The sequence below is a fragment of the Natator depressus genome, chromosome 5 (genome assembly GCF_965152275.1).
Source record: "Natator depressus isolate rNatDep1 chromosome 5, rNatDep2.hap1, whole genome shotgun sequence".
In the NCBI taxonomy this organism is placed as follows: Eukaryota; Metazoa; Chordata; order Testudines; family Cheloniidae; genus Natator; species Natator depressus.
In genome coordinates this window covers 101,191,044-101,479,401 of record NC_134238.1, presented here as the reverse complement: position 1 = coordinate 101,479,401, position 288,358 = coordinate 101,191,044, and the positions used below count along the sequence as shown (strand labels likewise).

Sequence of the window (288,358 nt, the reverse complement as noted above, 5' to 3'; positions counted from 1 at the left end):
TGTTACCAGGCACAAAATTACCATGGATCTGAGAGAACTTGTATGCTTTTTTTCACAAAATGCTACAATTCAAAGACAGTTTCAGCTACTTTCCATTGTTTTAAAGCAACCTGGAAATTCTTCTTGTTCAAGAACAAACTTGTCCCTAATACAATGCCACTGACTTCAAAGGGATTACGCAATGGTTTAAGAAGGAAAATACAATATACTGTTGCATCCATTTGAAACTTCAGGGAGAATTTAGATAAGTAGAATATAGTCATCAGAATTAGAAACTGTCAGGGCTATATAGGTGATCTGCCTTCCACACTCTCCATGTCTGTCTGGAATAGGCAAATTTGTGGCTTCATCTCTTATTTCTTTCATCTAAATTATTCAAAGATGGAAATGCTTCTGCTGGGTAAGCAGACACCTTCAAACAATTCCAGATCCTGTCTTCATAATTCATACTTCCCACTTGCCACCATTATTAATATCAGTATTATAATAGCAACTAAAGGCCCCAGTCAGCATCAGGTCATCGTGGAGCTAGGGACTGTACCAACACAAATGAAGACATGGTTACTGCCCCAGAAAGCTTATAGTCTAACAAGCCATGTATAATAATCATCCCTAAACTCTTCTCCTCCTCCATCTCCATGTCTGCAGATGGCCATGTCCTGGACAGTGAAAGTTTAGTCATAGTAATAATACTCAGCATTTATATAGCATTTTTGCTCTGCAAAGTCCTTTACAAACATTAATTAATAATGTATTCTTATGACAAACCTCTGAGAAAAGTATGGGGCATTTCGCCTAATAGAAGGTAGTGGGACAGATACACTTTTAATAGATTCATAGATTCCAAGATTAGAAGGGACCATTGTTATCATCTAGTCCAAGCTCCTGTAGAGAGCACAGTCCATAGAACTTCCACAAAATAATTCCTACAGTATACCTTTTAGAAAAACATCCAACCTGGATTTAAAAGTTGTCAGTGATGGAGACTCCACCATCACCGTTGGTAAATTATTCCAGTGGTGAATTACTCTATCTCTTAAAAATGTGCACCTTATTTCCAGTCTGAATTTGTCTAGCTCTAACTTCCAGCCATTGGATTGTGTTATACTTTTCTCTGTTAGAATGAAAAGCCCATTATTAATTATGTGTACCCCTGGAAGGTACTTTTAGACTGTAATGAAGTCATCTGTTAGGATTTAGATATGGAGGCCTGCCTGTAAAGGCCTATACTTTAAGAACTTAGGTGTATTTTTATCACTTAGCTAGTTATAGAGGTATAAAACAAAGAATCAAAATCACAGTCCGCCTGTGTATGGGCCTTCTCTCACTAGGATAGTCTGAGGCCTGGTTCTTAGGCTAAGGCCTTTGGCTAAGCAGCAGAGGCAGCCATAAGCTGGGAAGTGTATGGTCACATACTTACATTCCAAACTAGTCACACCGAAATAAGGTGCTATTAGGCTGTTAGGAATACAATCCTGTCCTGATAATGCCTATCACCACCAGTTAAAGATGGTTAAAGAAAACTTAGTTTGATAGCATCCTGTCTGGCAAGAAACCACTTCTCAATAGTTGTGGTTGTGAAATCCTCATTTCTGTAAAAAGAAAAGGAGTACTTGTGGCACTTTAGAGACTAACAAATTTATTTGAGCATAAGCTTTCATGAGCTACAGCTCACTTCATCGGATGCATTCAGTGGAAAATACAGTGGGGAGATTTTATATACACAGAGAACATGAAACAATGGGTGTTACCATACACACTGTAACAAGAGTCATCAGGTGAGGTGAGCTATTACCAGCCACACACCCTCATTTCTGTATGTTTTATCTTTATGGCCCACACTTCTCTATTGTTAATCTGTCTGGTTCTCTAATTGTTTCTCTCTGCTGTATAATTAATTTTGCTAGGTGTAAGTTAATTAGGGTAGTGGGATATAATTGGTTAGAGAATTATGTTACAATACGTTGGGATTGGTTAGGTAAATTTCAGTAAAATGATTGGTTAAGGTATAGCTGAGAGTATTACTATATAAATTAGGGGCAAACAGGAAGTAAATTGGGATTTGAAAATAAGGAAAAAGGAACTTGGATTTAAGCTTGCTGGAAGTTCACCCCAATAAACATCGAATTGTTTGCACCTTCAGACTTCAGGTATTGTTGCTCTCTGTTCACGCGAGAAGGACCAGGGAAGTGGGAGGGTGAAGGAATAAGCCCTCTAACATCATCCCTTAACTTTCTCTTTGTTAAGCTAAATAGATTGAACTCCTTGAGTCAATCACTATATGGAAGGTTTTATCATTCTCGTGGGTCTTCTCTGAACCTTCTCCAATTTTTCAACATACTTTTTGAATTGTGAACACCAGAACTGGGCAAAGTATTCCTATAGCAGCTGCACCAGTACTAAATACAGATGTAAAATAACCTCTCTACTCTGACTTGAGATTCTCCTCTTTATGCATCCCAGGATTGCATTAGCCCTTTTCACCACATCATTGTATTGGGAGCTCATGTTCATCCAATTATTCATCACAACCCCTCAAATCTTTTTCAGAATCACTGCTTCCCAGCATAGAGTCCCCCAAGCTGTGAATATTGTGTGTGGACAGTAAGGCAGACAAATAACATATAATAATATGGATCATCACCTATGCAACATTGTCTATGTATACCATGGCTCAACTCTACCTTTACTGTGAAGGGAAGTATGGTCTGGCAGATAGGGTACTGGACTGCAGACCAAAAGACCTGGGGTAAAATCCTGACCCCAATGCAGTCAGTGGGGATTTTGCTCTTGATTTCATTGAGGCCAGGATTTCAACAAGCCAAGGTATAACAGTGAGCCTGGAATGCAGGATGTAATAAGGGATTAATACAACGTAAAAGAAAGCAAGCACGACTTTATAGGAGACACATTCTAAAACTCCTAGTGAATTGGAAGCAAGGCAGGATAAGACTGAGTTGTAAGCCAGAGTAAGATGAACTCTGGCAGAACAATAGATGGGCAAAAACTGCAACATACTGATACACCAGTTGAAGCTACTCCCCGCCACCCTGGCTTTTGTTCTGACTATGAAATAGAGAGGACCCATTTGTAAGATTCTGATCCATATCCAGGCTTAGATTCTGAAACCCTCCCTCCTAGGGTTTGAAGTTGTTTTGGACCTGGGGTCTTGGTTCTGACCCATCTCTGGTCCAAAATCTGAATGGAAACCAAACCAGCTGAAACCAGATAAACTGACTATAAATCAAGCAAGAAAATCTGAGTATAAATCCAAGTAGGAATGCTGTTATCTGCTAGTCACAAAATGCAGCAGAAATCATTTTACATTTTAGTAGCATTATACTCACATCAGACCCATGTAGCTGTCGGAAGAATCAGGGATCATATAGCAGTTGAAATCGTCAAGGTTTCCAAGGCAAAGCACCTCTAACCTATTTGTATGATGCCACGAGAACATCAGAGGGAAAAGAATAGCAATCCCACAGCACTTTATGCAGCCAGTAATGGTCCATTTACTCTCTGGTTGTATTCACATATCATGGGTTTTAAAAACTAAAGCTTGCATCAAGAGGAAACCACCGATGTTTCACAGGAATGGACAGGCACATGTTCCAGTTTCATTCTTACTGTTTAAAGCCAGTGAGAATTCTGTGAGCTTACTACTTTACAGGGCTGTTCTAATCAGAGAACACTTGTTCAAAACACATTGTAAGTTGATTGGGTCAAATTCTGTTCTTGACTAACCCCTGAAAAATATTTAAAGTTACATCTTGTGTGGTGCAATAGGGGGCAGAGTTTGGCCATAGAGTTAATAACCATGAGATCATATTGCATTGTGAAACAACAGAGTCTCTTACTAAATTTTCTTAACCTCATCAGCAAAAGCTTACGTGGCTCTTTCCTGCAGAAGGAATACCTAAAATTTCTGTAGCATGTTCCAACAACTTTACAAAATACTAACAGACCCCCTTGCAAAGAAGGCAAGCTCTCTGCTTTCTTTCCTCAAAACCCAGTTAATTTCCCAGTCTCTCTAACAAGGACCTACCTTTCCAGGGCAACCTAATAATATCTCAGGTAGAATAAGTTAATAAGGAAGAAACTCACACCTTGTGCTGTTCAAATGCAAACAATATCATGATGACCTTCATTTGTATAAACCACACTCCCTCCTTCCCCATTATTCATTGTCATATTCCATGCATTGTGGAATGTTGTATCTAATACACTGTATGATCTACAGAGCAGAGGCTATCCTATTACAAAGCCGCATACACACTTATGGCACTCCATACCAAGGTCAAATAAGAATTTCCCCTATTTTGCAGATGGAGGAGCAGAGGCAGAGAGGTTAAATGACTTATCCAAGGACAAAGAATAATAGTATTGTAAGAGCCAGGACAAGAACAAATGACTTGTTCTTGTCCTGAGCTTGTGCACAGACTGCACAACCATACAACTGTGTGGCCAAATCCTCCCCCTCCTACACAGCCTGAACATCAGGGAAAGGAGAAGTAAGGAATTTTCTTTTGAGGTTGTGCTGTGGTTCTATAGTCATGTTTCTGCCGCAATACATCTACATGAATTTGTGTGTGGTTTCTCTTGTGAATCCACCCCCTCGTCCTTGCTTTGTCCCCCCAGAAGCCTGCATGCTAAGGTGTAGTGAGGCTCTAAAAGCTGGGCTCTGCAATGCACAGGAAATACCTATTCCTGAGTGAAATCCAAGATTCCTATCCCCTCATGGAATGGAGCTGCACTGGTCCAATTCCACTGTGTTCACAACCCTCCTCACTAGTGGAGGGGTTCCACTGCCATAAGGGCCCTCTGAACCAGAGGCTTGTGGGGTGGCGGCAGAGTGTGTGTGTGTGTGTGCCAGTATTAGCTGTAGTTCATGGTTTAGTATGTTCAATGTGTTGCTATATCAGCAGACCTCTCTCTGCAATGTTACTTTTACTGTTGTAAAAGACCTTAACATTCTCATGTAACTCAGTCATTTTATCCTTGAGTTTATAACTATTGTTAGTAGCACAGTGAACTCACATCCTGCAAATCATGACCAGAAAAGCTGACATATTCTAATCCTCATCATTTGGCAAGGTCTGACACATTTGTCTTATCTCTGCTTTGGTTTTACAGTAAACCAGCTAGATGGGGGAAGTTTATTTTCCTTTTCTTGTTTTAAATTCAGGCTGTTTCCTGTTACTCATAGTTCTTGGATCCATGAGATCTGGGAAAGGCAAAGGAAGTGCTGTCTTCTTCCTCATCCTCCTATCACATACAATACCAAGGTTGGCATTTAGCTGTTAAATGGGGACACCGCTTTCACACATTTTCATTTTTGTCATTTCAGAACTTTACATTGGTTTCATCATCCACACTCTCATTTTGAACTGTTTTAGGAAATATAAGCCAGTATATTTGTCTTCTCTGTCTAGGGGTCTGTCTTCTCACTAAGCAATTTTTCAAGCATGTTGCAGAATCATGTCTAAGTTCTGCTACAGGACCTGAGTACTGAACCTTGTTTCACCAGCACAGCTGAATTTGTTCAGTGCAGAGCACTAGCAAAGTGCGTGCTGAACAATGATTTTGAAAGAGTTTCATTTAGTGGTTTTAGCGCATGTTATAAAGCCATTTTCAAAACCAGTGGAACTTTGTGTTAGGGTGAACAGGTGTTAACAATGCAAAGGTTCTTACTGATGTATAGAATAAAAGTTTTTTGCTCAAACACATCCCTGGGGTAACTCTATTGACTTTTGTGAAATTGGTATTAATTTGAACTCATTGTGCTCAGATTCTTTTCCGTCCCCGCCACACCACATATTAACTCACAGTTAAGTCAAACATGATGAGGCAAAAAGTATCTGGCGTCAGTCCAAAGGCAAAGATTAGCTAACTGTGCAGGCAGAGTATTGCTAGCCTGTCTTATTCATTTCCTCTCTTTACCACCCTCCTTTCCCATAGTAACTTAAGGTATTGTTATAACACACAGGGTTTTTCAGGTGATGTAACTAGAAGATTTATTGACTTGTCTACAGCTACAATTTCCTTATGTAGACAATTTCCTTGTGTAGACAAGTCCTGATAAACACATATTACTACAGTGCCACCGCTATCAGCTCCCTTAGGCAAAACATACAAAACTGGGTCCAAAAGACATTGCCACAAATACCTTTCCTGCATTTCCAAATCCACACGACCTTAGGCCAATTTATCAGACCAACTGTTCCCACAGTAGCAATTCTATTTTCCTTACTATTTTTATCCTTCTACCACTGCTAATAATAAATTCCACTGGGAACATAATAATAATAATTATTAATTATTCCACTGGGAACATAATGAAAGGATAAATATCCCATCAAACTGGTTTATAACAACTTCTTTAAATCTACATTTTAGCTGAGGGCATGTCTATACTACAAAGTATAGCACCAGAGCGGGGCTTGCAGGCCAGATCCGTAGTTTGCCCACCCCTGCCCTAACAGGAATACACCACTTCAGGGTATGTATTTAACAAGCTACTGTGACATAGGGTGGCCAGACGTCCTGATATTATCAGTACTGTCCCGATATTAGAGGTTTTGTCTTATATAGGCCCCTTTAACACCCCCCCCAACCCGGTCCCAATTTTTCACACTTGCTATCTGGTCACCCTACTGTGGCACTTCTTGGGCATTTGAAACCACTTGGCCTTTGAGGTGCAAAAATAACTTGTTAATGAACACCCTGCTATGGCTCACTGCTTTATTTCTAGATCTTCACAAAGCTAAACATTCCCTCAATGTGCAAACAATACTCACTGAAACAGAAAGAGTGAATATTACATGCCGAATTATTAACTATAGATTTTGTGTAAAGGAAATGCAAATTTAGAATCTTGCCTAAAGAGCACAGGTCCTTTCTTACCATTTTTGTTCACTGAAGGAACCAACGTTTCACTCCTCTACCGAGATGACAAAATATCAATCTCCATATACTGCAGAGATTGGTTTTCTTTCAGATACACACACTGATTAGCACATCAAGATTCTTAGGAAAGAGGAAATGGAGATGGAGAAGATTACCTCCAAAACAAACTGCTAGTAAAATGACTTCATAACTGAAGCTATAGGTTTATCATCTGTGGGTCAAATCCTGAGAGGCTTGACACCTTAAATTCCTGTTGACATCAAGTGCTCAGGATTTCAGGAGTTGGTTATGTGTGGGTGGGTGTTTGGACTTTTCTAAACAACTCTTTCTATAACTTCTGTTTCATGATTCTACATTTCTGATGTAAATAATTTTTAACCATAGATATGAGAGGACACCAAATATGTGTGGTAACTTTGGGACATAAATGAGTGATATCTGTCAAAATCAGGGACATTTGAGATATGCCGAAAGAACTAAATTATTAAAAGTTTCTTTCAGCTCTAATCCTGACGTAGGCTGTGTTTGGAGTTAGCCCAAAACTGATTTTGAGTGGGTAGTTTGTAAAATTGGAGGAAAAATCTTTCAGGCAGTTTTGGCCTAGGCAGACAAGAAAATGTTTTCCCACTAAGTTAAAATAAATAAAATAAGAATAAATAATAAACCCCACATTGTAAACAACTAAAATGTCATCTTTGGTAGTTTGTACCACCAACATACAGCACCTAGGTATGGTGTGTGGGGCTTGGTGGCCCTCTCTACCTAGGGTTGCCAACCATCCAGGATTGTTCTGGAGTCCCCAGGAATTAAATATTAATCTTTAATTAAAAATTATGTCATGTGATGAAACCTCCAGGAATATATCCAACCCAAATTGGCAACCCTATCTCTACCAACTCGGGGAAAAAAATAGTCAGCCACACCCAACTCTGTTTTATGCAAGCTCTTTCATGCTTCTGCCACATTGTAGCAGGGGCAGAACACCCTACTACAATGTGCTTCTATAGTGTGGTTTCATTTACAATAAATGGAGTCAGGCAGAATAAGCTTGTACAGTTGCCAATATTGTATTTCAAAAATAAGGGACTGTTTTCTTAGCACTTTTGCCCCACTCCTCCTGATAAGACTATAATAATTATAATAATAATTATTAATAGTAATAATAATAATATAATCAGCAGTACTCACCTACATTTGCTAGGGGTATTTCTTGCTGCTTTTTGCAGCACTCAGCAACTCCCAGTCTTGTTGTACAGAGATGAAGAAATCTTTGCAGGATGACTGGAAGTTTATGCAAATTTGGAGTTCACTTTTAATTAAATCTATGCTGTATCTGTTCTGTATGTCAGACCATTTATTCCCCATTAATGAAAAAATCCTGTCTACAAATGCATTTGATCTTGATACACTAAGTACAAACTACACAATTTGGAACAAGGTTTTCAAGTTTTCTTTTCCACACTTCTGAAACACATACCTCCATTTTTCACTGATAGATTTGGAAATGTCATTTCTGGATATTTTGATCACATATTGACTGGTGCAGAATTCCTCATAGAGCTAGTCCATGTTTACGGTTTCCCTCATTTTGAGTGCATCTGTTACGTCCCCATTATCTGAGAAACTAAGCTTCTCATAGAGACCCATGGGTTTCAGCTTCATCACTGCATTGTCAGTAGAGAAATCAAACCATTTATCGATGTACAAAAGCACAGAGTCATAAAACGTAATGATGGCTTGCTTTGCCTTCGCTTTCTGTTGTAGTAGTAGCTTTCTCATCAGTTGTTTAGCTTGGAATCCAAAAAAACCAAATCCTCTTTCTGGTTCAGCAGCTTCAGCTTAAAATGGCACATACGTGTCAGCAATGCATAGCTTTGATGCCTCCAAGTTTCTCATAAGTACATCAAAGACACAAGCCACTTTGTGGAAAAAAACACATGCAGGCATCCTCACCATCTTATGTGAACATGTTCTTTAATGCTACTGGACAAGACTCCTGTAGTGACTTGAAGTAGGCTGTAATTGCTGGCCAGTTTCTCAAAAGTTGATCAACTGCTGGGTTAAGGGATAGCCATCTTGTACTCACATATCACACTACTCCATTCTTTCCATTCAATGTCAACAAACTCAAAACTCTTTGGAGTTCTTCTCTGCATATTGCGGACACAGAAAAATTGCTGTAAATTTTCAACACAATTGTTTCTATGTCAACCGACACTCGCATGTTTGCAGGTACTGTGGACTATGTGTGCAGGGCAGTCTGCCTTCAAAATGCAGTCATTGTCTGTACATAACAACTGATACACCTGACTGTGTTTGCAGTAGTTCACATTTGCATTATCAGCAAAGTATGCAGTAATGCAATTAACATTGAGCTGGTATTTCTTTAGGCAGTTCAAACTAACATGATGAATGCCTTTTGCAGATTCATCACCAACTTCATAAAAATTGAGCAACTTGAACTGAACGCCATTTGTTATGGTGAAATATTGTAGCCACATTAGAAAATTCTTCCTGTTCCCCTTATTTGAGGCATTGGTGGCTACAGAAAAATACATGTGCGTTCTGGTAACAGTGGTAATAAATCCCGTAAACAATCCCCCACAGACATTGGGGCCAAAACATTGATCACGAATAGCTCTGCTTTGGTTCTTCCGCAACACAATTTGTTCTCAATATTTGAATCATGAAACATTTCACTGGCAAGCTTATTATCACAGTGCATGCGGTTATAATTTAGGCTGTGTTTACCTGTGTGGTAAACAGTTGTAATTACACATGCTTACGGTGACCAGATGTCTCAATTTTATAGGGACTGTACCGATTTTGGGGGCTTTTTTCTTATATAGGCACCTATTGCCTCCACCCCCGTCCTGATTTTTTACACTTGCTATCTAGTCACCCTATGCATGCAGCAATTATGTCACTTTCAGTGTTTGAAGAGACAAAGAATTTGCTAATATTTGTCATGCCTTTGGCCTGAGTATTTTTCTTATGTCTATAGGTTGCTGCTTGCTGCTTCAGGTCAGTTTCACCTCTATGCCCTGTGACGGGGCAAGGCCAGATGGCTATAGAAAAGTAGTGGGAGATAGATATATTAGCTCCAGGCTAAACAAATCCTTGGTACCAGGATAAGTGAAATGGCAGCTGCTCCAGGTCAATTAAGACACCTGGGGCCAATTAAGAACTTTCCAGAAGGTAGGGAGAAGGCTAGGTTGATTGGGACACCTGAAGCCAATCAGGGGCTGGCTGAAACTAGTTAAAAGCCTCCCAGTTAGTCAGGTGGGTGTGCATGTCAGGACAAAGTGGGAGGAAGTTGTGCTGTTGGAGAGGCTGAGTAGTACACACCATATCAGGCACAAGGAAGGAGGCCCTGAGGTAAGGGTGAAGTGGAGCTTGAGGAAGTGAGGGCTGCTGTGGGGGAAGTAGCCCAGGGAATTGTACATGTCATGTTCCTAAAAGGTCAGCTACCATAGCTGATACTATTAGGGTCCCTGGGCTGGAGCCTGGAGTAGAGGGTGGGCCTGGGCTCCCCCACACACCTTTGCCCCCTGATTAATCACTGAGACTGGGAGACAACAGAGACTGTGCAAGGAAGGATAACTTCTCCTCACCTGCCTCTCTGGCTTATGATGAAAATGGCTCAGTAGACTGTGACCCTTGTCTCTAGAGAGAGAAGGGTTACGTGCAGGGTCACGGTGAGCCTCTGAGGCTAGTGAAATCCCCCAGGAAACGTGGGACCCACGGAGGCAAGGACAGAGCTTTGTCACAGCCTGTTAGTGAATTCATGCTGGCACAAAGTACAAAAGGCTTTACCAGAATTGCCAGTGACAGATTTAACCCAGTTGTATTTTTCTTCCCATTGACTTTTATATCTACACAGTCTCTTCATTTTTTTCTGTTTAGGTCCAGGAGGAATGTCTGATGTTCCCAATGCTTCACTCATAATTGCATTGAATGTTTTCCTGACCACTTGTAAAAGTGTGCTGCAGCTAATGTTAGCCACGAATAATATGACTTCCAAATACTAGTTCCACTATAGCCAGAGGTTCCCAAACTATGGGGCATGACCCCCTGGGGGATGCAATAAGGTTATCGGGGGGCACGAAGACCTGATGGGGCCACACTGAAAGGCTGGAATCAGGAGGGAGCTCTGTCCAGCAGGGGAAACAGACAGGGCTCTGTGCAGGTGCTTTTGGCTGCCAGGACCAGGCTCCCTGCCCGCCTCACTCCCTGACTGCTGCAGCTGCAGTAGCCACCAACCAGCAGTTATGCTCCTCTGCTGGGGATGCTGACAGAGACTCTGCAAGCAGGGAGGCTACACCCTGGAGTACTGACTGGCCTGTCAGACAAAGCCCCTTCCTGACCCTGGCCCTTCAGCACAGAACCGGGGCACACAGCCCCATCCACTTGCCAGACAGAGACTGTGCAGGGAAAGTGGAGGGGGCTGTGATCAAGGGCTGGAATCAGCAGGGGGCCCTGTCCAGCATGGGGCCACTACTCTCAGGTGCATCTTTCTCCTCCGGACCCTGGCCCTTGACCTCAGCCTGGTCTTTATTTCCCTACACAGCACTGAAAAGCCAGGGTCGGGAGAGGAGTGGAAAGATGTACCATGAGTACTGGCCCCCTGCTGTTGAAATAGGGGATAAAAGGCATTCCATACGTATTTTGTATGGGGCAGACAATTTTCTATTTAAATAAGGGACCTCCCTTGTCATATGGGACTATTGGCAATACTAGTGTCACTCCATAGCATCATAATACTTGTTCATTTTTATTTTCCTCCCATGTAAAAGGTATAGAAATTAAACTAAAATGTTTTGTTAGTACAAAATTAAGGTTGCAAATATAAACATACAAAGTCAGGCAATATAAAAATGGTGGTGCCATGAGAACACATTCTACAAAAGCCCCTAGTATGACAACAAGGAACTATACATTGGCTGTGTAGTATTATTTTTACATTTATTGAATTGTTTAGGGAAATGTGGCCAGCAAAGGGAAATTAGATGAACTCCTCTGCTTTTTGACTTTAACATGCAAATAGCTGTTGCTGTACAGAAAGAGAAATTCAAAAACACAGAGTCCAGCTTGGATGAGCAGCACCACACTGATCTGAAATAATCTGTGCATGTAAAAGAGGATTAGGTGCTTTTCCAAGGAGTGGGACTGGGGATAGAGACCCCATCTTGCATCCTTGGAGCAAATGGGAATTTGGCCATTGACCTTAATGGAAGCATGATCAGGGCTTTAGAGGCGCTGAGGGAGTTTTTACATTTAAAACAGTACTCATGAGTAATCAGCATGCCCCTTTCCCATCCTACGCCAGCATGAGGCTCCTGGTGAGTGGTGTCTGACCCCCTACATCAGCACTATGCCAGTGGAGGTTCCCTCTGACACAGGGGGCTGCTCTGTGGGGTAGTTAAGCCAGGTTTACAGCCAAAATGCATCCATGGTGCAGCATAAAGCAACCACACCACACCAATGACTTTCATGACTTCTGTGATCCGTATGACAGAAGCAGCCAGGCCCAGCAATTCACCAAATTCCAGCAAAGGAAGCTAGGCTCCAACTTCCTTTAAAAGAAGGAGGCCACGGTTGTCAGACATTTTGGCCTTTAGGTCACGACAACCTGATTTACAGCACGTTGCTCTCGCTGTGGTATAGTATAGTTAGAGGCGTTGGGGGTTTTTGTTTTTGCAACATTTGAAGTGACTCACACAACCTGTTTGAATACTAGCATTTTGAAAAGAGAAGCACTCCACTTTGTTTTAAAGTTTTCCAACTTTTTCATAAAGTCATATCTCACGAATGCTGGAGTCAGTATTTTTTCTCTTAGGAAGTCCTCAGTAAGATCCTATGCATGAGGACTTTTTGAATGAATAGGGTCGTGTTCATTTTAGGAGTTATTCTCCCTGAAGCAATTCACCCCAACAGAGCCTATGCACTTAAGCCTTCAAAACAGGGCTTAAGTGAAACTTAAGTGGTAGCCCTATCCACAGGACTAAATTTCACCCTATGGATTTCAGTTTGTTTCAGTGCTGCAGGAAGGTTCATAAACTTTGTCCATAGGTGTTAATACCCCTTTAATTTCTTTACAGAAAAGACTTGGCTACTTTAAATCTGAAACTAAGATCTGAGTACAGTGAGTTTCCAGATCTCAAATGATGGTTTTCATGATGGGAGATTGGAAAAGGTTATCTGGAGCGACTGAACGATATTTCAAGTTATTGTAATAACATACACATATCCTAATAAGTGTTTGTCCTTGTAGCAGGCTCTTGACATGCCAATGTAAGGAGAAAATGTTATACAAAGGGGAAGCGCTTAGGAAATAGGATACAAAAGGAAACAAAACACCCTCTTTATTAAAAAATATAGTTTTGAATTTTTATTGTAATAAATAATTCTCATAATTTATGACACAGTAAAATAAAGACACAGTAAAGACAAGTAGGTATCTTGCAAAATATAACCAAACCATAGCTTAATGATACTTAGAATTCGAAAGTGCTCCCAAAATGCATGCTAAATGATTTCATAGAGTCAGAGAATCATAGAATATCAGGGTTAGAAGGGACCTCAGGAGGTCATCTAGTCCAACCCCCTGCTCAAAGCAGGACCAATCCCCAACTAAATCATGAAAGTCTATTTTGTATCATAGAATAGCAGATGTTCCATCTCAACTGTTTCCAAAGAGTCTACTCAATAGGCTACTCTTCTAGAAGGTCCAAAGTCTTGCTTTTCAGATGGTTGATCAGAATAATGACCAGTTGCAAACTGGTGGTGCCAACTATATCCCTAGTAACAGTAAACAGTAGAACTTCTAACTCTCTAGAGCGTCTTCAAAGTGCAAGAGATTATCTGCTGACTTCCAACCCAGGAGGAATCGTGATGTTGACAAGAGGGTTAAACAGCCTTTTCTTTGTTGAACTAACTAACTGCTGAACGTTAGCCAATATCTTAAAATCTGCAGTGAGGAGAGATGGTAGCCCACATGCATGACATTCTTATCCTTGTGTAGGTCAAAGTGATGACAATTTCATCCATGGAGGCTGGAAGTGATAGAGTCTCAGTAGGGAATGTAGAGCTCAGAGAAAAATTGGAATGTTTTAAAAACAAGTATAAAATGAATTAGGGTAGGGACCTAAAGTGCTTTCTTTTTTGATGGAAGTATTTAAAAAACCTGAACAACATCCACAAAAGTGCATAATGGACAAAGCAGACATGTAGGAACTTAAATAAATATAAATACAAATACATACACAGAGATCCTGATGCTGATCAGTTTTACATCAGGATAACTCCATTAACTTCTGCAAATTTACTCTGAATTTACACTGGTGTAAATGAAAGGAGAATTAGACCAGGACATTTTAAAATAGTATTTAAAATAAAACTTCCAGAGCTCTAGAACATATTCAGTGAAGGAAGAAAACATTCTGCATTAAGTCACCTCAATTCGTACATCTGTGAAAAGAAAAAAAAATTATACAAGCATTTTACAAAAAGACATCACCACACATTTGACATCATTTCCCATCTTTAGTCTGACTAAAGCCAAAAGTAAAATAAATAATAAATACATAGCCTACACTACTACACAAATTCTGCACCAAGTTGCACCCATTTAGCCAGTAGGGTTGAGTGGATATAAATCAATGCAGAATTTGACCCAACCTTTTTAACACCAGAAGAAAATAAATAATCTCTATTGTGGCTTGCAATTGTCCAATTACCACGTCATGAGCCCAATCCAGGCAAAATTTGTTCACATTAACGGTTTGTACCTCTTTAACTAGATCAATTTTTAATTCAGCTGTACTCATCTAGCGCAAAGAAGGCTAAACTAACTGATGTTTAAAAATTAACTGATTGGATTGTATTTTTCAATTATATTCTTGATGACTTTGGACCTGATTTAGCCAAAATTAGCATCTGTGGCCATTGACTCACAGGAATCTCCAAGTGCGAACAGAGAAGGAGGAATTATCCTTTTACTAGCTGCTATCAAATTCCAGCATAGCTGGTTGTGCTGCCCCATTCCCAAGGACAGAGTCATGTGACAAATACATAAAAATATAGTCCATGGACTTTACTGAGCATTCTAATATTTTCTCCACGTTGCAGCATCCTAACAAGGGTGATTGTTTATCTCCAGGTGACTGAACATCAACCAGCAATGGAAGAATTGTAAAGGGGTCTCATTCTGAAGTTACTGGTCTCTCCCTGCCTGGAACCTCCTTTTTGGAGATCAGCCAGAGAGACCTAGAAAGATTCCCTAGAGTGCAAAGATTTAAAAACAAAAAATGTAACTAACAGGTAGGAGAAAGGAAAATAGGAGGCCTCAGATCAGTCAGTCAATAATTGGGAAAGGATCCCCTAAAACCACTGGAGTGTGGACTGGGAAGTGCTCAGAATCTGCATCTAAATTTTTAAACTAATCCACAGGCCAGTTCTTAATCTGTCAGTTCCCTTAGCAACAGCTGCTGTTAAGCTCCAACTCCCACTGGGGCTATGCTCTCCTCCTGGACATGGAAGCTGGCAGATGATTTGTACTGTCTGAAATTCGCTACTATTTTTCCTTTTTCACCTGTACTTACTTTCCAGTTCTTCATTCTCAGGAGAAATCTCTCTGCAATCGCCCTCTTCCTCATTTGTCGATAATTCTTTAAAAATAATAAAAATAAAATATCAACACACACATACACATGAGTGAGCATATTTTTTTCCCCTGCATGTATGGTCATAAATCCTTTGTAAAGAATTCTGACCATGGCATTCTAGGTAAGCTGAGTGCCTAATTGAGAAGGAAAAACAGTTTTTAGTTTTAGTTCTATAAAACAAACTGTTTTATGCATTAATACTTCTTGTAAGCCTGCAGTTCAAACACTATTCATCTGATGTAGCCTCTGGAGGAGGGAGGAACTTGAGCCATTTTAAGACATCTTAAAATGGACAATCAGAAACTGACCGATTCAAAATCACTAGTCACTTTTTAAAATCTTGGTCTTTGTATTTGCCTACAATTTTACCTAATTTCTCTTTGGTAGGACTGTTTGTGTTGTAATATGCAAAGTTGGTCCAGTCTGATATTGTACTTTACTGTTTGGAATATATGTTTTCATTATTTCAGAAAATAAAAGGCACCAAGTTCATTGTTTAATTATTACTGTCTAGTTATCAGACAACTTAAAAGAAGAATGCAAAATGGAGCAGAATACAATTTTGCTTAGGGTTGCCCCTATTACGTAGTGAGTTCTCAATTAAGCCAGTTTCACTTGAAGCACATCGAGCCACATGTACGCAATACTTACTTATCACTTTCACTGCTGCATTATTTGTACGTCTCCCTGTCCTGATCTTTTCTAGCTGCAAGAGAAAAAGGAAAATATGAAAGAAAATACTCATTTTAGATTTAGCATTACTACAAAACCCCTGAAATATTTATCTAACTTATTTGCTGTTGTATATTTTTACCTAAAAGACTACAAATTAGGTTTTGTATCTACTGAAAAATCACCTTTGTTACTGTTCCAGTGCAAACTTGGGAAAAAACCAGCTAAAATATTACTTTTTCTTGTAACTTAGGAAAAATGTGTCCTTAATATTAGATTCCCAGGAGGGAATCTTTTGAGACACCAAGGATTTCCTCTGTTCCTTCCTCCACTTTCACAGTGTATTCCTGTTCCCACCACACTCTGATAGCAAAGGTACTGTTGATTGCTAACACCATTGCTGACATCACTTGTGGGGCTGTTATAGAAAAATACAAAACATTTATACAGGGCCTGAGACAGACATCTCCATAACACCCTCTTATGTGGGGCAGGGGTAAGTTGTGTGAAGAGATTAACAGAGTCTGACATAGCAATGTTATGCTATCATTAACCTGATGGACTAGGAATATGCAGTCCTAATGGAGATCTTATCATAAATTTTGATGATGGAAGACCTTTTCCATGTGATTTCCAGCCAGAAAGCTATTTCCAGTGCTGAGGTGGTGATGGGGGAATATATTACACGGCTTGAAATAGTAAAACAGTTTCATAACCTTAATACCTCTACTGAGAGTTATTACCAAAAAAGATACCACACAGCTCTGTATTATTTCCAGTTGAAGTTCATGCCAGCTGTGTGTTTATGCCTACTAAATAATTTAAAAAGATTTTCTGGTAAGCCGTTAGCCCATTGCCTGACGCAAGCTTCCTCATGCATTTCTGGTCATATATTGTTACAGTATGACAAATTGGTGTGGTTCTGTCAGCATAACAGGTGTGTGTCAACACTGAGACCTCCAGTACTTTTCAGGTAATCTCTCTGCAACCCAGTTTGATCCTGAAACTACCAGCTTTTTTAAGTCACTCAAATTAACTGAAGAAACAAAACCTAATTTAAAAAAATCAAGAAAATGGAACAAACTAGTGGTGGCAAACCACTGTATGGGGAGGGGGAGTACCTCTTGTGATAAAATCTTCAAGATGTAAATCTCAAAAATTCTTGCAAATACCTGTTTATGGTCATCTGTTACATTTTAGCCATGACAAAAAATATATCTAGAATACACTCATTTAGATACCTTATAAAGTTATTGAGTCAAAATTCAAACAGTTTTGTTAGAAGCTATGACAGAAAAGACAATTATCATGCTAGCCTAATGACATGTAGATTCCATCTCATGAGAGAAACCACGGAACTGGAAGCAGCTTTGGCAACGCCAGATGAGTAGAAAAAGCTTTCACTTCCGAATGGGGAAAGCACCATTCAAAACACTCTGCAGCATCATCTACAGTTTGACCAATGGAGATGCATTAACAGCTGCCTGTAGGCAGATGATCAAACAGTTCCCTGTGCCAGGGAGATGATAAATACTACCTTAATGGTTACTATGTGGTGAGAGCAGATTAAGAAAAAACAAATGAAGCAGGAAGGATGTGATAAAAAAAAATTAAGAGAATTGGCGGTTTCAGGGTGAAGGAGTTGGAACAGATCATCATCAGCTGATTGCAATCCTATTAGTATCAACAAACATAACAAAAGGAGAAAAATATGGCAAAAAAATGTATACCCTTTTTTACCCAGAGCATAAATAGAAGCAATGATCCAAAGAGAACCAACGCAGCCCCAGCTGTTGCAAAATAGTGTCTACTGTTAATCCTTTGACTATCCACTGTATCATCTAAAAAGGATTAAAAGAAAATTATTAGAGAAATAATCAAGTTACAGTAACCAGTTAAATTACTCAAGCAAGTTAAACTTTCTTGAATCTTAAAAAAAAAGTTTTGTTGAAATTTCTAAGTGTCTTATTTTTTTTCTTGATTATCAATGAGCTCATGGAACTGGACAAAATGGAAAAAATTCACAAAAAATTGTCACCATTTAAAAATACAGGTTATAAGTTATATAGATTTTATTTCTCTGCAATTATTTCAAAACCCAACAACCTGAGAATATTGTTAATATTATTGAATTACAATAATTACTTTAAGAATTTCAAACAACTTTGACCACCACAAGACATGTCCATGACTCATTACTATGCTCATATGGGAAATGCAGAATCACAGTAATGTAAGGCTGGAATGGACCTTGAGAAGTCAGCACGTCCAGCTCCTTGTGCAGAGACAGGACTAAGTAAACGTACCCCATCCCTGACAGGTTTTTAAGAACAGGTTGGACAAACACCTGCAGTGATGGGGATTCCACAACCTCACTTGGAAGTCTATTCCAGAGCTTAACTACCCTTATACAGTTTTCCTGATATCTAACCTCATCTCCCTTACTGTAGATTAAGCCCATTACTTCTTGTACTCCCTGGCCCTTCAGTGAACGTGGAGAACATTTGAGCCTTTAATATATTTGAAGATTGTTATCAGATTCCTCCTCAGTCTTCTTTTATCAAGATTAAACAAGCTTTCTAAAACTATTATCATTTTTGTTGCTCTCTTCTGGACTCTCCAAATTTTCCACATCTTTCCTAAAGAGTGGTGCCCAGAGCAGGGCACAGTACTCCACCTGAGGCCTCAGCAGTACTGAGTACAGAGGGACAATTACCTCCTGTGTCTTACACAGGACACTTCTGTTAATACGCCCCAGGATGATATTAGTATTTTTGAAGGCTAACATTTTATGAAGGGAGCTTAATCATTAAGGAAAAGATATACAATAGTGCAGAAACTGATTTTACACCAATCACTGCAAACCTCCATCTGAAGTTATAGCTAACCCTGTTCAGGTCGCAGGTATAAACCCCCTGCTCCCACTCTGCACATTATCACCCTGCTCTCGGCATTTCAGAATGATATTCAAGCAGCTTATTTATTTTTGCTTTCTCTTTTGCTTCTGCTGTTATCTACTATATGTACCTTAGGGTGATTATGCACAAATTTTGGTGTGATACATTTTTTAATTGAGTTCAAGGACACACCCTGATGCTGCATTTCAAGCCATGTGAGACAAGTCAATAAACAGAAACTGTTTCAGACAAGGTGGAAGACAATTTAATATTTATCCTTGCTTCTGGAGTCAGTGGTATCCAAGGAGGTGCACTGGATAACACAAACGGGTCTGTGACAGGATGCAGCGGGATCATTCTTCCATAGGTGTTCAAGGAAATGGCTATCACAATAGCTGCTCAGAAAACAGACTGGGAAGTATCCTTTTGGAAAGGCACCCAGGATTACAGGGCTGGACTGTATCTCACCTGGGGATTTTGCTGTTTAAATCATTTCACTCCCTTGTTAAATACCATCACCCCTTGATACTTTGCTCACTATAACATTTTTTCCCTCTGATGATTTATTCCAGCAGTTTCCTGGGGCCCCGTCTGTACTTTTGGATTTATGCAATGTCTTCCTCCCACTCCATTCTATGTACAGATTTTGATTCTGGTACTAATTTGTTTAAATTTAATGTAGGAATAAGGAATTGTTGGCTATCATCCCCAAACTGTACATGTCTATGATTAAGTTGCAGGGGAGGGTTTCATTTCTCAGCTCCAGCTAGACTGGGACATTTTCTACCCTCAGGTTCATACACAACTTTCACATAACTTTTAAAGCTGTGCAGAACTCCCCACCTTGAATCACCACCCACCCACTCCATATATACTGGAAATATTAACATGGTGAAAAAATACCCTAATAACAACACTTAGCATTTTCAGTGTTCAGAGCACATTACAATCACATTAATGCCTACACAACCTCTGCAAGGTATTAGCTACATTTTGCGTGTGGGAAACTGAGGCAGGGCAGTTCTGTGACTTACCCAGTGCCATAGAGGAAGTTTAAGAGCCTAGATTTAAAAACCCCCACAAGAGTTTCCAGCTATTATTCAAGCCCCCAGACTATACCCATTTCTACAATATATTGCTTGGCCTTGTCTAGATTAGGAAGAGCAGGTTGTGGTTGATCCAATCTAGACAACCTTACTTAAGAAACATTACCTGGTATGATTAAAATAGCAGATGTGTTTTCTTTAAATTCTTTGTTCCAAAATATACAGTGAAAAGTCTCATTAATACTTGTGTTGGTTTTAAGTGTACTTGTCACACTGTACAGTTGATCAGTTCCTCTTTCATAACTTGTGTTTGCTTTGTCACTGAAGTCTTGATGTTCCCCATTATGCCAAATGACCTCTGCCTTAGGATACCCTTTTGACTGGCATGTTAACTCCCATTCGTTCTGTCCTGCAGTCCTCTGGACAATCACAGTTCTTTTGGTTATGTTTCTATAAGGAGCTAAACAAAAACAACAACGACACAAAAAGCTATTATAGCTATGGTGCTGACAGAAGAGTGTGTGTTATTTCAGGAGGTCATGCTCTTTTCGAGCCAAAATTCTGCATGTGAGCAAGTAATATTTTTTTGATGATCAAGTTAAACATCATTATTGTTTGCTTCATCATTATGGTAAAAGTGGGGAGGTAGGTTTTGTACCTGGACTGAGCTATTTTCACTACAGTTTTGCAACTTTTTTTAAAGATTGTATCAACCTTTCTTCAGCTGACCTCCCCAACGTCAGTCTTTGTTTGTTTCGCGGGCATGTGTGGTAGAAAAGGGCAGAGTCACAGACTCCACCCAGAGGTAGGTGTGGGTTTGGGCTCCTGTGTAAGTGCCAGGAGGGTGCCTCAGAAGGTCAGTGGAGGCCTCTTTGGATGCTGAACCCAAGTGGACAATTGGGGTCGTACGGATTCTGCATCATACTTGCACCAGAACCCATAATTTATCCCATAGCTCCCATCAGCATTTGGGGGAATTACTTGCATAAATATCTATGCATCAAAGTGATATTAATCTTCCCCCTAGTCTACATGTTTTCCATTGCATCTTTGTGGGAGAACAGTTTGTAGTGAACTTTGCATTCTTGATACTGAGTAAACTCTTGTGCAGAACTGCAAGGTTCAACCTACAATATATACCCAGCAGTACTGAGACAAGCAACCCATAATTTTTCAGAAAGAAAATGAGGGCAACATATAACTTGTATCAGGGGTCACAGCCTGGGGCAAGAGGTGTCAGCACCATCCCTGTCCAGAGGATGAGAATACATTCAGGTATTTTGCCCTTCCTCTCCCCTACCTCTTCAGGATTATTCCTCTTCTCCAGAAGGCAAAGCTATGGGTGAGACAGGGCCATAGGGGGAGGGTAGAATGTCCTCAGTGTAACCAGGAGGTAGGAGGTGCTTAAGGAAACCTGGGCACTTTTGCACAAGAAGTGCTCTGCCTTATCTCCACCTCCCTCATTACCCTCCAAATATAAGCGAGAGAAGGAAAGGATGGGCAGAACTTGCTCCCTTGAGTTGAGCTGACAATGCTGTAATGCAGAGGCTTGAGCTAGATCTTACACACATTGTGAATGCTAGTTACAGACCAAGAGCCAAATTTCACCCTCTGGCATTATTGCCATCCCAATGAAGTCAGTGAGGGGAGACTTGTAACTGGATAATGCAGTAATAAACTGATTTCCACTATCTGGAAAAAATGCTTACCTTTTACTTGCAAAGCGATCGTCTTGTAGTCAGCTCCCTCATAGCCAATGAGACAGAGGTAAGTCCCTGCATCTGTAAATTTTACACTGGTGACCTGAAGCATAGACCTTCCAAATTGCAGTTTATCTTTCAACAATTGTACTCTTCCGCTGTAGCTGCTGTGTTGGTTATTAAAGTTTTCCTTTCCTTTGTGAAGTTTGTAAACCTCTTTTGTATGTTCCTCTTTTTTCTCCCAAATGACACTTAAATCTTGAAGCTTTAATTGACCATTCACTCGAAACCTGCATTCCATGGTCACGTTGCTCCCATATTCTACAATGTACTGTGGCTGGGGAACTTCAACTGTGAATAAAGCTGGAAAACAGAATTCAGAATAAAACTTCTTTTCCAAAAAGAACATGATTTTCAAAGTTATATTTTACCAACTGTGTGGATACATTTCTGTGTGCCTAATTTATGCACACAAACATCCACAGTGTGTGTGTGCAAGTTTGGCATTTGTGCATGCACACAACCAGTTAGGTACCTAAATGGCTATTTACACTGGAGTTGTACACACACACACACACACAGAGGATATTTGTGTAGATAAACTAGGCGTGGGTGTCCTCTTGGCCCCTATTTTCAGAACACTGTGGAGAAGCTTGTACTGTTGCTTCCTATTACAAGAGTGCTCTATGTTTGTATGTAAGTAAATAGTTACTAGATAAAGTGCAAGTAGATGACACTCAAGAATATGTAGCATAGTTCTTGGGGGGAGGGTTTGAGCATTAGCCTGCTAAACCCAGGGTTGTGAGTTCAATCCTTGAGGGGGCCATTTAGGGATCTGGGGCAAAAATGGGGGATTGGTTCTGCTTTGAGCAGGGGGTTGGACTAGATGACCTCCTGAGGTCACTTCCCACCCTGATATTCTATGATTCTGTGATTTTGTGGACCAATAAAACTTGCGCACTGCAGTGTCTTCCTTTGTCTTCCTTTGTGCAGTTCTTTACATCTGCTCTTTATACCCCCCCACACTGTTTTGAAACATTTACCCCTGCCAGCTACATCAATCTAGCCCTTTTCATGCACACGTCTGGCTTAACATTTAAATGATAAAGAACAGTGTTTTTTTACCTAACAGTTTAAGAAAAACTAAGTTGGAAGGTATAGTTCCCATGCCCATACATTGAAAAAAAAACCTAAACAAATATTTCTGCTTCTTACCATTTAGGAAATGCCAATGGGACACGAATATACACAAAAGCAATGCATTTTCCATCTTGCAGAAAGAACCTAAAATGATACAAAATCCTATTATGGTGTGTTTTCTAACATTACACTATACATTGTACTTTAGCCAGGCAGAATGTAGTAACTGCACACAGGCATTGAGTTCTACTATAAACAGAGATAAGCCAGATTCCCAAAAGGTACATCAGGAGTCTCGTATTGTATCTGTGACTATGGAGGAAATTGCAAATATTTTGGTAAATCAGGTAATAAAATCCTTGTTCTGCTCCAGCATATAACTGTGTCAACTTCTGGACAACAGATTTAAAAATAAATTAAAAAAATAAAAAATTCCCACATTTATCCATCATTTGTAATGTAACAATACACTTTTCATCAATTTATGCCACAAAGTAAGTGCTCATACACAGACATTGGTTAAAGTAGATTATAGTAGGGAACTCTCACTGCACTAGCCAATGAGGAGGGAGGAAGTTATCTGGAAACATTGTTCCTCCAAACCAAAAAGAGGAGAGAAAAGTTCTCCATCTGTAGGTTTAGAGGAAAGGGAGCGGAGGGCTCTCCCTTATTTTAACTCAGCATGAAACATATCTGCTGTCAATAGAGCTAGTTGAATGACACAAAACCAGAGTGTGAGTGTTTGTATTCTGAATGGTTGTTAGGTTCAGCCATGTTTGTACCAGTTAGTTTTGCAGTTCACATATATTCACAAATACAGGTTTCAGTTCACGTCTAGAGAACAGGAATATGCATATTTGCATGGGAATAAAGTTTCACAACAAGAAAAGGAGTACTAGTGGCACTTTAGAGACTAACCAATTTATTTGAGCATAAGCTTTCATGAGCTACAGCTCACTTCATCGGATGCAATAAATTGGTTAGTCTCTAAGGTGCCACTAGTACTCCTTTTCTTTTTGTGAATATAGACTAACACAGCTGCTACTCTGAAACCTTAAAAGTTTCAGTCATCCAGTCAGGGAGTAGAAACAATACTGTAGCATCAGGAATAGCCAAATGAAGAGACACGACCACATGGTTTAAAAATCCAAATTCTCCTCTAATGTATCTGAAGCCTTCTCACTACAATGCCTGTTCCCCTGCAGCAGACTACCTACACTGTACTCCCAGAGAACTTTCAGATCCTCTAACTTCTCTCAAAACTAAACCCACCTGCAACCTAGAGCATGTGGAAGGGAAACCCATTATAGTACCAAACACAGACTGCAAACAGCACATAGCAAAAATGAACACCTTTCAAATAATCCATAGCCTGAAAAACATTTGTGTACGATCTTTGGTGGACGATCCATGAACAGAAAAAAAAAAAAAGAGGACAAAATTTAATCAGATAGCGTCTTCCCCACAAACACTGTGACCAACTCCAGCTCTCAAGATTACAAGATTCAGAGTTAGCCAACCTGATGTCCACTGTCCACTGTTAACACCACACGGAAAAACTCCTAAATAAACCAATACACGACATTGCTGTCTTACAGGTAATTAGCATGTGAGGCACATCTAAGGCACATCATTTAAGTCACAGTAACACGTTCTGTTGCGAAAAGTGAAATTCACTTCACCTGTATGAAACCGAAAGTGAAGGTTGAGGGGTTTGGCAAGCAAAAATCCATCCCTTTGACCCAAGCTGAAGCACATACTAATTTATGCCCAAAGGCTAGTGGCTCTGCACATCAGTTGTGGACTGAGTTCTCAGCCTCTCCCCTGGCCCACTTTGTCTTGTCCCCCCAAGCTAGCCCGGGCAGGACTGGCATTAAAGAACTCCTCTACAGCGTGCATAGGATGCATCCTGTGTGGCTCCTTTTCTGTTGACGTGTTCCTTCACACGTCTCCAAAGCGGGGGGATCTTTACATCTTGTGAATATATACAGCTGTGCACAAGGGTAAAGTCTGCTAATCTTGACACAAAGAGAACATCCGTAAAAAAATGCCTCTTTGTAATAGAGTCTGCAAATAACTTTCTGGGCCAGGAGGGAAGGGGGTTTACAGGCTGGCCTGAAAAGAGGAGCTGCAGTTGGCTCCATACCACAACACTTGCCAGAAATATCAAGCTGGATGGAATAATCATACCGAGAACAAGAGATAAAAGTAAGGGAGTACTAGGTTTGAGAGAACTGGCTGCCCACTCTGTTGAAGGAAGGAATTAAATCCAGGGACTGGGAACCGCAGCGTGAAGAGAGGGAAGGTGCAGTGGAGCTTCTCTATGATGGGAAAATCAGACTAAGACTGTTCACCTGCTCGGCAGGTGGGAAGAGTTGGGCAGGTTTCTCAGGAGTATGGAAAAATCTAGAGATGAGCTGAATCTTATGAGTTTTTTCCTCACTCTGTTGGAGTTTGCAAACTCTTTGGAAGGCTTGTCAGTGAATGAGACTCTCCAGGTCTCCCAAAGGGAAAGGAGAAGGACCAGAAGCAAATTAGAAAGGAGTTTTGTTCCTTCTGAAACTGAGTCCAGTCTTTGCACAAAGGGGCATTTGATCTTTTTTCTCTGTCTGCACTATTATTTAATTAGAGATCTCTCCTGAATGCTGCTTGAAGGTGTAGCTTCCTTTTGGCTCCTGCTGTGTCCACTCAGTCCTCTTGTTGCACACTTATGGAAACAGGTCTTGAAGCCCACCACTTACATCACAAATACAAGCAGGAATTAAGCATTAAAGATGATACAAATGTGTAGGAGGGCAGCCTTGTAAAACTGTGAAGAAAAAAAAATCTACCAGCTCAAAATCTGCTTCCCTGTGCTTCTCCCACCCCTCCCCCCATAACTAAAAGCATAAGTTACTTTTCTCACCCGTCTGACCAAAAATTACTCACTCCTGGATTAACTGATTTTTACAAGTCTTATGTGGGAGTGTAAACTACAAAAAAAGTACTGCTGATGTTAACTGCATCAGCTAACTTCATTTTAAAAGGGATACATTTCTAAGTACACATTTTAATCGAGAAGAATACCCTAGGGCCAAATCCTACAGAACTTATTCAGCGTATACTCAGGCAAAATTCCCATCAGTGAGTTTTGTGTGAGTACGGAGGACTACAGGATTTTTTCTTATTTTTTTTTAGATCACCAAATTTCATACCCACATAAACTGCTTTAGAAATTGGCAACACTTTTATTAAACTGCCTTTAGGTATTGAATAAGAAATTAGGTATCCATAATAGTTATCTACCTTCCTAATTATATACTGATAAGAGTTTGCCATTTACTTAACTGTTTTTTTCTTCAACGTTCTAGTGGTATTTCAGTATTAAGCTGATGATTAACCAAGCATATCTGCTATTGTGCTAGGGTATAACCCATGTCTGGGCCTTGACAACACTAGATTCGAGGGCATGGACTGTGCTGAGAAGACTCATGATTTCTCATAAAGAGTCGTAAAACACAGATATTGTGTCCAATTCTTCTCTCAGACAGGTTTTATGTTGCTGTAACTCCACTGACTTCACTAGGGAAACTTCTGCAAAAATTCCCCAGCATTGCTAATAGCGGTGCAACTCCATCAGAGGTGGCAATGCTTGGAATGTGAATATAGATAACATTTTAAGCCTCATTCATCTAACCATGCTCAGAGCAAGGTTTGATCAACAGTGCTTGGAATGCTGGTGGCAGCCAGTGGTCCGCCTACACTAGGGCTCCCAATATTGCTAACATGGGGTGGCGCTAAACTGCTGTTAGCAATGGTGAGAAATTGCAGCGGTGTTTGTGTAGACTTGCAACAGGAGTAAAAGAAGTGGGGAGAGCACAGCTCCCCCTCCTCTGGAAAAAGCAAAGGGAAAGCATTCCCCTCTTCTTCCTTGGGGGAAACAAAGTTCCCGCACAGCTCCCTCTCCTCCTTTGCTGGGACAGTAAAAGCTTCCCCTCCTGTTTCAATGTACTCTAACCAGTGTTTGTAACTGAGAGAAAACTGGGTCCATTATGTTAAGATCAGAGGAACAAAAAGCTCCATCAACTTCATTAGCTTTCTCATACTGTGGTTCTTTAAACACTACAGGGTGGGTAGGGCATAATTAAATGTTAAACACCATAGTCTGATTGGCTTTACACCAGTACAGGGGTTGGCAACCTTTCAGAAGTGGTGTGCCGAGTCTTCATTTATTCACTCTAATTCAAGGTTTCGTGTGCCAGTAATACAGTTTAATGTTTTTAGAAGGTCTCTCTCTATAAGTCTATATTATGTAACTACACTATTGTTGTATGTAAAGTAAACAAGGTTTTTAAAATGTTTAAGAAGCTTCATTTAAAATTAAATTAAAATGCAGAGCTTATCAGTTTAGTGCAGTGGTTCTTAACCTGGGGTGCAGGCACCCCCTGGGGGTGTGAGATGCCCTTTCTGGGGGTGCAAGACATGTAAGATTTTTTTTAGAAGGTAGATCATCGAAAACACAAATTAAGCACAGGCACCTAAGTACAACCACTTTGTTTCATCAACCCTATGTATTTATTAACAATATACATTTTTTAACGATTACTGTTATATACACAGTTTGTAAGTTTTTAAGTTTTCAAGTTTTTAAGCTAATTGTAGTGTAATTTTTTATAAGGGGTGAGAGAACATATTTTAAGAACACCAGACTGTCAAAGGGATGAGCGGGGCTGGGTGTAGTGTATTAAATTGCTCCCCATAGGAACGTGCTACTTACGGTGTACTACTTACAGCTGCCCGTCCTGATGCTCTGAGCAGCATGGTAAGGGGATGGGGAACAGGGGTGGTCTGATAGGTGTGCGAGTCCTGGGGGGCCTGTCAGGGGTCGGGGGTGTGGATAGGGGTGGGGTGGGGGCCCGGGAAGGGGTGGTCAGGAGACAAGGAGCGGGGGGGGTTGGATGGTGGAGGATTCTGAGGGGGGCAGTCAGGGGGCAGGGGATACCAGGAGGGGGTGGTCAGGAATGCCCCTCTGCTATATACATTGGCCAAACTGGACAGTCCCTATGTAAAAGGATAAATGGACACAAATCAGATAATAGGAATGGCAATATACAAAAACCTGTAGGAGAACACTTCAACCTCCCTGGACACACAATAGCAGATTTAAAGGTAGCCATCCTGCAGCAAAAAAACTTCAGGACCAGACTTCAAAGAGAAACTGCTGAGCTTCACAGTATGCATCCGATGAAGTGAGCTGTAGCTCACGAAAGCTTATGCTCAAATAAATTGGTTAGTCTCTAAGGTGCCACAAGTACTCCTTTTCTTTTTGCTGAGCTTCAGTTCATTTGCAAATTTGACACCACCAGCTCAGGTTTAAACAAAGACTGTGAATGGCTCGCCAATTACAAACGCAGTTTCTCCTTCCTTGGAGTTCACACCTCAACTGCTAGAAGAGGGCCTCATCCTCCCTGATTGAACTAACCTCAGTATCCCTAGCCTGATTCTTGTTTGCATATTTATACCTGCCTCTGGAAATTTCCACTACATGCATCCGACAAAGTGGGTATTCACCCACGAAAGCTTATGCTCCAATACGTCTGTTAGTCTATAAGGTGCCACAGGACTCTTTGCTGCTTTTACTGATCCAGACTAACACGGCTACCCCTCTGATAGTATAACTAAGAAGCAACTCCATTTGGCTGCAATAGTTACTCTGGATTTACACCAGTAACACAGCATAACATGACATTTAAAGCATAATCACTTTAAAGTGCACCAGTTTGTTGTGTTTTTTTAGAGCTCAGGGTACGTGTATGAGAACAAAGGTTGAATTCACAGGAAGCCACCTTTAAAGGTCATCTAACACTGTGGCAAGTATTTTTCTGCTTCCTACCTGTTGTGACATTCAGCCACAGTACAAATTTCAAGGAAGAAATACATAGATGTAGGTCAGTGTTTAACCTTGTTACTGTAAAGTGTGGGAGAGGCATAGAAAGTCCTATAGAAACAAGTGAAAAAACAGAACCATTTGAATGTACACATTCAAGTACTGAGTAATCTGAAAGTACCCAAGGTGTGGTTGAGGGGGTGGATTTTTGTGAGTAGCTAGACAGAACTAAGAACTGCTTGCACTAGATTCTTTTGCAGTTAGAAAACTGTTTAATGATATATAATAGAACCTCAGAGTTACAAACATCAGAGTTTCGAACTGACCAGTCAACCACACAGCCCATTTGGAACTGGGAGTATGCAATCTGCAGCAGCTGAGGGGTAAAAAAAGACAAAAAAAACCCCCAAAAAACAAAACAAAACAGTACAGTACTGTGTTAAACATAAACTACTAAAAAAAATAGAGGGAAAGTTAAAAAAAAGATTTGACAAGGTAAGGAAACTGTTTCTGTGCTTGTTTCATTTAAATTAAGATGGTTAAAAGCAGCATTCTTCTTCTGTATAGTAAAGTTTCAAAGCTGTATTAAGTCAATGATCAATTGTAAACTTTTGAAAGAACAACCATAATGTTTTGTTCAGAGTTACAAACAACCTCCATTCCCAAGATATTTGTAACTCTGAGGTTCTACTGTACTCTTTATATAAAGACATAATGCCAGCTTTGCAGAATGAGGGACAGATCCTGCTCTTCTGTAAGTTTGTACATATCCACTGAGTTCAGTGGGAGCTACATGCACTTAGGAAAGGGAAGAATTGGGCTCTTAGTGCTCAGAAATTGGAGATGGTTGAGAGAGCTACACAAGATAAGAATTTTACCTTATGTTTTGCAAGCAATAAACACTTCAGAAAAACTTCCCCAGGAATTCAGTTTCAGTGAGGGGTGGGGTGAATCGTATTAAATGAAAGTGTGAATGAAAAACAAAGACAGGGTGTGTAAACACTGATCAATATACAAACCATGGAAGTATACACTGTGCTTCAACTTGCTTTATTAAATATAAAAGTAGACTTACACATGTCTCTAGGCATACTGAAAACAATTAAATTCACATAGGGATATAATAAAAATTAATATACCAGTCTGTAAATAAGCAGCCAGTTGAACCCCTATTCGACTCTGCTCTATGCCTTCAGACCTCACCAGGAGCCATATCATATACATGGCTTTTTCTTCAGCAGGCCATGAATGTCTACAGAGTGAGCTATTTCAGAGGATGGTCTAAAGACTAAGCATAGACCCTGAGTAAGATTACCTAGAAGAGTGCAGATACTGACTGACGGACATACACATTGAAGTATGTTATTGTGCTGATAAAATAGGTGTGAATTTTTAAAATATTGATTCGACTGTTAGAGGTGAGACACATGCTTGACGCATAAATTGCTGTGAATGACGCCACACCATACATGGGGACAAGTGATCTTACCCCTCAAGGGTCTGATAACGTGGGGTACGGAAATCTCTCAGCTACCATTAAAAACAATGTGAACTGAACACACTATGAATGAGATACGACACTTTGCAGGACAGGCTGTAAATGACGAGGCTGCTTTCGTGTCCACATCTACCCCGATGGTTCCTTGTCATTCTCCTCCATTAATGCTCTCTCTCTCTGTCCCTTCCAAATATCAAGCTGCAATTTTTAGCCAAGTAGCTTCATTTTCAAAGTATTTAATTAGACCCATCCTAATGGCTCAGTCTTTCTTTCAAGGTGCAGAGCACCTTCTGTTTGATACTGAATGCCTTTGACTCCTGTTGCTGTCATGGGAATTGAAGACACTCAGAACCTGGCAGGATTGGACTCCAGTGCTAATGTGTCTACTTTGCTGTCCAAACTTTTAGGTCCAACTTCCTTTCTGTTGAAACAGTGGGAAACTCCTGAGTAAATCTATTGCCTTCAACAGATCCTGCCCCAAAAAGCTGACAACTGAAGGGTCCAGTTCTGCAGATATTTGCTCACCTGACTAGTCCTTATCCATACAGGTAGGTTTGGGAAAGTCAATGGGACTTTTCTCATGAGCAAGATCAGCCTCAACAAGAAAGAGTGCAGACAAAGGAGACAGGAAGGACCCCAACTGACCTTTTTGCTTTTCAGTTTTAAAAATTTTATCTCTTGACTGATTTCTCTAAATACTACTTTATTGCAAGAGCATAACTATCAGAGTTACTGTGATGGGCACAAGGCACTAACCTCACTCAGCTGCCCACGCCTTCCTTTGCACAATTGCTCAGGGCTGGGTAATAGAGGGGAGAGAATGCCCCTGGGGAGGGCATCCAGATGTCATGGAACTTGGATAACCACCACCGTCTCATGTCTAGCTTCCTTGTTAACTGCTTTCCTTATGTATTGCTCTCTTATAGACATTATACATTAAGGAAAAGACCTTGTTGATGGGAGTTACAGCGCTTTACAGTGGCAAGTACTTTGTGCTATCATTTATGAGCAAAACATTCATCCTAACTAATGAGGCAAATAATTTAAAATTTCACCATCAGCAGGTTCTTCTCTTTTTTTCCTTCTTTTCTGTATATAACATGTAAATTAAAAGCATCCTATCTTCAAGTTGTGTTTAGGAGGAGATTTTCCTGACTCTCATATCTTAGCCCTTTTGCCACATGATATTCCTTAATCAAAATCCATGCTCAGAATAGATTTAAGAGATTAATTCCCTTGTAGAATCTTTTAAAGTTGTCTTTGGTGTAGATGAAAAGAGTGCTTGGCCAAAAACAAAACAAAAGCATTTGAACACATGTGGATGCAGAGCTAAATACGAAATCTTTATTTTTAAGGTTGTCAGGTTGTGACACTTTAAAGAATCAGTTCTGCATTCTTTATTTAGGCAAGACACTTACACAAAATGGGACTTTTGTGATTAACTGGACAGTAGAGTCCATTAATGACTGGAGAGATGTGTCACTAGGCTGACCCAAGAAATATTTTGTCATTTACACCCACTCAAAGCCACCTCCTTAAATGGGGAGATGGATTGGCCATGTGCTTCAGATGGCATAGGCGCCGACTCTGTGGGTGCTCTGGAGCCAGAACACCCACGGAAAAAAATTAGTGGGTGCTTAGCACCCACTGGCAGCCATCTCCCCCATCTCCTGCCCCAGTGCCTCCTGCCTGCCGGCGGCCCCACCTATCAACTCCTCCCCCACCTCCCAGCTGTTTAGAGGTGTGCAGGAAGCTCTGGGAGGAAGGGGGAGGAGCGGGGACGGGGCATGCTTGGGGAGTGAACAGAAATGGGTGGGAAGAGGTAAGGAAGAGGCGGGGTGGGAAAAGGTGGGGTTGGCGTGGGAAGAGGCAGGACGGGGGTGGGGACTTGGGAAAGAAGGCAGGTGGGGGTGGGACCTGGGGTGGAGCAAGGGGTTGAGCACCCCCCAGGCCTGAAGGAAGCTGGCGCCTATGTCAGATGGAAACTGATTCCATCACCAGAGTAGCAAAAAGGTGGACACCTGAAGGCAAGCGAAAACGAGGCCGCCTGAAAACAACATGGCGAAGGGCTGTGGAAGCTGAGTTGAAAAACCTGGGGCACAGCTAGGGAACCATAGAAACAGACAGGAGTGGAGGAGCTTCGTCGCCTCCCTAACCACCAGACGTGTCATGAGATGATGATGATGATGATGACGACGACAGCCACTTCCTTATTCAAGGAGTATTTGTAAATTGGAAGGTAAGGTAGGTGTATAACATATGGTGGCATTTTGCACAGATATAAAGCTATAGGTCAGAGAGCGAACTGTGCCAGCTACTTCAACACAGATTAACAGTCCCTGGGAATGTGTCAGTTGGGGTGACCCAAAAATATTTTGGCATTTACACCGCCCCTCCCCCAATCTATTACTTATTCAAATTAAGAAACAATTACACAAAGTGGGACTGGGGTAACAATGAATATATACTGTGGTAAAATTCAATCTAGTTTATTTGGGGGAAATTTCTAAAAAATGCAAACTCGCGCTGAAGAAGTTTTTAAAAATAAACCAACAGTGTGCCTTTCAGTAAGGACCTTGGCTCAAGAACAACCTCAGCCTTGCAGCATCCCCCTGGGGACCAGAAAGGGGGGCCGCTCCCACCCCCCGCAGAGTACGGCAGCAGACGCTCCGTGACCATGGCGAAGGCCCCCTATGGTCCTCATGCTTTCCCCTCCACGGAGGAATGGCTGGTGGATCTGCCCAGGAGTGGATCCATCCTTCTCTGTGGGGCTGAGATCCATGGACACTCCGGAGACGGACAGTCCCCAGTGGACAGCCGGGTTCCCGGTATCCGGCACTTTCAGTTTTGTTTACACGCAACCGCTGCGTTAGTGTGACTGTGCCCCTTTCGAAATCCGATCTAGGCGACAGAGAGCTCGCTAACCTTAATCGGTGCAAACTGGGGGCGTTTAGGCCAAGCCCTTCCTTCCCCGCGCCCCCCACTCGGCACAACCACAGTTTTCACTGTCGACGGGGCTTCAGGGGGAGAGGTAGGATTTGCCACTAAATGGGGAGTGCTTTAAAGTCAGGCTAAAATGGGGGGTCTGGGGGGGACGGACGGGACTCTCCCTCCAAATGCGAGCTATCCGGCAGCTCTCACCGTCTGTGTGTCAGCACCGCAGGACGAAGCCATGCATGTCCGCTTCCATTGCTATCAGCCCATTGCGGGTGAGCACTGTACAAGTGACAGCCACACACCCCGACGGCCAAGGTGCGCGGTACTGGGCATTGAACGCGCGCCTCGCCTAGAAATAACTCTCTCTTCTGTTCGCCGCTTAGCTGTAAAGTTCTCGCTACGGGCTTTCCTACCTTTTGGAGCTTAAATTATAGTCTTCCTGCTCGGCGAATGGCTGGGTGACAGGCACAGCAGGTGCTACGCCACCGGCTCAGCTGGAGTCAGCAGGGAAAGCCGCAGCAGTAGCCCCGTTAGAAATATGCTCCTCCCAGATCAGCTGCCTGCCCAGGACTGCAGTGAGAAGAGATTAAAGGGGCGATCTTCTTTCTTTCTGCGCTCCACCCCCAAACTTCCCTTCTGCTCTTGCTTCACGTTCCAGGAGATTCACACGCCTCTGGGGCTTGGGGCACGTACCCGGGGTTTGCCTCAGTGACTCTAGCCGGGAAGCAAACGGAAGGGAATTCCAGCCTGACTCAAGTCAGGGCCACTAAATCTCATGACTGTCTCTGTCATAATGAGAGTCATTTATCCAGAACAATCCCCTTTTTTTTCTGCTTGAAAACACTCCCAAGTGAACTCAGAGTCCAGCCCCAGCCTTTGCAGTCAGCAGAGACCACAGGGGAGATGCCCTCATGAAGAGATGCCCTCTTCATTTAGGGGAGATGCCCTCATGGGAAGAGATTAGATGTGACCCAAATCTCACTTCCCTACTAGGGGAGTGGAGACTTCCTTTTACTTGGGATTCATTTCCAGGCAATGTTTAGAGTCTCTCCCATCTCTTGGGGATTTTGCTGTCTTGTGATTCAATGAGACATTTTAGAAACTCACTCAGAACTATTTTAGAACCTGACTCACTCAAAAATGTCACAGTATGTGACAGCCCTACATGCTGAAGTGGACACAGGTCCACAGGTGGAGGAGGTAAAACTGTGCAAGACTAAATGGCAGGTGAATGTCCCATTCATCTTCTATCTGCCTATATATTTAGGACAAGAAATAACTGTTCTGCAATAAAAACGACATCTGTCATTTAGCCAATTCTTCTATGTACAGTATTTTGTATTAACATCAGATTCAAAGTTAAGTGCATGCTTGGAGAAGAAGTTGTCTACTACTCTATTATTCAGGGTCTTCCTCTCAATGGTCCTTATTTTTTCCAGTGGTAATATTATAATAAAAACTTGTATTGGACAACTCTGAACTGCAAAATTCAAATCTGATCCAAAGTCTGCGGGTGTAAAGCTGCAGGGTGTTAGTTCAGCCCATTTTATAGAAAAAGGGATAACCAGCAGATTTTGGATATGGTGTTGGATCCAAAATTCCCCTAAGTTTTGGGGTATTTGGATGAGGAGTTTGAAATCAGGTCCCACTCTAATTTGCATTTATTGTTTCTGTTCATTGAAAATCTCAAATCAAGACATCCTGCTTGCAGAGATATTTGATAAAGTTTTCCTACTGTAACACTTCTGCCCGTCAGGGTTGGCAGCAACAAGGGCCGGGTTCAGTATCTAGGGGTTCCAGTCCAATAACGGAATGCAAAACTGGGTCGAGCCCCCACCCAGTGACCTGGGACAAATATATGCCATCCCCACTGGGGCCTCCAAGAGGCAATACTTCCCCTCTTGCAAGCACAGAGTCTGAGTGTAGCAAAAAGCCTTTTAATAACAGAGAGAAACAATGTGGCAGTATGTCAGGGAAACACCACCAACAGGATTCCGAACACAACCCATGAGCAAAAAACCCACCTCAAGCAAATTGGGGCTTGTCCTTTCCCTTTGGTTCTTGAGTCCAGCAACCCAAAATCGCCGCAAGTCCCAAAAGTCCAACAACCCAAAAGTCTCTGTCCCTGGTCAGGGCAGCCCCAGAGTTCAAAAGTTTATCTGCAGAGTTTTACCTCACAACCTGGGTGGAGATGGGGGGGGGGTTAAGAGGCACCTTACGTGGTCCAAAGCTGATTGCCCCACCTCTCCATGGGGCTCTGCTCTGCCAGCCACCCCCATGAGCTGCTCCAGCCATCTGACAAACTGCTCTGCTCCACCAGCTGCTCTGCTCTGCCAGCCGTCCCGCAAACTGCTTTGCTCCACCAGCCACTCTGCTCTGCCAGCTATCCCGCAAACTGCTCCACGATATATCTTCAGGCTCCCCCACTACTTAACGCAACACTCAGTGATTTCAGCTCTTAGTAAGTTTATTCTTTTGTGATTTCAGCTTGTGGTAGGGGAGCCTCAGTGCTAGTGCACCATTATCCCAAAGTGAATTCAGCTCAGTAGCCTGTAACTAGACTCCTAATAGAATCAAAATTAGCTCTGATATTCCACAGTGGAGAAAGTGCAATTAGCATGTAAGGCCCTCACCAGGGGGCCCATACCACCAAGTATTAATACCTGCCCCCAACCTCTCTCCATTCACTGGGTTTTGGAACCCATGACCCTTGCCTAGCGAGTGCTGCTTAGTTGATGGTGAGTCCCTCCATCATAACAAAAGGCCAAGTACAGTTTCACTGTCCTTGATTCACATAATCAGGATAATAACAGTTTATTTCTGCCCCATAACAAAGAAACTGGGGCTCCTACAGAAGCCAAAGTGACCATCTAGGCAGGGTGGGTGTGCCTGTGCAAATGAGATCAGCCCCTGAAGTTCTTTTCCACAAGCTACCATGACTTGCCACCAGATGTCAGGGTAGAGCTCATCCTGACTCTGCTTACACTACCATAAACAGAATGACATTCCATCAACTAATTTGCTCTCTCCAGCAAAACAAAACAACAACAAAAGCAGGAAACAAAATATCCCCAAAACAAATCACCTACCACAGGCAAATCTTTTCATACTTCGAAAGGGAAAAAAGCTGGAGACTCCAGGGGCTTCCCTATTGCCAATCTATTTTATGTGGAAGATTCTCAGAGACTACAGAGATGTCTAAAACCCTAGAGTATAAGACCATTTATGATAATGTAAGTTTGTATCCCATGCTCACTAAAGTCAATGGGAGATTTTCCATGATTTCCATGGAAGGCTGGATCCAGCACACAAGGAAAGACTATTCTAATCTGGTGTATACATCACTCAAGTCTATTATAAATTCCCTCCTTTGTAAAACCAAAGTTCCGATTACCTGGGGGTATAAACATGAAACAAAGCAAATGGTTTCAGGGGAAAGGGTCAAGTCTGTCCAAAATCTGACAAATGCATATATTGCCATCAAAATGATACACAAGTTATCAGCAATAACTTTGCTGCTGCAGCAAGAAGCAATAAAAAGTGTGTGTTGAGATAGACCTACGTGAGACATCCAGTGCCGACACTGTTGGTGTCTTACACCAGACGCACCTTACAACCTATCCAGCTTTGCACCACCATCTCTCCCAAACAGGATTTTGCCCATAATGCCAGGATTTAGCCCATCGTTCGTAAAATATGATGACTCTGGCTAAAAAGCGCCATATAAACATAATATCATTGCCTTAACTCTGAGAAAATACACTTAAAACTAGGAAGCCAAATCCAGTTAAAGTCAGCAAGCAGGAGTTTTTTTTAAATGTCATACAAACCACAATAATAATCATAGCTATGAGACACAAAATAACCTTCCTCCAGCAGCAGGTGGCAGCAATTAATACTATAGCCCTAGTTTCTGCCAGAGTATGCTGAAGACACCAAGAGAAAGGGAGGAATGAATGGTCTTTCTTCAGATTAAGATACATCCCTATATTTTAACAACTGTAGACATGAGATAAAAGGAAATTTATTAGAGCTCTCATTATTTGGTTAGTTTATCACCACACTATAAAACTGCTGGTGATCCACCCTTCAATACATTCCTAGCACAGCAAAGCTTTGTACTTAGCCCACAAAAAGTGAAACTGAAATAATTTCACAGGATGTATTTCCTTCAGTTTTGTTTTCCTATAACAGTTGGATTAATGGGAAAGCAACATCATTGGCCGATTTAAGTTTATCATAATGGAAGTTACTGTAAGGAAAGGAATGTACAGAATTTCAAAACTTTTATTGACAATGATAGCCTGTAATAGAAAGAGAGATATAGTCAGTGCAAGATACCACTACAAATGTTTGGTTTATAACTCATACAAGCAACTAAGTGCACAAATCCAGCATGTTGAGTACAGTTTGAATGGCGTCTAGAGTAGCATTATGTAGTATTGGTTGCCGGGAGGACATGTCAAATAAATTCACAGGTTTAAGTGTACTGGAGGAAGAAAATGATGCACGGCACATTATATTTGATAAATACACAAGCATGTATCCCAGGTAGTAGACAAGAATGACACTGCTATTCAGTTGTTACACGCAATTGGTTAATGTAGCAATATTTTTCTGGTGTTATCTCCACATCCATAAGCACATAGCTTTTATGCAAAAGCCAGCATCCCAGATACAGAAATAGGCACTCTGATGGCATATAAAACGGGCACATGTAAACTCAAACTGCACATGTAAACTCAAACTGCAATATGAAAGAACAAGCTAGAACACAAAGATTGTGTAGCTTAAGGCACAGCAATGGGCGTAGAGATAGGATGGTCTCTGTTTGAAGGAAGAGCTGCCTGTTAATTTTGGCACAGACAGCTCTCTGGTCTGCAGGCACTAATTGAGAGAACATTTTGGACAAGTAGTATTTTATCTTTGTTAGCACATTTGGAGGGGGAGCTAATTTGCCAGGCACAACTGAATATGACACATTTCTAAGCCACTACACCAGCAAATCAAGGATTGTCACAGAAGAGAGCTTGGCAGCATAGTTCCTGGGTGGCCTCTAGACTTCTTCAATAGCTTCCTTCTTTGCCACTTTATGATCCTCCTGAGGGATGTATCCTCCAGGATCACAACTTCTTGAAACAGATTCACTTTATTTACTAGACATTGTCCTATTAACAAACATGCACCCCAGCAAAAACAAAAACCAAACAACAACAACAACAACACAGAAATATACAATGAGAATATCAGCAAAAAAAGAGCTTGCAAGGAGCCAGAATACTCACCATCATAAAGGCTTTGACAGAGTTGTGCTGGTCTGATAAATTTTTAGTAGGACTCAGTTTACAGAGTTGAATATAGAAGAAAACCCATCAAACATTTAAAACTAATCTATAGCAGAATGAACAAGGCCCTACATATTGTATATCTGAGGATTATATCAAAGGGAATTCTGGGCTTTGACCCCAAGGTCCCATAACAACCTATTCTGTGAGTAGGTATCACATAATATGCAGTGAATATCCCACCACAACACACAGCAAAAATTTCCCATGAGACAGTGTGCCATTGGGTAGTGTGGGCACTCACCCACAGTATAGCATCCTTGCATTGATGCAGCATGCTGGTGTGTGGATGCAGTGTGTCAGTGCAAATGACAGTGTGAACGCACATCAATAAAATAGATTTTCGGTTGCACGATACTGCTAAGCTGTATGTTGGTGAAACTGTTGAAAGACAAGGCTTGACCATTGGTTCATATTGGGAAGTCAGTCTGCACAACCAGAAGGACTAGAAACTTAAGGCCTGATAGTGTCTCCTAGGCCCCACCCTGTTTTGGGAATGGTACAGGACTGCACCATGAGTGGGAACATGAGGAGGCATTGTGACTCAGGGAGTCTCTGCAGAATGCATTCCCCTCTGAGAGTGGCCAGCTCCTCTGGCTAATAAGGGCAGAGTTCCTTTGGCCTAGCTAGTGCCATGGGGGTGTTAACAAGGATTACAACTGTGGCCAGCCTCTGCATGGAGCAAAAAGAGGGAGAAGGCTTCTTTTGGCTCATTCCATATTGTGCATCCACACAGGTGCCAGCCACTATTCAGTCCTAACATTCTGGAGTAAATAGCAAAAGCTCAGGGATTTCTTTTTTATTTCAGTTCACGGGTACTGTCCAGAATTCTCCCTCCCTGGCAGGATGTCCTTAGTTAATTATTACTTAGTTAATTACTTATTACAGTTAATTCTGCTTAGTAAATCATGGGCAATACAAGAGATAAAACACTGGCTTTGGATGAATATAAGATTTGGATTTCTTGAGAAGAAATGCTAACACTCGTCAAAGAAATATGTATGTAGAGATAAGAAAGATATCAAAGATGCCACTCTGATAAGTCTACAAGAATGCTTCTCCTCCCATTCCTGAACTTATACTAATTCCCTTAAATAGCTGTTTGGAAACACAACAATATACATTAATGTAAGGCAAAAAACAAAAAAGTTAATAAAAACAGATTATGATGGAAACATTCAGTCTGAGACAATAATAAATTAACTGGACCAAATTCAATGCTTGTGTGAACGTCACTGAGTTCAGTGGAGTTACACTGGGGATAAATTTGGTCTACTTTGTTTAAACTGAGCAAGTCATTATGATTTATTATACTATAGGTGACAATCAAGAAAATGTTTAATTAAAATGAAAGAATCAAGCAAATGATTTTCTAATTGTTTTCTTATGCAATGTGATTTCACCACATATCATGCTCTTCCTCCTATCTGGTCTACTTTAAGCTCTGGTGCTGAGCCAGTAACCTCATCAGGACTTATTCTTTGGCATCATCCTAGCAAACTAGAGAAGCAAAGCCAGTGACCTCAGTCTTGGAATGGCAGATTTAGTTATACAGGTAAGTTTATAAATGTAACAACCTTCAGAACAATCACTATATTATCTCTAATCACTCAATATACAACAGGAATGAGAAGGTTTAGTTCTGGCAATAAAAGAATGTTTGCCAATAGATTCCCAGCATTCAGAGGAAACCCAATGAATTTTTCTCCATGTAAACACAGTTCACTTTTGATAAGTGGTTTACTGTAGAGGACAAATTAGATCTCTCTGGAACTTCCTGTAATGCAAACAGAAAATGTTGTGTCAAGAGTCCAAAAAAATGGTTTGTATTTACTCTGTTTCTACATTCAGATTTAACATACCAGTAAGTATCACCCACGTCCATTTCCATGGAGTCAAATACTAAAAGGAAAACTTTTGAAGGAAAAGCTCTTCAAGAATTAGTTGTCATTAAGATGCGGTCATAAATATCCTCAGTTTTCAGCTTTCTCACTAAAACTACAGAAACAGGTTTGTTTAATGCTCATTCCTGAAAGAGAAGAAAAAACTGCGGATGGGTCTAGTTAGGAATCTTTGCAGTAAGCCGATTGTTCACCACAAACTATTGACCGTAAGCAAATAAATGTGAACGCAAAATAAACATCAATGCTACAGAACTCATAGGATGGGTTATACTTGGACAAGTATTATTATTTTATCAACTACAATTGGTTAATAACATAGTAAAAACATCCTGATTGGTTAATAATTAAGACTGGTTAGTAATTAAATCACACAGTGTTTTAACATCATGTTCTGCAAAGAGCTGCAGGAGACACATTAAAGAGCCTCTTGCTGCTCACGAGCCTCAGTCTGAGTGTCACTGATCTAAATGATCATTTGTTCTTCTATTTTGGAAAATATAAAGAGTTTTAGACTCAAAGTGTAATGCTTCCCACAAGTACCCAAGATTGTGAGGGAGGAAGCCTCATCTATGCTTACCAGGGGTCAGCTCCCCTACTCCACCAGCCACAGGCAACACAAGCACTCCCCTCCAAGTCTAAGCAGGCCCAGCTTTCTATTTACAGATTAGTGATAGAGACACTCCTTGTGTCCTCCAGTGTTCAGCCCCTGATTCACTGGACACTCACTGAATTCACAGATTCGCTTCTCCTAAAGGAATAGTACACATCAGATTACCAGTTTTGCCTCAGGATCACCATTCCGCTTAATACAAGCACTTAGATACGTTTATAGTGAAAACAAATACAAGTTTATTTATCAGATTATAGCAATTCTAGAAGTAGCACTGGAAGTATTGGAAACAAATGGTTACATGTAAAATAAAATCATAACACACCTTCTAGAACCTAGACTTAATTAACAAGATTCCGTCTTGTCTAATTAAGTTTAATTCGCCCAAAGTCTTTTCAGTGTTTTCCAGCCATGTTTGCTGTGAGCTTCTTTTCATAAGACAGAATACACTGACAGTTCATCTTCTCGGGGAAGGATCCCAGGTTCATCTCGTAGTACCCCCAGTTATTTCCCCCCAAATTCATTGTCTTTCCGCATAAACAGGACACTCCCCTACTGGTTTTGTTTTTCCTGGAGATTTTCTCTCATGTGAATTCACAATCTTTTCATTCACATCCGGCTCAATAATGCAAATAGACTTACACACAGTACACAATAACCAGCCAGAGAAATATGCACCTACCCCATGGCTGAACAAAGACTATTTATAACCTTTTGGTGACCAGTCTTAACTCACATACTTTAAGAACCGTTTTGAGTATAGATACATAACACCTTAAATATTATCCATAGATACAGCTCACAATGATTAAGATGACAAGTGCATTACTGGCTGTTGGTAGAGATCGCACACCTTTTGTAGACATCACACCCAGAGGGTCTCTGTAAACCCATATGCATCCCTTATCCCCTGGGTCACATAAACTGAGAGTTTAACCTGCAAAACAATTTGACAGAAGTATAAATCAACTAGAGAGATTGACATGCATTTAAATTCATTGTCAATATTAGTAATGACACTGTTGCTTTAAAGATTTTTAATCAACAAAGCAGGGTCTAGGTCACAGGTGGGCAAACTACGGCTCGTGGGACCGTCCTGCCCGGCCCCTGAGCTCCCAGACAGGGAGGCTAGCCCCCAGCCCTCCTCCGCTGTCCCCCCTCCCCTGCAGCTACGCTCCCACTGTTGCAGCGTGGTTTGTGCCTGCCCACCTCCCAGGCTTTCCAATAAGCCTGTCCTGCCACTCTGAGCAGCATGGTAAGGAAGCGGGGGGAGGGGGCGTTGGATAAGGAGCAGGAGGTCCCAGGGGGCAGTCAGCGGACAGGGGGCGGTTGGATGGGGCTGAGGTTCTGGAGGGGGTGGGGGCGGTCAGGAGACAGGGAGCGGGGGGGGGGGTTGGATAGGGGGTGGGGTCCTGGGGGGGCAGTTAGGGATGGGGGTCTCAGGAGGGGGCAGTCAGGGGACAAGGAGTGGGGGGGGGTTGGATGGGTCGGGGATCCCGGGGGGCCTGTCAGAGGGCAGGGGTGTGGATAGGGGTTGGGGCACTCAGGGGACAGGGAGCAGGGGGGCTTGGATAGGGGGTGGAGTCCCAGGGGGGCGGTTAGGGCCAGAGGGTCCCGGGAGGGGGCGATCAGGGGACAAGGAGCAGGGAGGGGTTGGATGGGTCGGGGGTTCTGAGGGGGGCAGTCAGGGGGCGGGAAGTGGGAGGGGGCGGATAGGGGGCGGGGGCCAGGCTGTCTGTGGAGGCACAGCCTTCCCTACCCAGTCCTCCATACCATTTCGCAACCACGATGTGGCCCTCGGGCCAAAAAATTTGCCCACCCCTGGTCCAGGTTGTAGCAACATCAGCTGCCTTTTAAACTCATTTGTTACCCATTTCAGCTTCAAAAGTCAAATTGCCTGTTACACCGAAGCTCTTAATTATGTTAAAATACCAAAATGCTAATCCAGACAGAATTGATTCACCTTTCCCTGTATGTGTTCTATGTAGATATGAAAAGGAGTGTCTGCTTTGTTTCATACACTTCTGTTACGTTCTTTGTCCTGTTACATCCCCTTTTCTGTCACATTGTATAAATTCAACTCATTTTACTCACCCCGCAAATACTAAATCTGTACAAATTACATTTCCCACCTACACCTGGTCAGGAATTATTTATTCCTGGCATATAATTTACACCACTGAAGTCAATGGAGTTACACCAGGATGAAGGTGGCTCATTGTACTTATCTTTGGGGTGAAGTCTTCTTTAATCCAAAAGCAGATCTAGCCCAGAACTAGCTTCAATGTTTCTAATACACAATGAGCTCTTTTTAAGCCATGAATTTTAATGATTTTTAATTTGGAAGTTAACTGTAAAAATCATAACTAACATCAGGACATTTGCTGTTAAGGATTTCATTTTATACATGAATACACCACTTACTTTGGCTACATTTTCAGTTCCTGTTTGTCTTTGCCAGTAAATTAACTGTAACAGACTTCAGGGAATAGGACCAGGAAGGCACAGGGAGGACTATTCTGCCGACTCACTCTAGCACAGGTTGGCACCTATGTTAGGGAAGTGTCATTAGCAGTGATCCAATATTATAAGAAAGTTTCCAGGTTCCTATCTGAAACAGGAGAGGAAGGAGATCTTGCAGGGAAAACCCCTAGAAACATCCGGTTCCTGATCAAACTGCATGTTTATGTATGACTATTTTAAAATTGAGAGTGAAGGCAAACCCCAGAGAGTGGGTGAGTTTTGGACATTAGCTCATGTGTGCTGTGTAGAGAGTGGACTGTACCTATTCACATTAAGCTACCTGTTCTTTTGGGGGGTCCTGTTTCCTTCATTTATCTACCAAGCACAAAAGGCAATATTTAAAAGTTTTAAACACTTTTTGCTTTCTCCAGGGGAAAAATCTGTCTAATTTAAAGTCTTTAGAACAATGGTCCCCAAACTTTTCAGAGTTGTGCCCCCCCTTACTCCTGTCTGCTCCCCCCACCCACCCCGAGCTGGGTCTGGAAGTGGTGTCGGGATTCCGGGGAGGGGGTTCGCAGACAGAGATAAGGGGGCTGAGGCTGGGGTCACAGCTGGGTCCCAGGAGCAGGGTCGGGGCCAGGAGTGGGCCCATACCAGGGGCTGAGGCTGGGAGTGGGGCTGGGACTGAGACTGGGGCCAGGGCCACAACCAGGCCCAGGGCCAGGCGTGGGGCTGGGAGCCAGGGCCACAGCTGGGAGTGGGGCTGGAGCAGAGCTGGGAGTGGATTGCCAGAGCTGGTGGCACTCCCTCCCCGCCTCCTGTGGGGGATGGCCTGGGCCCAGCCGTGCCTCCTCCCCACCGAACAATCCTTACGGTTTGGGGACCTCAGATTTAGAACAAGATGAATAGAACGATAGAGATGCCTCTATGGGAAGAAATGATCAGCTCATGATTCTGCATTTGGAATATGTTTTTGTTTCTGATCTCTTGCTACAGCATTTATTTAGTTTCGCCAGTGTTGTATGCTCTAGAGAAGCAGTTGTGCCATCTTGTGAGCAAAGAACTTATAGCAGGAAATCCCTCCCTGTTATCAAGACTGTGTAACATTGTAACTAAGATTGCTTCTTTTTCTCCTACAACAGGTACCACTCCTTCTCCTGACCTGTCTACCTTTGGACTATATTCTTCTGTTTACAGCAAAATTGACTCTTATCAGCCATGCATATGGAATTGTTTTTACAATCAATTAACTTTAGCTCTCTGCTCTGCCTTATCATGCCTCCCTTTCGTGTTTTCCTGATTCCTACCCGCACTTTTTCTCTCCCCCTGCTCTTCACTGTGCCTGAATCTATCTCAGTTTTCAGCTCTGCCCCACATCTGTCTCACAGTCTTCTCTATCTTAGGGTGTTGTACTGTATCCCATCACCTTTGTATCTGAGTGCCTTCCATGTGACCTCCCGCAAAAGATGAATTACCTAGGATTTTATGCAGTTAAAATAAATACATAAAAATAACCAGGTGCATCCTTTTAGGGTTCTCTGCCCATTATCTTCATTTTGTGACCCACATCCTCCCTTTCCCCTATTCCTACTCTATTATTTGTTGCTATCACTTTCTATCTTGGCTACAGTTTAATCCCTGATACTGCAAAGGGATCCTCAAGGATGTACACCATATAAAACTTCATTGGCGTTAAGAGGTTTTCGCAACAACTAGAAAGACCTCCCTGTGCCAGTCCCTTTGCAGGATCAGAGGCTAAGGGTCCAGTTTTGCAGACACTTGTGCCTTTCGTTCAATGGTACGACTAATGTGGGTCAAATAACTCACTTGCAAAACTATAGGCACTGTCAGGATCAGAACCTAAGGCCCTTATCCTGCAAGCATTTTCAGTGGTCCCCAAACTTTTCATGGTCGTGCACCCGCCTTAGCATTGTCCTAAGGTTGCCAACCCTCCAAGATTGGCCTGGAGTCTACAGGAATTAAAGATTAATCTTTAATTAAAGATTATGTCATGTGATGAAATGTCCAGGAATACATCCAACCAAAACTGGCAACCCTACCCTGTCTGTGCCCCCCACCAGCCCCACTGAAGCCGGGGCTGAGACCATGGCTTCTGAGGTTGGGTCATGGACAGGGGGAAGGGGGCCGAGGCTGGAGCTGCAGCTGGGGGTGGGTCTGGAGCTGGGAATGGAACTGCGGCTGGGAACGGAACCACAGCCGGGGCTGAGTCTGGAGCCGTGGCCAGGGACTGAGGCTGGGGATAGGGCTGGGGCTAGAAGTGGAGCCACAGCCAGGGGCCAAGGCTGGGGATGGGAGTGTAGTTGCAATCTGGACTGTGGCAGAGCTGGGGGTTGAGCGGGACTGGATGGTGCTCCCTCCCTGTCCCTCAGAAGGACTGGTCCGGGTCCCACCAAAGCCTCCCAAACATTCCTCTGTGTCCCCCTAATTGGGCACCACCCACAATTTGGGGACTGCTGATTTACACTCATAAGTAGTCCAATTGCAGTCAAAAGAACTACCCTTGTGTGGAAGGTAAACGTGCAAGCGTTTGCAGGACTGGGAGCCTAAATTGTAAACATTTTGGGAGTAGCGACTATGTCCTTACATCTAACTGTACAGTGCTTAATATACTTCTGGGCATTGTATAAATAATAAATGTAGCTGGTCAAAAAGTGATTTTAAAAGTCAATAACATTTTCAAAAAATCCCAAAATGTTTTTGTTTAGAAGTTTTCAGGCAGACCTGAGTTAAAAAATGTTCGCAATTATTTTTTTAAACAAAATGTTTTAGTTTTTCCTTTTTTAACTCCTTTTTTTCCTCCCTTTTCTCCTTTTTCCATTATGCCATGGAGAAGGTTTTGGAGGGTTGGGGACAAGAAAAAAAGGAGTAGGAACAAATAATAAATAAGTTTGGGTTTTGTGTAAAAAAGGAAAATTGTTAAAATATGAACGTTTTTGTTAAACTTTGGTTTTTGTAAAAAAGACCAGTTTTTGACAGAAACATTTCTTATTTGAAAATTTTTGATAGCTATGTTTACAAACAGAACAAGAATAACTGATAAGCCCAGAAAGCAGCAGTGCAAGTTTCTGGAAATGATCTGACAATGTGTCTGAACCCTGAACTAGAAAGACCAGGTCCACAAATGAGACAATTCTTGTCCTGTGAGCTGAGACCTCAGACTTTATGGATCCACTGAGCTTTGATTTGTATTCTCATAACCTGCTGTTAGAAAAGCTAACTAAACACTCTAATACAAAAACGTGTATCTTTGGGATGCTATAAACATTTCTTTGTGTTTAAAGAACAAGTTGACAGTCCCAAAAAATGTTGAGATGAAAATTATTCTGTGAATACACACAAAAGGTTTTAAAAATTAACACTTAAAAAAACCTAGATTATTTGGATTTTAAGGTAGTTTAATTGCATTTTATGTATAGTCTTTGCCATTCATACCTGGAACTAATCTAATATGAAATGCAGCATCAAGCAGAAAGTTATGCAAGGTTATCTAAATTGATTATATAATTATATAATTGATTATAGTAAATAATTAACACATTCACATTGTTTTCTTTGTTTATTTATACTTTGTGATTAGGATATCCGGGAATGCAACCCTTTAAAGTCTTACTCCCATGCTGAACTTTAAGCATATAAGTCCCATTGAGTTAATTGGGACTATTTACATACTCAAAGTTAAGCATGTGTATAAGTCATCACAGGACTAGAGCCTTAATTTTGTGTATTTTAAATATTTGTACAGTTCTTAGAATCAGCATTTTTAAAAAAGTTAATAAATTCATCCATTAATTATATATAAACGTATTGTGTGAAGTTGGGTTGAAATGCATAAAGCTTTAATGCAATAATAATCCTCAATTTTAAAAGAAAGTATGCTAAAGAAATATTCTTAGTTGTATGGAACTGTATAATGTAGGATGTTGACTTGAGGTTAACTGACAAAAAACCCATGTATAGTCTTGTATGAACACAAGTCAGATGATAGATCAGCAGAGTTTCCTGTATGAATATAGGCCAGAGGTTCTCAAACTGTGGTCCGTGGACCACCAGTGGTCCGCGAGCTCCATTCAGGTGGTCCGCAGATAGTTCCCTTTAAGGTGCGCGCTTGGGCAGCTCCATCCACCTAAGTAGTGGAGCTGATCAGGCGTGGCCCCACTAATTAGGTGCCTGGACCCTGGAGAAGATGCACATATAAGTTGAGGTGGTGACCTTGCGGAGAATATGGCGTAGGTGGGAGTAGGCAGTGGGGTGTGAAGAGGGGGTGAGGGAATTTGGGATGCACAGGGCTGCGGCGGCCAGAGAAAGAGGTGACTTTCCCCAGCTCCAGGGCTGCAGCTGCTGGGAAGAGACCCCACTCCTTCCCAGCCTCAGCTCGGGGACTGCCGCAGCGGGGGAGAGAGGTCATATCCATCACATTAGAAAGGTAAGACTACTGATATTAAAATATGAGGTGTGTGCTTTTATTTGTAGAACCAAAAAACGTTATTAAGTTTTTTTTAATATAGTACTTTTATCCAAAGCGCTTTACAATAGTTAGCTAACAATACAAACAACATTTGGAAAGATCATTAAGTGGTCCGCTGAGACCCTCAGCAATTTTCAAGTGGTCCGCGAAAAAAAAAGTTTGAGAACCACTGATATAGGCAATTTTTCCTTCACTCTCTAAAGGACTGCTCCAGCTTCCATTAAAATGAATAGAAAGACTTCATTGACTTCAATGGGAACTGGATTGGACCCTACAAGATTTGTTGTGTTTCATTTATATTTATAGATCATTTAGTTGTCTGTGCATTATAGCAACAGTTTATGACCTATTAAAAAAACAACAACAACAACAACAAACCCAGTGTAACTGGGTTCCAAAAGTTAGGGTCCTAAATGCATACTGAAAAAACAAGGAATCCTTGTGGCACCTTAGAGACAAATTTATTTGGGCATAAGCTTTCGTAGGCTAAACCCCACTTCATCAAATGCATGGAGTGGAAAATACAGTAGCAGGTATATATACACAGTACATGAAAAGATGGGAGTTGCCTTACCAAGTGTGTGGGGGGGGGTCAGTGCTAACGAGGCCAATTCAATTAACAATACTGTTATTCACATCTTCTTGTCAACTGTTTGAAATGGGCCACCCTCATGACCGCTACAAAAGTGATTCTTTCCTCCCTTGGTATTCTATTGTTAATTGAATTGCCTCGTTAGCACTGACACCCCCCCCCCCCGCCACTTAGTAAGGCAACTCCGATCTTTTCATGTGCTGTATATTTATACCTTCCTACTGTATTTTTCACTCCATGCATCTGATGAAATGGGTTATAGCCCATGAAAGCTTATGCCCAAATAAATTTGTTAGTCTCTAAGGTGCCACAAGGACTCCTAGTTGTTTTTGGTGATACAGACTAACACGGCTACCACTCTGAAACCTGAATCCATACTGAGGCTCCTAAATATAAGTAGTCTGATATTCAGAAGTGTTGAACACCCGCCAGTCCCAGCAAAGCTTATAGGAGTTGCAGGTGCTCATCATCTTTGAAAAACAGGCCACTTTTATTTAGGTGCCTCAGTCTGGATTTAGGAGCACCCAGATTTGAAACTTCTTGTTTCTGTCTTTTTAGGCTTTGCTGATGCCATTCCTTTGTGACAGCCTGTATGGACATAATGGTTCTTTGCCTTCTGAGTCTCGAGGGATGCATTTGGGTCACATTTTCAAGCTTTTGTCATCAACCAAAAACTCAGCGTTGCCAACTCCTGCGATTTTATCATGAGTCACACAGTATTTGATGTCTGGCTTAAAGCCCCAGTTCCTGGAGACAGGTGAGCTTTCATTTGAATAAATGAAGTTTCTAGCCCTTGTGATTAGAGAGAAAAGGTTGAGAAGCTCTCCGGCGCACCTCAAAAGTCCAGAAACCAGAAGGCAAATAAGAACCTAAAATGGTTTAAAAACCAAACACATCCTTGTGACCTTGACGCGAAGGTTGCCAACATTGTATTTCAGAAATAAGGGACAGTTTTCTTAGCACCCCCGCCTCCTGCTATTAAGATCATGGTTATCATCACCAGTAATAATGAGCAGCAGGTACCCATCTACACGGCCCAGGGGTATTTCCTGCCGCACTCAGCAACTCCCCATCTTGTTGTACAGAGATGAAAAAATAAAGGGCCTCCCATGTACTAAGGGACTGCTGGCGATGCCCCGCTCATGGTTTTTAGGGGCTGTCTCCTGGTTTATGAGGGTTTGGGGCTGGCCACGCCGAATGCTTTTATTTCCATGGCTCCAGGGCCTGGGGTCTTAGGGGTGGGTGAGCGCACGGAAACTGGCAGTAGCATTGTGAGAGAGCTGCGGGGGGGGAGGGGCAGTAAAGGGGGCGGCTTGTCAGGCGGCGGGGGGGGCCGACATATGAGATAGGGCCTGGTCGGTCCCGCTGGCTGGCTGGCCGCGCTCCCCCCGTCCCCATCCCGCTGCAGGGGCGGCCCCGCATCAGGCAGGCGCTGGCTCCTCGCGGCACCATCTTAGCTCAGCAGCGCGCTGGCCCTTTAAATCTCCCCCCACACCGCCGCCGCCGCGGCAGGAGAAACCCAGGGCGGCTCGCTCGTTGGCCACCCCGCCGGAGCGCGGACCGGCCCACCAACGACCTTCCCGAAGGCCGGACGGAACGCGAGGCGTCTCTTGAGCGACCTGCTGCCCGCCCAGACCGGCGGCTCCACTGCCCCCTCCTGCGGTGAGCGGGGGACGGGTATAACATAGACTATCAGGGCTGGAAGGGACCTCAGGAGGTCATCTAGTCCACCCCCCTGCCCAAAGCAGGACCAATCTCCAATTTTTGCCCCAGATCCCTAAATGGCCCCCTCAAGGATTGAACTCGCAATCCTGGGGTTAGCAGGCCAATGCTCAAACCACTGAGCTATCCCTCCTCGCAAAGTTGGATGGCTGGGGGCATGGACGGGCTGCTGGGGAGGGGGGGGCTCATAGTAGGCAGGGTAGTGGTGAGAGAGGGGGTGGGGGATTGGAGGAAGTAGGGGGGAGGGTTGGTGGGGGGCTGGGTAGTGGTGAGGGAGGGGGTGGGGGATTGGAGGAAGTAGGGGGGAGGGTTGGTGGGGGGCTGGGTAGTGGTGAGGGAGAGGAAGTAGGGAGGGGGTTTGATGAGGGAGTGAGGGTTGGTGGGGGTGGGTAGTGGTGAGAGAGGGGGTGGGGGATTGGTGGGGGGGCTGGGTAGTGGTGAAAGAGGGGGTTGGAGGAAGTAGGGATGGGGGTTGATGGGGGAGTGAGGGTTGGTGGGGGGTAGGTAGTGGTGGGGGGGGGCTGGGGTCCAGGCTGTGCACTGGGATGGGAAGTAGCAATTGCAGGGAGATGGTGTGTAAGTGGAGGGCAGGGATTGGGCCACAGTTTGGTGCTAAAGAGAGCTATCCCAAGTTAAAAACAAAGAATAAAATACTATCCAAGGAACATCCGTGAGCATGGGTTTTAAGCAGGCAGTCTGGTATAGATAGGCTTTTTCAGAGGTTGGGAGGAGCCCTTAGTCTCTCACATGTTGTGTGTTGCCTGTTTTGTTTAAAACTTTGTTTTTATTTTTGAACAAGTTTCAGGCAATGAATGTTGCCGGCACCAAGAGCAACCAGAGAAGACTTAGAGGAGCTGTTATAGTATTATTGTGTGAAGCAGCTTTCCACTTTTATGGGTGGAGGGGATTATTCAAGCAGAAATCACTAAGTGTCTTGAAATAAGAAGATTTTTTTTCAACATTTCTTTCCCTGGTTGTTGTGGGCAGGAACCTTGGTGGTGGTGGTTTGAAAAATAATGTTACAAAACAGCTATTCCATAACTGAGGGAAGGTAAAGGAAAACAAGATGTCATCCATATCCTTTTCCTTCAGATTTCTACATCTCCTTCATTCAATTCCCTTCTAAAAACCCACTTCTTCCATGATACATGAATTGAATTCTCTTTTCATGATTTTAATGAATCCATCAAGCTAGCATCTGATTACTGCAATCTCTGATTTTCCTTAAAATACACCCCACACTCTGTCAGTGTTTTCCACTCTTGTCTAACTATAGATGTGATACAATAAGCTATAAAAAAAACTTCTGGGTCAGGAGGCCAGCAGCAGAATCCTTATTAACTGAGTCTGAGCTATTAAGTTTTTTATTGCTACTATTGTGAGAGAGACATTCAAAATAAACTTCGGTTGTGGTCAGTGTTTAACACCTTTTAAATCTACCTTTTATAACTTATTCTACAGTTTAAATCAAAATGGGATTCATCTTTTCAAAATCTATGAATGAAAACCTGAAGAGTCAACAGGAGTTCATGCTCATGAACTCCCGACTTCAGGTAAGCATTTGTTGTACAGAATCAAGAAAAGCTATTGATTTTTCTCCTGTTCGGAAAGCTTACTCTTACATGTAGATGTATGAGGGGTAGGGTAGTGCTATGTGATTTTGATGGTTTAACATGTTTATAAATAGGGAAAGTTTATAGCAAAAGTCCTTATAGCGTCTTACAGCAGATAAATCCCATAATACCACTGTGATATAGGTATTATCCTCATTTTACAGATGGAAACTGAGGTACAGAGATTAAATGACTTATTCTAAAATCATAAATAAGAATAAGGAATAAATGGTTCCTAAAAATCCAGCTCTGCAAGCATGCCTTTGAGTAGTCCCACTGAGCTCAATGAGGCTACTCTTGTGTAAAGTTAGTCATATATTTAAGTGAGTCAGTGGCAGAGATACTAATAGAATCCAATGCTTTGCTCTAGGTACTGGATTCCAAAAGTTAAAACTAAAATATGTATTTAAATTCTTTCCCCCCATACATAGTTTCATGTTTGTCAGTTTCAGTAATTCTAAGGTAATAACAAGGCTGTAACTTGTCTGTCTTTTCTCTGGCCCTGGAGCCAGGCTGTTAAAGACCAAAGGTTAGGTAGACTATGCTGGATGATTTACTCTCCAGTTTGTCATTATTTTATTAAATTGTTGCATAATGGAGATGGGGAAGAAAGCTTTTGACACTGAAATCCAGAAGTAAGCAATAGAATTACTCTTTCTTATTCAGGCAGCAGTGTGGTTGTCTGTTGTGCTGTCAAGTATTTTAATAACTTCTGATGGCATGTCTACACTGCCCAGCATTTTGGGCTACTGGGTGTGAATTGCAGCATGTACCAAAGTGCTGTGCTGTAACTTACCCATAGGTACACTACAGGTGCTGCAGTTCACACCCCCGTAGTCCGAAATGCAGGGCAGTGTAGACATACAGTAAACTGAAAGTCAGAGGCAAGTCAGTGGGGAGTATAAAGTTTAATCTAAAGTTTTCAGTACACTTCTGAAGTTGAAATCAAATACAGTGTACCTTAAAAATACATCTTTCCTTACAAATTATTGATGGATGAACTTTGCACTTAAATTGCCAGTAGGTGGCATATTTTAGCTTTTGAAGCATTCTGAAGACAAATAGATTTTTTTAAATATTAATATTTAAACTGAATAAATATTTGATATTTAAACTTAACTGAATATTTGGAGAAGATGTTTGTATAATTGGAAATTGCGGGGGGTGGAAAAACCAGGAGCCTGAGAAAAACGTGTTGCAGTCTTATAACAAAAGTGGAGAGTAATTACAATCTGGCTAACGAAGAGAAAGATGGGCTAAGTCTCTTCCACACACCCGCCCGCTGTGTCTCCCCCTCCCCCCCCCATTCCCCAGAGTGAATTGAAGTTTTGTGTGTACATACAAAACTTATACTTGCAGGTTTTATGAATGTCAGATTTTTCCTTCCTAAACATTATTTTCTGATTATAGTATGTTTAGTTCTAACTAGTTCTGTTTCTGCAGAGGGAAAGTGCCAACTTATGTATAATACATAGATACATCTGGATTTTTGTTGTTGTTGCATGTTTTGATGGAAATTGTGATTGGAGGTTCTTACAGAAGGATTACAGTTGCTTTCCTTACAATAACTTAACTTTTTCATTGGCAGATTAAATTTAATGTTGATAAATGCAAAGTAATCCACATTGGAAAACATAATTCTAACTATACAAAAACAATGATGGGGTCTAAATTAGCTGTTACCACTCAAGAAAGAGATCTTGGAGTCATTGTGGATAGTTCTCTGAAATCATCCACCCAATGTGCGGCAGCGGCAGTCAAAAAAGCGAACAAAATGTTGGGAATCATCAAGAAAGGGATAGATAATAAGCCAGAAAATATCATATTGCTTCTATATAAATCCATGGTATGCCCACAGCTTGAATACTGCATGCAGATGTGGTCGCCCCATCTCAAAAAAATATATTGGAATTGGAAAAGGTTCAGAAAAGGACAACAAAAATTATTAGGGGTATAGAACAGCTTCTGTATGAGGAGAGATTAATAAGACTGGGACTTTTCAGCCTGGAGAAGAGGCGACTAAGGGGGGATATGATAGAGGTCTATAAAATCAGGAGTGGTATAGAGAAAGTAAATAAGGAAGTGTTATTTACTCCGTCTCATAATACAAGAACAAGGGGCCACCAAATGAAGTTAATAGGTAGCAGGTTTAAAACAAACACAAAGTATTTTTTTCATGCAACACATTGTCAACTTCTGGAACTCCTTGCCAAAGGGTGTTGTGAAGGCCAATACTATAACGGGGTTCAGAAGGGAGCTAGATAAATTCATGGAAGATAGGTCCATCAATGGCTATTAGCCAGGATGGGCAGGAATGCTGTGCCTAGCCTGTTTGCCAGAAGCTGGGATTGGGTGACAGGGCATGGATCACTTGATGATAACCTGTCTGTTCATTCCCTTTGGGGCACCTGCCATTGGCCACTGTCAGAGGACAGGGTACTGGGTTTGATGGACCTTTGGTCTGACCCAGTATGGCCGTTCTTATGTTGTTCCCAATTCCTCAAATCCATTGTTACCCGGAGTACATTTTAATCTTTTGTTGTTTTTGGGTCAGAAGAAAAGAACATGAAAACTCTTATTATACAAGAGAACATTTCTCAAAGCAATCTTCCTTATCTCACATTGCTGTGAGATGGCTGAATAACTGAAAACCCTTGGTGATGTCTTACACAGCAGACATAGGAGTAGGTTGTCACTTCTTCTCACTTCCTCAGAAAACCTATCATTCACTAAAATACCTGAAGCTTCTTCACTAAGGGCTTGTCTTCAGTATGGGCTAAATCGGCGCTGCTGCAATTGATGCAGCAGCATCGATTTAGTGGGTCTGGTGAAGATGCAATAAGTCAAGGGTTAACCGTTCTCCTGTCGAATTCAGTACTCCACCTCAGTGAGAGCCAGGAGCTATGTCGACAGGAGAGCGTCTCCCACTGACATAGCATGGTGCAGACACCGCCGTACATAACTTAACATAGTTTACATTGACTTAAGTTGCATAACTTACATAAATTTAACCTTCTAGTATAGACAAGGCAGGAATATGCTGTATCTGCCCAGAGAGCTTCGAAGAGCATCCAAGTCTATTTGGTTTAAAATGCCTAGTACAAGGCAGCATCAGAAATAATAGCTTTGCACGCTCCATGATTGATGTTAAAAAGGGGGGGGGGGGGGAGCACGTTGCTGTCTCTCTTCAGTACTATAGATCTGGAGAAGAGTTATTTCAGATTCTCGCTCCAGGAACACTATGCTTGGCAACAGTGCGTGACACTGCTTCTAAAAGAGACAGTCCATGGATTGACTTGAAGCAGGAGGGAATATAAAGAATAATTGCAGGTATCCTAATGTATAGAGGAAGGATCAATTAATGTAGTTTTCTGTTTCCTGTCTATCAGGAAGGAAAAAATGGGTCTTGTACATTCTCTGGGGCAGGGACTGTTGTGGCGGATGTAGAGCTGCTGTATTATAACCTAAGACTATTGATCTATAATTCTGTGAATACTGTAGGTGACCTGGTGAGTGAGGAAAGGTGACAGTAATTATACTGTGTTGTTAGACTTTCTTATACAACTGTATTCATCTCATTTAGTAAGGGGCAGTTGGAAGACCAAGCAGAAAAGCAACACAATGGCTATATATAAGCAACCTCACAATAAACCCTTGGGGGTGAGGGAGGTAGCTTTTTGCTAAGGCTGCGTACCTAGGGATCAAAGGGACACTAAGGCCCACAAAACTACTTAGGTGCCCAAGTAAGAAACCACAGTAATCCACAAAACTCTTGCTCAGCTGCCAGCTAACTATGTAGGCACCTAAACTCACTTGGTGCCTAAATTTTCATGGTAAACATTCCCAAGGCACCTGTGTTTCAACCTGTGAGCATGTGCACTTCTGTCACAAACTAGATGTCTGAACACCTGTCTCTGACCTAAGGCCCAGAGTGCACCACAAACTGTGGGGAAATTGATGGAGGAGCGCCTGTCTTCCATTTTGGGCCTGATCCAATAGGTGTACTCCGAGGCCACCTATCTCATAGAAGTCCCTTTGTAGATCTGGGCCTGAATGGTTAAAAGGACTGGCGAGAATGGCAGGTGGGAGTTGAGTGCTGTTCCTGATGAGAGCAGACTGATGAAACAGACACAGGTCCTGCAAGGGTGCCTGAAAGCAATTGGCCCTTCCTTGGCCTCCTGGAAATTGTAAGCCTTAGGGAAGAACAGCAGTGCTTGGGTTAAGATTTTTTTCTCTGAAATGCTTTTGATATAAATAAATGATACTTTATTGTAAGAAGGCAGCCTGGTTGCTGGAAATTGTCATAGCTCCTGGTAGGAACAGAACTATAGTTACTGAACCTAAGCTGCTCTGCTGAGGTAATCATGGTTGATATACAGGGGATTGCAGCCTAGGCCCTGGTCTGAGAGTGGGAAAGTTGCCCGATTCCACTCGAAGACAGGTGACTGCACAAAGCATCAGACCAGTTCACAGAGACTGGCGTGTATGTCAGAGGTGCAGTTAGCCTAGTAACTGTGACAGCCTACATGTTTATATAAAGGCACATCTGAACAGGGCTAGCCACCTCCTGAGCATCCTCTTGTGGCTAGAAGTGGCTGTGCAGCACTCTGCCTCAGTTTCCTCTTCACTCAGGCTCCTCAAGAACGCTACAGAAGGGTTTGTCCAATAACATTCCTTCTTGTGGTCTGGTTTATTAACATAAAATAAACTTAAAAAAATTAAGGTTCTTCTGCCCCAATCTCTCACTGCGCACAGTCTCCACTCCACCACCCACGTCTGACCACCTTCAAGTTTCCAAGCTGGGCACAGCTTTTAGGTCCTTCCCAGGCTTTGTCACTTCCCTTAATCCACTCTGGACTACTTTAAACACTGCCTGCGCTCTTCTGAGCATTCACTCTCAGGCATGGGTGGTGGGGAGGCTATAAGAGGCTAGGGGAGGCTAAGCTTCCCCAAACAGCTGGCCTGCCGCTTTTGGAGTCCGCCACCATTGAAAGGATGCCCGGGCTGTGGCCCCGCCTGTGCTTCACACCGAGGCTCCACTCCCACTCGTTCTCTTCCCCCTGAGAGTCGGACCCTGCTCTGCTTCTTCCCATCCCTGTTCTGCCTGCATAGGGACCTAAGGGGAGGAGGGGAAGAGGCACACAGAAGTGGTGAGTGGCTTGGCGGGAGTGCGAGAGGGCTGCAAGGGAGGGGGTCGAAGAGTCTCAAGCAGTGGGTGGAGGCGGACCCTCAGGAGAAGAGGCGCAAGAGGCAGGCAGGAGGGGTCTTGGGGGAAGGGGCAGGTGGGACCGGGGTGGAGCATGGCAGGGTTTCAAAGGGAGGAATCCAAGTGGGGGTGGGCCTCAGGATGGGGCCACAGTCTGGGCATGCCCAGCCTCCTCAAATGGAGGAGTCACACACCATCCATGTTCTGAGTCCTTCCTACCTGGAATATTTTCTTTCCCAGCAGAGATCCATCACTCTCTCAGTGCTGTCTGTTTGTCAGCTTTTACACGTCAGCAGGCAAACCCCTTTACTGCTCCCCTGGCCCTCACCCTTCTTCAGCCCTCCGGCCCAACTCCTTGCCTCCAGGCAAAGTTCTCCTACAGGAGCCGCCTGCTCTCTGTAGCCTCTACCACAGCTTCCTCTTCTCCGCCAGTGCTTTATAGAGACCATCTGTCTGTCAGACACCATCAAAAGGCTATTCATGAGGCACAGATCGGCTAACCTAGTTCCACCTTAAAGGGCCCAGTGCATCCTGTGATATATATATTCACATTCTTTACAGGTTTCTTCATTATCAAGCTTGATAATAAATCTGTTGCTATTAACATACGGTACCACAGACTATTCTCTCGAGCTCACAAAAATAAAAAAAGTTAGTAATTCAGCCACAGTGTTTGTTAATAAATAGCTTGCATTAGGGTTGCTCTAGTTTGTACAGGTGACCCGCTGGCCCCGGAAGAAAGGAGTGCAAGGGTAGCATGCCTCCGCTTCTCCACTCTATTTTTGAGCCAAGTGGAACTCAGCCAGAAGAAAGAATTGAGGCCTTGTAAGTTTTGTCTTGCAGCTATTTTGTAAAATGAAGATTGGACTATCAGGCCGCCTTGTTCTGGAGGACTTGCTGTTTGTTTGTGTTTGCATTGATATGTGTCTCCAGAGCTAAATAATCCATCTCAAATCTAGTCAAGAGGATTCCCAACAAAAGATATAATTGAGGCTTCACTTTATTCTATCCCTGCTGCTTGAGGGATCACACATGAAGCTCTTCCTTAAAATTGTCAGATTTACAGCTAACATATATAATGTTTTTGCCTTACCTTAAAATTTGAATGTGTAGAAGAAAGAATCCAGGTCTTAGCGCATATATGAGACATTTTATAATGTTTATAAATAGGAAAAACAAAATGCTATACGAGCACCATTTGCATGACTATAATGAAGTACCTTCCACAGTATCTGTTTTTAGTACCTTCTGTTCTATCTGCATTTTTGTATCACAACATTTTGTCTGAGCATCCAGGGTTTACTCCTCCTTAAAAAAGAAAACAAAAAACAGAACAAAAAACCTCTCTTGTAGTTAACCATCAGAAAAATGCTTTAAAATGCACAAAGTAAACACATGGAATATAGAGTGAAATATTTTTGTGTTTATTTCTGTTTCAGAGTGTAAGTGGTTGGTTACTTGTAACGATAGTGAGTGCAACATTTTCAAATGGAAAATATTTTTCTCTTAGTTGAGATCAGATTTAAAAAGTGAAACCTAAAGATGATTAATATTTAGTATGGATTAACGTCTTTTTTTTTTTTAAGGTGTTTTACACCTTAATTCTTAAAGGAGTCACTACTCATGTGCACTGAAATTCTCTCCCTCTTCCCTCCATCAAATATGTCTTTAAACAGTGAATTGTGTGTCTGTATATGTACAATGTGTAGTTTCTTGTGAATTCAGATTTGTGCTATGTCAACTTTGATGTCATGGAACAGGGTACCTAGGAAGTTCTTATTAATAAGGTCATAAATGCATGGCCCTTTGCTGGTGTGTTATAGCTATCTTCAAACAATAAAAGATCTTGTAAGTCCTAAATGTTGCAGTACAAAGACACAGCAAGAGAGGTTAAAGATGAAGTTTCAGGTTAGTGTTTGTGAATTTAATGCTTATCTATGTAGTCCAGAAGTCTTCTTCCATGAATGATTTTTGCACTACGGAAAAGTGTTTTCTGGGCAGATTTGTAGAATACATTCTAAATAATATTTCAAGGCACTGTCACTTCAAATGGTATACCACTAGAAACTAAATTGTACATAGAGGAATTCAGTAGAGAAATTCACTGGATAGGGTGGGAACATGAGCCATTTTTCAAAAAGGCTGTCAAAATAAAACCAAGTCATTTCCCAAAAAGCTGTTAACAGTAGTTTCAGGCACTGTCTGCCTCTGAGTCCCACTGCCAGTTTTTGTTTTTAATATCACTCTCTCCACACCCCAAAAGCCCCTCTTCCCTGTTGCTTTCTAGAAAGTTCCCACATAAACAGAAAATGGATAGACTACATAAGGGAAGCATGGGAATTGACAATACACAAAGTACTGCATATTGCACCATTCATAAAACCAGAAATAAGAGGGTTCTTTCCACTAATCTTGTTTGGCTACTGTAATATTAGGGAGTACTTGGGATGATATTAAATAAGATATCAGACAGCGGGATGATTATTTTAAGTTGATCCCTTTACATCGGGGTGGGCAAACTTTTTGGCCCAAGGGCCATCCACATCTGGGTATGGAAATTGTATGGTGGGCGATGAATGCTCACAAAATGGGGGTTGGGGTGCAGGAGGGGGTGAGGGCTCTGGCTGGGGATGTGGGCTCGGGGTGGAGCCAGAAATGAGGAGTTCAGGGTGTTGGAGGGGGCAGGGGGTTGGGCTGCAGGGGGTGGGGGGCGAGGGCTCTGGCCGGGGGTTGGGGCATGGGAGGAGGTCAGGAGTACAGGTTCCAGGCAGCGCTTACCTCAAGGAGCTCCCGGAAGCAGTGGCACGTCCCTTCTCCAGCTCCTACGCGGAGGCATGGCCAGGCAGCTCTGCACGCTGTCCCATCTGCAGGCGCTGCCCCCGCAGCTCCTGGAAGCAGCAGCATGTCCCCGCTCTGGCTCCTAAGTGGAGGTGCGGCACTGGCCAGGTAGCTCTGTGCCAGGCGCCACCCCTGCAGCTCCCATTGGCTGCGGTTCCCAGCCAATGAGAGATGCAGGGGCAGCACTTGGGGCAGGGGCAGCACGTGGATTATAGAGCTCCCTGGTTGCCACTAGACAAGCCCCAGAGCCTGCTCCCCAGCGGGAGCTCGGGGGATGGATTAAAATGTCTGATGGGCTGGATTCCCTCTGGATGCCCGCAGCCCGTAGTTTGCCCACCCCTGCTTTACATGGTAGTTTTTTTTTAATATCTCTCTGATGGAGACTGGCATAAGAGTACTGTGGCATATTGTGTAACTGGGACACGTTGGACATCTTTGGAGCCAAAGGTAGATAACTTTTCAAATCAGATTCTAAGTTTTATTTTCAGATGTCTTTTAATAACACTCTGACACTAATAGACCTGTATGTTTGAGGTAGGAAAGTGTTTCTATTGCAGTTGAGTTACTTTGTTTCAAACAAAATGTATTTATAGAAATATTATGCCTAGATGAAGATTAACATATCAGAAAGAAGGCCTACAAGGAATTAAAAGGCCTGAATCTGCTCTGACTTAAGCTGATTTTATGCTGGTGTAAATTCACTGATTTGAGTGGAATAACTCCTGATTTTAAACCAGTGCAAATGAGAGAAGAATCAGACCTTAGAATCTTAGTAGTGTGGCTCTATTTGGTAGGAAGAAAGAATGCACACTTTAAAAGTTGCCTCACTGGCCCATCGGAATCTAATGAAACGCTAAGGGCTGGATTGTGGAATACAGTAGAACCTAGAGTTATGAACTGACCAGTCATCCACACTCCTCATTTGGAACCAGAAGTACACAATCAGGCAGCAGAGACAAAAAACCAAATAAACAAATACTTTACAGTACTGTGTTAAACGTAAACTATTTAAAAAAAGAAAAAAGGGAAATTTAAAAAAAAATAAGATTTGACAAGGTAAGGAAACTGTTTCAGAGCTTGATTCGTTTAAATTAAGATGGTTAAAAGCAGCATTTTTCTTCTGCATAGTAAAGTTTTAATGTTCAGCTGTAAACTTTTGAAAGAACAACCATAATGTTTTGTTCAAAGTTATGAACAACCCCCATTCCCAAGGTGTTTGTAACTCTGAGATTTTACTGTATAGTAATCATTCTTTGGGAGCAGTGCAAGTTGTACATTGCCCCAATGAGAGCACCAGCAGGCATTGTGCTTGCTTTAGGAACAATAGTCCAGAATTACAAAAGTATTTAGGCACCTAAGTATGCGGATAGATGCTTAATGGGATTTACAAAAGTGGCTAAGTATATTAGGTGCTTAACTGCCGTTGAAGTAAATGGAAGTAAGCCACAACACGGGCTTAGATGTTTTTTGTAAATCCAGTTAGGCACCTAAATACCATTTTAAATCTGTCCCAATAACCCTTGGAGCTCCAGTGAGGCACAAGGGAGTCCAGATACTGCACCTCCAGTGGAGGCCATCTCCATTTGCTGCTCCTCTTTGCATCCAAGAAGATCTGCTTTTCAGAGGTCATTGCCAGCAGCAGCATTAGTCCTATGGAGTCCTTATGTTCTTTGACCATAAGGACTCTCCATTGTTCTGGCATCTGGATGAGGTTCACAAGAAGTGATGGATGGAGAGGCTCCTTGAAGGTACAAGCCGGTGGTCCATGAGAAGACTACTCGCTACCCTGATGCTGTCATTAGAGTATTACCAAGATGCAGGATGCTTGGGATCTGATTAAGATTACAAAGATCCTCTCATTCTTCCTCATTTGCATTCATGGTTAATATCTCTAAGTACTGTGAACAGAACTTTAATACTCTTGCATCCATTTTAGAGCAGCTCTTTAGGTATTGGCATATTCTATTAATGAAATAGAATTTTAAATTTTAAAAACTTCAAAAATGAAGTACATTGTTATAGCTAGTTACAAATTAGGTTGCTTTTCTTTTAAATTATATGCAGTGCTGTGTTGAATCAGTTTTCTTTATGGTAACACAGCGAGTCATTTATAGTATTAACTGTTATTAGCTATTTTATTTATTAACTTGCAGTGCCATTAATAATGAGGTTTGAATTTATGACTAGTCAGAATTTTGTCACTTCTTCTATTTCTACTCAGTTGGATGCTGCCTTTCCATTTTGATGGTCTTCCATTATTTATAAATTGTAGATCAGTGGTTCTCAAAGCCCGTCTGCCGCTTGTTCAGGGAAAGCCCCTGGCCGGCCGAACCAGTTTGTTTACCTGCCGCGTCTGCAGGTTTGGCCGATCGTGGCTCCCACTGGCTGCGGTTCGCCGCTCCAGGCCAACGGGGGCTGCGGGAAGGGCGGCCAGCACGTCCCTTGGCCTGCGCCGCTTCCCGCAGCCCCCGTTGGCCTGGAGCGGCGAACCGCGGCCAGTGGGAGCCGCGATCGGCCAAACCTGCGGACGCTGCAGGTAAACAAACTGGTCCGGCCCACCCAGGGCTTTCCCTGAACAAGCGGCGGACCGGCTTTGAGAACCACTGTTGTAGATGATCGATTGAGATTATTTTTATAGTGCCCATTATCATAGCATCTAAGCACTGGTTTTTTTTTCCACACATCATCCAGCTACTGAAGGTTGACAAGATAGAATTAAAGCATTATGGGAAAGTGATACAAGCCAGGGGATTGAAGAGGTGAGAAATTTCCATACTAAGAATGTTGGTGAGTTGAAAAGAAATAGGTGGTCATATGCCGGTCTTTCTGCTGTAGATAAATGGGGCACTTTGAGCATAAGCTTGTGTAACAGCACCTTAATTGTGTTGCAAATATTGATCCCTGATTTTTGTCTCATTACTAAGCACACTTCAGATTAACCTTAAAAGAAAATGAGGTTTGGCTGCAGCTGTGCGCCAGAGGATGCGACTCTGAATTGGAGTGGAGAGACCAGAGAAAACGTTTAAATGGGTTAACAAGTTACTCTGGATTTTGCACTTGTAGAAATTTTTACCTATTAGTTGCACTATGTAATATTATGCTGTGACTTCAAATGTTTGGTCCTCCTGCACGTTTTTGCTATGGCAGGGCATGATGTGGTCCTAGGTTAGAAAACCATAGCGCTAGCGTTTCTGCAGTATCATGGGTGTTTATTTGGCCACCCATGTAATGGGCAGAGACTGTTGACCTCAAAGAAGATACTAAAACCACTTGCTATATGTACATTCTGCTGCAAGTATAGTAGATTTGTAACCAGCTGCAGCTACCATAAATGTTTATCAGTGAGGCGACCTTTTAAAATATAGCTCTTATTGGCAGGGGAATGATTTGTGCATTTGAAACAATTCTTGTGCGTTGCCAAGACGTGGATACAAAGGGAGCATGTCTGTCTCTTTCCCTTGTCTTCCTGCCCAAGTTTGAGAATTTTGAAGAGCTCATCTGTTGATGTCCTCACTCCTATACAGGATCACTTTCTCAGTAGTTGCCTGTTGAAATTGACTAGGACTGTATGATCCTTATCAGCTTTAAATGTCCTGACCACTATGATGCTGGGAAAATGCTGTTGTGTAGGGACATAAGTGTGACTGAGCTGATAAATTTCTTCTGCTTTGAAGAGAGAGACTGATCATGAAGAGGTGTGTTATCCTGGCTGGGGAGGGGAAAGACTGGCAGAAGATGACTTCAGCATAACAAAGCATCTGATAGGGTGCTTCCCCACTGGCAAATGTGGACCACATCCATCCAAACTGGAGTATCTTAATTTACAGTTGTGATAGAGTGCAGCAACCCAGCATGACAAAATTGGCTGCATCAGGATGAAGACAGTTAACTGATCCCTCTCATCTGGATCTTTTAGTCAGTCTCAGCCTGTGGAGACTGTCTCCTTTTACCTCCGTTATGGCACAGTCTTTGGAGAGTTGAGTTAGGATCAGATTTATTAATCTCAATTTCCAGGGCTTTCTACTTCAGTCACAGTAAAGGGTGTAATCAACTTCTTAGGAGCTGTGGTAGAGGTTATATGAATGCTTATTATTGGTTTCCTATCATCACAGCTGCCTGGGCCATGAAGCCATAATGACATCAGTTTCATACATACCCATTAACTTTATCTGCTGTCAGAAAGTGACACAGTGACAGCTTGGAGAGGGAAAAAGAAATGCTTTTTAACAGATTGGGATGTGGTGTGGAATGTTAGTTCACTTTTATTTGGTCCAAAGAAAACTGAATATCAGTTGACTGGTGTGTTGGAATGTAGGTCTTGCAATACTAGTTCAGGCCAGTAGGCCATCTAGTCTATTTTCCTGTCTTGAGAGAGCTATTATCAAGTGCTTCACTGGAAGATGCAAGAAACCCTGAAATAGACAGTTATAGAAAATTTCATCATAGAAGAAGTTTCTTCCTACCCCTGGTCAATTAGTTGGCTTATGGCCTAAAGTATGAACGCTTATGCTCCATCCCGCTTTTTAAAATATCAGCTAATATGTAAATGTTCTCATTGTCCATATAAATATCTAATCCTTTTCTGACTCCTACTAAATTCTTGGCCTCAGCATTTAGTGGCAGCGAGGTTTAGACTGTGAAGGGGGAAAAAGTTTAATATTAACAGTTCAATTGATTGATGTTCAGTTTCTTTGGTTTTCCCTTTGTTGTTGTACTGTGAGAAGATAAATAAGAGCACCTATGGGTTTCTTAAGTCATCTTCTAGTCTTGACTAGTGTAAATTAAGCTATTTCCATCTGCAAACTTGTTCGCCGCATCTTCTAAATAATTGCTAAAAATATTTAACACCATTTCTACTTCAGACTTTAGGGGCATTCCATTGTTAACTTTTGCAATGATGAAAGTAACCACTTTATTCCTTCTGTGTTGTATCCAGTTTCTGATCCATGACGGTTCTTTAACTCTCATCCCATGACTGCTTAATTTTTTTAATAGCCTTTGGCTTTGTGAAGAATTCTATTACTCAAATCTTTCTGATATTTAATATGTGTCAGTCATTATTCTCCATTCTTTTGTTGAAAAAGAAAGAATTTGAGTATACTGGAGAGGCACACTCTTGCCTTTACAAAAGAAGCTTTTATTTCCTTTTGAAATTTAGGCAGGTAATTCTGTGCTAGCCTTTGGCTCTGCTTCATAACAACATGTCACAAGATCAGTATACTTCTCCTTCATAATAACCCTCCTAACAAACGAAGAAGAAAGTGCATTTTCATCTCCAGTAGCTAGCTCAATCTTGTTTCTGTAATTCCATGAAGTATATTTTTTTTCAACATGATAGCTGGATATGTAGGTATTAATGGGAATGATTGCATCACAATTATGTATTGCCATATTCCAGAGTAAGATTTAGGAAGTATGGTCTGCTGGGGTCGAAAAAAGTCTCTAAGCATATGTGATATTTTATGGGCCATTGCTAAATTAGAGAATATGGGGGCTTCTAACCTCCTACACCTAGGAGTAGGAGGGGAGCACCATGGCCCTCATGTGGGGAACCTAGGGTTCATCTCAACTAGCTAAATTGCAGTAAAACTACAGCTTCCCCAGCTTGCGCTACAGCTTTACATCTGGTAGCTATCTGATTGTAAAAATATACCTTTTCCCACTGTAGACATATCTAAAGAGATGCTGTCCTTAATATATTTATTACAGAAATATGACTTATGGGCAAATGGTTATGCTTTACACTGCTTTACATTTTGTTTTTAAAATGTATAGGACAGGTTCCTTTAATACTGGTTTTTCTTGCAGAAACTTCTTTTTAGTAGGAGTCAATCAATTATAAATGTGTGGGTTTAAAACATAGTGTTAAAATATTTTGTCAAATCTTTTAAACTTGCTCTCTTTTACTTACGTGCTTCCCACCGTTAGTTTGGGTTATGCCTTTCTTCGCTAGATTAGAGTCCTTTAGTACCCAATATTTTCTTTCTGTGAAAGTACTCATACCTAGTACAGTAGAACCTCAGAGTTATGAACACCAGAGTTACAAACAGACCAGTCAACCATACACCTTATTTGGAACTGGAAGTATGCAATCAGATAGCACCTACACACACACACACACACACAAGCAAATACAGTACAGTACTGTGTTAAACGTAAACTATTAAAAAAATAAAGGGAAAGCAGCATTTTTCTTTTGCACAATAAAGTTTCAAAGCTGTATTAAATCAACGATCAGTTGTAAACTTTTGAAAGAATAACCATAACATTTTGTTCAGAGTTACGAACAGCCTCCATTCCCTAAGTGTTTGTAACTCTGAGGTTCTACTGTAATCAGATCTCCTCTCAATTTTTTTGACAAGCTAAACAAATTGAGCATTTTAAGTCTCGCATAAGGCATTTTCTCTAGTCCTTGAATAATTTTATGGCTCTTTTCTGCACTTTCTCCAGTTTTTTTTCCCATGTCTTTTATAAAAAAAAATTTGGATACCAGAACTGTACTCAATATCCATCTCACCAATACTGTATACAGAGGTAAAAATCACTTGCCTACTACTTGCTACTTCCCCGTGTATATTATCAAAGCATCACATTAGCCTAGTTTGCCACAGCGTTGTAGTGGGAGTTCATGTTGCGTTGCTTGGCCCCTATGACCTCTTTTCAGCATACAGTCTCCTTTCTGTGTAAGCATGGCCTGCATTCCTTGTTCCTAGAGGTATAACTTTGCGTTAGGGTTAGGCTTAAAACACATTTTGTTTGAATGGGCCCATCTTATCAAATTATCTATATCACACTGTATGATTGCCCTGTTATCACTATTTACTGCTCCAACAATCTTGGCTGATAAAATTTGTGGAGAACACAGTGACTTAATATTTACTTTCAGATAACAGATGAAAATGTTGAACAGCATCAGGCCTAGTACTGATCCCTGCAGAACCAGACTAGAACAACGCCCATTCAGTAGGGTGACCAGGTGTCCAGTTTTCAATCAGAACATCTGGTCAAAAAGGGATTCCAGTACTGATTAGGCCGTTGACTGTGCGGTTGGCAGCACCGTGCAGTGGGGCTGGCAGGCTCCATGCTAGCCGCCACACCACACGGCTCCCGGGAAGCAGCCGGCATGTCCTGCCTCTGGCTCCTATGCGTAGGGGCAGCCAGGGGAGTCCGCGTGCTGCCCCACTCCCCGCCCACAGGCATAGCTCCCGTTGGCCTCTCCCACTGCTGCCGGCCCACTTCTCCTCCTTGCGCTCCTCCTGTGACTGGGCTTGAGCTGTGGCGTGTGCCCTCACTGCCCTGTGGTGAACCGTGGTCTGTTGCCCCATTGCCGGCACCCAGGAGTTGGAGGTATGTATCCCCGTCTCCGAATGCTGGGAATGGGTGCATCCCCATCCCCCTCATGCATCCCTTTCTGTCCCAACCCCCCTGCACCCTCACTACCCATCATTGCATCCCTCTCCCGTCCCATCTCACCTTATCCCCCACACCTACCCATCCCAGCCCTGTACCCTTTACAGCGCTGTCCCACCCATCCTCTCCACCTCACAGAACTGCCACCTCCATGTCCCTCACCCGCCACAGCCCTGCACCCTATACACCCCTGTGCCCCCCACATCCTCATGCACCCCACATCCTCATGCACCTGTAACCTTCTGCCTCCCCCAGCATCCCCATCCACCCCACATACTCCCTCACCCCCTCCTCTCTCCTTCACTGCCCCCTCTCACCCCCACCCTGCTCTCATCCTTGGCCTCTTTCTCTCCCCATCTTCTCTCCTCCAAACACACACACATCCTTTCCCCTCCAGTCCACCCTCCTCCCTTCCCAACTGGGTATCTCTGTGTAGATAAGTGTGTGCATGCATGCATTGTTTGTGTCTTTGTGTAGGGAGGTGTGTGTATACCTGTGTGAATAAAATTTACAGCCTAACTCTGACTTTTATTCCTTCTGCTGGCTTGTGAACAAAAAAATTGATGACATAAAGTATGTGTGTATTTATTTCATAACAAGTTTTTAAAAAAGAAGGGAACTCTAAAAGAAATGTATTATTTCTTTAAAAATGAATGTTGTTGACTAATAATTGCAGAAGAGCCAATGTATCATACGTTTCTCCCCACCTTTATCTAGCTGCATTATAAACTCTTTGTTGCAGACTCTCTCTCTTTTTATGTGTATGTCCAGCACCTGCCACCCTGGAGCCCTGATCTTTGTTGGGGTCTCTAGGCACGAAACAACAATTGTAATAATAAATAATGTGGAAGTATGTGTGTTAGTGCATGCTAGATGTGTACACAACAACAGTGTGTATCTGCATGTAAGTGTGGGAGTCAGTTTCTACAGATTTATTTATATAGGTATCTGGACAGGTGTGCATTTCTGTGGTTGTGCTCTATGGATTTGTATTTGGGCTTCAGGAGTAGGCCTTTAATGGACCTATTGCAGTTGTGATAATATATCGTCCTAATTCCACACATAAAATTACAATAACTTAGCTGGTTACAAAAAAGGGAAGCGAGGAGGGAAAGAATCATGAAAACCTTTGTGAAATTTCATTATTTTTTTTAATTACCCTTTTTGACTACTTTGCTGCCAGCTCTAGTGTCCTGTAACAAATAAAACCTGAAATTAGCATAATACGTCGGTCAAAACAATAAATATGCCTATTTGGGTCTTGCAGTGCAAATGAGTACGTGAACGAGGGTGGGGGAGAGCAAGCGATTAAGGGAGGGGGGGATGGAGTGAGCGGGGGGGCAGGGCTTCAGGGCAGGAGTGGGGCCTCAGGGAAGGGCAGAACAGTGGTTGGGGCAAGGGTGTTTGGTTTTCTGGAATTAGAAAGTTGGCAACCCTACCATTCAGTTATTCATCCATTGAAAACTATTTTTTGAGATCTGTCAGCCGCTATTTAATCCATTTAACATGTACATATATAGTGCTAATTTTTTAATCAGACTGTTGTGCCATACCAAATCACGTGCCTTTCAAAAGGCTATATTATATCTGTAAGTTACCTTTATCAACCAAATTTGTAATCTCAAAGGATGGAAACAGATTTCTTTCACCATAAAAGCTTGTTGACTGGTATTAGTTTTATTCCTACCTTGTAATTGTTTACAGGTTGAATCCTGTATCATCTCTTCCTTTATTTTGCCTGGATTTAATGTCAGGATAGCCAGCTTATAATGAGCCATATCATTTTGCTTGCTCTTTCTGAATATTGAACATTAGCAGTCTTCCAGTATTATGGAATTTTCCTGATATTCCAAGCATTATTAAAAACTTACATCAGCAAGCCATTTCTTTTCCCCAATGCTGCTTGATATTACGCTCCTACTGATTACATATTTAATCTTTATATATGTATCTGAGACTGAGTCATCGCCTCAACAATAACAAAGGAAAGACAGTAACGTATATTTGCTTGCTGGAAGAGAGCAAGATGCTACAGCAGTAAGTTGCAAAATGGTTAATTTAGAGCTGCAGATTCTTGGTTCTGCCAAACTTAAAGGGCCATACCCCAGAAAAACACGCTGGAGGAAAAAAGTTTCTGTACAAGGGCAAATCAGCACAGAGAGATTAGTAGGAACCAGAAAGTCATTGAATAAAGTGTTTATGGGGAAGGCGTTGCTTTAATGGTGTACTTGTCACCTTTGTATCACAGCAGATATTTACAAATGTAAGCTATGATGATAAGATACAGTGGTATATAGTGAAAGTCTTGAAGAAACTAAGTGAAATTTGACCGTGATAGGAAACAACTGTAATTACTGTAATAGTAGCTTTTTGACTATGGGGCCTACTCCCAAAATGGCATTTTGTATTACACAATGACATTGTGTAACACAGATGTCTGTTTTAATATTTTTCACTGTATTGAAAGTTTGTTAAAGTGGATGTACATAGTGATAGCACGTATCTTCTATCTTTCAGTACAGTTGGATGTACAGCCAAAACAGACCCATAGCTGGATCAGTGACCTCCTTTGTTTTTTGGTTACCATATAAGTGAAATACATTCAGTGACAAGAAAGTAGCCTTGGTTTCTAAAAAATCATAAAATCTGTATTGAAAACTTGACTTTTGAGCCTTTGAAACCATTTGCACTGCATCTGTTTTACCACTGTCTTCACAGAATAGACTATTTTGAAAAAAATTCCAAAAAGACGAAGGAACATCATATCTTTTGTTGGCAAAACATAAACTCCAGAGTCAGAAAATGTTCCTGAATATTAATCTTTGATAGGAGCCATATAACCTTAAAGAAAGTAAACATACTACAAAAATAACATACTTCAGCAAATCTGCTTACTTATGAAAAATATGTTTAAGGTTATAGCTTCTCTGTCAGTAGTGGGAATCCTACCAAATTCAGATTTGTTTTACCTTTGTGTTCATAGTTGTTAGAGTGGATCCCTATTTAATATTAACCAATTTGATTTGGCACAGATTCCCCATTATGCAGCAAACCACAGAGAAGGTTTCGTGTAATGTTGGAAGGTAAAGAAAGTGTTATTACTATCCCTGCTTGAGTCAAAAGTTTAAAATATATTTTGAAATTTTGTTTGTCATTTAGAGAAGACCACCTTCCACAATAATTTATTGAAACAAAGCCAAATACAAAGCATATTTAACAAAGAATCTTAATATTTAATTATTTCACTGAGCAAGGCATTATTAAGAAATACAGAAGACTTCAGGAACATCTTGAGAATCTAGTATACTACTAATAAACCAAACATCAGACACACAACATTCTTATAGCTTTTTAAAATTCAGGAGCATATCTGATCTTTTTGTGCGTAAACCTATTTCTTTGATATTGGTTCACTTCACTATGTCTTTAAGGATACTTTCAGCCTTTAAAAAATGTTGAACAAATTATACACAGTACACCAGTTAACCGTAGAGGTCTGATTTTCAGTGTTCTTGTTTCCATTTATTGAACAAATATTGTGAAAAGCGCTAAATTGTTTTTTCCAGTAATTGGTATATAGTAAATCTAAACATTTAGCAGACTTTGTAATACATACATTAGTCTGTGGTGATCATGTGTGTGTTGGGTAGGAGAAACACAATTCAAAGAAGGATTTAAGTAGCAGGAGAAGGATTTAATCAATGTATAGGAAGCCAACATAGACAGTAGATGAGCTTGCTTTTTAATAAAGTATAAACAGTTGGGGAAGTGTTCTAACCTACAAGCAGATTATTACAAAAAGCCTATATAATAAATATTTTTATTTAACTGTAGCCCCAAAAATGTACTAGATGCTGAACAGACATAAAGGAAGACCTAGACCTTGCCTATATAGTGTGGGGAGGCGGAGGTGAAGGTATTTTAAAGACTTCATATTATTTAAAATGACTTCCAGATCTTTTTGGCAAGTGGTTGCTGAAATGCTGTGCAGGCAAGGAGCAAAGCTGAGACATGAGAACAGACATTATTATGAAGTGATTTTTTTTTTTTAGATACTCTTCTACCAAAGGCTGGAAACCCGGGGAGGAGTGATGTAAATTGTCAACACCGTTGACTTCATTGCTCTATCATAATTTATACTAGCTGAGGATCTGCCCAGGATGTAGAAAGGGTACAAAAGAATATTATCTGCATCTAACACAACAAGAAATTTGGTTAACATTACAGCATATAGGATGTAGCAATATAATGCAATTAAAATATTTCATTTAACATACCAGCAAACTGGTATGTTAAATGAAATGGCACTAAGGGCTCTGGCAGGCTCCATGCTTTTGGAAATAGATGGATTAGTTCATTTTAATAATAATGTTCCATCATGAAACAAATAAGTTTTACTTTTTAAAATGACCCTTGGATGCTGTGCCTTGTACTTTAATGAATAATCTGTTTTCTCCAATTGTTGCCCATTGTGAAGAACTGTAAATTTTGAAATCAGCCTGCTGTAACGATTATATATGACTTGTATAGGTTTCAATGTGAAATAATGTTGCTGTCAAGTGTGGAAGTGTGTATGTAAATAGTTATAATGCTGAAATTCTCATAACAATATGTCTTGCAGCATTGTTTAGCTATAATTCAGCTATTGCAGAGATACTAATTTATTTCACTAGACTCTGATGCAATATAAAATACAGGGCAAAATCTTTGTACTGGAAAAATGTATCAAATACTGAGTGGGAACATAGATTAATCTAACTAACCTCACTTTTTTATTTCCTTCTTAACTATCAACACTTTCTGTCTTTGGTTTCAGGCAAAACATAACATGATTGCATTACATCTTCTGCCAGTGCTTTTCTTAACAAGCTTGAACTGAATAGCAATAAATAACAGGAATGAGGCAATTTTATCCCCATATTCAACAATTTGTTCTTAAATTTGAAATGCAAGTATACCAATTATCTCTAGTCTGCTTCCAGATAAGCAGTGCCTTATGATAATCCCAATGCATGTCTTTTTAGAATAGTAAACAAGTAATGAAAAGCAGATCAGGGCTAGCATTATGCATGATGGAAGAGGATTGAAAAACTGGGAAGATTACCTCAAGAAACCGCAATTTCTCAAAGAAAGTAAGTCCTGGTATACTTCAGTGAGATATTGTCCAGGTTAGTATGTTAGTACCAGAGCAGGGTAGTGATCCACTTAATTTGGATTTGAAAACATGCCCATCACAGTTACCAGTGCTATATTGCTTCAGTTTTAAATTTTGGAAAATGACTTAAACTGCTACTCTGAAACCTAGTTTGAGAAATTGACCAGCCATATAAGTACAATAGTATTGTCTGTGTGTACTGAGTTCAAGATTTATTTCATGGTAACTACTGTGTACTGTTGCCCACATTATTGCTGCTGCTGCATGAGGCTTCCATTTTGCAGTCCTTACATAAGTAGTCCATTGGATGCCCTAATGTGAGTAAGGTTTATAGAATTGTGTAACTCTAGTTACCTGCATAACTATTTGTTGCTTAATCTCAATTTTTCAATAAAATTACACACAGAATGCCATTAGTTTTATGTCCTTGCAATAAGATATATTCCTAAATCCCAAATAGAAGCAACTTATTTGATTTATTTCTTATAGGAGTGAATCTAATGAAATTCTAATTGTCCTCTGGGTGGCTTTATCCAGAGGTTCATATTTCCTAAGGAGCTGGAGTTTTTTCTTTTTCAGTCTTTGCACATGTTTTTCAATATGTTGTATGCATACTATAAGGTGAACTACTTAAACATCTATACAGTACTGTTAGTAGAGATAAGTGGAACTATTCATTTTGGATAGAAAGGCAGGAATTATACCAACATCTGTGAAGGTGTTTTGGTCACAAGTCTGGCTTTTTTGTCTTTGTCTTAATGGTTTTTTTAGTAATGTCATGGCATTTTAATTGGGTTATGGAATCCACCATGTTTAGGATATAGAAAATATTAATATCTTATTTTGTATAACTACTTTGTTAACATTGCAGACCCAAAAACCTTGAGAGAGAGATATGAGGAAATATTGACATTTCTTGTTTATCTGCCAGGCTGTCTAGTAATTTCTCAAGGTTAGCTTTAAATTAGGAAGGTTCTTGTACTTGACATACAAGTTTTATTGAACTTAAATACAAAAAGTATTAAGGTCTTGATCTTACACCACTTAAATCAATGGGAATGGGAACTGTCTTAACTTTATGTCAGATCTTGCCTCAGCTGACCAGTTAAATATCCTAAATAGCTAAGGAGGACAGAAAGGAGGAAACAAAGAAAACTAAGTGAAGGAATAAAATCTTAATATCTGGCCTTAGTCTGCTATATATGGGAGATAATTAACTGCAAATAACCTAACACCTAATAAATAACCTAATCATTTAATATCCCCAGATTTGGTCCATATTTCATGCGTTCCTGTTTGTTGTCCCTGTTTGAGGGCATTACTGACTGTCAGGATAAGGGGCCAAAACAATGGGGAAGGGGAGATCATGAACAGCGTTCCATTTTATTTGAAAGTAAAGACTCTAAAAAGAAAGTTGCATGGTTTTTTTGTTTTGTTTGTACATTTGTCTTTAAAAAACAAAAAACCAATTTCTTATTTCCAAGAAATTAAATCTAAAGTCTGCCTGCTACTGATCATTCTCTATCTGGTTAGGAAAATGAAATGGGTTTTTAGCAGGCAGGTGTGTAGTATTGCTTGGGTCTAGGCAGGGAAAAATGATGACTGGTAAAATGCCAGTGAACTTCAGCACAATCAGATTTTTTTTATGCCTCATCACTTTCACTGACTTGATCATCAAAGAAAGAGAGTTGACATGCAGTTTACAGTGATGTTAGCCTTGGCTTTTTTATTGATTTTTCTCTGTGTGTGAGAGAGATCAAACTTTTTCTTGTGATGACTTTGTTTACATTTCCAGATTTCCCAACTTGTTTTGGAATATAAAAATGATCATTCTCCCCTGACAATAATTGAGAAAATACATTCTTGTAACCATGTTAGACTTTGAGTGATCTCTTCAACCTCACATTTTTTCCCTCAGGATTTTCTTTGAGAACTGGTTTAAAATATTTTTTCATCTTTTCATTTTAGCAGAATAAAACCCACTGAAAACAATGGCTGTATTTCTGCTATATACAATAAAGCTTCAAAATCTTTCTCCATTCACCATCCTTCCCTTCACTGGGGAATTTGGGGGATGAATCACTACATTTGTTGTACGCCTGATAAGATACTATAGTAATGTTTATGGCATTTCTAATGCATTTTTCTTGAATTAACAAGAACAACTGTTTTTCCCTCCAGGTGATATGTGCTGTAATTCAGGAAATAAATTTTCTCATCAGTTTGTGTGTACCAAATAAAATCTAACAAGATGAATGATATAAGGGTCAAAGAACATTGGAACCATCTATCTCACTAGAAAAAGGCATTTTTGCTGAGAGTATTGTATGCTGTATGTCTATAAGCCAGTGTGCTTATTGTTTTATGAAGAGGCAAAGGACAACATTTTTTATTAGTTTAGGCTTGTTTAAAAACAGCAATAGCAGAAGAAACAGAATGAAGACTGATCATAGCATACAACTTTTTTTTTTCCAATTTATTTTTATAAATCAAGAACCTTTGCACTGGAGTCAGTCCTGCTGTTAGTGGTCTGGGTGAGATCAGGTTCACACTTTTGGGGGGGAGGGGATTCAGGTTGGGGAGAGGTTCCATAAGGACCAAATTAAGCCATGATATAAGTGATGGTGAAAGTTGATCAGAAAAAAGGTGTAAGTCAAAATAGTGTAATGTGCACCAATTTTGCATATCCTGGATGTACAAAATAGGTAGAATAGGACTCAACAGGAAAATAAATTAATAGGTGAGTGAAGATAATGACTGCACCACAACAAAAGTTGGGCAAAGTTTGTCTGGGGCTTACCCAAGGAAGGGCAGCTCTGCTTTGTGGTGGGATGAAGGAGGTGAGATACTGCTGTAAAAAAGGTGCTTGGTGGTCAGCTTTACAGTAGTGACCCTTCTCCCCCCTCCCCCCCCCCTCAGGAATATGCATTAAAGTACGAAACCTGGGTGGGTCAAGTCTCTTTGCTCCATGCAGCGAGGAAGCCAGCACCCACTCTCCCTCCCCAGTTGATGCGAATGGCAGGCTGGACTGGACCTGCTGTGGTTTTACGCTAGTCGCCCCTTTTAAAGGGGGGCTGCGAAGGACATTTTTCCCTCACCACCACAATTGGCTTCGGTGGAGTGTGGGGTTTTTTCACCTTCCCCATAGCGGATGAGAGGGAAGAACTTTTCTGGTGAGAAGAAAAGGTGGTAGGCCATATGTTGCAACTTATTTTGTACGGTTGGGTGGATGTTCAGTGCAGATACTCCATAGGGAGGGTAGCCAGTGACCAGATAAATGGCCTGGTAAAGGACTTAAAAGGAGGTACTGGATAATGGAACAGAACGGGGAGGGGGTTGGGGACTCCTATGATTGGTATGGCTGGGAGCCAACCCCTTCCTTAACCCTCTTACGAGGTTGGTGGATGGTAAGTCCAAGCCATGGGTCGGCTGGGGGACCTGGATGGAAACAAAGGAGGGCTGGTGGAAGCCCCGGAGAACTGATTTGGGTAAGCATGGATTTGCCTGCACTGTACACTTTATCTGCTGGATAGTCCCAGACATCTATATAATAAAGTTGCGGCCTGATTAAAACCCATAACAAGTCTCCTGTCCTTCTTGCAGACAAGTAAGGCCCAGCAGAAACACCACATTGGTTCAAGTTACATTGCTTACCATATGTATCCATTTTCTGGTCAGTTTATGCTATCATTTATATCACTGTAGAATTTGGCCCAGAGAATTCTATAGAATGTGAATCTAGTAGCATGGCTAGAGGGGATCTCTACAAAGCAAATGCACTCTAGAGGGGGTATTGATGGTCTCCTTGCTGGAGAAGAGTGATCACGGTACTCTGCTTTGATGGGGAAAATAAACTCCTTCAAATGCAAGAAGATAATATTCCCCGCAGAGGATGCTATGTGCAAATATAGTACATCCCATCTTTGATATTGAGAGTTCATTTTCATTTTAAAATAATGCTACTTTTGTCCAACAAAGGTTAACTTGCAGATAAGAAAACTGCTACCTGCATAGGCATTATTTGGTTACTAGCTAAGAGTGAACTCTTGTGCCTAAGAAATCACCAATGCTGCTGCTTTCAGCACTCAGAATTTTCCTGAGATGTCTCCCATTTTAAAAGTCCAGTCCTACTAACAATGAGTTTTGCCTGTAACTTCAATGGGAGCCAGATGTGGTGGTACATACTAGCCCCTTTAATTGTTCTTCAACACAAGCCACGCCATTTAAAAACTATAAGATGAAACTGATAGGGTATTAAAAATGGTTACAGTATATTTTGATGTACTCTATCAAGCAATACTCTTAATAGGAAATTAAAACCAAGATTTAAAAAAAAAATCTTACAACTTGTTTCAATGCTGTCTCCGAATGTTCCTCTTCTTTTGACACAAGTTTGTACTTATGCGCTCGTGTGTGCACCAATGAAGAGGACTACAATACTCTTTTAGCAGGAAATGAGGAAGACAATCTGAAATGGGTATGAAGAAACCTCATCACAGACTAGGTTGTCTAGCTTTAACTGCTCAATCACTGACAAAACAGGACATGATACAGTGTTCAGTCATAATAACCTTTTATACAAGATCATTTCAGTTTAAGATCCCTGCTTCCCAGGTTTTATTTCTGCTTCAATGCTCTGATTCTTTACCTCTAAAGAGTAACTTCATAGGGCACATTATACACTTGAAGAGAATAGTGGGGGAAAAAATCATGGATCAATAGTTTTGTCCCTGAAGTATTTATTTGTTAGACTGGCTTTTTAAAAACTTTTCTACTGAACTTTCAATTTTTATTTTTATTTTTTGTCTTATATGGATTGCTTTGTTTTGACTGTTCTGCTTTTCTTATGACATAGTTAACTTTATGTTGGAGTAACTAGATTTCTAGAAGACTTTGTCCTTCATAGCAGTTAATCTTAGCAGTATTCTCAAGATTGTTAGGCCTATAAATTGACTTATAGTAGCTCGACAGTTGTCTTATGTTAAAGGCTTTCCCTGAAGAATTCTGAAATGCAAGATTTTTTCCAGGCTGTCTTTGCTCTCTCCTGTCCCTCCTGTCCTGCGTATCTCCTAAACGCTGTGTGAACAGGGCAGAGCTTTCTTTTTAAAAACCTCAGGAGGGCTGTGGGTGGGGATTGGGTGAGAGCCAGTGGCTTGGGTGGTGGCTATTCACTAGAATCATGTGGATCTCATGAGGTGTACAGGAGAGAATCCCAGTGAGGTTTAGGAGTGTGTGAAGGCAACAACCCTCCTAGAAAGCTTATTGAAGGAATAGGAGTCCTCCCTACTATGCTTAAGGAAGCAAGTTGCCAGCCCTTGTGTGTGTGATCTCTTAGTTGAAAAGATTCTTCTGTTTTCATTGACAAGTTTCTATGGCACTTGGGTTACATATTGAGATCTACACCTCTGCAAGGAAATGTCCTAGAGACTTTTTTTTTTTTTTTTTTTAAATGAAAACTTACAGGCCCAAATCCTTCAGTGCTGGGGGTATGGATGAACAACATAGTCATTTGGTGTTTGTATCAAACTAAGCGGAGCCAATGTTTTGTAGCAACATTGCTAATAATAATTTTGAGTTTTGAAATTGTATTTTAATGAACTAAACTTTAGTGCTGGAAACTATCCAGAGGAGACTACCTCCTTTCACCACCTGAACACCTTTTGATCAGGGTATCCTCCTTGCTGCTGCACATCACCTCTCCCAAGATATATGACTCCTCTTCAGTTGTGCTGCCACTAACTGGCTGCCTTTCAGCCAAGCCTGTGTCCTATCCATTCCTCTGGGGAAATGGCATGAAGTGTCTTTTCTTGCAGAAATACCACAAGGTATAGTGTGGTTACCAGGGCCATCCCTCGACATTTTGGTGCCCTACGCAGCCCCCCTGCAGAAGGGGAGTGGCCCCAGGTCTGGGGGGGGGGGGGGGGCTGGTCCCAGGCGTCCATGGGAGAAGGCTTGGCGAACAGGGGGGAAACCACCCTCCAGCATGAGCCGACGGATCGAGGCGGGTTGGGGCTGGGTCACTCCATTTCCTGCCACCCGGTGAGTTCAGGGCATGCTCGACCCCTTCTGCAGTCCCCTGGGATGTTGCTCAGGGGAAGGGGTGGAGTGGGGACGGGACTGGGGCGGAGCAGGGATAGGAAGGGGCCGGGCTGGGGTGGAGCAGGGCCAGGGGCCATGGGGAAGAGGCAGAGCTGGGGGGCAGCGGCCAGGGGATCGGACTGGCTGCTGGAGCAGCACGCAGCTGCTCTTTTTGCCCCAAATTTCCTGGTGTCCTACGCAGCTGCGTACTTTGTGAATGGGTAAGGACAGCCCTGGTGGTTACTCTATCCCTCTGTCCCAAAATATCATTCTGACCTTCAGAACTGCAACAAGCTCAGGGGAGGTGGGGATGCATCATTTGCTTTGGCTCTGCTTCTCACTTCTTCTGTAGACTAATGGTCCTTTGTATACTTCTTTTTCCAGCTTTTTTGCTCCCTATCGCACATCACAGAAGAGGGGAACATAAGACCCAAATTCTTTTGGCAAACACTTTCCTTAGACTCCCTAAAGGGCACTGTAAGCTAAATACCAGACCAGTGTAGAAGTCATCTTTCCTTCAGCAAATACATTTTCAAGCACTACAGCAGAAAACGACAAAATAATCTAAATTATTGATAACTTCCAGCCTATCTACTATTGCTCAACTTGTTAGCAAGAGAGTGCTATTTATTCTTCATAGGTTGTCAAAGTTGATTAAATTACTGCAGATGAGACTGTTCTCCCACAAGATTTTAATCAATAAAAGACAGGTTCAAATAATGTCTTCTGTGGTTTGACATCATTGTGACTGTCTTAAGAAGAATCAATGGAAATGATCAGGATGATTTATCCCTGCCTAATTAATAACATTATCAGTTCACAGGCACTGACTGCCCTTTTTTTATTTTTCTTCTCCATCTGTCACATTTCATTTTTTCAAATTGATTTCCTTTTACTGTAAACTGTTTACATGTTTCAGGCTTCAAATGCTTGACTATTCCTAGAGTTTCTCTAATCCAGAGTATTAAGAAACTAATAAATATATTTACATTAAAATGGAAAAATCATTTTAAATAGGTCCCTCGGGAGTATTATAAAGTTTGAATTTTAATTGCTATTAATACTAATTTTAAACATTTCTCTTTATTCCAAAACCAACATAAGAACTTACTCTTATTTGTATGTAACTTCCCAAGATGATGATTTACCAATTTTACATGTGTGCATATTTGTGTATGTGCACTCAGCTGTTTACAAAGGTATTGGGTTTTTTTGTATAGATGATCCATAGAGTTATATGCCTATAGGCATCTCTTCCTCTCCACTAGCATTTGCTCCTAAAGTCAGAGGGCCTGATTCTGGTTTCACTTAAATGGATGTAACTCCAGGAGTAACTCCATTGATTTCAGTGAAGTTAGTGTGTAAAAACCAGTATTATAGGAAAATTGGTCTAAAGTTTCTTAGCAACATGACCTGAAAGTAATCTGTCTGTTGGCTTTCCCTAAAGGGGTAAGTTGAGTTGGGGGCATGGGAGGGAGGGGGAGAGATCTTTTACTTCCTTTATAGTTGTGTAAAATATTTACTAAAAACTCCTGGAGAGTATTATGTGATGCTATAATTAGAAAATAACTAGAGTATACACATGTATATTAGAGCAGTAAAGGCTGAAATGCAAATTAGAGTTTAAAAAATGAGTGAGTATTACCAAGGTCTTTTTCATTTTTGTATAACTCGGCTGCATGAACCCAATGTGGTTAGTGTAGCTAGAGCACTCTTAGGTCTGTGCTGCAGAGCTGATTTACTTGGGGCTTGTCTACACATAATTTTTGCATTGATCCAACCATCGTGATTTATAAATCCATATAATTAAATCAGGGCAACCCTTAGTGCAAATGCAGTTTATATCCGTTCTTCTGATATAAAAATCTTACAATGGCATAGCTTGTTTCGAAACCAATATAATTAGATTGCTACAAAAACTGTGTAGAGCAGCCGTTAATTTTCATCTAGGAAGGTTGCACAGGCAACCTTAATTCAGGTATTTCCTACCTTTTGAGTGCTTGACTTTGCAAACGTAACGTTCTTTTAACTTAGTTTTGTGGAGATATAAAAATAAAATCAGGGATATGATTAATTGTTTAGTGGTCTGTGGATGAATGGTGGCCTGCACAAAGATAGTCATATGGTGCTGTCTCTTCTTTCCAACTAAGAGAATCTGAGTAAATGGGATGGGAAGACAAAAATAAAATAAATATCAAAAGTAGAATAATTGGGTCCAAAGAATCCCAAAATACTTATCACTGTAATACCAACTAAAAATCCATAAACTCTAGAATCATAAGGTTAGAAAGGATTACAAGGGTCATCTAGCCTAACCCCTAGTCAAGATGCAGGTTTTGTTGTGTTTAAACCATCCAAGCCAGATGCCTATCCAGTCTCCTTTTGAAAATCTCCAGTGAAGGAACTTCCACAACCTCCCTGGGCATGGTGTTCCATTGTCCTACTGTTATTACAGGTAGGAAGTTTTTCTATTTTACTCTTCTACATAAACAATTGCATGAAGAAATTAGATCCTCACAAATGGGAGGGGAAGTCCTCAGTTATACCTGTGCAAACTCACTTAGGGTACATAAATGTAATTTAGGGTATAATCTGTAGACAGTGGAGCTACAACAGAGGGCCTGATTTGTCCTGCAAAAGCTTTCACAGAGAGTTATGCAAGAGATGGAAAGAAGCTTAGAGTGAGTTTGCAGAGCAGACTGTTAAAGAAAACATCTCTTTACTTGCAAATTTAAGATGGAATTCAATGAAAATGGAACCCCATGATGCCAATCTAAAGTACATTTTAGGGTAGAAATGCAAGATAAAAGAAGATGAAACTATGGCAACTGTTCAAACTACTAAAATCACGATAGAGCTGAAAATGATGGGAAAAGTTAGAACTGGATATAAAAACTGTAGACTGCATGCCCAAGTAGTAAAGGCTGTTGTTAAGATCTCGTTTTTTGGGGGGGGAATGTATCTTTCTTCAAAGTATACTGTTTCTTTCATGGGACATAATCTCTAAATGCTAATAGACAGCTACCAATTATAGCTTTTACTTACATGTATAGTCCTTTTGAAGCTGATAGTCTACGTGAATAAGAGTTTGCAGGATTGGATTTATAATCTTAACGTGAAATTGAATGTGTGCAGTTAGAAATGACAGTGGACAAATAAAGCTGAGTACTGTATAATGTTTGCATTTGTGGGTCAATTGGCCGAGGAAATAGCCTCTCAGACCAATGATGTCAATCTAAACAAGATACAGAATGCATGTTTTAAATATGCACTTTACCTATTTTTAATTACTTCTTATCTTGTGCATGGTTCCATGCTTTAAAAGTGATGGTTTTCAGTAAAGTAAACCAGTGCTCAGGCCACTTTTAAAAGTCTTGCTCCTGGTTTTGCTTTTTTAATTGGAAAAGAAAGTTTAAAAGATACTTGGCTGCAAGTAAAGTCATAACACATCAAGGCTCTCACACTTGTAATAAAATCTGAATATTTAATAGTTTGGGTGTTTGTCCTCTGTGGCTGGCATTTTTCAGTAGAACATGTAAAGAAAATAAACTAAGACAAATCATTAAGACTAACAGCTGAAAATGAAATATTAATTTCAAAGCTGTGGTGAAACATCCAATTTCAAATCTGCTTTTAAAAAATATGTTGTGCTTAACAGTCAAAGCCTTTTCCTACATGGAACTGGTGTTGGATCCAGGTATATTAAGGTCAGACTAGCTGACCACCGGCATCATTCCTGGCTTTCAAATCTATGAATAACACTTGAAAATAATTTAAACTAAACCTCTATTAAACATGTGTTGGGCCTCAACAGGATATTTCACTAGGGCCCTCCATTGCCATTGAAGTCAGTGAGAACCGAGAGTGCTGTCTTCAAGCATGTCTAGTATTAGTTAAGTCTTTCAACATCCTTCTGAAGTTGGTGGTGATCTCCGAGTATTACAGATGGGTAAACTGAGGCACAAACAAGCTTAAAGACTAATTTTTGGAAATACTGAGCACAAGTCTAGGGATCAGAATGAAAATACAAAAGGGATGGTACTCTTCCAGGCTCTGCACACGAAACATGCTCCACTTGCATAGTAGTCTCTGGGTGTGCCTGACCCTCTTTGGGGTCTGAATATATCTATGGGCTCTGCTGAGCTCCTCATGGTTGGCTTCCCCTCAATGAGGCTGGGTTTCTTAAACTTGTTATCTCCCCTTAGGGGTGCCTCAGCTGCTCTGCTGAACTCCTTGTGTTTGGATCCTCCTTGATAGAGAGGGTGGGGAAATGTGGCAGTTCTGTTACTGGTGGTGCAAATAGCTTGTTTTCCAATGAGTCAGGGAAGTAATTTGAAATGAGAAGCACTTGCAAAACTGTCAGCCTTTGAATAAGTTGAAAACCAGTTTTGGAAATGAATATGATACTTGTCAGGGGTTTCTGAGGCTTTGTAATTTGGCTAAATCAACATAATTTTTAAGGGGGGAGGGTACATCTGATTGTGGGTGGGAGTGACTCTTACACTGGTTGACCTTGGTTGGGAAAGTCATTTAAACACTCTGTGCCTCAGTTTATCCATTTATAAATAAAACAGAGGGTAAGTGGTATTTATTAATAGTTGAAAATATCTCTTGAGACTTTCTGATGGAGCTGCACTGCCTGGGACAGCTGCGGCCTGGGCTGTGTCCGTGCTTTCTCCTTTAAGGATAAGACTGAAATCAGTCAAAGTCACCTTGGCCTTGCCCTGAAAGATTTTGTTTCTAGGGCTGCTGAAGCACCTCAAGCACCCCCTGAGGTTTTTTTTTTTCCCATCAGGCAGCACCTTCTGGTTACTGTAATATTGCTGTTTGTTTCTGTATAAGGAAACTACACTAAATGATAACTAAAATAACCTATTTTGATTGTGAAAGGGGTAGAAAGGATGAATATTTTCAGGACCTAATGTATGAGAAGAAAAGCATCATAAGTATTTCTGGAATTTAAATGATTCTTCACCAGGTTATACTCATTCAAAGATACTGGTTTGTCTTTTGTGTGCAAAGAAGAAAGTGTGAAGCATATATGCTAACTTTGAGAGAGAGAGAGAGAGAGAGAGAGAGTGTGTGAGAGAAAGAGAGACACCATATTATAGAGCTACAGAAATCTCGGTCCAAATCTTAGTAACACTATTGTAAAGGTTTGTATTTAACACGACTATAAATGCTCAGGCATCTTCTAATAAAACAAAGTCATCAAGCTTTTTTTTTAACAACAAAAATTTTTTTGTGTAAATAATGGACTCAATTCATCCCTGGTGTAAATGCCATTGAAGTTAATGAAGTTTCGTTCATGCTGTTTCACGCTGTGGTTTAGTTTTTGTCAAGGTAGGGTGTTTGTTCAACTGACTTTCACTGAGCATTTGAGTTGTATTTCTTGCTACATTGATAAGATACTTGTTTGTTAAAGGCCAAATCTTTCTGAACCCTGAAGTAAGAAATCTCATATCAGTGAGAATTAATATGGGCATCCTTGTAACTAACCAAGGCAATGTGTGCAACGACTTTTTTCTAATTTAAGGAAATTGAAATTTAATCTTTTTACATGGATGGAAGAACAAGAGTCTATACCTTTCACAGAAGCTAACAGCACATTTGGATTTACATGGTTACTTTTGCAGAAGGGCGAACTTCCTTTATTATAAGTAATACAAACCCCTTTATTTTTGTAAACTTGTGTTTTGTAAGCCAACGTGGGAGTAGAATTAGGGCCTGATCTAAGACCCATTCAGTTCAGTGGGAGTCTTTCCCCTGACTTCAGTGTGCTTTGGATTAGTCCCTTTGGGAGGAATGATATGAATAAAGAAAATTTTCTTGCCTGTAGTTCAGATCTTGATGTCCTTTCTCAGGAAGAATTTCCACAGTCCTCATTGGGAGTTTTGCCCAACAAGGATTGCAGGATTTGGCCCTCTTAATTTATTTAGATGCTCCAGTGAAATCCTGCTGAATCAATATAAGTAATACAAATAACATTGAGTATTAGCTATAGCCTGTGTGCACATTTTGGCAGGGAGCGGCTTCTTGAGAAACCTCCATTTAGATAAATATGTGATATACCAGAGGCCCAGTGGTACTGGAGGTACGTACTACACTGGGATTTAATGGTCTTTATCACTGATTCGCTAAAGTTTTAAGCTTCCTTGCAAAGTAGCAACTGATAAAAGTACCTTTGTTTTTGAGATACCTCAGAACTGTTAGCACTATATTAAAAACTACATTAATACACTTAACTGAATTCCTAATACATGCCTTGAACACTGGCACATATGATAAATCTTTGTTTAGGAGAAGTCTATTCAAAAGTCAAAGAATCAAAAATGTGCGGGGGGTGGGGGGAAATCTGCATAGAAAATTACTAGACTTGTGTAGGGTTGGCATCTGTGGTTAGTATTTGATGTAAATTGAATAGTATACATTAAGGAAAGTGTTAAGAGGTCAAGGAGTATGAAGAATATGACTGTACATAATCTGGGGTTTTGCTTTGTTTTTAGTCTATAAGTTTTAGTTCAGTGGCTCTCGACCAGAAGTATCCTAGGGGTACTCAAGAGGTCTTCCGGGGGTACATCAACTCATCTAGATATTTGCCTAGTTCTACAACAGGCTACATAAAAATCACTGGCGAAGTCAGTTCAAACTAAAATTTCATACAGACAAAGACTTGTTTATACTGCTCTGTATACTATACACTTACATATAAGTACAATATTCATATTCCAATTGATTTATTTTATAATTATATGGTAAAATGAGAAAGTAAGCAATTTTTCAGTAAGTGTGCTGTGACACTTATGTTTCTGTGTGTGATTTTGTAGTTTGGTGAAACCTGGGGGTATGCAAGACAAATCAGACTCCTGAAAGGAGCACAGTAGTCTGGAAAGCTTGAGCACCACTGTTATAGTTTATCGTAAATGATAGTTTTATAACTTGTAAACGCATAAAATAACTCTGGTCTTCTGAAATTGGACATGGCAGATTTATAGAGATGTGTTCACCTGACCTTTGTGCCTGTAATTCAGTAACTGGTTTTCCTCCTTTTGGTACATGGATTACAATGCACCATCAAAGTATAACTTTGATCTTTAAAAGTAGTGTTAAGATCCTATCTGGTTTACTTTTTGTACCAAAAATTTTCAATCTTTTATTCACTTGCTTGTGACTGACTAACTGTTGCAAATTAGATTGTACTTGCTTTTCCAATAACTACTCTTTAGCAAATTTCTGTTTCCGAGGCCTTCAACAGATGTTCGTGCATCATATCCTCTTCCCTTCTCCCACGACCCCAAATCAAAGACTCATTTATAGAACTATGCATTTTAGAAGCACAGATTATTTATTGTTGTTCAAGCAAACAAAAAGGCACTTCTGTATTTTCCACATCAGTGTGTATTTTGCACAAATAACCAAGTGAGAGGAAAATAGAGGTAATTATATTGATATTTTTTTATATATAATTTTGTCTTAGTCATTTCAGCCCTCAACAATTTGCCAAACCTCTGATATTAGGGTCCACAATGGACCTAATTAACAAGCAGTGTTGCTGCTTACCTCAGGCTGCAAATGTCTCATGAGTGACAAAATTATATCTAATTATTTTGATTAAGTGGTTTATGAGCCACTACATAATTACCTCTTCTGAAATTAAAGTGGTCTGAAAATTATGGATGTCTGGAAAATTAGTTGCTGTTGATGATATTTGTAATAAGAATTATTCTTTTTCCAGACTTTTACTCTCCAGATGTAACAATTTGCTGAGACTTTACTGAATGGAGTTTTTCCTATGTACAATTAAATACAGCTAAATCTGTTCCTTATTATCTTTAACAAATTAATTCTACTCATCTAGTATCTTACCTGTTTATAAATAGGATGACAAGATGAGCATAGTCTGAAGGAAATAATCAGTAACTATTTAACTTAAATTGTTCTGTTCAAGTTACATCCATAGTGATATAGATAACTAAATGGGTGGGAAACCAATTACAAAAGTATAAAAACATACTCACATTAGACAATAGGTAAAAATAGTACATCTAGTATACTAGATGCATAACAAGAGAATATTCTGTACACTTACTCTGTGTTCTTAATGCTTTTTTGTCTCTCTCCAGAAAGTGTAATTCTTCTTTGAGTAGTGTCCTTGCGGGTGCTCAACTTTAGGTATGCATGCACTCTGATGCCTTTGAGCAGAGATTTTTGGTAGCAGTGCTCATTCTGCCCACTTGTCCTTGTGCCCCGTACTGAGGCTATATAGGGCTGCATAGGAGAACCTCCCTCAGTTCCTTCTCAACCGCCTTCAGCCAGAGATGGAGTTTACTGTATGCCTGTTCCTGTTCCCTCTTGTATTAGTGTTTTAGTTTTTATAGTTAGTTCTCAGCAGTAGTAGATTTAGTATCTTATAGTTGTTGGAATTTGTGTTTTCCCTCTTTTTTTTTCTTTTTTTAAAAAAATATATATATAAATGTGTACACACACATTAGCTGATGACTTTAGGCAATTCCAGGACCTGATGAAGTGGGTTGATGACACCCTGCAAATTCTCCTGGAAGAAGTCCAGGATTTCCATCACAAGCTCCAGGACATACTGCATAACTTTACCTCAATTTAATGAAGCACTCCTTGAGCCAGCCAAGTCCTTCTGGCAAACTCCAGCAATTGCCCCCAGCCCCCATATGCAAGAGGGCTGATAAAGAAAAATATTAAATCCCAACCAGGGTTGCTGAGTTTTTGTTTTCTCATCCAGGACCAGATTCTTTAGTCATGGACGCAGTCAACAAAAGGGGCAGGCGACATACCCAAAAAGCCACCCCTTATAATGAGGACTAGAAACATATGGATCTTTTTGGTTGTAAGAGCTACTTGTCAGCAACACTTCAGTTCAGGATAGCTAACTACCTTGTGCTGATGTCAAAATATGACTGTGAACTATGAGAAGTTTAATATTTCATTGACCATTTACCACAGGAATATGGAGAACAGTTCAACACCATAATAAAGACACAAACTTCACTGTGGGCTTCACTTGATGTGGTGGATGCTGCAGACAGATCTGATTCCACCACAGTAGTGATGAGACAAGCGCCCTAGCTTAAGTTGTCTGTGTTTCCTTGGGAGGTACAATCAATCATGGAAGATTTACCTTTCAGTAGCCAGAATGTTTTTGAGGTTTCCATGGATGACTTGCTTCATACCCTAAAGAACTGTAGAGCGACATTTAGGATTACACACACATGCAGATAAAATAAAATTTAGTTTCAGTGGGCACAAAGATCACGCTTTGATCAATTTTTCATCTTCCATAGGCCATTGGAACCACTGGCTAAGTAATTGAGGTTTTCAAGGAAAAAGCCTGCAACTTCCTTGACAGTTTCATCCCAGCCTTCAATACCATCCAAATGCCACCCAAAGACCAGGGTTTCTCAGCTGCATGACACAAATCCCCCTTCCTTAGTTTGGATACTGCATCTCACTAGTTCATCAAGATTGGGAGGCTATAACATCAGACAAATTGGTACTGGAGGCCATGACTTTGGGTCATAATATCCAATTTATCTCCATCCTGCCCTTCCAACTCCCTTCCCCATCCCTCTTCTGAGACTGTTCTCATGATCAATTGCTGACACAGGAGATCTTGTTTCTCCTAAGTCTAGGAGCCATAGAACCAGTCCCACTTCAACATAGGGGAAAAGGTTCTATTCAAGATATTTTCTGATATCCAAGAAAAATGGGGATTGGAGGATGATACTAGATTTCAGACAATTGAACAAGCATGTCAGACATCTGAAATTCAGGATGGTGTCCCTAGCAGCTATAATACCCACCCTGGAATTGGGGGGACTGGCTTGTGACCCTGGACTTCAGAAATGTGTACTTTCATGTAGCGATTCATCTCTTACGAACAATTTCTTTATTTCACATTCATTCTCAGTTATTACCGGTACCCGTATTCTACTCTCAGCCTGTCATCCGCCCCAAGGGTGTTCTCAAAAATCATGGCGGTCATAGCTGCCTACCTTTCTCATCTAGGAATAACTGTCTTTCCCTGCCTTAACAACGGACTCCTCAAGGGTCAGTTGCATCAGGAGGCTTGGTTGGTAGTTAAAACAACAACTTCACTATTCCAAAGTCTAGGCCTGCAGATAAATCTTGAGAAATCAATCTTGACCTCCTACACAAGGAACTTTCTTTACTGGAGTGTTTCTGGTTTCAATAACAGGCAGAGCTTCTCTCCCTCTCTGCAGGTTTCTTGCTCTGAAGGACCTTATCCAAAGCGTGCAGATCAGCCCTCAAGTGCCAGAAAGGATACATCTGCAACTTCAGGAACACAATACCTTGTGTTTTTGTCACAAAAACACCAAGTTGCCTCTTTGATGTCTCTGGGGTGGCTCAGGATAGTTTATGTACCAAAGAACCACATTCTGAACAAACAGATATCTGTACTCAGCCAGGTCCTACAGTCACTCACCTGGTGAGTGAATCCTTCCAAGGTTTGTGCAGGAATTTGGTTTAGCCAGAATCCTCCTACAGTCATGTTAACATCAGACACTTCCCTCTTGGTACAGGGAGCACATTTGGGTCCTCACACAGTCTGAAGCTAATGATTACTACAGGAAGAGCACTTGCACATCAATCTGTTGGAGTTAAGAGTGATTAGAAGTGCTTCCCTGCACTTACATCCCTTACTCAAAAACAAGTCCATGAAGATTAAGACAAACAACATAGCATGCATGTATTATATCAATCATCAGGACGGAGCGTGTGCCCCCTTACTGCACCGACCTGATAAAGCTTTGGAACTAGTGCATAGCTAATCAGATAGTAATCTTGGCGTCTTACTTCCCAGATATACAAAACAGCATGGCAGACAACCTCTGCGGACAGTTCTTCTTAAATTATAAATGGGAGCTTAGGGAATTCCAGAAATCAACCTTTTAGCTATAGCAGCCACCACAAAGGGCTCATCTACTCTACCTCACTGCTTCGGCGCAGCTGCACCGCTGTAGAGCATCTGGTGAAGACGCGCTATGGCGAGAGTGCTCTGATGGTGGCATAATTACTCCGCCTCAATGAGAGGTGGAAGCTATGTCTGCGAGAGAGTATCTTCCGCCGACTTAGCACTGGTGTGGACTGCACTTTGGTCAATGTAACTTGCATCGCTTAGGGGTTGGCTTTTTCACACACCCCTGAGCGACGCAAGTTACATCTGACCACTGTGCTTTAGTTCACACTGCAAGATCAGATGCTGCGGTAGGCAATGTAGTTCTTTCTTCAGTGATGGACTATTCGGAAACTCCCACCTCCTTAAAGCATTACTGCTAAGAAGTCAGCTAAAGAGAAGCACCCACAGGGATACTACTTAAAGAAGAGATTACTGACATTTTGCAGTAACTTGACTTCTTTGAGATGTGTCCCCCACAGTGTGTGCTTCATTACCCACCCTCCTCCCCTTTGCTTCAGAGCTAACTCTGTGGGCTTTGCAATAGAGAAGAAACTGAGGCTGGTTCACCTGTGCATCCTTGGTACAGGGCATGAGGATGTGTAGGGTGCATGTATGGTCCAAATGGGCACTGCTACCAAAAATCTCTGGTCAAAGGTGCAGAGGCACACATGTATCCAAAGTGGAACACCCACAGGAGCGCACATCTCGAATTACTTGGGTGGTATGTGGGTGTTTTTTAATGTAGTCCATTTTCATCTCAAGATAGAACTAGCCAAATAAAATATTCTAATCTTTGACACAGGCTGAAACATGATGAGAATTAGCAAAGTTCCTACGTTTTAGATGCCCACTTGTACTCCGATTTAAGTCAGCATATTTTCTGAATAGAGTGGGACGGGCTTTGTAGTTTTCTGGTATTTCTGTGCTGCAGAACAGAATTAATAGACAATATACACTATTTGAGCAATTTTTTTATTAAATAAAAAATAAATGAAAGTAATGGTGGGGTGTATGTATGATTTCTGATATTTAATAAAAACCCAATGTTATACATATTCTTTAAGACCACTAATGTAAGGATAGTAAGGTTTTTAAAGTCTGACCTGCCTAATATATTGTACAAATGTAAATTATTGGATTATGGCTGGTTAAATGTTAATTGCAAAACAACTTCCAGATACACCCAGCATCGAATAGTCAGATTATATATTTAGCTGGGAAAGTCTCATTAGTCTTTTTGTAAATTTCTTTAATATTTCTAGCCTATACAACAATTATTTATTTAATATTGAGTCTTTAGAAAAATCAGGAATCCCAGGGGGCACATAGAGAGCATAGCCAGCTGTAATCCTGCTACCCTGGAGGATCATAATCAACCAGCATAAACTGAAGTGGTCTCTGAACTGCTGTAAGTATATGAGTCTGAGACCAGCATAGAAATGGCACAAGAATCAGGGAGCCTTAACCAGGAGCCTGGGTGTACCTGAGGATCTGGAATTACAATATGTGTACAGATTTAAAAAAAAAAAATGTAGGTGTCCTAAACGCTGCTTAATTTTATTCACAAGGAGAAAGGTGGTGGTGGGGTGATGTTAACTGATCAAACTATGACCATTCTTGCTACTACTGTTATATAATTGCAACAAATCTTGTACAAAATGTGGCATGTAAAATGATTATGGAAAGTTTGATTCGCTGAATATTATTATGCTATTTGTTTGCATGTATCATTTTTGTAGATGAAGTTAGGAGTATTAAATACATGCCTGTATTTCTAAGGTATTTGCTTCTGGGTAGCACCAATGAGGTGTTTAGCCAGCACATTGTGAAGGAACTATTCAAATACAATGGCTCATTAAAGAACACTTAACTCACAATGGAAGACGTCTATCTACTCTTAATAGCATTTTCTGCTATGACTAAGCGAAGTCATGCATGGACCTGTGACTTGCTCATGTGACTCCAAACTCCATCTTTTACCTGTGATTTTCCACTAGCTGTGCTGAGGCCTTTGTTTGAAACAATGGGTTTCCCGCCACATGGCAGAAGCTGTAAAAGGCCATGGAAACACCTCCATTTTGCCTCTTTCCTGCTCAGACCTCTGGATTATGGACTTATACTAATGGGAGCAGTCTAACCAAAGGGCTGAGGACCTTCCAATGATTTGGAAGCAACCAGAGACTTGACTTAGCCAGCAGTTTATTCCATCACTGCTACAGGCTTGAACCAAGAACTTTACAATTGTTGTATGTATTTGATTCCTTTAACCAATTTTAACTCTCACCTTTCTTTCTTTTTATAAATAAACCTTTAGATTTTAGCAAGAACAACTAGGAGTCCTTGTGGCTCCTTAGAGACTGACAAATTTATTTGAGCATAAGCTTTGGTGGGCTAAATGTTAGTCTCTAAGTTGCCACAAGGACTCCTCGTTGTTTTTGCTGATACAGACTAACACGGCTACCGCTCTGAAACCTTTAGATTTTAGATACTAAAGGATTGGCAACAGTGTAATTATTGGTAAGATCTGAGTTATATATTGACCTGGGTGCGTGGCTGATCCTTTAGGATCAGAAGAACCTTTCATTTGATGAAATTGGTTGTAAAGAACTACTCATGTTAAAGTCAAGTGTTTTTGGCAGTGATACAAGGACGGGAATGACTAAGGAAACTGCTGTTCTGACTTCTTGTTAGCCAGTGTGGTGAAACAGAAGTTTACTTTTGTTGCTGGTTTGGTATATCATCAGGGAAAATCCACCTGAAAACTGGAGATTATCTGCCCCTATTTCTCAGCAGTTTGTCCTGAATTTGGTATTCTTAGTTGTGACCCGCAAAGGCATGGTGACGGGGGGAAATGCTTTCTTCTAATATTTGCTAACCTAGAAAATCCTTTTCGTAGGAATACTGGTATGAACTGTTCTAACAATATGAATTATTAGAGAAGACTTATCTCAACATAATAGTGTGAATAATTGCCTGGAAAGAGATGGAGACCAAAAACTTCTTACTAGAGTTTTGTGTTGATTGACTGAAAGATCTGCTTAAACTTTCAGATTATGAATTACTTTTTTTTATCTAATTTTTCTTTTCTTTTTCACCTACCCTCAGCTGGAAAGACAGCTACTGATGCAGAATCAAATGCGAGAGAGACAGATGGCTATGCAGATTGCTTGGACAAGGGAATTCCTCAAATATTTTGGAATATTTTTTGGACTTGCTGCTGTAGGTCTAACTACTGGGTATGAAGTTTGTTATGTACTAGAAAATTCAAGTAAATTAGTTGAAGTAATTCCTCAGTGGTCATTGTCTTTCTCTTGCCTGTTCTTAAGTAGGCTTGGCAGAATTTGATTTTTTATTTTTTTTAAATAATTTCTACTGATATCAGTGTTTGTTTTAAGTATTTTTTTTCTATTTTTATCTATTTAAATTTTCACAATTGTGAGAAATTATGGGGGAGGTCAGCCAATAATTATTTAATGACAGTAGACATTGAGATTCAAAAAGTTAAAGCTTTGTAACAGTTAAAACACAAATTGTCAACGTCACATGCCAAAATATACGAAGTAAATATGCTTAAATCCTGAATTCTCAAGCAGCATTTTTACTTTGCCTATCTGTAAATTTCAATTACTAATTGATGAAATTATTTTTTTCTCAGTTTGTGTGTACAGTGAAGTACTTACATTTACTGTTTAAAAAAATCTAATCCGTCCAAGCCTATTCTTAAGTAATTATTTTGAAGTGTGTGTTTCTGATCAGAGAAGTAGAAATGGCACTTCCTTAATCAATCTTTCAGCTCCCTGTATGTCATATCTGCTTACTTCAGTGACCAAATCAAGTTGTGTTTGGTATTTTTATTGTTAATACTTAAGGGCAAATATATCTGCAGAGGAGATAGCCGTATTCTTATAATAATTTAACATTTATATGGTTCTTTATATATTCAAAGTGCTGAACAGACTTATTTATCCCTCACAACTCTCCTGTGAAATGGGTGGTAAGTAACTGTATTCCCATTTTACATAAGGGGAGATTGAGACATAAAGGTTATACTGTGCCAAGGTTACATCAAGAATTAGTGGCAGAACTAAGTTAGAATTTAGGACTGCTGATGAACAGCTTTTGTACTAATTCTATATCACTCTCGCTTCCTGTACTGTTTTACCTCCTCTGTCATCAAAAGTATCATCTCAATATTATGAGCAATAAATATTCTGCATATAGTCAAACTTTTTTTTTTCCCATCCTGGCACAAGGGAGATTAACATTTTTTTTCATTTTTAAACTCAAAAGTGACTTTGTAAAATGGACCCATGTTGGTATTTTGCACTTGACTCTATAGGTAGGCTCCTCTGTCAAATTCAGCATAAAACCATTATCTACAAAGTTTGTGCCACTTTCTTTCCTGTACTATGACTTAATAAGATGACTGTCTATTGACAAACAGCCCCACCTAGGTTCTCTGGATGACTGAAAAATATAAGTCACTGAACAATGTATATAAATTCTCAAAAAACTCTAAAGTTTTAGAAATTAAATCAAGAAACTCACTCAAATTGTATACAAAAAGCCTGTTGTTAGCAAAGCTATACCACTGCATGAAGATGAGCTTAAATTCCAGAAACCTTTTTTTGTACTTCACTTTAATAATAATAATAAATAATAATAATAATAATAAAGGTAAAACCATAAGAAATAACTGTGTGTAAGGTATACATTTAATGTACACCATGTGTGTCTTATATACTACATGTGTGGTGGATCTGGAGCTGTCTAGTAATTTGTGAATGCTGTATTTCTGTACGTTTTGTTTGTAAGGGGGTTTACTTTATCTTGACAGGCTATTGTGATGTCTACTGTATGCATATATTGAGTTAATTCAATAGTGGGCTTGTCAGGAAATGTATGCAGGAAATGAGAGGGAAGTGGAACCATAGGTACACGTCCCAGCAAACACTTGAGACAAAACAAGAGTAATTCATTTTGATGCTCTGGTTGACCTCCTGCTAGGCCTGCCAGACAGATTTTCCCAGGAATGATTCTGTCCTTGTGGGGAGGGAAGTTCAAGGCAGCCAGTAGGGATTAACACTCATGCCATCTCAAGAAGGGGGAGACACACAGGTTTTTGAGAGCTAAGGTAAACCCAAACTTCAGAGGTTAGGAGTCTAGGGTAGGATAGACCTCTTAAGTTATGCTCTGTTCCTACTGTTCAGATTAAACAGTACTTTCATTTTAAGAAGGCTGTTTTGGGTCACTTTATTCACCCCTGGTCACAAGTTCCTGAAGGGAAGAACTCCAGGTACCCCTATCTAGTCAGACCTGCTGGGTAAGGACAGTCAATACACAGGGCACTGAACCGAGAAGCCCCAGAACCGAGTCAATGAGTGGGAGAATCATAGGATTCCACCTTGAGAGAGTTAAGGCCTGAGGGGGAGCCCTCAAGAGACCAGAAAAGGGGTCAGAGATGCAGCTAGCCCTGTAACGATTATGTACATACTACTATAAAACAAAATATATATGCATTTTGGTTTGTAATAAATAGCATATATTGTGAACATCAGACTCTTTTTGTTCCGAAACACACACATGCTGAACCAGTAGTTCGTAGCACTTTAAACTTTTCTGGAGCACAAGAAATGTCTTTCATTTCAATGTTTGGTTTGTTTGGTTAAATAAATGTTCCTTAAAATGTGCATAAAACAGGTTAGTAGTCTTATGAAACATATTTGGCTCTGTCTCTAGAGTAGCTAAATACCTTCTGTTTGATTAATGAAGCTTTTAGGCTGCTGCTGATCTTACCAAACTTATTGTTATCCCCCCCCCTTTTTTTTTATGAACAGAGCAATAAAAAACAAGAAACCAGGACTGTTCCTTCCAGTGGTTCCCTTAAGCTTTATACTTGCCTACCAGTATGATATGGGTTATGGAACACTTTTGCAAAGGATGAAGGGTATGTATCTGGAAGTTGTTGAGACTTGTAACCAAGCCAAGCACCCTTTGGACTATCTTGTTCTTGACCACAATGTGCCATGCCAGTCCCTTTTGTAGCTCTTTTTGTCTTATGGGCAAGTGCCTAAGCTCATTACTTCACTCTCCTTTCACAGGATATCAGGGTTGGAAGGGACCCTCAGGAAGTCATCTAGTCCAACCCCCTGCTCAAAGCAGGACCAATCCCCAATTTTTTGCCCCAGATCCGTAAATGGCCCTCTCAAGGATTGAACTCGCAACCCTACGTTGTGCTCAAACCACTGAGCTATCCCTCCCCTCCTTTCTGTCTCTCTTAAAGTCAGAATTGTTTCCTTCTGTCTGAGCTTCCCCAGCAGAGAGTATTCCATCCTAATAGCCTTCACCACCAATTCAGGTAGTCTTAAGTAAATACAAAATTTGAGAAAATCAAGAGAAAAATCATAATTAATATTAATTGGAATGTAAATACAAATGGACTAATACTAACAATTTTAGAAGAAGTGACAGGTTTAGTTAGTTCTCTCCAGTTTCTGTTTTGAAATTTAATAAAAGTCACCCTATGTATGAATGTAAGTAAGTAAGGTTTCAGAGTAGCAGCCGTGTTAGTCTGTATTCGCAAAAGAAAAGGAGTACTAGTGGCACCTTAGAGACTAACCAATTTATTTGAGCATAAGCTTTTGTGAGCTACAGGTCACTTCATCGGATGCAGTCTTTAAGGTGCCACTAGTACTCCTTTTCTTTTTGTAAGTAAGAAAGAATCCCCAGTAAGTTAGTCTTAATCATGTGTATCCTAGAGAAATACCTGATGATAGAGCCTATCAAAAGTAATAAATTGAAAGTAACATTGCATATGGTTGGTCTCTTTTTCTACACTATAGAAAAAGGACAATGAGGAGCTATTAGTATATATCTAGACCTGGATACAGAATATGGCTTGTCCTTAGAATATGCAGCCCTTGAATCAATTTAATGATCAGTCCAGATAACTTTCTGTAAAGCACAGATGAGGCAGGTGCAATAACCTCTAATGGAAAATATAAAATACAAAATGCTCAGCTATAAGATTTATTTTCAAAATTTATACAGCATTGAGCATATATGTAATTGCACACAAAACTATGTTAAAAGGACATTGTTAAAGTTCCAAAGTCAAACACTCAAAAGTTAGGAAAAAAACAGAATTAAGATTGCCTATTCAACCTTAATTTGGCCCCCTTGTACATATAAATTATGACAGTCATACATGTTCACCAACACAGAATCAATAGTTTTGTCTTTAGAGCAGTAAATAATGTGCAGTAAATAAGTAAACAAAATATTAAATAGCTTTTCACTAACTGAGCATTGTCCATCTTGTGTACTGAATGAGGCAATGGTCTGTGGGGAAAAAATAGTATGATGGTTAATTAAAGACTGTTAGGCACATGGGAGCTGAATTAAGGTTCCTTAATTCTAGTATTTTTTTAACTTTTGAGCACTTGATTTTGAAATCTTCATGTTCTTTTTAACATAGTGTTTTGTGTGTAACTTCCTAGATTTTTAAAAAAGCAAACTGAAAACAGAAATTCCATAATGTGGCATCACTGACACCTACATGGGTCATCAGCCAGACTGGAACCTTTAGACCTACTGCACAGACGTCTGTCACTTGAGCTAGCTGAGTAAATGCAAGCAGTGATAGGTTATCACCCTTTATGTGGATTTGCCCTAGAGGGGGACAGGACACGTTGCCAGTGAGTTTCACTGTGTTTGCTGATTGCAGACACTTTGGAACCTTGGTATCTTCCAGGTTCATTCTCAATGGGAACAGATTCTTCTGCCCTGTTCCTTCCAATTTGTCCCAGTCAAAGCTCTCTCTCTCTTCCCCACCCCTGGCTCCTGTCCCTGTCTCCACTCCTCAGGCTTCTCATCCCAGCCTCATTGCCCAGCATGTCCAGTTCTCAGCCTCTGGACTCTTTTCGTTCCAGTCCCTATCTCCTTGCTCAGTCCCCTCTATCTCCCTATCCACATTTTACTTGACTGGCCAGTCTCCATCCCCAACCCCACTTTTCCTGCCCCAAGTGCCTACCAATCCATCTCCCTCCCTAGCTCCTTGTTCAGACTGTTTCCCACCCAACTCTTCTCCTTGCCCAGCCAGTCTGTCCCCCACAGTAGCTCCTCATCCTATCCCAGTCTGCCCCTCCTTGTGTTGGTTCCCAGTCTTCTTCCCCCTATCTTCTGCTACCAGTTTTTATCCCTGCTCCCTCACTCCTCTTCTTGTCTCCGTCTCCTTGCCATTCAGTCCTCCTCCCCCGCCACCAGGTCTTTATTTCATCCCAGTCTACCCCCAGTGATGTATTGGCTCCCTGTTTCACTCCCCACTCCCTGCCATCAGCCTGCATTTAGATCTCCCCTCCCGTCACCTCGTTCCATTTTCCAATTTACTCCCCACTACAGGTCTCATCCTAGTCTCCTCTGTATTCAGATCAAGCAGCTTACTCCTCCACTCAGCCTGGCCTGTCGGGATGGGGTGGGAGTCCATTGAGAGTACAGGAGAGACAGTATCCCTGTTCTCTGTTTTGGTGCCTGGCCCACACTGGAACAGAGCCATAATTGCAGGGAAATCCTACTCAGTCCGGGGCTGGAGCATGTTCAATATGGACAGAATTGTAAAGAAATTTAGCTGAGAAACTCTAGCATGTCTCTGCTGAGCGTGTGCAAACTGCCGTTTTTCAAAGGCTTATAATTTGGCCAAATTTGGGAGGATTTTCCTGGGGATGGGAAAAGCATATTCCTGAAACAAAGTACATCTACTAAATTTCATGTCCTTGCTCCAGAACTAAAGCTTCTCAAAGAAAAGGTTGCCAGAATTTTTTAACATGGGCAAAAAAGCATTTTTCCTTAGCCTTGTTCTTGAAAATGAATGAAATTTTCCAAACAAATTTAGCCTAAGGCAGGCACTTGGCATGGAAAATTTCAGCCCAAATGCTTGGCAAAATTCTAAGTAACTGAAAACAGGGTCTTATAATGTTGGGCAACCTTAAAAATAAATTGTACTACCAGCCCCAGTTATAATAATTATTTGAGTAAATATCTAATATTCTTTAGTTATTCAAGCCCTCAAACAAAATATATGCAATTTCTCTGAAAACTGGTTTTTTGTTCTTATAAAAGTGCAAAGATGCATTTATATCTCATCCTTTTTTTTTTCTCTTTTTTTTAAGGTGAAGCAGAGAACATACTTGACAGAGAGAACACCTTGCTAGAAATGCCAAAAGGAGCCCTCACTTTTGAAAGCCTTGAAAAAGCCAGAAGAGCTCAGAGCAAGTTCTTTATAGAAAAATAAGAAGACTGTAACCACTCAATACTTCAAAACACAAAATTATTTGTAATCATGTTTCTGACTTAAAATGTCAAATTATTAGTTTTGAGAACACAATCTTTTTAAAATAAAATGAATTTCATTTAAAAATAGGTTTTTTTCAAGGCAGTGTTTTTTGTTTTTAATATTTTCTGCATTTACTGCAAATATTTTAATTTCAGTAGTTCTTGTTTATTCCCTAGCATGACACATCATGAATTCCCACTCTTCAATTCTAACTTTTGTGACCGACTCAGAGCACTGGGGTACAGGACTCTGGTCCTATTTGGGATCCAGGAAGTGGGCGGGCTTCTGCTAAAGGGTTTCCCCCCTTCCTGCCCCCGCCTAAGCAGGGGATCCACAGGACCTGGAAGCCAAGTGATTTTGAGGGACAACTAATAACAGGAACAGGCGTGCGGTCAAAGGGTCAAACAAAGGGAGCCTGATGGGGACACCGAGCAGAGAACCCTGGACAGCGCCCACTGCTCCTTGAAGGCGTCAAGGGAGTTTGTGGACACCGCCCAAAGGAACTCTGCCCGGATGCGTGAACGGACGCAGGATTGGAAATAGGCCCCACAGTCACAGGACTCTCCATCGGCCAACCTCCTCTCCCTGGTTTTATAGATGGCCATTTTAGCCAGGGCCAGGAGGAGGTTGACCAGGAGGCTTTGTGGGGCCACAGATAGGGAGTGCATAGATAAGGAGGTGAGGGGAAAAGTGTAGCCAGAAACATAACAAAATATTTGTGAGGAGCCGGAATAGGGGCTGCAACCTGGCGTGCTCCAGGTAAACATGCACCACGGTCTCCCTCATGCTGCAGAAGGGGCAGGTGTCCGGGACGGGTAAACCGTGCCAAGTACACGCCCATGCTCACGGCCCCGTGAAGGAGCCGCCAACTGATATCCCTGGCGGGTCTCGGGACCAGGGTAGAGTATAGGCTGGCCCACCGGGGTTCCACTTTGTGTCGGGGCAGGACGCAAGGGTGAGGAAGTGAAGGGTGTGCAGCACGAGCGTGTATAGATGTTTCCTCTAAGTCTGGTAGTACAGTAGTCTGGTCCTATTGGGATCCAGGCATACAGGAGTCTGGTAGAAGGCAAATATACTGGCCACTGGATGAATAGTTTTCTGTTCCCTGAGTGACCAGAGCAGGGGCTGCCCTAGAGCAATCAGGAACCTGCTAGAACCAATTAAGACAAACTAATTAAGACACCTGGAGCCAATTAAGAACTTACTAGAATCAATTAGATTAGGCAGGCTAATCAGGACACGTGGTTTAAGAAGGACCTCCCATCAGTTAGTGGGGGGGTGTGCAAGGAGCAGGGAGTGAGAAAGCATGCTGCTGGAGGACTGAAGAGTACAAGCATGATCAGGCTTCAGGAGGAAGATCTTGTAGTGAGGATAAAGAAGGTGCTGGGGGAAGGCCATGGGGAACTAGTCTAGGGAGTTGTAACTGTCAAGCAGCTAATACAGGGGACATTGTAGACAGCTGCTATCCACAGGGCCCTGGGCTGGAACCTGGTGTAGAAGGTGGGCCCGGGTTCCCCCCATCCCCGCAACTCCTGATCGGACATAGGAGGAGTTGACCTGGTCTGTGAGAAACACCAGAAGGGAAGGTCTAATTTGGAAAGGGATCTGGCCTGTCTCCGACCCACTAGGCGGGACACAGAGACTGTGGGGATTGTTCTCTGTTTCCCCCATGCTGGCCAGTGATGACGTTAGCCGAGTGAAAGGCAGGTTTGAGCCTCTAGCAGAAGCAGCCAAACTGAGGGCTGCTGTGAACCTCTGAGGCGAGCAAATCTGCCAAAAAGCGCAGGACCCACCAAGGCAGAGGAGGAACTTTGTCACCCTTTATTACTACTTAGTTTGAAAATAACTCTTTCCTCTATAACCAGGGGTTAAGGAACTGGCCTATTGACTATAGTGACATTTAAGTACCTACAACTGTATTTAGGCACCAGTACTAAACATAGACTGAGTTTTCAGGCATGCTAGAGCACCCACGGCTCAAGCTGACATCAATAGGAGCTGTAAATCAGGTGAGGCATTCTAGCTGCTGAATTATAGGCATCCAAGTTTGCCAGATTTGCTTCAAATTTTAGTATTAAAACTTTTATCAAAGAAGTTCAGAAATACAGGTATCACTAGGTAACAGTGGATATGTCTACACAGCAAAAGCTGTACAGCTAGCTTGGATCCGCTATTGTGGGTAGCAATAGCACAGCACAGGTTTCAGCATGGTTAATACAAGCTCTGCATGGTCCGTGGTCACCACCCTGCTCTGAAGCCTATGCTGTGCTGTCTTCGCTGCTATTGCATGATGACGGGTTTCAGAGTAGCAGCCATGTTAGTCTCTATTCGCAAAAAGAAAAGGAGGACTTGTGGCACCTTAGAGACTCAATTTATTTGAGCATAAGCTTTTGTGAGCTACAGCTCACTTCATCGGATGCATTCAGTGGAAAACTGAATTTTTCCACTGCATGCATCCGATGAAGTGAGCTGTAGCTCACAACAGCTTATGCTCAAATAAATGTGTTAATATCTAAGGTGCCACAAGTACTCCTTTTCTTTTCACTGCTATTGTTACTCACACTAAATGGATTCAAGCTAGCATGGGTAGGCTAGTCTGTGCATCTTCCAAGGAAGATGCTAAACCGATACAGGACCCCAAGCCTAGAAAAAGCAGGTGGGTGTGGGAGTGCCAAGTGTGACTGCCCAGGGAGCATCAGTGTGTTTTGACAGGCATAGAAGAGAGAATGCTGCGAGAAGGACAGTCTGCTTGTCCAAATCCAGAAATGGAGGTAACTGGGCCAGACGAAACATCAAAGCTTGCAAGGAAATTCTAAGGGTTACCTATGGCAAAATATGCATAGAGACCTTTACTGTTTTGTTTTGTTTTTTTTTACATTTTGCTCTACATGCTTTATATATATGGGTGAATGATGGTTTGTTTTGAAGATGCTATTTCTGTGTCACAGCAAACTTATACCCTTCAGGAGCTTGCAACAGTAACTTACAGGTGCCAAAATTATTTGGCCTGTCACATTAACATGGTTGGAGTCTGTCCTTCAGAGATCCAGTCCCGGGGGGTTGAACTGCATGATTCTGCTCAGAGAGGGATGAAGGCAGCGTGGCCTAGCCCCACAGGGATGCACGTGAGAGGGACTAAAAGGGGTCTAAAATGCAGTTTGCACTGTAACTGACACCACTTTTTACCCCCCTCCCCTCAAATAAAAGCCAGTATCAAAAATACACTGCTCTTCTCACTTTGAACATCAAATGGTCTTAGCTGCAGGACTGCCTCCAACGTATCACAGGCTGGTTTGGTTTTGTTTGTTTAGACAGTGAGGCAATCAACTTGAGGGAGAGGGAAAACACTTGACTGGGGCCTGACCTAACCTGAGACTAGAACTACCATCCTAATCCTGTTTACTTTTCTCTCCTGTGATGTCTGATAGCCCTGCTTCCTGAATCAGTGTCACTCAGTTGGCCCCTCTTCAGGGGAAAGTGGGAGGTAAGTCATAATAAAAAAGTTAAAACTCTACCAAATCCTCACCAGATATTCTGTGCAGGAGGTGTTAGTTCTTGCCCTCGTCAAGACACTCAGTTCTTCCAATGCACCCTGGTTCTGATCCACAGTACTATCTGCTCTAAATACCTCCTAGCTGGCTCAGACCTGCCCCATCACTCCCTATCCCATCTCACAACTCCAGTTCTGACAATGCTCTTTGAGAGCATGGGCTAGGGGTTAAAGGAGGGGCATAGTCATGGCATCTCCCTTTTTCTGTGTGACTTGAATTAATTATTTATCTCTCTGTATCTCTCTCTTCCCATCTGTAAAATGGGGATGATGATTTTTACTATAACTACAGTTCACACAGGTGCTGTGAGCATCAATATGGATAAAGTCCTTTTAAATGTTTAGATGGAAGGTTCTGGACCTCCTAAACAAACATACCCAAACTAGTTGGACTTTCCTCCCCTGCTTTATGATTATTCATTATTTGTATTGCACTTGCACCCAGACCCCAACCAGGATTGGGGCCCCATTATGCTGCATGCTGTAGAAACATAAAATAAGACCATTCTTGCCCCAGTGAATTTACAGTATAAATGGAGGCAAGATGTGACAAGTGCGTGTGGAACACAAGGATTTGGGTGGAGAGGGAAGACTATGTTTTTTATATTCAATTGTTTTGTCCTGTTTCTTTGTGCATCTTTAAATGAGTGACAGGTTTCAGAGTAGCAGCCGTGTTAGTCTGTATTCGCAAAAAGAAAAGGAGTACTTGTGGCACCTTAGAGACTAATTTGTTAGTCTCTAAGGTGCCACAAGTACTCCTTTTCTTTTTTAAATAAGTGGTATTTCTTCAAGTGATGGTCCCTATTGTATTCCACTGAGGCCTACGCATGCACACCATGCGCCTGGAGTCAGAGACTTTGAAATAGAAACCTGTGGCTACAGCAGAGGGAACTAGGAGGCAGTGCTCCTAGATTATAAGAACCACAGTATAAGCCATACATTCAAGAGTGGTGAGAATTTTTTATTCCCTCCATGGATATCAACATGTCACCTTCTGGAGTATGGCCTGAACAACCCTTTCCGGGATGCTAAAATGCAGTGTAAATCCTGTACAGGTCAGATTTAGCATCACACACACAGATCCATGGGGCAAGAGGTAGAGGACAGAACTTTCAGCAATGCCCAAAGATACAAAACTCCTTACTAGCAGAGAGCAGGCTGAGCCCAACTTGACCCATGCTTAGGACATCCTGCAAAACTCATCTCTGTATGAAGGCACTCCCCAAATAATGAAGTGGTAGAAAACTCTAGCAGCACTCTCTCAGAGAGTAGGGCTGAGGATTTCAGTCCTATTTTGGCCAAAATTTATCATTCATAATCTTATAGTGGCGCTTAAGTCTGGGGTAGTGGGAATTTTAGAAATCCTTATAGATAACATCACACCATTGCACTTCTGTTTCACTCATACCATTCAGAATCTCTTCCCCTCAAAACAACATGAGTCAGGGTGCAAATGTTAGAACATATTTGCAAACTTGGTCTGATTATGGTAAAAAAATCAATTGCATTCAAATAGGAACATATTAATCATCACATCATCTAGTGTAATGGCTCTCAACCTTTCCGGACAACTGTACCCTTTTCAGGAGTCTAATTTGTCTTGTGTACCCCCAAATTTAACCTCACTTAAAAGCTACTTGCTTACAAAATTAGACATAAAAATACAAAAGTGTCACAGCACACTATAACTGAAAAATTGCTTACTTTCTAATTTTTATAATATATCTATTCCAGTTGATTTATTTTATAATTATTATACTGACATTTCAGTGTATAGGAGACAGAGCAGTATGAATAAGTCATTGCGTGAAATTTTAGTTTGTACTGACTTTGCTAGTGCTTTTTATGTAGCCTGTTGTAAAACTAGGCAAATATCCTGATGAATTGATGTACCCCCAGAAAGAATGTTCAAAGCACCTTATTTGTGTTTCTATTCTGTTAAGGCCCAATAAAAAATAAAGACAACTGTACATTATTTTTATTATTGATCCTGCAAAAAAAAAAACCCAAAAACTCAAACCCCATAGATAGATAGATAGATTACAATGCATTTGCATTTACAATTACAATTAATTACAAGGCAGAGAGAGCAGGACATGAATGGAAGTGAGCAGGGCCTTTTCCTAACTGTTACCTATGCTATGGCTTGTTGTCTAATGGCATCATGTTAATTTTATCTTCTTATCTCACTACCATATTTCACTGGTTACTGAACATTTTTACTTTGTCAAATCTACCCCATATCACTTTTCCCCCTGGTCTTCCTATTATCTCTGACATACTTTCCTGTGGGGAAAATATAATGTAATTCCCCAATGAACAGACGTCTAACAGACATGTTGATGTTGCTGAGGTCAGAAAGAACTGAGGTTTTGTATTATGATTGGCTGCTGCTCTGTACATTTTGGGGTGCAGTCTGTGATTGAAAATGATAAATGTGATAGCAGTTAAAGAAGGATCTAAACTGGAGGTTTCCTAATTTTTAAAGATTGGTGTGGATTGATATTTCTCTTAAGCAGTTTAACAAACCTTTTAGGTGTTGGAGTTTGTGCAAATATATTATAAGGACATATTCACCTTACCTGATACTTTCTGATCTTTTATCAAGGACTTGCTACTGGGAAAAAGCACAACTGTTTAAGGGTTACAAGTGCCAGGAGCCAATACACAATAGTGTATTGTATTACAGAAAGCACAATAATGTTATAGCAAATGTTTTTTGCACACATACTTCCACCAAAAACACCAGCTAAAAATAATAAAAACGGACAACATTAATTTGTGGCAGCTGGACACTTCTGGGACCAAGTATTTTTTAAAAATATCTAAACTATATGCCAAGATTAGTCTCAATAAAGTTGCATTTATAAACGGAGCTCCTTTCTTAAAGAGGGAGCTACAGAGCTGCTTTCCACCACCTACCCTGTCTTCAGCCCTAAAAATGTAAATAAAGGTTGATAAGCAATTGAAAGGAAATGGTTACAGCTACATCCACAGATCTAGAAAAGGTATGAAGTGCAGCAGTGATTTTTCTTGGTGGAGTGCAGTCCAACATGAAGTACACATGAGGGTTTTTTTCCCTTAAACTTTAAGCCTGAGAATAACTTCTAAAAAGAATTACTCATGCTGGAACAACAAACTGACTACACTGGTAACAATTATACCAGCAGCTTACATTTCTCATGAATAAATATAATTTTGCTTCTTTGCTATTGCCTAAATCATTCTACTACAAATATTTGAACACAAAAATATATTACTCTAATTTGTTAACTTGCAGTACAACTACCTTAGCTACTTTGCTTGTGGATAGATTTGTTCTGAACAGCTTTCCCGCCTGTGATTAACAGTTTCTGTGACTTTGCCTCCAGTTAGAATGAAATTAATGGCAAATTGTTTAAAGAGTGTTGGTTATGGTGGTTGTATAAAAGTTGATTTAAAGTTACACGATGTATATAGCAATGCTTCTTTACAATGCACTATTCAAGATATAATGCCTGCATTCAGTGGTGGTTGGGGTGGATGATGCAAAACTAACTATAGGGAAATGTGACTGAAAGGAACAGGCTGAGCAGGAAGAGGGTATTGTTTTAACATCACTAGTAGTAGGTATTTATCAATGTCACGTTACTGTCACCTCAGGACCATGTGCTCTGTATTGCTCTACCCCACTACCTTTACCAGTGTGACACTTCCATTCCCTTGCTGCCTGTGTGCACTGCATTCAAGCCCACTCAGAAGAGGAGGGGGTAGTTTTACAGCCACAGCAGGGTGGCTGAGGTGGAGGAGCGAAGGCGGGTGGGGGCGATGAGGGGACTCAATCAGTGCTGAATGATGTAACACGGGCCAGCGGCAGCGCTGGCCCCAGGGGTGAGGGGGGCAGCAGGGTGCCCCCGGCTACACGCATCCCAAAGGACGTTGCTGTGCGAGGGTCTGGAGGGACAGCGGCTCTTGCCAGCGCTGCTCCTGTAGGGCAGGTTTGCAAAGGGGTGGGGTGGGTTATTAGGGGAGAGACGGGCACGCAGCTCAAGCCAATAACTCAGTGAGGCCAGGCAGAGGGAGGCGGTGGCTAGCCGAGCCGTGCCCCCCGGGGCTGGGCTGCGCTCGTGGGTGACTCCGCGCCTGCCGCGCTCGGCAGGGTATATAAGGCGGGCGTCAGCGAGCGCCGGGCCTGCAGCACGAGGCGGGCCGCTGGCGCGAGGGCCGGGTGTGACCGTCTAGCGGGCGGGTGCAGGGCGGGTCCGGGCCGCGCGCCGGGATGGGGCTGACGCTGACGCTGCGGGTGCTGTGCGCGGGGCTGCTGTTAGCCGGGCTGCCGGCGGAGCTGGGCGCGCAGAGCGCCCGGGATGCGGCAGCCGCGGCGCCCCGGGGCGGCGAGTACGGGGTGAAGCTGTGCGGCCGGGAGTTCATCCGCGCCGTGATCTTCACCTGCGGCGGGTCCCGCTGGAAGAGATTGGCCCTGCAGGCGGGGGAGCCGCTGCCTGGCGCTGGTGAGTGACCGGGGGGAGGAGGCGGCGTGCCCCCCCCCCCGCAGGCTGCAAACGGAGGGGCTGGCACGCGCGGGGCACCGGGCTGGGACCTGCCCCCCCCCCAGGGAGCCCGGCTCGCGGTGAGGCGGGCGGGCCGGGCTGTCACCCGTCGCGGGGTGGGGGGTGGCCAGCGCACGGCCGGGGCAGGGGGCGGCTGCTGGCGGGCCCGGGCAGCGTGAGGCGCAGCCTCGGCTTTCCAGTCGCTTGACGGCGAGAAACTACGTCGGCGCCCTCGCCTCTGCCCGGCTAGGCGCGAGGAGGGGGACGCGTCCAACTTCCCTGCCTCTGCCCCCTCGGTCTCGGGTAGCCTGGCGCGCCCCTTGGCCCGGGGACCAGCGCGAAACCGCCCCCCACGAGCGAGGAAGGTTAAGCCCCGAGCCCGGGACGTGGCCGTCCCTGCCCCGCGCAGGCTTCGTGCGGGACCGTCTGGGTACCGCCGTGCCCGCTCTGCAACCCGCGGCCCTTCGCGCACAGGGCTGCTCTGGCTCTGGGCTAAACTCATTAACAGACCCGTGTCTCCAGGTGCTACCCTAATGGACACCCGCAAAGTACCTCAGAGGGGGAGAGACCTTCTTCCTCCATTTAACTGCTAGGCTCTGGCCAGCAGTGAGTGGCACAGAGCTCAGTAAGTTTCGCTGCGATCAAAGGGTTGTTGCTACTCACAGGCAAGGGCAGAGAGAACTGATCTTTCTGCCCAAGAAGGTTGGCTGACTTTCAAGCAACACCTTGGGGAAACAAAGGGCTGCTGTACGCCTAAGACTTAGGTTGACCTAGCTCAGTTGCTCAAGGGGGTGAAAAATTCACACCCTCGAGAGGTGTAGTGAAACACATCTTAGCCCTGGCATAGGCACTGATACACGGACAGAATTCTTCTGTTGTCCTAGCTTCTGCCTCTCCCGCGGTGGATTAACCACAGTGACAACCAACCCCCTTGAGTCACTGTAGCAAGTGCCTAACACAGCTGTAATGCCACAGCATCTGTAGTATGGGCAAGTGCCTGCTCACTGTTATCTCTGCATAGAATCTAACCGCATACTTGTTATGAGCACACACTTCAGAGAAAGCTCTACTACCTCCCACCTCTTCCATCTTGAATATGGTGGTAATGGGTTGCAGTTGATGCTTCATGGACTGCCTGAAGAGCAAGAATAGAGCACTGTCCCAAATCACCTAAAAACCCACAAACACATGGGGTCACTTCTACTTTGCTAATGATGGGACATGTTCAAATAAATGCTTCTGTTAGTGAAACTTGTTTAATCCGTCATCCCAGGAAAAAAACCCATGGAATCATGGCTACACTCACAGCGTTTCTCCAATGCAGCCACCTGGGGGAGGGCAGAAAACAGTAGTCCTAACCAAGGGGCTACCAGCAGTGGTTGGGCGCTGCCCCATGCTGGAGAGAGACAAGCTGGAGGAGCAAGCAGCCAGTGTGCTCCCCACCTTCCCGAGGGCAGTGGGCAGGCTCCAGCCACTGGGCCCTGTCCCCTGGCATAGGGCTTCAGGCTCCATTCCCTGACTACATGGTGACAGGCTCTAGGCCCAAGCACCCCCACCCCATCACTGCTGTCTCCCCCAGTGTTCCCTTGCCTCAAGTGCCTCTGTACCCATCTCCCCATCCGGGGCTTAATTTGTCCCTGGGCTTGCTGGGGCTGGGTAAATCTGCTGTGAAAAGCGATACTAACACACATACAAATATCACTTTTCACAGCACACATAGGAGCTAGCAAGTCTTTTAAAACAAACAAAAAAATCCAAGAAAGCAAAAGAAACCATAAGAAATAAAACAAGGACATTCAAAGCACCTTATTTGTGTTTCTATGCTGTTTAGGGCCAATAAAGAAGAGACAACTGTACATTATTTTTATTATTGAGCCTGCAAAAAAAAAAACAAAAAAACCAAACAAACCAACCTTTCATAAGTCTATTACAATGACATGGACATAAATAAATATGCACATATACTTTTTCCTAAAGTTAATTAAATATTTTAGGAAAAATTGTCAGAGCAGCCATCAGCAATAGTTGGTGGCCACACTCTGAGGCCACCAAAAAATGTGTTGAGAACCCCTGTTATAAAAGGTGTATTTATTTGCTTAAAGATTAAACACTTGCACTGTTGTTCAAGACATGTTAAAATGATTCCTATTGTGTATTCAGAAGTCAAAAATAGCAAATGACTGCAAAGCAAATGACTTCCTAAGACTTCTGGTTTAGTCAACCTGTACTGTATTTATTGTTTGTTAAAACTCCTGAATACTAGTATGACTACAAGACTTGAAGACTACTTTGTGGAGCTGAGAAATGGGAAGTGACCCCTTCTTTCAGTAGCACATTCTACCACAAGTCATATTTGGCCTTATTCTTATACAGCAGAATACAATTAACTCCGATGGACTTCAACAGGGGTTACTGTGTCTTGTGGAGAGAGAACTTGGGTGTAAATCCAGAAAGGGACTTGTGTGTTGCAAGGCTGAGTATTGCCAAGCTTAACTTTTTAGGCACTTAACAGCTCATGAGTAGAAGCCTCAGACCCTGAGTTAGGCATCTAGGCTCCATATACAGTGCATGGAAAGAGTTACATACCTGGGAATGGGATCCACAAAAAGCAGCACGGTGGTGGGGAGCTGAAGAGTAGGGTGTTAGATGCCCAAGCTTGAGCTAGAGGAAGGCACTTAAGATCCACAACGAGAAACCCTGTTCTGATATCAGGCACCTAATCTGTTTCTCGCAAGAACAGCTCAATAGTCCATTGGTGAGGGTACTCATCCGAGATGTGATGAGTGCCCTCACCTCTGGACTAAAGCATCAGGGATGTCTACATCACTTGCCCCTGATCTCCCCACTGTGTATGTAGAGTTAGGTGTGCTTTGAGAACACTTACCTGATTGGGTCCTGCAGGTGAGCTAGTCAAAGGACCCCACTGGGATTTAAGCATGAGATTGAGATGGGCACCTATCCAGAGGCAGAAACCATGGGGACTTTTACAGTAACTTCCAGAATTGGTGACAGCTGAGCAGGCATTGTGAGGATCTCAGTGGTGCCTAAATTTTGGAGCTAGGTGCTTAAGTCCTTTTGGGGAACCGGGCCTTGGTCCCTGTATAGTTACTCATTTAATCTTTTCCATTCTATGTATGATAGCTTCCTCAAATTTGAATGCTATATTATTTGGTTACTTAGAGCTGGTCTTCATGAACATTTAGTTCGCAGCAAGCTGGGGTGTGAATCTGCCATGGACTAACTGTCCGTGTGGACCCTGATGACATTCATTTAAGAGAGTCAGCAGGGTCCACATAAACACTTAGTTTGTAGCAGGCTAGTATGGGGAAGCTTCACATCATAGCTTGCCGCAAACTAAATATTTGTGTAGACAAGCACTTGCCGAAACAAAATAAATCCTTGATCTTGTAAAATTTCTTTATCAAAATATATAATACAAAATAGAAAGATCAATAATATTCACAGCACAAAGTTAAAAAGATGTTCTGCAACACTACTAAGGTCCCCCATCTTTGTATACACTAGATCATATACAGGTATTTAAATGGATGGAGGAGGCTAGATTTGATCTTCTATTTATTGGGTTAACTTATTCTGAAAGATTTTTAAATAAAATTGTCAAATAAAAGGGATTAATCTTAAATACTGATTGAGTAAAATTGTAGCTTGAAAAGATTTCCTTTGGAGTAATTCAACTTAAAGGATATTTTATTTACACTGGCCATTAAGCCTGTTACTGTAAAAATCAGTTGAAGACATCTACATACTCTGAACTATACCCAGCATCAGTAAAACATGTGCTTAGACAAATACTGAAATTTCTAATAAACTGGGGTGAAAGAGCAGCTCTGCAAATGTGTGCTTGCAAGTATGACAAGAGCAGTGTCCTTGTAAGAAAGTTGTACAGACTAGTGCAGTCAGTGCAATCCTCAAGCATCAGAAAGTTCCTTCTTGATAGTCGGCACCTAATTTATTCTGCTGTATTTGAGGTACTCAGTATATTTTTCCTGTTTATCTGAGCAGCAGGGTAGAAATGGACATGTACTCTTGTAATAGTTGAATGGCTCAGGAAAATTAGATAATTTGATTTATCCTTGTGTTCTGAAATATAATTCATCAGAAACCGATCAAATCAAAGTAAAAGGTACTTTTTAAAAAAAAGGTGACAGCAGTACATGCACTAGGGCCTTCTAGGAACCTTAAACCGATAACTGTTTTATTTTTCCTCATAGTCTCCTGCTTTGACCTCTCTCTTAGCTAGAGGCACAACCATGCTTTCAACAGCAAGTCATGAGCATTCATGCCACACTAGCTTCTGTAAGATAAAAATTTAGGTAAATAACAAGGGTTTGCCTCAAAAATATGCATTCTCACTCCAAACTTGGATGGATGCACTATCATCTAATTCAGGGGTGGGCAAACTTTTTGGGCCGAGGGCCACATTTGGGTGGGGAAATTGTGTGCAGGGCCGGGGCAGGGGGAACAGGCTCAGGATTGGGGAAGAGAAGGGGTGTGGAGTGCATGAGGAGGCTCAGGGAAGGGGCTCAGGGCAGGGAGCTGGGGTGCAGCAGGGGGCTTAGGGCAGGGAGTTGGGGGGTGGGGTGCAGGAGGAGTTCGGGCTCCAGCCCAGTGCCACTTACCTAAAGTGGCTCTGGGGTGGCAATGGCGCACACCAGGGCCAGGGCAGGTTCCCTGCCTGCCTGCCCTGGCCCCACACCGTGCTGCTCCGGGAAGCAGCCGGAACCACGTCCCTGCCCGGCCCCTGGGGGAGGAGGCAGCACAGGGCTCCGAGCACTGCCTTTGCCATGCCTCCAGGTACCTTTCCCAAAGCTCCTATTGGCCACGGTTCCCTATTTCCGGCCAATGGGAGCTGCAAGGGGCAGTGCCCGGAGGCCAGGGCAACCCAGGGACATGATGCTGGCCGCTTCTGAGAGCACCACAGGGGGCAATCCCGCAGGCCAGATCCAAAGCCCTGAGGGGGTGGATCCGGCCTGCGGACTGCAGTTTGCCCATCCCATATCTAGTATTAGTGTCTCTGAATGGGATCGAGATGGAACTGATCTCGATGAACAGACTGCATCATGAATACAGGGGCTTATGGACTCACAGCATTAATCCTTCAGTGTTCATATAGACTTTGAGTCATCTAGTTCGCAGCAAAGCCCTGTCTGGGATGATTTAGTTGGGGATTGGCCCTGCTTTGAACAGGGGGTTGGACTAGATGACCTCCTGAGGTCCCTTCCAACCCTGATATTCTATGATTCATTCAATTTCATGGCAGCCATAGGACCTTTTGTCTTGATCAACTCTTAAAAGCTAAACAAACTCTACATGGTTCCCAAAACCTCTGAGGAAGAATAGTCCTATTAACAGCCCATTATCAATTGCTTGGAAGGACATAATAGTCAACCAGAAACTATAGGTATAGTGCTTCCCCAAGTAGTGTGCTAAGTACGGGGGCTACAGTTCTATTTTGCACCTCTAAGAGGTATAGTACAGAACTCTCAGCCTAGAGAAGTGTGTGTGGGGTGGGGGTGGGGGGCAGGCTGAGGTGACTATGCTGGTTTTGTACTCTGCTGCTCCTGGGGATGCTCCAGGGTCTGGAGCAGCTCTGATATTACTTAGCTGTGGAGGCTTGTTTAAGTTATGGCAGCCTCCCTTCACTGCAGCACTGCCTAGAAGAACCCAGACAGCTTTTAGGGCTCCATAATACCACTCTACCCCGTTTACCCTAGGGAAAAAGGCTGAAGCAGGGGTGACAATCTTAGCCAATACATGTCATTTTTTGCACATCACTCAGTTCTGGTTGGGTATACTCACAAGTTTAAATAAAAATTAATACATTTTGTTGAAATGACTTGTCTTCAGAGGACTAAGTTCAAGACATGGATGAAGTTTAAAAATAAATTGTTCATTTGAAGCAAAGCAGCATCTTGACTATTTTTCCCCCCCCAAAGGACACTTTTCTGCCATGCTCCTAGTTCAATGTCTGAATTGATTTTGCTGCAATTGTAAAGAAAAAAAGGTTATTTGGGGCCCCAAGAGTAGTTAGAGAAACTAATACAAAAGGATTTTGCCTACAATAAAAGGAAGGGAAAATAGGGATTTCACATGGAATGGCTTTTACAGTCCAGGTTGGTAGTGCTTGTGATATCCCCACACTGGCTGCGCTTACACGTACATGAGGAAAGCTTTTCGTTGATAGATTGCATGAAACAGGTGGTTGTCTTGCTTTGTCCTTCTAGCCACCCACAGAAGCTCCCAAATTGTGGCCTGCACAGAGTTGGTGTGTAACTAAGCTGCTAGTGTTCCTTCTTTCCAGTTGAGAGAAACAGAGCAGATTGGAGGGAGAGATTAAACAAAGAGCCAAAGCATTAGCTGAAAATATATAAATACTTTCCTAACATTACCCCCTATGTAAGCAACTGGTAATGTCTGCAAATAGGGGATAGTGGTTCATGCAGTCAAGAATAGGAGGAGGTAGTCAATAAGAATTGAAGAGATGGTCCACATTGTAGGCAGCTTGCAAACCTCTAGGGTAGCGCTTCTACATAGCAACATTGTTTGATAGAGCCATTTTGACACATTTATACTCATCACACTTTACAATCATAGTTGTACCAGTATGTTTTGTGTCTCCTAAAGCACCTGACATGTTGCTTAGTGCAGTTAGGGAATGTTGAGTAACTAAATGAGTTTGGAATGGAATGGATTTGGAGGACAAACACAAATATGATGCTTGTGGATTCTTCTCCACAACTGAGGGAATCTACTTGCACACAAGATCTGACAGAAAGCTGTTCAATCTTCCAAGACTCAGATCTAAAACCAAGGCTCAGGAGGCCCTTATCCAACACCACCTCTTTGCTGATGATGCAGCAGTGACAACCCACACAGAAGCTCATCTCCAAAACCTTATGGACAGTTTTTCCAAAGCCTGCCAAGACTTTGGGCTTACCATTAGCCTAAAAAAGACAAACATAATATGCCATTATGGAGCTGAGGAAGCACCCTCCATCAAGATCAACAACTATAAACTGCACTGGAAAAGTTGCCACAACAATGTCTAGCAAGAGCAACAATGAGCAAGAGGATATGGCAAAACAACAAACAGAACACACAAAGCTCTGTGTGTATCATGCATGGGTTATCAGCACACTTTGGTATGGGAGTGAGACAGGGACCTTATACTCTCATCAGGAAAAAAAGCTCGACAGCTTTCAGATATGTTGCCTTCGTCAAATCTTGGGCATTTCCTTGAGGGATAGTCACCAACACTGAGGTGCTCCAGCATACCCAGCATGCAAACACTTCTCAGATAGAGATGCCTCCGCTGGCTTTGGCATGTGTGCCTAATTAATGATGGCTGCAACCCAAAAGACATCCTCTACGGCGAATTGGCATCTGGAAAAAGACCCAAAGGATACCCTAAAATTGTATTTCAAGGATGTGTGCAAGTGAGACCTCAAAGAAATGGACACGGATGTGGACAAATGGGAAGACCAAAACCACAGCCTTTGGAAACAAGAGCTTAACAAAGGTGTCCGGAGTTACGAGAGGAAGCCATCCAGCTTAGCAAAGGAGAAAAGAGCTTGCAGAAGGCAGAGCCCAAAGAGTTGAAACATCACTTTTAAATGTGACAGATGTGGGCAGAGATTGTCTCTCTCAAGTGGGTCTCTTCAGCCACATTCTCAGCTGCCATAAAACCAACTGAGTAAATTCTTTACCTCTCAGGGGTAGATACCCATGGTCCTCTCAAGACTGAAGAATACCTACTACTGTGGGGCATAAGTGTGTTGCAGAGGGCACTTGCTCAGTTGGACCATTGTTAAAGCCCTCTTCCTAGATGTTGCAAAAAACTCCAGTACAACAAATTCTTGTAACCACAACTCAGTGCTTGTGTGGGGATACAAAGTATTGTACTTGCTTTGCAAGTTCAAGACAGTCCAATTAACTACCCAACACACACTTTGCTGTAATAGATGATCCAGGCATAGGTTTAAGAGCACAGCTGTGGACCATCACCTTCTATCAGCCAGTCAATCCCTAGGGCAGCTTTTCTCAAACTGGGGGTCCACGAGGGTTCTCCAGGGGGTCCGTAGGTCCCACTGATCAACTCAACTCCTCCCCGCTCCCTCCCAGTGCCTCGTGCACACCAAGGAACAGCTGCTCAGTGGTGTGTAGGAGGTGCTGGGATGGGGTGCACTTGGGAGGAGGCAGAATCACATCCAGGGCCACCGGTCCAGCTGATCAACTCCTCCTCCCTCCCAGTGCCTCCTGTATGCTGGGGAACAGCTCTTCAGTGGTGTGCAGGAGGCACTGGGAGGGAGAGGGAGGAATGGGGATGGGGTGCACTCGGGGGAGGGGGTGGAAAGAGGCATGGAAGAGAAGAGGCAGGGGTGGAGTGGGGGTGGGAAGAGGTGGGGCCTTGGGAAGGGGTGATGTGGGGGCGGGGCTTGGGGCTGAGTGATGGGTTTGGGGGTCCATGAAAATTTTTAAATCAAAATGGGGGTCCTTGGGTTGGTAAAGTTTGAGAACTGCTGTCTGAGGAAATTGCCTGTATCTCATAGCTGCTTAATTACTCTTTATAAATGAATAGCACACAGGTGGTGACTTCCCACCTAAGACTGCATGGTGCCCTTGTGGAAAAAGGATGCCTTGTCAAGTGTGTCGCTTACAGCAGCCACGCTGTTGTAGTTATGCTAAGAGCATGTTTATTACAAAACTAGGCTGTTTAAAACAATAGTTAAATAAAACAACCCTGTCAGCCAAGGTAGTGGGAGTGCTATTCTTGTCGTCTTGTGTTTAGATAATGATTAAGGCTACGTTTGAGATACGGGTATTTTTAGTAAAAGTCATGGATAGATCACAGGCACTAAACAAAAATTCATGGCCCGTGACCTGTCCATGATTTGTACTATACCCCTGATTAAATCTTGGGAGCGCCGCGGGTGTGTGGGGAGGGGGTGCTGCGGGTGCTGGAGGGAGGTGGGGTTGGTGCGGCTGGCAAGCTCTCTATCCAGCTTCTCTGAAGCGGTGACATCCCTTCATAAGCTCCTAGCTCTGCACGCTGCCAGCTCCGCAGCTCCCATTGGCCGGGAACTGCCGCCAGTGGGAGCTGTGGGGTCAGTGCCTGTGGGTGGAAGCAGGAGCTGAGGGAGGGACATGTTGCTGCTTCTGGGGAGCCTGCCACCCAGAGCCCTCACCCCCTCCCACACCCAAACTCCTCCTGCTGCTGTCTGGGAGGGAGGTGGCAGTGGCCCCAGACTGCCCGAGCAGCAGTTGGTGCAACTGGCCCAGGGGCTGCCTGAGCTGCTTGGGCAGCCCCGTAGCCAGCCGCACTGGCACGCTGCAGAAGTCACGGAGGTCATGGAATCCGTGACCTCCGTGATAAACTCGCAGCCTTCATAATGATTCCTTTATTATTATTTATTATTATTATTAGCTGAATGATTGTGATGTAACTTCTAACTATGACCTTCCGCCCTTAGGAACACTATAATTACACCTAATAACTTTGGAATTAAAAAAAAAATCTTTATTTTTATTTTAACAGATTCTGCTCAAGCCACTAGTAATAAAGAACTAGAGAACTTGAAATTGCAGTCAGTCTTAGCTCCTGGATTGGAGCAGCTGCAGAGAGCCAGCATACCACTTGGACAGCTGACATTGAAGGATTCATTTAGTTTGTTTGATTATAACGAGTACGTACCCGTGTCAGATGACTTCAGTGAATATGTTCGCCAGGTTGAGGATGCTGCCTGGAAGAACAGAGGTGGAGCAGGGATTGCCAATCCCATGGTGTCAAATAGTTTTCCTTGGGCCAAGTATCCCAGAAGAAAACGAGACTTCTCAATGGGGGTGGCAGGAGTGTGCTGCAAATGGGGATGTACCAAAGCTGATATCAGTACACTATGCTGAGATTAAAATTGTGTTTCTGTATTTATTTTAGACATATGAACTCAATGTTAGTTGCAGTGATGCTTGATCAAGTACTGCATGTAAGGAGAGAAACAGTCTCAACAACATGGCAATTTTGTCTGCAAGCAGCTGTATATGTTATTGTTTTTTCTCTAAAAACTCACAAACTTATGATAATTAGTAATTTTGTTTTGCCGCAGTAACCTTTGCTCTAACTCTGTTAGTAAATCTTTACTTTCTGTGTTTTAAGGCTTTGTCTTTAAAATTATAATAAGACTTTCACACCACCTCTTTGTAACACTTCAGGGAGAAACCTCAATGGTAATTAAAGTATGTCACACTATATAAATCAGTGGTTCTCAAACTTTTGTAGTGGCGACCCCTTTTACACAGCAGGCCTCTGAGTGCAAACCCCCCTTATAAATTAAAAACACTTTTACATTTATTTAACACCATTATAAAGGCAGGAGGCAAAGCAGGGTTTCAGGTGGAGGCTGACAGCTCGTAAGCCCCCATGTAATAACCTTGCGACACCCTGAGCGGTCCTGACCCCCCGTTTGATATAAATGCTATAGAATTGTTTTTCCCCTTCCATTGGAAACAATACCTAGGGAATCCTTTAAAGAGCTGAGACTTTGACCAATTCTAGCTGAAAGGGTGTTCTGTAACTTGAAACTCAAATACCACCAAGCTTGCTGTTGCACCAGTTAATGGAAGACTGTAGAGTATAACTGGCTTCTATACCACACTAATAGAAGTTAATAAGAGGATCTAGTACAATATTCAGACCATCTCCATCCAATTGCAGAATTATTTCTTAAATACCACATTTTAAAACAAAATTTTCTCATTCAGGTTAAACTTTCCGTTGACTTCTTTCTTACTTGTATATCTCTGTACTGCCCTGAATCTCTGGTTGAAGAATTAACATGTCAAGGAATCTAGGTTTATCTTCTGTCGTCTGTTCCTCACTTGTTATTTAGATGAGTTGTTAGATATTTAGCACCCTTAATCTTTGCTCCTATTCATACTTGTTTTATGAACACCTTCCAATTTATCTACAATTCTAGAATACTGCAGTATTCAATTGTGTGCAGTATTCCAGATGTATTGTTGAATTTCTAACTTCTGTTTCATTTGTCTTCCACTGTTACTTGTCTCTTAACGGTGTGGTGTCCAGATTTTTCTCTTTATCCTCTTCAGATATACTAAACTTATTTTCTGCTAATATTTGTAACCACTTGAGGTCCCTCTGAATTCTGGTATTTACAATGCATCCTAGTGTAACTTTGAAATTAGTGTTCTATACCTCCTACTTTGAGACTAGTGAAAATGACAATGAGTAGTTGCCACTCTAAGTACCAGACCTAACACCAATTGCTGCAGCACTACACTTACTGTAGACTATTTATGATGACTGTTTGACTTGCAGCTAGTTTTCAATCCATGTACATTTTTAACCATTATATTTGATCATTTAAACGAACGCTTCACTAAATCAATAGTGCATCTCCTACGTTCCTTTCATCCTCTGATTTTGTAATTATTCCCATCAATTAGATTTTACTGGTAGGGTGAAAACTTCAGGGTATTTTAAAAGAGGATGGGAAAAACAGCTGTTAAATGTGGATATCATCAACCTTTAGCTTTCATAACATTTACATTTCAATGGGATGGCAATTTATAGCACTAACTGTTAAATACACTTTTCTTCTACTATACATAGCTGCAGTGAATGAGAGATGCTCTGGGAAGAGTAACTGAGTGACAGTGTTGTGTGTTCACTGTAGCTCCCAGTGCTAGTTAAGGGTGCATATTTTTTTCCATTCTAAACCCTGCTTCCAGTCACTTATCTTAATGAATTTTTCAAGTTTTGGGATGAGTTTTTCTAGACATAGCATCTTATAAAGGAGAAGGGGTAGAGTTTGAGGAGAAATGCCTCCCCTAATTTGATGGGGTGGAAGGAGGGAGAAAATTCTCTCTCAATTTCATGCTTAGCAATTCTACTGCAGAAACAGCTATAGCAGAGAGCTGAAATTTGACATAGAAAATAGCCTGTACCAAATTTCTTAAGTGCTTTGAGAAAAATTACTGTAGTTTGATTAAATTATGATCATTTGAAAATTGCTCTGTATGTACAGTCCATCTTGACAGAACATTTTCTCTGCTAAACTTGTACAGTGAAAAACTGAGAAAAAGCTGCACTGTGTATATTTACAAACAAGCAGAGGAAGTGACATACCTGTTCCTTATTCCAGGACTGCCTTTCAGGTTTGTTGGTGGCACATCCACCTAGGCACACAGCCCAGAGGTGATCCAGGTGAGCTACCTTTCCTCCTCCTGCATCTCATGGTCTAAAGGTGTAATTCAGGTGGGCTAAGCTACCAAACCACTGGACCAAACCACTGGAATTTTCTGTTGGCACTTTCTTAACGTTCAAGGTTGAAGACATAGCCATATACATTAACATTATAACGAGTGAAGATATGAAAAAATAAAAGGAAATCTGTCTCTCCATGAAATCTACCATAAGCAGTAAGTGGAAATATAATTCCCAACTCAAGCAAGGAATATTTATGGCTTAACCGAGGCAGGAGGTGTGACTTGCAGAAGGTGCTGAAGTTTGTCTTTCACTATTATCCTGGCACTTTGTGAATAGTCTTTGAAGGGTGAAAGTAAACCAACTGTAATGTAAGTACTGGATTGATAAAATTCACTCACAAATGAATGAATACTATACATTATTTAATTTATCCTCTCTATGCACATACACATTTGTTACAAGAGTGTGAGGTATTCTTACCAGGGTTCTCTCAGGATCAAGGGTGACTAAGATACTGAGCATAGTTCTATTTCACCTTTATTTAAAAAAATCCATTAAGCAATGGATTTTTGTTGGTTAGTTGAATGTTTAGACGTTTCACTACAGATATGTATTTACAAGTGATTGGGAATGGGTTACACACAGACAAGTCATTAAGCTGAAGTGTTAAATGTTCGAAAGGAAAACACCTTAACTTAAAATTGTAAATACATATTGAAGGTTTAAAAAAAACATATGTCTGAAAGCCAGGAACTCAAAGGTAACTCTACACAAAAACGCCACAAGTCAGATATTGAAAAGTGTGGAAATGCAGAGTTTGGAATAACCTAATCACTAACTCTTTGTCACTGGACAGTAGAGTAGTACTAACTTCATTTTCATATACACCAATTCAGAATTACAGGAAATCTTACAATAAAAAAATTAAAGTAATCAAATCAAAATTTTGCAGATTAGAGTCCATTCTCAGATATTTTAACAGCCTGACCATGTCCCTTTAAAATTTTAGAACTAACATTCTGGTACGCCAGCATACCCATTCTTGTTGTTGGGGTTTGTCACCTCCTAACATCACACGTATCAATGTGTACTAAACAACTAAAGAGAATTTCTTTATGCTATTACCACATTAGATGATTAAAACTAAATTTTTAAAATTAAGGTCAAAATTTAAAAAAATAAGTGCCTAATAAGGGGTTAGGAGCCTAATTTTAGGTAGTCTGAGAGGCTGGGTGTTAAACGCATTTGAAAGGGGACCAAATAAAGCCTTGATTAAGGACAGCACATAAGCACATAGTTAACTTTAAGCACACACTTAAGCACCTTTCCTGAATAGACACGCTTTCTTGAATTGAAAATCTTGGCAGCAATGTACTACTTTATTATAGCATTTTGTTACTTTATACATTTCTTTGATCTTGGATAATGAAAATACTCAAATTTCATGTCTGTATTCCGTTTTTTAGTCCATTTAACATTCAGGTTCTCATGTACTTGCAATCCAAACACTGCAAGAAAATGCTTATTTAAAACAAGCACTTTAATGGAAACATTTCTAAAGCTTGGGTTACAAAAGCTAAGTTTTGGTCTAATATCTGAATATTCCTTTAATATCACTTTGTCTTGGCAGTTAGTTCACTTAGGCCTCATATTGATCCTCTGCACAGAACTGAATTTCACCTTATGCAATCTATTTTGAGAATTCATGCATCTTCAGTCTTGTCAGGCCATATATGCAAGAAGGGAGAATTTATATTTAAGGTAGGGAATATAAAAGTTGAGGTAATTACATTAGCAAAGAAAAAATATTTCAAATGATATGGTATGTTCAGTGCACATAATTAGTTTGCATATGCTACATTACCTTAAATCACTATACAATTTCAAGTAACTTTTTCAATTAGTATTTGTCCCAGTATGCCTCCCTGTGGCTGGGGTAGGCACTGTGGGTGACCCCCACCTTATTTCCCCCTAACTGGGGCATCATATGTTCTCTAAAAAGGGATCTGGGCCAGGGGGACCAAAAGAAACAAACAAATTAAAAATAAGTATCTCATGGAAGGAAAATTTTTAACAAACAGTTCCAGAAGCCCTTACCTTAGGACCCCTGATTTACAAGCTCCGCAACTCAAAGTCCTCAAGCAAAGTCTCTGAGCCAAGCCTGCTCAGGATAGTCTTCTGGAACCTGGGACACAGATCACCACCCATTTACAAGCTGGATGGCTTCTAATTCCCCCCTTTTGCTCAGCTTCCCGTTTTTGTTTAAATAGATCAATCCTAGGGCAGAGGAGGGAGCTTCCTTGATTATACTCAGGCTATTCTGTTTGTGAGCTCCTGGGCTGACCCCTACAGTGGTAGTTCACTCCTTCCTGTCCTACCTTCGTTCCTCCTGTGCTGCTGACACAAATGGCAGTCCAGCTCCTCCACTGATTACAGGCGCCTGCTAGTTGTGGTACTTCATCCCAGGTGATGCCCGCACATTCAGTATCCTCTGTCACCGTCTTCTACCAGTTCTTCCTTGGCCAGCCGCGCTTTCTCTTTCCTCCCTCAGGTATCCAATTCAGTGCTTGCTTAGCATGTCTCCCATCTTCCAGACTGTGTACATGTCCCAACTACCTGAGCCTTCTTTCTTTGAAGATATTTTCTTGGCTGTCCTGCTCTGTCAGCTCCCTTACTCCCACATTTGTTTTGTCTTTCCATGAAATGTGTAATACCCTCCTCAGCTGTCTGAGATAGGAGTCTCCAATCTCTTTTTGTCCTCTGTCATGCACACTCCTTCTCTATACTTTAATATCTAATTTTGATTGACAAACACGATCGCATGTCTCTGATCCTGCTCTCAGGTACACTTTATATATTTTTTCTCCTTTACACATTCCATCACTGCCTGACTTCTTTATGCACTAGTCATACTGGCCCAAATAAATCCTTAGGAGTACTTCCTATCTTCCCCTACTGTTATCAAGGGTAGTTGGTGGGAGAAGATTGTTATAAAACTACATGCAAAAATTAGAAGAAACTGATTTTTTTAAAAATCATTTTAATACTTTTTGAAATATGTTGGTACAGTTATATTCATAGGGATATACAGTAACTGGTGTCTGAGAACTATGGAAGCGTTTCTTAGATACTGTGATTTGTCCAAACTCTCATTAGCTGCTAATTTCTCTCTTTTCTGATTAGGTCATAGCTTTATGGAAATTCATTCCTGTTGCTTATTACATGGACTTTTGCAACTTTTTGGAATATGCTTAAGAATGAATTTTGAAGCTAAATATATTCACAATTAGTGGACCACAGACCAGTATTATATTTGGAAATAAAAACACGTTTGTGTTTGTAAAGACTTTTTACAATATATACTTCATTTATATTAAAATGATTTTTCTTTAAATATAAAAATCTGAAAAGCAGTAGCTGTAATAAAATTTTCACTTTACTCCATAGCAGCAGTCATGTACAGGTAGGACAGAGCACTTTTTCACAACAAATCACAGCATTATAAACAACAAGAAAATGTGACAAACTGAATGCCAACTGAAGAAAGTAAAATAATTATGGCTTATCTGTTAATGCAAAGACTGTATAATGTAAAAGAAAATATCAGCGTATATACAGAGCTACTGTAACTAATAGGAACTAACTTCCGAAGTGCATTGATTTTAAAGGTTACTACATTTGTCATTAACAAGTCCAGCAAAGTTACTGCATTTGTATCCTCTTTAAAACCAACAGAACAGTTATATTTGTGAAAGGTGTTTTTTTTTTGTCTGAATCAATTTTTTTGTCTGTGAGTTCTCAATCTTGCAAGGTATTGCATAACTCCTGAAGGTACTAATCACTGTTAGCTCCTAATGATTTCACTGGGCTTTGGGGATGCTAAACAACTTGCAGGATCAAGCCTTTAAATATAGACAGTTGTTACAATGGATTAATTTACCCCATCCAACTGAACAAACAAAATTTGATGTGAATTTGTATCTTTTCTCTAAAAACTAAAATAGAATATAAAAAAGTAAAAAAACAGATGCTTTTTAAAATGTTTTTAATAAAATACAGAACTTCAAAACTTGTAAGTTCTAACACTACACTTATGAAATCAAATAGAGTATGAAATCAGACATACTGTACTAGAACAAGCAAAGGGCTTTTATTCACTTGAAAACAATAGCAGTATGGAAGATCTCTTCATTGCATTACACAAACGTCCCTGAGATTTTTACATAAAAAAGCTATATTCTGTGTCTATTAAATATTGGAAACCTACGGTGGGATCAATGAAGGGACTTATGTATTGCAACGCTGAGCGTCACAATCCTTACTTTTAAGCGCCTAGAAACTTACAGAACCACCACTGTGATCCACCAAGCAGTTAGGTGAGTTAGGCACCTATACAATCAACTTGGGAGAGATAGATGCCTCAGAGAGCAAGACACAAAAACCAGAATGCTTGGCAGAGAGCCACCTAAGCTAGCCAGTGGGAGATACCAACTAGAGATGTCTGTGCTAAGCCCTGCCCCACCCTCTCTTGGAGATAGGCACCTAAATCCAGGTTGCAGGGAGGCACCTATGTCTATGTAAATCCATTAACAGGAACCTGCTGCCTGGAGTTAGATGGCTTAGGCGCCTAAGATGTTTCTTGAGGGAGTCAGTTGGGCACCTGTCTCGCTCCACAGATAATGGTGGTGCTGGCAGGGTGGCACCCACCATATAACTTCTCAGCCAGTGCTTAGAACACTCACCTAGGGTGTGGGAGACCCAAGTTTAATTCCCCCCGCTGCCAGAAGGGGAGAAAGAATTTGAACAGCGGTCTCCCATAGCCCCGTGGTTAGAATGCCTTTAACCACGGGGCTATGGGACAGTCTAAGTTAAGGGTCCCTTACTCTTTCCTGTTGCACTATTGATAAATAATGAAACAGTGTTTGGAACTGGGGGACTAGACTCAGGACTTCCTAGGTGGGTGACCCTAGGTCCAGTACTTAAGATTTCCAATGGGACTTGATCTGGTAAGTGAGCTCTGAGCCTGTCTACTGGATCGGGCCCTGCACATAACTTGGGTGTCTGAATGCCTGTCTTTCCCTGGTTAGTGAATCACTCTGGGGCTCAGATAGGAGTCAGGCATCTGGTCGGCTAGAACGAGGCAGCACATGGCCAAAAGAAGAAACATAGGTGCCTAGGGAACTTTTACTCTAAAAAACTTCAGTATTGAGTTCAGGTGCTTACAGGGTTTGGCAAGAGCTTTTTGAATCGCAGTGGAGCCAAAACTTGGACATAAGTGCCTAAAACAGGGACGTAGGCACCTAAGTCTGGTGTTTAGGTGCTTATGTACTTTCATGGATCCCACCTCTATGGGTTACTGAGTGTCATACACTGCAATTTTAGATTTCTGCATTCATCATCCCAGCAATAATGCTGTTTAATGCTTGTAAAACTAGAATATTTTGTTTGGTTACCAAAAAAACCCCAAACAAACAACAAATGAAACAAAACCCCTACAAAACTCACTGTACAAAGTTAAGACTCTACAAATACAAATGCAAATACATCTTTTGCACAACTTATTTTAAAATCAAGTCCAAAACAATGTACAGAAATGCAACAACAGGTACTGATTTGAAAAAAAGCACTTGAAAAATATATGGTGAAGTTACTTTTTAAAAAATGCTTTAAGTGTTTCAAACATTGTGACAAAAGAAGCATAAATTATTGGTAAAATAATTTCCAGAATAGAAGGCCTGATCCTGCACTTCTTACCCTTGACAAAATCTCCCTGTTTTTGGTCAACATAAGACTTGCCTGGGTAAGACCTGCAGGAGTGTCCCGTAGTGGCACAAAACATTCTCATACTGGCACTGGGCTGAACACTGGGTAAACATAGTTAGAATTGAGGTACTTTTTAAAAACAATCTTCCTATAAGATTTACATTATGACAGCACTATTGTGCCCCTTAATGTTTGCGAATAGTTTTCCTGTGTCTCTGATTTGCTGTCAATTTACTTAAAAATGAACATTCCACTTGACTAGAAATCTGATCTAAGAACAAAGGTTGAGTTGTGGTGCCCCTAAAATGAGATTTGCTGAACAAAAACAAAGTTGAACAACCACTCTAACAAGGCAAGTTAGAGTTAAATTTAGTTTACAATCTACTGTATTTTAAGAGAACAAGTAGGATCATATGGCTTGAATTAGAAAACACCACATTCATTGACTTACAGCTAGAGATAATGGGGATTGTGCCCCCAAGAAATATGCATGTAGGGGACACTCCGTACACAGGTCTTCCTTCCCTCACAGGATAGGGGGCCTCAGTTAACCTCAACAGATTATATACCCCTTCTATGTGGGTCTGCAATGGACCAGGGAGAAGGAGCGCATGGGTTCCCCAGAAAGGGTATTTGAGCCTGGAGCTGTAGTTTTCTTTTCTCTGCAGCTCCTTGACATATGTTAAAGGGACTGAGGCCAGAACTAATGGAAGCACCGAGCCAAGGTACAGGGACTCTGTGCAGGTAGCTTTGGCCTCACGCAGATCCCACAGAATTCTGAGGGTGGGGCCTGGGCCTGTTTGCAGGGTGGCAAATCCTGGTTCCCAAACCTCAGACCGATGTGAAGGAATTTCTGCATGGGAAATCTCACTGATATTTCCTTCTCCCAAATCTTGGGGTTTGATCAAAGGAAGGAAATAGGAGATGGGATGGTACAACTCCATCAGCAAACAGTCCTGGTAAGATGGCTGATAGTTTTGCTGTAAACTCTTTTTGGGAGTGGAGGCAGAGGGGCATAGTTAATCCTAATACTTAATTGTGGATTTGGAGGTGTTTTCTATTTTTTAGTTCAACCCCCAAAGCAGAATCCTTATTTATAGATAAATTCATCATCACAAAGAAAGTCAGAAAGACAAAAGAGCAGCATGTAATAAGGTTAATAATGTGTTTAGCATTCTCATTCTCCGAAGTGGCCAACTGAAGTAATTGCTTTGTCTGAAGCAGCTTCAATTCCACTTGCTGCCTGTATTTTCATAAAATGTGGGGAGAACCCAACACTTCCGCAACGGTTACATGGGGGGAAAGTAGGAAAATAGACTGTGCTGTTTTTACGCTTGTCCATTTCAAAATTTAACTTTTTTGGGGGGAGAGGGGTTGCTGTACAAATAGAACTAAATATTTGTTCCCTTTCCCTAAAAATATTTACAGTACATCACACAGCAGCCTAACATATACCTCTGCATGTATTGCTGGCTAATAATGGACTCAAACAGGCACATTGAAAGTTGCTTAGTAAATTATCTAACCTCCTTCAATTTGTTCTACAGAGAAGCCAGTTCTTCATTGACAATGAAATTATAAAACTCTATTAATAAAGCACAAGCCCTTGTGCAACACACTACACAGGACGCCAAGTTGCTATACATTCAGTGTGAAAACACTAAAAATATATTCTGTGCATCTCCATCTTGGCAAGGAAATGCATTCAGTCTTTTCATCTCCCTAAAAACCTCACCAAAGTGGTAAGTCACTCTTTTTTTGCATTGCCAAGTAAGGCAAATACTGGTGATGCTAACTGATCACATATTAGGACACTGTTTAGAAAAATAATCCACTTTCTATTAGAGTATTTCATTGTCATGTCCTTGTAGTAGCAAATGTATCCTGATGAAGAAGAAAATCAGAATTCCTCACAGTTTGCAGGTTCTGATAGGATATTTGCACACACGTTTTGCCCACAACAAAGATAGACGGATGTATGTGTATAATCCACAGCAACCCAAAGGGCAGACTTTGTTCTGTCCCAATATGTCCTCTGAACGAACTTCAGTTCTCTTATCCACCCACGTTGTCCCTGATATGATCCACTCGCACTGCAAGCTCCCTAAAGGAGGGACGCTGGCTTACGTTATTGTTCCAGCATTCTGTCATGATGGCATAAATCTGGGGAAGACATCAGAAAAGAGAGGTTACTCACCCTGTGCAGTAACTATAGTTCTTCAAGATGGGTGCTCCACTTCAGGTGCACATGCACCCCATGGCCTTTGATCAGAAGTTTTCATTAGCAGTGTCCATGTAGCCCACACATGCATCCTTGTACCCTGAAATGAGGCTGTGCAGGCAAACCACCCTCAGTTCTTTCTCCACCACCAAGTCTCAGAAGGAAACTTCGAAGCAGAGGGGACAGAGGGTGGGTAAAGGCACACCCATAGGGCCACAATCTCGAAGAACTGTAGTTACCGCACAGCGTGAGTAACCCCTCTGTCTTCTTCGAGTAGTGTCCCTGTGGGTGTGCCTCTTCAGGTGGCTCCTGAGCAGTATCCCCAGAAGCAGGAGCGAGTTTCAGAACAGAGTCCAGCACAGAGGAAAGAACTGCATTGCCAACTGCCACATCAGCTCTAGAGGCACTAAGGTGCAGTGCCTGGAGAAGATATGTACCAAAAACCATGTAGCAACTCCGCAGACCTCAGATACTGGGACATTTTAAAGTAGAGCCATAGATGAAGACTATGACCTTGTCAAGTGAGCTGACACGCCAGCAGGGGGTGGAATGCTGGCAGCCCCGTAACAAGCTATAATACACCCAGAAATCCATTGCATTTGTCTTTGGGTAGAAATAGCAGAGCCTTTAGAGCTATCTGCAAAGGAAATAAACAGTCCAGGAGATTTAAGAAATGATTTAGTCCTATCTAGACAGAAAGCTAACACCCTCCTAACACCCACCCGAAGTATGGAAAGCGGTCTCCAGTTTGGCATTGTGTGGTATTGGAAAGAAAAGTGGTAGGTGAATGATCTGATTCAAATGAAACTCAGAAGACACTTGAGGAAGAAACACGGGGTGTGGTCAAAAGGAACCTTTGTCCTTGTAGAATACTGTGAAAGGAAGGTCTGCCATTAAGGCCCCAATCACTCTGACTTTGCGGGCAAATGTAATAGTTACTAAGATGTCTGCTTTCATGGACAAATTCAGTAAGAAGCAAGTCACCATTGGTTCAAAAGGAGATTTCATGAGACTTTTAAGAACCAACTTAAGGTCCCAAACTGGGGTGGGGGCTTTCTCCAGTGAGAAGTCTGAGTAATCCCTTCCCATGACCCTTCCGGTTGTAGGATGAGCAACCAGTGAGAACCCTTCAACAGTGGTATGAAAAGCTCTTAAGGCTCTTTGAGAGAACTAAGTGATAGTTCTGTTTTCTTTAGGTGCAGCAGGTACTCCAGAACAAGCGGAAACAAGGCAGATTCGGGGACAGCATTCTAGAATTCACACAAGTGATTAAATCTCCTCCACTTCTGAAGGTAACCATTTCTGGTAAAATCTTTCCTACTTTTTGGTAACATCTGTTGTACCCTCTGCAGAACAGATTGACTCTAACCCCAGAAACCATCATGGAACCATTTCTAGAGGTAGAGAAAAAACGGTTACTTACTTCCTCGTAATTGTTGTTCTTCGAGATGTGTTGTTCACGTCCATTCCACATTAGGTGTGCGTGCACCACGTGCACAAGCGTCGGAAACTTTTCCTTTCCCCTTAGTGGCTCCCGGCGGGGCCCCCCGAGTGGTGCCACTGCTGGCCCAACCCCCTCCAGTTCCTTCTTGCCGGCGACTCCGACAGAGGGGTAGGAGGGTGGGTGGTGGAATGGACGTGAACAACACATCTTGAAGAACAACAGTTATGGGAAAGTAACCAACCATTTTTTCCTCTTCGAGTGCTTGTTCATGTCCATTCCACATTAGGTGAATCACAAGCTTACCTCTGGAGGAGGGTAGGAGTCACGGAACAACTGCTCGGAGGACCGCTCTGCCAACTGCAGCGTCCTCTCTGGCCTGCTGGTTGACCGCGTAGTCGGTCGTGAAGGTGTGCACTGAGGACCAGGTGGCTGCTCTGCAGATCTCCTGGATTGGGACCTGTGCCAGGAATGCCGTGGAAGTCGCTTGCGCCCTGGTCAAGTGGGCCATGACCAGGGCTGCGAGCTCATAGCATGCCCGGATGCAGCGTGTCATCCGAGACGAAATCCGCTGCGCCGACACTGGGAGGCCTTTCATCCTCTCGGCTACAGGCACAAACACCTGTGTGGATTTGCGAAAGGGCTTGGTGCGCTCCAAATAGAACGCCAGCGCTCGACGCACATCCAGGGTGTGCAAGCTGCGGTGACTCGGGTCCGTATGGGGTTTCAGAAAGAACACCGGCAGACAAATGTCCTTGCCCAAATGGAATTGGGAGACCACCTTAGGGAGGAACTTGGGGTGCAGCCAGAGCTGCACCTTCTCCTTGTGAAATACTGTATACGGTGGCTGAGAGGTGAGGGCCCTCAGTTCGGACACCCTTCTGGCCGAGGTAATGGCAACCAGAAATGCCACCTTCCAGGAAAGATGCAGGAGGGAACAGGAAGCGAGGGGCTCGAAAGGGGGTCCCATGAGTTTAGAGAGGACCAGGTTCCATGGAGGGACTGGTGGGCGGGAGTAGGGGAACGCTTTAAGGAACCATCCCACCATTGGGTGGGAAAACACCGAGCCCCCCGAGAACCCTGGATGGAAGGCGGAGATGGCCACCAGGTGCACTCTGAGTGAGGACGGGGCTAGCCCTTGCTGCTTGAGGTGCAGGAGGTACTCCAGGGTGGTCTGCACTGGGGCCTGGCATGGCTGCATCTGTCGGGGTTAACACCAACACAAGAACTTTTTCCACTTGGCCATATAGGCCGCCCTGGTAGAGGGCTTTCTACTGCCAAGCAGAATCTGTTGCACTGGAAGGGAGCACTGGCTCTCCAGGGTGTTTAGCCACAGAGCCTCCACGCTGTCAGGTGTTTAGCCACAGAGCCTCCACGCTGTCAGGTGCAGTGACTGTAGGTCGGGGTGGAGAAGCCGCCCGCCGTCCTGCGTAATGAGGTCCCAGTGTAGGGGCAGAACTACTGGGGCCTCCACCGACAGCTCTAGGAGCGATGTGTACCAGTGCTGGCAGGCCCAGGCTGGGGCCATAAGGATCACCGTTGCCCTGTCCCTGCACACCTTGAGTAGAGCCTCCACCAAGGGAGTGGGGGGAAGCCTCGGACGGTAAGAAGGAGGAACTGGAGGGGGTTGGGCCGGCGGGGGTACATATGCACAGCGCAGTGGCGCCACTCAGGGGTCCCCACCGGGAGCCTCTAAGGGAAAAAGTTTCCGATGCTTGTGCACGCAGCGCGCGCACACCTAATGTGGAATGGACGTGAATAAGCACTCAAAGAAGAATACAGTCGACCAGTGTCCTGGGAGAGGAGCTGAGGAGTGACTGGAAGATTTATCACTGAGCAAAGAGCAAGGCGAAAAGAGGTCAGGAAACCATCCCTGCCTCAACCATATCAGGGCTATTACGATAACTCTGGTCTTGTCCTATCTGATTTTGTTCACCACTTTGACAGCCAGAGATGTCAGGGGAAACACATAAACCAGCTTTTTCGTCCAAGTGAGGAGGAAGGCATCACCCAAGAAACCCCTCCTTGTACAGAACAGATGGCATTTTTTTGTTCACAGTTGTGGTGAAGAGGTCCACTTCTGGAAATCCCCCAAACTGAAAAATGCTGACCATAACCTGGGAATCAGGCTCCCATTCATAGTCTTGGGAAGAAATCTGCCGAGAGCATTGGCTGTAACATTTTGTCTACCCGGGAGATATACTGCTGAAGTTCTTACGCAATGGTTTATGCACCAGTTCCATAACCTTATTGCTTCAGCACAGAGGGAGTGGGATCTCTCTCCTCCCTGCCGACTGATACACAACACGAAGGCCACACTGTCGGTTATGACTCTATAGACCTGTGTCTGATGAGAGGCAGAAAACTAAGGCAAGCATTTCTGACCACTCTGAGCTCCAACAGGTTGATATGGAGGGTGGATTCTTGGGATGACCAGCTGCTCAGTACTGTTAGTTAGCCATCCCTCCCACCCCCTCCTAAGAGAGACGCATCTGTGGTTACAGTTACCGTTGGTATCAGTTGGAGAAAGGGGACTCCTGCCCCTACATTGTGATGAATCTTTTCCCACCAGTACAGGGAGCATTTGACCTGTTGAGGAGCTGACACCTTTTTGTCTAGGCTGTGTCTGTTTGATGACTAATCTGAACTGAACTGCCCCTGGGAACAGCAAAGGCATAATCTCCTATGTTCTGTCACAAAAGTGCAAGCTGCCATGTGACCTAGAAGTGGGAAGACAGTTTTTGACTAAATGTGGAGGCTCCCTTGAATAATTCTGACATAGTTTGATAGTGTCATGAATCTGTCCAGGGGAAGGAAGGCCCTGAACGTCAAGTAATTCAGGAATGCTTCTATAAATTGTATGTTCTGAATGGGAGTCAGTGTGGATTTTCCCATATTCAATTAAAGACTCAAGTTCAAGAACAGAGAAAGTGCTTTCCGTGTGGCAGACAACACTTCGTGGTATAGCTGACCCTTGAGCAACCCATCGTAGGGGTACAGGAATAGCAGGATTGCCTGACAACGCAGATAGGCAGCCATCACCGACAGAACCTTTGAAAACACTCTCGGAGTCCAGGAGGGACCAAATAGGAGTACCTGGTACTGAAATTGATCTTGGCCTATGACACAATACAGGAACCTTCTGTGGGACAGGTTTATTGCTGTATGGACGTTTGCGTCTTGAAGGCTGAGAGCCAAAAAACAATCCCCTGAATCTAGCAAAGGAATGATAGATGCCAGAGAGTCACCTTCTGGAACTTTTGAGACCTCACAAATTTGTTTAGAAGTCCTAGATCTAAGATTGATCTCCACCCTCCATTTTTCTTTGGCATGCAGAAGAACCTCAAGTTGAAGCCCCATCTCCTGTGCTGAGCAGGGACCGACTCTATCACTCCTAAATGAAGAAGGGAGTTTATTTCCTATCTTAGTAAGAACTTGTGAGAAGGGTCCTTGAAGAGGGACAGGGAAGGAGAACAAGGCGGAGGGAGGGAGGTAAAATGGATGGTGTAGCCCAATGATATTATTTCCAGCAACCATTTGTCCAAGGTGATATGCTCCCATGCTTGTCAGAAATGGGAAAGTTGTTTCCCAAATGGAGGGAGGTGGGCTAATTGTTACAGCTGATAGGCTAAAGAGAGGAAAGAGTCCAAATCCAGGACCACCTGGTTAAAACTGACACTTCAGAGATGAAGCCTGCTCAGGTCGGTTATAAGATCTTTTTCTCTTGATCCTATGTTTCTTTTTAGGAGACTCCATCAGTCTCTGAAAACCAGAGAATTGCAATGGGCAGGATTTTGGCTGTGTGAGAGATACTTAATTGTCTTTTGTTTGCAGGAGCCTAAGAAATGTAATGCATCCCTGGAGTCTTTAAGAGTATTCAATGACTCATTGGTATTCTCGGCAAACAACTTCAGACCATCAGATGAGAGATCCTTTACCACATTCTGGACTTCTCTGGGGAAACCAGGGGAAACTACTTTAGCCGGGATGCCCTGTGCATCACCACTCTGTAGAGATGGAATTGGCCTCAGTAACTGCACCATCAAGAGCTGCCTGAAGAGATGTCCTGGTCAGTAACAGTGTCAGCAGTGGTAGCCTGAAATTGTTCCCTTTGGTCTGCAAGAAGGTATTGAATAAAGGAGCAAAATTTTGCATAATTTGTAAAGTTGTATTTGGCCATCAGTGACTGGTAATTTGCAATGTGGAATTGTAGAGTTGCTGATGAATAAAATTTTCTCCCCAGAAGGTCCAGAAGCTCCTGGTCTCTGTCATATAGGGTATCATAGAATCATAGAATATCAGGGTTGGAAGGGACCTCAGGAGGTCATCTAGTCCAACCCCCTGCTCAAAGCAGGACCAATCCCCAATCAAATCATCCCAGCCAAGGTTTTGTCAAGCCTGACCTTAAAAACTTCCAAGGAAGGAGATTCTACCACCTCCCTAGGTAACGCATTCCAGTGTTTCACCACCCTCCTAGTGAAAAAGTTTTTCCTAATATCCAACCTAAACCTCCCCCACTGCAACTTGAGACCATTACTCCTTGTCCTGTCCTCTTCTACCACTGAGAATAGTCTAGAACCATCCTCTCTGGAACCACCTCTCAGGTAGTTGAAAGCAGCTATCAAATCCCCCCTCATTCTTCTCTTCTGCAGACTAAACAATCCCAGTTCCCTCAGCCTCTCCTCATAAGTCATGTGTTCCAGACCCCTAATCATTTTTGTTGCCCTTCGCTGGACTCTCTCCAATTTATCCACATCCTTCTTGTAGTGTGGGGCCCAAAACTGGACACAGTACTCCAGATGAGGCCTCACCAATGTCGAATAGAGGGGAATGATCACGTCCCTCGATCTGCTCGCTATGCCCCTACTTATACATCCCAAAATGCCATTGGCCTTCTTGGCAACAAGGGCACACTGCTGACTCATATCCAGCTTCTCGTCCACTGTAACCCCTAGGTCCTTTTCCGCAGAACTGCTGCCTAGCCATTCGGTCCCTAGTCTGTAGCTGTGCATTGGGTTCTTCCGTCCTAAGTGCAGGACCCTGCACTTATCCTTATTGAACCTCATCAGGTTTCTTTTGGCTCAATCCTCCAATTTGTCTAGGTCCCTCTGTATCCTATCTCTGCCCTCCAGCGTATCTACCACTCCTCCCAGTTTAGCATCATCTGCAAATTTGCTGAGAGTGCAATCCACACCATCCTCCAGATCATTTGTGAAGATATTGAACAAAACCGGCCCCAGGACCGACCCCTGGGGCACTCCACTTGACACCGGCTGCCATCTAGACATGGAGCCATTGATCACTACCCTTGAGCCCGACAATCTAGCCAACTTTCTACCCACCTTATAGTACATTCATCCAGCCCATACTACTTTAACTTGCTGACAAGAATACTGTGGGAGACCGTGTCAAAAGCTTTGCTAAAGTCAAGAAACAATACATCCACTGCTTTTCCTTGATCCACAGAATCAGTAATCTCATCATAGAAGGCAATTAGATTAGTCAGGCATGACCTTCCCCTGGTGAATCCATGCTGACTGTTCCTGATCACTTTACTCTCGTGTAAGTGCTTCAGGATTGATTCCTTGAGGACCTGCTCAGTCCCATGATTTTTCCGGGGACTGAGGTGAGGCTGACTGGCCTGTAGTTCCCAGGATCCTCCTTCTTCCCTTTTTTAAAGATTGGCACTACGTTAGCCTTTTTCCAGTCATCTGGGACTTCCCCCGTTCGCCACGAGTTTTCAAAGATAATGGCCAATGGCTCTGCAATCACATCCGCCAATTCCTTTAGCACTCTCGGATGCAACTCGTCCGGCCCCATGGACTTGTGCATGTCCAGCTTTTCTAAATAGTCCCTAACACCTCTTTCTCCACAGAGGGCTGGCCATCTACTCCCCATGTTGCGATGCCCAGCGCAGCAGTCTGGGAGCTGTCCTTGTTAGTGAAGACAGAGGCAAAAAAAGCATTGAGCACATTAGCTTTTTCCACATCCTCTGTCACTAGGTTGCCTCCCTCATTCAGTAAGGGGCCCACACTTTCCTTGGCTTTCTTCTTGTTGCCAACATACCTGAAGAAACCCTTCTTGTTACTCTTGACATCTCTTGCTAGCTGCAGCTCCAGGTGCGATTTGGCCCTCCTGATTTCATTCCTACATGCCCGAGCAATATTTTTATACTCTTCCCTGGTCATATGTCCAACCTTCCACTTCTTGCAAGCTTCTTTTTTATGTTTAAGATCTGCTAGGATTTCACCATTAAGCCAAGCTGGTCGCCTGCCATATTTACTATTCTTTCGACTCATCGGGATGGTTTGTCCCTGTAACCTCAACAGGGATTCCTTGAAATACAGCCAGCTCTCCTGGACTCCTTTCCCCTTCATGTTAGTCCCCCAGGGGATCCTACCCATCTGCTCCCTGAGGGAGTCGAAGTCTGCTTCCCTGAAGTCCAGGGTCCGTATCCTGCTGCTTACCTTTCTTCCCTGTGTCAGGATCCTGAACTCGACCATCTCATGGTCACTGCCTCCCAGATTCCCATCCACTTTTGCTTCCCCCACTAATTCTTCCCTGTTTGTGAGCAGCAGGTCAAGAAAAACTCCCCCCCTAGTTGGCTCGTCTAGCACTTGCACCAGGAAATTGTCCCCTACGCTTTCCAAAAACTTCCTGGATTGTCTATGCACCGCTGTATTGCTCTCCCAGCAAATATCAGGAAAATTAAAGTCACCCATGAGAACCAGGGCGTGCGATCTAGTAGCTTCTGCGAGTTGCCGGAAGAAAGCCTCATCCACCTCATCCCCCTGGTCCGGTGGTCTATAGCAGACTCCCACCACCACATCACTCTTGTTACTCACACTTCTAAACTTAATCCAGAGACACTCAGGTTTTTCTGCAGTTTCGTACCGGAGCTCTGAGCAGTCATACTGCTCCCTTACATACAGTGCTACTCCCCCACCTTTTCTGCCCTGCCTGTCCTTCCTGAACAGTTTATAACCATCCATGACAGCACTCCAGTCATGTGAGTTATCCCACCAAGTCTCTGTTATTCCAATCACGTCATAATTCCCTGACATCACCAGGACCTCCAGTTCTCCCTGCTTGTTTCCAAGGCTTTGTGCATTCGTATATAAGCACTTGAGATAACCTGCTGATCGCCCCTCATTCTCAGTATGAGAATGAGGGTAGATTATAATGATGTTGTTTTACCCCTTTGCTTACCCTGTCAACCTCTAGAGAGTAAAAAATAGGAACTCAAGAATCCTTGGTGGGAACATAATACTTTTTACTGGCTCTCTTCTGCATGGGTTTTACTGTAGCAGGGGTCTGCCAAATAGTTTTCAGAGGTTCCACCAGTGCCTTGTTGATAGAAAGGGCAACTCTGGATGGCATTGCAGAATGAAGAATATCCAACCACTTGTTTTGGGATTCTCTGACCTCCTCAAGAGGTATTTGTAGGCAGTCTGTCACCCATTTAATGAGGACCTGAAACTGTCAAAAATCATTAGCCAGAGATGGAGGAGGAAGCATTACTGCCTCATCTGGTGAAGATGAAGTGGTACTCTGAGGGGTTGCTTCTTTATCCACCCTAGTCTCTTGATCCGTGAACATCTTATTCCTTTTGCTGAGGAGGAGAAAGTTGATGCAAGAGAGTTGGGGTCCTGGAGAACAGCAGACAATAAGCTGTCCAGGGATCCCAATATGACCATTGAGGACCATGTGCGGGAGGGGGTGAAATCCAGGGCTGCTCCCACCAGAAGTTATGAGTTCCCCCTTCTCTTTGAGAAAGGGGGTTTGTATATGGGTACATAGGAGAACCTGAACAGAGGTCGATGACACTGAAGGGAGGTCTCCATCATCGTCCTTTTCTTCTAAAGAGGGAGCTCTGACAGAAAAGGGAGATGACAGTTCCAGGGACATATAAGGGCTGGAGACCGAGAGGTTCTCAGAACTGGGAGATACTCGGTAGTACCTGCTAGCAATGGAGACACTGGTTCAGCAGTCACCAATAAATCTTAAAAAGACACTTAAAATCTTGCGGCACCGAGTGGCGTTGCAGCGCTGAGTGGAGCTGCAGCACCGATGTATCGTAAGCTTGTCTCTGCAGGACTGTACTGCTGGTTCTGAGCACTTCACAGGCGGTGCTCATGTAGACGGAGGCTTAGTCTTATACGGTATCAAAGAGCTCAATAAGAATAGCGGAGGAGGTTAAGTCCAATGGTACTGAGCTTCTGTGTTTGCTCTGACCATCTCCACTAGATGTTCTGGAGCCTTCTTGGAGCCATGTGTACTCTTAGAACTGTAAGATTTTCCCGCCTTGCTGGTGCTGGAGCCTCTATGGTACCGAGCCTTGAGGACGAACTCTTTGAGGGTGATGACCTGGTCGGAAAGCGAGGCCTTTTTGAGGTGGTACCTTAAGAAGGGATTTAGAACTCCTCTTCTTAGGACCTTTAGAGGAGGTCTCTGAGGCTTTCCCCTTTCTAGGATAGTGTTACATCAAGGTCACAGAGGCACTAGAGACCCCTGGGGAGTGATGTACAGGGGAGTTCTCTGACCTGGCTCCAAATAGGGTGAAAGGAGCACTCCATCATTAAGATGGAGCTTGATTTCCCTGTTCTTCTGGGCCTCCGACTTGAGGGCTAAATAGCAGTGACACTTCTGTGGGACGTGTGACTCTCCCAGACAGCAAACGTACTTAGTGGGTCCACTGCTGACAGGGATAGCCTCTCTACATGTGAGGCAACATTTAAACCTCAGTGAGCTGGACACGCCCCTCACAGGGAGGATTTCTCCAGAGGAAATAAAACAATATTTCAATAACTAGTAATTAACTACTACTACTAAAAAAAAACAACCCTAACTGAACTAAACTAAGGAGAATGAACTCAGCAACCAGCTGAGACACTCGCAATACTTAAGCTCCATCTCAGACAGAGGCGTTTGAGAAGGATGGTTCGCCTATGCAGCCTGATAGAGCTTCGGTGTGGGGCATAAGGATACCAGCAGCGCATGTGTGAGCCAAACGGACACTGCTAATGACAATCTCCGATCAAAGGTACGTGGGATACATGTGCACCTGACGTGGAGCACCCAAAGGGATACTACTCAAAGAAGAATTAGTATTACATACATAGAAACTTCAACTAGTTGAAAGCTTATGCTCAGATAAATTGGTTAGTCTCTAAGGTGCCACAAGTACTCCTTTTCTTTTTGCGGATACAGACTAACACGGCTGCTACTCTGAACCTAGTTTTAAATACTCTGAGCTGGTCTGTCAGTGTAGTAGCTGCTGGAAGGGGATCTGAGTTAGTCTTTTGCTTCTGAGCAATAGGGGGTCACAGTGCTGTAGAGACTGAACGCTCAGCTCATGTTTCACTCATCACTTTCTCTGATTCACATAAGGTGAAGCAGTGAGTGATGGCATCTAGCTTTGCTCTACCAGAGGGGTGGTTATAATAGCAGGGATCTGAGTTTGTGGGGGAAAAGGTTGGGTATATCCTTGAAGCAGTGAAGACCCTGTACCCATTTCTAAAAAGAGTTTAATATTTTTAGAAACATTCCTTTTTTTAAAAAAGGTGCCAAATTTACTTTACAAGACTGACCAAACACCAGTCTTACAAATATAGTATTTCTGGATTATGCCCTGTCTCAGCACTATAAAACTTTAAACATTCTGTTCTGTTCATAAAGACACACTGGAACTCACTTATAGTTAATTTAATGAGTCTGAAATGTCTCAGTGCATCTCAATATGCAAACTGCTACTCTAGTTCTAGTGAACTGCTACATAGAATGAATTTGTTCTATGGAAAAAAATGAATTTGATCTAAGAAGTTTCCATTGCATATGTACGACCGCCTCCACATATTTGGTTGTGACGTCCACAGGATAAGTTGCAGAGCATCTTTGACTTTCTCACCTGTACTTTGCCCATGAATTCAGTTTCACCAGGACTATTCCTAGTATCCAAGCCTCTTACCAACTTTCAAATGCCAGCTTTAAAAACAAACAAACAAACCAACCAACCCAAACACTACCTGCCAGAAAAGTGTTTCTTACTCTCTTCAAAATGAGAAACACAAAATGAGAAATTAACTCCAAAATTACACTGGTCTGAGGCCCACAAAATAAGCTCTGGGCCAGGGAAAGGTTTATGGCCTTATAGCCTGTGATCCATCAGGGGCCTAAATGGGAGAGATTCACAGTTTCTTACTGTGAAAAAGCACTTGCATCTTGCTTTGGTAGGTTATATGATATCTGACATTGAAATGCTGACATTATTTTTGAGAAGTTGGAGAAAATTCTAAAAAATGTAATGAGTTTTTTTCTTCTTCTTTCCTTGAGGCCTGAACAGTTTGAGTTGTGACAGCCTGGCTTAAGAAGTGGAAGGTAACAAAAATAGAAGCAGTTAAAATAACTAGAATATTTCTAAGACATCTGGCAAAATACATGATGAGTTTGTGTGCTCAGATAAGGGGTTTACATGCAAAAACAACTAGTTATACACTCAAAAATACAAGTACAAATTCAGAAGCCACTTCTGAACATTTATTTTTAATGTGTGTATAAATCCAACACAATTACAATACAAGGCTCGATCCTACTAAGAATTATGCACATTCTTAACTTTACGTACATGAACAGAGTTCCACTGACTACTCCCCCATGGGACTACTCATGTATTTAGAGTTAAGAAGGTACGTAAATATTTGCAGAATTAGGCCAGACTCCTCCCTAACGAGCATGTGCATTCCTAAGTTTGCTGTGGGAAGAGAAATAATCAGGCAAAACACAAGCTTTATTTTTTTTTAATCTGGAAATTAAATGCAAAATAACTTTAATAATAAGGTTGTATAGTTAAAGTCACAAGAGTCACGAAATGCAAAGTTTAATGATACTGTTGAAATCTTAACTAGGATGCTAATAATATGTAGTATTATCTAGTCCTTTTTTTCAGGTTACAATAGGTAGCTTAATGTGTTACCATTTATGACCACTAGAACTTCTGCATTTCTTGACTTTGAGATTTAAATTTTTCAGTTTGACGGTTGCATTAATAGTTTTTCCCTTTATTATTACAAGATGCCAGCCAGATGCATTAATAGACTGAACTGTTATTCTCCCGAGCGCCTTATTAAATTTGCAATTCTGAACTCAAGTCTGCTGATGCACCTATTGTGATAGATCACTGGTAACCGATCCAGAGATATTCAGCAACATTTTTACATCTAGGTTATTGATGGATTGCCATACTAAGAAGCAGGACTGAATGTTTGATAATTACTTGGTCTAATAACTACCATAAAATACTGGCACAATGTTCTACTGTGTTTGACTATGCATTCTGAGTAACTGATGTAGCTTCAATAACCCATGCATTACAGAACACAGCACTTATAGTTACTATATATTCATGCTGGCTGATCCAACATTAAGAAAAAAAATTAATTGTAATACCTCATCAGGACATCCATCTGGTCTTGGCAGCCGTCCATTGTTCTTTAAAAGCTCTATCAAATGGAATACAATCATCTGCCCTTGTTTATCATTACCAATCATGCGCATGAATTCCTGAAACACAAAGCCAACTTTTAGTCATGTAAAAACGAATTATACTTTGTACCACTTTGAAGTGATTTTTTTAAAAAAAATCTATGACCAATAGAGTTAAGGATACTAAGAAGGAAATCTTTAAATATATCAGGAACAAGTAAAGTCATTGCAATGGACTAAGTCTGAAACTAGACAGGGGTAGTAATTATGATGCAGATAAGGCAGAAATATTCAATAAACATTTCTGTTCTGTATTCAGAAAGAACCAGGATGATGTTTTCATATCTTAAAGTGACAATGAAATACTCTTTATTCTCTCAGTAACTAGGGATGATATTAAACAGCAACTATTTAAAGTTAAACATTTTTAAATTTAAATACAGTGTGCAGCCAAAAGTTTTGGCTGAGGATCTCTCTGAAGGATTAATGTTATATTTTAACAAATATTGGAACACTGGAGAAGTTCCAGAGGACTGGAAGATGGTTAATGTCATGCTGATATTTAAATAAGGTAAAACAGGATGACTAAGGTCATTATAGGCTAGTTAGCTTGACATCAACCCCAAGCAAAATCATGGAAAGGCTGGTATGGGACATAATCAGTAAAGAATTTAAAGGATAGTAGCATAATTAATGCCAGTCAACATGGTTTTGCAGAAAATAGGTCTCGTCAAACACATCTAACAGTTTTTTGACTAAATCACGTGGTTGTTAAAGGTAAATGTGTTGACATACCAGACAAACTTCTGTAAGGCATCTGGTTTAGTTGCGCATGATGTTCTGACAAAAAATTAGCACTACACAAAATCAACTTAGCCTAAATAAATGGATTAAAAGCTGGTTAACTGATAGACTGCAAAAATTAATTGTAAATGGGGAACTAATCCAAGAGAGGAGTTTTTGGTGGGCTCCTATAGGGATCTGTGCGCAGCCCATTGCTATTTAATCTCTTTATTGATGATTGAAAGAAAATATAAAATTATTGCTGGTAAAATTTGTAGATGACACAAAAGTTGGGGAATGGGTAAATAATGATGGGGACAGTTATACATCCAACCTGGATTGCTTGGTAAGGTGGACTCATGTGAACACCATATATTTTAACACAACCAAACGTAAGGTCATACCATCTAGAAACAAAGAATACAGGTCATATTTATAAGATGAGGTACTGTATCATGGAAAGCAGTGACTCTGAAAAAGACTTAAGGGGTCATGGTAGGCAACCAATGGAACATGAGCTCCCAGTGTAATGCTGTAGCTAAGAAGGGTCTTAGAAATAGTTGCAAACAGCATTAAGATGTGTCAGTCATACTTGAGGCTTTAGTATGGGAAAGTCTGACATTTGAGTATTTTAAAACTGTTTCATACAGTTATGAACCCTAGTATTGCTACAGCTTTTACAGATGTCAGATAATTTTTTACCCCTAATTAACATTTTATGCCTTGGTACTAGTGGTTTTCAGTATCTTTCATCCTATAACTGTATGCTGTGCTACGAAAATCCAATTCTCAGCATAAAAGGAACAGTAAATAACTATAGATTTAGATCTATGTACGGTCTAAATCTTTAGTTAAGATCAAGAGAGAAGGCACTCCAGAAACCTGTAACTATGCACTGACCGCTGGAGGGCTTTTGCTCTTTTCAATATATGTGAAGAGTTCATACAGGACCACTCCAAAGCTCCACACGTCAGAGGCCACAGAAAACTTGCTCTCGGTCAGCGATTCTGGAGCATACCTGTATCAAAAAGTCATGGGAATCAGCAGCAAAGTTAATATGGAAGGAAAAAAGGGACGTTATTCTGCACCTTTCTTATTTTTAGGATTAAGGCATCTTAATTTGATAAACCTAAAACATGTCATAAGTAGATTTTCTTATTACATGTTTACAGACATTAATACCTCTGCATTTTATTACATTACCATCACTTGAATCTATACTTTATTTTACTTTTTAAAAAAATATTTAAATCTTCCTGATTTCTATTTCTTACAGCGGTGTACTCAGAACAGTTTATCATAACTGCCTTACTTATACAATATAATGAACAATACAAAAAACCCTCTCGTGTGAAGAGCCTGACCCAAAGCCCATTCAAGCCAATGAGTGTCTTTCCATCAACAACATTGTGCTTTGGCTCATGCCAACTGACTGTGTTCTCATATAAGCCCTCCTGTCCCGGTACTCAAGAATCTAATATCTATGTATGTTGAACACTATATTCTCAACTCTTTTCTTTAGAGTATAACATTTCTAGAGTGCTTAAAGCAGACAAGTACTGCTCATGTAAATAGCATGCACTCTGCTCCCGAGTACAGGTAAATTAAGCTCTTTCACATAAACACGCATCTATTTTAGGATTTCCTATGGTCCCCAGCTCCATAGTATTGGAATGTCTACACAGAGTCTTCTCTTTTCCCTTCCCTAGTTAAAAGGAGAGACTGCTTCTAGATTTTTTTTTTTTAAGCATCAGATTATTACAGAAAAGTGTAATCAAAGAGGAGGATTTTGCGGCGTGTCCTGAAGACTCTGGATGATTTGGACCTACTCTGGAAACTCATCCCTCACCTGAACTTTACCTTCTACTCTCACCGTCCAGGGAGAAACTCTGCTGAATGTGGTCAGAAGACATGGACCTTGGTATGCAAGAGGCTGTCTAAGATATCAGGCAGGCAGATGTGAATGATCAACCTACAGGTACCTCAAAGGCTGAAAACTTTAAAGCCATGTGAGAACTTCTATCTGGTTATATACAAGAAGTGCAAATCCAGGAGGGAGAGTCCACTGAGACAGGTTACTTTGGAGAATACTCTTCACATTTCTTTAAACTGCTCAACCTTTCAGCACCTTTGCTGATAATATTAGAGAATTTTAAAAAAAACCAGCTGGAATACACAGATAATTATTAATTTCATGAGAGCAGCTTGAAAATATCCACATTTACAGATTTCTGTACAGTAACTAAAATCCTGTACGTGACTTTTTGTGCGGAGCCACAGCTACGGACTTTGGCTTTTAGACTCCACAATAAGCAAAAATATTAGCATACTTCAGTGCAATAAAATCCAGCTCTCTGCACTACGAACACCCGGTCTTGTTTCATGAAGCAAATGGAAACTCACCAAAATATAGGGCTTTCTCCAGGCTCTTTTACTTTGTAGTATTCTTTGTCTTGTGGCAGGACTTTTGTCAGTCCAAAGTCCCCAATTTTAACTCTGTTCTCATTCTCCACTAAGATGTTTCTCGTTGCTAGATCCCGGTGAATGTATCTTTTTGTGCCCAGATACTCCATGCCCTAAGTGTAAAGATAATACACAAATTAAATAATTATTAAAATTCAATAGAGATAAAGGGCCAAATTTAGCACTGGCATAAGTGGCTGTAATTTCATCAACTTAAATGCAATCCTATTTGTCTATGGCAGTGGTGAATTTGGTTCAGAGTTTAAACCAAATACAGGAATAATAGCAACCTTTTTTTGTCTGAATGCCTATCTTTTTTGGAGAGAACTTCTTAATACTTCAAGGTGCAGTAAACTTCCTTAGCTGAGGGGAGCTGGATTGGACCCTCCTCTGAGCCCATCAACATTACTCCTAGCTTATTGAGAAGGGCAACTCCTGTATCTCCCTCTCCAGGGCCAAACATGCTGTGCTGGCAGACCTGCAGCCATTAGCCCAGGGAGAATGAAAGCCGGTTACGTTTCTTGCACGATAACATGAAGTGCCAACCAAGCCAGCCCTGTTTGACTACCAATCTTGGCTCTGCTTCCCCTTCTCTCCTTTGCTTGCTCTACCCAGCTCTATTTCATCATCCTTTTTGATCCCTACAACCTGTGTGATCTTCCTCGCGCCCCCAACAGCACTCACCCTCACAAACATTCACTCTCATACTCTGAGTAGGGACAACCTATGACCAGCGCTGCGTTGAAGAAGACCTCCTTTCTGCTGTTTCTGCTCCCCAGATGTCAAACATCCTACAGGAGCAAGCAGTTTGGCTATGGTGACTATTCCTTTTGCCACGGCTGAAATAGGAGAGGGGGGAACATGGGCACAGTTTGGAGGGAGGATGGGTGAGCATTGCCCCTCCACCCCAACTGCAAGCCTCAGACACACGCATAATTTGCCCCTCCACTCATAGCCCCATTGGCCTGACTAAAAATGCCCCCCCAAAAAATACAGAAGTCAAACTATGCCTATGGGAGGGGAACCAGCTATAGTCTTTTATGGTAACTAAAGAGAAAATTCTGTTTGGGCAGCTGTACCTGGTGGGAAGGAGTCGACACAGCACAGAGTGGTTTAGAAGCTGACCAATTTCAATGTATAACAGTTTGGAAACATTAAGCAAGCCACCTGTTCAATGACTCCACAAGAATCCTTTCCTTTCCTTCAATGCATCTAAAAACCAGCAAGCGTTGTTCATCGAAATTTTGGCTGCTGACCAAACTTTTTGGCATAAAATTTTTCCTTGCCATTGCAGGGGCCTCTCTGCCTGTGGCACATAATACTCCTGTGGGCTGTAATACTTTTGTCTAATCTTGGTTGTTGGGTGTAATATGTGGGTGCTGAGTGGTGCTGGAGGTGTGTGATATGCAGGAAGTCAGACTAGATGATCTGGTGGTCCCTTCTGGCCTTAACAGTAGGACTCTAAAAAACTAAACCTATGGTGCAAGAGGAATAATGTTTTGAGGATGAGCACCTCAGAGATAGCAGGTCCAGGGCCAGATTTACACCTTATGCGCCCCAGACTTCTGTCAATCTTTTTGAACAGATTTTTCCTCGTTTTCTTTATACCACTAGATGGCACCATTGTGTGTCAATACTTTATTTGCTGCCAGGCAGAAGGATGGCCTGATGCCCTCAGATGCAAGCTCTTAATGCCTCTCTGTGGATGGCACATTAACAATGTTAGAGCAGCACTTTCGCCCTAAAAATCCATATATACCCCTTCCATGACATGCCTAGTTTCCATCACAAGACCTGACATCACTCTCAAATCCAGGCTTCTTCCATGGCTGTCCTGATTCCTCAGTCGGGCCACTGGACTGGGAAACTGGTATTTTTTCAGAATACCACCTTTGGAGCTATTTCCCTATGTTTCAGACACTGTAAATGGAAATGCTATCCTCCTCTACCTCTAAGACTTCAGCTGAAAACAACCCCAGGGTTTATAATTTATAAAATGCACAAGAGATTGATTTATTTGAATCAGAGCTGTCATAGGGGCCTATTATTTATTTGCCATGTAACACCACATGGTATATATTTGTCCAACCGTATGTCCCTTTTATTTCCATTAATTTTAATGGGAGTCATGCACATATTGAGAGGAAAGCATGGGCGGCAGTATATTACTCTGCCAAAGGGAACCTGAATCCAATGTCTCCATTATCTTTTAGCTTCCCTCAAGACAGAAAGCGTCTAGAAAAAAAATATATGTCATTGGTGACAAGATCCAGCATTATATAAATCCATTGAAATTTCAGCAGGAAATAAACAGAAAAGGACAAGGAGATGTAGTTTTGAAAACTCCAGACCAACGTTTACAAAAAATGACATAACTCCTTGGATCTCTTAATGGAATACACTTTTAGACCAAAAGAACAGATGCATAAATAAAAACAGCAGGTACAAAATCTCACCCCAGAACAGTAACTTTGCCTACAGTGATTAGCTCCAATCTTTTTCCTAATTAGAAGACAGAGTCGGTAAAGTAAGATTTCTGTGGCATCTATCTCAACAACATGTTGCAGTCAGAGCCAGCTTCTGTATTCTGGCCAGGGCTTCAAAATAATTTGTGCCACCATTCTCCACCCCCGAAACATCCACAACCATTATACCCATGAGCCAAAGGGCTGCTTTTCAGAGCTGAGGAAGGGTTAGAGAGAATTCTCAGATACATTCCAAAGTTTAACTCATTTTACGTAAAAAGCATGCGTGTGGGTGAATCTATAGGTCCCACCAGCTTCCTGCTGCAGAAGTGGAGCCTGGATCCCAAGTGCTTGTTCTTTTCAACCTAATAATTGTCTTATATCAGCTATATTTGCAAAGTTCTCTGCAAGAGAACTGGCTAGAAGTTTAATTTAAAAAAAAAAAAAGAAAAGAAAAAGCAAAGATTCTCCTTTACATTTCTAGTTGCCCCCAAATCCAAGGGGCTCATAGCTGGGCTTTGTAGGGCCGACAGGCCAGTTTTGACTGCAATGCTATGTGTACATCATTTGTTGCTTGCTCAATCTGGGCTCTTGAAGAGTTTAAATTAAATTTAAGTCTAAAGGAAAAATATTCAGACTTCAAAAAACGACAAATGGCTCCAAAGCTAGTTCAGGAGACAGCAAAAGTGTATCAAAAACTTCCCAAAGCAGGATCCAGAGGCGGGAAACTCACCCAGGGCCAGTCCCCTCCCTGTTCCGGTACCTCGCAGCACTTTACAGAACTGCACACAGATTCCTACACTTTGCCACCACCCAACTAGCTCCTGCTGCACTAACTGGCACCTATAGAAGCATCCTCATTAGTTACAAGAAGAGCTGCCTCTGGGAGTGCTGATTTTCATAGCAGAGGACTTGTAAAGTGTCAGCTACAAGCCATGGGGCTTAGGAAATAATGGGACGGAGAAAAGGGAGGGACAGAAGAGATGGCAGGGAAGCAAAGAAACATGGCTTAAAATATTGATGTGAGAGAAAAGATCAGAAAAGGGGGAGGAATTTACATTTAAGTCACTGACGTGGGGAAGACAGACTTTTAAAAAGTCTTCTTTAAAAAAATCAATAGGAAGAAATGTGGAGCAAAAAAATAAGGGGAGATTTTAAAATGTCAAAAAACTCAAGGAAAGACAGAAAGAGGCAGAAGAAGAGAGGGGGGAAAGAGGGCTCAAGAAGAGGAAGATATGAGGATTTCTCTCATCCCATATTTCATGGCCATAGCATGGTACAGTATTTCAGACAGTAACTACTTAGTGTCTCAGTAGTTCAAAGCTGAATATATTTACCAAACAAAGAAGTAACTACAAAAAAAATCCTCTCAAAAGGAGTGACTTCAAAGAGTCTTTTGAACAACCTTAAGGCCTCTTCCTGTTACTGAACAGAAAAATTCAGAGCAACAACAAAATCCTGCAGGTAAAAATAAAAAAGTGAAACTGACATTTAACCATAGCTAAATCTGCAGGAGTACAACTGGTGGCATAGTACTCACAGCTAAAAACTAGTCACAGAAGAATCTGGATGCATATATAGGAACATTCACATACACTACAATTCTTATACAAGTTTACGGTTTTGTTCCATTTAGATGTTGAAAAGATTAACTTGTTTTAGCCTTTGGCCAAAAATAAAATAAAATAAAAGGTTTTGGGTTTTTTTATTTTTTAAGAAGGAATTCTAAAATGTTTAATGAAAAGGTCAGAATTTTACAAAAATCCTGGATATTTGGTGAAATTTGAAATGTCTACAGTTTCTCCTGTGCTGAACACAATCGGTAGGGAACTATATTATGTATAACCCGCCTCATGAAGGAGACCAGATGAGGACATCCAAAATGCTGGATGCCTATTTGGTTCTCAGGATTTCAAAACTCATATTACATCAATACCAAGCAACAAGGCAAGCAACACAAATATTGCAATTTTGGGTATTTCTAGCAGGATTCTGGCTTCTGTGCCTGGGTCTCAGGAAAACACAGCACATGCTTCTTTGCCTTTAGTGGAAAAGCATCCAGTAGAAGGCTAACACTGTGTAAATATAAAGTCTTTGATTGTTTTATTATAGGTTGTGGTAATGGTACTATTATAGTTGAACAACCAGATCTTGAAAAATCTGCTAGCCCACGATGAATAGAAACCATACCTAGGTGTCATCAGCTTCTGGAAAATCTAATCTAAGCTTTTATTTAAAAAAAAAATTCTAGCCCTTATGGCTGCAAAGATATCCTTATGGTTTCAAACACAAATTAAGTGGAAGTGATGGCATGCTGTCTGTCTGAGTTAGGAGACAGACAAGCTTCAGTGCCTCTGTTGCTGCTCACATCTTTATCAACTAAAGAGTATACTGGCATGTACTACAGAATGCTTTACTTTCACACAGTAAGAAGCACATAACACCAATATCTAAGAGGACATTTGACCAACTTGCTTAGAATAAGCAAAAAGGTGATTAGTTTTCAGAGATGTGGGGGTCACCCTTTGAGAAGTAGGACATCTAGTTACTCCCTACTCACAAACCAGTGTTGACAATGAAAAAAAACATTCATTTGCTGAATCAGGCATTTCTAATCAATATAACAATAAACATTCTTTAGGGGTAAGCACTGCTAACAGACGGCAGATATGTACATTGTAAACAGCATCAAAAGGTTTTCTTACCTTGCATATCTGAGACGTATATTGCAGAAGTTTCTTGTGATCCAGCCTCTCCTTGTGTTTCTGGATATAGTCTCGCAAACTTCCATATGGTAAATATTCCATTATTAATCTCAGATTTCTACGACCTTTTTAAATATATACAAAATATAAGGTTCTATTTTTGTCATTTCTTAATACAAATAATTATATACATCTGCAAATAAATTTACTAGCAAACCGTGCTGAAAATATTTAAATATTTCACCCTGGAGGCTCTTCTATTCTTGCTCCATCAGAACATGTGTAGTTCCTTTCCTTACATAAGTGAGTGACTAGAACAGTCTTACATAGCCTGTGTCACACCACATTCTTGCTCTGTATGGAAGTAAGATGGATAGATTTGCAGTTTTAACCTTGGCCGCATCTGCACTACATGTACCACCATGGTTTTGTAACGAGGTCATGACACCCTCCTCCTCTGACCTAGTTACAATAAACACAAAGTTGAACTATGTCCACAGAGCAGAACATAACACAGTTATGTGTCAGACATCTTTGCACGTTCATACTATCACAATGCCCAACCATGTTTGTATCAGTGCACCCTGAGAAATCTGGAGTTATGGCACATCTCAGCAGGGAACACAAAGTCAGGAGGTCATACACAGAGTGCCACCAACAGCACATGGGGCAAGACACTCCATGTGGTAAGACACCCCATAGAGCTAGAAAGAAGTAGGAGTGACAATCCAGTTACATGGGTACGCGCATGGATCTCAGCCACACAGCAAATAAAGCTTCAATTTTGCAATGGACAATGCACGAGCATACCACTGTATCCATGCAGAACTGAGGTGAAGTCAATAGGAAAGAGTATCATGTTAATGAACACAATATTAACACATACTTGTCCCTGTCTACATGTTTAAAATCACATTAGTAAACACCATGTATTTTTCCAGTGTAGAGAAGGTTGTAGAGAAAGGACTTCTAAAATGTGATCACTGTTTTATTTTGCAGTGCCAAAGTGACAAGAATGCACAACGAACTGAGCAAAACACATGGATTGCGTGTGGTGTGTTTGTACACATTGTCTTCTATGAATACCTAGACATCCTCTCTCACTCAAACCTCAAACTTTCACAGCTGGACACTTTTCTAGTAAAGTAAATAAATATACAAACAGATGCATTCAACCTAGAGCAAATTAATGACTCCATAATTGAAGAAACAGTTACAGGACCAACGGAGAATTCTCTGTTAGTTTACCAGCAATTTTTAACCAGAAATACTCAAGTGCCCTACCTAGAGTACATCTTAAATAGCACAAGATTCTACAATAAATTCTGCTAAGCCCAAAAAACTGACAATGCAACAGATTTAGGCCTTTTTAAAGAGGCTTCACAGCAGACAATTTTTCTCCAACTATTTTCTAATGAAGGAGCATAATGAAAGTTTATCAGTCTCTCAGTTTTACTCTGTCCCATAACAAATCAGTTGTGAAATAAACGGCAAGAACACACAGACTAAAATGAAACACTACTTCATATAGCACAGATTCAGCCCGTTGAATTCACTGTCACAGGTGGACACTGAGTTAAATATTGTACCTGGATCACTGAATGAATATTAATACCCTCTGTGGTTCACAAACTGAGAGTGCCATACTGGCTCAGTTCATTTGTTCATGAAGTACACTACCTTGCTCCAGCATCAGGCAATATCTGTTGCTTCACAAGAAGATAAACAAATCTCAACACTAATAATACACCTACCCACTAGTATGCAGTGCTGCGTGGTGGTGGTGGGGTGGGGGGGGGCGGGGGATTCCTTCCTGAGTACAGCAGGCTATCATTATATTATCATCATCTTTTACGAAAAGATTACTAATCGGTTTCTCTCAAGAGAACAAAGACCTCCTTTGCAGGGTAGAATGAGAGGCCACAGACAAGCTCAACAAAAATGTTCAAAGTCTGTAGGCCCTAGGGAAAAAAATTACTCCAATGAAGCAGCAAGTGAGAGCAAATCTACTAAAATCCACCTAATCCTGGTTTTGATTAGAGAAAGGAGTGAGAGAAGTTATGCAGCAATTTAGTCCTGCTGTCTCTGAAATCAGAATTTATAAAGACAATCTTCTCCCACATTTTCATTTACCTAAAATAAATCAAATTGTTATCGCACTGTAATAGGACATAATCACAGAAGTGCATTTAAACTTTTCTTTAACCACTGAACATATTTTTAATTAAATACCATGTCAGTGAATGCTTAGTAATTGTCCTTTAGCCCCCAGCAATGTGCATTTATCTACTTAAACCCACATTAACATAAGTGCAAATTTGTGTACCTACACTCAGCTACTGCTGAAAGTTAAGCGCTGAGTCACAGCCACAATATTTACTTAAAATACATGTGAAAGTGAAGTGGAAATGCTTATTTCTGAAGCAAGAGACTATTAGTATGTCCAAAGTTATATCTGATTCATGCTTTAACTAGCACCCCCAACACAAAACAGAAATTAGTCTTTTAAAGTTCCATCTCGTTACATAGGTGAAGATGGTAGCGGCCGTCAAGTTGGTCAGCAATGTTAACAGCTTGAAAAGCTTCATTTTGGTTTGAAAATAAGGCTTTTTAGAGCAAAGACCATGGGTGAAATCCTGACGCTACCGATGAGAATGGCAAAACTCCCACTGATTTCAACAGAGCCAAGATTTCACTCCATGACTTTAAAGCTTCTTACACACGCCCTGGCTATTCTCCTCTCATAAAGGAAGTCCATGAAGTGGTGAGTTTCACTCTGCTGAGACACGGCAGTGAGTCAAAAACAAAAAGTTGAAGAAATATTTAGGTTCCCCAACATTTTTATGGAACTATTGATGACTTTCTACACAGATTTTTGTCTGTACTTTACAGTGTGATTAGTTGCAAATAGTTACAATTTTTACTTTTAAAGACGTTATCAGAGAATAGTCGTCTATAACTGCAGCAGATTAATTAGATGAAATTGTGTCTATTTGGCATAATGAAGCACTGTATGATGGACACTGATTCTTTTGCTATGCCATCTATAAAAGCTCTGATAAAGTCAGGAAATGTATCCCAACAACATGAAAACATTTAATGAGTTCTGGCTTTGTACTGATTAATAAGCAGTGTGAGCAAGGAAGGACCAACACCTGTTAGGCATGGTCTAGATAATACTTAGCCCTGCCTTGAGTGCAGGGGACTGGACTAGATGACCTCTCAATGTCCCTTCCAGTTCTATGATTCTATGTTAAATGCTTTACATACCGGCACTGTAGCACACTCCCTTGTACTTAACAATGTTATCGTGCTGCAGGGATTTAAGGATTTCAATTTCCCTTTCAAAATCTCGTAGGTGCTCTTCTGTGCTGTGTTGTAGCTTTTTCACAGCCACTACCTCTCCAGTATTGTCTTGTAGTGGGTCATACCGGCACATCTCGACACTGCCAAAGTTACCCTAGACCAAAACAGAAACACAAATTAAAAAAGCCCATGTCACAGTCGTTTCCTAATCACCTGTGTAGGACTGCACCAGGATTAAAGTGACCAGATTTTCAAAGTGAAAAACCAGGACACCGGGGGGGGGCGGGGGTGGAGTATCGCAGGGGACAGTTTAGGTGGGATTAGGGGGAGATGTGTTTGGGAAGCAGGTTGAGGAGGTGGGAAGAAGGGGAAAGAGGATATTCAGGATAGTTCAGATACAAAAAAATAATCAGTTACCATGCCGAAGAGCTTAGGAGCAATTTTAAATGAATCTAAGAGCAGAAAATAAAAATGGAAAAAGATAGGTCTCTCTTGGTGTTAGTAACGCACTCCTGAAACATTTAACCACTCAGTGCCACTAGATTCAGTGCAGAGATTCCATCCCAGAGTTCTCTCCTGTTTCGTGATATCCTACACAGTGACTGACAGGCAAATCAGGACAGAATGTGCATTGTGCTTATATCTGTCTGAAACCGTGTTTACACAATCTATTCCAGTAACACAAGGGTGCAGTGAAAATAACGTATAAGAAATCACCAGGAGGCAATTGAAAGGTGGGGTTCTTCCAGCCACTTAGGGCTTGTCTACACTTGAAACGCTACAGCAGCACAGCTGCGCTGCTGTAGTGCTTCCTTGAAGATGCTATCTACACCAACCGGAGGGGTTTTCCCAGCAGCATCGGTAATTCATCTTCCCAAGAGGCAGTAGCTAGGTTGATGGAAGAACGCTTCCGTCAACCTAGTGCTGTCGGCAGGGGGACTTAGGTCAGCTTAACAACGCCGCTCAGGGTGTGGATTTTTCACATGCCTGACAGACGTAGTTAAACCGACCTAATTTTTTAGTGCAGACCAGGCCTTAGAGTTCAAAACTTCCTTCCGAGTGGCTAATCACCCATAAATGAGAACATGCAGAGTCATCTCGAAGAACCTCAGTTACACCTAAGTAACCTTATTTCTTTCAGCCAATTAGAGTTCAAAGCTTCCTACCTTGCCAAGTTGCTGTAAGAACTTAAGGTGTCTCTCTTCAAATTGCGTTGGGTCCCTGTCTTCAAATGCCCCAGAAAATCCAAGAGCACCAATCCTCATGTTTGGCAACATGTCATTTTCTGTCAATAGCTCATAATCTGGACAAAAACAAAAACAAAAAAAAAACAAACAAAAAAATGATGAAAGGGCAAATGTTGTCATTTTGCTGACATGCTCCCCTCTCCTCTCAATATTCTATTATGCTCTGGATAGACATAAACAGTGTATTGAACTCAGTTTCCTAAATAAATATTAGATACTATGTTGCTGCCATAAAGAATGACAAACCAACAAATTGGAGTGACACTCTGGATGCTGCTGGGCCAAAAAAAGAGAGAGACTGATCTTGACAGCTGACTAATAGTGACCCTTCTCTTAAGAATTTTCAAACAAGCATTTTTGCAAACCAATCCTTGCTGGTTTAACTATAACACCTACTGTGCAATGGCCCCTTTTCTAGGGGGGACAACATTCAAAAATCAGAAGGGCATTTGATAACCAGAGAGTAAGTCTGCAGGAACAGTAGCAAGTTTAGCAGTATTTATCCCAGCAACTGGGAGAAAGTACAAGGATCATTGATATAATGTGCTTCACTAAGAAGCTAGGCGTGCAATCTTGCCAATATATTTGAAATAAATATTTATAATACAATGAAAATGTTTTGAGTGATCCTGACGTAAAATTCACTTTTAATAGCAAACTGGAAAACAATAAAATATATTCATTATAATTTCTGTTGTTTATATTGTGGTAGTGCCTTGGACCAGGATCCCATTATTCTAGGCATTCTGTGGACAAAAAAAAACAACAACTCCTGCCCCAAAGAGTTCACAATCTTCTACCAAAAATCCATTCCCTTTCTTTCATGAGCTTACCTGGCGTGAACAAGCTGTTAAGATCACGTATAATGGCTCTGAAAGAAAGTCTGAAATCTGGCTCATAATCCATACAGTTGTTTATAAGATTTGCAAGTTCTGTCCAGTTTGGAGCAGGAAGCTGGTGCCTATCTTCATAAAACTGTAGCTTCTAGGATTAAAGATATACAAGATGCTTTAGCATATAATAGCATTCTCAGCAGCTTTGTGACAAACATGGTATCTGTGGCAGAATAGCCATTTCTGGTTTAAACGAGAAAGGCCAATTTATTTTCTTTGCGCAGGTGATTCTGTGCAGCCTAACTAGGATGGAACAGTAAGAAAGTTTTGCCCACCTGTGGGCTGGCCGAGTTCTGTCTCTAGCTGTAAGAGCCTCATTCTGATTACGAGAGAGTGTGAATGAGTCAGAGGGGGCTAGTATCTCAGACGTTTCTCCTTCCAGGTAAGTGTCTATCCAGTGGCTCTGCTAGGAATGTGTTATTAAATGAGCTGATTGAGGGAACTATTGGGAAATTACAGCAGCCGCCGCCAGAGGCAAGATTAGGCTTCTGTGATGGGTACAAGTGAGTTTGTATAAAGCTCCAAAAAGGGTTGGGTTTTGTGTTTAGGGGACTCTCCTGATGATTTTCAAGAGAGATGGAAGTTTTTGGAAAGCGTAGGGGACAATTTCCTGGCGCAAGTGCTAGGGGAGCCAACTAGGGGGGGCGCTTTTCTTGACCTGCTGCTCACAAACCGGGTAGAATTAGTGGGGGAAGCAAAAGTGGATGGGAATCTGGGAGGCAGTGACCATGAGTTGGTTGAGTTCAGGATCCTGACGCAGGGAAGAAAGGTAAGCAGCAGGATATGGACCCTGGACTTCAGGAAAGCAGACTTCGACTCCCTCAGGGAACGGATGGGTAGGATCCCCTGGGGGACTATCATGAAGGGGAAGGGAGTCCAGGAGAGCTGGCTGTATTTCAAGGAATCCCTGTTGAGGTTACAGGGACAAACCATCCCGATGAGTCGAAAGAATAGTAAACATGGCAAGCGACCAGCTTGGCTTAAGGGTGAAATCCTAGCGGATCTTAAACATAAAAAAGAAGCTTACAAGAAGTGGAAGGTTGGACATATGACCAGGGAAGAGTATAAAAATATTGCTCGGGCATGTAGGAAAGATATAAGGAGGGCCAAATCGCACCTGGAGCTGCAGCTAGCAAGAGATGTCAAGAGTAACAAGAAGGGTTTCTTCAGGTATGTTGGCAACAAGAAGAAAGCCAAGGAAAGTGTGGGCCCCTTACTGAATGAGGGAGGCAACCTAGTGACAGAGGATGTGGAAAAAGCTAATGTACTCAATGCTTTTTTTGCCTCTGTTTTCACTAACAAGGTCAGCTCCCAGACTGCTGCGCTGGGCATCACAGAATGGGGAAGAGATGGCCAGCCCTCTGTGGAGATAGAGGTGGTTAGGGACTATTTAGAAAAGCTGGACGTGCACAAGTCCATGGGGCCGGACGAGTTACATCCGAGAGTGCTGAAGGAATTGGCGGCTGTGATTGCAGAGCCCTTGGCCATTATCTTTGAAAACTCGTGGCGAACGGGGGAAGTCCCGGATGACTGGAAAAAGGCTAATGTAGTGCCAATCTTTAAAAAAGGGAAGAAGGAGGATCCTGGGAACTACAGGCCAGTCAGCCTCACCTCAGTCCCTGGAAAAATCATGGAGCAGGTCCTCAAAGAATCAATCCTGAAGCACTTACATGAGAGGAAAGTGATCAGGAACAGTCAGCATGGATTCACCAAGGGAAGGTCATGCCTGACTAATCTAATCGCCTTTTATGATGAGATTACTGGTTCTGTGGATGAAGGGAAAGCAGTGGATGTATTGTTTCTTGACTTTAGCAAAGCTTTTGACACAGTCTCCCACAGTATTCTTGTCAGCAAGTTAAGGAAGTATGGGCTGGATGAATGCACTATAAGGTGGGTAGAAAGCTGGCTAGATTGTCGGGCTCAACGGGTAGTGATAAATGGCTCCATGTCTAGTTGGCAGCCGGTGTCAAGTGGAGTGCCCCAGGGGTCGGTCCTGGGGCCGGTTTTGTTCAATATCTTCATAAATGATCTGGAGGATGGTGTGGATTGCACTCTCAGCAAATTTGCAGATGATACTAAACTGGGAGGAGTGGTAGATACGCTGGAGGGGAGGGATAGGATACAGAAGGACCTAGACAAATTGGAGGATTGGGCCAAAAGAAATCTGATGAGGTTCAATAAGGATAAGTGCAGGGTCCTGCACTTAGGATGGAAGAATCCAATGCACCGCTACAGACTAGGGACCGAATGGCTAGGCAGCAGTTCTGCAGAAAAGGACCTAGGGGTGACAGTGGACGAGAAGCTGGATATGAGTCAACAGTGTGCCCTTGTTGCCAAGAAGGCCAATGGCATTTTGGGATGTATAAGTAGGGGCATAGCGAGCAGATCGAGGGATGTGATCGTTCCCCTCTATTCGACACTGGTGAGGCCTCATCTGGAGTACTGTGTCCAGTTTTGGGCCCCACACTACAAGAAGGATGTGGATAAATTGGAGAGAGTCCAGCGAAGGGCAACAAAAATGATTAGGGGTCTAGAGCACATGACTTATGAAGAGAGGCTGAGGGAGCTGGGATTGTTTAGTCTGCAGAAGAGAAGAATGAGGGGGGATTTGATAGCTGCTTTCAACTACCTGAAAGGGGGTTCCAAAGAGGATGGCTCTAGACTGTTCTCAATGGTAGCAGATGACAGAACGAGGAGTAATGGTCTCAAGTTGCAATGGGGGAGGTTTAGATTGGATATTAGGAAAAACTTTTTCACTAAGAGGGTGGTGAAACACTGGAATGCGTTACCTAGGGAGGTGGTAGAATCTCCTTCCTTAGAGGTTTTTAAGGTCAGGCTTGACAAAGCCCTGGCTGGGATGATTTAACTGGGAATTGGTCCTGCTTCGAGCAGGGGGTTGGACTAGATGACCTTCTGGGGTCCCTTCCAACCCTGATATTCTATGATTCTATGGACTAAATATGCCTGCAGAAAAGACCTGCAATATTAGGGAGCAATAAGTTTGGAAATTTTTAAAGTTGTATTCTATTTTTGGAGACCTTTTTATATCTGTAAACGCTTCTGCATTGGATAATTTGGGGTTGGGACTCTGCAAGACCCAATGTGATACTGCACTAAAAAGCATTTTAAGCGTGACTAGAAAGTATAGTCAACAAAGAAACATGGTATTCACAGGTACAGTAACAAACAACGCTACTTGCCAATACTTACTCTGGGAGAATCCAGTGCACCAAGGGGCTTGTCTCCCCCACTGCAGATTTCCCATAAAGTGGTACCAAAACTCCACTTGTCTGTTGCTAAGCTTAGCTGTTTAGGATTTTCAATGCATTCAGGTGGGACCCAGGGTATCCTTTCAAGAAGAACTATGTAATCATGAAAACACAACAGGTCACAAATAATACTGAAGTGTCTACTTTTATCTCCAAATTCTACTTAAACACATTAGAATTAGTAAAAGTTTGAATTTCTACAATTCCCTTATTTTTTTAGAATGAAATACTTCAACTCTTCTCAAGTTCCTGTTCTTCAACAGTAAATGCTAAATGACACACGCACAAATGATGAACTTGTAACTAGGATGAAGTATCATTGCTTCTAATTTTAAAAGTTCATTGACTGTCTTCTCTTTATAGCCCCATGAAGCCAGATCTAAGGAATTTCTACATCGTGTTGTTGCTCTGACATGAATGCCCTTTCCCACTATCAAGAAACAGTAGTTCCCACACAAGATTGAGAGGGTAAAAAAAATCAGAGGCATACGCTTAGCAGTTTTCAGATGGGGCGCAACATGCTGACTCTGCAACAAGCAGCAGTGTGCACACAGAGGAATTCAACTGTTTGAATCTTCATTATTTGATCAAAACTAAAACTGATCGGGGAACAAGCTAAAAGGATACTGTCAGATCAGTTTAGACCCAAGATTTAGGATTTTTGAAATTAAGTTCACAAAAGACTGCCACCAAAAGAAATGTTGCAACTTTTAAAAAATTCAGTGGAAAGTTTATTGGATAACATCACCATCACACTACGCTGCTTGCATTCCGAAGGCTGCAGCATCCTGCCACCATATATAAACTATAAAGCCAAATATATGATTAATATATGATTAAAGCCAAAATGGATTAGTCTGTTTTCATCTTCCAAACTGAATATAGCCCTCCCACCCCCCAAAAAAGAGTAAACAGTATCAATGAAGACTGGTACCTTAAATTTTAAAAATACTTCCAATTTGAATAATCTAAGGTGTTATTTGTAACACGGCTAAGGAAACCTGTTTAAGAATATATGAATTTTCACCTGACAGCGTCACTTTAAAAGACAAAAAAGGGGAGAACAATGAGAATGGATACATTATCTATCCATCTAATAGTCAATAATCAGATGCATCCACTTCTGCATGTTGTCCTAGTACTAATATTTTTACTCCATTTGAAAGCATTTCACAGCTTGTAAAAGTGACAGAACAGCAGCATATTATAGATATATAGGTCATCATTTTCAAGAGTGCAGTGATTTCAGGTGCCCAGCCCGAGATGCGTTGGGGATGGTTTTGAAAATCAGGTCCCCGCAGTTTCAAATTGGGCACCTGAAAATCCCTGGTTATTTTGAAAATGCTGGGCTTTCCATATGTTCTCTAAACTTCTCCACATTACTATAATAAAGCACTTGAATCCCGACCTGCAGTGACTACTAATCCAGCAGTATGCCACAAGTACAGTAGACTGAGTCATGCCACATTACAGCATGGTCAAACATCCCTTTGGTAAAGATGTTTTGTTTAGAACATACAGTAATCTGTGTTGAAATGGTCCTAATGCACCATCTTAACCGGTTTGTGTTCTTGTACAGACTTATTTAAAACCAAACTAAACCACCCAGCAGAAAATTTTGACTGTTTCCTATAGCCATTTGTTGATACGATGCAGTTTTAACTGCTGACTGGGATGGTGTTTTAGGGACTGGAGAAAGGCTGGAGGACCTTATATCACAATAAACAATGAGTACAATGAGAGGTTGGAGGAATAAAAATACAAATATTTTCAATGTTACAAACAATAGCCCAGACAGTTGACTCCAAGACTTACTGTCTTTTGGCAAAACTGTCATGCTGATGCCAGGATCACTAAGCTTGATAAATGGAAGGTTTCCAGACTTCCTATCTTCTTCTCTGATAAGCAAGATATTTTTTGCACATACGTTCCCATGAACCAGGCTTTTATCTTCCTGATAAAGACAAATACATTTTTATGTAAATAAACAAGTAAAAACCAGAAGGCATTTAAAAGAAAGTGTTAGTCTAGGAAATTAAACAGATCGCATATGGCAGGCACAAATAAAATGACACCATTAATTCCTCTCCAACTGGTTAGAAAATTTAACTAATGGTTAAATTATATCCATTATCTATCTAGATTTCAAATTCGGATAGCTTTAATATATGTTCTACAGCTAGGCAGATATCAAATAAGGCCTGAAGTATATTAGTAATTCAAAAAAGGCAGTAGCTTTCACTGGTGGTTAGCTATTAACATTATTAGAAGGTCATTTATATTGAGCATAGGGAGATGAAAAGGGGGGGGGGGGGAGAATGGTAGGCGTGATTCCTGGAAGAAGTTGTTTTTAAGTTGGGATTTCAAAAAGAGGAGAGAATGGACCACTTGGCAAACAAAACAGGACAAAATAAGAGCTGCTTATGGAGCAGCATGAGTGAAGGAATGACACCAACAGAGTAACAGAGAAGTGAAGAACAGAGTCCGGGTAGAAGGTTTAGAGGAAGGGAGGGAGAAAGTAGAAGAATAGTAGGACACAAGAGGAGAGATTAAGAAGGAGAAGAATAATGTAGACCATTGACACTAACTTCCGTGACTGAAATGGGAGCAACCTGTGTGTATCTGAGAGCAGAATTTGGCCGAGAATCTTGTAAGTGGCTAACCCTCAGATGGGACTAATTCTGTCCCCTCTTCTGCTTTCAAGTCCCTTTTAACTTCAGTAGGAATGCTGCTCACAGATCAGCCCTTAATTATAGGCAGGGCTGGTAGCACCGTCCATTATTAAGGTTGCCCAACACTTCCTATTATAAGGCCCTATGCTCAGTTGCTTATAACTTTATGAAACTTTAACTGTCAGGGATGAAATTTTTCATGCCTGATGTGTGTCTCTGGCTCAATTTTTTTTGGAAAATTTCAGTTAAAATGTTTCAGTTGTTTTTGAGAAGGATAAGAAAATATACATTACTTTGCCCATGTTAAAAAAATTAAGACATTTCACCTGAAATGCTATACTGCCTCTGCGCTTTGGAGCAGGGACTTGAAATTTGGCAGGGTGGCACGTGTGTCAGAGATGTAACTTTTGCCATCCTCATGAAAATCCACCCAAATTTTCCCAAGTTATAAGCCTTTGAAAAAAATCGCTGTTTGCACATGCAGTAAAGACTTCTTCAACATTAACAGCTAAAATCTCCACCGACTGCATCCTCACTGAGCATGCTGGAGCCTCTCACTGCTCCTAGTGCCAACTAAACTGTGCATGCATCATCCCCACAGATTAGCTGAGCATGCTCCGGCTCAGGGCTATGAAGGCTCAGAAGGGCTTTCCCTGTAACTGCTACTTTGAACCGTGAAGGGGCTAGGATGGGGCTGGGAGCTAGAACTGAAAGCAGGGCCTGTCTCTCCTGTGCCTCAAATGACCCTCACTGCTGGCACCCAGGCAGCACAGAGGGGGAAGTCATCCGGATTGCAAGAGAGAAAGGAGTCGATTGGGACAAGGAGTCTGGTGAGACTGGGACTGGAGGAGAAAAACCAGCACTGGGAGTTGGAGGGGGAAACTCGGATTAGTTGGGCAAGAAGCCTGGGACTGCATGTGGAGAGGAGGAGAGATTCTGACTCTGAAAGAAAACTGAGAGCAGGAGATGGCTGGGGAAAAGTAGACAGGGACTGGGATGAGAAGCCTGAGGAGTAGGGCCATGGACTGGGAAGGCAAGGAGATTGGGACTGTCACAAGTAGCCAGGGGTGAAAAACAGAAGGGACAGGGACAGGTTGATGGGTATGGGGAAGAAGAAATCAGCTTGGTGGAATGTGCAAAAATCTGTGCCCACTAGAACAGACTCCCCTCCAGAGCCTGGAATGGAACCCAAGACAGCTGAGTCTCACCAGTTCTCTGGTGCTGGCAAATATCTGTGAAACCCACTATCAAGGTGAGTGTCTCATCTCCCTTTAGTGCTGGTTCACACAGAGGATGACAACCTACTAGTGGTATCAGTTACGCCATTAACTCTAGTGCCAGATGTCTGTCAGGTGGATCTAAAGATTCCAGTCCTACTGATGAACCATATGATGGAATTTGTTTTTTCAGTTTGCTTTTTTTAAAAAAACCTAGGAAATCATACACAAAAGGTTATGCTAGAAGAATATTATTAAGGTTGCAAAGTCAAACACTCAGAAGTTAGGAAATACCAGAATTAAGGCTGCCTGTGCAATCTTAATTCAGTTCCCTTATTTGTATGCATTATGATGTCTTTAATTACATGATCACAAACTTTTTTCCCCACAGGACCGCTGCTTCATTTAGTGAATAGGATGCATCTGCTCTGGGCATGAATCAGGACTTCACAGTAAAGGAGGCTGCTTTTCGTAGGACCTCTGCCCCATTTGTTGCAGAAGTTGGAAGGTGTGTAGTGAATGAGGTAGGGGATTGCAGAAAATAAAGGGAGGGTCTCGTGGTTAAGACAGTTGAATGCTGCCCTAGTGGACACTTTTGACCTTTATCTCTCTGTGCCTCAGCTTCCCATCCATAAAATGGGGATAAGGATGGTGTGAGGATAAATTAATTAACGTTTGTGACGCACTTAGATACTATACCAATAAGCCAGTAGCGGGCAACCTGAGGTGCACACACGGCTTGTCAGGGTAATCCGCTGGCGAGCCATGAGACAGTGTTTACATTGACTGTCCACAGGCACGGCTGCCTGCAGCTCCCAGTCGCCGCGGTTCGCCTTTCCAATGGGAACTGTGGGAAGCTGCGCGGGCTGGCTGCTGCTTCCCGCAGCTCCCATTGGCCGGAAACAGCGAGCTGTGGCCACTGGGAGCTGCGGGCAGCTGTGCCTGTGGATGGTCAATGTAAATACTGTCTCACAGCCTGCCAGCGGATTACCCTGACGGGCCGCATGCAGCCTGTGGGCCTCAGGTTGCCTACCTCTGCAATAAGTGCTACAGAAAAGCCCATGACAAAATTAATAATGCTGTCTTCAGAGTTGTATATGAATAGTGTGCAGTAAATTAGGCCTAAGTCCACACATTGAACAATAAGGAGAAAACAAAATATTGAATTAGCTTCTCATTAACTGAGCATTGTCCATTGTGTGAACTGAATGAGGCATGGATCCTGTGGAAAAAACAGTATGTGATCATGTAATTAAAGACTATCTTCATGCATACTCACAAAGGGGCTGAACTAGGTTGAACAGGCAGCCTTCATTCTGGCATTTCCTAACTTTTGAGTGCTTGACTGCATAATAATGTTATTTTAACGGAGAGAGAGAGAGAGAGATGTATAGATGATAAACCATAAGCATATGAATTTGACTATCAACTAAAAAAGAAAAAAAAAAATCGACTTACCAGAAAATGCATGGCCAATGCCAACTGTTTGGCAACTTCCAATTTCCACAAGATATTGATAGAATTTTTGTTCTTTTTCAAATATGTGTCCAAGGATCCGAATCTGACATACTCCTGCACCAGGATATCTGATTTAAAGTGTTTAAAAGGTAAACAGACTGTTTAATTTTTCATTCTTGTTTTATAAACGTACTGCTATTACAGGTGAATTGCATCATACGCGCATTTAACTTCTGCGAATTCAACTATACGTGCTCGGCAAAAAAAAAAAAAGAAAAACAAGATACCTGTAAATAGTGCAGGCAATTTCGCCCACCATTCCACTCAATGAGCGTATGCCCCGGAGTGAGCGTGAGATGGGAGACGTGAATCTGCTGTTCCCTCAGTTGGTTTCAGTTCCTGCGTGCCTCTCATAGTGTGAGCATCTCGCCGCACTGAGTGCGATTCTAGTGTTTAAAGATACGTATTTTTCTTACATGGCCCCTAAACACAAGCCAACTACTTCATCTGGTGCTCAACCGAAGAAACAGCGATCTGTTCCAACGCTGGAGGAAAAACTGGCTGTGTTGGACTTATTGGGAGATGGTATGTTGGTCTCCAACATGGCGCATAAATACGGCCGCAACTAATCTAGCATCCATGCCATCAAGATTCGAGAGAGAGAAATTCGTCAAGCCGTTGCATCAAATGCTCCAATAACTGCTAAGCTGATGAGCCAGGTGCGTGATAAGACTTCAGTGAAGACTGAAAAGGCATTAAACTTATGGCTGGAAGACATGAACCATAAACGTGTGCCTATCGATGGCAACACATTGCGAGAAAAGGCTCTTAGCCTCTACGCACTGTTCAAACCTCCCGCCAAAGAGGGACAGCCTTCTGATGAGAAGGAATTCAAAGCCAGCCAAGGTTGGCTTAACAGTTTTAGGAACCGCTTCAACTTCAAAAACATGCAGACTACTGGTGAAGCTGCATCTGCCAATGAAGAGGCAGCAAAAACCTACCCCAAACAATTAAAGAAAATCATAGAAGAAAAGGGCTATCTTCCAGAACAAGTTTTTAATGCTGACAAGACTGGGCTCTCCTGGAAAAAAAAAAAATGCCCAACTGCACTTACATTTCAAAATCAGAAGGACAAGCCCCTGGCTTCAAAGCAGCTGAAGACCATGTGACTGTGTTGTTTTGTGGCAATGCAGCTGGGCATTTAATAAAGCTGGGCTTGCTCTACAGAGCTGCAAATCCCCGTGGCCTAAAAGGCAAGAACAAAAATCTCCTGCCTGTGTTCTGGCAATCAAATAAAAAGGCTTGGGTGACAGCAGCATTATTTCTGGATTGGTTCCACAAGTGTTTCATTCCGGAGGTCAAGCGGTACCTTGAAGAGAAAGGACTTGACTTTAAAGTGTTGCTGATTGTAGACAATGCTCCTGGCCACCCTGCGGCACTCCAGTTTGTGCATAACGACGTTGAAGTCATCTTTCTCCCCCCCAATACCACCTCCATCCTCCAACCTCTCGACCAAGGTGTGATTCACTGTTTCAAGGCCACGTGCACGAGGCTTATGTTCTCACGGAGACGTAACGCTATGGAAGCTGATCCCAATCTTAATGTCATGGACTGTTGGAAGTCCTTCAACATTGCCGATTGCATCACTTGTATTAAACAGGCAATGGATGCAATCAAGCCTGAAACAGTCAATGCATGTTGGCAAAACCTATGGAAAGAATGTGTGAATGATTTTAAGGGTTTCCCAACCATTGACAAAGAAGTGAAACGCATTGTTCAGGTGGCCAGGCAAGCAGGTGGCGATGGCTTCGTCGACATTCTTGAGGAAAAAACTGAAGAATTAATTGAGAACCATAGAGAAACATTGACTAACAAAGAGTGAGAGGAACTGATAAAATCGTCTACAGAAGACGAAGATGATGACGAAGAACAGGAAGAGCCAGCAAGCTGGAATCTTCATAAATTTGCTGAAGTGTTCCAAGCAGCGAAACACCTGAATGATTTAATTTCTGAATACGATCCCTCTATGGAACGAAGCCTCAAAATCACATGTAGTATTACGGACGATTTGAGACCATAACAAGAAATGTTTGAGCAGCTCAAGAGACAACAGCGACAGTTGCTGATCACCATGTTTTTCAAGGAAAAACAACCAGCAGCAGATGAGCCTATGCAATCAACTTCTCGAGCTGAACCAGAGCCAACCACTTCGTCTACGACTTGCTCTCCGTCATCTGGATCAACATCAAGCCCTGACAACCCCCTGTAATTACCCCCTGTAATTAAAAATACAGTACTATAAAATTATATTTTGCATATGTACTCTATTATATACTGTACATTACTGTATACATTATACATATTACTGTACAGGGTTGTATACACAAAACCATGTACAGTATACTGTACTTTATGGGCAATTTAAGGGATTTTCAAGGGTAATTTTGACTATACGCGATTTTCGCCTTATGCGCAGACTTTAGAACCTAACCCCCACATAAAATGCTACTCCACTGTACTAAGAAACAGATCCAACTTTAACACACACCCCCGCCGCCTTGTGACAATAAAAGTAATGTGGTTTCAAGTTAGCAGCATAATGTATAAGTGTATCAATGTCCTATTGCATTAATAAAACAATCATTTCAACTCAGTCACTTTGCAGTTGTTTACAAACTTTCTTCTTTTTTTAAAATCTAAAGTTTCATCCTGCTGAATTGAAGTGGTGTTGGTTCTGCTATTGAAACACATTCTTTGTTGGAACAACAGAAGTTCCCCTCTGAAAACAAACTGTGCTAACAGCTTATCTTGTGTAGCACAGCCATAAGAAGAGGCCCTTTCCCCACAGCCTGCCTGTATTAATCTGGCAACACTTGCCTAAATAGTCTTCTGGTCAAGGACCCAGGAAGCCAGCTGCATGGTTGCCACTGTTTCAGTGGTTTATTTTTTTTAGAAACAAATAATTTTAAGTGAAGTGAAATAACCCTGAGCTTCTGCTTTCAATTGTATTCATGTTCCTCATTTGGACTCCAAACACAATGAAAACTATTGTAATCACAGTGTGCTTCCTGCTTTATAACGCAAAAACTGGCTTGCAACTTAGTCTTTTAAAGAACATGCAGTGTTTTCAGAACTATACAAAATAAATTTTACTCAGATCTGTAGCAGACTTATCTGAACTAAATGTAGTTGTTGCTAACATAGGGGACTGGCCTCCTCTCAGTAGACTAAGAAAGTTACATAAGTAAATCTCCCAGGTCTTTAGAGGTAAATAGACTACAGAGTCTAATTATGAGTTTAAAGATGAATTACTATACTTATAAACAAGCTATCTGAAGATACAATTCCCTACTGATACAATACATTATACAACCATTGAAGTGTGTATGCTAACACCACCACAAGTGAACTGGGAAATCAAGGAGAATATTTACTGAATATTAAGATACAGCTACAAGAATGCTATAGCCAGGGTGCTTGGAAGTATAACAATACATATGTAAAATTATGTTACAAAATGTGAAAGCTAATCACAGAAATCCCAGAAGGTTTCTACTTCTATTTTCCAAGGACAAGCACACTTAAAGAAGACAGATCATGTAAAACATTTATGTTTTAAGTAGAGGCATAATAGTAAAAAGGGATGAAGGGTGTGTTATCAGAGCAATACAAATAGGTAAAGTCGGCTCTACCAATCCTTACCCTCTCTTGCAAGAAAACCTGCTTCTGTTCTTAAGAACTTTAGAGATAAACCATGTGTATATGGAGAAGTTTTAAACTTTGTCATTTCAACATTTAAGAAATAAACAAAACATCTTTGTGAAATGTATTCTTACAGATATGTTAGATAAATGCAAAGCTCTAACTACAGCATCTAATGTTATTGCTATGTAAATGGTAAAAAGCTTTATGTACGAGCATGGAATCTAATAACCTTGCTAAAGTAGTGTAAAAAGCTCTGTATTTAAGTACAGAATATTTATATTATTGAGGAATTAATTACTGGCAGTGGCAAACCCTCAACCAACTGCAGAAGACCAGAATAATCTTTCCAAAGTCAACAATTTTTAATTATATAAGTTCAAGACTTTGTAAGAGTTATTTAAATTTAAGAAGACTGTTCTGACAACTAAAAACTTTTCTATTAAAAAAGAGTATATGGACTATTTGAAAAACAGAATTTAATTTCCTGTCAAACGCTAACAAACCTGAAAGACAATCTCAGAAAATGGACTGAATAAAAAGAGTTAAACCTAATTTTAAAAGTTATCTGGAATAGATCTTTCCTGTCCCAAAAAGCACAAAGGCAGAAAGAAATGCCGCACTTCAGAAGCTGAAGGTGTCACCTAAGCCGACCCCCAAGGTATGAAGCCAACCATAGAGCAACAGCAATCAACTTTGAATCTAAACAAGCCTGAAAGAGGAGTGTTTTCCTATAATGTCATGAAAGGACATGGAAGGAGAAGGGTATAAAAACTTTGAAGTGAGCACCCTTTCTCTCACACATACCCTCGGCTATCCCGCTCAAAATAGCATTCCACAAGCAAGCTGCCATAGACAGAGAAGACTCAAGAATAAACCAACCCAAGGATACCTCCCCGAGCCTTCAACATTGACTGGCAAGAGAAAGGTTTCAGAGTAGCAGCCGTGTTAGTCTGTATTCGCAAAAAGAAAAGCGACAGCTCACTTCAGCTCACGCTCAGAAAAATTTGTTAGTCTCTAAGGTGCCACAAGTACTCCTTTTCTTTTTGGTGAGAGAAAGTTAACTAAGACTAAGGGATTAGCTTTAAACTCTTGTAATAATTTTATTGGGATATGAAAACGCTGGTGTAACTTATATTACTGTTTCTCCTATGCAGTGTAGTTGTAGCCATGTCGGTCCCAGGATATTAGAAACACAAAGTGGGTGATGTGATATCTTTTATTATTGATCCAATACAAGATATTACCTCACCTACCCTGTCTAACTGTTTCTCCTGTTAATCACCAGATGGTTAGACCAAGTATTCCTGGACAAGAGGCTAATTTGGGGAAACAATATACTTTGGTCTTAACTTATCAAGAGAAAAGCACCCCCAAAGGTGATTGACTCTAAAGAATTTAATCTCTGTTAAAAGCTCTGTATGACTATGTGTGGAGAAGAGTTTGTAATAGAAGCCACTAGTCTATCACTTGTATTCTGTCATTTGTATTGTTTTGTTTAATGTTTGTTTTCCTTTCTTTAATAATAAAACAAACATAGTAAGTGATTGTGATTATTTTTCTTGGTCTTGATCATGGTAGTCACTAAGGTACATTTCCCCCTCCATCCTCCCCCCATGCGACTAAGAAGCGGGAGTCACATCCCTTAGTTGGCAGTAAGAGAAACAATTAGTAAGAGCTGGCCTACCATTTCTTGTTTCTCTGGACTAAATACTTTTAGTAATTATTAAAATAAAATTACTTGACATCCAACAATTTAAAATGATCCCTTTCCACCCCACAAAATGATGTTAAAATAACTTTGAGAATCAAACACGAACAGAAGGGCTATTGTTCTCAACCTGCGGAGTCCTGCCCTCCTACACTGCTAAATGGGATAGTGGGTCCCAGTATAGGAAAAGTTGAGAACCATTGATTTATACTATTTATTTCATGTTGTTTCTCTCATCATGAAAGCTCTAGCCAAGCTGCAAAACAAGGATAAGGCTTTTTTGAGCAGTCAAGGAAAATATATGGGCATTTACATTTTATGATGCAGATAAGTAGGATTTAGGATCTTAAACAACTTTGCTTACAAAATCATTTCAGATCCCCTTTAACTGAATTCAGGAGACATCTTGCAGAATGTTGAGCTCTTCATTACTCCCATGATCAAACAAAAAAAGGATTCCGACACTTACTGTTATTATAAAATGTTTTATTTTGTTAAAAAATGGGAATCATAGAAAGAAAACAACACGATGCTAAAATAACTTAGAAAAGCCACGTGAAAAAAACAAACAAAAACCCAAAGTTTATTTAGCAAAACCTGTCCTCTATGCCTATGGTCTGAGTAAAAGGAGTGGAAGGTAAAAAATGATCCCAAGATAAGGGATCTACTAACACTAATCTACCTTAAGACAATATACGCATACAAAAACAGGAGAATTAGCTGATATAAAAGCCTGGCATATGAAGGAATACATAAATAAAATCTAGAACAACAATCTGAAGTTGCTTTAAAAAGGTTACTAAGGACATGCTACATACCCATATACAGTTCCGAGGATGTTTTTTTACTGGAGGGAAGGAAGGAGAGGGGCAGAGTTTCTGTTGAAATAATGGGCCACATTTTCAGAACTTGTTGCCTAAACTACTCCTTCCAAAATTGTATTTGTCCCCACAAAACCAGCATTTGGTCATGTGCAAAGGGTAACAGTCAAGACTTTTTGCAGGGCAAATGGTAATTTGCTTGAACAATAAGGCACCTATGCTCACCACTGATCACCATGATACCACTGCTCACCACTGATCACTATGGACATGCAAATGCTGGTGGACAAATTGTAGAAACCATTTTGTCAGCTGATTTTGAAAAGCTGGCTCTCAAAAGCCTTTGCCAGTCGCTACAGATGTATTAGCAAATCCTTCACAAAGGTTACACTGCATATTCCCACAACCCTTGCAAATTTCCGATGATGCTTGCTGATGTCACTCCTGAGTGACAAAAAATTAAAAATTCTGCACCAAAAAATAAAAATTCTGTACACAATATTTTAAAATTCTACAAATTTTATTTGTCAAATAAATGTGGAGGCTCCAGCATGGCATTAGGGAGCGCAGGCCACTGGCTGCACAGAGGTGGGAGATCACTGTGCAGCTCCCCACCAGGACATGGACCCAGCGGTGAGGCTGACCCAACCCTGACACAGCAAGGACTGGGCCTGCCCCAAAAACACCCCAGGGCCCTGACCCTCCATGTGGGCAGGCAGGCTCAGCAAGGCAGGATCCAAGTGTGGAGGGGCTTAATGGGGGGATCCAGATGTGGGTTGAGAGGGTTCTATGAGGGGCAATCTGGGTGCAGGCGGATCAGTGGGGGATCCACGTGCAGGGTGGATCTGGATGCAACAGTAATGGGACTCTGCAGGGGGTACAGATGAAGCTGGTTGGGTCTCAGCATGGGGGGGGGGTCTGGGTGTGGGGGGTATAGAGCTCAGCAGGGGGGTCTGGGTGTGGGGCCTCAGTGGGGGGTTCAGATGCTGGGGGAGTTGGGCTCATTTGGGGGCGGGGGGTTCTGAGTGCATGGGGGGTGAGAGGCTCGGCAGGAGAGTCTGGGTATGAGGAGGTCTGGATGCACAGGGGTTAGGCGGATGGGGCAGCAGCTCCCTCTACAGGGATCCTTCCCCCTGGAGCTGAGGAGTGATGGGTGCAGGAAGCAGGGGGAGTTTGCAGAACTTCCTGCAGCCAGGGGAAAAATCTGGCCGTGGGTCTGACCCCACCCCAGATGCCACGCAGGGGAAGAGGAAGCCCCATCCTTCCCAGCCCTAGCCCAGCTGGGACTAGCAACTGAGCACAGCGCAGGGTAGAAGCCACCAGCCAGGTCTTCCCCAGTCCCACCTCCTGCCCCACAGTGATTTACCTCTCTGCTGGCTGCCCTGAGCACCCAAAACATACTGCTTGGGAGGGTCACATGACCGCTCTTGTGGCTTCCCTGTCAGAAAGTCATTTTTCTGCAGGGAAACAAAGAAATCTGCCGGGGGGGGGGGAAGGGGGGGAAGGGAGGGGCATAAATTCTGTGCATGCACAGTGGCACCGAATTCCCCCAGGAGTAACTATCACTCTTTCACATGAATGCCTGCTGAGCCACCCCTGTACGACTAGGATGTAAATAAATTTCGCAGCAGGCTTTTACACAATATCAGGAACAGAAACTGTAATGAGAACTGCTTGAAATTATATAAATATATTTGATTTTACTTACTCTCCTCTCCACAGACACAAACTCCATAATTTAATACCAAGTGCTTGTAAGAAAGCTGGCTCATCATGCTTGCTGCCTCAAAGAAAGACTACAAGTGCAAGGCAGAGAGAATGATAATCAGTGGAGAAAAATCAACTGTTAAATTATCTGGAATTAAACATATTAAAACCACCCACATTTTCACATTGCTTTAATTCCTAACTTACTGCAAGGATATTGCATAACTGATTCCATCTTATTGGCTTGTGCAGTGACTTTTTTTAGTAACTGTTTTATCCACAGTGCACACATGGTTTAGTCAGCAATCTAATTTCTTGGTGATAGGAAAAACATCGGTGGACAAGAATGCTTTATACATACAGAAAGCAAGCAGCGCTCATAGGGAATCTCTTTTAACCTATGGCAGATATCTGAACTCCACAAAAAGATGGCCATAAACAACAAATAGAAGGTGGTTAACTGCTCCAAAATTTTGAACTAGAGTATTTCATTGCATTTGCGTGTAGTGTATTGGATCAAAAATGAAATCTGGAGCCAAATTCTCTCCCTGGATCTGGTTCCTTTCTGCTGCCCAGGAGGTGCAAAGGACCTTAACACTGGCCATATTTGGTCAGCTGAGAATTCTCCCAGTGGGGGACATAGGGAGTGAACCTCTCAGAAGGTGTGAAGCCATAACAGCTGGCCCTTGCACCAGTTTCCCTGGTCCAAAGTGTAGAGTACCAGGGGCAGAAGTGGGCATAGCTGGAACACCGCTGTATTCTGGGATTTCTCAACATGCGGATGTGGTCCCTTGGGGACCACTGTCAGATGGTGTAGGTTAGTTACAGCAGTCCCTAGGCCACAGCCTGAGGTGCAGCCGTGCAAGGCAGAGAAGAAGAGAGCCTTCAACTGGCTTCCTAACAGCCTACTTGCTTCTCCTGCACAAAATTATGCTTGGTGCAGGAAAGAATCTGGCTCTGGATTAAAATTGAACTGTAATCGTCTACCATATAACACCATCTTAAGTTGCTCATGGTAACAAAGAACAGTAACTGTTTACAGACAACAATCAATAAACATATTACCCAAGAACGAGACAAACCTCAGAGTAATTTCTGTGCACTTTATCCAGCACTTTTAAGAGGACTTCAGTTTGATGTAGCTCGCCATAGTCTCCCACTTCTTTCCTTACACCTTTGAAAATTTTAGTAAAGGTGCCCTGCCCAAGGCTCTCATTCTAAAAAATAAAAAAGGTAGGGGTAACAGGGAAGGAGCAGTCAGACAACTTTCTCTGCCAATTCTGATCACTTAAAGTCCTCCACAAATAATGTACGTAGAAAACCTTTAAAGCTACTACAATCAGTTCAAGAGTCTGATGACCAGGAGTAAGGAATACTGGAAAGAGTTTAACCTAAGTATTTGATTAGATGAAGGTCTCTCCCCCCACCCCCTTTGACTCTTTGGGGATCTCTGTGGACAGGTGGTTGCAAGAACCCATGGGGAAGGAAACTGGATGCTGGGAGTATAAAGAATTTGGGCCTCTGCGGGTGGAGAAAACAGTGGGTGATGCAATAAAAAGGAAAGACATTTTTATAAAAACAAAAACTTTGTTTATTACTAAAGCAGAGGAGGGCAAACTACGGCCCGCGGGACCATCCTGCCCGGCCCCTGAGCTCCTGGCCCAGGAGGCTAGCCCCCGGCCCCTCCCCTGCTGTTCCCCCTCCCCCGCAGTCTGAGCTCACTGCGCTGCTGGCTCAATGCTCTGCGAGCTCCTGGGGCAGCGCAGCTGCAGAGCCCGGCCTGACCCAGTGCTCTGTGCTGCGTGGCGCGGCTCCCTGTCCTGGTGCAGCTGCGTCGCCAGCCACCGGTGCTCCAGGCAGTGCGGTAAGGGGGCAGGAGGGTTGAATAGAGGGCAGGGGAGTTCAGGGGGTGGTCAGGGGCCGGGGGTGTGGATAGGAGTTGGGGCTGTCAGAGCGCGGGGAACAGGGGGGTTGAATGGGAGCAGGGGTCCCGGGGGGGCAGTCATGAAGGAGAGGAGGGCTTGGATGGGGCGGCAGGGGGCAGTCAGGGGACAGGGAGCAGGGAAGGATGGATGAGGCAGGGGTCCCGGGGGGGGCAGTCAGGAAGGAGAGGGAGGGGTGGATGGGGTGGCAGTTAGGGGCAGGGTGTCCGGGGGCAGTCAGGGGAGAGAGAGCGGGGGGCAGGGGGGATGGATGGGGCAGGGGTTGCCAGGGGGCCATCAGAGGGCAAGAAGCCGGGTGGGTCGGATAGGGGTCGGGGCTGTCAGAGGGCAGGGAACGGGGGGTTGAATGGAAGCAGAGGTCCCAGGGGGGCAGTCAGGAAGGAGAGGGGGGGTTGGATGGGATGGCGGGGGGCAGGGTGTCCGGGGGCAGTCAGGAAGGAGAGGGGAGGTTTCAAGGGGCAGGGGGTCCGGGAGCGGTCAGGGGACAGACAACGGGGGGGGGGGGTGTGGATGGGGCAGGGGTAGCCGGGGGGACATCAAGGGGCGAGAAGCAGGGTGGGTCGGATAGGGGGTGGGGGCTGGGCCATGCCTGGCTGTTTCAGGAGGCACAGCCTCCCCTAACCGGCCCTCCATACAATTTCAGAAACCAGATGCGGCCCTCAGGCCAAAAAGTTTGCCCGCCCCTGTACTAAAGGGACACCCAAATTTAAGACTTTTTTTTTTAAACTGTAACTAAAGAACTACTGTAGCAAAATGTCTTGCTGCAATTAAGGCTATTTTAAATGGCATACAAACAGGAACTAGATTTTCAGAACTCTGTGTGCAACTGTTCATGAAAATGGCCAGAGAGATGCAACTAGTGAACTTACAAATATCAAGTCCTCGTTCCGGATTTTGTGAAAGACCATTTGGTTGACATTATTGTGTCTCTGCAATGCGGGCGATGTAGGTACATCAGAAATACCATTGCTCCTGAAGACTAGAAGATTTGACTTATCTGGGTGGGGAGGAGAAGAAGATGGGAATGGAAGGAAAAAAACAAACAAAAACCAGAAAACATCTCTGTTAAAGACTTTTATCACAATGTTATTTCAAAAGAATTATTAATTTAAGGTGTAAATCTCCTGTGATAATCTGGATACCATAGCAGGGAGAGAACAATCTGTTTAATAAATAACACCGTATTACAGGACTTAAACAAATGTCAAACCTGGACCTTTCTGACTAGAGATAACATTCTGGTTCTCTCTCTTGTTTCTCTCCTGATTATTAAAGTTTCTGAAGCACTCTTATTTTTGACAAGTACAGCATTACATTGCTGAAAACATTCCACTTTTCATGGTACATCATGTGCATTTTAGAATAAGAAATGGCAAATTTAGCATCTCTTTCGTGATACAAACCTGTAGCTAAACACTTGATCAGATGAGAAATGCTGTTTAATGTGAATTTCAATCATTAAGAGGTCAGTTTCACTTTCAGTCAGGACAGCTGCAAGCTGGGATGGTCATGCTTTGTGGAAGGGGATCACAGCACTGTGAGTAACTTCTTACAAACCAAGGCAAACCCAAGCTGACACTAGCACTGAAATCTCAATGACTAAGGAGATGAAAATGTCTGTCAGGCAAATATATTGATCTGCTAATTTCTCTTTCAAAAATATCAATTAACCCGAAAATAATTAGACATGTTTGTGTTTACAAGTTTTTTACCTTTTGGTTTTGGCGGGCAGCATTTGGTAAACTGGAAAATGATGTTGTCTGAACGGACTGTTTCTGTCTGATAGCAATTCAACAGATCCTTAAGGTTACCAAAACTTCTCTTCGTTCCACTAAGATTATACTCTCCAGTCTCATTTTTTGTTATTAAGCAGTGCTTATACTCAGCGACACCATCCCGCTGTAGAGATTTTTAATTAGAAAAGGAAAGACTGACACATATAATTTAAAAATGTAAACAATTTATGTACACTCAATTTATTAAAGAGAAAAATTCTCAAACAACATGTTACTGTCATTTCATATTTTAATCCCAGTATCTAGTAAAATGAGAAGACACTGATAAGGCTACTAAGGGACTATTTCTATCACTGGAAGTGTTGATTAGTATTTTGACATTAGCTATCGGGACTGCAACCAAGAGATTTAAAAACAAAGAGTGAATGGACCCAGTTATAAGTGAATCCTTCATTGCTACTAACATAAGCTACCTCATGCAACAAAAGAGATGAGGTGGAAATGTAATGTTGCAAGAAGTCTCACATCTTGAGTGCTCAAACAGAAAACTTATTAGCAATGGTGAAATGTATTTTGTAGTGCTGTGCACTGATGCAGGTATGGTTCTTATGACAGGCACCTTACAAAAACCTAGGCTAGATTCCTATTTTTGTTGTCTACAGCATAGTTCAAACTCCAAGCTGAAACTTGGCACACAATCTCAACACAAGTTTCTTTCAGACAAACTTTCAAAAGGTCCAGTTGTCCATTTCTAATTTATAGAAACTCCTATACTGCTGTCACATGCCCTTTCTTTACAACCCTGTGGAAAACATACCAATGACCACCAAATCTCAGCAGCTCTCTAATTGTTTGCTTAGAAAAACCAAAGCAAGAAATGATACAAACTTGCTCTGAATGGTGGACGATCTTACCAGATCAGCTAAAAGAAACTCTCTTTCACATGCAGATTTCCTTTCTGAAAGCGAAGTCTAAATATGCACAGTGAATGAGCAGTACAATTCTACAAAACATTTTTTTCTCCACTGATTATATTGCTCTGATTTGGCAAAGATTCCTATGTTTCTAACACAGTAGTTGATACTTTTCCATCTACGCACCAGCACTGTTGTGGTGTCATCTGTTGAAACAGGCACAGTTTTGAAGATATGTGTTACAGTAGCGAACTAACTGCTGCAAGCCAGTATGAAAGCTCACACACTATTTTTTGGTATACCTCACCAAAGGAGAAGCTACCGTTTTTTTATATTTTTGAAATTTTGATAGAAGAGGCCAATGTACTGATAATTTTGTGATTTAAAAAGATATTTTCATATAAACCAAAACAAACCAGATAATTATACAGTAATAAATAGCATGTAAATAAAAAAGCATTGTGAACAGCAATGACATTAATGAATAGAAGAATACATAGCTCACGTAACAGAAGATACAAACTCAACGATGTACTGTATGTAAATGAAAAAAAAAAAAAGAAAAAGAAGCAGTGCTTTCTGCTTCAGTGCAATACAGGCTACCGTTACTGCTCAGTGCAGTACACTGACCTCTATGGCAAAGGTGAGGAAGTATTTCTTAAAATCTTTTGGACTGCAACGAAGAACATAGTAGCCAGTCTGATTGCCTGCTTTCCTCAGCTTATTGGTAGCAAAGTCCATGCTATAATAAAAAGAAAAAATGTTAACGGCTGTACAATTTCAGAAAGCGAAAACAGCAGAGATTTTGAGCAATGACACCATTATTAGAAAGCATTAATTATGTCCACAGTGTGTTGGGTACCTAATAGAAGGACTGTATCTATCTATGTGCTATGGCACTTGCTTTTTAAAACACCTGGGTTTTGTTCTGTTAGCAACAGCATTATATGCAGGTAAGGAAACATGCCTATCAACCACAAGATGTCCAAGCGAGGACGTGGTGGTTCGTCCGGTGCGAAATTCCATATTTCCCTCGGTCTTCCCGTGGGAGCTGTGATTTACTGTGCAGACAACACAGGTGCCAAGAACCTGTACATCGTCTCTGTGAAGGGGATTAAGGGGCACCTGAACAGGCTGCCAGCTGCTGGCGTAGGCGACATGGTCATGGCTACTGTCAAGAAGGGCAAGCCTGAGCTCAGGAAGAAGGTGCACCCAGCAGTGGTAATTCAGCAGCGGAAATCGTACCGGAGAAAAGACGGGGTATTCCTCTATTTTGAAGACAACGCAGGAGTGATAGTAAATAACAAAGGGGAAATGAAAGGCTCAGCAATCACAGGCCCCGTGGCTAAGGAATGCGCAGATCTGTGGCCCAGGATAGCCTCCAATGCTGGCAGCATCGCATAAACCTGCGCCATTCTCGTTGTAAACATAACATAAAAGTGGTTGCACACACACACAAAAAAAAAGGGGGGGGGGCAAGCAGCTCATAGGAGAAAGAAAAACTGGTTAAAAAAAAAGTACTGAATCATCCACCACTGGAAACTGATTTTTCCTAGGAAATAAAGTAACCATATAGCATCTTTGCTATGGATTATCTAACTGTCCATGTCTTGTTCGAGAGATTATGACTATGGCTAAGATTTTGTCATAGAGGTCACAGATTCCGTGACTTCCAGAGACCTCCGTGACTTGTGCCTGTGGCGGCTGGGAACCGTGGGGGCCCCGAGCTCCCAGCCACAGCAGGTAGCAGGGGTGCCCCACAGCTCCCGGCCGCTGTGGGCAGGAAGGCCCCCGGGAGCTCCCAGCTGCTACGGGCCATGGGGGTGCCCTGGAGCTCGGAGCCACGTGGGGTGGGGCAACTCCACAGCTCCAAGAGGGGGCCTTCCAGCTCCCCATTTTGTCACGCATATTTTTAGTAGCCATCACGGATAGGTCATGGGCTTCCGTGAATTTTTCTTGATTCCGTGACCTGTCAGTGACAAAATATTAGCCTTAGTTATGAATGGCATTGCTTGAGAAGGTCTAAGCCTAGCACATAATTCAATGCAGTCCTAAAGCTAACTTTAACATCTGACTCTATTGTTTAAATTTGCAAGTTTCCCTCCCCATGCCCAAAAAGTAAACAGAAGGAGCTTAATTTATTAAGACAGGTTTCACCCATGTCTTGGAAGATGTAGATCACTCCCTCTCTTCCCCTCATGTTAATGACAAATTTACAGAAATATGCCTGATTTACTAGGTGGCAGACTAATTTTTTATGATTTAAATATGTATACCAAGTACATTGGTTCTCTTGTTTAAACTATGGGGAAAAAAATTAAATGCAGTACATTCGGCTTACTTACATTCTGGTTGCCCATATCCTGAGCTCAAACAATAACAGTACTGTATGAAATGTTACAATCAATAAAGGTACCAAACTGTTTCTCTAAAGAACTGGAGAAACTGAACTAAGAGACGACAGCTGTACAAAAAGCAATTTGTTAAATTTACTAGCTAGCAATTTTCTGTGTTCCCCTCACAATGACTGAAGACACGGGTATCTGAATTTGCCTTTTTCCCCTTGCAACTTAGATTCTAGTTCTGCTAGATCTTTTAGTGAAAACATTATGAGAGCCTCCGTTTATGACATCATACACTGTTGCCATGGTAATGACTACAAGGTCCTAAATTCAGCATTATGTCTGTTGCATGACTGGGTTGGAGGAAAAAATGAACTCTGTGTGGAAGAAATATACTTTAAGTTCATCTGTATTCATTCTTATGATTTACAAAGAAAATTTCAAACATGAAACGTATCACAAAAGGTATCATTCTACCCTCACTCTGCAGGTTTTCCCAATAATCTCAACAGGAGTTTCATATGCAGATAGAGGGGTAGTATATAGTGAAACAGTATTACAAAACTTGACGCCCCTCATTAGAAAAGGAGTGCACCTTCCCTTACAAAGTCTACTCCTGGGGGAATTCTGTGTCAAAAAATTAAAAATTCTACACACAGTATTTTAAATATCTGCAAAATTCTGAAAATTTTATTTGTCAAAATAACACTACATAAACACGCCTGTTTCAATTATTTTGGTAATTTATTTCAAAATACCTGTCAGCAAGTATGTCTATAACAATACAGACACACCCAAAAATTCCCCCAGGAGTAGAGAGTTAAAAGAAATCCCTCTGACAACCCAGTTCCTGTTTCGCTGCCTCCCCTCCCCAGAGCCCAGCCAGGGGACCAGCCACCCACAACCTCTCCCCCCAAGTCCAGCCACGGGGCCCCCTGCAGCCAATACACCCTCTCCCCTCCCTCCCACAGTGTCTTCTATGTGTGAGCTTGGCACTGCTGGATCCAGCTGCCCCAAGTAGCGGCCAGCAACACTGCAGCCAATTTCGGGGGGGGGGGAGGGGAAGGGGAATTTTGCGCAAAAACATTAATTTCTGCAAAAATCTGCATTGCACAGTGGCGCAGAATTCCCCCAGCAGCAAGAGTCAAAGGGAAACCACCCCCCCACATGTTTTGCCAAAGGAAAATTTGAAAAAAAACACCCACCAAAAACCTATTTTTTCTATAAATATACATTCCAGTAAGTATGCTTATGTTTCACCCTTGTTGAAAGCTCATCTTTCAAGACTCGATAAAAGTGCCTTGTCATAATATAAGAGCACTACTTACGAAATTGGTCCATGGCAGTTGCTCTGGATATTTTCAAGCACTGTTGGTGGTGCTACTTCTTTACAGAGGTAATGGTGAGCGTCTGCAGTTAATCTATAATATCCATCAATTAACGACACAAAAGAGAGAGCTTCTCTTAATGAATGAAATTCAGCCTCCTGTAAAAGTTGGGAAGAAAAAAAGAGCGAGAGAATGAGGTTAATTTATAATAAACACCACAATCCTCAGATAGGTATGGTAACAGTATATATAAAAAATACCTCTCACACACACACACACAAACACGCATAGTATAGACAGTCCCTGATAGTGGAACCCTTATTCATATTGATAAGCACTTACATGAGTAATTGACTTCCATCGGAATAACTGGGTATGTGCTCAAAAATGGGTGAAATTCATTCTGAGTATTTGGGCTCTATGGAGATGGGGTGCATTCCCCAAACCAGGGCATAACTAAACTAGCAAAAGGATAAAAAAAATCACCATCTATTAAAGGGTAGCAGGGCACCATTATGTATTCACCTGCATTCTTTATTTCTGCATTTTGAGCCACCAGATTGTGTTGGGGTTTTGTTTTTGTTTTTTAGTAAGAGGAAAATGAGATAAACAAAAGGTTTCTTCCAATCTTTTCTTTCCATAATTTGCAGGCCCCCTGATCTTGAAAGGCCTACTACTATAACTTTCTGCTTGTTTGTCTACCACAATACTAGTTACTTATGATTTATAGTATTACTTTTTAATACTAACTGTCTGAGGCATGTATTATTCTTAACAGTGTTCTCATCACTAGCAACGCATACATCAACTGAAAGGACAACATTCCTGCGGTAAGTCCTACCTTTGGATGCATCTGTTTTTAAAACAATTTGTATGTGTGAGCTGGATGCCATGGGCCTGATTCACCACATTATGTGCCAATGCATATCTACTGCCACATCAGCCTCAGTGGTTCTCCCTGTGGTATGTGGGTGAGGGGCGAAGACTGGAGTAAATCAGTCCTTCTCTCAGATGTTGATAATTCTTAACAGTAGCTTATTTACAATTCTCACAAGGTATATGCCTCAGTGGTTCTCTTAAGCAAAACCACCACAAACTCACACTCGCTCTTCCTTGCTTCCACCGGAGCAGTGATGCTTATTGTGCTAGCTCCTGGTCACCTGCACATCTCCAAAAATAGTAAACTCAATATTTCCCCTATAGAGAAGAAAACAGCTCTCCCCCTTGGAGAAACTTTTTCTCTCTGCTGCCTCCAACCCTTCTGCAGTTTGTGTATTGTTCCTTGATCCTCCCTCCCCTCTCACTCCCCAGAAGAGGTTTTTAAAGGTCATTGACAGCCCTTAACTTAAAGTAACCCCTTTTGAGCTCCTAGGAAAGAGGACTTTAACCATTCTAAGGCTGATATACCTGCTTTCAACCTGCCGTGCCTGTGAGGCTACAGGTTGGCCTTTATGTTGTGTATCTCTTGGACTGGCTGACTGTTTTCGACAAGGGTCAGATACTAGTTCTCCGCTTAGAGGATCATACATACAATGTTAAATACACCGTGCATATTGTGTCCCAGTTTCTGGATTTAGGGCCTATAAGTGAGAAACGAGAAGCTCTACTTACAAAAAGTCCTGCATCAAACACTAGACATCCTAAAGACCAAAATCTGGGACCCATGTTAGCAACGACAAAGGCGATTCTAAGAGACTTCTATAGGCCTTTTAATACAAAACTGGCGCAGGTTCTTTTTGAAGATGCTTTTTTATGGAAAAGGACCACCCTCCGAGAGTGGTCAGGTCTGACTTTGTCACATATGCCCCCCAGCTCAACACTACGGGGTTGGGCTGCATGCCTGATTCCTGCCCTATGCTGCACTTTGAAGCAGAAGGGTTGTAGTGACAGAAACTATCTTGTTAGTCTTGCAATTTTTCTTTGTTCTGGTGCATTCATTTCAGGGGAGCATGGCCTGTAACATGCGTAAAACCTCCATCCAAGCAGATAATACGGGAGGGTTTCCACGGCCCATTTTACCATGAGGCATTCCTTCTCCACTATGGTATACTTCTGTTCTCTAGGGAGAAGTCTTCTATTGAGGCAAAACTGGGTGGTCTTCCTCTGCAACCATGAGAGAAACTATGGCTCCTAACCCTACTTTGGAGGCATCTGTTTGTAGTACAAACTCCTTCTGGAAGTCTGGGGCTACTAGCACTGGACTGCTGCAGAGGGCTGCTCTCAGATCCACAGAAGCTTCTTTGGCTGCAGTGGTCCATTTTACCACGTCTGGACTGCTGGCCTTTATGAAATCTGTTAAAGAGTATGCCCTGGTGGTGAAGTGGGGAATGAATTGTCTGTAATACCCAACTATCCCCAGAAATGCTCTGCCCTGTTTCTTCTTGATCACCCAAAACCCACTTTGTATTGCCTCTAACTTGTTCAATTGGGGTTTCACTACACCTCTCCCCATGATGTACCAGAGATATTTGGCTTCCATTAGCCCTATTGCACATTTGGAGAGGTTAGCAGTGAGACCCACTTTCCTCGGAGTATCCAGTACTGTGTCTACTTTTTCTAAGTGCATCCCCCAGTCTTGGCTGTGTATGATCACATCATCCAAGTAAGTAGCTGCATACCTGGCACGTGGACATAAGAGCTATCAGTAAGTCACTGGAAGGTTACTGGAGCCCCTTGTAATCCAAAATGGAGGGCAATGTACTGCTATAAGCCCTGTGGCATAGAAAAGGTGGCCTCTTCTCCTTGGCCACCTATGCCAGAGGGATTTGCCCATACCTTTTGGTCAGGTCAAGGGTAGACAAGAATCTTGCTTTTCCCACCTGGTCAATTAGCTGATCTACCTGAGGTATGGGGTAGGCATTGAACTGGGACATCTCATTTAATTTTCAGAAGTCACTGAAGAACCACTGGTACCATCAGGTTTAGGAACCAGAACAGTTAGGCTAGACCATTGACTATGGGACGCTCAGCGATTCCCAACTCCAGCATCCTCTTCATTTCTGTATTGATCTCTTTCCTTTTAGCCTCAAGGATCCAGTATGGTTTAACTTTCTCATTTATTTCTGCATCTGGGACGATGAGCTTCCATGGTTTTGCCTGGCTTCTCTGGGAATACATTATGGTTTCACTCCATCACATTGATGACCTCTGTCTTGCTAGGGCTCTAACAGGTTAATGTGGCAGATCTGTTCCTACTTTCAGAGATCGGGTTGTCAAATCTTATAATTAACCTCTGCAATCAACCTCTGCATATGGCCTCTGCCATCTGACCAAGGGCTTGTTTTCTGCTGGGGTCCCATCACCGTTACCCAATCCCGAGCCTGGAATTTCAGAATGCTTGCTTGTCGATTATAATAGGCCTGTTGGGCCGCTTGTGCTTTTTCTATATGTTCTCACACTACTGGGGTGACTTGGGTTATTCTGTCCTGCGTGTGCGTCACATGTTCAATGATGCTCGTTTCTTAGTGAGGCTGTTCCTCCCAGTGCTCCTTGGCAATATCCAGTATGCCGTGGGGTTGCAACGACTTGGCAACTTGAAGGGGGGAAATCCCTATAGAAGGTTGAGGAACCTCCATTATAACAAGTTTCCAGTAGGGTAGCAAGGTATCCCAATTTTTCCAATCTCAACTCACTATTTTCCGTATCATGCTCTTCAGTGTTCTGTTGAAGCATTTGACCAGGCCATTTGTTTGTGGTGTTGTGGTCGACTAAGGTTTGTAGGAAGCAGTACCTGAAGCATTTAAAGCAGCGCACACAAGTCCTTCATCAACTCTGCCATGAAAGGAGTCCCTTTATCTGTCAGAATCTCCTTGAGTACTCCTCTCTGAGAGAATACTTGGATTAGCTATCATCTTGGACACTGTGCTTCCCAGGGGTATGGCTTCTGGATACCAGGCAGCAAAGTCCAGCACAATGAGCACACTCTGATGACCTTGGGCTGATTTCTCCAGCAGGTCTATCAGGACCATCACTGTACTTTCAAACGGGACTTAGATAACTGGTAGGGGCACTGAAGGGGCCTTTAATTGAGGTTTGGGGCTGTGCAATTGGCGTTCAGGGCAGGAAGCATAATAGCGTCAAACCTCCATATAGATTCTTGGCCAAAAGAACCTTCAAAGGATTCTATCTAGTGTTTCATTCACTGCCAAATGTTCCCCGAACAAATGACAATGGGCTATGTCGAATAATGCCTGTGTCCTTGGAGTACTAGGAACTGTTTCAGTTCTTGCTCCTGTAGGTACAGTATTCTGTACAATAGGTCCTTTTTTTAAATCACTAAGTAAGGCCCTGGACCTTTGGTTTTCCCCTCTGCTCGTACCCCATTGACCTAGACTTTACTACTTTTCTATTATTCTGATATAGGAGATCAAGCATCTGAAATGTCCAAATTCAGTTTTACCCTGAGGGCTGGTCTCTGTGGAACCGGCCTCAACCTCAGGTTCAGTAACTGAGTTGTCTCCCTGCCTGTTGGATGAGACTGCTTACCAGAAGCACCACCTTCTGATTCTGGGCCAACATCTTGATCTCCAGTCTTCAGTCTGCCCATCTTTCTCACGTAGTCTTCTGGGACCTTGAAAACAAGTCCGGGGCTAATTCACAGAAGATGGGAGGCGGGCTATTTACTGGAGTCATGATATCAGACATGGAGTTATTAGTTTCCCCCAATCCTTTCACTGGGAGTAGATTTCCGAACCCTGGGAAATCTTGTCTTATGAGCACAGGGTATGGAAGTTTAGAGATTACAGCCGCCACCAGCCTTGTTGTGCTTCCCCGAACCTCTATTTGTACAGGAATGGCCATTTCATAATTAACTTTCCCATGCATGCGGGTTATTCCCCTGCATTTCAGACAGTTCATTCTACCCCACCAGTTTCCCAGAGACCAGTGTGACTTCACTTCCGGAGTCTATTAAAGCAATGGTCTCTGCATCATTCAACCTGAACGGCCACATATCTATGTGGAGTTAAAGCCATTCCTGCAGGATTGATTAAGCACAGTCTCTCACTGTTCCACCAAGTTGCACTGCATGGGCTCCTCACTGTTAGGACATTGAGCTGCTCTATGTTCTAGCTCACCCACAAGCATAACATTTATACATCACCCTTGATATCTCCCTATTCTATGGGATATTAGGCCTTACCCCATGGCCTTCTCTCCCCGGTTCCCCAAGACCCTTCCCAGCCTCAGGTCGTACTTCAGCATCCCTCCTTCCCCATATAGTCATACCCCAAACTATCAGAGGTACAGGCCTTTGGGACTGGGGCTGGCCTTTGGGTCTGGTACATCTCTTCTCTGGCAGTCCTAGAAAGCTCTCTGGCCATTAAGTGTCTCTCTATGAAGGCAACCAAATCGTTGTCGTCGGAAGGGTCATTTTGGTCAACCCACCTTCACAGGCAGTAATCCTTTCAGGAATCGTCCAAAACCAGGAGTTCTATGATCTTTTCCATATTGTTGATCTCAGGATGCAGCCACTTCTGTTTCAGATGGATCAAGCTGAACAGCTGTGATCTTGGTGCTTTGTTATCCTGGACCCTCCACTTGTGGAATCCTTGGGGCTTTATAGCTGTAGTCTCTCTGGATCCTGCCAGAATCTCAGTTTTCAATGGGGCACAGTCTTTGACAGTTTCCGCTGCCATACCACGGCAGGCCTTCTGAGCCTTTCCACTCAGGAAGGGAGCAAGGATACCAACCCACTGGTCTTGGGGCAAGGCCTCACATAGGTCTGTTCTTTCAAACATGAGAAGATAAACCTCAACGTCTCTCTTTGTCATCATCTTTTGTAGGTAACCACTAGCCTTTAAGATAGAGCTCCATCCTGGCCACCTCCTAGAGTAGTCAGGGCCTTCAGTTGTCTGTCTACTTCCTGTAGGGTGCCTTGGTCTTGTATCACCTGATTCATCCGCAGTTGGTTAGTCTCTTGTTCTATTTGTATCGATTCCTGCTGAGCAGCCATCTGTACTCTGGTAGCCTCCTGTTGTGGTGCAGTGGGCTGCACCAGCATCCTTACCACGTCGTCCAATCTCAGGAATGATTCATCTTGCCTCCAGGAGAGTCCGCTGTATGTGATCCCACCCCTAAAACCATATGTGGCAACACACCTCTATCGTCACATCAGCCTCAGCGGTTATGGCGTGGACTGCACCCTCAGCAAGTTTGCAGATGACACTAAACTGGGGGGAGCGGTAGATACGCTGGAGGGTAGGGATAGGATACAGAGGGACCTAGACAAATTAAAGGATTGTGCCAAAAGAAATCTGATGAGGTTCAACAAGGACAAGTGCAGAGTCCTGCACTTAGGACAGAAGAATCCCATGCACTGCTACGGACTAGGGACCGAATGGCTAGGCAGCAGTTCTGCCGAAAAGGACCTGGGGGTTACCGTGGATGAGAAGCTGGATATGAGTCAACAGTGTGCCCTTCTTGCCAAGAAGGCTAATGGCATTTTGGGCTGTATAAGTAGGGGCATTGCCAGCAGATCGAGGGACGTGATCGTTCCCCTCTATTCGACATTGGTGAGACCTCATCTGGAGTACTGTGTCCAGTTTTGGGCCCCACACTACAAGAAGGATGTGGAAAAATTGGAAAGCGTCCAGCGGAGGGCAACAAAAATGATCAGGGGACTGAAACACATGACTTATGAGGAGAGGCTGAGGGAACTGGGATTGTTTAGTCTGCAGAAGAGAAGAGTGAGGGGGGATTTGATAGCTGCTTTCAGCTACCTGAAAGGGGGTTCCAAAGAGGATGGATCTAGACTTTTCTCAGTGGTAGCAGATGACAGAACAAAGAGTAATGGTCTCAAGTTGCAGTGGGGGAGGTTTTGGTTGGATATTAGGCAAAACTTTTTCACTAGGAGGGTGGTGAAGCACTGGAATAGGTTACCTAGGGAGGTGGTGGAATCTCCTTCCTTTGAGGTTTTTAAGGTCAGGCTTGACAAAGCCCTGGCTGGGATGATTTAGTTGGGGATTGGTCCTGCTTTGAGCAGGGGGTTGGACTAGATGATCTCATGAGGTCCCTTCCAACCCTGATACTCTATGATTCTATCCCTCTGGTGGGGAGCAAAGGCCTAGAGTAAATCAGTCCTTCTCCACAGTTTATAATGCTTAACAATGGTTTATTCACAGTTTTCACAAGGTAGGCCTCAGGGTTGTCCCAAGTGGTTTTCTTAACAACCCCCCCAAAACACACACAAAAAAACATTTCCTTGCTCCCACCAGAGCACTGACACTTATTATACTGGCTCCTGACTGTCACCCCTTCCCCAAGTAGTAGTAGTAAACTTGGTATTTCCCCAGTGAGAAGGAGAACAGCTCTCTTCCTAGAAGAAACCTATCCTCCAACCCTTCTGCAGCTTGTATCTTGTCCCTACTCCCAGCTCTCTCACCAGAAGAGGTTCTAAAGGTCACAGCAGCCCTTAACTGGGCTCAGGTGTCCCTAATTAACCTGACGTAACCTCTTTTCAGCTCACAGGAAAGAGGGTTTTAACGGGCTGATATACCTGCCTTCAACCACCCTCCCACAGCTGTCAGGTCTGAGTTTGTCACAGTCCAATTTTATGCCAGAATAACTCCATTGGTTTCAATGGAGTTGCACTGGTATAAAACTGGAATAGCGCAGTGGTGATTCAAACCCCAAGGTATGTTCCTCCCCAGTCTGATTTCCAATACCAGCAACTCAGTTCAACTCAGAGAAAACAGACTCTCCATTGGCTATATGACCAGCGAGTGTATTTTCTGTTATTTTCTCAAGTAGTTTATTTGAATAACCTGAGCTATACACCAGTAGTTGAGATCTCAAGGGTTTTTTGAAGAGTCATCTAGTGAAACATAATGCAGCTGTAAGAAAGGTTGTTTAATACACTACACTGTGTAACTTTACATAACATTCTCAGTAAAACTGCTGTACAATAAATATTTTAAAATACTCTGGTCGTGATTTCTTAAACTTTATTTAACACAAGAAAAGCTTGTACTTAGGGCTTGTCTACACTGACTGGGGGTTTGAGGTGCAGCGATCAATGCATCAGCCGTTGATTTAGCGGTCTCTGACCCACTAAACCAACCACCGATCACTTTCCTGTCGACTCCTGTACTCCACCTGAACGAGAAGTGCAAGGGGAGTCGACGGGAGAACATCTCCAGTCGACATCGCATAGTGTGGACCCCGTAAGTAGATCTAAGTACGTCAACTTCAGCTACATTACTCACATAGCTGAAGTTACATAACTTAGATCAATCTCCCCCCGTAGTGTAGACAAGGCCTTAATCTATGTCAAGAAGACTGTCTACAGACTTACTTGCTTGGGATCGGATTACGCCAGCTCTAATATTAAATGCCTAAAACTTGACATATTCTGGTTTTTCACCTTTTCTTAAGAGATGCCCTTTAATAAAGCATTTGTGCTGAACAGAAACTCACACATACTTCTAGGCTGCACTAATATGATGCAACTGCTGTATTTATGAAAATGAGGGCTATAGATGCTGCACAATGAGTGGGTGAAACAGAATGCAATGTGGACTTAAAGCCTTTTGTTGCTAAATAAAATTATCAGTATAAAAAGGGAACAACAACATTTATTACAGAACATCCCTGATAGAAAGACGAAAGGACAAACCGCTTAGTACGTACATATGAGCAACCTCTGTAATTTTTTTTTAAAGGTCACGATGGGGGAGGGAGGTGGGAAGGGTGAAGGGAGGGAAAAACCAACCACCACATATGTTTTGTTTTATTCAAATCAATATAAATAACTTCAAACTACAACAAGTTTTTAATTCCCATATCTTTCATGCACCCTCTATGCTCTACCTTTCCCAAGATTCCTCTTTTTTGAGAGAGCTTCACAGGTTTGTTAGGATAATTTCTGGTAAATAAATCCTGTAAAGATAGGACCATTTTGGGAGAGGAGTTCTCTCAACAAGGAGAAACCGAAGATGTGAAAATTAACAGTTCTTCCTGGTAGATCTTAGAAAGACAGCAGGAGGAAATTTGGGCATCTCATATTGAAAATACTTCTTTCCTTATTTTGTGTCAATGTGCTCCGACCTATAGCCTGTTCCTTCATTTTCCTCCCATTTCAGATGAATCTTAACTACATTATAGGGCTGTCCTAGACCAACCACATTTTATAAGAAAAAGGGATTGTACTACCTTAAAAGAAAAGCTGAACATGTTCATTACTGAAGTTGAAAAACAGCAATGAAAGACGTAATGAAAATAATGTTCTTTAATAATCCAAAAGTGAAAGTGCTGTATTAAAGAACAAATATTTCTCACGCATGCACATTGCAGGAGAAGACTACATTAAAAACCATTTGTTTCCATTGGCTAGCTACTAAAAACACAGCTTAATTATCTACAAGTGTAGATTCTATGTGACTACTGAAGAGTAAATTATATCAAAATCTAATATAATTCTGAAAAAAAGTATCATTTTTAAAGGCAGCATTAAAAACAGAAAATGAATTCATTCTCATTCAAATGCTTTTGCAGGTTTTGGATTTACTTTCCCCAGGAAGGAAGAACCATTTTAGCAGTACATCTGTCTTATGTGCCAACAAGTTGTAGATCTTTGATCACACAGGAAAATGCCTGAAACAGGAAATCTGATGCTACACAGATCAGTAATGGGGATCAAGAAAGAAACCACTACACCAAAAGGTTATCTCATACAGGAAACGGTGTTGCTAATACAATGCTAGGATTAAAAAGACAAACAATTGTGGCTTTTTAGTTCACACACAAATTCGCTTTACAATATATTGTAAGTGACTTGTTTACACTGTCAGGCTAACACTTTTCAAACCTATGCCTCACACAATACTTTAAATAATAACAGCTATACTATTAGTTTTGTACCCTTTGTCTAGACGGATATATATAGTTCTGTATATCTTTTTCCCTTCAGGCTAATCTCAAATCCCAATCCTGCAGTTGTGTGTGTGCACGCGCGCGGACAGATTGCTGTGCCCATGCACAATGAATTGCAGGATTAGGGTCTAGGTTAACTAAAATTACACAAGTTTAATAATTATTTAGCTAGGCACAACGAAGTTGGAGAATGAACTGCAGACAAAGTTGACGTCACTTAGTTTTAAATATCCTGGTTTCAATTTCAGTCTATGCTGTGGTGCTTCAAATACATTAGCATCTCTATGTACTGATATATTGATCACTGTTAAAAGCTTCAGTTTTTACCTTTTGCCTAATTAACATCTGAGTAATGTTTACTGCAACATAGGTTTAGTAGAGTATTGTGAATACTGCCGTACGCCCATCACATGATCAAACCAATATCAATATAAATCAAACTATAAGAAAAATAAACATACCAGATTCTTACTGTCCTGCTTATGAATGGTGACAATTCTACTCTCACTGGAGCCTTCTTGGTTTGCTTGCTTAATGCTGACATCGATTATATCAGGAAAATCACAGTATGTCTGTAATTCCTGTAATAAATGTCGGTTATGATTAATACTAACATAGTAAATGGTTTTTCAAAGTATAATTCAAAATTCTAGAATTCCTACAACCATAGATAAATATTTTCACCACCTTAGGAATGATGACGAATGCAAAACACTGAAGATCAAATAATCACGAAGTGGATGCTGATTTTCACAATGAAAAATACACACACGTGCATCCATGACTATGGTAACCGAAGGCACAAATCATAATGGGAGCTAGAAGCATGGGTGAATTTTGACTGGAGTGCAATTCAGGGAATTTTTGAAAATTTGGTTCTTTAAATTCTGTCCTCAAACTGAATTCTTAAAATATCTGACTGTCTCACTTTTTCTGTTCTTCCACCAGATGGATAAGGATAGATCAGTCAAAATGTTATACAGGTAATGGCTTTTTTGTTAGTTGCCTGTAGCATTTTAGATAATATACATCATTATTATTTGTTATTTCTGTAATTCAAGGGAAATAACAGTCAGATAATAATCTGAGTAAGAATTTCTAGTTTCTGTTATTTACTGCAGCCTTTTTGCAAGTGTATCCATGGTTACACTGGCACAACATGTATTCACCCATGCTCTCCATAAAGATGCTGGGCCAGATTCGCAGCTGGTGTAAATCATCTTAGTTACATTAAAGTCAATGGAGTTATGCCCAGTTACCAGAGAAGAATCTGGGCTGGCAAGACCACCTATCACAGCCACTGCATTACCACCACTTCACCAAAATAAAATAAATAAATAAAATAATAATAAAAAATCTTGCTCCAAGCAAGTGGTTGAGTAAAGTTTTGTGACGCTGATTTGCTGCAATAGTCAAAGATATAGCTTGCCTTACCTCACTATTAAATTTGAAGATGCACCCCTTTGTACAAATGCAGAAACTGTCCACAGGTAAATGTAGTTAATTACCTTACATTAGGCACAGTTGCCTAATGGTCAGAGCAGAGGACAGGGAGTCTGGCGACATGATTTCTATTCCCATCTGCCCCTGCCTTCCTCTATAGCCTCAAACAAGATACTTAAACTCTTTATGCATTTGTTTCCTCATCTGTAAACTGGGGATAATAATGCTTATTCATCTTGGAAAAAAACTTTGAGAATCTCAGATGAAAAACAATACAAATCCTATTACTCTTGCTATTAAAGGCTTGATTGGCATGCACAAATGGTACAGTTTCATACACAAATTTCAGCATGTGCAAAGTTAGAGGTTGCTTCACGAAAACATGGCTCAAAGAGGATAAATTTTATATATGAATTAATGTACAAAAAGTGATTTTAAAAGGCCTAGTTTTCTATAAAATAACTCCAAACATCATCATTAGAACCATCTCTTGAAGGCTACTTTTTGCATATGAAGGGTTTCTAGTAGGAACATTTAACAATCATCAAAGTTATACAGACGATAACTATTGGCCTAATTATCCAAACTTTAGCTCAGTCTGCACTGTTTCTAATAAGCACAAAGGAAGAAATATCAAGATATTTGCATATATGTAGTTATATATTTTAATATGCCTGATGATTAAATACCATATCATAAAAGTGCCATTTTACATAATGGGCTGTGATCACTTGTAATCTATCTGTTAACCTCAATTTGCTCTACAAGGTATTTTTCACATTACTGTTTTGATCTAGTCTGTTATCTATCATGAAATGTATATGTATTTTAAAATGTACGGTCATTTATTTATTCATTATAAAAAAGGAGATCACCTCCAATACTCCTCCTCCAAATTTCCCTTTGGAAAAAAAACCAGTTCTATTTAGATTATAAAGAAGGGTTATACTAGAAGGGTTGTTTCATCTATAGTCTGTAAAGTGATGTGTAAGTTTTTAATGTTATAGTAATGTTTCACAATAATATTCTGTTATTTAAAAGCCATGTACAAAAAATAAGATATACTCCTGAAATGATACATTGTCTTTGGGATAACAGTGTTCCTGATCTGATCTGGGTACATTGCACATTAGCAATGGAACAGGTGGGGCTTATCACAGCTAGACGTAGTAATTCCTGACAACCAGTAATGCATTTCCTGCTAGCAACTAGCATCAGATAACGTTAAGTTCAACTGTTGAATATTCAGATGGGAAACAATGTAAAAAACAAACACAAACACACCCAGATAACATCAAGAATAAAATGTAACTACATGATTATAACAAATGATTGAATAATTTAGCTTAACTCTTAAATTAGGCGGAGCTGTTACTTTCTCATGTCAACTTTTATAATAATCCTGTTTTAGTAGCATGAATGACAGAGAACTTCACTCTTCATTTGTCATCTAAGTACTTTAATTGCTTAGTCAAAAATTATTTCTCTTATAATTTATATTAAAAAAATCCACCTAATTTAAAAAGTCTTGTGCTGTTTGGTTCAAGTCAAACCCCATTCATACAGAAATCACAGTAGAACTATTAAGTCAAAGTCATAATTCATTCTATAGTACTACATGAGAATGAATCAGTACATGTAACATATGACCAAATTACTGTTACCATGTCCATTTGCAAAATCCTTAAAATAATAAAAGTGAAGCCATATTCATAAGGATTACCTGTTCTGTCAGTGTCTCACTGTCTTTATGTTTCCCTCTTGAGCACTGAATTCCACCGTTTCCAGTTATTATAATGGTTGCAAAACTCTCTTCACCTCTGCAAGGCTCTTTTACTTCAAAAATCTCTGAATAGAAGGCAGGCTGAAGGGATTCCAGATTTATAAGATATTTAAGTTTCAAGTTTCTGGCAGTAGCTTTGCATTGGCCAAACTGCTGGATAAATTTGCGGAATCTGTACCTTATTCTCTTTCGTGTCAAAATATGGTAGTCTTGGATTTTTGCCCGAACACATTTAGGCAAAAACATCTTGTAACTGTGAACACAAGATTAGCACATAAATTCCAAGGTTTATCTATAAAGCCTAGAAAAGGAAATTATTTCTGTATGCAAAATAAATACAAAGCCAACATAAAAATACTTTATCTATCAAATGAACTACTTACTGTGATTTTAAAATTTATTGTGGTTTTTATTTCAGTCTTCAGTAAAAGTTGTTGAAAACGAAACCACACTTATTGTGCCGTTTTCTATTTTTCATTTACTAGTTCCAAAGTATAGTACATTGTTGTTTCCATAAACCTGGACATTTCTGATTTAGTCATTATTATGTGGGGTTGGGAAGAAGTCAGTCAGCAAGGATACATTGATAAATTCCCATAGCTATGCCAATGTAGCAAAATCCTGATCTTTCTAGGTCATTCAGATTTGTAAATACAGACACAGAACCACATATGTCAAGTTTAAAAAGAAGATAACAAACAATGCAATACTACACTGTATCATGAACTAAGCCTTGTACTGGGAGGTTGTATTTCTTAACTTTTGAGTACTGGATGTTCTTATAACTTAATGCTCTGTTAACATTTTCTCTGTGTAACTTAAAAGAAAGATGCCAAAATCTAAAAACAATATCAAAACAAGTTTTATTTAATCAGTTACCACTTGTGTCACTGGCTCTAGCAGTATCTTGTTAACTAGGTGATTAAAAATGAAACTATGTTTTAAAAGTTATGACATGAAGAAGTTTAACAAAAGAATGGACACAAAAAAATGAAATTTTCAAAACCAGACTCACAAGAATGGAAAAAAAGGTGAGAGCAAGAGAACATGTTGTCTAGACAAGAGGCGACTACCTCAGAAATCCTCCCAAATGAAAAGCTTAGTGAGTCAACATTTTAAAGAGGAAAGAAATATTTGAGTAATTGGTCTTCCTCCCAGCATAAGAACATAAGAATGGCCATACTGGGTCAGACCAAAGGTCCATCCAGCCCAGTATCCTGTCTACCAACAGTGGCCAATGCCAGGTGCCCCAGAGGGAATGAACCTAACAGGTAATGATCAAGTGATCTCTCTCCTACCATCTATCTCTACCCTCTGACAAACAGAGGCTAGGGCCTCTGAAAGAGCCCTTGCCATCTTTAAATTATAGTTTCCAGAGATCCTGGGTAGCATATGGTAATATCAATGACTTAACATAGTACAATGAAAATGTGACCTGTATAGAAAAGAGGGGTACAGTGTAACGATTTCAGAAATACGGCACCAGACTATTTTAAGCATTTACTCCTGTACATCTGTTTTCACTTGTTCTCTTTGTCCCCCTATTCAGGTACACAAATGTATTCTGGAAACTATTTGAACATGTGCATAACTCTAAACATGTACTTAAGTGCCATTCAGCACTTTAAAAGCATGCTTAAGTGATTTCCTGAACAGGGCCTTTAGCAGTATACATTGATAAAATACAGTGTAAAAGCGAATTCTGATAACTGAGTGAATCTATGTACATCTTAGGAATTCCAGTTTGATTTTATGAACTGTCTGTATCCTTCTGTTTTTACTGTATTGTTGCACCATCCCCCTTATGCTGAGGAGGCAAGAGGGGTGCAGGTGTGTCGGGCTCTGCATAGGACAATTGAGAGATCTAGCCTTTAGCAGAATAACGGGTAGCTGCAAGCTGGATGGAACCAGTTCTGCCTAGCTTGTCTAGCATATGGAGAGTGGAATTTCCCCAGAAGCAGGACAAAGAACCAAGATGTTGATGCTACCCTTTAAAAACAGAGACTGGGTGGGTTGGAGGATGAGACAAAAGGAAGCTTGGGCAGGAAGGGACATACTGTTAGACTCAGACATTAAGGTCAGAAGGGACCATTATGATCATCTAGTCTGACCTCCTGTACAATGCAGGCCACAGAATTTCACCCCACCCACTCCTGCGATAAACTCTCACCTATGTCTGAGCTATTGAAGTCCTCAAATCATGGTTTAAAGACTTCAAGGTGCAGAGAATCCTCCAGCAAGTGACCCTTCCCCCATGTTACAGAGGAAGGTGAGAAACCCACAGGGCTTCTTCCAATCTGCCCTGGAGGAAAATTCCTTCCCGACCCCAAATATGGTGATCAGCTGAACCCTGAGCATGTGGGCAAGATTCACCAGCCAGATACCCAGGAAAGAATTCTCTGTAGTAACTCAGATCCCACCCCATCTAGCATCCCATCACAGGCCATTGGGCCTATTTATCATGGATAGTTAAAGATCAATTAATTGCCAAAATCATGTTATCCCATCATACCATCTCCTCCATAAACTTATCGAGTTTAATCTTGAAACCAGATAGGTCTTTTGCCCCCACTGCTTCCCTTGGAAGGCTACTCCAGAACTTCACTCCTCTGATGGTTAGAAACCTCCATCTAATTTCAAGTCTAAACTTCCCGATGGCCAGTTTATATCCATGTGTTCTTGTGTCCACATTGGTACTGAGCTTAAATAATTCCTCTCCCTCTCTGGTATTTATCCCTCTGATATATTTATAGAGAGCAATCATATCTCCCCTCAACCTTCTTTTGGTTCAGCTAAACAAGCCAAGCTCCTTGAGTCTCCTTTCATAAGACAGGTTTTCCATTCCTTGGATCATCCTAGTAGCCCTTCTCTGTACCTGTTCCAGAATGAATTCATCCTTCTTAAACATGGAAGACCAGAACTGCACACAGTATTCCAGATGAGGTCTCACCAGGTGCCTTGTATACCAGTACTAACACCTCCTTATCTCTACTGGAAATACCTCACCTGATGCATCCCAAGACCGCATTAGCTTTTTTCACAGCGATATCACATTGGCGGCTCATAGTCATCCTGTAGTCAACCAATACTCCAAGGTCCTTCTCCTCCTCCGTTACTTCTAATTGATGCGTCCCCAGTTTATAACTAAAATTCTTGTTATTAATCCCTAAATGCATAACCTTACATTTCTCACTATTAAATTTCATCCTATTACTATTACTCCAGTTTACAAGGTCATCCAGATCCTCCTGTAGGATATCCTGGTCCTTCTCTAAATTGGCAATACCGCCCAGCTTTGTATCATCTGCAAACTTTATTAGCACACTCCCACTTTTTGTGCTGAGGTCAGTAATAAAAAGATTAAATAAGATTGGTCCCAAAACCGATCACTGAGGAACTCTACTGGTAACCTCCTTCTAGCCTGACAGTTCACCTTTCAGCATGACTGGCTGTAGTCTCCCTTTTAACCAATTCCTTATCCACCTTTCAATTTTCATATTGATCCCCATCTTTTCCAATTTAACTAATAATTCCCCATGTGGCACCGTATCAAATGCCTTACTGAAATCGAGGTAAACTAGATCCACTGTGTTTCCTTCGTCTAAAAAAATCTGTTAATTTCTCAAAGAAGGAGATCAGGTTGGTTTGGCATGATCTACCTTTTGTAAAACCATGTTGTATTTTGTCCCATTTACCATTGACCTCAATGTCCTTAACTATTTTCTCCTTCAAAAGTTTTTCCAAGATCTTGCATACTACAGATGTCAAACTAACATGCCTGTAGTTACCCAGATCACATTTTTTTCCCCTTTCTTAAAAATGGGAACTATGTTAGCAATTCTCAGTCATACGGTACAACCCCTGAGTTTACAGATTCATTAAAAATTCTTGCTAATGGGCTTGCAATTTCATGTGCCAGTTCCTTTAATATTCTTGAATGAAGATTATCTGGGCCCCCCGATTTAGTCCCATTAAGCTGTTCGAGTTTCGCTTCTACCTCAGATATGGTAATATCTACCTCCATATCCTCGTTCCCATTTGTCATCCTGCCATTATCCCTAAGATCCTCATTAGCCTTATTAAAGACTGAGGCAAAGTATTTGTTTAGATATTGGGCCATGCCTAGATTATCCTTAACCTCCACTCCATCCTCAGTATTTAGCAGTCCCACTTCTTCTTTGTTTTCTTCTTATTTATACAGCTATAGAACCTTTTACTATCGGTTTTAATTCCCTTTGCAAGGTCCAACTCTACTTGACTTTTAGCCTTTCTCACTTTATCCCTACATGTTCTGACCTCAATAAGGTAGCTTTCCTTGCTGATCTCTCCCATCTTTCACTCCCTGTATGCTTTCTTCTTTTTCTTAATCACCTCTCTGAGATGCTTGCTCATCCAGCTTAGTCTACAATTCCTGCCTTTGAATTTTTTCCCGTTTCTTGGGATGCAGGCTTCAGATAGCTTCTGCAGCTTTGACTTGAAGTAATTCCAGGCCTCCATAAGTTCTTCAGTCCAATCCACTTCCCTAACTAATTTCCTTCATTTTTGAAAGTCAGCCCTTTTGAAATCAAAAACCCTAGTCGCAGATTTATTTTTGTTTATTTAGTTCCTTCCATTTAGTTTGAACTGAATTAGCTCATGATCACTTGAACCAAGATTGTCCCCTACAACCATTTCTTCTATGAGGTCCTCACTACTCACCAAAACCAAATCTAAAATGGCATCCCCTCTAGTCGCTTCAGCAACTACTTGATGAAGGAATCCATCAGCTATCGCATCTAGGAAAATCTGAGCCCTATTGTTATTACTAGCACTCGTCCTCCAGCCTATATCTGGGAAGTTAAAGTCTGCCATGATCACGCAGTTTCCATTAGTATTTACTTCATTAAAAACATTAAAGAGGGCTCTATCCATATCCAAATTAGATCCCAGCGGTCTATAGCACACCCCAAGCACTATCACAGGGGAGGCACTAGTAGTTTTCTTCCCCAATGTGATTTTTGCCCAGATGGGCTCTGTCTTATCCATTCCATCGATTCTTATTTCTTTACATTCTACCTCATCATTGATATACAATGCTACTCCACCACTTTTACTTTTAATTTCTGTCTTCCCTAAACAGCACATACCCTTCAATAGCTGTAGTCCAGTCTACTATATAGTACCATGACTACTATTCTACCATGTTTCTGTTATCCCTGTAATATCTGGTTTCACTTCCTGCACCAGTAGCTCTAGTTCCTCCATTTTGTTACCTAGGCTCCTCGCATTGGTGTACAAACATCTTAATTTTTACTGTTTGGCCTCGCTCACATTCTGTAGCCGATTAGGCACGGACATTCTACAGCCAGTATGACTTATTAGACTGGTATCCACACTGCCCTTCCTCCTTATATACATTCTCCTACCCACGGCTGTATCCTTTCTTACTTCGTTTTCTTCCCTCACAATGCTAAAATCCGACGTGGAGATTACCTGGACATCTCCCAACCATCTCCCCCAAATTCCTAGTTTAAAGCTCTTTTAATCAGTTGTGCCAGCCTCCATCCTAGAAGTCTACTTCCTTCCCTACTCAGATGAAGTCCATCCCGAGAGAACTGTCCTCTGTCCATGAATGCCTCCCTGTGGCCATACATCCCAAAGCCCTCCTTATATCACCTCTGCCTGAGCTATCTGTTGATAGTCATAATCTTGTCACACCTTTGTTGCCCTTCTCTAGGAACAGGCAGAATCCCACTAAAGATCACCTGAGCCTCGATTTCCTTAAGCGTCTTCCCCAGCCTGGCATAGTCTCCCTTGATACGTTCCAGCGAGAATCTACAGGTATCATTTGTTCCCACATGAAGGACAATCAGTGGATTCTTTCCCCCTCCCTTTAGGATCCTTTTCAACCTCAGGTTCACATCCCGTATCTTAGCACCTGGAAAACAGCACACCCTTCTATTCTCTGGATCAGCTCTGGTTAAAGGAGAGGGATAGCTCAGTGGTTTGAGCATTGGCCTGCTAAACCCAAGGTTGTGAGTTTAATACTTAAGGGGGCCATTTGGGGCAAAAATTGGGGATTGGTCCTGCTTTGAGCAGGGGGTTGGACTAGATGACCTCCTGAGGTCCCTTCCAACCCTGATATTCTATTCTATTCTATTCTATTCTACAGGCCTGTCTATTCTTCTCAGTAAGGAGTCCCCAATCACGTAGACCTGCCTTTTCCTGGTGACGGTGCGATTCTCTGGTCTATCCCCTATTCCCTCTGGCTGCAAGTTCTTTCCATTCCTAATCTCCCTTGTAATCCTCTTCAACCCATCCTGTATCCTCCTGGGGCTCATATTTGGTGTAGTCTCCATTGACTCTTCCCCTTTTCCTATAGGACTAGCCGCTCTTCTCTTCTTCCTTGTCCTTCCACCTTCAGTGACTACCTGCTGAGCCCCTTCTTCATTTTCCAACTCTGCCAACCTATTCTTGAGCTCTATTTCTCCTTCACTAGCCCATCTTTTCCTCTGCCTGATTCTCTTAGTCACATGCTTCCACTGTCCATTTTCTTCATCCAGCAGTCTCCCAACAGAATTCTTCAGTCCTGCTTCCATCTGTAAGTCTGAGCTTTTCCCTTCAGCTGCCTCAGGTCTTTGCTCCATAAGCTGCTCGAACTCCCTTCTAAACTCAACCAGACTTTCCACCTGCATCGCCAATCTTCGGATCTTTTCTTCCATCAGCTCTATCAGACGGCACTTCATGCAGAAAAAACTCTTTCCAGGTACCCCCTCCAGGATCACGTACATACCGCAGCTTCCACATCCAGTCATCTTCATTGTGTCTTCCACTACATGGGTCATGCCCACTGCTGCCTCTGTATCTGTCATGGCCTTCCCACCTAAATCCTGTTAATCTGGGAAACACAAACCACACCAAAACCACCACCACCCACAGCAAAAACAAACCCCAAACAAGCACCACAAGACAAACTCCCCTTTCAAACTCCCACTCAAACTCCCCTGTTTACAGCTCTGTTTGCTGGCTCCTGTGCCGCTGCAGCTGTCTGTTCTAGCAGAGGGGACTTGCTTAGCTGCAGGACCAGCCAAGGAAGAAGGAAACTGGCTACGGACTACAGGGAGATACTTCAGGATTTGGAGGAAAAGCCTAGACTCTTTAGAGGACTCTGACATAAGCCCAAAGAATGTTCAAGAGTGGTAAGGGACATGAGGCAGGGAAGTGCATATACACAGGTTATTGTTGTGTCTAGATCTGTATACTTCTTGTGCTAGCAAAAGTAAAGAGTGATTCATTTTTGGAAACCTTACAAAACCTGTGTGTCTGTTTGGTTCAATTATCACACACGCCTGAAGAGGTAACTGTAAACCCAGAGCTCACACAAGGTCAGAGCTCTGAGGAATCATAGAAGATCAGGGTTGGAAGAGACCTCAGGTGGTCATCTAGTCCAACCCCCTGCTCAAAGCAGGAAGGGTGTGCTTAAGCTACTGGGGAGTCTCGGAGCCTGTGGCAGCTAGGCTGCGAGGTCCCATTTCTGTGAAGGGATAACCGACTGACAGCCTGTGCCCAGAAAATGTGTCGGGGCAGTTCTGCAGCCTACTCAGACCAAAGGAAGCTTAAGAGCACATAGGCCTAGTGTGTGAGGCTCAAACACAGTAGCTTGGTGACCATCCAGACAGTAGGAGTGCTACCAGGGCTTTGTGACACAAATACATGCATAACAAAAGAGACACAACCACATTCTTTAGGATCCAATAATGTTGCAAGGTTGTGTGAAATTTAAGTCTTTCGTACTTCAGAAGTTCTCTGTTAAAACAAAGAACATTAAAAAAAATTACTTATTTTTCCTGACTTCCCCCGGAAGCTCAAAATTACAATGTGTTTGCACATATGTTTGCCTTCAGTTGCACACGCACTTTAGTTATTATTTTAAGATTGTTTATAGGTGAAGTGATTCTTTGGATTAAAAGAGCATAGACAAATATATGTCATGTGGAAAATAAAGTTAATAGTTACATGGACTTTTCAGATATAAAAAGAAAAAAGTTTTTGAAACCGAAAAACTGCAGACACATGGGAAGTTCTAGAGCAGCGGTTCTCAAATTATGGTCCATGCACCACCAGCAGCCCACAGAACACTTGCCAGATGTCCACAGAGAACTGGTCACATAGTGTTGATTCCTCCTTGTTTCCACCTGCTAAATTTCATTAAAAGACAGCTAAAAATACATTAATTACTTTCTTAATGTTATTTTCTATAAAAGCAATGGCTGAAGTTGCAACAAGGACGTTCAATTGCTAACGGAAAGGGAAGTAGTCCATGCGATCACAAAGGTAAGGGGAGGTGGTCATGAGATAATCTCTCTACTAAGCTAAAGTCAACACTCTAAATACGTTTGGGAATCTCTGCTCTGGAACAAATCTGTTGCCAAAAACTGTGTGTCTGTCAAGGTGCTAATTGCTTGGGTTACATGAAAGAGAAAGGCAGAGTGAGAAAACAGTAAACTAATGAGTTATCCTTTTACTATATGTAAAAGTAACATTGTTCTGAAGTAAGGAATTACCTGACTGAATTGTAGATAGCCAGGGGAGTTTGGTCCTTTTCTTTGGCCACTCTCATCATATCAAGAACAGCCATTCCAAGGCATTCTTCCTGTGTTTCATGAGTAACAGGCACCTTTACCCATCCATGCACAAAATCATCTCGCCACTGAGAGAGAAAAGAGCACAAGCAATCAAACTGAAAATTTACCTCATCATGATCTCTCTTTTATAACATTTTTTTTACTGAACATTTTTGTGACTCATTTCTTCTGTACCCAGAACTCTGTGAATCTGTACACTGGTTCCCAGCTACTCTTCACCCCGTGGCAACCCAGCTCTTAAAAGGTTTGTTATCAGCTTATTGCTGAAGTCCCACAAGGTCTGTTCACGTATGGTACGGTCCTATATTTCCAAGCCTGCTCTTCTCAAAAAATGGAGCCTGATCCTTGCTGAGGGGAATGACACGGTGGAGGCATCATAGTCCTTCATCCCTTCCCTCACACCGGGTTTTCATTCTCTCCTACTGCAGAGGCACGGTGTGGCCCTGAGTTTTATCTGCATATTTAAGACTGGCCTCTGAGAAATTAAGTCAAGCTTTGTGCATTATTTCTGTGGGATATCATACACATTCTATGTTTGGATGATGGTGTCAAAAAGCAGTGGCAAAGAGGTAAAAAAAAACAAACCAATCAAGTCATACCTGAGCAAACAGATAAGACATGACAAGGTCATCAACAACAGGGCTCTCTGCACCTCGGGAAACACCATAACGATATGCTCTGCTACTGCCATTACAATACCAGTGAGGAAAATAAAACCTGTTGAGGAACATACACACTGTATAGTTAGGCAAATATCAACAAAATTAAAGGCTATATCTGCTGAAAAAGACCACACATCTTAAATACTATCACTTGGTAAAGTTAAGATTTCTTTTTATGTACAACTCCCTGTAGCAAGATCCTTGGTCCTCTGCAAACCTCTTAAGAAGATACAATGAAATATAACTACTTGGGTTATTATAACAATGCCCAAGGAAGACAAGATTATTCTATGCCTAAGTGAACAACCATTACGTGATCCCAAAGAAAACACTCTGGTTATCACGCCATTCAGTTTACTGCAAAGAGGTAACAGCGTAGCGATTAGTAAAGTGGTTCTTGTAAAAGTGACACCTGGTTGCTGCAAACATTGTAACTGCTCCCGGTGTGACTAAATCATATCTTAGATTACTAAAAGAAATGTTTGGAACTAGGAGTAGCACTATAAAATTAATGTAACTGCAGAACAGAAAGCTGTATTCTAATCCAACTAATATATCACTAACGGAACTGCCAGCTTTAAATTCTGATTCCTGAATCTCTTTTGCTCATAATATACCATAAAAAACAAAACAAACTGCTTTATTTTTTTGATACTGTACCTGGTTGATCTTACTTTTCCTTCTGTGGATGACATTAGTGGAGAATGAACAAAACACTCTAAAAAGAGGTAAGATTTTCAGAGTAGCTTTGCTGACCACAACCACATTTTAAATTGGAATTAGCAATATGGTTGAGTATTCTGCTGTGCATCTGTGCAGTCTGGTAGTCATTCTTATCTTATTCTTATAATAGAATGGGGAACAAACTAACAGATGCACATAGCAGAAATTTCAATAAAATAATTTCAGTCTACCAGCATAGGGCAAAGTAAGCCATTAAGAGGACATTTTGCATTTCAATTTGCAATTAATTTACCAAAGGGACACCCATGCTACCTTTAGCATTTCAAGGAAATAAAAGACTTTTCAGCAGGAAAAATTGTAGATGCACAGCTCAAAAAGTTCACTTTCAAAAAAGAGATTTTGTTCATTTGATAGATACAAATTCTGCTGTAGATGTCTTGATGATTGGATGGGATAACTTAATTATATCTATAAATCAGCATTTTAGTCAATGAAAGACTTTTTACATTTCAGAACTTCTAATAATTATATTAGCATCATGACTCAAAAACACAAATCCACGAACAAGAAATTTGGCTCTTGTTAGTTGATCATTTATCACAAAACAAATAAATAATAATAATTGGAACTTCCTGTACTTTCAGTACCTTTTTGTTTTTTAACCTGAAGAGGCAAGTATAGCTATCTCCAATACAAAGGCACAAATGATACAATTGATTATTCAATTTACTCAATCCAACATATTTTGTATGCTTCTTATCAAGTACCTAATAGTTCATACGGAGACTATAATTCAGTTACATTTTACATTATATTGTTTGCTACTGCTTTGTTATTTAGCTTTTTGCATTAAATATGAAAAATAAATCACAATTCTTTTTTAGGTGTTATCTGAGTTGTCATGCTACCTTATTCGGTAGAGTATGTTGAGCCTGGTTGATTCTTCTACGTGGAAGATGTGATTTGGAGGATACCAAATTCTCTCTGTTTCATTCATTAGTGCAAACATGTTATGGTACACAGGCATGATACCTAGTAAAGCAACAGAAAAACAAATGCTTACTGAGAAGTTCCTTATTATGCAGATCACTTTTTTTTTTAGTAGGAAGAAAACACACCCTTGTAAAAAGTGGTGGACTGATAGTATCTGAGAGTCTTGTTAACTGATTGTCCATAGCACTGGTAGGTCATAGTTTCACTTCAAGTTTCTGCATGCTGCAGTTTATTTTCTGCCTCAGTATCATCTCTTTGTTTCTTTATGCTCCCGGTCTGCTCATTGTACCCACCTGCTGTTATCTCTCACTTTATATCCAGGGCTTGCCTACACATGAAAATTAATCTGGAATACGGTAGGGTGTGAATTTAAAGCAGGTTAACTATTCCTGATTAACTTCATGCATTCCTTAGGCCGGGTCTACACTACCACTTACTTTGGTACGTCGCTCAGGGGGTGTGAATAAGTCAACCATCTGAGTGACGTACATTACACTGAACTAAGCGCTGGTGTGGACAGCGCTATGGCAATGGCAGAGCTTCTCCTGCCAACATAACTACCGCCTCTCATGGGAGATGGATTTATTATGCCGACAGCAGAGCTCTCTTCCATTGCCCAGAGCGTCTTCACCAAAGGAGCTACAGCAGCACAGCTCAGTTGGTGCAACTCTACCAATATAGCGTTTCTAGTGGAGACTAACCCTTACTCCGATTAGCTTAATCCCATGGAGCTAAACAGGAAGAGCTATTCTGGAATAACACCCTGGATCGACAAACCCTTAGATTATAAGGTTTTCAGGGCAAAGACCATCTCCATATGGCTGTACAGTATCTAGCAGAGTGCACTGTATGTGCTACCAGAATAATAAATAATAGTACTTTGTTTTAATTTATTTCTTGTGTTTTTTCAAAAATTGAACAGACTAATGCATTAGTTTTACACCATTAGGTTTAAAGAAGAATTAAAAGCAGAACAACATAAAGAGAATCACCATGACTATTAAGTCCACCTTCCTACACATTCCAGGTATTAATATGACTGTACTAAGACTTATCAATTTAGGAGGACACAGAGGAAGGAAGCTTAGGACAAGAGAGCAGAACAAAAAGGGAACGCTTCTGTGACATAGGGACTGTATCTCATTACAAAGGACCAGTCACATTCAAAGAAAGCTGACTTGAGGAGGGTGGGGGGCAGGGGGAGAGAGAGAGAGAGAAGAGAGAGAGAGAGACAGAGACAGAGACAGACAGGCTCCATGATTCGGCAGTGAAGCCAGAAGACTGATTTCTTGTTTGAATAACTAAAAATATTTTCTAACATAAAAACATGCTTGATATGAGATTTTTATTGGTAAGTGTTGGTAAACACTGATTTCACAGTACACACACAAACTGATGAAAAAATGTTTCTATTGATAATAATCGAAATTTACCAGGGTGACCAGATAGCAAGAGTGAAAAAGAGGGACACTTTTTTTTCCAGGAGCATATATAAGACAAAGCCCCTAATATTGGGACATCTTGTCATCCTAAAAATTACAGATAGGCAGTGTAAGAAAGATGCTGCTTGAGAACTGACTATAGTCAAAATCCAATGATTAAACTTTGAATTAGGCTCGTTACAAATGAACTAGCAAATGAATGGTAAAAACAACATATAGGATTTGTTGATTTCAGGATATTTACTTTGTACATTTTAACATATGATGTGAAAAATTGTATTTTTAATGGTTTATAAGGCTTAAAAATTCTGAATCTCAATATCTGTCATTAAAAGTTATTTGATCCCCTCATAATCTTCTGCAACTGTGAAAATGTAAATTGATAAAAATTGAAAAAAAAAATGCTTAAAAATAAACTCCCCAATCCTCTTTCCCATAAAACAGGGAAAACTAACCAAGACAATGATTCAGCCAAATACTTGAGCACATCTAAATTAGCATGTGACTAGTCCCACTGTGTAATTTTCAGTGGGACTACTCCAATACTTAAAGTTACTATGTCTAAGGCCCAAATCCTGCAAGTTGCGCTTCCTCAAGGATCTCTATCCCTGTGCAGAGCCCCATTTATTTGGGGCCATAGTCCCCAAGTCTGTAAGTGCATCCACACCAGCAAAACCTTAGGTTTGTTTAGTATTTTTATTTTACTTTTTTTAAAAAAAACAAACCAGTTACTGCCATTAGCTCTTAAATCCTCAACAGTCCCAATTTAAAACCAGAACTGCTCGAAACATTGTTTTGTTGGAATTTGCCAAAGTGGTGAAATCACAATGCTTTGAAGAAGGTTCAATTTTGGTGAAGCTCCACTAGCAAAGCTCGCCTATCTGGCAGGCTGCTGACTAGTCTGGGCTTCCAGATTCTGTAGCCCTGGAGCAGCACACCAGGAGGACCATCACAGACCTAGGGCTCCATTCCCTTTGGTGGAGAATTTTCAAGTTTTGACTTACATTCCTAATCGTAACAAAACCAATTTGTAAAATAACAAAATCCTCCATGAAACAGAATTGCCTCTTCCTGCCCTGCTCTACTTAAAGAGCTTCCAGTTAGAAAGGGGTAAATACAGAGGATCAGGATCTACATCTCATTTTCCTTTTCCCTGCTTCCTGTTTTGGAGCCCTCTCATTCAAATAAATAATCACATATAAAAAGGCCAGGATTTGTCAGAGCCATTTAGTGGGAACACAAAAATTAACAGACTGGAAGAAACACAGTAAGGGCTTATAACTGAGCATGGGAAACCGCAAAGAAACACTAGAAACTATCAATAAACTAGCCAAAGGAATAAATGTAGATTATCAAATCACTTTGTAGTGCAGCCATGCAATTAAAACAGTAATTTGATAATGTTCTCTGTCTTTTACTATTAGGTTCTGATGTGCTGCCACAACAAAGATTAGAATGCAAGTATTCTAAGTATATCACATTCAATTCTGTAGTATTATGCAAAGCTGGCATATTCCAAAACCTGTGTGTTTTAGCTTGCATAATACAAGGAAAATACAAACAAGTTATATTGACAAGGATTGTGAGAGTGCTGGAGAGAGGTAAGGGGTTCACCCTTTTACAGAGCCCCATCTGGTCTTCAAGGAAATGGCACCAGCACTGGCCTTGAGTCCATTCCCCCAGCCACAGGTGGATATATTTACTGAGCAGGAGGCTAAATGGGTCAGCTTGACTCAGGATAAACACTTAGACAAGTATTCTGATACCTGAGGTTTATTAGTAGCCTTGCAACATGCAATAGGTCAAATGATTTGCAAAAAAATACATTAAAAAAAAACCTCAAACAATTTTTATCTGCTGCTTGAAAATTCTTAGTAACAATGACTAGAAAAGCTTTTTTTTTTTTATTTGTTCCTCAAAAGTATCATCTGATGAACATGCCAAAATAGAGACAACCACCAACTAATAAGGAAGGTGCAACTCTTCTACTAGGACAGAAATGTTCAATGGCTGGCAGAGAAATAAGATAATACAAAAAAGCAGAGCTTGCAGAAACAAAGAAATAGCTGAGAGAATAAGGATGATCACTTGTATCATTTGTTATGTTTAACAAAGTGTAAGGTTCACAGATCATTTGATATGACATATAATAAGTGGTGCACGTACATAACATAAAATTAACTGCATTACATAGAGATGATCAGGGTGGATTTGATTTAAATTAAATTGATTTAAATCATGATTTAAATCACTACTCAGGAAGATCGATTTAATCATGGATTTCTACATAAAAGTGCATTCTTGTTGGTTGTTATAACCTTAATGCATATTCTTCACAACTCAGAGACAGATGTAGGTTTCATTTTTAGAAGGTACACACTATACATTTTAAAGTGATTTATTTTGAAAACTTTTCAGATTAGTTTTACAGCTATATCAGAAAATGAATGATCGTTTGGTTATTTCATTTACCAAAGGTAATTGAAGCAGATATTTATGAAGTCACTGGGAGGTGAACTATCTCCAGATCAACAGGTTAATGATTAATATTTGGAGGATTTTCTTGCCATGCTGTATTACGAGATCACCACCAGAAAGACATTTAAATTGTTTTATTTAACTAAAACGACAACATTATGTATTCTGGATTTTTTTCTTCAACAGCAAACATATAATATTTTAATGAATCAAGCATACGAATTTTGAATTTAGTTAAACATTCAAATTTTTTAAAATCAGGTTTGTTTTTGTTAAAATTGTTTCTAACTAAAATAGTTAAATGAAATATTTTTTTTAAAAAAAGATATTAAATCAACTATGTCAGCCAGGTCAACATGACAAATTTAAAATATTGGCTTCTGCAGCTAACTCAGTTGTCTTCACCTTCATTTTCCTGTTTATTCATAATCTGGAAAAGAAAAACAAGCTTTCCTGCTTTTTCAGGTCCCAAACGATTTCTCAATTTGGAATGCATTAGTCCAAAGGAAGAAAATATTCTTCCTACACCGGCAGAAGAAGCTACTGCTGTTAGAAGTGAGATCATCACTTCAACAGTCTCTGAATCCAAGTGCTTAAGTGACTTCCACCAGTTCACTGGTGTGACTTTCTTTAAAACCTCATCAGCAAACATATATTTCTTGAATGGTTCTCATTCACAAACTGGGTCTCTTTTATGGCCAGCTGCCATTATAGGTTTTCCCTTCTAGTGAGAGATCTCAAATCTCTCCAATGGTAGATCTCAATCAATGAAGGCTACACTCAGAAAGACCTCAAGTCTTCTGGAATATGCTGCTCAAACAGTTTCACTTCTGTTTCTACTGCCTGTCCCTCCCTTCTCACGTTTATCTCCAGACTTCTTCTCCTTGTCCAGATCTATTCTGCCCCCAAACAATCTTCTATTCATTAAACTTTTTGAAACTTTGCACTTTTAGAGAGGTAAGGGATTGACTCTGTGTACACAAATTTGCAGAGGGACAATAGGATTGAGGTCTGTTATTTCTCACTTCTATATATTATTTAAAAACATTTTTGCTGTTAACAACCATGTTATCTCTGGAGACACAAATCCACAGTTGGAGAACTGCAAAACTAAGCATCTCTGGTGGTATCTTCTAAACTGAGCACTGAGTCCCATTGGGTAGATAGAAAGATTAACCTAAATAATCTATACAGAAGCCCCTGGAACCCCATAAGATTGGGTCCCTAATCCATGAACTATTGGAATTCATTTACAAAAAACTTTTCTTAAACATTACTTGAATTTATTGTCGCATACTATAGAATTAGAATTTAAAATCCCTATTCCATGATGAGATATCTTTGAGCTACGATGTATCTTAATTAAAACTCTCTTTAGATAAAATGCTTTTTGAGGAAAAAATCCTATCCAAAAAATCCAATTTAAATTTTAAAAATCCGATTTTTTTTTTTAAATAATTGATTTTTATCCACCCTGGAGATGATGTACCAGTCTATGACAAATACAAGTATTAATAGTTATTACTGCAAAAATGTCATGTTTAGGACCAAAAAAAAAAAAAAAAAAAAAGTGTAGAACAGTAGGAAAGAGCCTATTTGAAGCTGCTAGTCTTAGATGAGGAGGAAAAAGGTTTACATGATATATCATATGTAATGAAGTTTAATGTTTCCCATTAAGGGAAAATAATTAGAGTGAACTACAGTACATGGATGATGAAAAAACTTGGAAGTCACAAGAACTGAAGATTTAATTAATGGGGAAGCAGGGTTTACAGAGATTTGTACTTACTATGCTTTAAAACGTATTTGCTACAAGAGCAGTGAAATTGAATAAATGAAGTAGTACGTAAATACATAAGTGGCTAATATACATGGGCCATTCCCAGTGGTGTGGAGACAACTGCAGGCCTTATGTTTGGATCCAAAGTATGCAGGAGGTGGAAGTGCTAAGAAATCAGTATGCCCTGAAGAAGAGAAAACCGGCTTTCTCTCAAAGCAATCCAGGAGTACTAATTAGCCTTCCTCCACCAGAGTCATCTAAAATTCTAACAGGTCAATAAATATGATCTCATGGGAGCGTTCTGCTAAGGTAAAACAAAACGTGTTAAATCTAGAATAGCTTGTTAGGATGAAGAAAGACACAAACAACCGGTGAAAATGTTTTTTGTCCCGTCCTTTGAAGGTTATTTTGAGAATGTTCTACAACAATCATATTACACAATGTTGTATTCTCACTGTTCTGCATGTGGAGAGAAACCAAATAAGGAAGTCTCCAATCCTAAAATTAAGTAATTAGTTAATTAATTCACCTTGATTTGTTAACAGTGAGAGTTTACAATTATATTTTGCTTTTGCTTTAAAGAGAAAAAACAGAAGGTTTATCTGTGTGGAATTTTATGAAAAAAAAAAAAGGTTTAGATCAGAGGTGGGCAAACTATGGCCTGCGGGCCACATCCGGTCTGTAGGACAGTCCTGCCTGGCCCTTGAGCTCCCAGCCGGGGAGGCTTCCCCCAGCCCCTCCTCTGCTGTCCCCACTCCCTGCAGCCTCAGCTCGTTGCTCCGCCAGTGCTCTGGGCAGCGTGGCTGGCTCCAGCTGGGCTGCACGGCTGCGAGCTCCTGCCGCTCTGAGCGGCATGGTAAGGGGGCAGGGAGCTGGGGGTTGGATACAGGGCAGGGGGTCCGGGGGAGCAGTCAGGGGACAGGGAGCGGTTGGATGGGGCGGAGGTTTGGGGGGAGGGGGCAGTCAGGGGATGGGGAACTGGGGGGATTGGATAGGCGTGGGAGTCCCGGGGGGCCTGTCAGGGGGTGGGGGTGTGGATAGAGGTCGGGGCAGTTGGGGGCACGGGGGTTTGGAGGGGTTAGGGCACAAGGAGCAGGGGGGGTTGGATGGGTTGGGAGGTTCTGAGGGGGGCAATTAGGGGGTGGAAAGTGGGAGGGGGCGGAGGCCAGGCTGTTTGGGGAGGCACAGCCTTCCCTACCCAGCCCTCCATACAGTTTCGCACTTCGATTTGGCCCTCGAGCCAAAAAGTTTGCCCACCCCTGGTTTAGATGAACATACATGCAATTCAAAATATGACTTTGGAGATCAGTATGATGGGCCACATCCTGTTATTTCATGGGAAGAACTCCGTTGAACTTCAGGATGGCTGCAGTGGTTAGGGGCCAAAAACATAGCTGAGGCTTGGCATACAGCAAAGATTCATAGATTCCAAGGCCAGAAGAAACTACGGTGATCATCTAGTCTGACCTCCTGTATAACACAGACCATAGAACTTCCCCAAAATAATTCCTGGAGCAGATCTTTTGGAAAAATATCCAATCTTAATTTTAAAATTGCCAGTGATCGAGAATCCAACACAACCCTTGACAAGTTATTCCAAGGGTTAATTACTCACACTATTAAAAATGTACATCTTATTTCCAGTCTGAATGTGTCTAGCTTCAACTTCCATCCATTGGATTGTGTTATCCCTTTCTTTGCTAGACGGAAGAATCCATTATTAAGTATCTATTCCCCTTGCAGATACGGACAGACTATTATCAGTCACTCCTTAACCTTCTCTTTGTTAAAGTAACTGGATTGAGCTCCTTTAGTCTGTCACTATAAGGCATGTTTTCTAATCCTTTAATCCAAGGGTTCTCAAACTGGGGGTTGTGACCCCTCAGGGGGTTGCAAGGTTATTACATGGGGGGTCATGAGCTGTCAGCCTCCACCCCCAAACCCCACTTTGCCTCCAGCATTTATAATAGTGTTAAATATTTTAAGTGTTTTTAATTTACTGGGGGGGGGGGGGGCGGGTCACACTTATAGGTTTGCTGTGTGAATGGGGTCACCACTACAAAAGTTTGAGAACCACTGATTTAATCATACTTGTAGCTTTTCTCTGAGCCCTCTCCAATTTATCAACAGCCTTCTTGAATTGTGGGCACCAGAACTGGACACAGAATTCCAGCTGCAGTCACACCAGCGCCAAATGCACAGGTAAAATAACCTCTCTACTCCTACATGAGAGTCCCTTGTTTATGCACCCCAGCAGAGGAGTTGTGCCCACCCTCCCAGATTTCTGCCAGGGTTTGCTGGCTGGGGTCCCTCCCTGTGCAACAAACAGCTCCTGGAGCTGGTGAGCTGGCTGCGGGGAGAGGCAGCAGCAAACAACTGGGAGCTGTAGGGAGAGGCCACTGATGTAAGAAGAGGGAGTATGCTGGGGTGGATGGTAATGACTCAAGTTGTTGGGGTGGAGGCGAACCTTTAAATTGTGCCCCCCGCCACCCATATCAGTAGGTATCAGTTGTGCCTGCATCCCAGGATCTCATTATCTCTTTTGGCCACAGTGTCACACTGGGAGCTCCTGTTCTGCTGATTATTCACCATGACTCTCAAATCTTTTTCAAAGTTGCTACTTCCCAGGAGTGTGTCCCACAACCTGTAAGTATGGCCAGCACTGTGTGTGTCCTATCCACATCCCTTTTCCTCCAGCAACTTCTGTTTCACTGGAAGCAAGGATGGTCAGTGGTGTAAGAACCTTTAAGTTGTCTCTACCCCACTGGAGGATCACTTTTGTACCAGGAGGATACTCCCTGGGCCAGACTGGCTGAATTTAGGGATAGATTATTAACTTAGTGTGGTGGAAAGCAGCCGCGACATGCCAGTGGACCTGGCCCAAGATGTTTCACTAAGTTTTGTCAGAGTAAACAGAGTGGAAGCCAAGATGTGCAAGGGCAAGTATAAAAGTAAAACACCCATGAGGTGTACTGGAATTGAAGTCACTGACATCAGAGTCAATGACAGTCTAGACATAAAAAAAGGAACCCAAAGCCCTTTGTACATGATTCCCACTTTGCCTAAGCGACAACACTAAACATCAGGAGGAGCAGGACATTTAGTAATCATCAGAGACAACTGAGTAAAAAACAAATGCTATAATATTCAGTGATTTTTCTCTCATGTCTAAGACTGAAATTTCACGTCTGAACACCTAAAAACATTTTCTAACAAACATAAAAACATGTTTTTATTTGTTGAAATAATACACACAATCAGTGAAACTGAACAACAACAACACCACCACCACCACATATTTTACTGAAATTAACTTTGAGGAGCTTTCTAGAAAGGAACCCTGTATATCCATACACGTAATTTATTTTAGTGTCTCATGGTACATACATTACAATACTGAGTAGAGCAGAGGTGGGCAAACTACGGCCCGCGGGCCACATCCGGCCCCTCCTGCTCGGCCCCTCAGCTCCTGGCCCCTCCCCCGCCGTTCCCCCTCCCCCACAGCCTCAGCGCACCATGCTGCCGGTGTAGTGTATTAAACTGCTCCACGTAGGAATGTGCTGCTGGTCGCAGTTACGGAGAGCAATTTACTACACTACACCAGCGCAACGCTCTGGGCGATGCAGCTGTAGCGCTGCCAGCCACTGGTGCTATGTGCTGCGCGGTAAGGGGGCAGGGAGCAGGGGGGGTTAGATAGAGGGCAGGGGAGTTCAGGGTGGTGGTCAGGGGGTGGGGGTGTGGATGGGGTCAGGGCAGTCAGAGGGCGGGGAACAGGGGGGAGGGGTTGAATGGGGGCAGGGGTCCCGGGCGCGGGGGGGGAGGGGGTAGTCAGGAAGGAGGGGGGGTTGGATGGGGAGGTGGGGGACAGTCAGGGGACAGGCAGCGGGGGGTGGTAGATGGGGCAGGAGTCCCGGGGGGGGAGGTGGGGGGCATCAGGGGACGAGAAGCGGGCGGGGGGGGGGCGCAGATAGGAGGCGGGGGAAAAGCCTCCCCTAACTGGCCCTCCATACAATTTCCGAAACCCGATGTGGCCCTCAGGCCAAAACGTTTGCCTGCCCCTGAACTAGAGCTAGCTCGAAAATGGTTTACTGATTAAAGTTTTCATTTTGGGGGTTTTGGTTTTCCAATGAAACAATGGAAAGCAGACACTTGATGTGAACATTTTAGTTTAGTTGAAACCCAATTTTCCATTGGAGAAAATTTTCACAGAATATCTTCTATCAGATCAAAGAGAAAAACATCTCACAAGTGATTACAATATTGCAGTATGTCAATAAAATTACTGAACACCTAAATTGATCACTTTATGTAATTATAGAGCTCTGGCTATACAGCTGTGCCTAATAATGTTAAAAAGTTTCTCAGGAATCTATTGCCTATGGAATTCAAGGATGAAGCGAAGCTGGGAGACTGAGAACTGAATGTTCTTGTGAGCGATCGTGCTCAGTTTCCTGCATACTGAGAATCTCTAACAAACTTGGCTGATACCAGAAATTGGGCCTTCTGATACCTTTGGCATAAGAACATAACATAAGAACGGCCATACTGAGTCAGACCAATGGCCCATCTAGCCCATTATCCTGTCTTCCAACAGTGACAAAAGAGATTAAATGTTAGATCAAGGCTTATGAAAGGAAGACTCTGACCATAAAAACAGTGGGATGGGGGGGGGGGGGGTGAAGTGCAAACCTAAGAACAGATTTTCAAAGGCACAGTTTCACATACACCCTACTCCCAATACACACATGCACAAAACTACGCCTCTGAAAATCTAGCCTCCTGGAACAAAGATGTACTCATCTTTCCATGTTTCAGAGTAGCAGCCATGTTAGTCTGTATTCGCAAAAAGAAAAAGGAGTACTTGTGGCACCTTAGAGACTAACAAATTTATTTGAGCATAAGCTTTCGTGAACTACAGCTCATGTCATGGGATGCATTCCATGGTGACCTTTGGATGTGACCTGCCAAGTTTTTTTTTCCCCCAGCAGTTGACCCTGTGCCCTTTTTTTGCTTCTTTATGATGTACAAAGACCTGAAAGATTTTTTAAAACATTTTCTGCTTTTGTTTTTTCATTTGTTTTTTAAACTTTAGCAATATCAGCAATATCAGCTCTGGCCTTCCCTGATTTTGCTGGAGGACTTCCTGGATATCTCAGAGCCTGATCACTGTAAACTCTCAGAGCTAAGTGGAATGGACAGAGGTGCTGAATCTTTAACAAAGATGTTGCTTTCCCAAAATGTTCATCATTAAGATTATTATTTTAAAATTAATTAAAATTAAATAAACACAAAGAGGAAGATTCTCAGCCGCTTATACTCAGGCTTGAAAAATCCTGACTTTTCTAAATGAAATAGCTGGAAAAGGACCTTCATTTGCTGAACAGGAGAAAATTTCCTGTTCACTTCCTGTTGATGTTTAATTTACGCCTGGGAAAGCTATGAGCTGGTTCTCAGACTGAGGAGCTGCAATTACCATGATTTATGACTGGGCCTGACAAACAGGAAACAGATTATTCTAAAAGTGGTTTGTTAAACTTTGCTCCCAATATGGAGCTGCTACCTAGCAATAGGGATGGCATGTAGGGTGGCCACTGCAGCTTGGTGTCAGATACCTGTCTGGAGGTCAAGGGAAAAGGGGCTGCGATGAAAGCTAAAATATCATAGGCATGAGTCATAATGACAAAGGAAAAGGGATGGTTCAAAAAGAGGAGGAAAGGTAATGGGAGTAGTAGGTAAATCGTATACAAACGGAATAGGAGAAATAAAAACAAGCAAATAAGTTAGGCACAGGTTAAAAAACAAAAGAAACATTCGGTAGGGGCTATCAAGCACAACACACACAACAGGCAAGTGTTAAAAGGAAACTAAGCAAAGATGCATGCACAAAAGGGGAAATTAAGGTGTGGTGAGGAAATTGCATGTGGCAACGCTCCCTGCTCTGTACAACGTCTGGTTAGATTCAACTCTTCAGCGAAGGAGATCTATCATGTCTAAAGCATATGGTCTACAAAAATAAAGATTCATTTACATTTCTGATGTGCTTAATCAACTCTTTATATGTAATAGCAATAACTTGCTCAGCAAATGCGATTCACTCTTGAGTCCTCATTGATTTGAAGCTGTTGCAGAACAGCATCTGTCCCTACACACATAGGTACAAGGCTTACAACAAAAAGTGTACAGTAAAGCTGTCTAACTCACAAGAGGAATCTAATGGGAAAATCATCTGACACTTGCTTGGTTTGGAGCCAGCAAAATCTGCAAGAGCTGCCAGCCCTTAGAGATGATTTTCAAGAAATGAAAGTCATGGACATACAGGAAAATACAGAGATGGAAAACACTGTGTAAAGAAAAACCAAAACTAAACTAAAAAACCCCAGGAATAACCCAGCACTATTTCGTGATAAATGCATTATGTCACAGGATAAAACATAAAGAACTGAGTAGAAGCTTCATGGTTCAATAAGCATATTTGACCAATTATGAATTTGAGAAATAAATCAAACTGTTACAACATTTTTGCAGAGTTCAACATTAATTTATCCTATCCAATCAAATTCAGTTTCTCTCTGATATATGAAGTGTGGGCTCCAGCCATTCTACAGATCAGTGAAAGGTGAAAAAGAAAGAACTGATATACAAAATACTTGTAGGATATCTTTTACTTCAAAGTACTTTATAGATTTTACGAGACACACACCTCTATATTTAATCCTGGGGGAGTTCTGCGCCACTGCGCAATGCAGAATTTTTGCAGAAATTAACATTGTGCACGCAGAATTTCCTTTCCCCCACAGAAATGGGCTGCAGTGCTGCCAGCTACCACTGGACTTGGCAGAGCCCAGCTTGCACATAAAAGACATTGCTGGGGAGAGGGAGAGAGAGCTAGAGGGTTCCTGGCAGCTGCAGTTCCCAGCATGCCCTGAGGGAATGTAGGAAACTCTGTGTAAGCCTGGGTCCAAGCATCAGGCTCTTTCTCCCTCTGGATCCCTGGGCTCTGTGGGGGGGATGTGGAACGCAGTGCAAGTATCTGGGCTGGGGGGCTCCCGCGGTTTGGCTCTGGGGACGAGGAGTTTAGGTGTATTGGTTGGGGGGGGGGGGCATGCAGGTGGGCTTGGGGGTTGTGGGTGTCTGGTCCCTCAACTGGGCTCTGGGGGAGGAAGGGGCAGAGAAACAGGAACTGGGCTGTCATACGGGTTTCTTTAACTCTCTACCCCTGGGGGAATTATTGTGTGTGTCTGTATTGTTACAGACATACTTGCTGACAGGTATTTTGAAACAAATTACCAAAATAATTGAAACTGGCATGATTATGTAGTGTTATTTTGACAAATAAAATTTGCAGAATTTTAAAATATTGTGCACAGAATTTTTTTTTGTGCAAAATGCCCCTAGAAATATATATTTTACCCAGAAGACTTCTGCCTAATTCACTATGCAAGTTGGATGATGCACAGTGAATAAAGGGGCTGTTCAGTAATATATTTTTATCTTTACTGTTCAGTATGTGGTTCCCTGCCTCATTCACTGAGCACCATTCATCCCTCACTAAGAATGAAGCAAGGGTCCCTGAGTTGTAATGACAGCAGCTAAAACTCCAAAGTCAATCTGGTGTACAGTATGTTTCGCTACGGATAAGGGCAGCATATTGATAAAAGTGAGAAACCTCAATCAAGGTCACATAACTGCTGCTCTCAAGATCTGCTGTTTGTTGCTCTGTGAAGAACAATGCAGAGATTGGAATACTCAAACGCAAACAGAGAGGATGGCATAAAATACAAGGAAACAAATATGGCTCAGCAAGTCAATTCACATCTTAAGAGTTTAGCTTTCATAATTCCAATTGGGCACCGAGCACCCACAAAGAAAACATCATTGATGTAAACACAGTAAGTCCCACCAAAATGATTTATGTTTTGTTCTAGGTTTTAAAAAAGTGCCCATGTGTTCTGTGCCAGAATATTACTGCACTTAAGAAATGAAATCTCATATACAGTATGTAAACAAAATCTCATATAACTGGGCCAGTCCGGACTGCTGCGGAAAGACTTTGCAGAAGACAGAATATAGGTCTGAAACATATCTTTCCATATAATTCTTCCTAGCCAGGACTTTTTGAGCACATAATAATGAAGTTGAAGAATACAACTGAACACAAGCACCCAGTGTGATATTTTGACAAAAAGGACTAATGCAATCCTTGGATGTATAAACTGGGAAGTGATGTTATCTTTGCATATACAGCATTTGCAAGACCAACACAAGAATACCAAGTACAGTTCTGATATCCACATTTGAAAAAGGATGTTGAAAAAATTGAGAGCATGCAGAAGACAGCCACAACAATTATTCAAGGGCTGGAGAAAATGCCTTACAGGGAGAGACTTAAGCGAAAGAGGTCAATTCACTTAGTTTACCAAAAAGAAAACTGAAAGGTGAATTGATTACAGTGTATAAGTACCTTCACAAGGGAAAGATACTGGGTACTACAGGGCTCTTTAATCTAGGAGAGAAAGGGATAACAAGAACTAATGGCTGGAATCTGAAGACAGACAAATTAAAACTGAAAATAATGCACATGTTTTTGACAGTGAGGATGATTAACCGCCGGAACAAATTACCAAGGTATATGGTGAATCTCCATCTCCTGATGTCTTCAAATCAAGACTGAATCCCTTACTAGAAGGTATGCTTTAGTCAAACACAAGTTAATGGGCTCAACACAGGGGTAACAATGAAATTTAATGGTCTTGATATACAGGAGGTCTGACTTGTTGATCTAATCATCCCTTCTGGCCTTACAATCCACAAAAACTTCAAATTTACTTACTCTTCTTGCTGATGTCATAACAACCAAGGAAGTAATCCTCAGAGACAGGTGATAAATAGTGCACTACCTCAAAGTTTCCATCACTCTGGTTTCTACTGTCTGAACTCAGATGGTACAAACCTGGTTTCTTTGATTAAAGCAAACAGACCAAAATATTCGGAATACTGGTAAACAAAAGGAGCAGTTTGGTACACAAGACTCACAGGAGAAATTTCAGCTAACAACACTTCCTCATGAAGATCTTATGAGACTCCAACAATATGTCCTGGAATCAAATGTAGGTAACACAGGAATCATTCAGTTATGGAGACGCTCTACCACCATCGCTAACCACCACCGGTGTGTAGGTGTCTGCAGATGCTGGATCCGATAGCAATAACTGGGCAGCAGGACCTATAGAGATGTTAATGGTAACAGTGCAGAGTCCCTTGATCTGAAAATGCTTCCTATTCTGACCTATTCTTCGAATCATGGGGTTTCTTACACCTTCTGGAGTGCCATCCCTCCTCACAGGTCTAAGGGGATTCTCCAGGCATGTTTCCAATTTTTCCTTCTGTGTATGAGAAGACAATAACTTGTCTGTTCCTCAGATAATGCCAAAGGGCCTTTGGGACAGGGGCTACAGCCATAAGGTTTTGATTGCTTATCCCAAGGATACTTAGATTTTGATTTAAGACTGCATCGGAACTGACACTGAATCCTAGAAAAACTCAAGAGTCAGATTGCCAAACCTGAGGATCAGAAGAAACTGGTACCAATGGAAGCTAAACCTGACACTGTCCAAATCCAATGATCCCTTGCCAAAGAAACCACTTTAAATAACAGTCTCTTTACACATCAACAACAGTATCCTGCACATACAGACATGCTGTCCAAGATGATGCTCTGCCTAAGACACAAAAGACACTGAGGATGATAGTTTGCTACAGACATTTTTGCACTGCATGATACACAATTAAAACCAGGCTATTTGTCAGTCTCAGACATGCCTGAAATATCAAAGGGAACAATGAACAATACAATGGGACTTAACTAGCAGAGTCAATGTGAAACCAACCCAAGTGGCCAAAATCAGATAAAGTCCTGCAGACCCAAAACAGCATAGAGTTGGAGTCAGCATAGGATGTCTCTCTCAAATGCCTACAACAACTCAATCCCAATAGGAGAACAGTGCACACTAAAAACTTTTCTAAATTAAGTACAAACTATTTACTATGGGGGGGAGGAAATATTTTAAAAGCAGGAAAACAGAATTCTTAAGAGACAACGCAGGGAAACTCCAGGCATACGTAAATGGCTTCAAATACTTGTGGCTGATTGGAAAAGAAGGAATTGAGAGGGATGGAATCATGCTCCCTTTTTATAACCACATATTGAGTGTTTACATTTGCAAGGAGGCATTCATATTCTCTAAAAGGGAACTGTTTTTCAACATGATTCCCGTCTTGCAATACTGATGGAATAGTGCAAATCCCAACAGGAGAAATCTACAGAGGTAATTTTCAAAAAAACTTCAGACAAATACTCTCATGTCTCCAAATTTTAAAAAATTTGTACCACTACAATATTCAGGGCTACCTACTTTAGCAGTGTTATTTTGGAATTCAAAAAGATGTACATTAATTTTCACTCTCTCACTAACTACTGGTAGATGGTGTTTTCCTGTGCCTTATATTACCTACCCTGCCCCAAAAAAATTCATTGTAGGAATGTAGGATTTGCCATGCCAGATCAGAGCATAAGTCCAGAATCCTGCTCCTAGATGCTACTGTATTACAAATTAATAATCATCACATTGGAAACCTATGCAGTATTTCACATCTCTGAAAAAAGGGAAGCAAAATGGCAACCTAGTTTTTTTGTTTATTAACTAAGCAACAGAACATATGTTTAAACCCAAGGAGATGACACTGAACGATGGATTGTTAAATCACCATACAGTGTCCAAGGACTGTAGGACCTAAAGTACAGCATGTGAAATCAACCCCTTGTTCCACAACCCCTAATAAAACCTAGTTACAATAGATCTGAATTAAAGACACAGTTCCAGCCTCAGCTCTATTTATCATTTCTTTTTTTAGTTTAAATTAGACCTTACGAGAGCAAAGTTTTTTGCTGTTTAATTTCTCTCTCCCCCTACCGTTTCTTTGACGGTTATACAGTAGTACTTAAAAACTAGCTGACGTGTATACACAAAGAGCAAACCTGTTTCAATTATTTGACTGTCACTCTCAGCTTCCATTCATTTCAAAATATGGCCAAAAGTTAAACAGCTCTAAAGGAATCCCTTCCTTGTGTGTAAATATGTAATATCTACTCTCTTTCAAAAGATTTCATAACAACCCACTGTCCTGGCTGATGATTCTCTTCCCAATAAAAGGGGTTTACTTCTCTATGGCCCAAAGTGAGCTATTTTTTATTTACTGCTTGCCATATTTACCCAATACGGCCTTGGTCCTGTAAACATATATGCATGCAAGTAACTTCACGTACGCAAATAGTCCCACTGTACTTAATGGGACTATTCACATTTGCAAAATTATCATACATATAAGTGTTCGCAAGTTCAGGATAAAGGCCATAGGGCCTCCTTACAACAGCTATTTCTAACTACAGCTGGTCAGAACTTTTTCAGGAAAATGAAATTTCATAGAAATATGCATATTTTGTCAGAGCTGAAAACTGTCACAGAGACATATTAGTTTGGATGACATTTTTGTCAAGAAAGGTTTTGAGATCCCACATTCTCTGGTCACTTCTGACATTAGAGACAGGTAATGATAGAATCACAGAACTGGAAGAGACCTCGAGAGGTCATCTAGTCTAGTCCCCTGCACTCATGTCAGGACTAAGTATTATCCAGACCATCCCTGACAGATGTTTGTCTAACCTGCTCTTAAAAATCTCCAAAGGTGGAGATTCCACAACCTCCCTAAGCAATTTATTCCAGTGCTTAACCATTCTGATAGTTAGGAACTTTTTCCTAATGTCCAACCTAAACCTCCCTTGCTGCAATTTAAGCCCATTGCTTCTTGTCCTATCCTCAGAGGTTAAGAACAACAATTTTTCTCCCTCCTCCTTGTAACAACCTTTTATGTACTTGAAAACTGTCATCATGTCCCTTCTCAGTCTTCTCTTCTCCAAACTAACCCTCTGCCCAGTTTTTTCAATCTTCCCTCATAGGTCATGTTTTCAAGACCTTTAATCATTTTTCTTGCTCTTCTCTGGACTTCTCCAATTTGTCCACATCTTTCCTGAAATGTGGCACCCAGAACTGGACACAATACTCCAGCTGAGGCCTACTCAGCGCGGGGTAGAGCGGAAGAATTACTTCTCGTGTCTTGCTTACAACACTCCTGCTGATACACCCCAGAATGTTGTTCACTTTTTTTGCAACAGTGATACAGTGAGACACAAATTGAAAAGCTCAGTTTGTCAATCCAAAACCCACCATTTTGACACAATTCCACTTCATAAAAACATCTGAAAGGTTTTGTTTTCATTCCCAGTGGAACAAAAATAAATTTCAAAACATTAACGTTACTGCAAAAGAGAATTATTGCCCTCCGGATAGCTGTACTTCTAACCAAAGCTTCCTGTAAACTATGTGGCTGTGCAGCAGCCTATTTAGCGCTGCGCAGGTGCTCAGTGTACCAGCCGGGGAAAGGGGCGCCCCTCTCCCAGCCCCCAACCTGCCTCGTCCAGGGCACCCCTCCACTGGCCTTGACTCTGCTGTGGCCCAGCCTGGCCCCAGGCCTGGTAGGAGTGCTCCTCCCACGGCATGAACCCAGACTTGCTGGGGTGAGGCAAGGGGCGCTATCCTGCAGCCCCAGAGCTGCTGCTGCAGGGAGAGAGGTGCCTCTCCCCCGAGTCCAGGTGCTCCTGCAGGGAGAGAGAGCTGGGGGCAGTCCTCTCTCCCCACCGTAGCCCCGGAGCACCCTCCTGCACCCCAAACCCCTCATCCTTGGCTCCACCCCAGAGCCTGCACACCAGCCAGAGCCCTCCCACCCCTGCACCCAACCCTCTGCCCTAGCCCTGAGTCCCTCATCCCCAGCCCTACCCCAGAGCCCGCACCCCCAGCTGGAGCCCTCACACCATTGCACCCCAACCCTCTGCCCCAGCCCTGATCCTCTCATCCCCAGCCCCACCCCAGACCCCCAGCCAGAGCCCTCACACCCCTGCACCCCAACCCTCTGCCCCAGCCCTGAGCCCCCTCACACATCACCTCCATATTGGTGCACCTAACAAAATTAATTCCACACATGGGTGGGAAAAATTAGAGGGAACACTGCTTCTAACTCTTGGTCACAAAGTGCATCGGGGTGCTTTGCAGGGCTGGTATAAACAGTTCGGTTGATAAACCCTTCCTTAATAGTTAAAGTTTTGAATGGCTAATGTGGAGGTAATTACTATTAATCAGCAAATAATGACCTTACAGAGCAGAGAAGGGTCAGAAATAAACAAACAAAACCATCGTTCTATACTTGCACAGGTTATAGCATAAAACATTTTAGTCAGGGCCTGTGCACACTATATTAAAAACTAATGTTGCACGAAGCTGAAACAATATCACTCCGTTACTAGGAAAACCATCATACATATTCTTACCGCAAGCCTTACAAGCAGTAGCACAAATCTCTTCTGCAATATATTCGCCAGCTGGAAACTGAAGATAATCTCCTTCGGTCTTCTCCGGGGAATGATAAAGGTAAACCTGAAGCACTGGCTCTGTCTGCTTGGGAGCATTGGTATTCCCATGGATGTCACCATTTTGGTGTAGAGTAGAAGTTGCTGTTCCTTCCATCTCTGTCATTGTAAGGCAGGCCATCTTTTCATTGTGTTTAGAGCATTTGTCTAAAAGAGAAAAAACAGAAGGTTATTTGCTGGCTTTAAAAAGCCAGGAAAACTGAAAGAGCTACACAAGATCTGGTATCTCCCATATTTACATGGCAATAATTCGTAAACTTGTTACAATTTCCTACATAAATATACAGATTTTAATAAAAACAAAACTGGGATGCTTTTCACTGGTAACATCAACATTTTGAAGCACAGAAGCCTTGAATTATAGTACTGAGTTAGGACTGCATAATTTCTCAGGCAGTTTAGCAAAACGTGAGTTCCTCTACAATTTACAATGCAGTTCTACTCTGAAAAGTTTCAGAGCAGCAGCCGTGTTAGTCTGTATCGGCAAAAAGAACAGGAGGACTTGTGGCACCTTAGAGACTAACAAATTTATTAGAGCCTAAGCTTCCGTGAAAAGTGACTCTGCATGGGAAAAACAAAAAGGCTTTGTAAAGTTCCATGATTATTGCCTCTCAATGAATTCCAAAACAAAATATGTTCATGTTAAAAGTAAAAATCAGGCTTCTTAATTGTCAGCCCTACAAACTCAGAGCTTCTACAGGCCAAATTAGTCCCTCTGTTACACCTGTGCAACCCTGTTATCCCCTCAGTGACAGGTCAGAGGTTGAGCTGATGATGTGTAAGAAGGAATATCAGCTGAGTCACATTTCGGCCAACTCAGAAAAGAATCCCTGTTCAGTTGTGTTTTAGCCCAATCTAGAACAGTTACATTTCTTCTGTAAGAGAAAGCTTAGAATACAATTTTAAGTAGAAAGACTTCAGTTTTCAGCAAATGCGTCTATTCTCCTAGCATTTCCTGAAGTGCCAATTTATTCTAAAATACATGACAGGAAATAAAGGTAAAAACAATGTCTAGAAGCACTGTACGAACTAGACTCAAATATTATGCCAATATTTTAAGAAGGGGCTCCGTCAAACATTCTGCTCCCAGATCAATCACATGTACCAGTGTGCATGTCCTCACAGAGAAGACCAACGAAGAAATTGTATTCCCATTTATCCAAAAATGCTCTCTCATAACCATAATTAAGGAAGGAGAGAAAATGACTTGGCACACAACCCAATAGCTTATAGGATATGCACTTTAATGCTAAAACTGAAACTGAAAAAATAAACTGAGAACAATGACAGTATAGCACACTGTCCGACTAATATAATTTGAAGGTCGGTGGGGTGGGGTGGGGTATAGAGGAGGCAATGAAAACATCTACTCCCTTCAAAAAAAAAGTCTGTTCTTCTGTAGTATTTTTTAATCATTCTCAGGACTAAGTCATCTCTGGCAGGAATGGTTTAGCTGGATCCAGAGGGGGTGAACTCCATCAGAAGCAGTGAAATCACTCAAAACCTCTCAATTTGGTGATGGAATTTTTAAAATGCACCCAAGAGCACATGACTGACTAGGCTAAGACTGTCTTTGTTCTCATATGAAACGATCATGAATTTTTCAGTATAATCAAAACTTATAAGATATATAGATACTGGTAAAACCCTCTAAAGTTTGCTTATATAAAACCACTTGGTCTCATTCAGCACTTGCTTTTTGTTATAAAGAATATTTACAACCAAACGCTGAATCATAAAAATGTACTGTACAAGTAGTAGATTTCTAACAATATTTTATTGTGTAATTAACAAGAAGCTATTGTTTTACTAGAAGTCAAGTCTGGACACACACATTAGATTGGTTTCAGAGCAACAGCCGTGTTAGTCTGTATTCGCAAAAAGAACAGGAGGACTGGTGGCACCTTAGAGACTAACACATTTATTTGAGCATGAGCTTTCGTGAGCTACAGCTCACTTCATCGGATGCATACTGTGGAAACTGCAGAAGACATTATATACACAGAGACCATGAAACAATACCTCCTCCCACCCCACTCTCCTGCTGGTAATAGCTTATCTCAAGTGATCATCAAGTTGGGCCATTTCCTGCACAAATCCAGGTTCTCTCACCCTCCGCCCCCCCAAGCACAAACTCACTCTCCTGCTGGTAATAGCCTATCCAAAGTGACCACTCTCCTTACAACGTGCATGAAAATCAAGGTGGGCCATTTCCAGCACAAATACAGGTTTTCTCACCCCCCGCCCCCCCAACACACACACACAAACTCACTCTCCTGCTGGCAATACCTCATCCAAACTGACCACTCTCCCCACAATGTGCATGACAATCAAGGTGGGCCATTTCCAGCATAAGTCCAAGTTTAACCAGAACATCTGGGGGGGGGGGGGGGGAGGAAAAAACAAGGGGAAATAGGCTACCTTGCATAATGACTTAGCCACTCCCAGTCTCTATTTAAGCCTAAATTAATAGTATCCAATTTGCAAATGAATTCCAATTCAGCAGTTTCTCGCTGGAGTCTGGATTTGAAGTTTTTTGTTGTAAGATAGCGACCTTCATGTCTGTGATTGCGTGACCAGAGAGATTGAAGTGTTCTCCGACTGGTTTATGAATGTTATAATTCTTGACATCTGATTTGTGTCCATTTATTCTTTTACGTAGAGACTGTCCAGTCTGACCAATGTACATGGCAGAGGGGCATTGCTGGCACATGATGGCATATATCACATTGGTGGATGTGCAGGTGAACGAGCCTCTGATAGTGTGGCTGATGTTATTAGGCCCTGTGATGGTGTCCCCTGAATAGATATGTGGGCACAGTTGGCAACGGGCTTTGTTGCAAGGATAGGTTCCTGGGTTAGTGGTTCTGTTGTGTGGTATGTGGTTGCTGGTGAGTATTTGCTTCAGGCTGGGGGGCTGTCTGTAGGCAAGGACTGGCCTGTCTCCCAAGATTTGAGAGAGTGTTGGGTCATCCTTCAGGATACGTTGTAGATCCTTAATAATGCGTTGGAGGGGTTTTAGTTGGGGGCTGAAGGTGACGGCTAGTGGCGTTCTGTTATTTTCTTTGTTAGGCCTGTCCTGTAGTAGGTGACTTCTGGGAACTCTTCTGGCTCTATCAATCTGTTTCTTCACTTCCGCAGGTGGGTATTGTAGTTGTAAGAATGCTTGATAGAGATCTTGTAGGTGTTTGTCTCTGTCTGAGGGGTTGGAGCAAATGCGGTTGTATCGCAGAGCTTGGCTGTAGACGATGGATGGTGTGGTGTGGTCAGGGTGAAAGCTGGAGGCATGTAGGTAGGAATAGCAGTCAGTAGGTTTCTGGTATAGGGTGGTGTTTATGTGACCACTGTTTATTAGCACTGTAGTGTCCAGGAAGTGGATCTCTTGTGTGGACTGGACCAAGCTGAGGTTGATGGTGGGATGGAAATTGTTGAAATCATGGTGGAATTCCTCAAGGGCTTCTTTTCCAGGGGTCCAGATGATGAAGATGTCATCAATATAGCGCAAGTAGAGTAGGGGCGTTAGGGGACGAGAGCTGAGGAAGCGTTGTTCTAAGTCAGCCATAAAAATGTTGGCATACTGTGGGGCCATGCAGGTACCCATAGCAGTGCCGCTGATCTGAAGGTATACATTGTCCCCAAATGTAAAATAGTTATGGGTAAGGACAAAGTCACAAAGTTCAGCCACCAGGTTAGCCGTGACATTATCGGGGATAGTGTTCTTGACCGCTTTTAGTCCATCTTTGTGTGGAATGTTGGTGTAGAGGGCTTCTATATCCATAGTGGCCAGGATGGTGTTATCAGGAAGATCACCGATGGATTGTAGTTTCCTCAGGAAGTCAGTGGTGTCTCGAAGGTAGCTGGGATTGCTGGTAGCGTAGGGCCTGAGGAGGGAGTCTACATAGTCAGACAATCCTGCTGTCAGGGTGCCAATGCCTGAGATGATGGGGCGCCCAGGATTTCCAGGTTTATGGATCTTGGGTAGTAGATAGAATATCCCAGGTCGGGGTTCCAGAGGTGTGTCTGTGCGGATTTGATCTTGTGCTTTTTCAGGGAGTTTCTTGAGCAAATGCTGTAGTTGCTTTTGGTAACTCTCAGTGGGATCATAGGGTAATGGCTTGTAGAAAGTGGTGTTGGAGAGCTGCCGAGCAGCCTCTTGTTCATATTCCGACCTATTCATGATGACAACAGCACCTCCTTTGTCAGCCTTTTTGATTATGATGTCAGAGTTGTTTCTGAGGCTGTGGATGGCATTGTGTTCCACACGGCTGAGGTTATGGGGCAAGTGATGCTGCTTTTCCACAATTTCAGCCTGTGCACGTCGGCGGAAGCACTCTATGTAGAAGTCCAGTCTGCTGTTTCGACCTTCAGGAGGAGTTCACCTAGAATCCTTCTTTTTGTAATGTTGGTAGGGAGGCCTCTGTGGATTAGTATGTTGTTCAGAGATATTTTGGAAATATTCCTTGAGTCGGAGACGTCGAAAATAGGATTCTAGGTCACCACATAACTGTATCATGTTCGTGGGGGTGGAGGGGCAGAAGGAGAGGCCCCGAGATAGGACAGCTGCTTCTGCTGGGCTGAGAGTATAGTTGGATAGGTTAACAATATTGCTGGGTGGGTTGAGGGAACCATTGCTGTGGCCCCTTGTAGCATGTAGTAGTTTAGAAAGTTTAGTGTCCTTTTTCTTTTGTAGAGAAGCAAAGTGTGCGTTGTAAATGGCTTGTCTAGTTTTAGTAAAATCCAGCCACGAGGAAGTTTGTGTGGAAGGTTGGTTTTTTATGAGAGTATCCATTTTTGAGAGCTCATTCTTAATCTTTCCCTGTTTGCTGTAGAGGATGTTGATCAGGTGGTTCCGCAGTTTCTTTGAGAGCGTGTGGCACAAGCTGTCAGCATAGTCTGTGTGGTATGTAGATTGTAATGGATTTTTTACCTTCAGTCCTTTTGTCATAAACGGCAATCTATTTATTTTCTTAGACTTGATGAACTATATTATTGTTTCATAAAAGAATCTTCTGGAATGCTACTCTTTGTGTAGTCAGACCAAAATTCCTTCTCTCTATTGCTTGAGATTTTTCAATATACATCAAATTGCTATTTAAAATGTTGATTTCCACCCATTTACAACGTGATCCGATTTAATATACCTACCAAAGTACTGCAAAGCATTTTTTTTAATGCAGTAGGTTAATTAACATGGGCAAAAGACCATTTTGATGACAATTCTGAAATAAGATCTACAACACTAAGAAATCAGAGATCGCTTTTATTATATTAAAATAAAACTAGTACACAGAATCAGTGTTTCACAGCAACTGTAGGCTGTTTCTCTAGGTGCAAGTGTAACCCACTGTGGGTTATGCATCCTCCCTCTGTGTCTGATCAATAGAGCATACCGGACTGTTAAAGCTCTGACCTACAGAGCCTGGCTCTTTAGCTCAAACTGTAGATGCTTGTGCTTTTTTCAGCTCTGGAGTTTCCTGGTTCTGTTCCTGGTATGTCAGTCAAGGCAATGGCTGTCACACAAGGAGTGGCACTTATATAGAAGTGTTCAAGTAGAAACAGCCATATTCGTTTTAGGCACACAAGAAAGCCATTTTTCCTAAAAAAAAAAAAAAAAAACTACCTGAAGTGTATCCGCCTATAGCACCATGCCAAAAGCCTTTCAATGGCATAAAGATTGCAGTTTTTGTTAACAACATATAGGTCTGTCATTGCTTTCTGTGGCAAGCCAGTTGCTCCTACAAAACTTTACCCAAGTAGCTTTAATCTGCTGATGAAGTCTGGAGCCCTCCCTTCACTGCAACAATAATTCCTCTAAATAGTTATTACTTTAGTAGAGAAACTCAGGCTTCTGCCCAAAATAAACACTGACTTCCTCTTCTCTGAGTTGTCAGGTCCTTCCATGTTAATCACTTTACAAGAAATAGCATTGTTTCCATTTAACCTCCTCTTCCTCTTATGCAAAAAAATGAAAACTTGGCAGTGGTAACAAAAGTAGGTGAAAACAATTCCAGAGGTGCGATTTTTACATTGTGGGTGTCTCTTAAATTATGCTATTTTCTAGTTTCAACTCTTCTATTAACCTGAAATCAGAGGTGAAAGTGAGCCGATCCGGTCTGGTCCGTCGTACCGGTAAGAGTTGGTACACAACGTTCCAGCAGTGCCAGAGCCCCGGGCCCTTTAAATCGCCAGAGTCCTGGGGTAGCAGCGGCGGAGATTTAAAAGGGCCCGGGGCTCCCAGCTGCTGCTACTGCTACCCCAGGGCTCCGGCTGCTGGCGCAGTAGGGCGGCCAGGAGCCCCAGGGTAGTGGTAGTGGCAGCCGGGAGCCCTGGGCCCTTTAAATTGCTGTCAAAGCCCTGGGGTAGCAGCAGCGGCTGGGAGCCCCGAGCCCTTTAAATCGCAGCCGGAGCACCCGGCAGCGTGGACTGGGCAGCACTGAAGGGCTGGCTGGCTGGAGGAGTCTGGCCCCAGCCCTGCCCCTTCTGCCTGAGGCCCCGCCCCTTCCGGTTGAGGACCCCCGCCGCCCTGCGTACCGATAAGTCCCTAAAGTTACTTTCACCCCTGCCTGAAATGCTTATGAAGCAACCAGGTGAAAGCAAATACTACAGTCTCTCTGAATCAGTTTATTCACCACAAAGTCTGTTCAGGCCCCAATCCTGCAAAAACATGAAAGCACACACCAGCAGTCCTACTGAAGTCATAAAGCACACACATAAGTGTTTGGAGGATCAGGGCCTGAAAGTGCCATTCATATTAAATTGTTTTCATCTGTATTCTGTCTGCTCGTTTTACAGCTGATTCACCAACTCTGTTACCTTCATTCCTTGCTCTATTTTAAAAGCTGTTCATCTGCATAATCCCGAGCAAATGAGATTATAGCCTAGCACCAAATTAAAAATGTGACATGGCAAGAAATTTTCATTGCTCCATTTTTTAGTTGGCCAAAAGCCCAAGTTACATTTTAAGCATCCCAATATTAATAGCAATTTGGGAGGGAGGGGAGACATTAGCTTCCCTTCTAGTAAAACAGATTTGCTTTGACTACAGTCTTTAAATATGTGCAAAATACAGAAATTCTTAAAAATTACATGGTGGGAATTAGTGTATCTTTTGTAAATTATATTATATGGTGCTATCATATTACAGCTAGAGTTGACTTTTCCACCGTGGTACCTTCCATCATCGTGCAAATACTTAAAGCCCTGCATGGATACAAAATGTATATCCACAGATGTGGATATAAAGCGAATATCCGCAGAGCTCTACCAGGAAGCAGAAGCGACAGCAACAGCATGTCGGGCCGCTGCTTGCAGGAGCCAGCACCCAGCCCGGGCAGCTCCTCTGGCGTGACTGTTATGCGCCCTGCCCCCAATCCCTGCCACTAGGGTGGGCACCCGGCTCATCGGCAGCTGTCCCTCATCACGTTAATGTGCGCAAGCAGCTCGCATGCTCCCGGGCAGAAGTCCCTTTCACACAGCAGTGTGCGTCTCTCCTGCCCAGTAGCTCCATGGATATCCGCTTTATATCTGCAGATATAAATTTTGTATCCACACGGGGCTCTACATATACTCGGCTGTCAAACTGGAGCATGCTGATCAGGCATACGTGCAGCTGAATGTAACATCTGCCATGTAATCAAAAAACTTAGCAAAATTCAGAAACAGAATGGACATTTGTAGGGATAACAAGAATACCCAGAGTTACAATAGTGGAGGCTAACCAATTTTGGAAGAGACAGTTAAGCTCATAAATCAGGGTTTTAACCAATCTCTAACTACTTGGGAGCAGGAGGTTCTCACACTTCCTCAGAAGCATCTGGTGCTGGCCACTATCAGAGATAGGTTACTGGACTAGACGGACTCTGGGTCTGATCCGGTATGGCAATACCAATGATCCTAAGCAGAATGATATCTGACTGCAAGCATTTGATGGATCAGAGTTGTCATTCTTCATGATGATCAAATAATATTACTATGTGCACCCACCATATGATCAGTGCGCACACACAATTCCTCTTCTACCCTTCATCAGAGCTGATTTTAGTTGCCACATGGATGTTAGATTGGAATGGTTCACCTGCTTGTCCATACTCATGCAAGGAAGAAACTGGTTATTTAAAAGACAAATGTCATTTCTATTCACTTTCAGCAAAGCCAACAGTAGGCTTAATGCCTGTATATTTAAAGGAGTGAGAAAGGAAAAGTAATTTACAGTCAGGGGAAACCCTGGATTCTGATGAACTTCCAGTTATACAAACAATTCTCATATGAACTTACTACTCCCTGACTGGCCACGTTAAATCATACTTTTCAACAAAAAACATTACCATTACAATAGCCTCCAAACGAAGCCGCTATTACTATTCTGAGTAATCACAACAGAGATTTCTCTAACTGTGCATTTTACAAGCCAAGGTGTTCTGCTGAACTCAGACCTAAAAATCCTTGCTAAAACGCTTGTGCTGAATCTTCAGTGCACTTCACCAGGGCAGCACAAAGAGGATTTAAAGGGAGCTTAAACAGTCCTCAGGCATCTCTAACTTGTGCCATGGGCTAAACTTGCCCTATAATGCCCCCTGGATAGAACGGACAGAAAGCTGTCTCTGCCTGCTCCATTCCAGGCATGCCAAGCTCTGCCCTGGTGCACATGAAGATCTGCCCTCTTGCCTACAGAACAGCACAAGTAGTTTCTAGTCTGATTTAAGGTTAAAATCAGGATTGTGTCTGGTAATTCAAATATAAACCATCCTTACCCATTCTTCAAAACATATTGTATGTTTCACAGGGATTTTAGATTAAAACATTTGTTTTTGAGGTGACACGACAAGGGAAAACTGTGTCTTTTCTTGCTTCTTTGCAATGTATTATAAGTATAAAGCCTTTTTTAAACTGTGGGAATTTAGGTCTTTTCTTCCCTGCTTTACAGGAAAATCTCCATAGACTACAGGAGATTTAGTAGGATAATAACACAAGATAAACCATGTACGTAAAACCCGATTAACTTAGAAGGGCAGAAATTTTTAGTCAAATGTTTAAAACTATGTTTTTATTTTGTTTTTGTCAACATCTATTCAGCTTGAATGCCCACCAAATAACTAAAAGAAGAGATCAGGGTTCAGGATTCAGTATCACACTATTTCAATTAAAGGTGAAGAACACTACCAACCCACATCACTGAGGCCCCTCCAGTGAGACCTCAAGCAAAACAAGGATTACAGGTTTGACATTCCTGACAGCTATAAAGTAAAATACGAGCAGGAAAACAAAAATAAAAAACACTTTCAGACCTGCTTTATAATTCATAAAAATACAAACTAAAGAAAAAAAGAAAAACCTCCCATTTTTTCCCCTTCGGAGGTCATCTTTAACTGATGCAGAAAAAGCATTTGACCCTCTGGATCATTTGCCTTTGGTATATCTTCGACAACCTAATGGTGAACATGCATACTTTGGTGTCTCAACATTCCAACTTTCTCTCACTACAAAAGTTTCATGGACTTAGAGTACCTTTTAGCACGTGAAAAACCTGTATACAAAACATGAGCAACACCAGGGGATTCCTTTTACTGAGTTAATCACAAGACACTCACTTGCTGCTGGTATATCAGGTACTCATTGTGTTGCTCATGTTTTTCTGTATTTGTCAGAAAATAAAGATCTGTATTTTACATTAAATGTTTGCCACATTATCACAAATACTTATTCTAATTTTTTTTAAAAAAAAGAAAGAAAGATGGTTGGACAGAATTACTGAAAGAGAGGAAAAACAGAAGAAAAAGCATTTTAAAACAACAAACATATCAATGCACTTTACACGTAGTATGTTCCGACAACCAAAATATTCACTCCCACTTCATTTTACACCAAAACCTCCCTTTGCTACATTTGGAAGGTTAACATCACAGGCCCTGTAGTGTATAAGATTAGAATACGACATTTCAGTCAAGTCTATACTGGCCCTTTTTGCATAATATTTTTGCAGCCTTCTGTAGCATCCCTTTTGGGATAATCTTACTCCTGAGGGAGCCACGGAGAGTAGCCAGTGCATAACTAAACATTTAAGTCTTGTGTAGCAATACAAATTGTTCATCAAAAGTGAAACATTTCCTCTTGCAACCTATTGCTCCTCCCCTTCCTCCAAGCAGGATGAGTAAGACAGAACAAACAAAAGGGAGAACACAGAGGGAAGTCGGAGTTGGAGGGAACAGAGAGGCAGAGCTCAGAAAGAAATTTCTGCAGCCTTTTGCTTTGGATGGCCCTCCAGCCAGATCTCTCTCCTTTAGGGCAGGAGTGGGGGGGAAAAAAGGTAAAGGTTGGGAAGGGTTCCATAGACACAGCAGGTACTTTGTGCTATCTGTTTCATTGTTCCAGCCCAGAGAAGATTTGCCTGGACTCCTGAGGGGAAGGAATTTGTTGCTTAGACAAGCTTTAACTCCTGTCCTCACAGATGAAGTTTGCTACTTAGTGAGCGTTAAATGTTCCTGCCTCAAATGTCTGTTTCAGAGACCTCCACATAACCTCTACCTATACAACAGCTGCTTTTGAAAGTATCCCTAGGGAACTGCCCTGTAACCATTGTCCAGTAAATCATTTATGTTCTCAACCAAAGCCCAGTGATGTCAACGGGAGTTGAAGTTTCCATCAATGAACGTTCGGTTCAATGAGTGTTGGATCAGGCCTTGTAGTACAGGGGTGGGCAAACTTTTTGGCCCAAGGGCCACATCTGGGAATAGAAATTGTATGGCAGGCTATGAATGCTCACAAAATTGGGGTTGGGGTGCGTGCTCTGGTTGGGAATGTGGGCTCCGGGGTGGGGCCAGAAATGAGGAGTTCAGGGTGTGGGACGGAGCTCCGGACTGAGGTGGGGAAGTGGGGGTGGGTACAGGCTCCACCTAGGGGGTGCAGGCTCTGGGGTAGGGCTGGGGATGAGGGGTTTGGGGTGCAGGAGGGTGCTCCGGGCTGGCATCGAGGATCAGGGCTGGGGCATGGGGGGAGGTTCTGGGGTGCAGGCTCCGGGCGGCGCTTACCTCAAATGGTTCCTGGAAGCAGAGGCATGTCCCGTTTCCAGCTCCTATGCAGAGTCGTGGCCAGGCAGCTCTGCATGCTGCCCCAGCCTCAGGCACTGTCCCTGCAGCTCCCATTGGAGCGCCGGAGGGGGCCACTGGAGTGTGTAGGAGTCGGACGGGGGCCATGCCGCTACATCCAGGAGCCACATGGAGTGGCGCCCGACCCTGCTCTCTGGCTGGAGTGCAGCATGTCCTCTGGAATGGCAGCCGAAGCATGAAGGGGCATATGAATGTTTAGCATATCTGGCACATAAATACCTTTCAATGCTGGCTACAAAAGTGCCATGAAAATGCCTGTTCTCACTTTCTGGTGACATTGTAAATAAGAAGAGGGCAGCATTATCTCCCGTAAATGTAAACAAACTTGTTTGTCTTAGCGATTGGCTGAACAAGAATTAGGACTGAGTGGACTTGTAGGCTCTGAAGTTTTACATTGTTTTGTTTTTGAGTGCAGTTATGTAACAAAAAATCTATAGTTGTAAATTGCACTTTCACAACAAGATTGCAATACAGTACTTGTATGAGGTGAACTGAAAAATACTATTTCTTTTATCATTTTTACAAATATTTATAATCAAAAATAATGCACCCTGATTTCAATTACAACACAGAATATAGTATACATGAATGTAGAAAAACATCCAAAATATTTAATAAATTTCAATTGGTATTCTATTGTTTAACAGTATGATTAAAACTGCGATTAATCGCGATTAATTTTTTTTTGAGTAAATCATGTGAGTTAACTGCGACTAATCGACAGCCCTACTCTTTAACCTACATGAGTGAATATGGTAGTCATGTGCAGTTTTCATGTGGAGAATGCAACAGGATCTACATAGGCATTTTGCAATAGACCATAAACCTATATTCAAGGAAACAGTTGTGATTCTGTCCCTCCCTGTTTATGTGAAATATGGTGGCTAAAGCTGGGCAGAGAAGAGTAATGAATTTGGTTTCACAGGATTTCAGTATTTTGAAATTAGGAAAGGAAACCAAAAATTTCCAAGTGCTCCATGAAAGGAAATGGAGCAATAGAGTGCAGAAGCCCGACAGGCTGCTAAGGAGCCAGGTGAGTGAGTGGGCAGAAAACGAATGTAAGCTCTTTGGGGGCAGACACGGTCTCTTCTTCTGGGTTTGTACAGTGTCTGGCACAACAGGTCCATGTCCATGACGGGTGCTCTTAGGCACTTATGCAATCAATCAATCAATAAATCAGTAGCGTACACAGAGCATCCCTTGATGGTATTTTCTGTATTCTTTCTTTTCTAACATATTATACACTGATCAGATGGGATTTATCAACACATAGATTCGGAAAAATCCCATCACACAAACCAACCTTGTTTCTAGGAAAGACATGTTCTAGCTCAGCCAGAGAAACATTGATATTAAACGAAGGAAAGAAAGGACCATGAAGAATGTTCTCCTCAGGTACTGGGGTTACCAGGTGTCTGGTTTTCGACACCAGGTCAAAAAGGGACCCTGTTGGCTCCGGTAAGCATCGCTGACTGGGCCGTTAAAAGTCTGGTTGGTGGCACAGCAGGGCAGGCAGGCTCCATGCCTGGCTCCACAGAGCTCCCAAGAAGCATCTGGCATGTCCGGCTCCTAGGCAAAGGAGCAGCAAGGGAGGCTCTGCACGCTGCCCCTGCCCGCAGGTGCTGCCCCAAGCATCAGCTCCACAGCTCCCATTGGCTGGGAATCATGGCCAATGGGAGCTGCGGGGACAGCACCTGTGGGCAGGGACAGTGCACAGAGCCACCTGGCCGCCCCTCCATGTAGGAGCCAGAGGGACATGTCGCTGCTTCCCGGGATCTGCCTGACGTCAGCACCACCCAGAGCCCGCACCCTGAACTCCCTCCCACACTTCTCTCTCTCTTTTTCTGTCCTGATTTCTCCCTCCCCTGATTTCCCTATTATCCCTTCTTTATGGGTCAGCAAAGCCACTGTCTCCAGAATAACTGTCATATTTGTGCTTACATGGGGTTTCAAAATTAATTTGGAGGATGGGTCCAGGATTCTCCCTATGTAAACCCAGAGGGTAAAGAGTTATTCTGTGTACAAGAATTTGCTGGCCTGCACAGCGATAAGAGGGGTGGGGGGGGAGGAGTGGGAAGGAAGGAAAGACATGAGTCAAAAATGGTTTAACAGTGTTTAAAATACATTTTCCCCATATCTTATAAACTCCAGTCTCCTTTGCTTTTTGGTATTATTCCCTTCTCGTTTATGTCACTGCTGAGCCTATCACTTTCAACCAATAAAAGCGCGTGAGTGAGAAGCTGAGGAGGTATGAGGAGCTTACTGCTGGCAAACTGTCTGGAAATTTCTTTTAAAAAAAAAAAAAAAGCCAGTCAGAGCTCAAGGATTACAGTAGCCAAGGTGGAGAGATTTTCATAGTTATGGTACAGATATTAAGACAATCATATAGGTCCAGATTGTGACCTGTTCTCATAGCATTGGGGGCCCTTAGGGTGTGTCTACACCACATTTTGTACCAACAGACTTGGGTTTGTAGGGCTCACATTACTGGTCCAAAAACAGCTGGGCAGACTCCTTCTGAAGTTGTAGCTTGGGCTCTGAGGCTCAAGGAGGGGGTGGGTGTGACGATTTCAGTCACAGAGACCACCTTGGGACATGCTGAGATTACCTCTAAGCTTCTTTCACAGACTAGATTCCTTCCTACTCTGGGCCCAATCCTTTCCCCTGGTACAGTCCTTGTTAGTTCCAACAGACATCTTAGGTGGAAAGCAGGGGCTCTCTCATGACTGGCGGCCTCCTTTGTTCTGTTCCACCCACTTCTATAGCTTTGGCACAAGGTGGGGATCTTTTGTCTCTCTGGGTCCCCACCCCTCCTCCTAAATGGGAAAAGTACCAGATTTAAGATAGATTCTAGTATCCTGTGACATGATCACATGTCCTGTGAGACCTCATTCTTCATTAACCACGGGCTGGCCCACACATACAAAGGAAGGCTTGCAGGTAAATAAACCATCTTCAACCAATTGTCCTAGTCAATGGGAGCCATCAAGATTCTAAACCACTATTAATGGCCTACACTTTGCATAATTACAATAGGACCTCAGAGTTATACTTCATATTTCTAGCTTCAGATACAAGAATGATACATGCATACAAATCAGAGGAATATATTCAGTAGGTTATAACCTTTGTAATGATACCTTACAAGAGACCTTTTGCATAAAGCATATTCCAGTTACATCATATTCACATTCATAAGCATAATTTCATAAAGCATATGAAGTGCAGCATGACAGTGGGGTTCAGAGCCCAAGCTGCAACTTCAAAGTGCTATCTGCACAGGTATTTTTAGGGCACTAGCATGAGCCCTGCACTTAGCCCAAGTCTCTCAAACCACTCTTGGAGGTTTGCTTCAAAATGTTGTGTGGGCATATCCTTCGTTTCTACAACTAGTCTAAAATGGCTGAGATTACCCTTCCCTATCAAACTACTATACCTCTATCTTTGGAGCTTTTACAATTGTTAGTTGGCAAATTGGCTACTTTGCCATGTTGGGTTTAATCTGAACAAACACCGCACAATCTCAATGAAAATCCTAAATCTTCCAGACCACAATCCTAGGGGGTCTCCTTTTCTAGAGAGATGTGAAGGAGGAGGTGCTGAACAAGTGTTTTTCATGTGAGCCTTTTTTAATTTTTTTTTTTTATGATTATTTGAAGCGTTTTTGTTTGCTTCCTTGTTTGTAAAGTTTGTTAACTCCCCCAATCTGCAAAAAAGGGAAAGGCAAACTGAGTATTGCAGAATATGCTATGTAACTTAGATAAAACATGCTCATCCTGTTATTGCTATTCGCTAACCGTATTTGTGAAAAGTCTTTCGGAAAAAAAACTGACAAAGAAAGCACTCTCCTGGCACAGACCATAAAAAAAATGGGAGAACTTCTGGACAAATGCTGCACACAAGAGCTACAGAAGAGAAATACACTTCAATAGTATAACCAGAAGACTATCCACACATTTCTTTACGAGTTGTTTCATAGTCAGAAGAGAATCTGGAAGTATGCACTTACACCAAATTAGCCCTATGCAGAAATTACAGTCAGAAAGTAAACAAGATAACCTAAAGTCACAGTGAATCAGCAATCTACATACTACAACCAGAAGTTGTATTACTGTGATGGTCTTTGCTGTGGCATATCTAAAGAGGCTTATTCTCAGCTATACTATATTTACAACTTTGAACATCACTATTCAGTTAATTGCTTCAACTTGGAAACAACCTATCAATATCATGTAAAGTCAAGTTATGATTCTGCTCCTCAAAGTGGTTTTTAATACTTTTGAAATTTACATAAATGGTTCTGGTTTTATGGTGGGAAAGCAACTTGTTCATTAAAATAATTTATCTAATTGCAATAATCCAAAACAATAAAATTTTCAAAATAATCCTTTCATTACAACTTTGAATCTTCTCTGTTTTTAGAGAATCTAATTCTATAGAACGCTGTCTGGATAAAATTTTGTACAATGTTATTATTTGCATTGTGGTAGCACCTAGAGACCCCCATCAGTGCCAGGCACTGTACACCCAACAAAAAGACAGTCCCTGCTTCTAAAGGTTTATAATCCACAGCCACAATCCTGCAAAGGTTTATACACAGTGGGTAGTCCTATTGACTTCAGAGGAGCTACACGTAACACACCAAGTAAATTATGTGTGTAAATCTTTGCAGGATCAGGGCCCAAATATATGATAATTGACAATAAGTGGATACAGCAAACTGATCAAGAGAGGCAAGACAGGGAAACCATGAAACTATCATGTTTAATATAATAAGCCATAGTGGGAGGACACCACAAGTACGTACAAGTTTTAAATGAAGATTTACTGACATATCCCTCAAAGAAAATTGTTCAGAAAAATGAAAACCTGCCACAAAGATTTAAAATAAGGGGCCAATTACAGTGTATATTATATTGCAGTTTCTGTTACTACAATTCAATTCTTCTGTCAACAAATGTTAAAAAGGAAGTGAGAACTTCAAAAATCATATTTTTGAAGCCATAAATTATTGAATAATACAAAACAACCGTTTTGACAGTCTGTCTATATAATTCAGAGGAATGTATTTGCTTGATAGTTTTTTTTAGATTAATTCAGATAGTTGTATTTGCTTATTTCACACTTCCTTTGCCATCAGTGGCCTGCAAGTTCTCCACTGGTTCCATATCTGAAATACCAGTCAGCTACATTAAAGATACAACAAGACATGCACTGCCAAGATCACTTTATCTCTATAAACAGACCTCAGCAGAAAAATGGAAGCCTACAAAAACAAGCCAAGGCTTTGAAAGCAAACCAAGGGTTGTAGTAGTAAAAAGTGTGCTGCTGGTGTACTCGTCTTTCATAATAAACTAAAATTAGAGAGATGGTTTCATTAACTCCAAAAAAAAAAAAAAAATCAATACTACCTTCAGTTAAAAACATTTTTTTAAAAGAGCATTTTCATGGAAACATTGCCTTACTGGGACAATAATTCAACTATTTATGGTCAATGTACAAAATGCAAAAAAAATTGTTAATACAAAACTGTTTTATGTTTGAGGTGTGTCACAAGCTCACCCAATACATTTGCAGGTTTAAAATTTCTTCTGTTTTGAGAAAGAAGAGGAAGTTACTCACCTTGTGCAGTAACAATGGTTCTTCGAAATGTGTCCCCCATGGGTGCTCCACTTTAGGTGTCTGTATGCCCCTGCACGTCTAATCGGAGATTTTTGGTAGCAGTGTCCCGTTGAGCCCACACATGTGCTCTCCCTCCCTCATGGTCTGCCTCAAGGCTATTTAGCACTACACGGGCAAACCCCCCTCACTTCCTTCTCTACCACAGAGCCCTATAGAGAACTCCAAAGTAGAGGGGAGGAGGGCGGGTTATGGAGCACCCATAAGGACACACATCTCGAAGAACCATTGTTACTGCACAAGGCGAGTAACTTCCTCTTCTCCTTCGAGTAGTGTCCCTATGGGTGCTCCACTTTAGGTGGCTCCGGAGCAGTACCCACTACTGGAAGCTGGGACTTCGGAGTGGAGACTTTTACTACAGGAGTACTGTGGAGTTGAAGATGGTGTCAGTGGCCACATCTTCAGTGGTCGCATAACGTTCTGTAAAAGTATGGACAGAGGCCCCAATCATTGCTCTACAGATTGGGGAGATGGGGTAGCCCTATGGAATGTGATTGAGGTAGGAACTGATCTCATGGAGTGCATATGGACGGAAGCAAGTTGTGCCCTTGCTAAGTGATTAATGCAACTAGAGACCCATTTGGACAGTCTTTGAAGAGATATCACAGAGCTTTTGGATCTTTCTGTGGATGAAAGGAAGAGTTTAAGGGATTTCCTGAAGTCCTTAGTCCTGTCCAAGTAGAATGCTAATGTCCTTCTAATATCTAGCATACGCACAATTGTCTCCCAGTTGTCACAATGTGGTTTTCGGAAAAAACAGGGAGATGGATCTGTTGATTCATATAAAAAGTGCAGAAAAAGTAGGGAGAAACTTGGGATATGACCTTAGAGTTGTTATTTTTTTTAAAGACAAAGGCCGTGAATGATGGGTGTGCCATCAGGGCCGCTATTTCTCCTATGTGCCTAGCTGAGGTGATGGCAATTAGAAATGCTCTCGTCATGGACAGGTGTAAGAGAGAACAAGTTGCCCTGGACTCAGAGGGAGGTCTAGTCCAAGCCCTGAGAACTAAATTAAAGTCCCAGGCTGGAGCGGGTGGTGTCACATGGGGGAAGAGAGTCCCAATGCCCTTAAAGAATCTACATATTAGTGGTTGAGCAAACTCCAAGTGGGAAACCATTTTCACCATGAGATGTACCTTAAGGGAGCTGAGTGAGAGTTTAAAATATAGCGCAAAATCAGAGGGAGGAAAGATGAGGTTGGGTCTGTCCATTTGGAATGGTACAAACTTGGAGTCGTTTCCATTTTGTAGATAGGTATGTGGAGTGGTCAGCTTGTGGTTGTGTTGCGACCTGTGTTTCAGCTTGTCAGAGCATTCTGCTTCTAAGCCTTGGAACAAAGAAAGATCCAAGCCTGCAGGCGGAGGACCCATTGGTTGGGGTGAAGAGTCAGTCCATTGTTTTGAGAGAGCGGGTGAAGAATGAGCTGACATCAGAGGAACAGGAGGGCATACTGCCATCTGCGTCAGGTAAGGGAGCCAGACTTGTCATAGTCAAAAGGGGCAATCAGAATAACTCTTGCTTTATTTTGTTGAATTTTCAACAGAATCTTGGATAGGGTAGGAAACTGGGAAGAGACATACAAGTGGGCCCTTTCCACTGGGAAGATGAGGGCAACTGCCAGTGAATGCTTCCCCAAGCCGGCCCTGGAGCAGTAACCAGGACCTTTCTTGTTCCGATAAGTAGTGAAGAGATCCATAGGCCGGGTTTCCCCAAAGGGTGGCTATATCTTGAAGCACCTCTGAATTCAGTATACACTCATTGTCGTGAGAAAATTCCAACTGAGACTGTTGGTTGTCCCATTCTGTATCCCTTGTAGACAGACAGCTGAGATGAGCACATTGTGATGGGTGCATCAATTGCAAAGTTTGAATGCTGTCTTGCAGAGGGAGGGAGATCTGGCAGCTCCTTAGCAGTTTATTCAAAACATACAGGTCACATTAAGACCATCATAACCTTTGTGTGTTGTTTTTGATGAAAGACAGAGTTTGTCCACAGGCACTCCCGGCAGCCCTTAGCCCCAAAAGAGTGATGTGGAAGGCCATTTGTCTTGAACCTTGTGGTTGTGTAGGTGAGCTCCCCAGGGTATTAGGGAGATGTGTCCAAGGGTGGTGAATGTGGGTAGCGAGAGGAATGCTCTCGCTTGTACTGCATCAGGTTCGTACTGATAAAGTCCAGTCACTGTACCGGGGTTAGTATGCCACTACAATGAAGTGAACCTTGGAGAATACCCTGCGTGGAGCAGTCTGTACCTATAATGATCCTGCCCCAAAGGTAAGCAGTAAGAAATCTCCTGTACAATGGATGTATTGAGATATGGAAGTAGGCACCCTGTAGGTTCAGGGCTAGAAATCAATCTCTTTGCTCTAGAGCTGGTCCTAACTGCTGTGAAGTAAGGTAAGGTGACTTCTGAGTGGTGTGACAGGTGTATAGATGGCAGCTGAGGCTATAAGGTATCATTGTTCAGGCCCCCGACCAGCTCAAAGTGCTTGTAAGAGGCAGTCTGAGAGGTCATGGACTGGGGTGCAGACTGTTCTCACTTTTGAGCCCTGGGCCTCTTACACTGTGGCTCATAACAGCACAGAGATGGTGAGTATTGAGAAGATTGTGATCTGTGGTGTGGTTGAGAGGTATATCTTCTCTTCTGTTCCACAGTATAGATTCCTAAGGAGCGTAGTGCGGTCCGAGAATCCTTCAGGATGTGGAGAGAAAAATCTGCCCTCCCCGCAAAGAGTCTGGCCCTTCAAATTGGAAGTCTGTAGCTCTTTGGGTAATCTAGAGGTGTAGCAAACAAAAAACAAACAAACAAACAAAAAAACCCACAACCCACCTCAGTACCACTGTCATGGAGACTGGGCGGGCAGCTGTAACAGCTACATCCAGTGGTGTCTCTAGGACCGATCTGGCTATTAACTGACCTTCTCTAAGAATGGTCTGAATCTGTTCTTTTTGTGTTTCCAGTAAATGTTTCAGAAACATCCTGGGTTTCCCAAGATTAACAAAATTGTTTTGGCCATGACAGTTTGGTAATTTATGACTCTAAACAGTAATGTTGTCAATGAATACGCCATCTTGTGAAGCCTGATCATATGGAGTTGACTTGGCATTATGTTGCTTGCTTCATGCCTTAACCTCATCCACTATGATGGGTTGGACTGCAGATGTTGAAAACAAAGTCTGCCTCTTTGGGTAGAGATGTAGGGTTGTTTTTGTTTACACTCTGTTGCTGGTTGGTGCGATGGAGGCTGGCTCTGCCAGATGATTTTGGTAGGATCTAGAATCATCTCATTCTTTGGGACGACAGTTCTAGATGAGAAGGTAGTGTGCAGAATTTCCACCAACTTGTGATGTGTATCTGCAGCTCGTCTGCCACCCTCTTGGTGAGATCCAGAAAGTTCTTAAATCTTCACCTAGTGATGAGGGGTGGGCAGCACAGTCTCATCTGGGAGAGATGAGGAGAAGTGTGCTGAAGAGGTAGCTTCCTCTTCAGGTGGTTCCCCCCTCCTCCCCCTTCTCTCCTGTTCTGAAAAATCTTTTCTCCTGCTCTGGCTCAGGTGCTCTCCCAGGTGCCAGGCTGTAGCAAACCATCTAGTGGACTCTCCCTGAGAGACACCAGAGACGGTTGCACCATGTGTGTGTATATACCCGAAGAATTACAATATGGCCTTGGGAGGGAGAGGCAGGAAGGCAGGCACGGGCGGTTGGCGCGATGGAATTGGGGATGACCCTTGTAGTGTGGTGGTGGGCCACCTTGAAAGGCCAGGGAATGATCTCCTCCTGGCCGGTGTCAGATTTGTCAGTGGGTAAAGGTACCGCTGACTGGGGTATTGGCAGTACACAGCCCAGTGCTAAGAGCGATTCTGGGTGCCGGGATGTGCTCAATACCAGGGTCCTGGTACCAAGTAATGGGGATTGGGGTTCTTCCCCAATCATCAGGTCTCCAGGGTACCAGAACTCATGCAGTACCATGGGTTCATTTGGTACCACAGAGGAGGGTCCGTGGTACATTGTCAGTACCGATAGTTGGGCAGAGCACTCCCTAAATGAGAGTTTTGCCCAGTACAAAAAGTTTGTTGGTGCCACCTTTTTAGAGACGGTATGGTAATTGTCTCTCCCTGGGTACTGAGGCCACAGGTTTCCAGCGTATCAGAGTACCTGTGTTACCATGGGCTCATCTGTAACTCCAGAGGAGTGTCTGTAGTCCGTATGGATGGTTGGGAAGGTGCAGAACACTTCCTAGATGGGAGTTTTGTTGCATCTGGTACCAAAAAGTTTCTCTATGCTGCTCTTTTAGAGATGGTATGGTAACTGTCCCCTCTCCTTAGGGGATACCACCATTGCCTCAGAGCACGATGGTGGAAGCTGCTGGTGTCTCGGTGCAGAAGCAGAGCTGACAGCAAGGCTTCTCTGTGTCGCTCTTTTAGAGATAGTACGGTAACTGTGCCCTCTCCACGCAGTAGTTGCCCAGAGTAGAGCTCAGAGCAGCACAGGCCTCACAGAAGCCCCTTGTCCCTGCGGAGAGCAGAGCCCAGAGCAGGGCATAGCTCACAGCAGGAAGCCCCTTCTTAGGTTTCAGCTTCCAGAGCTTTGGCGCCCAACCATGCGCAGCTGAGCTCACAGCAAGAGGTTCCTCTGCTGGTATTGTCCTACCCAGGTGGCCATTCTGGGGAGTCCCACTGGCTGGCCAGCTCCTTAGGGATCGGTGCCGAGATGGCTGCACTGGGGAACGCCCCTCTGGCTGGCCACTTGCTCGGAGGAGCCTTTCTAGTGGGAGTCTGCTGGTGGCTTCCCCCGCCCCCTTCTCCTCTTCACCACTCGACCCCTTTTGAAGTGAAGGCTCCGGGGTCAGCACCCACGGAAATGATCCGGAGTCAGCACCCACCGGAGTCCCCTGCAGACTGAAGTGTTTTCTCTACAGGCAGGAATTTTAACTTCAGCTCCCAGCTCCTGTGAGGCTGCAGTTTTAGGTGTGGCGGGTAAAGCACTTCTGTGAGGGTCTCCCAGGCACAGTGAGTGTCTGGCCATTACAGGAACCGACTCCTGGCGGAGAGGCACCACTTGGAGCAGAGAGCCAGGCAAGCCCCTGGGCAGGGGTCGTCATCCTCTAGCAGGGAGGAATATGCAGAAGAACAGCGTCTTTACTATTTTTTTTTTAAACTGAAAAAGAAAATTATGAGTCTACTAGATGCCTGGGGGGAGAGGGGGAATGCCCCCAGACAGGGAAGGAAAGTGAAGTTCTTTTCTTTTTAAACCAAAGGAATAAAATAAAAATAAAATAAAATAAAAATCACTACCCCAAGTACTTTTAGGGAGAACAAAGGTAACAAAACCAACACTACTTATGCTAATGACACAGATAAGGAAGGGACAACTGCTCCTTCCATCAGAGGCCAAAGGCGGTAGAGAAGGAAGTGAGGGGGGTTGCCTGTGCAGTGCTGAATAGCCTCGAGTCAGACCCCAGGGAGAGAGAGCACATGCGGGGGCTCAACAGGACACTGTTACCAAAAATCTCGGATTAGAGGTGCGGGGGCACACAGACACCTAAAGTGGAGCACCCATAGGGACACTACTCGAAGAAGAATACTTGTACACATGTATTCCCTATTTGAAGTATGGGAGATCTCTCCCAAATCTGTAGACTCCTTCAAACCATTAAAAACCTATGAAGTGCAGCCCGTATAACTTGAGGAGTTGTCCCTGTAATTCTGAAATAACAGCACTGAAGTTAAACTGTTTTCAGGGGTTTTACTATTGAGTCCTAAAAGATAACAAAGGAGATCTCTGGCAACCTAACATTAATTTTTAATAAATCTTGGAATACATGGGAGATGCTAATATTCAAAAAGAGCAAGTGGGATGACCCAGGTAACTGTAAGCCAGTTAGCCTGACATCGATCCCGGGCAAAATAATGGAAAAGCTGATACAGGACTCACTTAATAAAGAATTAAACGATAATAAAAGGCTATTTTATCAAGCAGGAAAAGGCATAAAAAGAACCAAGGCTTGAAGCTGAAACCAGACAAATTCAAAGAAGATATAAGTGACAGTTTTTTAACAATGATTAATCATTAGAACAAAGTACCAAGGAAGGTGGTGGATTTTTTTATCTCATGATGTCTTCAGATTCAGAGTGGCTGCTTTTCTGGAAGGTATTCTTTAGTCAAATACAAGTTAACAGCACTGTATTGAGCCTAACTGGTCAAGAACGTGATATACAGGTGGTCAGACTAGATGATCTAACGGTTCCCTCTGGCCTTAAAAAAAATCTATGAATCAATAGATTGCACTATTATTATAATCAATTCTTTTAATTTTTAAGAAATGCATTATGATGAAGAGGTGAGAATCTTTGTAATGGAGGTGTATTTTTTATAATCAATGATAAAAACGAAGCTATGAAACAGTAAATATAGCCTTTGTTTAGTGGAGTTCCTTTTACTCCTAAAACAAAGGAAGTTCTTCAATACATAAATCCCACTAAGAAAGTTCAGACAGTGGTACCAGTAGTTGCCTTAAGTCAAAACAACAACATTATTAGAGAATTGTCGTTATTTAAAAAAATTAAAAAACAAAACACTTTTTTTAAAGTTAATAAATTGGAAAGTAATTAAAAAACCTTTAAAAGTCAGAAAGGCTGAAATAGTTGGCTAAGATTGCAACTCTGACTTCATCTCTGCCTCCTAACTCCTAATCACCAGCTTCCATCTATCTTCTGCTATCTTTCAACTGGAGAAAGTTCCGCATACGAACCCACCCACTAATCTGAACTGAGATGCGAGTCCTTCCCCCAGCCCCAGTCAAAAACCATGTCATCATCTTACATTCTTTCCTCATAATATAGTCCAAAGAAAACCCTTCCTCCACAATCCAGCACCTTGTTAAGGCTGGACATCCCAACTCTACCTACTTCACCCTCCCAAAATGGAGGAGACATAGCCAAGAGAAGGACTTTTTCCATATCAACCCTGAATTTTAGGATCACAGGCCTCTTACGCAAGATACAGAGCATATTTATTTATATCTTTAGCTCAATCTGGTCAAACTTTAGGAATTTCTATTAAAAAACTCTTAACATTGGTTGTAAATAAGAAAGTTCTTGGGAAAATGTATACTTTAGTATAAAACTCCCTCATTTGGTTGGGGGAAAAAATATCTGTGACCCCACACATAGACTGAACAGATTTACACAAGCATATATGGATCAGTGAGCCAGAGCTGGACAGTAGCAAGAAGGGAGGCTAGTGGAGTCTAACCCATCAGCAAAGATCAGCAGGCCTGGGAAGTACATGGAAGAATCATCAGCTCCCTGTGAAGCTCACAAGAGCCAAACTGTAGCCAGTTCTACCAGAATTTATAAACTCCACAGACTCTTCAGAAGTTCCCTCAGTTGCAATAAATCTTATACACTCAGCCAGAGCCCCAGTCACATCCAGCAAAAATTAGCTCCTAGTCATGGTGCCTTTTCCTGATCCTGTTGAATTCATTATATTATAGGGGGGGCTCACAGATTCCATGATAGCATTGGAGAGCACTGTTACAATTGCAATACTGCTCAAGTCTCTGACCTGTTCTTCAGAAAAGCCGGAAGTAGCTGGCAAGGGGGTGGGGGGGAACCAACCCCAATCTCCACACTTCAAGAATCAGACCCTAAGCAAAGAAAAGGAGTCAAATGGAATGAAAATGCTACACTGATTGTCTACTACATGACTAATTGACAGAAAAAAGGAGAAAACCAACTGATGCCAGTAACAACCATCCAAAATGCAAAAAAATCTTAAAAGATAAGATATTATATATATATATATATATATATATATATATATATATATATATACACACACACACACACACACACACATACACACACACACACATATATGTTTGGGACCCAATTTAACACATTATCTACAATAAAATAGAGCAGAATTCTCCTTTAAAATGGATTAGCGCTTATTAAAGTAAAAGAGTAAAGTAAAAGTAAAAGAGTAAAGTAAAAGCAACTACATTATGGGCCAAATTTTCAAAAACTTATATAAAAGTTGCACACAAAAATATGGATTTACTGGTGGCTTCAGACTGTTCACTGCCTGCAAAACAGCTAGTTATGTATGTTTACACATGCATTTTCGTATTTCAGGTGAAATCTTGGTCCCACTTAAGTCAATGGCAATTTTGTCACTGACTAATACAGCCTGGATTTTACCCTCTGTCTGCTCACTTTGGGCTCCTGTTTTTGAAGAGCTAACCCTGTATACACTACAGACTATCAGACCACAGATAAATAAAAGGTGCTTAGACGTATTAACTGTCTGTTCTAGTCAGTAGACTGAAACGAACTAAAATCCCAAACAGGTACTGATACTGTGTGGTAGGACTGTTTTGGACTGGCCTTTTTGTTTTTAATTTTTTTTTCCCCCCCAGTGTCTGCTGCACTTGCAGGTATATGATCTTTTAATGGAATTTTTTTTAAATTGGCTCATAGCAAGGACTTTGACAGCTGGTGCAAGCAAGGAGCCATCCATCCACCTCCAGATCCAATCCAAACATCCCAATATTTTGTCTGCTAATGACTGCATTATTGGTGTTTATTTTGTTAAAGAAATGCAAGGCCAGAGCTCAGTTACATTCCCTCCCACAGGCAGGTAAACAAATGAAAAACGTGTTATATGGGACAAAAGGACTAGGATGCTATTCTCTAGGTGGCTTACAGGATTTTTCACGCATCCATGCATATGCATAATAAATCTTTTTTTAAAACTGTTTTACACTTCATTTCCCAGGACTTACAGAGACATTACCACACAGAGAAACTAAGGCACATGGAGCTTAAATCACTTACTTAAACTCACACCATGAGTGAGTGGTAGACTTGGAAACTGAATGCAGATCTCCTGACTCCCTGTCTTATTCTATAATCATTAGACCAAACTGCTTTCCTCTGTACTGTTAGTACAAACCTGGCTTAGAAGTAAGTGAGTAAGTGAGAGAGAAACCCCACATATCTTTTACACACTCATAATACAGCCATATTTTATATTTACTACTGAGCAACACTTAATACCAAAAAATTAATTTTTAAAATTTCATAACCCAAGGAGAGCCACAGATACAAAAACACAAATGTTGTGTCCTTTGAAGAATGTAAAAAGTGAAAAAAAAATAAGTGACATGGCTGCTTAAGCACAAGAGAAGTGGTGTTGAAATCCTAAACTAGTCTTGTGATGTTTCCCCACACAGAACACTTTCACCTTTAATCTTTTCATGTCAAAAGATGCTGAAGGAGGAAAGAAGAAGAAACACATTGAAGAAACATAAGGCGCAGCATGAGAAATGTGTGTACTAAAAAGAGACTGGAGAGAAAATAAAAACATGAAAAGGAGTAGAAGACAAGACATAGAAGGAAGAATTTTCTGTAATATGTATCATATAAAATAATGTACCCCAAAATGCACATAATTTGATGTTCCAGTTCATTCTCAGAGTTCTTTGTCCAGTTAGTTTTAAAACAGTTTACATGGTCATTCTTGTCAGAATTTGTTATTACAATCCTCTCCAAAGTAAAGATAAATCATCTCAACCAAATCATTACTCCATGCCAGATTACAGAGTTATCTCTAGGATTCTGACAAGTGATCAAGACTGGTCTCATGCCCAGGCCAGCAATAGTGTGTATGGCACCAAGAAGACTTAATTCCTTGTTTTCAGTCTCTGGATCACTCCCTGAGCCATAGGGCCCTTGGAGTACTTTAGAAACACTGGTCACAGAGGGTGCTTTGCATTGCTCAGTATCAACCTGCCATTCAGTTCAAGAGTGATGCTGACGGGCCTTTAAAGATATCCAGTCTAGTTTTCCTTAGGCAAAAGTACATTCCCTCAAATTGTTTACATGTGGTAAATTGGCCACGCAAATGAACTCGTTGCTCTGTCTACACCATCAGTCATGTGCCACCTGTGATGTTGACTAAGCTGCACTAATCTTAGCACTAAGTTCAAGCAAGATGCACTTTGGGCCTGATACTGTTAGGAACGTCACACAACATGGGTCAGGATGGGGGAAAAGGTACAACGGTGGTGTAAAACTCATTTCTGCATTCCTCTAATACAGGTCCTACTGAGTGTAGAGGAGCCACTTTTGCTGAGTTAGAACAGTCTGAGGGCCGCTCAACTTTACATCAGCTTCTACTGCCCCCAAGAAGCCAAAACAACAGTTGGTGGGGACTGCCACAGTGGAAGGATGTGCCCAGTCACACCCACTTTCACCAGCCACATCCTACATGCTGACAGGCAGGAGGCAGCATGGCATAGGAGCCTCTCCTCTGGCTCTATATCCTTGGAGAATACTTGTTTCTCTGGAGTGATCCTCTATGGCTAGAAAAGCAGGCTCTAAGACCAGAGATCTTCAGCAGTATGGTACAGAGGAACTGCACCACACCAGAAGATCTATCCTGTTTTATGTTGTGCAGCGTATCTATAGTTAAGTGTGGCATTACGCTGGGGAGGCTGGTGATGCCCACGAGAAAGAACGTAAAGGCGTAAGTAACAGACAAAAGAACAAGAGACACTCCCTTCAGAGAGACAAAGACAAAGGAAAATGGGAAACAGACAGAAAAAGAGGATGAGATGAAAGACATCAGTAGTGGTCTTAAAATGTATAACCTACATTGTTCCTCCAATAGCAGTTGATACTCTAAAAGGAAACATTTTGCAGCTGGATCCAGGATTTTGCAGTACCGTTGCCCTGGGAAGCAACTACTTGCAGAGGCTACAGAACACCACCGCTCTCTGGTGTGCAAGCCTCTGAAGAGAGACCACCTCTTACAAACAACCACTTTTGCTAACTCCCATGAGTGGCTGCTCTTGGCAGGTTTTACTGTATTTTCTACACAAGCAGTAGAATTTGCAGGGTTGGGACTGAAAATTCTCTAGATCTGAACAAAGTTTTTTAATGCACCCAGAGACTTCAATATAAAAGTCTCCTCTAGCACTTGACTATAGGCAGCCCCACACTACAAGAAAACACACATTTTCACTTTTCATTCCCATAGCCTCTCAAACCACACCCACCTGGCAACAAATTGATGGGGGAAAGGCAAACCTGTAATAATGCATTATGTAACCCTGACATTGGGCCCCAAAAGTGGGGAATGAAACAAGTAGGGGGTAAAAAGAGAACAGTGCACAGGAACAGTTAGCCTAGGGGTCATCCAAAGCGAAATGGCACGTGGTGCCTCTGAGGCCCCCAGTCCTGGCTCAGAAGGCAGCAAAAATAAAGTCAATAAAGTATATTTTTATGGGAAGAAAACAGAACGGAAGAGCAATAGAAGCTTCAGGGGGCTCCCCCTGTTGGAAGGAAAAGAGGAGATTTGAAGAAACCTGCAGCCCTGATTCAGTAAAGTACTTAAGCACTTTCTTAACTTTAAGCAGGCGCTTAAAACCCATTCACTTCAGTGAGATTTAAGCACATGCTTAAATGCTCTGCTGAATCAACTGATGTCCAAGTTAACTAGCTTCTCCAAATAAAGTCTAGTCTCTCACTGTAAAATTGATATTTTTGCATATTGCACCAAATTAAAATTATGTATTCCTCAACAACCCTGAAGACTGTAGAACAACTGGGGACATACTGTGCAAGTACCTAGTGCTACAGAACTTTTGGATTTTGGTTACTGACAATGTCACCTGAATTACAGGCCAACAAGTTGTGCTGAAAAGAACTTTAAGGATTAATGTCTGTGGTGATGATCCCCTCTAGCAATATATGTAGTGCTAATCCCAGTCCTTCTAGCTGGGTACTTGATGATCTGCCAGCCTCACACAGAACCAAGAAATGGGGAAAGTAGTTAATTTCATACCAGTTGGAATGCACAAGGTGCCCAGCCCTGGAAACGATTATGAGCATCTGGCTATTTCCTGAGTCCACACAGAACAGAACAGATAGCTCTATTAGTGTATGGACCAAGGTTACATGGGAAAATTTCATAGCTGAATTGTGAGGTGGTCCAGCACTTCTGCAGGAGTCCTTGGAGAGTCTGTGCATGTAGACACCTGATCTGATGAACTCTCTCATGTATCTTCCTAGGAGTGACAAATTCCCTATGTTTTTATCCAAAACTCTCTCAGGGGTGGCCAGAAGCTTGACTTCAACTATGGATATGTGGGATGAATGCACCAGGCATTCATGTGACCCTGTATGGTGATACATACGATCCTGTATGGTGATACATACATACTATGGATTTCTGTGGTCTGTTTACTGGTACTGAATCGAAGTACTCCCACATCTCCATTCCAGCCAGGCTGTCTTTCAGCTCACAGACAACTATTACCAGTTGTTAGAGGGGCTCTTGCCATTCTGGTTTCTTGCCATGTTCTGTTTTTAATTCGAGCCTGTAGGCTACAGCGTTCTATTTGGATTAAAGAAGTCTTGGCACAGACTGGACAGGATATGGCTAGGCAGCTGCTTGAACCCTCTTATGTACAGACTTTATGTCAGTGTTCAAAAGTGTTATGACTGAGGGCAAGGGGTGTCACTTGTCCTCAGCCATAGATACTGTGAAAAGCAGTTAACGAGACTTCTTGGGTAGCATGCAAGCTGATTACTCAGCTGGTGTTACTCATGGAGATTCTGAAGGTGCTGTGGCAACTCCCGGATACAATGTTGTTGCTGGTTTGTGAAGAAAAGCCTTGGGTCCAATTTTTGAGCAGGTAGTCAGCATTTTGTGATGAGAAGGCAGGCTGCCAGCTATTCTTAAGAAAAATCAGCAAGACCATTATCAATGTCAATAGTTGTTTTTTTGAGAATCTTGCTTATTTTGATCAGTATCCCATCTCACCCTTTTGCAGCTTAGACAGTCCAAGTACACAGATTTCCTTGAATCCATACAACTGAGTTACAGAAATTATAGACATGGGATGGAGACGGCACTGGGTATATGTTTATGATCTCCTCGATTCCATGGATGAAGATAAATTTTCAAATCCTCTCAGCATTGTCCTGTGTGTCTGTTCCCATTGACAGGAATGGTAAATAGATTTCAGTGGAACAGTATTAACCCAACACTGAGCACATCTGAAACTTCTATCCAAAGCATCTATGCTGAGTCTTTTACATCTAGCTGCTCCTTGGATACCACTGATCATGAATTTTTGTGAGGGACCTCTGTGACATGTAGCAGGGATGGAGTCTCTCTCAAGTGGTTCTCTTCCTAGCTTTCCAAAAGGACCTAGAGGGTAGCGATGGACAATTGTTTCTTTTCCCTCCAAGGGCTCACTCTTGGAGGTTATTTTATCAGCTGATAGGTATTTGACTCCAGAGTGAATAGTCTATTGCTTTTTTTTTGGGGGGGGGGGGGGGTGAAATTACATTAGACCTTGGGTTGGGTATGGTTCCCTGGCTTTGTGCAAATTATACAATTAAATAAATAATCCTTCCTGTTTCGCCTCATGAGCGGTTTCTCCAGCCCATCACCGTGACGAGTTTGTCACACTCTTCCCAGAAACAGCGTAATTCCCAGATCTCCCCTCAACTAGCCATCTCTCAATGGGAAGTTCTTGCTAATTACTACCCAGACTCAATCCTCCTGTGTTTGGGAAAGGTGACTATTAAATTACAGGTGCACTTGGACATCCAGTGACATTCCAGCAAGTGGAGACCATCAGTTAGGAAACAACAGAATTGTAACTAATTTATATCAATCCTTGTAGTCAACCCTCCTAACAAAAAAATGCCCATATATGAAATGCTGTGAAAAGGATCTGGATAAACAGATTACCCCAAAGGAGTGGGTTCTCTGGAAAAGAGAACCAGCAACTTCATCCTGCAGCTCAATAAAATATTTCTTCAAGATATTGTTTCAATGGTACCTCACACCAATCAAGTTAAAATAGATACATAGCTTGAATGGGAATAAATGTTGGAGAAATTGTGGTGAAAGAGGAGATTTTGTGTATATATGGTGGACATACCCAGTCATTAGAGAGTACTGGGATGCAATTCATAATCAAATATCACAAATTATTGGATAATTTACTACCAAGTGATCTTTTGGGTAATCTTCCTAGGGCTTCCTAGTGGAAATGGTCACACAAAAGGAAATGACGAATTAATCTCTCATTTGCTAGGAGCTACTTAGCTACTGATAGCCTCTTAGTGGAAAAAGAAAAATGATCCAACCATCAAGGAATGATTAAAAAAAGGGAGGTGGTTGTTATGGAAAAATTTACACACCAATTACACACTCAACACAAACAGAGGACAAATAGGTATTTAGACATTTGATTACCATTGATTCAGTACTCAGACCAAGTACATTCACCTAAAAAAGGATCAGAACACCTGTCCATTTTTTTGTGAATATTAACATTTGATAGACATGCCGTGTTTGCTAAATATGTAGTTAGAGATTTCTCTCAATTTAATAAGATCACTAGACACGTCATGAGTAGTATAAAGATGTTTATTCTGTACATGCTAATGCCCTGTTAAAAAGAGATCTGATTATTATTATAATACTGTACAATGTTTCTCTAAGGAAAAGCTCACTATTGTAATGATTGCTGTATTCTTTCCAATAGTTACGTGGCCAGGACTTGTAAACTTGTTAAAACTTCCTAAATAAAGAAACAGTTTATTTAAAAAGAGAAAGAGAGAGAGAGAGACCGAGCATGTTAGCAGTGTTTGTTGGAAGTTAAACTGGACATTCTGATCATGCTCAACCGCATGGCAGCTTTTGATATAACGGACTATGAGGTGTTGCTTTCGTGACAAACATCTTCCTGGTGTAACCTAACTGCTCTCCACTGGTTTAATTAATGTGTAGGAAGAAGACCTAAGTCAATTGGTGTTGACGGCTACACTATCATTTTTAAAGAGTATGATCAGCAAAGTACATGATGGTACACAGGTATGAATATATTACCCTGTGAACCAGGGGTGGGCAAACTTTTTGGCTTGAGGGCCACATTGGGGTTCTGAAACTATATGAAGGGCTGGTTGAGTGTATTAAATTGCTCCCCGTAGGAATGTGCTACTTATGGTGTACTACTTACAGCTGCCAGTCCTGGTGCTCTGAGCAGCATGGTAAGGGGGCGGGGGAGGTAGGGAAGGCTGTCCCTCCCCAAAGAGCCTGGCCCCTGCCCCCTATCCACTCCCTCCCACTTCCCGCCCCCTGACTGCCCCCCTCAGAATCCCCGACCCATCCAACCCTCTGCTCCTAGTCCCCTGACTGCCCCCTCCCAGGACCCCCCATCCCTAACCACCACCCCTGGGCCCCCACCCCCTATCCAACCCCTCCCCCTGCTCCCTGTCCCCTGACTGCCCCAACCCCTATCCACACCCCTGCCCCCTGGCAGGCACCTGGGACTTCCACGCCTATCCAACCGCCCCCTGCTCCCTGTCCCCTGACTTCCCCCCCCCCCCCGGACCCTCTGCCCCTTATCCAACCCCCCCGCTCCCCGCCCCCCTACCATGCCACTCAGAGCACCAGGACTGGCAGCCGTAAGTAGTACATTATAAGTAGCACATTCCTACGGGGAGCAATTTAATACACTACATCTCGCAGCTCTCGCAGCCGCACTGCCCGGCAGGAGTTTGCAGCCCCACTGCCCAGAGTGCTGGCGGCACGGCGAGCTGAGGCTGCAGAGGAGCAGGAGGGGGAGGGGGCTAGCCTCCGAGGTTAGGAGCTCAAAGGCCGGTCAGGATGTGGCCCACGGGCTGTAGTTTGCCCACCTCTGCTGTGAACCCTATCTAATGATCCTTTCTTCATCCTTTGTCAACTCAGAATCCAGGTCAGGTGTCTGAGTGACAACAACATAGCTGTCACACCGCTTGACAACTTCTCCCTCCCGCCCAAATAAAAAAATCAAAAAACGCTGTGTAGAGCAAATAAAATCTATTTACTACTCCTTGATCTCCACAGCCCAACGTGGTGTTTTTACACACCTCCTGTAAGTGCAGATTCCTGATTTTTCAGAGTCTGGGATAGGGTGGCTAATATATCAGTAAATATTTCTGAAGTGCCTATCACCATAATATCAAGTAGATGCAGTAGTAAGCAGCTAATACAACAGCTCCTCAGAACCAGGAATCTCTCCCGGTACTGTATTTAGCAGCTATAATAGTTCCTCCTATGCTGCTCTATAAATGGCACTCCTCTCTGTGTGAGATATTCTCCCCTCTCCTTTGTTTAAAGGCTCAGATATTGCAATCATTTGTCATCAATTTTGACACCGGAAAGTTCAGTCCCTTATCCAGAAGAACACCTGGATAATATTGCCAGTTTGATGCTTCTGAGCCACCTTGTACTCCACTCTGTAAAAGCAGAGTTTTTCTGCTAAGTAAAAGCCTTTGTTGTGAAGAGGCTCTCTTTCTCAGTGTCCGAGTTTATGGACAAACACTCATTCAGAAGCAGAGAAACAGTTTGAGAATTACTGCATAACTCTTGGCCAATTCTTTTCCTTGGAAAAGGACATGGTTTGATAATGCTCCATGGATTGGACATTATTTGAAAGTGGTTTAAGTTTTTATTTAAAAAAACAGAACAAGCTGCACCCTTTATCCCCTAACAAAACTGTTACAATAGTTGAGCCTTTTGATCATGGTCTGCTGTAACTCCCTCTTAGCAGGGCTTTCCCTATACTTTCAGCTTGCTTTGAATGTAGCAGCGTATTTGTTCACCGGCTTCAGCAACCATGATCATACTTTCACCCCACGTTCTCTACATTGTCCACTCATAAATTGACACCAAATTGAATATTTGTTGTTGTTTTATATAAAAAGAGTATTCAACAATATTACTCCCAGCTAATATGATAGATTCAAGTTCTCCTCCTTGGGTCTTAGCCTGGTGCATATCATAGTTTCTTTTTTTAAACCAGTTCTGAAGTAAGAGTGGCTAAGGATTACAAAATCTTCACTATTACTATGATGTTGTTAACTCTACACCAGAGTTCAAGATCTGGTAAAGAATTTCTCTTTAAAATGTTCTTAAAACTAGAACTCATTTATTTTTAATTTAAAAGATTCAGGACATTTTTTTTTAAATTGCAATATATGCTATTTTAATCCAGTACATGCCAATCACAGCACAACTAAAGCATATGCATGCTGAAAGGCACTGTGCTGCCCGGCCAGCAAAAACATTACCACGTGAAAAAATTCTGTGCATGAAATTCTCTAATTAGCTGCTCCTAGTACGAGTCTCTAAACCCAACGACATAGGTCTTAAATGGAAAAAAAATCATCTACTGGCAACTACCAAAGAAAGAAAGAGAAATAAAAATGCAACTAGATTAATTCTATGGCAAACATCACTAGACTAGCACTAAATATCATTACATGGTAGACTCGTATGAAATAAATATCTTCTCTCTCACAGCCCAAAACTTTTACTTTCTCATAAAAATCGATGTATCCTGGTCACATGAACAACAGAGGGTATGATGTATCATGGGGATAGTCCAGTGGTTCTCAAACTTTTGTATCGGTGACCCCTTGCACACAGCAAGCATCTGAGTGCGACCCAACTCATAAAATATAAAAAAGTTTTTTATATTTAACACTATTATAAAAATGTTGGAGAAGAACGTAATACCATAAGAATGGCCCTGCTGGGTCAAACCAAAGGTCCATCCAGCCCAGTATCTTGTCTTCTGACAGTGGCCAGTGCCAGCTGCCCCAGAGGGAATGAACAGAACAAGGAATCATCAAGTGATCCATCCCCTGTCGCTCATTCCCAGCTTCTGCCAAACAGAGGCTAAGGACACCATTCCTGCCCATCCTGGCGAATAGCCATTGGTGGACCTATCCTCCGTGAATTTATGTAATTCTTTTTTGAACCCTGCTATGGTCTTGGCCTTCACAATATCCTCTTGCAAGGAGATCCACAGGTTGACTGTGTGTTGTGTGAAGAAATACTTCCTTTTATTTGTTTTAAACCTGATGCCTATTAATTTCATTTGGTGACCCTCTAGTTCTTGTGTTATGAGAAGTAGTAAACAACACTTCCTGATCTACTTTCTCTACACCAGTCATGATTAACCTCAACCATATCTCCCCGTAGCCATCTCTTTTCCAGGCTGAAAAGTCCCAGTTTTTTTATTACTCTCTCCTCATACGGAAGCCGTTCCATATCCCTAATCATTTTTGTTGCCCTTTTCTGAACCTTTTCCAATTCCAATATATCTTTTTTGAGATGGGGCAACCACATCTGCACACAGTATTCAAGAAGTGGGTGTACCATGGATTTATATAGAGGCAACATGATATTTTCTGTCCTATTAGCTATCCCTTTCTTAATTATTCCCAGCATTCTGTTCGCTTTTCTGACCGCCGCTGCACATTGAGTGGATGTTTTCAGAGAACTATCCACAATGACTCCAAGATCTCTTTCTTGAGTGGTAACAGCTAATTTAGACCTCATCATTGTATATGTATAGTTGGGATTATGCTTTCCAATACGCATTACTTTGCATTTATCAACATTAAATTTCATCTGCCATTTTGTTGCCCAGTCACCCAGTTCTGAGAGAGCCTTTTGTAGCTCTTCGCAGTCTGCCTGGGTCTTAACTATTTTTAGTAATTTTGTATCATCTGCTAATTTTGCCACCTCACTGTTTACCGCTTTTTCCAGATCATTTGTGAGTATGCTGAATAGGACTCGGCCCAGAACAGACCCCTCGGGGACACCACGATTTACCTCTCTCCATTCTGAGAACGGACCATTTATACCTACCCTTTGTTTCCTATCTTTTCACCAGTTACCAATCCATGAGAGCACCTTCCCTCTTATCCTATGGCAGCTAACTTTGCTTAAGAGCCTTTGGTGAGGGACCTTGTCAAAGGCTTTCTGAAAATCTAAGTACACTATATCCACTGGATCCCCTTGGTCCACATGCTTGGTGACCCCCTCAAAGAATTCTTGTATATTGGTGAGGCATGATTGCTCTCTACTAAAACCTACATTCAAAGCAAGCTGAGATTATAGGGAAAGCCCTGCTAAGAGGGAATTACAGTAGATGAGCCTTTTGACCATGGTCTGCTGTAACAGTTTTGTTAGGGGATAAATAAGAGTGCAGCTTGTTCTGTTTTTTAAATAAAAGCGGGGTTTGGGGTGGAGGCTGACAGCTCACAACCCCCACATAATAATCTCGTGACCTCCTCAGAGGTCACGACCCCCAGTTTGAGAACCCCTGGGATAGGCTCCTAAAATCAGTTATACAATCCATCCCTCAATACAAAGGTTGTCTGTCTTTACAAAAACGGCTATTTCCTTGGCACAATATAAGCCCATTAACACTGAGCACACATTCATTTGCAAAATATTTCATATTCAAACATTCATGAATATTAGGCATTATCCACAAGAGTCACTTACATTATGAAATATGATCTAATTACCATAAATTTTCTAGTAAAACACACAGATTTTTAGTAATCAAATTTTAGTAATATGATAATTTACCTTCAGCACTCTGCTCTTCAATCTTTGTGATAAATTTGGCAATCCTGTTTAGCTTTTTGAGATATTTATTAGGTTTGTGAATTATAGGTTTCTACTGTATGTATTTTTCTGTGAAAAAACTAACCACGAAACAAACATGGTACAAGTGAAAAGGTACAAAACACCTACTGATATGATTTTAATTTTCACTGTATTTGTAAACACAGGTGTTTCCCCTATGTCATCACATGGAGAATGCAGAAAAAGCTCCCCAGGCATTAAGCAAACTGGGCTTATAGAAGCATAGAAATGTTGGACTTGAAGAAGTCATCGAGTCCAGCTTCCTATTCTGTGACAAGAACCAAGTAAACCTAGACCTTCCCTGACAGATGTTTGTCCAAGCTGTTTTTTAAAAACCTCCAACGATGGGGATTCCACAGCCTCCTTAGAAAGCCTATTCCAGAGTTTAACTACTCTTAGAGTTATGAAGTTTTTCCTAAAATCTAACCTAAATCTTCCTTACCACAGATTAAACCCATTACGCCTTGTCATAACTTCAGTAGACATAGAGAACAATTGATCACTATCCTCTTTATAACAGCCCCTTAGCGTATTTTAAGACTGTTATTAGGTTCCCCCTCAGTCTTCTTTTCTCAAGACTAAAACATGCCCAGTTTTTTTTTAACCTTTCCTCATAAGTCAGCAAAAACAACGAGGAGTCCTTGTGGCACCTTAGAGACTAACAAATTTATTTGGGCATAAGCTTTCGTGGGCTAGAACCCTCTTCATCAGAAGCATGGAGTGGAAAAAATGGGCCACTCTCATTACCATTACAAAAGTGATTTTTTTCCCTCCCTTGGTGTCCTACTGTTAATTGAATTGTCTTGTTAGACTGACCTCCCACTTGGTAAGGCAACTCCCATCCTTTCATTTATACCTGCTACTGTCTTTTCCACTCCATGCATCCAATGAAGTGGGTTCTAGCCCACAAAAGCTTATGCCCAAATAAATTTGTTAGTCTCTAAGGTGCCCCAAGGACTCCTCATTGTTTTTGCTGATATAGACTAACACAGCTACTATCACTCTGAAACCTCATAGGTCAGGTTTTCTAAACCTTTTATCACTCAGACAAGAGTAAACAAGACTTCAGACACCGTGCACCACTGAACTTAATGTTGCTCAGATTTAAATGAAAGGGCACTGAATTGATTTTTGCCATCAGAGATGGATTATCTTTCAACAACAGAACCACAGGATCTTGAATATTTCCTGGGGGAATTCTACACCACTGTGCATACACACAGTTTATGTCCCATGCAGATTTCTTTGCTTTCCCGCAGAAAAATGACTTTCTAATGGGGAAGCAAAGGGAAGCCACGAGAGCAGTCATACAATCCCCCCCCAGAAGTATGTTTTGGGTGCCCAGGGCAGCTGGCAGAGAGGTAAATCACTGTGGGGCAGGGGCAGGACTGGGCAAGACCGGACTGGTGGCTCCTACTCTGCGCTAGGCTCAGCTGCTAGTCCCAGCTGGGTTGGGGAAGACTGGACTTCCTCTTCCCCTGCACAGCATCTGGGGCCAGGTCAGACCCACCCCCAGATTTTTCCCCCAGCTATAGAAAGCTCTGAAAACTGCACCCCCACCCGCCGCACTTCCTGCGCCCATCGCTCCTCAGCTGCAGGGGAAGGAATCATTATACAGGGAACTGCTCCCCCATCCACCCAACCCTCGTGCATCCAGATCCCCTCATGCCCAGACCCTCCTGCTGAGCCTCACATCCCTACACACCCAGAACCCCCCATGAAAAGCCCCAGTCCCCCTGCACCACCCCAATGAGCCACCCGGACCCCACCCTACCAAGCCCCAACCAGCTGCACCTGGATTCCCACCCCACTGAGCCCCACTCCCCCAGCATATGGACCTCCCCACTGAGCTCCCCACACCCAGAACTCTAACCACCTTCACCTGGACCCCCTGCAGAGTCCCATTACCACTGCACCCAGAACCCCCACCAAGAAGCCCCTGTGCATCCAGATCGCCCCATACAGAACACTCTCAGCTCACACCTGGATCCCCCCCACACTGAGCCCCTCCACACTTGGATCCTGCCTTGCTGAATCTGCCTGCCCATATCTGGCATGGAGGGTCAGGGTCAGTCCTTGCACTGTGTCAGGGTTGGGTGCAGCCCCACCGCTGAGTCTGTGTCTCCGGTGGGGGGAGGGGGGGGTTGATTAGGGGGAGGGGCGCTCTGCACTGTGATCTCCCACTTCTGTGCAGCCAGTGGCCTGTGCTCCCTAATGCCATGCTGGAGCCTCCACATTTATTTGACAAATAAAATTTGCAGAATTTTAAAATACTGTGTGCAGAATTGTTAATGTTTTGGCACAGAATGCCCTCCGGAGGAGCATAGGGATGAATGTGCAAACCAACGAAGCCCAGGAGGGGGTTCTGTTAGGGACCACTGAATCAAACCAGAGCACAGGATGAGAACTCCTTAGACACCTGCTTAAAATGTGTGGCAATTGTGTTGTTGTGGGGACTTCAATTTGGGGCACATATGCTGGAAGTTTCATGCCACGAGTAGTAAAATATCATTAGAGTTTCTAAAAATTATAGATGATAACTTTCTAACACAAAAAATACTATACCCAACACAAGGAAACTATTTTGGACCTCATTATGGACAGATATAGCAGCTTTATGGTCACTGGATTAAAAGTTGGTAGTTAAAGTAGAACTTCAGAGTTACGAACCCCTTGGGAGTGGAGTTCGACTGCTGGTTAGATTGACATAAATCCCAGGGGAAAATGGAAATGCTGATACAGGATTCAATTAAGAAAGAATTAAAGGATAGGAATATACTAAATGCTAGTCAATATATGTTTATGGAAAAGAGCTTTTGGATGCCAGTATAGGGGCAAAATTCAAACTTGTATCAGCTTCAGACTAAATATTTATATCGCAAATACATGCCATCTACAACAGACTTAAAGCCAAGTCAGTGCAGCCTGGAAAAACTTCAATTGCTTGAGCTGCATAAAAAAAGCACAAGACAAGGTTGCCTTTTTGCCTACTGATCTTTGCCTTGACAGCAAAACTATGTGGCACAAATAATAAAGTTTCAGACCTACTCTGATATAGCTGGAATCTCTAATAGTTACATAAACCACAGATAATATTTGTTAATAATTAATGGGTCCATTATATTTCGGCCATTTGTGCTACACCATCCCATCCTGCCAGCGAACTGTACGCAGTATAATGCATTTCGCACAAGGCAATCAACATTAAGTTAGAATATAAAACTATGTTATGTTATAAACTATAGTTATAACTAGGTTATAAAACTATAATTTCATCATCATCAAATGACAGGTACGACAGGAAAATGTTTATATTTAGACAGTTATATGCTATTGAATCAAAACAATTCCCTTTGGCCCTTGATCAACAGCAATCCCCAAATTTGGGCCTAATATTCCAACAAATATTGTGACCACCCACAAATTGCCCTACGTTTCTTTAATGAAATCAAAGTTGACCTCAATGCAGGCTTATTATGCTCTAGAATAGATTGAAAAGCTTGAAGGAACAACTCCACAAAATATTGTAGTTATTTACCCTATTTACTATACTTTAAGTTTGTGTTTCTGATAGGTCACTTCAGACGTAACAAGATAGAAAGCCTAAACTGCTCATTGCACAGATATATTCATTCACTATTGGAGCAGCAACAAACAACAAACAAACTGACAAAGATTTGTGGCAAACTTCTAGAAGAGAAAGGCATTTACCACTGTAAATGTTATTTGAGTGTACTGCCCCTGCAGGTCCACACTCCTGGGGAGTACAGATGTTTACCACAAGCTCAGAACCATGTAGCAAACACTGCCCACACAGAGAATGCCCCTCCGGGATGCAAACATTCACAACAAGGTTATGAAAGTCATTAAACTGATTGGGTGGGCGGACGGGCGAGAGAGACTCTTTCATTAGCTCAAAACCAGCACGTTAAAAATGTTCCAAATTTTCAGTAGGATGAAATCTCCATAAAAACAACTCATGCACTGGCTATATTTAACAAAAACAGGTTGTTGTAAGTAAGATATATTCATCTGTATTTTTATACAAAAAACAATTGCATCATGATAATTAGAGTCCGAACACAATAATGCAATTCTCCCTCTCCAAAACACAACAAAACAGAAAGTGTTGTTTTTTTACCTGTTCTAATCCTTGATTTCGAGATTACTTGACCTGTCACAGCCTCTGCCTACTTTATTGTTCCACCAAATAAATCTACAAGCAGTACACCCCATTTCTAGAAATTGATTTAAAATTAGAGAGCCAAGAGTCATTCTCTGGAACATTTCAGTTGTTTTCAGTTTCTAAGTCAGCTTTCATTCTAAACAGAATGTATTAATTGCGTAGTGAGGAAGCAGATTTCCTTTTGTCCACAGCAAAAAAGTGTTTCCTGTATTAAATAATATTACCCCTTTTGACCCAGTGGTTAGCCAAATTCAGAGTGCCTCAGGTTGTTCCAGTTAGGAGGAGAAATCATTAGATGGAATCAGCTATTTCTTGGATGTAATCTTCTTTATTTACAAAGATTATACATAAAGTCTTGTTTCCCTTAACATAGTAAGAATCAAACAGCAGGAGAGAGTTTCTTTGCTCACTGCTCCAAACTTGCCTTTCCAGCCAGCACCGTGTGGCTAGAAAGCTCTCTTAGATTTCTCTCAAGGCCTTTTTACCAGCATTTCTGTTACTGTCTACTTGGCCTTCTGTCTGCTTCTGTGTCTCTCGCACACACAAACACCTTCATGCAGACAATGACCAGCTGTGCCCCTGCCCACATAATTCAGACTCCTGAGTGGCCTTGGACATGCCTTTGTTTTGACCAGACATGGGCCCATGTTTTGGCTTTTACTGCTACTGTTTTTACTGCTACCCAACCCATTAAACCAGCACAATAATAATGAACATTGCATGAATGGTATAAAAATATGAATATGCTCATTATCATGTTAGACAACACCCGTACTGAAAGTTTCCTTAAATGTAAGAGATGTTTTCTCCATTCTCATTGCCAAGAAATGTATGCTTTTCAACTCAATTACATTTCTCCTACCTATCTTGCAAAGCAGATACGAGTTGGATGCCTTTTACCTTGATATAACAATCACTTAGAGCTTGATCCTGCAAAAGTGCTATGCACTTTGGCCAATCCAGAAAAGCATTCAGTCACGTAAGTAGTTCCACTGAAAACAACAGAACTACTCATGTGATTAAAGTTAAAACCATGTTTAAGTAACTGGGCCTTAATATGCAGGTAACTCCTTTTGATGAGAGAATTTTACTATAATTTTACTATATTATAATTATATTTTACTATAATTTTACTATATTATACTACTATAATTATAGCGGTCAAGGGAATCAGGAAGACTACTAATTTGTGGATAAAAAATAAAGTTTCACAAACAAGGGAGAGAGAAGGTCCAGTTTAAAGTCCCCTAATATGAAGCAACAGAAAGAAAATGTTCTGAAACAGCAAATGAAAGTTTTAGAGACTGTAAAAACATGGAGTACGTAGCACTTAAAGAAAATATAATTCCAGTATATATTACCCACTATGTATGGGTATGTAATGCAAAAGTATTCATAGCAGAAACAGACAGTAAAGTTATTTCATCTTAGAAATTTATACCGATAGCTACCATCAAGGGACATACATACACTGAATCACTAAAATAGTAAATTTCTCAGAGCTGTAATCAATTGCATGAGTTATATTGCCTCCTAGGAACCTCTATATGCTTAAACCAGGCAAAAATAGCAATACAATGATAGAAGACCATTTAAGATTTGCACCACAAATTTCATTTAGCTGTTATAACAGACAATGTTACTGTTGCCATGTCTATGTCATCTTTATATATTTAGGCCAAACCTTTAATTTCCTTAACTTTAGGCACTATGAGTTGTTCCATTTACAGTGCATAAAGTGTGCAAAGTTGAGCACATTTGTACATTGTTGCCAAATCCAGTCCTGGCTATAGATAACAAAAGGAAATAGCTAAGATCAGATATTCTGTTTTTCTATCTCAATATATTCCTGTAGTGAAATCCTGCAACATCTTTTTAGCTTACATCTAAAATAAATATTTAGCAACTTACAGCCCAAAATTTAGGTTTGGCAAAATAAAAAGTTCAATAAAACTCATATAAAAATCAATAAAATTTCAATCTTGGGTTTAAAGTACTGCAGCAAAAATGTTTAAAGAGAAACAAACACAACATTTTTTTTCTTTTAACTGTGAAAACATTGTTATTAATATTAGGGTTTGCTAAATTTGGACTTATTTTCTTCTAACTTCTGTCAGATAACTATCACATCAGTTTTATTTAACAAAAGTCACTCTAATAAAACTGGGTGCACAAGCCTGAAAAGTACTCACACTAAAATCAATTAAATATATATTACAGCACCTGTAAATCCTTGCAAAGCAAGAGTTGTCTGTGTGCAGGGAACTTCTCTAAATTTTATGTCATGCAGTTTTTCCTATACTGCAGCTATATATATTTTAAAGTTTGCAAACTTCTTTCACTTCTTACTCAGAGACGAGATGAAATAGGGTTCTTCCTAGATCTCAAATCTTGGGAGAAACCAAAACGGAAACAGTAGTAGTATTCAACCATGAAATATCCAAGGTCTGCATCCTGCCTATCCAGCCAGATCAGTTTCTTTGAAGGAGGGCCAGAGGTAGTCTCACTACCACAAGGAAAAACTGGTAAAGAGCAGATGATTATTACACTTTAAAAAAAAAAAAAAAAAGAAGAAGAAGAAGATAATCAAATCTAGAGCTTATTAAAAACTAGAAATAAAGCAACATCTTCATCAGGCCATGTATTAAATAGGAGTCAGAACTCATCTGCACTGACAATCGGTTGCAGACTTTTCAATCTCTAAAATCACAGGATCATGGGTGCAAAAGGAAAATCTACACTTCCATAAAAATATCTTTACGACCTTGTATAAACAAAATGAAAGGAGAGATATCTCCCCTGTGCATTCTGGGAGAAACCAACTTCATTCCCAGATGTGTTTTAGAAGGGATGGGAAAAGGCAGTTTGTTTGTTTTTTCTGTGGTTTCACAGCTGAATCCTAACGGTATTAGAGCAGGGGGGATTTGGAGTCATAACTGTTGGGAGTGTATTCCTGCATCTGAGCAGGAATATGTCTAGTGATTAGTGACCCTGCCCTCCTACCTTGTTTCCACAACTCCTCTATAACAACCTTATAGAACAAACTGTTGTCTGCCAGACTAAACCTCTCATATTATGAAATCTGGAGAACACTTTATCCCTATTTAAATTAGTGAAGTGTGACAAAGTGCTTGGAGCTGGTGCTTTCTTTAAGAGGTACGTACACTGGTTATTGCACAAACTTTACAATCTGATCCACAGCCAGAGAGCTGTTGATACAAATCCAGCCATCTTTAGGCCTTATCTGAAGTTCAGTCAAAGCTTCTATTTTCTGACATGTTGACTCTCCCGTTACGCTACAATACGGTAACTTGTCATCTTTTGTGCATGATTTCACTATATATGAGTAGTCATCTGAATCACAAAGCTATCTGCTCTCAGTAAACTAACCAAAGGGTTTATTAATTTGTATTGTGCCTTTCACTGTGGCATCTAGATGCTTAAATTACAGACATCAGAATTTAAAATAAGCACAAAACAAAAATTTTTAATCAAAAGCTATACAGTATTGAAATAAAAAAAAATAACAGTATCCTGTGATAAAGTGCTTTCAGTCACTATCACTTGTTTAAAAAAAACAAAACAGGCAAACAGCAAGTAGCTACAACAAACTGACTGCTATAACGGTTTTGTTTAGGGTTTGTGAAATGATGAACTACCACCTGAGTTATACAGGTATATAAGAGAGAGCGGGTGAGGGGGAGAAAACAGGAGCCTCAACATCTGTCCTTAAACAGAGACTTCATCTACAGCGAGGAGAAATGTGTGTTTGCTGATTTAGTTTTAAAACTAGCTCGGGCTAATGTGATTTAAATGCAGTTTGCTTGTGCAACGTGGGTCAAGCATTAAGACTGCATTTTATTGCTCAGATACTATTTCTCAAATAATACAATATGTTACAATATCATGCCATTTTTCCACAACCTGAGATATGTGAGTTGCATCTTGTAGTAATGAGTATCACAGTGTTTGAGAGAGAACATTTATATACTATTTTTCTTAAATTAACCAAGATCTGATGCATCAGGAAACAGCAGCATACCAAGGCAATTGCAATCAGTAAGCTAATTTGCCTCTTCCAGGCAGTAAACTATCTACCTCTACTCCTGCTCCCAAAAAGTTTGAAGGAAGTCATAAACTACTGGAACAGGGAATGGTGAGCTAGGCAACCAAGGCTATAAGGGATAACATATGCCTTACACACATACACAATTTAAAATAATTATATATACACACAGACTTCTTATTAAGATGAAGATCTACTTATGTTAACAAGTCAGCGTACTGCCCTCAGGAAAATGGGTGTTATGTAAAAAGTATGTGACAAGTATCCTTTTCTCAAACTGCCAATATAATTTGTTTATAGAATCAAAATCCTCCAGGGACAATTACAAATCCACATAATGTTTTTCAGTGCTACAGTCTTTTACAGTGCTATGCAAGTATGTAAAAAAATATTCTCCCTTTAGCATTTACCTATCCAAGGAGCCTCCAGAGAAATTCCAAGTTAAGTAAGAATACTTTACACTCTTCAAATAAGTCTGAACAATCAGAAGAGGAGGAATAAATGGCACGTTGTGATAAACAAAGACTCCTTCGGGCTAATCAAACATTAGAAACTCTGGGAGACAAGTACACATGGAATTGCACACATTTTCTGGTATTTCAGAATCTTCTAGCCCTGCAGTCAAATCTCTCTATACAGGACAGACATCACTTAACCACTTTTTAAAAATCTGCCTGTGTGGATCTGCTGATAGAATTTTGCACTAAATAGCTATTCTTTTCTATTTACCACAGTTGGGTAAATTAATCATGACAGTATACAAACCTCCTCGATATTCTACAGGAGAAATACCCATGGAATTATCAAAAATTCAATATTTTTGGTTGGGAATTTCAACGGACTCTAAGGGATTTAGTGTCCAAATGCCACAGAAATTCAATGGGATTCGGTTGTCTAATTCTCCTGGGCTCCTTTGAAAATCCCAGCCTTTATGACCAGATTCAAAACAATGAAGAACCTCAAACTGACAATTGGGAGACCAGCTGCTAATGAGTTAATTTTGCAAATTAACAAAAAAAAATGCAAAGGTAATACATTACAAAATGTACTGTGGTCATTTACATGACATAATTTAGTTTTATCTTTTTTTGGACCAACTTCTGTTGGTGAGAGAGACAAGCTTTCAAGCCACACAGAGCTCATTATGACTACACTGTATATAATAATTTAATTTTAAACTACTACAGTGGTCCCAGCTGCAAAAACAATTGCATTCTAACAGCTAGCTTTCAGATGCTCATACCTTTCCAAAATATTTACCTCTTGGGCTGATATTTTCCATGCTTGATCTCGCTGCCAGTAAACAGTTTGGAAACTTTTTAAACACAAACCCTTTCAGCTGTTTTGAAATGATCAGAGGTCAGAAAAAAATAAAATGAACAGTACATTAAATTACAGAATGAGAAAAGAATAAGAGATATTGAGACTGGAGACCGCTTTTGAAAATACACAGTACCTCTTATGATTCTGTCTCTCTAAAAGGTTCCCCTGGTCTGATAATTACACCTCTACCCCGATATAACGCTGTCCTCGGGAGCCAAAAAATCTTACCGTGTTATAGGTGAAACCGCGTTACATCTAACTTGCTTTGATCCACCAGAGCGCGCAGCCCTGCCCCCCCAGAGCACTGCTTTACCGCGTTTTATCTGAATTCATGTTATATCGGGTCGCATTATATCGGGGTAGAGGTGTATTTGCAACTACCTTTGGCTAGTGCTTCCTGGACGGATCATGTTTGGAGTTCAACAGAAGGGAGAAGTAGATTCAAAAGAAAACTCTGAAACAAGACAAAAGAAAGAAAAGTACTCCTAAATCTGAAGATTGGGTGTTACAAAAGCTTAAAGAAAGAGGGATCAAAGCTACAGACAGAGGGCACAGAAGGATTAATGCACAGGCTAGCAGAGGCACAATTTTCATGTCCTGTTTGTTCTGTTTATAAAGAGAAGAACCCTACCAGTGAGGAAGATCTCACCCAGTTGTGAAGTGCTTGGAAACTAATGGATTGCCATGCCTCCACAACAATAAAGTTTTACACTATTTAAATAAATATAAAAATGGAGTGTGACCTGGCTCTTATTACCTGGTTCCCACCCCCTCTGCCTGCTGAGCCTGTGCTTTCTGCAGACTTTAGAGCATGGATGGGCAAACTACGGCCCAGGGGCCACATCCAGCCCTTCAGACGTTTTAATCCGGCCCTTGAGCTCCTGCTGGAGAGCGGGGTCCAGGGCTTGCCCCACACCGGCGCTCCAGCCGGGGAGCGGGGTCGGGGGTTTGCCCCGCTCTGCGTTTGCGGTGGCTCCGCACAGCTCCCAGAAGCAGCGGCATGTCCCCGCTCTGGCTCCTACACATAGGGGCAGCCAGGGGGCTCCGCACACTGCTCCCCCCCCCCCAGCACAGCTCCCATTGGCTGGGAACCACGGCCAATAGGAGCTGCAGGGGCAGCACCTGCGGATGGGGAAGCGTGAAGTGCCGCCTGGCCGCACCTCCACATAGGAGCCGGAGGGGGGACATGCCACTGCTTCCAGGGCAGCATTTACCTCAAGCAGCTCCAGAGTCTGCACCCCTGCCCCTCTCCTGTGCTCAACCCCCTGCCCCAGCCTTGATCCCCCTCCTGCCCTCCAAACCCCTTCGTCCCAGCCTAGGGCACCCTCCTACACCCGCAACCCCTCATCCCCAGCTCCATCCCAGAGCCCGCATGCCCAGCCGGAGCCCTCACCCTCTCCCACATCCCAACCCCCAATTTCGTGAGCATTCTTGGCCTGCCATACAATTTCCATACCCAGATGTGGCCCTAAGGCCAAAAAGTTTGCCCACCTCTGCTTTAGAGGGTTCAGGTCAGGTGAAACTCTCAATTCCCCCAACTCTGGACTGCCCATGAATGCCCGCCTCAGACTTCAAGAGGGAGGAAGAAATGTAAGAGCCCACTAAGCATCTCATGCTCTACAAGTAGAATAATAATTAAGACAAGGATTTTGTCACAGAGGTCATGGAACTCACAGAATCTGTGACTTCCAAAGACCTCCGTGACTTCAGTCCCGGAGGCAACAGACCCCCAAGCTCCAAGCAGCCATGGGCAGCAGGGGGACCCCCGCAGCTCTCCGGCTGCCATGGCAGAACAGGGGGACCCTGGAGTTCTGAGCCCCAATGGATGGTGGGGGGCCCCAGAGCTCTCAGCCACCCTGCAGCTGCCCAATCCCTTCCCATTTTATCATGGATATTTTTAGTAAAAGTCAGGGACGGGTCACAGGCTTCTGTGAATTTTTCTTTATTGCCCATGACCCGTCCCTGACTTTTACTAAAAATAGCCACGAGACTATCTTAGCCTTAATAATAATCCAAACAGCAGCTAGGCAAACAACTTGCTCAAAATAACATTTCTCAAAGGTGTGATTGCTTCCGGATGGGTGGGTCTCCTTTGTTATCTATATTTAAACCCAAAGGGAAAATTGACATTTGAATCTGGACACACAAAACTTAACAGGAACTAAACGAGATAAGTTGAAGCACTGGAATCAGTTAAATGAAGAAGGCTAGCATGCAAAATGGCTTTGTAAAACAAACAACATAAACCCAAACAAACAGCCTAGTATATTTCTCCAATTTATCATATTCTTCAATAGACATCTTCTCCTAAGAAATATTAGCTTCTTTTGATCCAGCTCCATCTGTTGTGTCTTTTTGGGAGGCTTTTTGTAGGAGGGATTGATTTACTGGAGGACTAGCTCTGAGTGTGTGTTATTATCACAAAGGAATAATAAAGATGAGCTTTAAGGGGAGGGCAAGGAATGAAGACATATGTATTTAGTGGTGTATTCTTCCTTTGATTCAAATCTAATGGCAATTAAACCACCATATACTTCTGATTCACTGGGGGAAACAGACCTATTAAAATTTACTTTAATGAATTTTACTTAAATAGCGCCACACAGTTCTAAGAATTACCTTTATTCCAAAATGAAATTATATTTCAACACATTCAGTTTCTTGCTTTTATCCTTCAAAAAGATTAACAGTCGCTGTATTTGATGCATATATAATATAATCGTATGTAATTACATAAGAGTCAATGCTTTGAAGCAAGCCACCTGGGCCTCAAAATACTACTACTAGGATTCCTACTGGTCCCTTAGCCACTGTAATCATGCAGCCCATCTACAGGTACGATTTCTCGGTCCTATGCATCCTCTCCCTTATTCCTGCAGCAGCAACACTACTCATAGAACAGGGGTATTAATATGGCCTCATTAACCTTTTTCCTGATCAACTTCCAGTCGATTTAGGGTCCTAGTGGTCACCTGTTGCCCAGCCCATGTGGAGGCCCAACAACCTGTTGCCCAGCCCATGTGGAGGCCCATTTCCAAACAGGAATATCCACCCCCATCCCCAAAGACATACTAAAAAGGCGAAGAGGGGGAGCCCATGAGCTGCTCAGGGCCTTAGTCTGCTTATGCCTAGCACCAGCTCTGCCAGCAACAATGGGAGGATCTCCAGAGATGACCTGTCCACCCCTTGGAGCTCCTCTAAGGAGAAACAGAAGCAGCTGTTTGGCCTTCACACCCCAGCCACACACCTGAGACTCACTGGAATCAAAGTTGAACTCTTATCACATTCTCCTTTTGTTGATTGTCCCTGCCTCTTCCCAACTCCCTCTGTTTTAGGCCCACACTCTCTCCTCAGCTACCACGCTCCTTTGAACCCCAGTCTTCAGAGCATCCCCTCCACCTCCCACCCACACACCTTCTTTGCCATTCCACTCTTCCATTTCCCCCTTCCTTCCTCCTCCTTTCCAACTGAACTTCTCCCTACGCTTTGGGTCCACAAGCTCACCCTTACCACCATTCCTTGTCCCCACCCCTAGCCTAATAATGTCCTCTCCCATAAACAAACGGACCTTAAATAAATACATACTGTACATGAATGAATAAAACTAACAAGACACATGGCCATCATTACCCCCATGCGTTTGCTTGTATGCTGTATCCATTTCTGCAGCCTCGGTCTGCTCTTTGTCTTTATAGATCATAAAAAGCTCTAATTGGCATCATTCTTCGGCACATTTGTTACCAGAAAAGGGGCTCAACCTTATGAAACAGCAACATAAAATGCAAGCTTTCTGATGCACAACCCACAGACAACCAAGACTGTTGCTCCTTCCCACATCGGGCTAATACCCCTCTTCCCCAAAGAAAGTGTGAAAGGTCAGAGCAGCAGATCTGAAGACCCTGTTCTTCAGGGGGCAGCAGCTGGGGCATCTAAGAAAAAATACCAGTCCTCAACGGGGGCATGTGTTTGGCAGACGGAAAATGATTGGGAGCAGGAGCAGAAGAAATTACAGTCAGAAGACCAGTGCAAATGCAAAAGGAAGAAGAGTAGGGATCAGACAGAAAGAGATGAGAGAGGAGAAAAAATGGAGGAAATGGGGAAGGGGACCAGAGTGGGAAAAAGATAGAAAGGCACAGAGATGAGAGGGAAGAAACAGGAGAGAACCTAATAAAAAAGGAACAGCACAACAGAATGAGAGGAAGGTAACATCAAAGTATTATGGTGATAACAGCAAAATGAAAGCAGGAGATGGAAGGACAGAGAAACAAGGAGAGGGAAACAGGAGAGAAAGCACCAAGACGTCATGTTAAGGACAGTAAACTGTTTTATTTAGTCATAGGTGTGAGCTGTATAATTACTGTAAAATCACTGGGGATGATAAATTTAATTTAGGTGAAACAATATGCAAATTAGGCATGACACTCAGGCTCCTGTCAAGCTGGCAGTGAGGTTGATGCTGGGGAGATGGTGGATCACTTCTGGAAGCCTTCATACATCATTGCCCATATCCAGGTGCTCTGATGTTATGGGTATTTGCATGAATAGCATAGCAAAGGAACTGCAGGATGTTCAGCAAATTTTTTTCAAACAGACCCAAAGTCGCTTACACTATACCACATTACATCATGAATTTTCCCTGGCTACGCTTAGCCATGTCCTGAAATTCAATCATTTCCTCCTAAAGCCACAGTTTCTCTCTAATTAAATGGCCTGCCATTCCTGTAGTGTCTTTTAGAGTGATTTTTACAATAAATTATGCAGGTCACACTTGTGACTCAAAGAAACTGATTACTATCCCTAAAATAGTCCTCGCGCTTTTTCTCTGAAGGTTACTGATGGTGAAGGGCTTCCATAATGGCCAGTAGTTCCCTTCATGAGCTTGCTTTCTTTGGACAGATGGCCAATCATTGTTTAACCCTCCCTCTTGACACTCCACAAATGTCACATATGTTGAGCCTGAGGGCATGGCTACACTGGAAACTTCAAAGCACTGTCACGGGAATGCTCCCACAGCAGCACTTTGAAGTGCGAGTGCGGCCGCACACAAGTGCTGGGAGAGAGCTCTCCCAGCGCTTCTGGTAATCCACCTCCACAAGGGGATTAGCTCAGAGCGCTGGGAGCGTGGCTCCCAGTGCTCGGAGCCTGTTGACACTAGCACTTTAAAGCGCTCTGACTTGCTGAGCTCAGGGGGCGATTTTTCACACCCGTATCAGCAAGTTAGAGCGCTATAAAATGTAAGTGTAGACAAGCCCTTAGTCTTTGGCTACACTACAAACTTCAGTGTACAAAATCCACACCCCTGAGTGATGCAGTTATACCGATCTAACTTCTGGTGTAGAGAGCACCATGTTGACAGGAGGGCTTCTCCTGTCAACATAGCTACTGCTTCTTGGGGAAGTGGAGTACCTACACTGACGGGAGAAGCTCCTGTCTGCATAAAATATTGACATTGTGTATACCCCTGTAACTAAATAACCCATCAAACAAGAAAGAAGCCTTGTGGTATGCAAATGAAGAACTTCAACAGAAAAGTGCTAATTTCAAAGCAAGTGGTCATTGCGTGTGATGATCAGAGGTCGAGGACTAGAAATGCATTCCTCTCTCTCTATCATCAAAGTAAGAGCCCACATGGGTAGAGACCCTGTCATCCAGTTTTCTGTGAAAAGAAGCTACAAGAATGGATTCAAGGAAAGATCCTTCATCTCTGGACTGTTTGGATTCTAATAGGATGGAATAAATGAACGAGAAGACAGAGACCCCCAGAGTTATTCTGTGTAGCCCTGACAGACTGATCGGAAACTGGCAGGTTACTATATCTCTGCTACCATTTGGAATTATAGATTGTGACTCACCTGTACATATATTTTACCTGCTTTAACCTCTCAATAACTCTTATTTCCTTTTCTTACATAATAAACCTTTAGTTAGTTTACTATAGAACTGGCTGTCAACATTGTCTTCATTATAAGATCTAGAGTACCAACTGATCTGTGGTAAAGTGACTGGAAGCAACCTAAATATGGTGTGATTTTTTACGTAAGTGACATTTTATCACAAAGTCCAGTTTGTCTGGGTGGCAAGATAGCCTGGAGAGTCTAAGGGGACTATCTGTCACTCCATGGTAAAACTGGTATAGTGATCCAGGAGTTCACATTTGTTACTGGCTTGGTGAATTCCAATTATAGAATACATCACCAGGTTACGGTGTCTGCCCTGTTTTCTGACAGTCTTCCCTGAGGCAGGCACTCACAGTTCTGAGTCACTCCAGACAGCCTAACACCTGACTCTCCAGTATGTCAGGATGCCAGACAATTACTCATAGCAACTGGCCCCCACCCAGTTTTTTTCTGCTGGCTTTATCTTCCTCCTCCATCCTCTGTTTCTTGCCATTTTCTTCTTCTGTCTACATCCCCACTCTGTTCCGTACTGTACTGCCCAAACTTTTCCCACTTTGTATGCCTCTTTCCCCTGCCCTTCTCTTTCCAAATTCCTCTCTCTGCTTCTTTCTCCTACCACCCTTCAAGTCAGGGTTTTCCAAATGTTCTGATTTTTCTATTTGAAGTAAAAAGATCCAGTCTATGGAACAAACTTTTTAGAAGACAAATCTCTTACCTTTTGTATTCTTATCATTCAAAAGTAATTTGTTTGCTACCGTACATTTGTTCTGAGGATTACTATGGTAATTATATTGTGTATGTGTAGAAGAACCAATGCTGCTCCACTATCTTCAAACTAAATTTTGCTTTTCTTGGCCATGACATTCAGAATGAAAGGGCAAGAGATGAAAAGAGAAACTAATGAGGTGATATGCACACAGTTAAACTCTGTATAATCCACAGCTGTTATACACACCATTTAACACTTGAAATATGGCTGTAAGCATATTATGAGACTTTGTGGGGACTAGTGTAGTGATAGTATTTAGGTGATCTGCTCGCTAGATTTTGTGAAGACTTCGCAGATTTTCAGAACAACTAGAAGTACTGAAAATAGCCTCTAGCTTATTTTGCTCATACTCTATTCAGTCTTTGAAAAACTACATATTTCACTAACTCAGACATGTATTAAAGGCCACACAAGAGATGCTTGTGTACTGCTATTTTATAATACACTTATGTCCAGGTTTGTCCTTCCTCACAGAGAGACACTTTTCCTCACAGAGAGACACTTTATTCAGCTAGATATACATTTACACTCTCATTAAAATAAAAGCAATGAAACTATATAGCCACCAGTTGATTTACAGATTATGCAACTACATTGTCTCTCATTATTACAAGTATAATTTTATATTAATAATATAATAAAAACTCCAGTACTGTATAATAACCAATTCAATCAACAGCATCAATAATGAGATACAATGAATAATCCAAAAAGGTTCCTCATTCATTACAAAGTTCTAAACATAAATAAAGGGGGAAAAAATCTAGGAAGGAACTTCTGGATTACAAAAACAAACAAGAAAGGAGAGATCACAAAAAATCCTGCTTGTTTTTCATTTAACTGCATGTAAAAGAACAACATCGTAGCTGCAGGTCTGATCTGTTTACATTTACTTCAAAAAGAAGACCTAGTCGGATACAAATTATTTAACACATGTACTATGGTAAGGGTTAGAGTCATCAGGCAGGCCGGGGACCCACAGTGCTAGGCACTGTACATACTCAGTCCATGCCTCATGGATCTAGAAGTGTGGATAATTTTCTTGATCACCAACTGTCTGTATTGATGTGACAAAACAGGGGTTCTCACATGTTTTCACAGCATGGACCACCTCCTTCCCTAACCTCTCAGGATTGCTCAGATTTGCAGTTGCATATTACCCCTCTGGCAACTAGTGTAACTGCTTGCATTCAAACGTGTACATGTACAGTTAATATTAATAAATGCAGTGACTGTCACTGGTTTTGCTTTTCTCTTCCCCCTCCTATTTCCTGGCTCCTGCACTGCACACCTCTTCTATTCCTCCATTCTCAAAACATTTTACACCCTATCTGCTGCCTCCTTCAACTCAAAAAATCCATTTTCCCCCTAGATCAACTAGCAGCCACCTCTCTCAATCAAGTTCCCTCCTTGGCAACATCAATTCTTCTTATCCCCCACACCTCAAAATGAATTCTAGCCTCCCCTCATAATCAACATCCCCCATAACAGACATTTTCCTCCACTGAAATTCAATTCCGCTTACCTCCCCCACAATTACAATCAGTTATTTCACAATCCACAAACAAATCCAAACTAAGTTTCCTCTCTACGGCCAATAGCCATACCCCCCACTACGCACCCTCCATCCTGAAAATCAGTTCTCCTTCATCCATATATTTAAAGTGCGGTTAGCATAGCTTTTAATTATAATGCCACTTGGCAAATTCAGGAAGTTCCTGGGCAGTAGAACAATAATTGTGCTTTATTTACTCTGCTGTTGTTACCTTTTTCTCTCTATTTTCCCCTCAATGCCCTCACTTCCTGGCTGCAAATTTCTGCCTCTCAAGAAATAGATGCTGAGCTGACAACCCTCAGAGGCTGATCTGGAGGGGATCTGGAGCCTACCATCTTCTCCTTCAGGGGTAGATCTAGCCCCTGCTAAGGGGAGGAAGGTAGTCCTGGGAGCTGCTTGGGTCTGGGAGTGGCTAGGGGAGGTGGAGGAGTTGGGGACTACTGCTGCAGCTGGTTGCCCCCCTATTTAATGGGAAGGATTGATGGGGAGGCTCTGGTAAATCCACTGGGGCAGCGACAGGAGCTCAGCAGCACTGTAGAAAGTTAATCAGTCACTGGAGAAGTGGTGGGGATCCAGGAGCCAATGAGACAGCTGCTGGGAGGATGGGAACAAGAAGTGGGCCTTCAAATAAACTGTCTCCACTCCTATTCTCTGCCTCCCGATAAGCCAACTCCTGAGTCACTTCTCTTCCACAGTCCTGCTGAGCCCCTGCTCCTTGCTGCTGCACTGAGCTGCTCCTCCATCTGGTGCTTCCCATCCTGGCTCCAGTGATCCACGAGGTGCGGGTAGAAAGGAGCTGGTGGGGGAGACAAATTAGTTTATGGAGCAACAGACCATAGTGCCAGCTCCAGCATAATGCCTTGAGGTGTCCTGCACATGGTTTGAGGTAACAAAGAATACGGCTGGTCCAGTTTGCTGTGCACCATTGGAAAGGGTTTGCAGACCACAATTTGGAAACTGCTTTTAAAAAACACTTTGATAATATGGCTCAAGCCTGCCAAAATACATAATATGAGCCAGACACTACCCTGGTTTAACAAGTGCAGGAGGGCAAAAAAAAACTTCAACTGATCTCAGGGCAGGGTTGATTGATTTAAATCTTTAAAGTGATTTAAACCACCAATGTTAATTATAAATTTAAAACAGCAAGCAGGAAACCTTGATTTAAATCATAGATTTTTTGCATTTGTACTCTCTTGTTATTTCCCTAAATAAAAGTTGATTCGTATTGGTTGGTAACTATTAAAAATGGTTGATTTCCTAAATGTAGCCTTTACATCAAATTGGGTACTTCAGGAGCATATACTATAGCTATACACATTTATTTAAACTTAATATTTATTCAGATTCTAAATTTTGTCTTTATGTTCGAAAATAGTGAAAGATGCATTTATTTACTTGATAATTAATTTTTCTAACCGCGATTTGAGTCAAGCTACATCTGGAAGAAAATCTGGAATTCAATTAAAAACGGATAAAACCAGCATTATAAAATTAGCTTTTATTAATTAAATAAAAACAACCTTAAATGTGCTGCATACACAGGAAAAAACAAATTTATCAAAACATGTTCTGCATTTAAAGCTAACTGATTTATTAAACAAAGGAAGTATTGTCTACAGTTAGTGAATTGAACTGACTGTTTCTGATCACCGTGACCTTCCAGGTTTTAGAACTAGCAGTTCTCATGTTCTCACATCTCTTTTTATTCATAGATAGGAAGAGGAAAATAAGCTTGGCCTGCTTTTTCAACTTCCAATCAATCCGTTTTTAAACTTTGAATGAACTAGTCATTGAACTGGATGGACTAGCTGAATAAAATGAAATTAAGAAAATATTCTCTCTCAGGCTACTGCTGTTAAAAGCTGGCTTAGCACATTATCAGACTCTGGTTTCAGGTGCTTAGCCAGTGACTTTCACCAGTTCACTGGGTTGACTTTCTTTAAAACCATGGTAGCAAAACATGAATTGCTGGAATTTTTTAATTTACTTTTAATAGATTATAGTAAATTTAGACCTTAACACAAGTTGTCATAATTTCAAATAGTATTTGAACAGTTTTATTTTTAAAAAGAAAAACATTTAAAAATGTAAAAATCAAATTTAATTATCCATTTTCATTCATCCTGTCTCAAGGGAACATGCTTCCCTTTTTCCCCTGGAGCACCACGGTCAGTGCAGAGGGGACACTAACCTGAGGTTAGCTACCAATGTTGCAGTATCTCTGACTGAACAAGCTTTAGACATGGCCTTCTGAGGAGTATCCTCCAAAAAGAAAAAACAACAACAAACATATGAAGACAACCTGTTGAAATTCTTTTGGACATACACTGATTTTTAATAAACTATAGTGTGCAATCTTTAGCAAAGCTATCAAATAATGCAAAGCTCTAGATTATTTTATTGTAAAGGCTCCGAGTAAGGAATTGCTTCTTTACCAATTGCAACATCCTTCTAATAGCAGCTGGAACTATCCTATATTAAGGAGCATGAATGGGATTTGGATGCTGATGAGTGTCATTATGTAGACAAGTAAATAGTACATTACTGACTTAAGTCCCTAAATATTATAGCTATTCAAACACTTTTCCATGTTATTCCAATATCTACTTTTCTCTATACTGAAGCTCATAGAATCTCTGTATACTTGCTTTATTTTTATTATAAAATAACCCAAATAAAATCAAAATTATTGTCTCATGTTTAAAAAAAGTAAATGTTTTTGGATTCAATTGGTAAGTCCACAGACAGCAAGAAAAACAGACTGGCTAACAGACCAAGAGCTCTGCCAGTAATTTAGAAAGCTGATTTGGAGAAGTACAGGCATCCCCCTGACCCCACCCCAACCCCAAAAAAGCCCAGCCTAGACTGATTCTGCTCTCACTTACACCAGTTTAACTCATTAACTTCAATGGAAATACTCCTGATTTATCACTTAAGCTGGATTTTCACTTCCTTGCACTGTGTTTATGCCAGTAACTGCAACTGCTCTACCAGTTGAAAACACGGCCCATTGTTTTTAAACAAACCTTAAACAAATCCACAGTTCAGTCTCCCCTTCATACGCATAATACCCTCATTAGCTTTAATGGGAGTTATGCATGCCCGTCCTCAAAGGGAAAATATACACTAAACAGTGAGTCAATCATGACAGCCCTTAGTTTACTGATTTTACAAGCCAAAGTGAAGGTTACCTTAAAAGCAAATTTCCTTGTATCCAATTTAAGACATTTAACGCATACATATCAATCAATCACACACAAAGAAGTCACATTTTATTCAATGCAGAGATCTGAAAATCTGTCTGGGAAGCAGAACCTTTCAGTATGAACAAACAAATGTGCCTTTTAAAGTAACAGTTTTCAGTAGCGTTGATTACCATTGCTAGTAGTAGGCATCTAATACCTGTAGCTAAGGAATCTGACCACATCTCCATTAAATACTTGGTTTAAATATTACATAGTATATTAAAGCCATTGATTGCTCAAGGAGCAAAAGAAAAAACACACTAGTTTGTATTGCCAGTGCCACAAAATGATTTCAAAAGTGCCAGGGCCTGGCGTAAAATTAAAAATGACCATTTTTCAAAGCTATTTTGAAAAAGACTTGACAGTTTATACATTTGAAAACTTGCATGGTGACAAACACTTCTAAACAGAACATGCAGCAGTCTGCAAAAGAGGATACAAGTTGGGTTTATGCCTTTTTTTGCTTCTCTATGATATAAAAAGGCGATTTGAGAAATGTTTGGTTTATTTTTAGTTCAGTTTGTCATTCTCCCCCCCACTTAGATTTATAAGGAATACGAAGTTTTGCTTTCTTTGTTTTTCTTTGTGGACTAGAGAATTGGAGTAGGCATTTGGGGAAAATCTGATGGTAAATGAGGAGATCATACTATATAGAGTGGCTGCTCCCTGTCTCTAATCCATCCATTCCCACCTCATGCACACACACAGATTAATGATGTCCCAGAGACACAGTGCTGTTAAGGGCAAGCATGCAAAAGGCCATGTTCCATGTCTCTTTATGAGCTTTTGGGGTTTTATAACCCTTCTTGTGCCCCGCTGCTCCATGATGCAGAATGGAAGGAGCTGGGGGCCCAATGTCCCTTGCAACCATTTTATGTTTTATCTAATAAACAGCCATAGTACAGTACTAATAAATTTCACAGGCACAGCACTAAACACTCAAGAGCATCACTAATTATTCATGTGAATTTTGGCAAATGTTCAGAATTCTCTAGATCTGAAAATTGCTGGCAGAAAAACAATTTTACTGGTGCTCTTTTCTACCAAAGTAATTTTACAGTATCTATTTTAAAAATCTTTGGTCACCAGCCACACCATATATAACGGTACATGTCACTTTAATCTTGTTTTGCTAGATTTTCCTCCCTGGAGATCATCCCAAAAGTGAAGCTTACCCAAAAGGCTGGATCCTGAAGAGCCTTTGGTCTTTATATGATGGACAGAATCCTTTAGAAAATATACACTTATATTTATGTTTCATTTGACTCTGTCACTCTGTCTCTCCCCAACCCAGTGATGAGCTGCCAGAAGCTGAAGAACCGGTTCCTTCAGTCGCTCCGGGCCTTCGGCGGCACTTCCTTCAGTCGCTCCCGGTCTTCAGCGGCACTGAAGGACGTGCCGCCGAAGACCCGGAGCGACTGAAGGACGTGCCGCCGAAGGACCGCAGGGTGAGTAGAGCTCAGGCGGGATGGACAGGATGGTCCTGCGAGCCGCATGTGGCCCGTGGGTTGGAGTCTGCCGAACCCCTTTAACAACCGGTTCTAAACCGGCTACAGAATTTAACCACCGGTTCGCACGAACTGGTGCGAACCAGCTCCAGCTCACCACTGCCCCAACCTCTATTTAATTCACCATAGAACTCTTCTCATTGAACACTCCAGTAGCTGTTTTCCAACTATCCATTTTAGAGTTCTCCTACATTATCAGTAAAATTTGACTGACTGGCTTATCTACTTTGGTTAAACTGAGATACCACTTTAGACCCTGATAGTACAGTTGGATCCATGCAGGCAACCCCGTGGCCTTCACAGAGTCCCACGGAATTCAGTGGGCTGCCTGCCTGGATGCAGTTGCAGGACTGAGGCCTCAGAGAGTCAGCTGAGTGACACAGGTGCAAGATTTAGTTTTTGTAACATCTAGCTTGATTAGACATTTAAAACAATTCCCTTTCATCTTTAAACATTCCCCTGCAATGCTGGAAACCAAAAGAGTGGCAAGGTAGTAATGCATAAGAAATACAAAGTGAAACTTATGGTAAGCAAATTGAAAGCGACCAGTCTATTTCACTGACCCAAATTAATGCAGAACAAAAATTAAAAACATACTGCACACTATTTAAATCAGAATTTTTAAAGATTATCTTAGTTTCAATATTTAGTGTATCAAATTTAGAATAAAATGGTTTTAAGTTATTTTTATTTTGCCAGTGCCCCTTTAAAATAGAGACTGTGAATAAATTAAAAACCTACAAATGTTTCTAACTCAGATTTGTTCAGCCTGTTTCTGAACAATAATTGCACTACATAATAGTCATCTCTCAAACTGCTCTCTAACCCAAAATAATGTTCTTTATTAATCCTTTAAAGAAATCATAATCTGCTATGCTGACTTTTAGGGTAGTAAAGTCTACGGATATGATCATTCAAAAACTTATGCATATGAATAACTTTACTCATGTTCCACTGAGTTCAAAAGAATAAATATTTGCACAACTCAGTTCCAATGATCGGTGGATAGAACACTGGACTGGGACCCAGGAGACCTGGGTTCTATTCCTGGTTCTGCATTGGTCTGCTGGATAAGCTTGGGCAAGGCACTTCACTACTCTGTGCCTCAGTTTCCCTCACCTGTCAAATAAGGATAATGCTACTGACCTACTTGTAAAGCACTTTGAAATCTATTGAAGAAAGGCACTATATAAGAGCTAGATTATATTATTACTTCAATACTAGGAAAACTGGCTGAAACAATAATTAGAAACAGAATGATAAAACATTCAGATGGACACAATATGATATGGACAAACCAGCACATCACCTGTGAAAGGATATCTTGCCTCTAAAATCTACTACAATTCTTGAACAGTTCAACAAAATAGTGGATAAAGGAGAACTAGCTGAAATAATTTAATTGGATTTTCAAAAAGTCTTTAACAAAATCTCACAACAGAGACTCTTAAGGTAACCGAGTAGTCATGGGAGTAAGAACCAAAGTACGGGCATAGATTAGAAACTGCAAACTTTATGCATGTGTGTAAATGTTTTCAGGATTGGGACCTAAATGACCAGTTTTCAGCACAGCAAAAGATTAACAGTGGGGTGGTCCAATGTCCTGCACTGGGTTGGTGTTGTTTAAGACACTTTTCAGCAGTCTGGGAAAAAGGGTGAACAGTGAACTGGCAAAAATTGCCGATGACAATCATTTAAGTTAAAGACTAGAAAAAAACATGGAACTTTAATAAAGCCAGGCAAATGAGCACCACAATGGTAGACTGTCATAACCATATAGCTAAGGGTAGCCTAGAATTCCTCCTTACCTGAAAGGGGTTAAGAAGCTCAAATAACCTGGTTGGCAGCTGACCAAAAGGACCAATGGGGAAAGAAGATACTTTCAAATCTGGGGTGGGGGGGGGGCTTTGTTTGTGCTCTTTGTTTGTGTGTTCTCTTGGGAAGCAGAGAAGCACCAGGTCAGAAAACTCCTTCTCCTATAAACCATCCTAAAGTGAGTCTCAATGTTGCAAAAAGAGTAAGTAAATAAGGAATGGCGCGTTAGATTACCTTTTGTTTTCAAGTTGTGAATTTTCCCTGTGCTAAGAGGGAGGTTTATCCCTGTTTTTTTTGTAACTTTGAAGTTTTGCCTAGAGGGGAATCCTCTGTGTTTTGCATCTGATTACTCTGTAAAGTTATCTTCCATCCTGATTTTACAGAGGTGCTTCTTTTACTCTTTTTTCCTTTATAATAAAGTTCTGTTTTTTTAGGAATCTGATTTCCCTATTTGGTTGGTATATTATTCTCAAGCCTCCCCAGGAAGGGGGTGTAGGACTTGGGGGGATATGTTGGGGAAAACAGGAATTCCAAGTGGTCCTTTTCCTGATTCTTTGTCTAAATCACTTGGTGGTGACAGCGTACCGTCCAAGCAGGGCCGGCTCTAGGCATCAGCAAAGCAAGCAGGTGCTTGGGGCGGCACACTTGCTGGGGCAGCATTCGGGCCATAGCTGTAGCTCACGAAAGCTTATGCTCAAATAAATTTGTTAGTCTCTGAGGTGCCACAAGTCCTCCTTTTCTTTTTTTAGTCTTTAGTCTGTTCATCTGTTATACAACATTTCCCCTCATGCTCAGCATTGCATAACTAGACAAGTTCAATATGGAGGGTTGGGAAAAATCACCTCTCTTTTCAGCATCAGCCAGGTACTGCCCATTGCAAGCAACAGGCTGTCAGACTTAACGAACGGACCAATGGTCTGGTCCTGCATGGTAACTTGCATTTGCCTTAATGATGAAGGACACAAGATGCTCTGTGGAATGTTATACCATCCAGCAAAATGTTATTTTATACATATCTAATAAAATACACATATTAAAAATCCTCAGATGAAAATACTGAATGCACAGTAGTGTCTTTTTGTAAGTCTCAGTATTTTTATTTACTTTAGTTTTGCTTTTAAAGTTTCCGAAGATACAAATACACTTTATGGAATAATCTGCAAATGCCATGCCCAAATATTCAAGAAAAATTAAATTATAGAAAGAACTAGAGAAGTTGTGTGTGAACCAATGACTCTAATGGGAAAAATACAAACATGATCCTGAACTGAAACTCTGAGCCAAATCCTACTTGTCTTACTCAGATGAGTAGCCTCATTGGCCCTGATCCTGTGCTGAGAACCATGGGGTAGAACCCTGCACCCACAGAGTCCACTGAAATTAGTGCAGATATAATCATAAAAACATGAATTTTTCTTTTTAGTTACATGTAAAAATCTCATATGCCCCCAGGCTAAGATATAAAGCTTAGAGACTTATAGAGAAACAGAACTGGATTCAGATTAACTATCCTCACTGATACTGACAAATGAGTAAAGAAACAGTACAGCTGCTACCACAACTAGCTTCCTTTACGTCATACTCTGTGGTTGTGCATAAGAGTTTTTTTCCACCTCGTTTGAAAGCAGCTATTCCACATAGCATATTTCAACTCCTACATTATTCTATCCACCACTCTCCTAATGACAGCAAGTAAGGAGAAGGAGGAGCAAGAGCAACAGCATTAGCCTCCTTTCATTTTCCCTTTTACTGCCCTACACAATAATCTAATGCATCTCTCAAGAATGTTAACCCATCTATTGCAACTTTGTGCAAGCTTCCTGCTGATTAAAATTTCCCCTCCCAAACACAACTTCCCTATATTGTCATTGGCATTTACAAAAAATGAAAAAAAGCCCTGCAAACAGTTCAGCAATAAAATCCCTTCCCACTCCTTCTCTGGGGAGAGCCAAAAGCTATTGACTAGCATTATTATTCCTTCCTACTCTTACCAGTGAGGCTCTTTACTGTGTAATTGTCCATTACAGGGGTTTTAGAACCTTACTCCGAATCAACTGGTACCAGTCATCACCAGAAACAGAATAGACTATTTGTTCTGATCCATGATGGCAACGCCTGTATCCTACCTGGCCCTCACACCACCATCCCATTATCCAAAGCAGGGAAGAAAAGACCTAAGTCAGACCACAGCAGCATCACACATATTGTAATTACCAGGCAGCTTGGGGCAGGAAAAGAAGCCAGTCAATGTCATCTGTCAGAATCTGCCCTCTTCCTCTCTCTATAGAGCTACCTCTTTCTCCCTACTTTTCCTAACATACAAGTATAAATATATTTTATAACACACGAAGGCCATACATGCATTAAATCTGATGGCTGAGAATGGGGAGGGAGAAAGCTTGGCACAAGACGTCAGAAAACTTACCGATGGCTCAACAGCTAATCTGTTCAAAACCAATTATGAAACCAGCGTCGCCAACACAATTTTCTCAGACTCCAGTTATTCTTGAACAGTCCTCTCTGCTCAGCAGACCACAAAGAAAAGCCCACTGTGACAGCTAATAGTTTACTAATATCAGGGACAGGGCAATCCATTTCCCTTTACCAACAGACAGAGAGAAGAAGAGATTACTACTTAATCATTTTGGTTTGCCAATTAGACACCTCAGTAATACAGGACTGCACATAAAAGGTACCTTCCTCTCCCCAAAACCCTTATCTCCTGAAAATAAGAATTATTAAGCCACATAAACCCATATCTGAGGGAACTATATGGTTCCAAAGTAAGCTATTTACCAAAAAAAAATAAAAAAAAATCACATCAGCCAAATGAAGATTCAAATACCTCCACACAAGGAAGCCCCAACAAAATTATTTCCATTTAAAGTCCAATATTAATATTTTATTATCCTCCCTGAGGCGCAACAGGCAGAAAGAGGCAAACAAATCCCTACATTTGTCAGGCACTGATAAATCTCTCACACAAAAGTACATCAGGTAGTTGTTGGGTGTATTATTTATGCACACGACAGAGATTCAAGCGAACTACATACACACCATCCGAAAAGAGGAGGAGAGGCCTTTCCTGCTTAGTAGAAACATTCCTCATCTCTCTCCCTCACTCTGCAGCTAAAGCCTAAACCAAACAATTGCAATTACAAAGGGGGATAAATCCCCCCCCCTTTTTTTCCCCCCCTTTTAAGATCTCTTTCCGGAAAGATGTAAAAACCACACTCAGGCACCTCTACAGATTTTATGTATGCTACATCGTTACGACTCCTTTGGATGTTCAACACACACGAGCCCGTTTGGAGAGGGGCTTCCAGCTCGCTGCAAGAAGTTCGCTCTCTCGATGCACAACTGCGCTCACGCCCCCGCCGCCGCCTCTCCTTCCCCCCGCTGCTCCCCGAGCGCCTTCCCGCGGGCCGTCGGACGGGCTGCATTGTGCCGGGGGGACAGAGACGAGAGCCGGGTGCCTGGCCGCGCCGCGCCGCTGGCTACTCACCCCGCGGCGCCTGGCTCCCTCCGCGCGAGCCGCAGCGGGAAGCGGCGCCCCCGGGGCTGGCCGGCCGCGCTGCGCTGCGGGACCCTGGCGCGGGCTCGGGGGCCGGCTCGCGGCGCTGGGCTCGACAGGCCTGTGCCCAGGGGCCCCGGCGAGTCACCGGCGCGTCATCACGTAGAGGCTGGGGAAGAAGCAGGCTCCGGCGGAGGGAGGAGCCAAGGACCGGGCTCTCCCCCCGCCCGCCGCCGCCAGCACACACCCACAGCCGGGCGGGCCCGGCGGATCTCCCCGCGCAGCTGCCAGCAGGGAGCAGAGCCCGCGGCAGCGAGGCCAGAGGGGCCCCCTGGAGCAGAGGGCTCTGTGGGGCGCACCCCGCCCAGGAGAGGCGATGGGGACCCCAGGGAAGAAGCCCGGGTGGGAGAGGCGCTCCCGGAGCAAAGGGGAGCGGGCCGGAGGCGCTGTGGGAGGCGGGGATGTGTCTCTGCCGGGGAAGGGTTTAGGGCCCGCAGACAGGGGCTCTGCGGCGGCCAATTTCCTAATTGCACAAAACCCACATCCCCCTGCCCCGCCCCTGCTCACTCCAGTCCCCCCTCCTTCCGTGGCCTGCTCTCCCCCACCCTCACTCACTTTTACTGGGTTGGGGTAGGGGGTTGGGGTGTGGGAGGGGGTGAGGGCTCCAGTGTGGGGCCAGAAATGAGGGGTTCAGGGTGCAGGAGGGGCTCCAGCCTGGGGCAGGGAATTGGGGTGCAGGAGTGGGCTCAGGGCTGGGGGGGGAGAAAGTGCAGACTGTGGGCTCTGGGGTAGGGCTGGGATGAGGGGTTTGGGGTGCAGGAGGGGGCTCAGGGCTGGGGCAGGGGATGGGGGTGCAGGTTCTGGGAGGGAGTTTGGGTGTGGGAGGGGAGGCAGGGGCTGGGGATGCAGGCTCTGGGAGGGAGTTTGGGTGCAGGAGGGGGTTCCAACCTGAGGCAGAGATTTTGGGGTGCAGGTGGGCGGCCTGGAAGGGGGTTGGGATGCAGGAGGGGGTTCAGGGTATAGACTCCAGCCAGACAGCACTTACCTCAGGCAGCTCCTGGTCGGCAGCACAGTGGGACTAAGGCAGGCTCCCTGCTTCCAGAAGAGGCCAGCATGTCCGGCCCCTGGGCTGAGGCGCACCTTCGCGGTTCTACAGTGTATACTGCTTGTGCCTCCAGGCCACGCCCCCGCAGCTCCTATTGGCTGCAGTTCCTGGCCAATGGGAGCTGCGGAGCTGGTACTCGAGGCGGGGGCAGCCTGCAGAGCCTCCCTGGCCCCTGCGCCTAGGGGTCGCAGGGACACGCCAGGCACTTCCGGGAGCTGCGGGGAGGCAGGGAGCCTGCCTTAGCCCCGCCGCGTCACTGACCAGACGTTTAATGGCCCAGTCAGCAGTGCTGACCGGAGCCACCAAGGTCCCTTTTCTATCAAACCTATCTGCGGTTAGTGGTGTGATGGAGCCCCCAGGCAGAGCCCGAGGTGGGCACAGACTAAGTAATTTCTTATGCCCAAGGCAGCTCAAGCAGGGAGGTTCCCTTTTGCTTTTTATTGTGTTGTGGATGGCCCCAAAAATATTTCTGTTTGGGGTCCCCAATGGGCTAGCACCACCTCTGTTCCCAGGCAACCAGTTTGTCTTGCGTACCCCCAAGTTTCATCACACTTAAAAACTACTTGGATATAAAATCAGACATAAAAAATACAAAAGTGTCACAGCACACTATTACTGAAGAATTGCTTACTTTCTCATTTTTACCATATAATTATAAAATAAATCAATTAGAATATAAATATTGTGCTTATATTTCAGTGTATAGCACATAAAGCGGTATAAAGTCACTGTCTGTATGAAATTTTAGTTTGTACTGACTTCGCTAGTGCTTTTTATGTAGCCACTTGTAAAACTAGGCAAATATCTAGATGAGTTGATGTACCTCCTGGAAGA

The 288,358-nt window shown here is 42.0% G+C and overlaps 5 protein-coding genes across 8 annotated transcripts; 3 read left to right on the top strand and 2 right to left on the bottom strand.

Annotated features, from left to right (window-relative positions):
- Positions 1-13,426: 13,426 nt before the first annotated feature.
- Positions 13,427-33,877, bottom strand: CD274 (CD274 molecule). 2 transcript variants are annotated; one of them, XM_074954092.1, is made up of 8 exons: positions 33,742-33,877; positions 23,103-23,171; positions 21,897-22,250; positions 20,354-20,647; positions 17,985-18,085; positions 16,224-16,278; positions 15,510-15,575; positions 13,427-14,376 (listed from the first exon to the last, which is right to left on the bottom strand). In XM_074954092.1, the coding sequence occupies exons 2-8, from the start codon at positions 23,155-23,157 to the stop codon at positions 14,354-14,356; spliced, it is 948 nt and encodes a 315-aa protein (XP_074810193.1). In that variant the 5' UTR covers positions 23,158-23,171; positions 33,742-33,877; the 3' UTR covers positions 13,427-14,353. The 2 variants fall into 2 exon arrangements, with proteins under 2 accessions (XP_074810193.1, XP_074810195.1); XM_074954094.1 differs by lacking the exon at positions 13,427-14,376 and having other exon boundaries at positions 15,538-15,575; positions 17,975-18,085.
- Positions 33,878-50,230: 16,353 nt separating this feature from the next.
- Positions 50,231-99,118, top strand: PLGRKT (plasminogen receptor with a C-terminal lysine). 2 transcript variants are annotated; one of them, XM_074954090.1, is made up of 5 exons: positions 50,231-50,390; positions 51,912-52,003; positions 92,807-92,937; positions 95,539-95,648; positions 98,869-99,118. In XM_074954090.1, exons 2-5 carry the CDS (start codon positions 51,923-51,925, stop codon positions 98,988-98,990), a joined length of 444 nt encoding a protein of 147 aa, XP_074810191.1. In that variant the 5' UTR covers positions 50,231-50,390; positions 51,912-51,922; the 3' UTR covers positions 98,991-99,118. The 2 variants fall into 2 exon arrangements, with proteins under 2 accessions (XP_074810191.1, XP_074810192.1); XM_074954091.1 differs by lacking the exon at positions 50,231-50,390 and adding an exon at positions 51,342-51,501.
- Positions 99,119-106,840: 7,722 nt separating this feature from the next.
- LOC141988253 (relaxin-3-like) lies at positions 106,841-117,335 on the top strand. Its single transcript, XM_074954089.1, has 2 exons — positions 106,841-107,072; positions 116,668-117,335. The coding sequence occupies exons 1-2, from the start codon at positions 106,841-106,843 to the stop codon at positions 117,030-117,032; spliced, it is 597 nt and encodes a 198-aa protein (XP_074810190.1). The 3' UTR covers positions 117,033-117,335.
- Positions 117,336-122,455: 5,120 nt separating this feature from the next.
- Positions 122,456-286,481, bottom strand: JAK2 (Janus kinase 2). 2 transcript variants are annotated; one of them, XM_074953318.1, is made up of 24 exons: positions 286,411-286,481; positions 222,141-222,386; positions 202,918-203,041; positions 201,263-201,380; positions 200,583-200,728; positions 191,980-192,292; positions 189,275-189,394; positions 178,944-179,101; positions 175,904-176,015; positions 174,336-174,522; positions 173,493-173,620; positions 171,763-171,897; positions 170,682-170,769; positions 162,740-162,867; positions 159,208-159,346; positions 157,334-157,485; positions 154,064-154,214; positions 153,150-153,286; positions 151,948-152,137; positions 148,678-148,802; positions 143,448-143,620; positions 141,945-142,062; positions 140,226-140,339; positions 122,456-127,281 (listed from the first exon to the last, which is right to left on the bottom strand). In XM_074953318.1, exons 2-24 carry the CDS (start codon positions 222,358-222,360, stop codon positions 127,174-127,176), a joined length of 3,384 nt encoding a protein of 1,127 aa, XP_074809419.1. In that variant the 5' UTR covers positions 222,361-222,386; positions 286,411-286,481; the 3' UTR covers positions 122,456-127,173. The 2 variants fall into 2 exon arrangements, with proteins under 2 accessions (XP_074809419.1, XP_074809420.1); XM_074953319.1 differs by lacking the exons at positions 202,918-203,041; positions 286,411-286,481 and having other exon boundaries at positions 222,141-222,254.
- On the top strand, positions 176,250-176,712 carry LOC141987712 (large ribosomal subunit protein uL14-like). The gene has a single exon (XM_074953320.1). It carries the CDS (start codon positions 176,255-176,257, stop codon positions 176,675-176,677), a length of 423 nt encoding a protein of 140 aa, XP_074809421.1. The 5' UTR covers positions 176,250-176,254; the 3' UTR covers positions 176,678-176,712.
- Positions 286,482-288,358: the final 1,877 nt, after the last annotated feature.

Coding starts and splice junctions, on each gene's coding strand:
- LOC141987712 (XM_074953320.1), top strand. CDS start 176,255: ATGTCCAAGCGAGGACGTGGTGGTTCGTCCGGTGCGAAATTCCATATT.
- LOC141988253 (XM_074954089.1), top strand. CDS start 106,841: ATGGGGCTGACGCTGACGCTGCGGGTGCTGTGCGCGGGGCTGCTGTTA. Junction 107,073..116,667: donor GGAGCCGCTGCCTGGCGCTG/GTGAGTGACCGG, acceptor TTATTTTAACAG/ATTCTGCTCAAGCCACTAGT.
- PLGRKT (XM_074954090.1), top strand. CDS start 51,923: ATGGGATTCATCTTTTCAAAATCTATGAATGAAAACCTGAAGAGTCAA. Junction 92,938..95,538: donor GCTGTAGGTCTAACTACTGG/GTATGAAGTTTG, acceptor TTTTATGAACAG/AGCAATAAAAAACAAGAAAC. Junction 95,649..98,868: donor ACTTTTGCAAAGGATGAAGG/GTATGTATCTGG, acceptor CTTTTTTTTAAG/GTGAAGCAGAGAACATACTT.
- CD274 (XM_074954092.1), bottom strand. CDS start 23,157: ATGGAAAATGCATTGCTTTTGTGTATATTCGTGTCCCATTGGCATTTC. Junction 22,251..23,102: donor CCATTGGCATTTCCTAAATG/GTAAGAAGCAGA, acceptor TCTGTTTTCCAG/CTTTATTCACAGTTGAAGTT. Junction 20,648..21,896: donor GATCGCTTTGCAAGTAAAAG/GTAAGCATTTTT, acceptor GTTTTTGTTTAG/CTCCTTATAGAAACATAACC.
- JAK2 (XM_074953318.1), bottom strand. CDS start 222,360: ATGGCCTGCCTTACAATGACAGAGATGGAAGGAACAGCAACTTCTACT. Junction 176,016..178,943: donor AACTGCCATGGACCAATTTC/GTAAGTAGTGCT, acceptor TTTTTATTATAG/CATGGACTTTGCTACCAATA. Junction 173,621..174,335: donor CTGCCCGCCAAAACCAAAAG/GTAAAAAACTTG, acceptor CTCCCCACCCAG/ATAAGTCAAATCTTCTAGTC.